This window comes from Argiope bruennichi, chromosome 6, assembly GCF_947563725.1.
Source record: "Argiope bruennichi chromosome 6, qqArgBrue1.1, whole genome shotgun sequence".
Lineage (NCBI taxonomy): Eukaryota > Metazoa > Arthropoda > Arachnida > Araneae > Araneidae > Argiope > Argiope bruennichi.
The window spans coordinates 68,734,943-69,023,300 of NC_079156.1; the positions used below are offsets into that span (position 1 = coordinate 68,734,943).

The following is a 288,358-nucleotide window of genomic DNA, read 5'->3' on the forward strand; positions in this document are numbered from 1 at the left end:
ATACCAAATCTTTCTTTTTTCTCTTTAATTCCAAAACCAACATTTTCAATTCGCACCTTTAGTTATCCTTAATAATACTTGGTTTATTCTGAAGCCGATATTACCTTACCTAAATGGTGTTAATTTTCATCACTGAAATAGATAAAAATATAGAGATCAAAAAATATAGTAAAAATTTCTAACTGCAAGTATATATTTCTTAAATTTGAAACTCGAAGAAAATGACTATTAGGCAGAAGACTATTGGATGAAGTTGTATTCTACAATAACGTTATTTAAAAGAATAACAAATAATAAATGTCAAATAACAGATTATGTCAAATCGTAAATGTCAAATTTGTCCACAAGCCTACTATGTGGAAACTGTTACTCTTTCCTCTATCGAATAGCACAAATGGGACATAACTTCTTTTCAAAGGTCTGTAAGAGATTTCATTTATTTAATTATAAAATAAAATTCCTTTTTGGATTTCACATTTCAATATATTTAATTTCTAAATAGCCATGTTTTGAGATAAATTTGTTTCCCTTATTATTATTGTTTTTCCGTTATTTCTCTACTGCGAATTTTCAAATAATGATTAATAATTGTATTAACATAGATTTTTATAGTCATCTTTTGCTTAGGCCTATTTTTTGAAGCCTGACTTAATTTTTTTAATCTTTAATTCTTTTTTCGCATTCATTTTTTCTTCACAAGCTCGACCTGATTCTTTTGAAAATATTAAAAATAATACATTTTAAAATCGTAAACACATTTTAATCTTTTCTTTGTATCAGAAAATTGCAAGTTCAGATGTTTCCATTTTAGAAAAAAAAAAATTGTAGATTTTATATACATGTAATAAATAATTTTAATCCGCGTCTTTCAAATTATAATTCATTGTACATATTTATTGATTTGTTTTTATTACATTTGCGAACGTCTTAAAAATATATCGATAATATATTAACAATCCCAAATCAAATTCTGAGTATTTCCGGTTTCGAAATTATAAAAAGTCCAGACATTAAATCGATGTCTTCTCTCTGTGATTTGGCGTTTACGAAGACCGAAGCTTTGCGCGCCAAAGTATCAAAATCTCATGACATGGAATGATCTAAATTAAAAAAAAAAAAAAAAAAAAAAAAAAAATCTAATAACTTATCTTAACTTATCTATTTACCGATTTAAATTTTTTTTAAAAATTACTATGATTTTTTTTAAATTACTATTATTACTAATATTATTACAAATAATTAAGTTCTAAATTTGTGCACGATATCTTCTTATAAAGCGTCCGTCCTTATATTTATCCCACAGCTGGAGGGGGTTTGATACTCCACAAGTGCTTACTAAAATTGCAAACAGGTCTTTTAACTATTTTCATAGCCCGAGTTTTATTACTCCTCTTCGAAAGATTAGATTTGCATTTTCTGGGCATTTCGAAAAAGTATAAAAAAATAACAAATAAAAAAAAATTAAAACTGACCTAAAAAACGATGTACTTAAAACTATAAATAAATTTATTAAAGCTATAATAAAATAAAATAGGAAATCAAATTCGTATTTCTTTAAAATTAAGTCAAATCTATTTTATTTATCGATTGATTTTAAGATAGCTACAACAGTATAATACACATAATTTTTAAACTTTTAATTAAAATGAGATTATAGTTGTCAACAATCAGAACACACTGCACATGCGTGAATTTTCAACGTCAGTTGGGATAACGCAATGCAGATTAGAAATTTATAATTTCCTTTATTCTGTTTTATATTAATTTAAAAGTACTTCAGAATGAATCCGAAAGATCGATTAATTAACGATGTTTCATTTTAAATGTATCAAACACTAAGAAAATAAACAGAATCGTTTGAAATAAACGGTCGAAAACATGTTAAGCCTAACCTCTTTAGCGTTGAAAAAAAAAAGACCGAAGTCCTACTCATTTATCGGTGAGGAATCGGAAGATTTTTGGCGAGAAAGTTAGTTTTTAATTAATAAAAAATGAACCACTCAATTAACCGGAATAAATAATAGCCTATGCTCTATTCCAAACTAAAATCTATGTCTGTGCTAAATTTCATCCAATTCCGTTCAGCCGTTCTGTTGACTAACAAACATCCATCCAAACTTTCACATTTATAATAATAGTATAGATACACCATTGTAATACTCATGAAAGTAAATCCAGTAACTAAAACAATGAAAACTATTATATTAAAATATATCGTACTTATAATATGTTTAACATTTTTTTTTAATTATAAAAAGATATTGAACGGAAATGAAACTAAAAATCTTTTATCGCTGCAAAATTTATTTTTTGAATTTTATTTAAGATGACGGAAAAATTGTTTTTGTGCAATAGTATGCTCCGAAACTACTAAGAGAAAAGTTAAAATTTTTAATTTAAATTTTAATGAGAATTTTGAAACAAATCTTTCTTACTGAGCTCTACCTATTGCATGCCATATTTCGTAGTTCTAAGCCAGTGCGGTGAGAATAAATGATGTAGTTGCTTAATGCGTAATGCACAGATTAATAATTGGTGAATCACTATAAAATGAAATGGTGAATTATAATTCCAATATTTTTAAACATTTTCATCTCGTAAAAAATACGTTCGCGTATGTTTTCTTAAAGATTAATAACAACTGTTATTACGTAAAGGTAGCGGTCATTGATAAGATTTTGTAAATAAACAGATGCAAGTCATAGACAAAATGGCGTGAATTAAGATTTTATCAGCATTGTTGATTATTAACGTAAATGAATGGATATTGCAGTTGTAGCGTGGCTTTTTCATGACTGGCGCCAACTTTAACTGGTTTGTTCACCTCGATATGTCAACACTGACAGAGGTCAGACAGTCAAAATAACAAAGGTCGGCTAAGCTGCGTTCATTTGTTTACTATTAAATTTCCCAACTTAAGTATGATATGCGACAAGTATTTGACTATTCTGTAAAAGAAATTTAATTTAAATAATTTTTTATAGAATTTTAATTTATGAGAAGTAATGAAATGCAGAAAATAAATTAAATTGTCCTTCTTATAATTTAACTATATCGGAATCATTGTTATGGCTGAGAACAACAGTATATCAAAAATAATAAGCAAAGACAACTAAAATGAAATTCGTATTAAGATTGTGTAACGTTAACTACTGCCTTTAAGTAAAAGAAATTATTTAAAATAAAAGCATGGAACAAAATCTGAAGTTTTGAAGAGAAATCCAAGAAATATGAATTTTGAAAATATATAATTAGAAAGTGTATTTCCAAAAATTAATTATGGTATAATTTTTCATATGTCAAATAACATAATCACTGTCAAAGATATAAACGAGAAGAATAAAAGTTAGAATATTTATATACTAGCCGCCTTTGGCGACCAGTCGGTTCGCCAATCTTAATGTTCGTTTAAATTTTAATAATTAAATGTTTTACGCAATTCCAACTTTAATAGATTCTTCATCAAAATATATTAAAACTTCAAATTTTGATAGACATATAATTCACTCATAATATTATAAAGGCCTTCAATCATAACGTAATATGTATCTCTCTAATTTTCTGTTACCTCTCTTAAAATTTATGCTTTAAATTAAAATGGAAAGAATTAATCTGCAATTAATATAATAATATTTTTTACTGAAACAAAGCATTTTTTTTATAATATGATTACTGATAATAGAGTCACTGAGCGTTTAAACTTTATGGGCACTAAAGAATATCTTTCTTAATTTATGTAATATCTCAAGAATTTGTCAACAAAATTTTCTCAGATTCATCATGAACAGATCGATTCATTAACAATGTTTAATTTTAAATGCATCAAACACTAAGAAAATAAAATGAATCATTTAAAATAATCGGTCGAAAACAGGTTTAAAAAAACTACTTAAAAAACGATGTACTTAAAACTGTAAGCATATACAAAAAAATATATAACTAACATAAATACGATTTACTTACAAAAGCGTGCAACTAACCTAAAAATAATTTAAATCATCCGTTGATAGTGGTTGTCATGACAACAATCAGAACAATGCGCATGCGTGAATTTTCCTCGCCAGTTGGGTAACGCAAATGCGTGAATTTTTCTACGCCAGTTGGGGTAACGCTATGCAGATTAGAAATTTTTAATTTCCTTTATTCTGTGTCATTTTAATTCAAAAGTACTTCAGAATGAATCTGAAACATGGATTAATTAACAATGTTTAATTTTAAATGTATAAAACATTAAGAAAATAAACAGAATCGTTTGAAATAATCCGCCGAAAAATGTTAACCCTACCCTTATTACTGTTGGGAGAAAAAAAAGCTGAAGTCTTACTCATTTGGCGGTGGAGAAAATGGAAGATTTTTTTGGCGGGAAAGTTGGCGGTGGGGAAAATGGAAGATTCTTTTGACGGGAAAGTTAGTTTTTAATTAATAATTAAAATTCTAATTAAAAATTCAAAAAAGGGACCCCAGGTGCACATTCCCGACCTCTAAGGTATACATGTACCAAATTTGGTAGCTGTATGTCAAATGACCTGGCCTGTAGAGCGCCAACACACACACACACACACACACACACACACACACACACACACACACACACACACACACACACCTCACACACACACACACACACACACACACACACACACACACACACACATTGAGCTTTATTATAAGTATAGATTAATAGCATGCAGTTGGCGAACATTAGTTCCAAAAGAGTCAAGGCGCGCTAACTTTCGCAGATTTTTTTTTTTTTTGAAATTATTTTTTATTATGCGGTAATACAGAAAAATCCAAAACAGAAATGAAATGTTTGGAGACACATATAAAGTACAGGTACTTTTTATCTATTATTTGAAACTGATGAAATAAAAAAAAACTATAATATGAATTGACTTTCTTTTTGACATTTTGTTTGTATTAAAACCTTATTTTAAGGCTTCCAACAATTATTCTAGATTTCAATTGCTTCAATGCTTTTTAAACAGTCGTGGCTTTTCTTCAACTTGTCTCATCTTTTTCTGACATTTTCTTTATTTCATATGATTTTATTATTGTTAATTAATATTCATTTGCCTGGGAATTCAGCTCTTTCAAATTCTGCATAGTTTATAAAAGTAAAATTATTATTATTATTATTTCTGAAAAGGCTTAAAGAAATGTAGAAGCTACAACAAGCATTGATGTTCATAGAATCGGTATTCCATATTTCGATGAGAAAATAATTGATTAATAGAATATTCCCAAACTTTAATTTTCAATGAATACACTATTCAGAGCAGTTCTTAATTGATTTTTTTTTAAACGATTCATGTTTGAAAAAGTATATTAGCCAAAATACGTCAATTAAAAAAATCAGTCGTATAATTGAATATACATAATAAGTAAGCTGTTTTAAATATCAAAAATCGATTGATCTTTTCCTTTAGGATTTTTTTGTCTTTTCGTTTAGGATTAAGGTGTTAAAGATTATTAGTTCCCTTTCGTTCCCGGTGTAGGGACCACGAAGTCAGCAATTTTGCTAAGCACGAGTTAGAAATAATTAAATAAAAAAAGGAGGAATTGGATCAGGAAATAAGAGAATATTTTAGAATGAAGCTAACATGAGATAATTTAAAACAAGAATTAGGAAATTAATTAGGAATTAAATTAAAGTCAGAGATATCATAAAGCATCTTTTTCATAAGCATACTATCTGTACAATGGAATAGTCAGTATCGAAAAAAAAAAAAAGTAAACCATTCTTCTGTACTCAATGAATATATCACACTTGAAATTTGTACAGAACCGCCGCTTCGGGTTCCGGAGTCGACGCTCTTTGCGAACTTGAATTTATATATTTCATAAATTGTTTTTAATAAAATGTAATTTATTCTGTCCTTATCAGTTTATTAGTTTCCTTCATTAGTAGCAGAAAAATGCAAGAGCTGATAATATGTGGTATTGCCAGTTCTTTTTCACAGTCACTTAATATTCCAAAATTGTTTAATGAATTCAAAATCATGTAATAAGTATAAATTGTGCAATGTAGATATCACTTTATAATTCATTGAACATCTTTCAGAAGGAAAAAAAAAGCATTATGTCGCGGTTCAGTCTAATAAGGTAGCATGGCATGAGCGTTTTCTTTTGTCATTTGGGTATGATTCAGCATTTCCTGCCACTTTCAGTTGGTCATTTGAAGCACTCATGAGGAAAGACGTGCGGCAATCATAGTGCAACAGTATTTGAAATCAGATTAACAACGTTTGAAAGAGATGTGTAATAAATTCATTGATAAGATATTACTTTTTGTAATAAATTTACCATTTTCTTCGTTAAGTGGGCATATTTTATATTCTGCTTTAATCAGATCAGTTGCAATATTCTAGTTATTTTATTTCAGGTCTGTATTGTAACCAAAAATATTTTTTGCGAATTTTGTTATCTACAAATGTTGCTGTTTAAAATACGTTCTGATGACGAACTAATAATTTGGAACTAACTCATTTTGTTCATTCCACCATCCATTTATTGAAAGTCTTTCTTGCATTCAAAAGAATTCAGAATCAAATGGCATTTTATTGATGTTGAATGTTGTTTTATCAGCTGCTAGTAATATAAATATACGACATTAGTTCAATGTTTTCCGTTTATCTTATTATCTTGATTGTAAATCCAGTGTCAATCAACACTCAATTTCTTATGAGTTTTGTGAACTAGTTTGTGGCTGATCATGTGGTCGGGGGTGGTGATTTCTCCCTTGATAAAACTCATCGTGCCATCTTTTAGGTTGATGAACTTTTTTCTTCCTTTGAATAAAACTTGAATGAAAAGCACAAACTGATTTACGCTGCCCAATATAAACTGATACTGAAAAAAAAGCCCTCCTTGATCAGATAAATAGGCTAGACGATATGATGATTCCATAAAAAATGGTGTGTGAAATAAATCTCCAAATCAAAACCAATACGCAATAATTTCAGGATGGAAAGGGTACAGTGTTTCAAAATAATGAGAAGTTTTGCAACATTGTAAAACATCTGGAAAAACAAGATAAAAAGTTCAACAACAAGTTTGCTAAGTCAACTTTTATTTTTTTTAAAGCATTCTATGATAGAATAAGTAAATTTTCTTCTCAATGTTTTCTGGAAGATTTGTGCAGTAGCCTAGGAAATAATTAAAATTAATTTTACTCTTTATAAGAGGATTTTTATAAATTTCCGAGAAATATCAGAAGAGATTTAAAAAAAGATAAGATCGAAAAATGAATTTAAATATTTTTTTAATTGCCACTCGATAAAGATTCTCAATGAAGTTAAAATTATGTCTTATGAGGGTCGATCTGGATTCAGTAATATATCCAATTAGGACGTAATTCGATTGTCGATTCGAATTTATACGCATACAAGTCTAGCTTTTAAAAAACAACGAAAGAAGCAAAGTTTAGAGACCAATAAATAAGTCGGTAACTTGGCCTTTACCTAAGTTCCTCTGCTGCCCCCGGTCTTTCGAAAGAGAACTCTACTGCTGATTGAGGGAGACAATATAGAAATATTGTCATAAGGATGACTACAAACTTTGTTTCATATAATATAATACTGCCTTATTGGAACTTATGGAAAAACAATTAGTTTGCACTAATAAAAGTAATTTATTACAAATAATTTATTAATATTTTATTTATCAATTTATTTCAAAAATAATTCCTCAGCCCATATTGATCAATTCAGGTATTTTACATGATTTACAATCTTAAATTAAAATATTTGGCTCATTCATTAGGTTCTGTTTTTCCCCCTTTCCAAATACAGTTGAATCCCTTTTAGGGTGACGGATTCTTTTGTTTCAGGAAACAGCTGATATCCTTTATGAATGGTAAAAATATAAAATGGCATAAAATATAGTAAAATATATGGATTTTTTTATTTTTTATTTTAAATAATATGAAAAGGTCTGAAAATAAATTGGCCATTATGATTATCATTAAAAGGCAATTCAAACGTTTTGTGCGGATCTACGGATTCGAACCTCGAATTCGAATCTTAGTAATTATCCACTAGCATTCCAACTAGTTTTTTCACACCCATATATTTGCTATAATCGTATATTTTAGCTGTAACTGTAATTTGTATCTGTGCATATATAAAAAGTCAATAAGGCAATAACCTTCAGTACCAATTTCCTCATGTTGACACAAAATAAAAGCCTTTGTTTGCAGAATAAACAGATTAAATTGGTTTACCTGATTCATAATATCATCCATCACAGCCTCAATAACAAACGCAAAAAAAAAATCATTAGAAAGGATGTTACAGGAACACATATTTATTCTGTTAAATATCAACTAAGTGGGACAATATCTAAAACTTCTCAGATTTAGAGTAATTTCTTTTCGATTAAACTGAAAAAATTAAAATGAATTCCATGTTAAATTTTTCTTATGTTACAAATGATGATGAAACGCTTCAATGAAAAACATTTCCGATAATTAAAGATTAGGATACTATTAGAAGCATTTTTCCATTTTTTTAAAAGAAAATATTTGTAGCCTTAACCACAAGTTCCTATAAGTACATATATTCAATTTTTACTCTCTTTTGGAAAAGATTTTCACATATTAAAAAAAAATCGAATTTTACCTAAAACTCTTACACTTTATAATTCATCTGATTACTCTAGTTCTTAACAATCATTCCATATCTTAATTTTTTTTAAATTATAGAATAGTTTTTTTTTTGCATTTTTTCCCCACAGTATTCCATATTTCATTAATAGTTTTTTGTCTGGATTTGTTCATCGGGTTTTTGAAAAACGCAAGTGAGAAAAAAATTCATCTAGGATACATCTGGTAATTCATCAGGATTGTATTGCATTGATTGTTACATTGACTGCATGACGCGTTATATTGATTGATATATCGAATCATTATATTGATCCATGCATTTAGTGGTAAATTTAGATGTTACTTTTTCTTGATAAAGTTCTACTACTTGATGGGCACGTCTCTTCTTTAAATATTGACAATAATGAGGAATTAATTTCTACTTTGTTATCATCTCTCCTTATTTTTATTTTTTCATTATATGAAAAATTCTAAAAACTTTAAATTCCTTAATATAAGTTTTTTTGAAGTTTTTTTAGCCAAGTATTCAAATTTTCTCTTTTTCTACAGTAATAAATTGATCCTTTCTTTATATCAGCCATTTATGCATTCTGCTGCAAAGTTTTTCCATCCGTAAGCAGAAAAATGCTTTTTATACAGAAATGTGCATCAAGTTCTAGATTCGACCTTTTCATTTATAGTTGAAATTGAATAATTTATTGCCTCCGTAACTACTCTTTTACTGAGAAATTTTAAGATTAAAGACCTTAGTTCAGAAATATTTGCAAAACTTCAATACATTCTTTTTTTTTATATACATTTTTGTAATTTTTCCTCAATTGATTGCAAAATATTTTTTTCTTCTTTATTAGTCATAATTATATTTCTTTTGCAGATAGAATACCTATTTAATGGATTTCAATTGTTCTAGAATAACAGAATAGGAATATATCTTTTCGAAAAAAGAAAACAAATATATAGCTTCCTATCTATTGCTTATCTTCAAAGCAATTTCATTTTGTAATTAAAGAAAGCTCTCAATATTAAATTATAGATATAATCTACTTTAGTTCCAAGCAACAAAAAATTACTGATAAAACAAAACAATGCAAAACGTATGTTTTCTATTAAATATGACAACAATTTCTATACACAAGCCAAAAATTTGGAATAGTCCAATAACCATTTTACAAATCTGTTCTATTGTATTAGGACAATATTAAAAAATTGGAATTTTAATTTGATGAAATAGTCAATCTTTATCCACAAGAGAAATATCACGATTTCGGATCATGCTTTTCTTCATTAGTATTCATTGAGAATCGAAGGATTCTCATTAAAAATTACAAGTAACTGAAACATTTTTAACTGCTGTCAGTTTGTCTCGTATGCATCTTTACACTCAGAATACTTTCTAAGTATTGAAATGGCAATGCTTTTATGATGACACTGTCATATGTGTATTATTAATATATGACAAGGTAATGAGTTATGACAAAATTTTAGTTGAAAGCTTTTATTTGACATATTTATAATGCGATCACCATATGCATTTCATTTTAGTTGCATGGCGTTTTACTTTCCTTGTGAGCAGTGAAAGTTATTATTTTTTCTTTTGAATCAACTCCTCCAAGGTAATGGCTGATTGAGATCATGTAGTCGTTTTCTTGGACTGTAAAGTATGAATAAAGTGTTGAACAAAATTTAAGAAGTCAAATTCAAAATTCTTTGAAGCTATTTCTGAATCAGATGTGACATTCTTTGAAATTACTCCTCACTTCAGAAGTCGTAAATTTTCGGATCCTTTTACCTTTTATCATTTAGCGAGCCATCAATTTAAATGTAGGTTAATAGAGAGGGACTGATTTCCTATATTTTATTCTCTCTGAAATCAAACTGACGTTAAATTTTCTCCTTCAAGAGAAATATTTTATTTCGAACCCATCAATTTCTTCCAATAAGTGTAGGAAATTTCAAATCCGATGTTTTATTCATAAACTGAAGAGAAAGTTCTTTAAAAAAGAACTTTCCCAGAAAAAGAAAGTTAAATTTTCGTCTGAGTATTGTAGCATTAAGAATTGGTTGAAAATATTCTGATTTTACGTTACAATTATAGCAAACACAATTTTACCATTTTTTTCAGGCGATGCCATCTAAATTTAGAAACTAATTTCAACAATGTATTTTTTATCTTTTCATGTTTCTCAACCCAATTTTCTTTTAAATACCAAACTGGATTCAACAGTTATTTTAGTGCTTGTACTAGGACTTTGGTTCTTCAGAATCCGAAATTGCGAAATAGAATAAATAAAATCGATTTAAATCTTTTTGATCTAAAAAAGAGGACATTACCGTGAGTTACGTGAGCATTTATATGCTATTCTCTACAACAGAGACTTTCGGATTAGACCTATTAAACTAAACTACCTAAATTTGGATAGAAAATTAATATAAATTTATTCAACAATTTATTTAATTTTTTAATCAATTAAAATTTTTAGAAAAAATGTTTCCAATTTTAGCACAGCTTGTCGTCAATGACTTTGTAAAGAATAATACTTAAAAAATAAAGAATTTAGGCCAATTTTAAAATGTAATATATTCTCATCCCAATCATAAGGAATTAATTAACTTGGAATTTTGTATAATTGTGATAGACTTTTCCCGTTTTATTTTTAAAATTAGAATGTAAAAACTATTTTTGTTAGGGTGAAATTTTAATATTGCTTATCAGCTTAAAAAAATAATTTCTTCCTCTTTTGTCGACATATTTGGACATTATACAAATTTTCTCATTTATTTTCTGAACATTAATTTATTGCTTTCAGTTTTAAATATTTCTTACAAATATCTCTGCTGTTGAAAAAAGTTGCATTTTATTCATTTATTTATTTATTTTACATTCTAGCACTTTCACAAACGATAAAATTTATCAGCATTTTTAACATCCTGCATCCTTTTTGTTCGTAGTAATATAACAATAATAGAACAATCCATCTTGATTGCAAAAGTAGCTATGTACTTTAAATATAATAGCCCCCCCCCTAAAAAAACAAAGCATGCAGCAGTATTACTTTCATTCTCTCATTGGAAGATTATGTAGAGCAAATAGTTCATTCCACTTCAGTTCCATTCTGCCTTGTAATAATACTGTAGATGGACTTGTGCCACTGGATATGATTTATGATCTATAGGACTTAAAACTATAAGCTCAAAGTGACTTTTCTACTGTGACCTACTTTTTGGTGAAAGAAATGTTCGAGACACATTTTTCACTCCCTCCCCTCAAAGAAAACTTTATCGTGATCATAAAATGGGAAAATGAGAAATTATTAATGATATAATATAATTGCTGAATAAATTTTTTTAAAAAAGCTTCAAATTACAATGTTTTTACTTTTTCCTACACTTAACATACAAAGAGAAAATACTGACATCGTCAAAAAATTCAATTCGCCTACGAGATTTTAATGAAACTCCAAGTTTCAGGCCTTTTTTCAATCCAAAAAACGAATTTTTTTTTTGTCTGTCTGTCTGAGAACACCATAATTCAAAAGCGATTTGAACTAGAGGGATAAAATTTTTATTGAAAAATTTCTAGATTTCTAGATAAAATTTTTATTGAAAAATTTCTAGATTTACATAAAAATTTTAATGAAATTCAACAAATAAATTCAAAAATGCAAAACGTTGATGTACGAATAAATGAAATAATAAATCTGTATTTTCATATGTATGTTGAAACAATAATTCAAAAACGGAATGCCTTAGATAAATAAAATTTGATACTGTGTCTTCTACCTAAAATTATAAATTTTTGTCACATTTTGGATCCAATTAGTGTTGTTCAAAATGCATGAATGCGAAAATTTTCTTGATTTTATTATGATCTTGATATATTATGAAGCATATAACGCGCCATCTTGCATTGGTACACGCGAAATTCGCAGAAAAGGCACTCAAAGCTTACAGTTTGCTGTGACTTCCAGGGAAAGTACTGTGCCAGCCCCTTGTCGCTGTACGTTTATAAGATGCAGAACAAGATAGAAGATAACAGAAAAGCTGTTAGATTGTTAAAAAGAATGAGAATTCATTAAAGTTTTCTATTCTATAATAAAATTATTTTTGATTCTATAAATAACAATTTAATGTAATTAAATACTTAATGCCAAAATCAATTTAATTTTTGTATTATAAAACGTTTCAAGGTAATTAAATAAAATAAATTATTTAATTAAATAATTTAATAAATTATTTAATTATTTCTATTTTAATATTACATTACGCGCTATTAATTGTGAAATATAAATATGTAAATCATTGATTTCTTATTTGTTTATTTTTACTGCTCACTTTTACTTTAATTTTTAAGCAAAGCATATGAAATTCATTTTTTTTTCTTTTACATCATTATTTTAGACGTTCGTAAAAATTACCACTTTATATAAATTCCTTATTAAGCACTTATTCCAGTATATTTAACAAAATGAACTTTTTTTCCGAAAGTTATTCATAATTAAAAAATGAATCTTGATTATTATTCTGATCTTTAAAAATTTGTAGCTAGTAAATATTTTATGGCTTTCCTGGATTTGGTCGCTTCCTTGCCGGAACATTTTTCTTCACAATAGATATATAGAGGACCAAATTTAATCCGAACTTATTTATTGTCTTTAACTTTTATTAATTTTTATAAGCGTACATTGGAATTTTATTTATTTTAAGTTTTAGTGTACTTTATCGAAATTAACAATACCAAATTCCTGAAAAATTCTGTCTGCCATTGAAATAGCATTTACCAAAGCGATCTGTGAAAATATTCAAAATAGTTAGGATTTTCTCGGGCTGATATTTGGTTACGCTGTTATAAACCTAAAATAACTTGTTTTGATCCTTTCCTGTATTTACTGAAATCATAAAAAGATGCAGAAAACGTCGCACCTTGATGGAAATGGTTATAAATGCACCCGTGACTTCGGAAATGATCAGCGGATTACGCCGCACTGGCCTGTTTAAATACAATGATGGAGAGTGTCTGGAATCTGTGTCTCTTTTTATTCTTTTTCAGGGAGAAAAATATTTAGATAAGGAATCTATTTAGGTTCACCCGAAACGCAACGCATTTTTTTTTTTTTTTTTGCACTGCACCGTGTTTATTCTTTTCAATACGTAATGAAAAACGTTTAGTTCACAATTGGCACCACTGAGTAGGCTAGCCCATTAAATATTTTGGCATAACACCAAAATCTGTCTCTAAAAAGTAAAAGCAATTTTTTTTGGAGTTAGAAATAGTTTTTACAAATTTTAATTTTGTTAAGAAATTGAAAATCTTGTGTAGGAGCAATATTTCAAACTAAAGAGTCTTTTTGAAAATTCTATTGACCATTATAATACTTAAGGAACAAACAGATATCTACTTAAGAATTATTTAAAAATTGAGACTAAGACATGTTTATTTTAGTGTATAGTTAAAATGAATTTTTTCTTTACTTAAAAAAAAGTTTGTAATAAGCACATTTCATTTCTCGATTTGGAGATTTAAAAAAAAAGGGGGGGGGGTTAAATCAAAATAAGAAGAGTAATATGGAAAAAATTATAAAATATTGTTAGGAATTTTTTTACTTTATTTTCATTATTTTTTTTTGGTGCATGTATTTCATTCTTAAAAAGCTTGTGCGTATACTTAACGTAACCATATTCTCATGTGGTTCTGGCGTTGCAGATTGTCAACCCCTAGTCTAAAATTTCTCATCTCCTTAAGATTTTTTTTTTGGACATTATCAGTCATGTTTTCAGCACTTTTTGTGTGAGTTTGATTTATTTATCGAAAGTTGATCCTGAAAGACGTATATCAGTCACACACGTCCGCCCACGTCGGATCTGTCATTTTGAGTGATTTCAAACTCACATGGAACAAGATTTTATAATGCGTAGAAGGTTTCTTGAATTTACGTCATTCGTAATTGTATAACTGGTGTAGAATAGTATATTTTATGTGTAAACAATTATACAAAAATAACCTCGATTTTACCTAGATCATGAATCAAGCTGCGTAAATTGTACAGGATTACGGGTGCGAGTGCGTTTTATATTTCTCGTCCTATTTTCATGGCCAGTATTTCTAACTACTACGCAACTTGAAATTTCTAGTGAAATTTACTACTTTCTTGAATTATTCCAAAAATTTCTAAAGGAAATCAAAATATAGTCCTACATAAAATAATTGCTGCATGACTGAAAATATAGTCCTACATAAAATAATTGCTCCATGACTGAATATATAGTTCTACATAAAATAATTGCTCCATGACTGAATGTTATCTAAGTCCTATTATTATAATAGAGTAGTACCTTAAGCTACTTGCAAGCCTATTTGAGATCGTGAAACTTGTATAGCGTCTTCATTTATCTTTTTTAATGCTTGTGATAACAAGAGAGAGTGATCATTCTGAAATTGTTTGGCATACTCCCTAAGGAAGGTATTATTCTCTCCATCCTTCAAAACTTTTAGACTTAGGACGGAGTTGTGAAACCCCACACAGGAGCGTTTTCTGCTTCGTGATATAGCGAAGAAAACCGAGGCTGTATTTTAAAAGTCTTTTTTTTTTTTTTTTTTTACTGAATTAAATCAAAATTTGACCCACAACTACAATTTTAGTTACAAGATTATATAGAAAATTTTATAAATTCAAGTAGTTGCATTTTTGTGATATCGCCTTTACATTCTGACCGACAGAGAGAAGGCCGCTCCTTTCCCGTGAGCCTTTAATAATTTTAGATACTGCTCAGTTGAATGGATATGTATAGGCAGATAAACGGTAAACCATTTGATGGATTTGATTCAAAATTTAATGGGAATTTACGATTAAAATGTGAAAATATAAACCGACAGGTGGTCAATCGTTTAACTTACTGTAAGATTTTGTTCAATATTTGGTAAAAATTTTACTCTTTTGATGCTAAAACTGTGTGCTGAATTTCATTATCTGAGTCATTGCGCATTATAATTATAAGGTTCATTTATATCTAAACAGCCAGACTTTCTGTGATTTAATTTTGTTTAAAATTTGATAGAAATCTACAAATTTAGTACTAAGAATGCTTATAAAATTTCATTCGTCTAATTCAAAAATTTTGAATTATAATATTCAAAAACAGATTTCGTTTCTTGCCAATCAGCGGGAGTGGTCGCCCTGCAACTTATACCAATAGTGAAATGAACGACATGGTTGTGAATATAATATGTATATTAAAATAATATTATTGCTTTTTCAAACATAATTCATCAAGTCTCTATGAATTGCGTTCGCTTAGTTATTAGAATATTTATAAAATTGAACATCTTATCAATTATATTGTAAATAAACGTAAATGTTGGGCTATATATAGTAAAAAAGGATAAATAAAAATAAAAACATATTTCCAAAGTTAATAAAATAAAAAGTATCTAACATAAATCATTAACATATTTAAAATGTGCTAAAGTGTAAGACTGAGTTAATCATTCCTATTCAAAGAGGGTCTTCAACATCTTAAAAAAGTCTTATTCAAATACTTAGTAAGCTGATTATTCCACTTATGCACTTTAATGGGAAATTTGCTTTAAAATTTTTGAGTAATCCGTTACAGACGGCGCAGTGCTTTCATAACTTCCATATGTAATCCATATGGTTTTTTTCAGAATAAGTCATAATTTTTGAGCTCTATTAGCCTCGAATTAACGAGATTACGGAAGCAGAAATATTCCGGATATTTCCTCGAAACTGTCATATCTTAGAAAAAGTTAATCTTGTGATGTTATTCAAAGTTCGTCAGGTGAAAAATCTTCATGTAATCACGTTTTAGTCAGCTTTAAGGTTTGGTTCATAGTTACTTCCATAAAGGACAATTTCAGTGTCGCAGCAAAACAGATTAAAAAAAAAATAATGTTTGCAAAAAAATCGAATCAAATAATTTTTTTAGTATAAATATATCCCTGAATGATAACTTTTTCCTTTAAAACAGACTAAAACAAGCCTTAACAGGCCTCAAAATCAAATAAATTTTATTACTCGCTATTGTTTTTGAATTCTGAACTAAGAATAATAAATGCAATTCAGCTATTATGATTTCACCCATTTTGATTACATAAATTACAACTTATCTTATCATTAGAATAAACAACATTGTTTGCATATTGAATGTTGTTTCTCTTTCATTCGTAGGAGATTTGAGACTTATCCGTTACGCTTCCTGTCTCAAACATTTCCTGTCAACAGAAATTCAATAGCATAAGGACGAAGATTTCTGGATGGTATACATACATACCTTAGATTCCAATTTTGGCGTGAAGTTAAAATGGTATCGTTTTTATTTCATTTTTTAAAGATCAATATGAAGAGAATGAAAAAAAAAAAATACTGCAATCGGTGCAGTATTTACATTTGTTATGTCACTTCTGGCACTGCTATTAAAGTTTTAACACTGTATTGATTAATAGTTGAAAAATTAGAATTGGATAATATTTAAGGCCATTCAATGGCTTAAAGAATAAGTAATGCCCTATGCTTAGCAATATATTTCCAGTTGAGTTAATAAGGAATCGGAATATTGTTACAATATTGTTTCACTATTTCGTGACATTTGATCTTGACTTTCGAAAAAAAAAAAATCGCAAATAATCTTTAACTCTTTATCATCTCTAAAATTGTTGTGTACAGAGTTTAAACATTTTCATCTCTATCGTTCTATCACCGCATTAAATGAAATTTGCTTTGTTTGCACATTGGGATAATTTTGGAAAAAATTTAAATGTTAATGTTAAACTTTTAAAAGTTAGGCGAAACTTCCAAAAAAAAAAGTATAATTTTCTCCATAAAATAAACTTTGTATTTTTTTTTTTTTTTTTTTTTTGTATATGTGCAGCTTTTCTGCGAAGTTTACTTTTGACGTCACCACGAGGTGGCACTGCTAATTTGTTTACAATGTTTTATTTTATACTAGCCGCCTTTGGCGACCAGCCGGTTCACCGCTCGCTACAATTTTCAATTAAATATTTCAAATAACTTGTCTCTTAATATCTTCTCAAACAAAACATTTTTAATCTTCAAATTTTGATAGTCATACCAAACTTATACTGTTATTTAGATCGTTTCGTTCAATTTACTATATATATTTTGCTAATTTGTTGTCACTTCCTAAAAACTTCAACTTTACTTTAAAGTGGAAATGATGAAATTGCAATTAATATAAAGATATTTTTTAATAAAACCAAGCGTTTTATTTTATTTATCATCTTTATTGTTATTTATTTATTTATTATTATTATTGAATATGAGTATTGCATACAGAATCGCTCGGTATTTAAGTTTTATGTGAACTACAAAATATTTTTCATAATTTATGTAATATCTCAAAAAATAATTCAACAAAAATTTCTCAGATTCAGCATAAAATTCAGTTTTTAGTTTTACTTTCAAAAGGATTGAAATGAAATCAATAATAATATTTTGTTCCGGCCTATAAATATATTTCAAAAATTATGAAGTCTAAATTTAATGCAGTAAGGTATCATATTCTGAGAAATATTCTGGACACACCAAATTTGAAATAAATGAATGAATGTTTCTATTTTCAACGATCAACTAAGACTGATTTATGAAGTTTTGAACTTTAAAAATTTAGAAAAACTCAACATTTTCATAATTTTAGGCCAATTAATCTTGAGAAACCTTTCTCGCTGATTGGCGTATTTTCTTTGAAACGACCGATGGAAAATCTAAAATTATCCTTTTTTTTATTGAATAGTGATATTCAAATTTTCATAAATCAGTCAGCTTAAGTGATTGATTTAGTTGATTGGAAATTAACTCTTTTTATTTAAAATATTAGTGTTTCAAGAACATTTGTTAATCGTGATTTCCACAGCAGAAGCTTTATGTAAAATCAAAAATTCGTTATTTATTAGATCATTTATTGAATCAAGTTACATAAAATATAATCATTTTCCATTTAGACCATTTTAGCAGATCTGTGTCTTACTAAAGGTTTACAAATTAGCTGTGTGGCCCTGATTTGAATGGATATCCTGTTCATGTTAAACAAAACTTGCCTCAAAATAAAACTGATTTATTGTATTAATAATATAGAGAGTGCAAAAGATCATAAAATAATTTTTCGTGAATTTATTTTTTAGAAAAAATAATATTTCATATTTGTTTCATTTCCTACAGATACGTGCCGAAAATTATATTTTTGCAGATTTCATTTCCAAAAAGATTTAATTTATTTTTAATTGGAGCTTTAATCAATGTGATGGCAACACTTTGAAAAAAGCTAATTTTTTCCCATGAATGCGAAACATGCTCGTGCAGCTTAAATTTTCTTTTTATTTTGTACGAAAAAAATTGTTGAAAAATATAGTTAAAATATTTATTTAAAAATTCATTAAAAATGGAAATTTAATTTTAATGTTAAAACATTGGTATCATTTAAAAGATAAATTTTTGATCTTTAACTTCATGTAAAAATCTTTTTTGTGCGGTTGTATTTTCGGAAGTTATAGCAGAAAAACGCCAAAATTTCGCTTAATTTTTAAATAAATAAAATTCTAATTAAAAATTCGAAAAAATAAACCCCAGGTGCACATTCCCGGACTCCAAGGTATACACGTGCCAAATTTGGTAGCTGTAGGTTGAATGGTCTGACCTGTAGAGCGCCAACACACACACACACACACACATTGAGCTTTATTATAAGTACTAGCCGCCTTTGGCGACCAGCCGGTTCGCCAATCTTAATGTTCGTTAAAACTTTAATAATTAAATATTTTATGCAATTTCTACTTTAATAGCTTCTTCATCAAAATATTTTAAAACTTCAAATTTTGATTATCATATAATTCATTCATAATATTATAAAGGCCTTCAGTCATAACGTAATATGTATCTCTCTCATTTTCTGTTAGCACCCGTAGAATTTATGCTTTAAATTAAAGTGGAAAGAATTTATCTTCAATTAATATAATAATATTTTTTACTGAAACAAAGCATTTTTTTATAATCTGATTACTGAAAATAGAGTCACTCAGCGTTTAAACTTTATGGGCACTAAAGAATATTTTTTTAAATTTATGTAATATCTCAAGAGTTGGTCAACAAAATTTTCTTAGATTCATTATGAGCAGATCGATTAATTAACAATGTTTAAATTTAAATGCATCAAACACTAAGAAAATAAAACGAATCGTTTAAAATAAACGGTTGAAAACAGGTTTTAAAAAAACTACTTAAAAAACGTTGTACTTAAAACTATAAGAATATACATGTTGTCATGGCAACAATCAGAACAGAATGCGCATGCGTGAATTTTCTTCGCCGGTTACGTAACGCAAATACTTGATTTTTTCTACGCCAGTTGGGGTAACGCTATGCAGATTATACATTTTTAATTTCCTTTATTCTGTTTTATTTTAATTCAAAAGTACTTCAGAATGAATCTGAAAGATTGATTCATTAACAATGTTTAATTTTAAATGCATCAAACATTAAGAAAATAAGCAGAACCGATTGAAATAATCCGCCGAAAAATTTTAACCCTAGCCTCATTACTGTTGGGAGAAAAAAACAACGGAAGCCTTTCTCGTTTGGCGCTGGGGATAATGGAAGATTTTTTTGGCGGAAAAGTTGGCGGTGGGGAAAATGGAAGATTCTTTTGGCGGGAAAGTTAGTTTTTAATTAATAATTAAAATTCTAATTAAAATTTCAAAAAAAGGGACCCCAGGTGCACATTCCCGACCTCTAAGGTATACATGTACCAAATTTGATAGCTGTATGTCAAATGACCTGGCCTGTAGAGCGCCAACACACACACACACACACACACACACACACACACACACACACACATTGAGCTTTATTATAAGTATAGATATAGATATAGATATAGATAGATGACTGGTTCTTCCCCATCAGGAAACAAGAGACCAGCTGAGACTAGTGCAAGGGATTCTCGCATTCCGGCATGAAGCAGGTTTTGTTTGTTTTGCAACCGCACTTTAACAAATAGTGGGTGTTTTCAGAAGTCAGTAAATATTTGAATATAGTCTTTAAATCAAGCCTGATTTTATTTATTGTATTTTCCTACACCTGATATACACCTGATAATTAATTAATTATCCTACACCTGATAATTTTGTAAATACTTCAATTACCGCAATAGTATGAATGGAGAGACTTTCAATTATTATTGTTTTACTATTTTGATAAAAAAGACTTAGATACTTTTAGTGGGCTTTTCAGTATTTAAGATTGAAAGTTTATTAATCGATTTAAGATTATTTCTCTGTGCGCAACTTTAAGAATGAGTTTGAATTTATCTACTCATACATCATATTATCCTAGTATGCAATCATTGTTTTAAAAAAATAACTTTAATTAAACAAAATTAATGATAAACAAAAGCGTAATAAGAGTGGGAAATAATACAGACTTTATATCTAACAATGTATTCTTTGCAACTTTTACAGAAAACAAAATAAGCATTTGAGGTCGTTATATGTAAGTATGTATCCATTTGTCGTAAAGTGTGTTTAAACAGCGGGATAAATTCTTTATTATGAAATACGCATTAAACATCTGCATTTTAATATCGCATATTTACATTATAAAAGATGCAACGCGTATGTTTCCTATATACTAGGAATGTGCTTGAATTCTAAGAGATTTTCAGAGAGATGTTATATATACTGTATCTCATCGGTCATCTTGCTGAAAATTCCATGCCACAGTTTCATCATATGACTTTAGTTTCCAGTATGCGCTATTTTTCCCCAATGTGTAAAAGATATTATTCTGAGATTTCAATATTTCAAAGGATTTTTTTTTTTTTTTGCCAACAAAGGGGAAATTGGGAGGGGGGGGACTTTGCAGTTTTGCTTCCATTTGAAGAAAACTTGTGGTTATTACGCCCATCTATTTCAACTTGTGAATACTTGTTTCGACTTCTAAACAAGGCCCAGACGAAACGTTTGAGTATGAAGACCCATCATAACTGATGGTTCTTCGTTAGCTGCAATTGATATAACTGAGACAAAAACTGAAGCAAAAAAATCAGATAACATGAAAAACCAGGAGAATGATCTATTTCTTGTTGTGAAATCAGTCAAGAAAATGTTAGAAGTGCTTAACTGGTCATACTCTCCAGATAACCTGTCATAATATCCAGACATTGCTCCTTCCGATTTCCACCTACTTAGATCGATGACTCATGGTTTACATAAACAGCGCTTCCATTCTTATTAGGATGACAAAAAAAAATAATTAATTTCGTGGAAGTGTCTAAAGGGAAATCGTTTTTCCGACGTGGAATCCAGCTATTATCAAAAAGTTGAAGAAAAGTAATTAGCGACAGTCAATATTCTGAATGGTCAATTTGGATTCATTTTTACACAATAAAACCTTATTTTTAATCAAAAAGCCCAAAAAAATTAATATACTCTCATAATAATTGTTTTAACATACTGTTAAGAATGGATTTTATTAAATGAAGTATAATGTTGGGATTTGTTGGCTAGCTGGGATATTTATTGATCTATTAAATCAGAGATATTTCTGAATTAGTTGAGGGATGATTTGAAGTTTCAATCGGATCATAAAAAGAATAAAGGAATTCAATATTTTGAAGAGATTGTAAACTTTTCTTTATAGAAAGAAGAAATATATTTATCACTCTAATATTAAACGAAGAGTTATGAAACCATGATCCCTGAGCTTAAAAAGATACAATTAGCTCAATTCTAGACTAATGGCAGCTTTGATTTCATCGTCAAAAATTTTAGATGAATAAAATTAGTTAAGGTAATAGTTCAAATTTAGGAAACAACTCTTCTAAATACTTTTTAATTTTAGTCCTCAATTATTGCAACTTCTAAATATTTTTAAATCATCATATCTTAGACCTCCTTGTCTGCGAAAAAGCGTATTATTTCTATTTGATTGCGAACATGATAGTTTAAAAACAAAACCGAAGAAAATAAAATGAAATTCAGCATTTGATCTAAACTTAAAATTGTGAATCTGGATCACATTTTAAACAAAACCCAATTATGTGAAGTTTGTTCATGTGTGTGTGAATACAATAATAGAAACAAGCCACGAGCAATATAGATCCAATTTAGCATATTGTATTATCATATGTATATTATATCTGCAACAAATTAGTCAAGAGTTAATTGTCTGTCGATTTGCCTATTCGTTTGCATGTGATTACAATATCGTAAAAACTTAACAACCAAGAAGGAGGAATTTTTGTATCCGATCTTAACACCAATCTTAATTCGAAATTCTGAGGTGACATATAATGCGCACAATTATGATTCTTTTAATGAACTGGATTACTGAATTTCACATTCCAGTGTATTTTTAACATATACTAAGTGTTTTATTTCATATCAATCTATTTTTTTTATTTTATCGATTTGCATTTTTTTGAAAATGCATTAATTTTTGTTTTTGTTTTTTATCTGTTATAACTCCAAACTGTTTGGCATCTACGTTTATACAAAATATTACTGAAGCATTATTTCGGTATTTGTAGATATTCTAATAACTAAATTAAAGTAATGAAACATATAAGAACCTAAAAAAATTATACTTAATTAACTGTTAATACTATTCTAATACTTTCTAATTCATAGCATTAATATAATTTTTACAGGCTTATTTACTTGGCAACTAATAAAGTCATTTAATCGTTTGGTTGTTCGGCAGCTGCCTAATCAGAAATCTGCCATTGTTACAAACTAAACCGAAAACAATCTATTTGGTTGAAATATGCATGCAAGTCGAAAAATAACACTCCCTTTTGTTTCAGTCATTAATCTATGATTAGGTGTTTTTTTTTATGTTAATGTATACTTGGAATCGCAAAAAATAATGTTTTCAGCTGAAACTGGGCTTGCGTGTCAAAAGTGATTAAGCTCAGTAGAATTTATACACTGTTTCTAATTTTAACTTACTCTTTCTGTATTTGTAATAATCTGAAAAAAATTCTAGCATTAAAATAAATATGGAATTTAAAAAATATATAAATATTTGCATTGCGAAATAATTTTGATAAAATGTGAGAATATAAATTGCAAAAATTGAAATTTGTAATATTTTAGGAAATGTCCTGAAGTTCGATTATCATCATATTTATAACTACAGGGTATAATGGAAAAAGTTCAGCCTTCAATTTTAAGGAATTACATAAAAAATTAATTGTATAAATTATTATAGAGGCTTTAAATAAAGATAATTTTCTTAAATTTATTTTGAAAAATTGATAATTCGATATTTGGAAAGTTTGTGGATTTAATTTTCTGGATATATAACCATTTATATTTAATAGTAATTTATCGATAGGAAATCGCCCTATATTTATTGTTGTTTGAAATCAATATGAAATGCAATTAATATTTATGTTGCAAACATGATATATACATATAGCATATAATAAAACATCTGTAACTAGAATAACATACATATGTTTATCTAGTATATGTATGTACATGTATGTTTTTAATATTAATGTTTTTAAATGTATGAATACGTATGTTTTTAAATAACATACATCTGTAATTAGAAATTTAAAGTGATTTTAGAGAAGAGAGAAATAGCGAGAGAAATGTTAATATTTTTAATACTTCACTTTGATAACAAACTTTTTTAAACATTTGTTATTTATAAAATATATTTTATAAAGTGTTAATTATTGAATATTTTAATTAATCTACCAGTTCAGTCGATAATATTTAGTTAAGTTCAATTTATTAATTTTAACAATTATATCATAATGCTGATTATAACATCTATATGAATTTAATATATGCGATGACGATGATAAAGATTGTAAAAATATTCTTGCTTATACTGAATTTTTGGTTATCTTTTCATGATTATACTTCCACGCAATTCTATCTTACTTCACTACAAAGACCAGCTGCAACACCTGTGAGCAGGCGAGTCAGGGCAAAGAAACGATAAAAGTTGATATTATGAAATAGATAAATAAAAAGATGAAATTAGGCAGGTGATTCGAAATATCCTTCTTATCCTATAGTTCATTATCATCAGAAATAGTTGCTCTTCCTTGAATGCTGTTACTACTTACAATGTCCAAAATAAATAGTTTTTTTTTTTTTATGAAAGCACAATAAAGGCGATATTTTCAACTATAAATATAAAGAGTAAAATTCGCATTAATTATTCAAAATTTATCGAAAATGTATTAAACTTATATGTATCATGTCACTTAATTATACTTTCTAACTTTACTCTATGTAGAGATGTTCTCTCTTTTTTTCTCATTTTTGCTGTTAAAAAATATTTATGAATAATTTAATAATTATTTGGTTAAATAATTAATTTGTTAAATATTTTCTCTCAAGTATTTAAGTTTTAGGAAATTTCAATTTAATTAAAGAAATTTCAATTGAATAATTTTAAGATTATGCTTTTACAATGTGATAAATCTGATATTGCTTACAAAACCCTTTTTTATCCTTTATTAGTAAAAAATTAGCTATTTACTTAATTGTTTCGAAACTTTCTCTAAAACACTTTTTTAATTTTAGTATTGACAAAAAAAGAAGAAATTTTTTCAGAAAAATTGTATATTATACCAAACGATTTTTTACTTATGATGCAATAATATTTTCTACGTACGAAAATATAGTCTATTATTAATAATAAATTATATTTGATTAATTATTTTACTAAAAGCTTCTTTATTTTTCATAAGATTTCAGTTTTATTTGTATACATTATTTTCATTACATTCTATATATTCATTGTAAAGAAAAAAAAAGTTATTGAAGAAAAATAAAAGATTACTGCGAATTAGTGGCAATTGCATCCGAAAAACTGAAACTTCTAAGTATATAGTAATTCATTTGCCTTGACTCAGGAGAGATGATTTTCTGAAAAAATTCGTGGTATTTCTTATACAATAATGATTATATTTTATTCCATCTCAATCGATTTTGTCCTCCTCCTATTTAGTCCCGAGACTGAGAAAAATAAAAAAAATATAAAAACATTCCTTCTGCTTCGATCAACTTTTATTATTGGTAGATCATTATTATATTTGGTAGAATTGGGTAAAAAAAAATAATTTTTCAGCTATCTGCCTCTCTCACTATTCTTTCCCCCATAGAAAAAAAATTTCTGTTTTACATGATATATCTCTTTATATAATTATTTGTCTACAGTGCACGTTAACGCTCTTTTGACGTCTAACCAACTTTTATTTAGGCAGCTGTATTCTTGGTATGCTTTTTTATGTGCAAAAATTGAATGCAAGCAAACCCGGAAGCGTTTATGAACCCTCATAAGGTTTTTTCTCCCTCTCTTTTTTTTTTTATCTTGTATTCACCAACGCATTTTTTCCCCCTCGCTTAGTAGATCATCCTACATCATATGATGTTTTAATGCGAGTTTAATAATTAATTCAACATAATATTCCTGAACATTATGTTGATACGAGATCGCAAACTTCACATTTTATTTAAATTTTTTATCTCCTTTATAGTAAAGACTAATGAGATGAGGTCTGCCAATCTTTCCTTTCTATATTACTTTTTTTTTATATTTGTCATTGCATTTTGGCGGAAATACTTATTTCAGTGTTTTCGAAATTGAATTTTTTTCTTTATAAATTTATCCGTTTTATTGTCCATTTAACAATACTTATTTTAATTCTTGTTGTTTATGTTTGTTATAATTCTCTATTTTATGAAGTTCAACTTTTTTTTTTGTTCCAAGCCTGTGTTATGTCAGAATTTTTTCTGTAAGTAGATCACTGTTTGTTTCAAATCAATTTTAGTAATTACTTTTGATTTGAGTGTTCGTAAATATCATGAATAGAAAATACCCTATAATAAGAAAACAATGCTTTTAATGATACTGTACATTTGCATCTAAAATATGCTATGAATAATATTTTTTTTCCTTCAGCATTCTTTCAAATTGCACGAGATTTTCTATTACAAATTTCGTTAGTTAATTTGTGACAATAATATCTAAGATATTAACATGATAATATCTAGAGCCCGTCTAGACAGGCATATCTTCTATCATTATATAATCAGTTTTTTCGTAACGAAAACTAAACAAATATGATAAGAACTGATGCTGTAAAAAAATGTTTCAAGTTCGAAATCCAGTCCGAATCTGATTCACAGTATTCTAAATTTTATTAAATTGGTCTTTGGCTCTTTCTTAATTTACATACAATGATAAATGTTTATCTCCCATTTTTTAACGATGCTACTATTCAATACAAATTTTTGTGAAAACTGCCGAGTTTGATTAAAAGAAACTGATAAAATATCCCCCCCCCTTTTTATCTAAATGATACAGAAACCGCGATGAAGGGCATATTGCATTTTCACAGATTTCACGGTGGCTACATAAACGGTTTTTAACAAGACAATCAATCAAATTAACTGAAGACTACGCACTGACGAATGATTTTATGCTGGTTTTGATATATTTTACCGTTGGTACCTGATTAGTTACAAATTTTAGCGATATAAGATTTATATATCATAATCGGATTTGTCTGTAAGTTCATATGCAACCCCCTAAACCTGCACAGAGCTTAACCCTTTCTAAGGGGTGGGAAGTTTGATTACCCCCAAATTCGTCTATTTTATTGATTCTGAATTGAATTGTTAGGTCTCAGTAATTTCGGAAGGTACAAGAAATGTTTATCAAACATCTTGTCCACATAATGTAAATTTGACAATTAATTTGTTATTATTTGAAATAGTGATGAGCCAACATTTAAGAATGTTGACGCAAAAAAATGGCAACGTAAATTTTCTAGATATTTTAATTTTTTATTTCAAATGACAATGAAGGATTACAAATTATTAACTAATCTAATTAATTTCATTAACAAGCTGAATAAAATATTTTTCTTAAATCTATCTTAATCCTAAAATATTTTAATATACCATTATTAGAAAAAAAATTAAAAGGTTAAAATAAAATTATATATTTTAACTCCAATTTTTAAAATTATACTATAATGATTTAAAATTATAGTATAAGTAATATACCCGAGTTCGAATGAGACTATGAGGAACCTTTTGAAATGTAGTCACATCTTCACTATTCCATTATTAATAAAAAAAACAACAACATGTAAACATTTTTTTGACACAGCAAACTTTCCCCCTTCTTTTTGGTCCACTAAAAAGTTTCATTTTTTTAATGTCCCTTTCTTTCACCATTAAAAGAAACGCAAAAAAAAGGAAATAGAAACAAATATAATAAAAACTATACCAAAGCATATTAAAAAAAAACTCATACGATTAGATTTTGTAAGAATTCGATAAAAAGGGGATATTTGAAGAAATCCTCTCTCTTTTGGTTCAAAAATAAATAAAAATTATTAAAAAAATTCAGAGACAAGAAAATAACTTTAAAAAACAGAAAAAAGAGTAGAAATTAAAAAAAAGGTTTTTAAAAAATTTACTAATACTTTTATTTATTTATTAATTTTTTTTTCCTTCAAGCTGATTCATTCACATTGATAATAGTTGGGTAACCATATTTTATCTTAGCAAAAGCTTAGAATAATTCTTCAGCAGCTTCTATAAGAATTTAAATTTTAGTTAACTCTTTTCCTTAAAAAATTCAGATTGCAGTCAATAATTTTTACATAATGAAAAGATAAAATAATAGTGAGCTGTTAAATGAAATTTTAAGAAACGGACTTGCATCGTACGAAAAACAAGAGCGCAGCGACTGAATAAGAATTAACTATAAATAACTAATTCGTAAATTAATTAACTCAATTTACAGTTGAAAGTGTGAACAGAAGTATTTCATTAGAAGTAAGACTAGCAGAGCCATCTCTTTATCACGTTCAGTACTAAAAGACCTCTGCAGTGTGACGTCATGCTTTCTTTCACACTTCCGAAATTTGTACACATTATTTGGCAGTAACTTGCCCCTTTGGCAAAACTTAGATGAGAAAATCTTACATTTCATTTCTATTATGAAATCTATTTAAAAAGGAAAATAAAATGCTAAAATAGAATAATGCTATACAATTATAGTATTAATATAGGTTAAGTTAAAAGGATAACGATAAATCATAAAAAACCATTAGTTCTTAAATTTGTTAAAATTATATTTGAAGGAAGTCAAATTTCAAAATGAGGCAATAAAAGATAATTTCTGAGATTTACAAATATCTTAAACTTTTCTTATTTTGTATTTTTTATAAGAAGTTATAAATTGTTATTTGTATAATGCTTTTTTGATGCTTTTTTGCATAAGGAATAAAAGTAACTTTTGATTATATTTTCATTACATGAACTCATAATTCAGAACTTTGTTATTATTTTAATTTACTTACTGCCGCAAGCATAAATGACATCGGAATTTGTAATTTGGAAGAATGAAATGTTGCGTCTATAGAAGGTAAAAATAATAGATTATCATTCGTTTATGTAATATTTAAATTAATATCTACTATATCCCGGGAACATATTCACACGATTTTCGATTATTCCTTTTCTCCGAGATATTTCGAGTGTCATTTATTGATAATTTGTGGTGTGAAGTTACAGAAAATTACAAATATACAATTTTAATCGTGTATCTTATCGAACAACGTTTTTAAGGAAACGTTCCATATAATTTTTAATACATTTCTTTTTTAGTTTCAGTTTTATGTAGTGCAGCAAACTTCCATTTATGCAAATTTAATAATTGTTAATTAAATTACGTGCCATTTCTGCATTCATGAATAATGGATGTTATTTTATTTTATTTATACTACTTCTCAATTATTCACTTAACTTTTCTCACTATTAGAACTTATAACTTACTGATATTCGTAGTTTATAACTATTATTATTAGAATACTGTATTTACTATTATTATCGATTTACTATTCTTATCGCAATGTTTTCGGTTAAAAAATATTCTTACATAAAATATTTGCTCTTTTTTTCCGTTCTTTCTCTTTTTTGTTCTATCAAAATAAATACTTGTCCTTCCTTTTAAACAGCACATCAGTGAAAGTAGGGTGTGGATCATGATCAATATATCTCTTCACTTTCAAATTGGCGAAATTTTTGGCGAGCGCACCACTTCGATCTCCGTTAACCCTTGACTCACAGCTGCTGTCAAAATTTACTGTGACTGTTTCAAGGTAAATAATGAAATTCGGAAATACGTGAGCTGATCTTGTAATATTCACTGCACACTATGCCAAGTGAGTGACGCAACAAGCAACGTGAAAGGTAGATGAGCTTTTTTCTGCTGTTTATTAAAACTTTTTTTACGCATGACTTGAAGAACACCGCGCTCTAAAAGAGAGTGACCTACTTCACAAAGGTGTGTATTAAAGCGTGGGCGGTTTATGGTAACTCTTGTTTACGGCAAACCGTTAACTCGGATGAGCTACACGTGGTTGTGAGATGTGAAAGATGAACGCTTTACGTACCGGCAATATGAATTGGTAGTTTCAACAATAGATATTATTTCAAAATATTCTTAAAGAATAATTCTTAGATATTTTTAGATTATAAATAAAATAGAATAGCCTTTAAAAGATTTTTACCGTTCTATGTGGCAATGATATTTTAGTAAAGCTAGCAATAATTTGATTACTATAATATATTTTTTTTTGTTTTTTGTTCAAACAATCAAGTGATTTTATTCCCTATATAATTCATTATTTATATTTAATATAATCATTTACTTTTTATAATTGAATGTAAATGTAATCTAGTCGGTAAGAATTCTCATGAATTTAAACTTTTTCTAGAAATTCGGATGAAAAACAAATAAATAAATAAAAATTATTTTCGAATATATTTACAGTTTTTCGTGAAGAGTATTTCTTTACATTGTACAAATTTGAAAATCTTGCATGCATAAATGAAAAAAAAGGAATTTTGTGAAGTTCAATGTTAGAAGATGAAATAATTCATCAAAAGATTGATTCTATACACTTATTGATGTTTTTTAATCTATAAATTAATTACTATGATCTTGCAATTTTTTATAATAATATCAGAATTAAGTATGTAGCAGCTAACTGTCTTACACGGAAATATTTTTTTAACATGTTAAAATATTTTAATCAATAAAGTTATGAAATATCTTCTTATTTTAGTTAACTGATGCGCTGTTTCTTTATTATATGTATTGTTTCTTTCTAAATCGAAGTTTAAAAAAGTGTGAAGCAAAGTGAAATAAAATAAAAAGAACATGACTTTAAAAAAGTTTAAAGAAAATATGATTCAATTTTTTCTAAAGCTATTGCAACGCGGCATCTTGAGTATTAATTTCTGAACAAAATGGATTTTCATTTTTTTTAATTAGACAATGTGTTTACGTAAATATAAAATTAAAAGTTGCTGTTCGTAGAACTTAGAAGAATTTAATTCAATTAGAATTTAAATTTGCTGTGAAATTTATGTATATATTTGATATTGCTTTATTGATGCAAATTTTATATTTATTTATTTGCAAGTTGAAATCGGTTAAAATTTTCGAACATTATTTACTGAGTAATTAGTTCGAAAAAACGGTTTTGTGTATTTAAACCTTTTTCTTTAGTCGAACGTAATCAAAAATCAAATTTTGCATCTAAGAATAATAATTATATTTATAAAAAAAATATATATATGGCGAATTCTCTCTGAAACAACCGGAAAAAGGATGTGCATTATGTAAAGCGTTCAAGTAAGCGATTGCGAATACAAAATAAAATGGTCATTAATTTGTATATATAGTGAAAATTTGATTCTGCATTTTGTAAACTTTCATTTAATTTTTTTCTATTCATTTGCCATCTGCTAGTTCGCAAGGATTATTGGTAGTAGAAAATATGAAACGTGAAATATGTAGTTTTATCTAAATGGTTCTTTCAGCAAAATATTTTTAAATTTAAAATTTTGATAAACATTTAACTCGTACTGTTTTAAAAATTTTGTATTATTCTATGGAATGCGCTAAGAGATTCCCTAATTTTTTATCATCTCATTAAAAGTTTTACTGAATCGGTATTATGTTCATAAAAATATAACATAGAAAAATCATTTAGTATTGATATTTTTTATGTTTTACCGAATATATTTCATAATAAAGGTATCTTAAAGGTGTATTGTTTATTCATTCAATTAAAAAAAAGTTAGTGTGCTACAATAAGAAAGCAAACTTTTAAACTAAAAATGCGATAATATATTATATGCTTATATTTACAGCATAGGAAAGAGCCGTAGTGTTTAAAAATGAGCATCAAAACTAATTACTTTTATTTCTGAAACTAAATCTTAATTTTAATTTCCTCAAAATTAAAAGAAAATCAGTTGGGAAAGAAAATTTATAGTAAATAAATTGGATTAGAATTCATAAACTGAAAGCAATTTCTGATTTACGTATATGATCAATCTGGGGATGCGGGCATACGCCCAATCGGCCATTCTTAGGAATTGCGGGTTAACTGTTTTGGTGTTCTATTTTTTATTATTTAAAAAAGATATTTTTGTACTGCTGATATTAGTGGAAATGAATTTTGATGTGCAATTTTATAAAAAGTATGTTCCTTGGGAAATGCGTAGATTATCAGAAAGTTATTATTCTTTTACATATATATCCAAAGAGAATTTCAGGGATTCTTAGAAATAATTTTATATTAAAACATCTTGAATAATATTTAGATGAAATCCATAGATTTACCCAGAAATATTATTTTTAGATTTATTCTTATCAATTCATGTTTTTTTAATAAAAAAAACTCTCTCTGTACTGTAAATGAATACCTTCTGATTTTTCATTGCCATATCATTTGATTTTTCGTTCATTTATATGTGCTTGAAAAGGATTTTCTCAATTAAGCATTTGCAATTCCAGAATTTGATCTAAAAATTTTTTTCATAAGAAAAACGAAACCTCAAGTTTTTATTATTTAATTTAAAAATTTACTTTATTGGAAAATAGAATTTTGAAATTTTATAATTGCAAAAACATGATTTTTAAAATTTAATTTAAATAATTAGTCTTGGAAAAAAGTATGTATCCTTTCTATTAATGTCTTAATAGCTAATTTCTAAACCGTTAGGTATAAACATATACTTTCAGTAGCTTAAAGTATTCTAATTTATTTAAAGAATATATATTTTTTAAATTGTTTGAGTTAATAATTGTACTACTGAAAAAATTACGGCATCTAAATGTTTATGCGCCCCCCCCCCCTGTCTTAATATTCAGATTTAGTATAGTATTCTTGACACGTTAACATTTTAAACAAAAATTTTCCACTTTCAGTCAGTATAACTGACTGATTTATAAAATTTTTTAAATCACTATTTCGATGGTCTCCTTGAGGAAAATCCGATAATCAACGTCTGTTCCTGGATGCGATCGTTGTTTAGTCTGAACTAGCTGGAATCTACTTATTACCATGAAAAATAAATAAATAACGTCTATAGCAGAGTCACCTCTAGATTGAATCAGCTCGTTTTCGCACTGATTTTTTTTTCATTGTTTTAATGATTTAATAGATTAATATCAATTTCTAATACTTTTCAGCAAACTTACAGAAAAGCTCTGAAACCTATTTTATTATTTCCGATATTGTTTCAGGAGCAGCACTTTTAAGAGAACAGTATAAATGAACTTAAAAGATCTTGTGGTATTCATTTCCAAGGCTTGATTAAATTTTGTAGGGGTCCGAAGACAATGCTAGTTTCGAGGCATTCTTTTCTCTTCCAAAATTAAAGAATAGACGTTTCTTATTTATTTTAATGTAATATCTATGTAAGCAATTTTTAAGTAAGAAATATTACGACAAGCTGAAGTTATAAAGTATTTATTTACTGCTTACCTACAAAATAGTTGCTATTTGAATATTTCACCAATTCAAAAATCAAGCAGTTAAATAATAATTGTCTGCAAAGCGGTAAACCACCCCACCTCTCTTTATTTGTTATATTCTGAATGCTCAAAGTTCATCAGGTCTGTTGATATGTGATCAAATGCCATTGAATAGTTTTTAATGATTTTAAAATTAATCTATCAAATGCATTTAATTTTTTTACTTTTCGGATTTCTTTGTGACGAAACCTGAAATCACAATGTATTCGAAAATATATAATAATAGATAACGAAACATTTCTGGGTTTAAAAAATGTTGAATGGATATGTTTTCAACTTATCCATTTTTATTTTCTCATATATGAAGTATAGAAAGAGAAGAAACTGCAGCCATCAAGAAATTTGAACTCTAAATTTTGATGAATCTCAATATTTTTAACTTCTTCGAGAACAAAAAAAAAAAAAAAAAAAAAAAAAAAAAAAAAAAAAATTGGACAATTATAATTTAAAAATCCATTTTTGGTACTATATTTGTCTATTTATAAATACGATAATTCATCGCGCGTCTTCCTCGTGATCTGGACATCCCGGGTTCGAGCATGGTTGTCCTTCTTCTTCTGTGTTCTATTTGTGAGGTGTGTGAATGTGCCCCCCCCCCGTAAAGGGAGGTTGTGTAAACGAATGTGACGCATGAAGTAGCCAAGTCGTACTCTTGGCCCTAGTTGGCACTACTAAAAAACAAGAGACGCTCACTCGGCTTAAAACGCTGTCAGATAACTGTCAGCGGGCTTGCCATAAGTCACAATAGCAACACGATAATTCAAAAAAGCTCAACACTAGACAGATGAAATTAGGTATATTAGTTTTGCATCTAGACCATAGGTTCCCAAAGTGGTCCAGGTGGACCCCCAGGGGTCCATAGGAGACCACACGGGGGTCCACGTAGACGTGAAAAGGAAACAGGGGTTCACAAGTTGTAAGTGGGGGTGCACGAAAAATTTTCTGGTTTTCATAATAAAGAACAAAAATTTTGGCTTGGATTTACCTATTAACGTAGGTAGGTAGCATCAATCACTAGGTAGGTACTCAGTAAATATTCGAGACTCAGTTCAAACACAGAATTAAATAGAACAATAGATAATAGTACAAGTGTACACCACATGTCGAGACTTCCAAAGTGCCGCCCGTGCGCCCGCTCGTCCGGGATGCTTGTTTAGACCTGCAAAGGGATGAAATGCGACTTGCGCTATGCTACTCTTTTGAAACTGAAAATGTGCTACTTTTTTTCTTCTTAACACCCTCAATTTAGGGTGATATTTTTTAGGAGTTTTGAGAATACAGTAGATATGTAGCAGCAGGGGGTCTACCGAAAATAGTAAAACTTTGAAAGTGGTCCACGAGAAAAAAAAGCTTGGGAACCTCTGATCTAGACTGATCAAATAACGAAGCAGAATTTCCAGACAATTCTTTATTTTACAGCCCTATATATACAAAGAACAATTTGTTCTAATCTTGGTTAAATAAATAGTTATTTACACCTGTAGTAGGAGATACAACAGTCAAAATCGAAGGCTTTCTTGAAACTCAGTTGGTTCTCGGACTCCGAACTCGTGGGCGTAGTCCAACAGTCCGCCTGCAATTCGTTTCTTCTCTCCTCCTAAAAAAAAAAAATCTCCGCACTTTATTTTGGCGACAATCACCGTCATTCCTGGTCATTTGAGCTCTCTTTCGGCCAATCGGGGTTCAGCAATATGCTCTCTCAGCGGCGCCAGTGGGTCGCGGGAAGGTTCTTTCACAAAGAGAAACATCTAGCATCCAGATGTTTGGACACCCCTTTCTCTTTGAAGATACTATCAATACCTCTTGGATGAGGAATTCCACATGTGGTCTTTCACTGTAGTCACTAATGAACAGATGCGAGACCACCCAGGTGAAAAGATCCACCACCTGGCTATCTCGAGGAGTTTAGTAAGCAACAGCGACGACACAGCTGGCTGTAAATGTCTTATCAGTACTGGGAAATGGGAATGTTACAATATTTGTCAAATTTTGAAAGAAATACGTATCTTTTCGACTGTCCGAATAAACCGATTATTACAGAAGGTGAAAAACTAGATAAATAAAATTTGTTGCATAAGTTTTGTATCTAAAATGTAGATTCATATCAAATTTGAAATCAAATCCATTCAGGGGATGACCGACTGTCAGTCTGTATTTTTGCATGCATATAAAGGCGATAGTTCAAAAGCCTAATAACTTGAAAATTGAAATTTGGATCATAATGTTTGCTTCGGAAGTATAGATTCTATCGAATTTTGAAACAAATCTTTTAAGGGCTTGATTCATTTGTCGATCTGAACTTTCAATTACATGTAAACACGATTACATAAAAACGCAGTGATTTAAATTAATGAAATTTGGTATGTAATTTGTTGACTACAATTGCAATTTGATGTCAGATTTTGATTTTAATCAGTCGGAAAAAAAGGCGTTCAAAATAAATATTCGATTTTCTGGTACTAGTGTATGAACCACTTGTCAGCGATAAATTGCCACATATTAGATTAAGTAAAAATGAGATTCTCGTCAAAAAGTGATATTTCTTAACTGTTATTTGCCAATGACATGCAATTAATGCACAAATATTTGTTGTTGTTGTTTTTTACCAGCACAAACATTCATATTGTTACAAATCTGTAATTTTGCTATCCGGCACGGCGTGCTGAGCTTGGCGACCGTTTGGCGAGTTGGCGATGAATTTGGCGAGTTTGGTGACTGAATGGATAACACCAGAAAGTTCGAGAAGTTTCATGATCCATCCAGTAATAACAGAGATACACCCAGGTACGCCCTGATTGGTCTGAAGTTTCTAGTCCCGCCTCCCGGAGCTATAAAAGACAGACCTCTGAAGCTGGAGAAGGAGTGTGTGTATCGGCGGAAATTGTGTGTGTGAGAGTGGTCGTAGTCGCCGACGAGTAAAAAGTCTAGAGGATTAGCAAGCAAGCAAGTTGCTGAACTATTAGAGATTAAATGCATTACGATTGATCGACGGTATTTTGCTGTATAGAAAAATTTTGTAACAATATGTTGGAAAATTAAAATCACAGCTTTGCCCAAGCACCACAATTTTATACAGAAAAAGAGAAAAGAGGGACAGTACCTTATTTAGAGAGTATGCGAGAAAGTTACGGAGGAAAATATTCTCGCTGTTTTGAATTTTGAATCAAAGCACAACTGCAAATGATTATGATGGAAAAATGGTAAAGAAACCTCGAATATAAATGTCACAGAGTGATTGCACGAGATTCTCCTGAATGATTTAGGCAGAAATGTATTATTCATATTAATTAACGTCCAAGAAAGGAATAAACTACATAGGAAACAAAATTCATAAATAAATAAAATTCAACTCACATATACTCACGTAAATCATTTGCATTTTTATCTTTAGCTAACATTTATATTTCTCTAATATTAAAACCACACTAACTTAACATATACCTGTTCAAGTCGGTTTTTGTACTTTCTCAATGAGAAAGAGAAAGTACTATATTCGTCAAAAAATTCAATAATAGATTCAGTATAATATCTTGCTGATCATTTATGTTTAAAGTGGTGCTGTCCGAGTAAAAAAAATGAATTACAATTATATATAATTGTATAAATATAATTTATATTTTATGGAAATGTACAGATTTATATTTTATACAAATGTACAAATTATATATATTTGTGTAAAATTTTGGCGAAATCTAGCAAAAAATATATCTCTGTCTGTCTGTGTACATGTGAAACCATGTAAAATAGATGGAAATAAATTTGTGTGTAGTTTAATTACCAAAAATTGTAGACTAGTTTCAAATTGTGGGCCAAATCTATAAAGAATTGGATTTTTGTTATCTCTTTTCGTATTTTTGTGTACGCGTTTATTGAAGAATGAACGAGCGTAACGAATGAAATTAGGCATATAATCCTTCTATTAAACGTATGGTTAATTTTGGACCTCTTCAGTCAGTGGAAAAAGTTTATAAAAATAAAGAAAAAAGGCAAATGAAATATTTTTTTTTACTATAAAGATTTAAAATAAATCAGTGTTTCTCATTTTTAAGTTTAAAAAAATCAATTTCACTCATTTTTATGTAGAAAAATCGATTTATCTCATCTTTATGTAAAAAAAATGAATAAATTTCTTACATTTTTACGTAAATGCAAAAAAAAAAAAAAAAAAAAAAAAGTGAAAAGAAAACTTTAAATGAATTGCAAACTTCATCCTTATAATTATGTCACGAACTGTCGTAATGCGTGCTCTTTATTAATTTGGTTTTTGACATAGTATCAAAAAGTGAATAAATAAATAATCCATATAAAAAATAAAACATCATGGAATCAATTCAACCTCTGGACTTGAACTAATCGTGTTTGTAATCTCTGACATATGCTTTTATTAACTAGTGGGTTTTTAGAAACTAGCAACAACTTACAAGTTTTCCAAGAACTATTTGTCGTCCTTGAATGAATTGGAAGGTTATTTCTGTCTGTGTCGTTTATTTTTTCCAATCGCTATATGCTACAAACTCGTATTTTTTTTAAATCGATAATGGTTGCATTTCATTGTTCTCTTGTTCTCGAATGGATTCACGTACTTTAAAAAAGAAGAGAATAAGATTGTTAATCATAAAAATTTTTAAGAAACATATAATGAAGAATAGAGTTAGAGTTTTTATTTATTGTGAAGTTATAATTATTAATTGTTAACTCAGTAATTCTCTGTGTGGTAGATCGAAGGTGAAAAGGAACTCCCCACTTTATTATTAAACTATAACAGTAATAAAGGAAGGGAAATAATGTAATACTGAAAGATAGGGCATAAACTCTAAACATACTCTATTTAATAAAAATAAAAGAAGTAAGATACCAATCTTAATAAATCATTCACCTAATCTAAATCTTCCAATTTTTTTATATCAAATTCTGTAATCTGATTTTGTGAGTAATTTTTGCTGAAAATATATTCATCATGTAATTAATCTGTTGAGATTTATTTATTTTTTTCCGTAATTACAAAATAATATATTCTTGTTTGAAAATGTGTTTAATCAATCACCGTTTTTTTTTTTTTTTTTTTTTTAAGATTTCAACAGTCTCGCATGCAAAAGTAAATATTAAGATAGAAAAAAATTGTAAGGTTCACTTTGTGTATCGATGAAAGAATTGTAATCGTTTAACTTATGTTAACTTGTAAAAACGAATGTTGGCAACAGATGTTTGGTTGTCGATGTTAGCCACGGTTGTAACCTACACAGATGCTTTACCACAATAATAGATTTTTATTTTTCTAATTAAGATCTCTTTCTTAACATTTAAATTTCAAGAGGCTGATTATAAATCAGCCTTATAAAATTAAGAAGTATCAGATATTAATTTACAATAAATGTAAATTTAGATTTTTTTTTTAATTTGGGAGAAATTTTTAAATTCTTCTGAAATGCGTGCTGTGTATAAAGGAATAACTGGTAAAAACTAGCTTCAGTTCTTAGAATACCTTTCACAGTATTGAGGCACTCTAGTAAAAATCTTAGACCGATGTCAGCATTGTTTTTTTCTTAAAATCGATTTTGTCGGTAAATGCCTGTAAATACTTATTTATCAGTCGAAACAGAGAAAAAAATCTATTTCTAAAAGAATTGTCTTGCAATTTCAAATAGTGTCCTAATGGTCGATTTAAAAAATATGTCAAAATTAAATTTGGGAAAGAAAAAAGTTACAATTTAATAATTGTTAAAACTATGAAAAAGTGAGGTTATCGGAAAATTAATTCCTGCTTGATAATTGTTACAAAATACTGGGTTCAAATTTAATTTTTACACCACTTTTTAAAAAAATTTATCATTATGACAACATTTGATATTTTAGAAATATAATTGCAAGTATAAAAGTATATTATCTATTTTTTTATTGAAATTTTGCTTTATTATTGTTGAGTTCTCAAATTTTAGTTGAATCAGCAAACAGAAATTCTCTCTAAATAATACAAAAATTATGAAACACTTTTAGCATTACACAAAGAACTCCGATACAGATTATTCCATTATTTAATCTTATAGTTTCGATTCAGCAAAGTAATTGGGTCGTTGAAACTTAATCGTTTCCCGTTTTTAGAAAAAGCTTAAAGTTTAGATGAATTAAGGGATAGAAAAAAAAAAAAAAACTGTCCCTAGCGCAATGATCAGAACAGACACAAAGCTTCTAAAATATTACGAATAAATGTCTATCAAATTTTGAAAATATTTTGCTGGAGGAAGCATTAAAATCATGTTGCGAATAAACGATTTTCTATAAATAATTCTCACGCAATAATCTCGGTAAGTTAACTGTCGAAAAAGGCGGCTAATTTTCAGTAAAATTAAAGTCAAATGGATTATCCATTCAACTTTCTGCTACATATATAGAAAAGCTGGACAGAGGTCAATAATATACATCAAGCCGACATAACGGACAAACTCATTTCGGATTAACTGAGACAGTTCCGATTTTGAACTTCTTGATTATTTTATAAAAAAGTTCAAAATTGAGAAATATATTCCAAAATTGAATTTAATGTGTTGGATTATTCTGTTTCATATTTTTTTGGTAAATAGTTCACATTAAAAAAATTATTAGATTTAATTTTGAAAAAGTTAGCTTTTGAAGTATTCTACTTCCCATCCTATGCTATATATATGTAATTTTTTTTTTCTAATATGACTTTTTTATACCCAGTCTGAAAGAAAAATAGAAAAAGGTTTTGCAAAATATTTTATTTATAATTTATTATCTCTCTCTATTTTTTTTTTTTTTTTGAAAATTTTTTGATCAGCCTTTTTAGTGTCACCGATTGTTTTAAAATTTTTTGAATTCAAAATATATATTTTTTAATTTTGCCAAAACTCATTTTACTTTTCTGCTTTCTAAATTTCCTGAATTGTATTTTCGAATTTAGAAAATCAAAGATTGAAGCTCAGAAAATCTAATGACTTTTCTAGTGAAAATCTAGTTATTATCTCTGTCTATTTTTATTTTTTTTTTGAAATTTTTTTTTGATGAGCCTTTTTAGTGTCACCGATTGTTTTAAAATTTTTTAAATTCAAAATATATATTTTTTAATTTTGCCAAAACTCCATTTACTTTTCTGCTTTCTAAATTTCCTCAATTTTATTTTCGAATTTAGAAAATGAAAGATTGAAACTCAGAAAATCTAATGACTTTTCTGGTGAAAATCTAGTGAAATTCAAAAAGGTTGTGTAAAATATGAAGGCCTCAGGTCACATGTTGATGATAATTTTCTGCGCATTGTGAGATCCTGTAAAATACGTATTAAATAATTGGCTGACATTCGTGCATATATTTGTCACGTGATTGCGACATTACAAGAGTTGTCTCTATTGTTCACCGTTAATCAAATGGGATTACTCTAGTTATTTTCGTTATTTGCTCAGCTGTTCTTGAAACCTATCCAACAATTACTGAAACAATGAACTTGCTTTTCGTGATGAAAAAGCATATTTTTCTTTTATTTCTGCAATCACAAGTGAAAGCAAATCACACAATAAGCAAAAAAAAAAAAAAAAAAAAACTACATACAGAATTTTAGAAAATTTAAAACTCATGAAAATAAAGTATTTGAAGAAAACGATTTGCTTTACTATTGTGTGTATTGAAATTTTTTTTTTCTTTCAAAAATGGTATCACTTATATAATAATTCTTTTAGCAATCCAATTCGTTATTGTATACAGTATTAGAAATAACACATTTATTCTGCAATCTTTCTTACAAAAAATAAAATGATAAGAGAAATACTGAATATTATTTTTCAAAGTTATTTTTCAGAATCGTATGTAGGAGTTCATGTTTCATATTATATTTCAAAATATCTTCTTTCAATACTAATAACTTATTTATGGTAAAAAAAAATTGTTATTCAATAATTAATTTGGGAATTATATTATAATTTTGTTATTTAATGACCGTTAATGTTTTCTTTTTTCCCGAAAATTAAAAAAAAAAAAAAAAAAAACGCTAAAAAATGTGCATAATTTTTCGTGCAATCGTTTGAACTGCATTTACTAAATATTATTGAAAGAAGTAATAATATAGTTTTAATATTTTATTTAATTTCTAAAAGTTATTATTTTTTTTATTATTCTTTGACACTAATAATCTGTTATTTTGCAAATTATTATTTTTCTATTATATCTTGAAATTTAAACACATTTTTTTTATATTAAAAATGTTTTTCTGTGCATTTTTAATAGACTTTAATAGATTTATAAAATGTTAAAGATAAAATTAATATTTTTTAAAAATGATGCTGTATCACTGATGTGTAATTTGATATAATGCAAAAGTTTTATTATCATCTGATTAATAAAAATACTTTCTGCCTATTCTAAATTTTCTTTTTTTATAAATTACGATCTTAGCCAATAACAGTAACAAAATAAACCGAAATATTTCTTGACACCTGACAACTTTTTTTTATTATTGAATCAAGTTAAATAAATTTTATATTAAAAGTTACTGTCTTGGGGAGATGCACGTGGTTAAGTAACGAAAGCCACTGGACGGAGCAACTTCCTATCAACTGTCAGCGCACAATACTTACCTTTATCGCCAATCTGTGAAAGTAACTGCCTTGGCGAGATTGCAGTAACCCTTAACACGCGGAGAAGAAGCAGGAGCCATTTTGTTGTGCCAGCTACTAGAGCAAGCGACTCTCTTATCAACTATCCATTGTAAAAACAAGAGTTTCGAAGGATTTTGACCGTAACAATGGAATAAGTCATAATACCTTTCACACTTTTTGTTTCTTTAATAATTATTTATCTGGAATTTTTGCTCAGCTTTTGAAAATGGTAAGATTCTCGGAGAAGGAAACGTGCAAATTAGTTGAACTGTACCGACATTATGAGTGCTTGTGGAATCTCAAAGACCCCAATTACCGAAACAGGCAAGTGAATCAAGCCGCTTGCGCAGCTATTGCCCGTGAAATGGACCACGAGGAATTCACAGCGGCTGACGTGAAGCTTAAACTCAAAGCTTTAAGAGGTACTTACAATCAAGAACTTATAAAAATAAGAAGATCTGTTGAGTCTGGTGATGGGACATACAGGCCGAATATTAAGTGGTTCGGCTTAATGGAAGCTTTTATTAAAAAGCTAAAAAATCAAAACTTGATCAAAGATGATTTGGTAAGTTGAAATTATTAATCTTTCATATTTATCTATAAAATTAAAAGTTTTATTGAATATATTATTGATATTTTAATGACAAAAATAATTATAAAATATTAATGTGAAATATGTTAAAAATATTTGTAATTTTTGTCGCTTTATTATAATAGATAATAATTTGATTTGTTGGAGCGGTTTCTCATTTTGAACCTAATGGAATTTTATTGTATATGAAAAGGATGAAACTTGAGGTGACACCTTACTTCCCAGATTTCCACACCACACCAACATGAGAATGCTTTACCTATTGTAAGCTTAACTTGCAGTAAGTCCCATTTATGTAAAAAAAAAAAAAAAAAAAAAATCGTGAAATTTTCTGCTAATTTATTTTTTTCTTAGGTTTTAACTATAGCATTAGTTATATATTCAATAGTATAATTAAATCAATAATAATAGGCAATAATAATATTAAAGAAATAAAAATAGTTTCAAATAACATAAAAGTCATGAAGTTTAAGATTTCATTGAAATTTTCTGAATAATTAGTTTTAGTTAAATTTCCTTTCAGTTATAAATTAATGTTCTATTTTCTTGTATATTTTTAAACTTTGGGATAGGAATAAGATTTATAGACGAAAAAAGTTGCAGAAGTCGTATATGAGATTAATATTAAAATTTCTTGGTGAACCTAAACAAGAACTGAAGGGACTAGACTTCATTCGCACTCACCAAATTTGCATCCCTTTTTAACGTGAGGATATTTGACACCGACAAAAGCTTTCAAATGTGTCAAGCACTCATACAGGATGGATTTTTAGTAGAAGCGGATCTGAAAATCATAAACTTAAGGTCTAAAACCTGCGCTTTTTCTTTGATCCTTTTTGAATTTGTGCTTTGTGTTCATAAAAATATAAATAAAAAACATTATAAATATTTCACAACAACTTTGCAAATTTTTGTCTAAAAAAATTACTTTCTCATGTAATTGAAAAATATTTTTAAAAAGCTTCCGAAACCTTTTCCCGTTTGCAATTCCTTTTAGAGGAAAAAAAAAAAAAAAAAAGCCGCTATGGCTTGGTGGTAAGGTCTTGTCTTCGGAATCGGAGGGTTTCAAATTTAAAGGTTCGAGATGCTATTCCAGCGAATAACCGTCGTGTAACAATACGTACAATTTAATATTTTTTAGGAATTTCCATCTGTAGTTTGTTTAATGTTTACAACCCTCTGTCTAAAACTCTTAAGATATTTTAATTTTGTTTAGTTTTATTAATGTTTCGTTTTGAAACCATATGAGAACTATTTTCGAATGCAGGCTAAATGATGGTCCGATGAAAATACTTCATCAGTTTTCTCTCTAACTTTTGCACCACGCTAATCAAAGATCTCCGACAGATTTGAAGTGCACAAGCTTCTATTTTCTGCGGGTCTTTTATAGAAATGGGTCTCAAACGCACAACCATGCAAGTCTTGATGTGTTTATATAACTCTTATATATATACATAGAAAAATATTGTAATCGTCAAGAAATTGACCTTAAGATTTGGTAAATTTTTATGTTTTTAAATCGCCTTGAGTTCGAGGAAACCATTTTTGGAATGATGCTCGTCTATGGATTGATATTCTGAATACAATAGCTCAGTAATGCAGAGTTATATAGTTGAAATTTGATTTGTGATCTTTTTTTCATATCGTCTGATATTGAGAGCCTCATTTTAATTAAATGATCTTTACTTGCGTAATCTTTTATAGTCATTGCAGTACCCCAATTTCAAATTCTTTTATTTTCAATCTAATACCCCCCCCCCCCCGCCACTTATACCATTGAAACCATTTCAGGTACCACAAGTTAATAAACGCTGCGCTAGATAAATTTAAACGCAATTTAATTAGAGAGTTAGAAGTTTTTATATCGAAATAATCGATTTTATTTTTTTTTAATACATAAGACCAAAAATGTGAGCTATATATACATATTCTTGGTAACTTTGGAAACTTGGTAATTTTGATTTTGTTTCCTGTATTTGACCATAACGGAACGTAAATGAAATTTTTTTTTCAATAACTTTCTAAGTAGTTATGTTCTAAATTTATCATTCATTCTAATAGTAAGCCTAGTAATTAATAATATAATTTTCCAAATATTATTTATTCAGATAATGATATCATAAAAAAATGAATTTTTATTTATATGTAAGTTTTAGAAATCGTTAAGTTCCATTTAAAATTGTTATATCCGATTATGTATGTACACTTTTATTCTTTTATCATCTTTTAAATATATCCTGTAAAGAGTAGAATCTGTTGATTTCTTTAACGATACACTTGCCTTTTGTGATAAATGAGGGATAATAATTTGAAATGTTCTTTCAGAATGCAATTTTTTAAAAGAATTATTAGACTCTTTTTACTGATATTGCGATAAGTTTCTTAAACATTTTTTTAAATGAAAACGTAAGAGATGATAAACATTATACTTGAATTACTAGACAGTCTACCGGAAGTTTGTGTGTCACGGAAACCTTTGTTTAGAGGTTTACAATTTAGCAAAATATTGATGAGGTATTAACCTGGCGTGCTTGAAAATTACAAGAATAATATTCTGTTTACCTATTTTAACGGAACTCAATCGAAGAATACCAAATTATATTAAACTATCAAAAAACCGATTAAGCTTTGTCTATTTAAATTGTGTTGTAAACAGAATTAGTCTCTATAAAAATGTTTCCATTAACATGGTTGACTTTTAATTTTTTAGGTCGATTAAAAAAACAAACTTTTAGATCGATTTTTGTACCAGTTGTCACTGTTCAGAATTCCGGTGAGAACATTTTTTTTTTACAAATCTTATTATTCTCGGTTGTTGTGGTAGGAATGAAGCTATAAACACGCATGCGCTGTAACAAATATATTAAAATGGTCTTCACCTTAATTATTGAGCCTTCCTGCTATCACTTGAATGACAATGTATTAAGCAATATATTGTTGTGAAATTATTTTTAAAAATATCTTTCCTAAGAGAGTTGACATTAGTTTTTTTAAAAAGATTGCTATTATTCTGTAATGCAATTCAATGATTAGTATTTATTTAATTATGAATAAAATTTTGTGTATGAGATAAATTTATCTTAGGAAATATTCGAAACATTTTTTATTAGAGAACCTTGAACAATTTAGCTGTTTTGATCTTAACCTAAATAATATGAAAAATTATCATTTCTTAATTGTTAAAACATGCATCATTTTTTTCTTATATTCTAAATGTTTCACATAATATTATTTAAACAATGTTAATAATAATTTGTAAATATGACATTAAGTTTTCATTTTTAAAAAAAACTTTAAGTTTTGCTTTACGAATAAACAGAATATTAATTAAATTTCATAATAAGCTTAGGACAATGTTTTGCCATTCGCTTTTAATAAAAAAAATTATAATAAATGTTTGAATGTAAAATTGTTCGCCATTTGCGAATTGCAGTATAAAAGTTTATTCATTGCTGAAGACGAGCGTTAACAACATGCCCTCTCACTCATATGTATGATTTCAATTATCATTCAGTTGTGTAGAGAATAATCTTCCTGTTGATTGCTATCATTAATTATATTTAACACTTGAAAGGCCAGAAAAGACTTAAGTTTAAAAAACGAAATATTTTATTAATTAATCTTTAATTCTTGTTAAAAATTCTCGTTAAATATTCTATTTCTAATAACAATTAATATAAAACTATCCTGCTTTTGTCAATTACAAATGAAATATGATCACAGGTACTATTTCTTTCTCTGACTTTCAGAAGTTGCTTAAATTTGATTTATTCATTAACATTCAAATCGGAAAATAAAGCAAATTTCGAGAATCGATTATGATTTCAAGTTATTCCTGTAGATTTCCAAATAGTATTGTTAAGAACTGTTGTTTATGTAGTGCTATGTTTGTTTTATTGTAATAAAACGTAACACTATCAAGAGACATGCTTAAAACTAAATAAAAAAAATGATGTAATAAATATTCTTGAAGAATGCTTAAGTAGCTAAGCTAATATCAGAGAAGCGAATTGTCTTTAAGTTATTTTGTATCATAAAGACAATGAATTATGCAGAAAGAATGTCAGACTTGGCATTAGAACCGATTTTTCCGGTGCGAATTCTTATAATAGATTTTTTTTTCAGAAAATGATCTTTTTTAACTCAAAAAAAAAAAGATTATTCCGAAAAAGAAAGAAAAAGAAATCACAGTTTCATTCTGAAGCATTTAGAAAATGGCATCAGCAAATTTCGTGAATTTTCATTAAAAAAACATCATGCGTTAGAAGGTTTTATGCTGTTTAGAGGGGAAAATATTTATAAAGATATAAAATAAAAAGCGAAAATCAGTAATACTTGCGAATCCTCTTTATTGGTGATACGTAATGTACTGAAGGACGTATTTTTTATCATTGCAAATAAACATTGTTGAAAGCCCTTGTCGAAAGAAAAGAATTCTTGATTTAAAATTCACTCATGTGTTTCACTTACCCGTACGTTGTATATGCATCGAATTGTCTTATTTTTAAGCGTATAAAACTAAGCCATTCATAAATATCATAATTTGATATAAATATTAAGTGAAACCCATAAACATCCTAATTAATTCTATGAACTCTTATCGTAATCAAAACAATGAAACACATCCAAAATACGTGTCAACTAATTAAATATTTTAAAAATGAAGTTAGCCGTTTTCAATTATTCGATACCCAATCTGCTTGGATAATCCAAATCCGAATTATTCTTCTTAATTTAGCCTTACTCTTCAAAATGATTTTTTAAAAATTGTATTAACTCTTAATTTAATTTAGTTTCAATTACTTCAATTTTTATACTACTTGGTACCAAGATATCGGGTTAAAATCTCTGTTTGTTTTGGGATCAGAAGATCACAAATTTGATCCTCATTTCACTGAAGTTTGATCGCGTATGTGGGCGTTGTGCATGTTAAATCTGTTATCGTGGATGATATATCCTCATGTTGGTGTAGTATGGAATTTCGGAATGAAAGGTGCTGGATCAGCTGCATAGTTTTCATCTGATCTGAATTCAGAATTGCTAGATTTACCCTAAAATAATCCTTTTATGGTTTCAGAAATTTATTTTGGATCCATTTGTTTGGAATTTTTATTTCTTTTTGTTTTGAGAAGTTAATCTAATTTTTAATAAAATATAACTATGTTAATGCAATTTTTTAATGATCATGAAATCAATTTGAGAACTATTGTCCTATGTGCCCTTGAAGGTTGAATTGAAATAATTTTTATTAATTCAGATCGTTTGCTTTTTTTCCCCTTTACAGTCAGCAGAAAATGGCGACCATATACCTGAAGGCATTTTCCCCGACGACAGTCAATGGGAACAACAGTCTGGAAACAGTTCAGAGATTGCATCTGTGAATGTTTCATCTATGCCATCTATGTCAAACGAGTCAGAAATAGAACAGAGTATCAGGTCTATTTCAGCAGCCGAAATTATTACAGTAACACCGGAATTTCAAAACGTCCAATCTGCTGCAAACTCCGAAGTCCATATTGCAAACACAGAAAGTCAGAGTGTTCAATCTGTGCCCCAAGTTGTTACAGTATCACCAGAAATTCTGACTGTCAAAGCTGTTTCAAACCCCGAAGTTATTTCAGCAACATCGGAAACTACAACTACCAAATCTATTTCAGCACCCGAAGTTAATACAGTAACGTCGGGAATTCAACAAAGCCTCAGATCTGTTTCAAACCCCGAAGTTACTGTAGTATCATCCGGAATTCAGAATGTCAAAACTGTTTCACAGCCTAAATATTTTACTTTGATACCTGAAATTCAGACTTCTAAACCTACTTCAAATCCTAAATATTTTATGCTTACGCCGGAAATTCAGACAACCAAACCTGTTTCAGGTCCTCAACTTATTACATTGGCCCCGGAAATTCCGCAAAGAGGCAAACAAACTTCAGCTAATGAAACGATTGGGTCTCGCAAACGACGCCACGAAGAAGTCAGTTCAACCAATTCAAATAGCGACATTCGTCAAATGAGTAACACCAGATCAGTGACTGACGATTTTAGTGACCGAAACGAAGATGAAATGGACGCTTTTGGACATTTTGTTGCCCTGAACTTAAGAAAAATGTCGATGCAATCGGCATTGTCTGCCCAGACAGAAATTTTATCCATATTGACTCGTTACAGACTAAATGATTCATCGAAACAAATGGTTCCTTATATTTTAACCAATGGTACTTCAACTGTTCAAAACCCAGTAGCAATACAAAAAGTTTTTCTCAAGAGCTGAAATAAATCTCTCCAAATAAGTGTTGGTAATTTTTATTAAACAAAATGTTTTACATTCGTTATGAAATGTTTTACTTTTTTATGTGTGTTTTAACTGTATTAAATGCACAGAATTTTATGTTTGTTTAGTCTAATTATTTTTAACGTATTTGTGCGAATATTTCAATTTTCTGTTTCCAGTTAATGCTAATAATTAATTTATAAATTAATTATTGTTAATAATCGCAAAATTAATTTATTTCCATATGATATGAAAAGCATTTTGTCTGAATAATTTATTAATAAATCGAGAAACAAATATTTGTGATTTATTAATAAATTAAACTAAATTTACACTAAAAGCTTTATCATAATTAAACCTAAACTTCATTAATATTTAACTCTAAAAACTTCGATAAAAATGCCTGTAAAATAAAATTGCAGTTTAATTATTAAGTTCATGTTAAAATATAATTCTGTTTTGAACAATATATATTTTTCAGTTACTTTTTGTAAATAGTTGAAATGATTGGAAAGAGTGATGATCAGTGTTTCTTCTAATTTTACAGTCCTTAACAATTTTTATTGTTAGTCCAAAAATAGTAATAAAAAAAAAGCCCTGCTGCCGTTTTTATATATATTTTAAATAATTAGAATATCGATCATTAGTATTGCTGAAGTACATGTATACAGGTCTTTAAAAGGCGTTTTCTGGTGTTGTGCAAAAGTTTTGAGACGGGGATGCCAGCTTAGGTGTCATCCTCATCATCTGACCGTGGTTCAAAATTACTGTATCCGTCCCAAAGTAGAAGTAGTGTTGCTTTGAAACGGGACGCTCATATAACTAAATTAAACTTAAAGGCATTTTGGTGGGAAGGTAATGACGTAGATTTATTTTGCAGATGATAAGATGGAAAATTTTAATCGAGCCAAAATATTAGTCTCCAGGATTAGCAAGATCTGACTGTATGCGAGTCACCGAAACGAGTCTCCAGAATTAGCAAGACTGACCGTATGTTTTTTTCAGTAGCATCATCTAATGTCCCTTTTCCGTGCTGGAATTTATAAGTTCTCCTGGGAACTTTCATGAATGTCGTTAAATGAACCAGTGTTGTATGATGTTTTATTTTGAAAAAGCGAGCGTTTAGTTCTTGATAGCCATGGGAGGAGGTCCATCAGGTGACCTGAGTGCACCACACCTGCTACCAGCCCCCTCTCTCAAATGATCGACTCTGCTTATGACACGTGAAATGAACATTTAATATTTGTCTTTTTTGTTAAAGGTACATCTTTTTAAAATATTTACTGAAATTGTAGACTGTATTGGTATTCGGGTTATAGGCTAACCCGAAGACTTTCGGGAGCATCGTTAAATAAACCAATGTTTTATAATTTTCATTTTTAAACATTAAAAAAAAACAACAGCGTTTTATTCTTTTTGACCATGGCAGAAGGTCCCTTAGTTGGCTCAGGTGTACTGCACTCGCCACAATCCTTCCACTGAGATGGAAGGTGCTCTACTTATTGTAGCACCTTAACTGGAACATTTAATATTTATTATTTTGTTAAATGTACATTTTTAATTTGTTGAACTAATGTAAGAAATTTATTATGCAAATAAAGATGTGTAAAAAAAAGATAAAAAAAATTAAGTCTTTTTTTTTTTTTTTTGTGGAATTGACGATTTACACAGTTGGGGAAAGATAAATCTTTCGGTTAGTGGAAGTTTCCCAGCATGGTTTACGCTTACTAACATGTATCTGATGTGAATGAACTGCCTCCGGTGTCAGCCAAGTGACATTTATGGCTTGACTATTGGGACGGCCTTGGAGGAGTATGTTTTTTCATAGTATTTAAATGATTGATGAAAAGGTGGCATTGATACCTGAAACATGGAGAAAGTTCTATCAAGTAGCATTTTGGCGTTTTAAAGATTTATAACGCAACTAAATTATCAATTTCTACTTAGAATTCGTTAATTTGTTCGGAAAATGTAGCTTAAATAATATAATTAGTATTGCAAGTGATTATGAACGAGATATAGCTGAATTTCGGTTTTTTTTTAATTTCTTAAATTTGGAATTCTTGAATTTAAATATAGTCTCATTTCACAAATCCAGAAAAATTCTATTCGCATTCTTTTTTGCATTTTTTTTGGACGAATTCATCTCCTCTAGGAATATAGAACATCTTTGATCATTAATATTTTAGATTAGTAAAATTTTAGTTATTTTTATTAAGCAAAATTCTAAGTAAAGGTTTTAGATTGAGAAATTTCTTTCAAAATCCAGTTGGTAAAGTTTTTAGAGATAATTTTTTCAATAATTGGATAATTTATGAAAAACTCAATTTTACTTCCTATTAACCATTTAACTCATCTTCATTTTCTATTAATATTTCGAGTTTTTTTAACAAATTTTGAGCTCTAAATTTTAATATTTAAAATATTAATGAGAAAAGCCATTGTTTGCATCAAAATGTTTAGGTGAACGTGTCGAACTTTAAATTGTTAGCAAAGAAAGCTATAAAATGAGCGATTCGATAAACTCGTCCCTTCCCCCAAAAGGTAAGCTAAATATAGCAATTATTTATATAAAAAAAAACACATTGAAAATGAAGCATTAAGCAACTTTGGGATGTGTGGTAGAACATAAATCTCTCATTTTAATATCTTTTTTAAAAAATCTTTTAATAATTTTATTACTTATACTTTTTACTTCACATAGTTTGTTTGATAAAGAATGCATTTGCAAGACTTAACATCTTAATTTAAAAACAGAATTTTTTTTATATTTAAGTAAAAGATAATGAAGATGAGAAGTTAATTTTTAATTTTTTAAAGAAAATAAGTAAACAGAACTTAAAAATATGAATTAAACTATCTTAAAAAATATTATGCTATTTTCATTTATTTAGATTTGTGAAAGCCATGTTTTCTTATTATTCCGATTAAATATTTGATATTTCAAAAAATATCTCAAGGTGTTATTCTTAAGGAATATAAATAATAAATGTTCAACTTTATTTTTTCATTTCTTTTAAATTTGAGAAGTATTTTTTTATGATCAAAAGAGAAATAATTGTAAAAACAAGATATTGAAATTGGTTGAATAGCTAAAAATTCAGGTAAATTTCTAATTATTTTTAGTTAGTGTATTTTTAGTTTTTAAAAAATTCCTCTAAACTTCGGCACATATAAGGAAATAAAAATCGCCACCATTTGTGATATTAATGTGCCAATATGTGAATTAAAATTACTGAATTTGTTTGCAGATTGACATATATTTTTGGGGAAAAAGATTTTTCTGAAAAAATTGTGTGATTAAGAGAGAGAAAAAAACCCAACTTTATTCTGCTATCGTTCATCGTATATTCATAAAAAAGGTATCGTTTGAAGGAGTTTAACATATTCTTAAGAAATTTTTGAAAGTGTCGTCTATATATTGAAATAATAGCAAACTTCAAAATTTCCAATGGCAGCACCCACTTTTGGCATCAAAATTTAAAACTACATTAAAAGTTATTCCCGGAAACCAAGTTTCTTTAATTTAGGTCAATTCGTTTCGAAATTATGAGTTAAAAAATTTAGAGTTTCTAATGTTAAAATTAAATTTTGAACTTTTATTAATATCTTAAAAACTTATAAAATTATTACCTAAACTCTTTTTATTATGAAAATATAGGATATTTTACACATTTTGCATAAATATTCTACATGAAAAGTAATTTTTAATATGTGAAAAAATACAAAAAATGTTTGCAAAAAGTTAAAAAAATTACAAAATTAGATTTATAATTGCAATATACTTAAATTTTTGTATAAATTACTTCCTAAAGATATCCATAGGAATAATTGTTCTTATAATTAACTATATATAATTATTATTCTTATATAATATAATAATTTTTATTACTATACATCTTTTCAAATTTCTGTTCATATAAGAAACAGCAAGAAATGTGATGAATTATAGCTTTAAAAAAAGTGCTACAATAATGGAAATTAAAGGTATGAATGGACATTTAGAGTGATGTTCTGCAATTTGTTTTTCACCCCTGTAACACGCATATATCCTGTATACATGACTTCATACAATGAAATATTATTGAAATCGTATATTGTGTTCATAAACTATCCTAATGGAGTCAAATCCCATGACATCATGGTGCCATTAAAAAAGTAAGTGTCTGCATTATCTGTTTCAAATTATATGTTGCCTTTTGCAGTAATGTAATTTCACTTTCTGATTCCCCATATAAACTGTTTCAATAATTCGCAGTTATTATATAGCCCATAGCTTTCAAAAATAGAAAAAAAAAAATAATAATAATAATCTAGCGATTAAATATTTCACGAAACAGTGTAAACGATTTGGATTTCATGGCAAGATACAATTTCATTATATTTTAATGTATATTATTAAAAAACAATTTAATTAACAAATTAAATTGGCATAAAAATAAGTTTTATTCAATAATATTTTCAGCAATTATCGCGAAAAAGAAGCAATAAACTACTAAACTTAATTAAACTATTAACTGATATCCTACCCAAAAAAAATCCCTCTCTCTAGAATGCCCATTCCCAATCTCCTAAATATAACTATGCCAAATTTTGTACTCTAATCTAAGGTGTGTTCTGTAGAGAAACAACACGCACACACATTTTCCTTTATTAATAGAAAAGATTTTTTGTTTTGTTTTTGCACAAATATGTTCTTATGGGGTTTTTTTTTGGGGGGGGGGACGGATATATTTCATAGAGGAAGTTTACTTATTGCAATGTTTCTTTGGACACGACTTGGAAAAAATTTCTGCAAATCTTCATCAATCATTATGTATTATTGGGGTCATTAAAAATGCTGGTATTTTTTAGGAATAAAGAGTATCATAAGAAGGGGGTTTTATCAATTTTTATATAAAATTCGAGATCTGCTTTCGACTTTTGATAACGATTTAAATGTTAAATGGATATTATTAGCAAATAAATAAATAAATTCATACACTAAAAAAAAGTTGTGGATACCTACTCTATTTAGCTTATGATTTCAACCTCGTGCTGTCTTTGAAAAAAAAATCAAACTGTCCTTTTTAATTTTAATCATTATCATCTTTCCGACGCGTTTCCAAAAGAAAAAAAAGCTGGAGTGGGAGGGGGAGTTGGAAAAAATTGACTAAAAGCAGTGTAATTCTTGAATTCGAGCCTATTTTATCTGTGGAATGTTTTGATATTGTTGTTCAGTTTTTTTTAAATGTATCTTTATTAGTCTGTTATTATTATGAACAAATATGTTATTCATAGATTTTTAATGCAAATAAATTTGATCTCATATTGTAGCCTTTTTTTTTCTTTTTGTATGAATTTATAAACTATTTCCTCCTAATTTAAACCGGACTTCTTTTAATTGTTACTCTAATATACACGTTTCATTTTTTAAGAATATTTTATTTTCGCTTCACTGAAAACAATCATTAATATATAGATATTCATGCTACAAGCATCTACATATATCCAATGCAGTTATGCATTTTCTTCCGGAATATCGTCATGACATTTATTTCTCACGCTTGTATGAAATATATCCGTTACAATCCACGATGTATTGAACTTAGATGCCAATTAGACATAACATCGACTTGTTCGTGTAACGTGAGCACGTTATTTGTGCTCTTCGTTTGCTGATTCAAGTGAGTAACTGCTTAGGTATTTACAGAAGTTTAATAGTATCTACATTTTTATATTTAATTGAAGATGAATATTCATTTTTATAATTCAGTAAATTTATCATGTATTGCTGCAGGCACACTAGTTGTATTGTGGCGTATTTAAGCATTTTGTGCCCCGAGACAGTGAAGATTAGAGGCCACTTTTGTAATAATTTATTATCTGAGTTCCACTTGTCAATAAACTTTTAGCTTACATAATATGTCAATTACTTATTTAAATATGATTTGGTTTTTTTCGTTTATTTCTTATATATGGCTTGTTTATTTATTAAATAAATATCTTTGAAAAAAGGACTTAAAATATAAAATTCTTTAATGAACTATTTGATTATTATGATTGATTATAAGTAAATAATAAATTTCGAATAATTATAACTTTAAAAATTATTATTTCATAGGATTTATCAAGTAGAATATAATATAATCATGATTCCCAGTCTGTTATTTATTAGTAAATAATTAATGATACTTTAATATTTTTAAATAATAATATTAATAATTTAGCGAAAGACGCTGTTTTTTATGGATTTTTTTTTTAATTTGGCAATTAGGTTAATAACATTTTTCAGTACCCTAACTGCACGTCCCTCCCCCTTAGGCTGCTGCTAGTCCACCAATCCTAATTATCTCAAGTGGCCTTATATTTCAAATATGATTTATATTTTAAATGTTTTAAAAGGGTTTACAAGAGAACTATATTGCTCACTGTTTATATATATAATTCATAAAATGAAATTTTGGGTAATTTATTGGTGTTCATTAGTTATTTTGCTATAAAATATCTGTTAGTTATGTTATTTATTCATTTATTTATTAAAGTGACATTTTTCAGAAAAATTTAAACTTAAACGTATCAAGAAGCATATGTTAGAACCGGCTTCAAGTTCTAAACAACAAACGTTTTTTTATTAAGTATTTGTCGATTTGAAAATAAGTACTGTGATAGTTTATTTATTGTATTCGAAGGAATATTGTACAGCAGTGAATATAAATGTAAGAAAATGAGATAAAGATTCTTTTAAATGAATAAAAAAGGTCTATGATTTTACCGCTCATTTATGAGTGTTTAACTTGACTTGTTTCTTGTATGGAAAGATGAAATTTTGAAATTGGTTTTATTCTCTCATCCTAGCAATATATTTTGACAATATACGAATCCAGCCACAAATTATTTTGAAGTCTCTCTTTGTATTCCCAAGGTCATAAATTTTCCCTTCGCCATTGCACGGCAGTGTATGCAGAATAAATTTTGAGCCCCCGCCCCTCCCTCCTCCAAAAAAACTCAAAGCTCGAGAAGTATGTGTAGTGTTTGTACAAAATCCTAGTAACTCTCCCCCCCCCAAAAAAAAACTACTCAGAAACAAAACCCCACACTATCAAAAACAAACCGCAAATAAACAAACAAATAAAAATCGGCCCCTATTTCTTCCGTATTTTCTACAGTTTAAAAATTCTGTACGCTTGGATATTGTTGATAACAATAAATTATTTTAAATTATCGCAACTTAATTATCAGTTAACTATTCAATGTAATTAAATTTCAGTTTCATGCGCATGGCGTCACCTGGTATTGAACTTGAGAAAAATTCATTTAAAGATTTCTTAATATTTTCAAGAAATAACTGTAAATTAAAGACTAATAAACAAATGTTAGTAAAAAAACCCTTTTTAATCATCTTAAAAAATATATTTTTAAAATTGTTTTCTTTAATTAGATTTATATTATACGCAATTCTTTTTATGAATTGCAATAGAATGAAAGTTCATTACATGTAAGTTAACCTTATCATAAAAAGAATTTTAAGCTGTTATTATCCTGTGTATAACGATTCTTTCGCTTTGTGAATTGGTGGTGTTATGCAATGAGATATCAACTGTTATTTGATAAATATCAAGATAAGTAATGCAAACTACTTAAATGAAAATTTTACGAAAATGAAACAATTGAATTGCATTTTACACAATTATTAATATTATTAGAATCTTCTCAATAATTTTTAATGAAACTGTTATAACTCAAAATGCATATTTTTGAGTTGGCACCGAATTGTAATAACTACTTCCAAATGATGTTTGGCTTTATTATTATTATTATTATTTTTTTTCTTTTTCAGAAAGGATCTAAGCAAACGAGTGTGATGTTAAGTTACGAAGGAACAGGAACAATAAAGTAAATGGATATAACATGGCAAAAAAACAATAGCCTGAATTATCAAGGAAAAATAATCACATTAAGCTGTAGAAATGAACTACCGTTTTTGATTAGTCATCTGAATCGAGGACTCTGAAAGATGCTTTTGCCTATCATCTGCTTCTGACTGTACATTTTTCTTATCAGTTATTTTGCTTATACGCTAGCAAAATGCCAGATATTAGCACAATCACGCTGTTAAGATTACGTTTATTCTGAAAATTTTTGAGTCCCGTTAATGCTTTGAGTTTATTGAATTGCTTTCATCTTTCCCATAAAATTCATAACTTTATTTATTAAATTACTTTATATGTGCTTCATTACTTTATAATTTAAGATTTATTACTTTATTACTTGGCATTTTAATTTCTGTACAAAGAGTTTCATCCTGATCATGATCGATTTCAAGAACAAAACTTCATGCACCAATTTGATCCAGAACTTCTCAACAAATGGTGTATTTGAAATAAACCAGACGATTTCAAATAATCCGGCAAAACTGACAAAATAATGAACAGTGCAAAGAAGGAGAAATGATTTTCCTGTAGATGTGTCTGAAAAAGCAGTTATACACCCGAAGTGGGCTGTGACGATGAAAAAGATTCTCAACAATATCTTTGCTGTGATCGATAGATAACACGCACACAAAATAAAGCAATATGGTTGCCTTACTTTTGTTCATGGTTGCCACAGTGGTGGCTCTAGTACTGTTTGACTGGTATGAAGAAGAGCATTCGAACCAGCAGCAGAATTCTCGTCCTTTCACAGATGAACCTCGTGCCGAGCGATACTACACCAGTTGCAGTATTTTCACTGTGCTAGGTTTCACCAGGGAAGAAATTAAAACTTTCACTGCCTTCAGGGACCATTTTCGAAGCTATGCTGAAGTGACCAGTGCCATGCGGAGGGCTGGTCTGGAAAGAATGCGTCTCATCGTGGGCATAGACTTTAGTGCCAGCAATGAGTGGCAAGGACGAAGGACTTTCAAAGGTAACTAGTTTGGTGGACTTGCACTTCATCCACACCTTCATCTTTCATGTCAGTATAACTTAAAGATATACAAAAGCAAATCAAAAATTATCTACACTTTGTTTTTGAACCGTAGGTAAACAAAGATAGATTTGAATTTAAAAAAAATCATTTCAGTTTTCTTTTAAATTATTCTAAAATGCTATATTTGCCTTCAACAGTTTACTATTTTTTTGTCTTTTTTCTTAAGAAGTTTAAAGAACGGAAAAATTAAGTCTTATTTGAAATCCATCAAGAACTTCACGTAATAATGACTTATTCTTCTTTTAGGTGAGCTGCTTCATGCCCTGAAAGGCTCGGCTGTGTTTAACCCGTATCAAAAAGTTCTGCACACTTTGGCCCCGGCTTTCACCCCATTCCTGCACAATCAGCCCATCCACGCCTATGGGTTTGGCGACGTTCGCACAAAAGATTACGACGTCTTTCCCTTAAAACCATCCGGACCTGCATGTGTGGATTTAGAAGATGTCCTGGACGCTTACAACCATAGTGCGCGAAGAGTAAGATCTTTTTGAAAATTGCTTTGCATATAAATAAAAATTCGATTATTTTAAATCTTAAAACCTTCCTACCTGTAGATCTAGAAAATGTTCTGGGCTTTACATCCATAGTTCGTGGAAATTAGTTTAGTTTTAATTATGTTAAATTCTATTTTAAAGCAACACTAGGGATATTTTCGATATGACCTCGTAATTTTGAATAGGGCCAGATGACGAGGACGTCACCTGATCTGGAGCACTCTCTCCAAACTTTCATAGTACCATAGTGAGAGGACGTTTGGACCCGACCGATTTAACATGCACCATACCCGTTTACACGGCAGTTCTCCGGTGGAATTGGGTCTCGAACCCAAAACCTGCCGAACTGAAGCCGAGTCCTTACCACCAGACCTTTCCACTGCGACTTCTATAGTCCTTGAAGAATAAGTTATTTTAGTAAATTCCATTGCGCATAAATAAGATTCCGTTTACATAAGTAAGGAATCTGAAACATTCTTGGAAAAGAAATGATAAAAAATTGTCGAGTTAAGAACATTCTTTTAAAATATCCCTATAATTCCCTTACCAAAATCGACACGTGTAAAGAAATCCCTATCAGAATCTCACAGTATATAAACACTGGAAAAAATGAATTCTCTCCTTTTTTAAGCTTTTCCTCATTTCATTCTTGTGTCGCTCTGTGTTGATGTGCTCGTCGCATCGGCTAGTACAAAATCCTGCCTCCCAGGACGGAATAAAACGAAGTTAAAAATTCAAAGTATCTTCTCTGTTTTCGGCCACGATTCTGCTTTAAAAAATTATGTTTATCTATTTATATATATGTGTGTATTTGTGTGTGTAATGATATTTTAAAATCTAATTTAAACTTAACTAATTTAATAATTTTTTAGCTTAATTTAGCTCATATTAACTTCATTCTAAAATGTTCTCTTATTTCCTGATCCAATTCTCATTTTTAAATTTAATTCAACACACGCTCTATAAACTGCTGGTCTCAGCATTTCAGCATTTTCTCACTCTCCGAGTGAAGGGATAAAAATACTTAATGTTTTTAAAGATACCTAAATTTCTCTTTCCTAAGACTACACGTGGTAAAGAAATCCCTATCAAAATCTCATAGTAAAATCACTGAAGGGAAAAATTTTGGTCTCTTTTGCATTTGTGTCGCGATATAAACGGACATCATTTCATCATCACTTCTTGTACTTAAAATGCCTCCCGTGGTGAAATAAATCAAAGTTTTAAAATTTCAAAAGTTTCTTCTATTCTGCCACGCAACTCTAAAAGATGTTTGCATATATATAATCTACGCTGTGTATAGGATTAAAAATGTATGAAGGTCCAGTTAAAAGAACAATGGGAAAATATCTTTCGCTTGCGGTTAGTTTCGAATTGAAATAGTTAGGAGTTGTATTAAAATCACGAAATTTTGTGCTAGAAGCAAGGAAACGCCGTTCAAAGAGGATATCTGCACTTCAATGCTCACTTTCCAAAAAATAATGAAGTTCTCTTAACCAAATTAAACAATGCTCATATAATCAACTACTTCGAAATCTGTCTTATGCACTTCTGTACTGTAAACTTTTCAGGTCGAATACTGTAAATTGGGTTCTACCGGGCCTCCGAGAAAGCAATAAAATCGTGTTATAAGACGTATTTTCATCGCGGCTGCATCGGTTCCACTATGTTACATTCTTTTCTCCTTATCGAAAGGAAAGGAAAGGCCCTTCTAGCGGATATCCGATAATGCTATTCCTTGCATTGCGCTGCTAGAATATCATGATATTCCATTCCATAATTTTTTGGATCTCAATTTTCACTTCTCAAATTTCATTTCTCAAAAAGTAAATTATCCTTTTCTTTTCATTTTCGATATGCTTACAGCGAAACGGTGAAGAAAACGATTTTTTTGTGCTGATTTATTGCTGTTTTAACTAATTATATTCATACAGTTGTGATTAATTGCAATTTATTTATTTTTGATTAATTAATTTAATGGGTCTTCGGTACTCGTACTAGATTGAATTTATCATAAAAATTATATATATATATATTTTTCTTTGCTTGAATTTTACTGCTCTTTACAGATGTAGGAAAATTAAATATAAATGGAAAAAAAAAACAGAACTTTGAAAAACCTTTATATTTTCCTTATTAGAAAAATGATATGATGCAACAAAAATATATGCATGTAATTACAGAGAAAATTAAATTGCGTTCTCGAAAAATATTTTTTTAAATAAAAGTGTTTGAAATTTTAATATTTACCCATAGGATTAAGACATTGGCTGCTGCCCATATATTTACTCCCATCAAGGAGGGGGGGGGGGCATTTCAGAAATGTGGATGAGAAATTTCCGGTATGGTGGTTCGCTCTCGCCATTCTGGTGGGTACAGAAATAGTGGTCACCAGCTACCTCCTTTCATGACGGAACCTGCTTCTCACGAGAATGGTTGTATCGTAGCTGGTGATGGCCCTTAGGACTCAAACTTAGTTCCCGTCACTGCTGTCGCGATGATCCGGTCAGATAAATTTAATCCAAATGCCTTTAATTAAGAAGGATGGTGTAGCCTGTGTAGTTACTTCATTATTTTCTCGGTTGTCCAATAATTGCTTAAATATATACTTTCAATGTAGAACGATAATGTTAAACAGAAAAAAGAAAAACTTTGGAACTTCTTTCATAGGTATAATTATTTATATTTTTATTATTCTTATTATTTTCTGGCGACACCAGCTCGAAAAGGCATAAAAGTGCAAGCAAACTGGCAAAAGATGCACAAAAATTTCCAACATGCATGAAAAGAAAAAACATATACCATAGAATGAAGTTAAGTATAGAATTTATAATAACACACGAGGCATTAGAAAAATAAGCACTGGGGACAAGGGAAATAAATATCCAGAGTATCAATTTTAACAATAATAACAATGGTAACTGTGGGTAGCTTTTGAAAGTTAAATATAATAAAGGGGCAGAAAAAATAATGCCAAACAAGCCACTTTTTTTATGTTCAGTCGACCATCTCGTCACTACTGAAAAGCAGTATCGACTGATTTCTTGTGACCGACTGCTATCTTTATCACAACCTATACATAATACTACCCGATTCACCGAACTGACATCCTCTTCGAGGCGGTCAATGGCACTCTATAGCCCCCCAGCTACAGAGTGGTCAACTCTGACTTTCCTCCTCTTCTTCCCGTACATCTGTTATTCTGTTAAACGACGAGCAGCAACCACTTAAACCAAATCTCTTCCAAATTCTCACTCCACAACAAAAGAAATCCGAGCACATTCAAATAGTTGGTACAAAACTGACAATTTTTAACAGCATGACCTTCAGTGTTTTAACACTTTGCTGTCTGCATGTCCCGTAAAAATTTCTTCGCTTGGCGCCGACAGCACTAATTAAGATTACTTCGCTTGTCGCCAGCAGTTTTTGAGGTTATCAGGAGATTATAAATTTTATTTGTGGATACTTTACGTATGACACCACTGTGGTGTCGCCGGATGGCATAGTGTTAAGATTATCTAGTGCCATCAGTACTGTACTTAAGTCATCATTTTCAACTTTCAGATTCTGTCTTAGTTACGAGTTTTTTAAGCATCCCTTTAAATAATGATAAACAGTTCCATTTCCTCCACAGATGTATTTATTTTCCCGCATTCTTCCAAATCTTTGAAAATATGCGGAAAATCTCACATGGCCTGATACCAAAAAAGTCGCTAGTGGCACATGGGAGGGGAAGATGAAGAGGAAGGTCTGCGATTGACCACCTGTGGCTTAGGGCTAACCGTTTCGAAGAGGATGCCAGTTCGGAGAATTGGTCAGCAATATGGATGGATTGATTATATTAAAGACAACAGTCGGCCACAACAAATCCTGTCGAGACCGCCTCGTTCTGTGGTGGCGGGCTGGTCGACTGTACACAGAAGAATTGGCACATGGATGTGGGAAAGAAACCAATATCCATGATGCTACTTAAAGACACAAAAATAGAATGATTATATTCAACACATAATTTTTTTGTCGTCTCACAGGTGCAACGAAGTGGCCCCACGACCCTCGCACCCATTATTCGTCGTGCCACGGACATTGTCCGGCGCACGGGCATGTTTCACATCCTGTTGATCGTGACAGATGGTCAAATGAGACCGGACGAGACGCACACGCGCCACGCCCTAGTGGAAGCATCCAAAAGCGCCCTCAGCATCGTGGCTGTAGGAGTCGGGGACGGGCCTTGGCGAGCCCTCGAAGAATGGGACGAACGAGTGCCCGACCGGGTCTTCGACAACTTCCATTTCGTCAACTATCACCATGTGGTCAGATCGGCAAGGAATGCAGAAGCGGCGCTGGCGCTGCACGCCCTCATGGAGATTCCAGATCAGTACCAAACGATTTTGAGGTTAAATTATTTGACGAAATATTGATTCGAGTAATTATGTGAACTGCTTTCTTTCTGCCCAGTGCAATAATCTTTTTTTTTTTTTTTTTTTCCTAGCTTGAGATGAGTATCAAATGACGAATTTTGAAACATATTTTTTCTTGATTTTTTTAATACTCTCTCCTCGAATTAAAGTAAATGATAAGATATAGTCTAGTCATGGTTTTTCAGTATTTTATGCTTTCTGCACTTTTAGAATTCATGCTTGAAATATTACGTTCTTATAAAAAAAAATTATTGATATATATGTATGCAAAGATATCTGAGGAAGAAAAATCAAAATGTACAAACAAATTTTATATTTAAAAATTATTACTCAAATAAGGATAAAAGTGGAAGTGCAAATCACAGCTAGTTATAAATAATTTATTTATATAACTATTATTAAACTCCCTAACTGTTATATATAATGTCTAACTGACAAATATGAATTTTTTTAATTTCATGCTTTATGATGCATTGTAGTATCTCCATTTTTTTTCACTCATCCCTATTCCTCTTGACATGTATCATTTTCTTGAAAAGGTTTTGCCACTCTGAAAGAAAAATGTGCTACAATTTGTACTAGATTAAATAAGGATGTAAGCCCTTTATTTTTTGGTCACAAATATGATGGTAATGCTTACATCTCTCCCATTTTAGAATTTTAATAAGAGAAAGTAATGCTGATAAACATCCCAGTTTGAAATTTTTTGTTACCGTGTAACAAAAAAAAAAAAAAAAAACGTTAGCTATTCAACTCATCTCTTATTTATCATTAATAAATACTACATTCTCCTTCAAACAAACAAGGGGGGAAAAAACTACTTTGTACATTTTATATTAATGTTAACAAATGCTGAAGAAGTCCTGAATTGGATGACTATGTTTGTGTTTATTGCAAAAAAAAAAAAAAAAAGACTTATGTTATATGTAACTGTCTTCCCCCAAACTGCAAAACAAATAGTAAAGGAGTCACCCTATTATATTAATATCTAGTGAAAGCATAACTGTGCAGCATCATGTTGATAGTAGTTGCAAGTTTATTAAAGAGAAGTAAGTGCTATTGAAATTTGAATGCCATTAAGCATTTTCAATACAAATATATATGCAATAAATTAAGCCTCAGTTATACTTCCTTTTTTTTTAACCCATGAAAAAAAGATATCCATCTCTCCTGTATTAAGAAGCAGCTTTAAATTCCAGTTCTTTCTTGTTTTAAACTTATGGATTTCCTATTATTAATATTTTTAAAAGAAAAAAATAATATTCAGTCATTATGTGGTTATTAAATTTAAACTCTGCTTTTCTTTACAAATTCAATATGTAACAAGCAAAACTTACTAGAGCATTTAAAATAATTAATTAAAATAAAGGGAACTAATAAAAAAACAGTTTTATCTTCTAAACTGATATGGACAGAGAAAAAAAAAAAAATGTGAAATTTCTAACAAGAAAATTATTTGAAATTCACTATACTAAATTAGAGCTTTTTTGCATTTGCATTCTCTGTTTTTTTTTCATTTAAAAAAAAAAGTAAAATGCTTTATGTTACAAGAAAAAGCTAGGAAATTTAAATAATGAATGAACAATATTTAAATTAAGATATGAATTCCATTACTATGTATCACCCAGTTATTATTTGAATCAAACATGATAATTATTTAAACACAAAATCGTTAAACTTTTAATGGAACAGTTATGGTTTGGTCTGCTTTTAATCGCATTTTATATGAAATATATTTGAATTGTTTATATGTAATATATATATATTGTAATGTTGCTTGCTATCTTGATGTATATATTAAAATATCTTAAATTTGTAGGATTTTTTTTTCTCCTGTATCAGCATATAGTTTTGCATTTCTCAAAAAAATATCATTTTTTCATGTCAATTTAAATGAGTTGAGTAGTACTTTGAGTATTTAATCAGTTTTTTTATGCTATCCTGTTATAAAGTAGAATGTGAAACGAAAACAGAACAATATAAAGTAAGAAATTTGAACTTTTAAAACCCTACTGATCGAGAAATTTCGAATAGAAATTAGAATTAATTAGTTATATTTAGTACTAGCTATTAATAGATTAAATAGCGTAGATCAGTCATAATCTATTGATTAAAAAGACCTAATTTTGAATTTTCACACTTTCAACTTTAAAAAAACTATATGCTGTTATTTTATTACATAGAAATAGAGGGAAAAAAATATACACTGGAGAAATTGACTATTTTTTTAACTGTAACAAAATTAGATTCTGCAAAAGGATATCATAAACTCTAATACTAGTTTTTATTGATATTTTTACTATTAGTAATATCAAAAACTATTAAATGTTACTCTTTATAATTATCTTATTCTGAAAATATAAGGTAATTTTGTATTTGCATGAAGAAAATGCAAAAAAAAAAAAAAAGCATAAAAAATGCAAAAATATGTGTTAAGTAATATACCATGATTTCAATTGTTAATTAAATTATATAAAAATGTATTCATATTCTTTTATTTTTGTGATTGCATTTGTTATATATATATATTTTTCTGCTCTAAATAGTTGTGTCTTTATTAAGTCTCTCTTGAATGGTCTATGTGGTTCACAATTCAAAATGATGAGGTCTAAAAATAGTCCTTATGTTACTTTAAAAATGAATCATTAGTATAAATAAAATAAACTGCTCTTTTTGGTGAAATATGTTAAAGTTTATGAAGATGCTCTTTTTTTTTAATGTACAATTCTTATTTAATTAACAAAATTGAACATATAATGAATGAATGCATGAGAAAAATTCTCTGGGATTCAATTTTTAAAATAAAAGTATTTTAGATATTTCCTTAAATGACTATATATACATTATAATTAAAAGGTAAAAAAAGAAAATCTGTTAATATGAAAGATAGTCAATTGTTATTAATACTAAAAATATAGTATTAATAAAAACTGATTAAACACATTATTTCTAATAGATATATCATGTTCAGGATAAATGGCATAATGCATGATTTTTCAGATTTCAATCTTATACTTAAATCCATTTTTCTAAAATTTTAGATTTTTATAACTATTCTGTATTTATAAGAATTTTATCTTCCCTCTGGGGTATTTTTCAGATTTCTTCATCAATTCAGGTACAGTTTCATTAATACAAATAGAAATTAATTCAAGACTGTAAAACTACCCAAGAATGCAACTTTGAATGATGGAATTTTGAAGATCAGGCATAAATATTAAATTAATTAACTTCAAATTTTAATTTTCTCTTGTATCTCATTGATGAAAATTATAATAATGCCCAAGTTATTAAGTGCCAAGTTGGAAGTTTATGGTTTTTACACATATTACAAAAATAAAAAAATAAATATTTTTTTTAAAAAAATCAACTACTTTCAACATTTATATTTATAAAAGATATCTAGAATCTGTTTTTTAATGAATACTTCTCATAATATTTTAATGGGCATTTAAAAACTTAGAAGGTAATTCAAAAGAACCGGTTGCAACTCGAGACTTATTGCTTTGCAAATGGGATTTATTGTAATATAGATAAAAAATTGCATGATAAATTAATTTTTGGATGTTTAAATATAATTTTAATTCCATAATCTAATTCAACGATCTATTGCAAAATAACTGAACAATTTATCCCAAAATGAATTTCAAACATTCAAAAAGTAACATATAACCAGTATACTCTAAAAAAAAATATTTATTCACCGATAGACTACATGTTTTTTTTGTTTTGTTTAAAACACAGATTACAGTTTTTTTAAACAACAACATGAAGATAAATATTTCGGGATTGTGAGACCATATAATTTACAGAATGTATTCAGGTATTAAAAAAAAATACATATAATGACCATATCTGCAATCAAGAGCTCAATCATGTGTACATTATTTACATAAAATTGAAATTTTTTTGAAAGCTTGTATATTTTTTTATTTTTTTTATATTACTAGATTTGGTATTACTAATGGCCTTAAGATGCAAATTTTCTTTTGTACATAGTTAAAAAATTTCCATAGCTTATAAAATATAACACTAATTAATTCAATTTAGTTTCAAAACCCATTTTAGAATATTATTCCTAAAATTAAAACATTTATAAACTCATAAATTACTACACAAATAAGTTTTCTTCACATTTTTTTATGTCCATTGTACATTCTGGGGTGGTTATGAAAGGTTCTTATTACATTCACCATAGACACAAAAGCATCCATTACAGCAATCAGAAATATAGAAATATATATATTGTAAAACATATTTAAATGAATCATAAAATATATTAAACAAAGTTAAACAGATCTAGTGATGGATTTATTTATTTTTTTATTATCACAAGAACATTTATGGGGAATTATGTACAAAAGACTGAATAACAAAACAAACACAAACTTAGGCTTTATCCTTTTCTTGGCAAAAAAATTGGGGGTTTACATTTAAGACCTGTTCTCTAACCATAGTATCATCAGGATATTCCTGTAATTTCTGTTCATTTGGAAAATAATATGTGCCATGAAAGGATTCAAAGTAGCGACCTATTTCACCATGCATTATGGGCTTCAACTCATAATCACATTCCAAGTTTTCTGAAAAATATGTATAAAACAAAGCTTAAAGTTATGAAGCAATAAAGTATAATCTTCTCATTTTGATACAAAATAAATTTAATGGGTAACATATGCAGTAGAATAACCAAATTAACCCTCTGCTCTCGGAAAAGTAATTTGATGCATATTTATTCACTTAAGACAAAGACTTGTTCATTGCTCTGAAAAATAAATATAATTGTTTCAATTTATATTTTCCAGAATTATTTTCCACATCTTTGTACTATTTTGTAGGTATTTTTATCAATTAAAAATAATAAAATGTCAAAATGATGCACAGTCTTGAATGGTGAGTGAGAGTCACGATTCAAGTGCAAAGGGTTAACATCCATCAGAAACGATTTTTTTTTATTTACTCGCAAATTTTAAAAGCAGTGTGAAGAAAATATGGGATAATGAAATTATTCTTTTCTTCATACATTTTGAGAACAAACATTATTCTTTAAATGATTTCTCATTCATAAATATTAAGATCAGTTTTGTAATATATTTTACATTTTAGTACTTTTTCAACTTTAAGCCAATTCTATTTCTTTATGAGAAAAGTATGTGTCTTATGCATCAAATAAATAATATTGTTGTCTCATTTCAAATTAGTTCTGAGATAAAGTAAGATACAACAGTTTCTCATAAAGCTAACTATATTGAGAAAAATAACATTAACAATACTGTTTATTTTTTCTGAAAGAAAAGTAACACATTAACTATTATCTTATTGATTTGCCAAGGTGTATATATTCAACATATGCACTATTTTGCTAATGTTTTGAAAAATTCTGAACATATGTGAGAAATAAAATTGTTAATTCCAGCAAAATTAGCTAAATAGTTCAAATAATGTGTGCAATTCTTAGGTGATTTTTTTTATAATACTCCTAACTATTACTAAAATTAAGCTACTTGAAATTTCCTATTTAAAAATAAGTCCATAGTTGTTTTCATAATAGTGATGATGAAACTAACAAAACAATCAAACAAGTTGTGAAGTGCTAATTAATGAAAATACTTTATTAATGCTCTTTAAAAAAAAATATGTATTATAATGCAGAGCTTTTTTATTTTATTTTTTTGCCCTATTGCACCTTAATTTAAATTTTTTTAATAATATAGTCCTTTGCATTGATAATATATGCCCTAATTTTACACATTTTTAATTTTTTTAAAGAAATTGCATCTTTTCATCATTTACATTTTAGATGGTTGCAACTTATTTCAAATATGAAATACCTTTCTTAATTTTCATCTTTATTCCCTAACTAGCCACCTTTGGCGACCAGCCGGTTCGCCAATCTTAATGTTCGTTTAAATTTTAATAATTAAATATTTTACGCAATTCTTAGTTTAATAGATTCTTCATCAAAATATTTTAAAACTTCAAATTTTGACAGTCATATAATTTACTCATAATATTATAAAGGCCTTCAGTCATAATGTAATATGTATCTCTCTAATTTTCTGTTAGCACCCGTAGAATTTATGCTTTAAATTAAAGTGGAAAGAATTAATCTGCAATTAATATAATAATATTTTTTACTGAAACAAAGCATTTTTTTATAATACGATTACCAGGGGTGTTTGTGGGACCCCAAAAAATCCCCTGAAAATTTTACGGGCTTACTACCGGCATTTTGGAGTTTCGAGAAGGGGGGAGGGGAGAAACGAAAAATTACAATTATGAAGTATTGAATGACCTAATTATAAAAGTTCAATGAATTACTTTTTTTGCAAAATTAATAACCATAAACTTTCAAACATATAAACTACTACATTTTATGCAAATATTTTAAATTACCTGAATTAATTCTTTTAAAAAAAATTATCTAATTTCTGCTGCTTTTTTTTATTTTCTGATGTTTGTGGGCTTGTCTTTCTTTTGTGGTGAATTTCATAATTGCAGGAAGGTTGACTTTTATTTTCCTCATTTACAATTGAAGAAATTTCCTCGAGAACTGCACATGCAGAGGTAGAAGCAGTTTGCTTTTCTGCTAATGTAGAAGGTTTTTCAGAGACTTTTATAGGTGACTCATCTGAAATACATGTTTTTAAGTCCTCTTGATATGTTTTCCAACTTCTGTTCATATTCAGTAAGAGATCTTTGTGAATTGGATCAGTCATTGGATTTTTTGAGCCATATTTTTCACATGAGGTTTCTTTAGAAGCCATTAAATCATATTTAATAGTCTGCACTGCATCTAGGGAATCAATCTTAAGAGAGGTTCTATAGTCAGTGACAAGAGTGTCCATTAAGTTGAATGCACTTTCCACTAATGGGCCATGGAAGCAGCTAAGGCAGGCTTTGACCAATTTAGCCAATGTAGGATACTTATAATCATTTGTGAAATCATCTTTTAAATTAAAAACTTTAGACCAATATTTATCAATTGTACACTTGACTTGATTTCCACTTTCATCAGATGTGTAGAGCATTTCTTTGGTGATATCAATATCACTCTGGTGTAACCTTATTTCAGCTTCTACTTTTGACTTTTCATTATCACTAAAAATATGGGACATAAAAGATGATAATTTTTCAAAAGCTAATATTGTACTGGTTTTACCTCTTAGCTCTGGATCTAATGCTGTAAAACTAATTAGATATGAATTTTTAAGGGGTAATTTCTGTTTCATATGCTGAAATTTCAAAGTGAAATTCTCTTGCGTACATAAATAAAAAAATATTTCAATAAGCGAAACGAAAAATTTACACGTGCATCAATAAATGAAACGAAAATTTTACACAGCGGAGAAAAAAAAGTTGCGAAGCGATCAATGACAAATAGCTAATACGACGAAAAATCCCCCTTCTCTACTTATTGGCGCCACGCCTGGAGAGATAAGACCTTTGAACCCAGAGTCACGTGATCGCACATCTGGTCGAACTAAGTCTCTCCCTTTTTTTTTTCTGCCGCGCCTACTTGCCGAAAAGAATCCCGAAGAGAATGTCCGAGAACCGGGGGAATGAGTCATAACTCGCAATAAGGAAAGAACAAAAAAGAAGTTTTTCCCCCCTTTTCACGCATTATCACTGCCTTTGGAGAAAGAAAGGAAAAGTTTTCACCACACACACTGACCTTGCGTTTTCTGCTTTCAAAGCAAACAAAATTACCCAGATCAAAATAAATAATTCATTATTATTCCTACTTCCTTTTGAACGACGATCCCCGGAATTTCCGGGTATCGAAGTTCAAAATCCCCGGAATTCCGGGGTTTCCCCGGAGCACAAACACCCCTGGATTACTGATAACGGAGTCACTGAGCGTTTAAACTTTATGGGCACTCAAGAATATATTTCTTAATTTATGTTATATCTCAAGAATTTGACAACAAAATTTTCTACAGATTCATCATGAACAGATCGATTAATTAACAATGTTTAATACCAAATGCATCAAACACTAAGAAAATAAAATGAATCGTTTAAAATAATCGGTCGAAAACAGGTTTAAAAAAAAGATGTACTTAAAACTATAAGCATATACAAAAAAAAATATATAACTAACATAAATACAATTTAATTACAAAAGCATGCAACTAACCTAAAATAATTTAAATCATTGAAAACAGGTTAAAAAAAAACTACTTAAAAAACGATGTACTTAAAACTATAAGCATATACAAAAAATATATAACTAACATAAATACAGTTTAATTACAACAGCATGCAACTAACCTAAAAATAATTTAAATCATCCGTTGATAATGGTTGTCATGTCAACAATCAGAACACAATGCGCATGCGTGAATTTTCAACGCCAGTTACGGTAACGCAAATGCGTGAATTTTTCTACGCCAGTTGGGGTAACGCTATGCAGATTAGCCATTTTTAATTTCCTTTATTCTGTGTTATTTTAATTCAAAAGTACTTCAGAATGAATCTGAAACATGGATTAATTAACAATGTTTAGTTTTAAATGCATAAAACATCAAGAAAATAAACAGAATCGTTTGAAATAATCGGCCGAAAAATGTTAACCCTAGCCTCATTACTGTTGGGAGAAAAAAAACTGACACCTTACTTTTTTGGCGGGAAAGTTAGTTTTTAATTAATAATTAAAAATTCGAAAAAAGGGACCCCAGGTGCAGATTCCCGATCTCTAAGGTATACATGTACCAAATTTGGTAGCTGTAGGTCAAATGACCTGGCCTGTAGAGCGCCAACACACACACACACACATTGAGCTTTATTTATAAGTATACTTGTAACTTGTATTGTACTTGTTACTTGTGTAATAGTGAAAATCAAAGTAGAAATTTTATCAAGAAGCTACATATTATGTTTTATTTTGACAAACAATTCATCAAATGTTTATTAGAATTTTTTTTATATGCAATTTCTAAAATCTACAAAATAGATTTGTGGCACATGTTAAAAATTCTGTGGATTAAATAAGCAATACTGAAAAATGCACAAAGCAAAAATTTATTATGTTGCTTTTTATAGCATTGCTTCTCTCTTTAAAAATATGTATGAAGTTTTGCACTTATAGTCAAACTGCAAATGTGAAATAAAAAATTAATGTAATGATAATTAATTTATTTCTTGACATTCCTGCACTACATTAAAACCATTACAGATTTTTTTAAATGTACATATAAGTAAACAGACTGAGAGTCGTTTCATCTTTAAAAAAATAATTTTGGATGGTTCAGAAATTAAACTGTAACACTCTGATAAAATTAAGGTATAAGAAAAGAAGTTTCGCACACATTTGTAATTTTTCTATTTTCCTTATTACAATTGCAGATAATTAAAGACTGCTGTACATACCTTGAGCAGCATACCTGTTTGTTCCATCATCAACCAAAACCAGATAAAATGGTTGCTGGTCTTTATATTTTAACTCATACACTCCCATGCTTGTAATCCAGTCTTTGCCAGCTGCACATGTTACATCCCAACCATATATTACACACCGGTATTTGTACCTAATTAAAGACAAAATTATTTTAAATTAAAGACAAATAATATATAATATAAAGTCCTTAACATTTCTGAAACATAGCAAAATACAGAAAGAAAAATAATAGATATGGAAATTGCTAGATTAAAAACTACTGTCATGTCTCAAGTGTAACATTGTTTTTAAAGAATTTGGCTGAGATAAAAAAAAAAAAATCATTTTAAGAATTTCAACTAATTTTTGCTCTTAATTTACTAAAAATACCAAACAAATGATTTTTTTTTTTAACTTATATAAATTGTTCCATGAGAATCAAGATCCCAACAATATATGAGAAAACTATTCAAGAATAACTTAATGCAGTACTTTCAAAGCAAGCTATTTCACAAAGCAGAAATCTTTTGCTGTAGCCCTAATTATTAACACTTACAACTTTTTTAGGCAGTATTTAAAAAAAAAAAGTACATTCTATTATGAACTTTTCTTTCATTATTCTTAAAAGTACAAATGCTTGATAAGCAATGAACATGCATTCACTTAAACCTAGGATATATTCATTTAAATAATTACACTTTGTTATATATTGGTTCTTTTAATATTGAATATGCTACATACACACACACAAAAAAAAGTTACAGAACAGTTAGCTTGAAATTTATTTCGAATGAATTATAATTAACTCACAAAATCATTAAAATAAAAGCAGCTTTGAATAACTAAGAAGCCCAGAACCATGTTCATTAACCTTAAATTGTTTAAATTAACAAATCGATAACGAATGAAGATATACTTTTCCCAGCTTTTTCTAATGTGTTTTTATTATAAGGTGATTGCATCAAATGCATTCTGAAATCACATTTTTTTTTTCTTTCTAATTATGGAAACAAGATTTTACAAAATATGCATTAGGTGTTTTTAGTACTTTTCAATTACTGAAAAATCCTTGCAATTTGCACAAATCAAGAAATTTAAAGAAAAATTTATTTTCCAAACTAAAGTGACGAAACTGCCTTTAGAACATTTTGTTTTTAGATATTTTCTTGAATAATGAAAAACACACACACAAAGAAGAATCTATCATCTTTCAACAACAAATGCCATATATTGCACATCAATTTAAGACACTAAATGAATATTGCAATGAAGCTTAAAAAGTATACAGTAAAAATAATTTTTTTTAAAAAAAATGACAATTTTTATTCATTTAACAGTTTTTATATTTCTATACATAATTTCCTCCTATAAATCAATATATACTCCTTTAAAAAATAAAAAAAACTCTTTTTAGAAAAAGCAAATTTATTTGAAACACATTTCTAAGATTCTTAAGATGTGAAAATCTACTACATATTAAGAAAACTCAATATGTATCGTTAAAGAAATAAAGATGTAAGGGCTTCACGGATATGAAGGATTACATGTATTATTGTATATATATTGGATATGTGGCACATTTCTGAGATTCTTAAGATGAAAAAATTTACCACACATTAATTAAGAAGAATCAATATATATCTTTAAAGAAATAAAAATGTAAAGGCTTCACAGATATGAAGGATAGTATTATACTGGAAACATTCATGATGCTAAGCACAGCATTTGGATATAGTATATTTGATAATACTAATCTAATTAATTAAGCTTCTAACTTGATAGTATTGATATTAAAAAATATGAATCTTTTCCTTTTAGTATATTGATACCACAGATAAATACAACTTTCATTAGAAAATAAAGTTATTTTTTAATTGTTTTGATGGAAACATTTATAATCTGTATAACAGAATATTTTTGCATAAAACAGTGTACATTTCAGACAAAAATTAACAGCAATGTCTTTTTAATAATTGCAAATAAGCTAAAAATACTATTGTAAGGCTTGTAATAAGAAAGCTGCAAAAATAAAATGTTATAAAATAAGAAAACATAATTTTGTGAACATACTTTTTGTGTTTCATAATCATTCCAACTGCAAACTCGACACCCTGGAGGCCATCTCGAGGCTGACATTTAAGCTAAACAAATAAATGATATAAAATATATTACAAAATTTTTTTTAAAAAATAATATATTAACCTATAAATTTTCAAAACTAAAAAAAAGGCAAGAAATTTTGTAATTTGAATTATTATGAAATTATTCACATTTGGCACAGAGACACAATTTAGAATTAATATGAATTTCTTTGATAAAAATCATATTTTAATAAAAATGCTCCATCATTAAAATTTATTTTTGTAATAAATAAATTTCCACCAGCTTGAATCAATTACAAAAATGGAAAATTGTTTTCTATTAGAAATATTTTCTGATTACAAATCATAATGTAGAATTTTCCAGCATTCTTCATGATTTGTGTAAGCATGAATAAAATATTAAAACTTAAACTAGAACTGTTTTATGTCATATACATTTTAAAACAAATCCGTGCTAAAAGCATTACTTTCAAGTTAATAATTACGACTATCTCCATATGATTCAGCACATATAAAATTTTTTCAGACAATATCATGCATAAATTTAAATTAAAAATAAAGAAATTATATATAATATGACATATAAAAAAGATTGAGTTTCAAAAGAAAATGTTTTAAACAAATTAATTAAAACTTCTAATAATTTTTTACTTATCATATAACAAACTACATCGATAAAGCGGGAAAAAACTGTTATAATAAAATTAAAAATAAACATACTGCTTAATCAAAAAGCAACCCCCTTTTTTTGTGAAAGGTAATGCAATTTAAAGCATATACAAAATGTTACCTAAATTTATAGCACAAGTACAAAAATAACTCTAAGTTTAATAAAAAAAATCGTACACAACAATAAATAAAGAATATATATTATTAGTAAAAAATATGGAAGTATATTAATTACCTTCCTTGCTTCAGATTTAATACGTTGAGTTTCTAATGTAGTAATTGCAGAACGATACAGATAGCTAACAATCCCTGTAGCATTTGGATCATTTTCAGTTATTTCCTGCAGTAAGTTGATAACCTATTTGCATACAAAAAATACTTTTAATTTCATGTACATATGCCAGGTAATTTTTTTTTTAATTTCTCAATGGAAATCCTTTATTATCAGAAGGTCAGACAATATAAAACAGTGCTATAATGAGTAATTTTACTATGTACAATAAGCTCACTGATTTGGGGAAGGGGAAAGCAGTGATATAAATATTTATCTGGAAAAAAAAAAAAAAAAACCATCTTGGCAGCTTTAAATTTTACAAAACTTTGTAAAGTTATATGCTTTACTTAAATGGTAAGTTTTATATTAATCCTTCTATTATTTATCTGATAACTTTAAATTTATGAGGAAGGCAAGGAAACTGAATGTAAATCTATGTATCAAATATAGTTAACTATCTATTTTAGTATTCCCAATATCAGAGATTTCTTACATAGAGAGAATAGCGTCAATATGATGACTACTGCTTGTTATGATTTTAATGGAAGTGCGTGTGTGTGTGTGAGAGAGAGTGCAAATGTGTGTGTAAACATATATTAGCAGTTGCATGACCAAAAAAAAAAAAATGGTATTTCAACTTCAGTTTATTTCATTCCGGGAAGCATAGTTTATTTAGATAAAAAACGGTAAAAGATATGTCAGTCTACATCGCAATACCCGAGTAAAAGAAATTGAAAATTTTCCCTTCAGTGATTTTACTATGAGATTTTGATAGGGATTTCTTTAACATGTGTTGACTTAGGAAAGGTAATCTTCAATATCTTTGAAAGAATGTTGTAAGCATTAGGGATTTTTATCCCTTTGCTCAGAGCATGAGAAAATGTTGATGTCGGTAGTTTTATAGAACGTGCCTAGTATTAATTAAATAAAAATGGGAACTGGATCAGGAAATAAGATAACATTTTAAAATGAAGTTAATATGGGCTAATTAAAATAAAAATTAAGATTTAAATTAGATTAAGAGACACCATTACATACATATACATAATAAGAAATATTCCATGCTCGGTAAAAAATAAATATATGAGGAGTAATGACAATTGTATTATTAAAAAATATGCATTAAATACTTGAAAATATTAAAATTAAATATTAATAAAATATGCCACCTTCAATACTTTATAGAAGAAAAGATCCAATTGATTTCACATAAAACTTATTATGCAAATGATTATCTATTACGCTTGAAAAATGTATGTTCTGAAACAACAAATATATATATATATATATTTTTAAATTAAGCTTAAAAAAACTTTAAAAGTATTAATAAGAACATGATCAGTGTTTATATTTTTTGCTGTTGGATTCTGAAAACTAAATAAAAAGAAAGCTTTCCCTTTTATCCATCATAAAGAACTTCAGTGTAGAAAAATTATTAAGCATCCTAAAAAAGGCAACTGAATTTTAACTCTGATTAGATTAAGGCAAAAAGAAATAACTTTAACCCAAAATCATAAAAAATTAACAATATTTTAAAAATTTATCTCCATGAAAAAAAAAATTTAGAGAAAAATAACAGCATCTACATAATTTTTTTAAAATTTTTCAATTCTTGAATGTTAATTTTTAAAACATTAGAGCCTCTTAAAAATCATTTTAACATGTTTTCTTTTAATCTTTTCCTCATTCATGCTGTACAATACAATTTACACTAGTATGCCAGCCTATCAACATAATAATGTTTAAAAAATAGAATGTATTATTTTCATACATACCCGAGCCATATTGACACAAAGATGCATATAAACTCTCACTAAGAGTAATTTATGATCTGTATCAGTAGGAGTCAAAATGGATAATAATTCTAAAGCATTACACAAATTTAATAATCCTTTTCCATCTCCATCCTGCTGTCTAGCTATTTCAACCAAACTCCAGCACATAGTAGTAAATACCTGAAAGTGATTACATAGAATAAAATTTTTAAATTTAATTTAATTTAAAAAATGAGAATTAAAAATAAGCTCTTTCAATAAGCATTAACTTAAAGAAAATCTTCGGACCTGACTAAATTTATAATAATAATAGCTTGATAGTATACAATAAATTTAAATACAAATCATTGATTTAATATGAAAAGAATGATAGTATATAATAAATTAGATAAATTACTTTTGAGGTAAACAACAGTAATACAGGCATAATACAAGTTGGGGGGAAAAAAGCTGAATTTTATTAAACAATCACACAAAAGAAAAAATAAATAAATATGATTCATTTAAAAATAAAATGATAAATTTATACTTAAAGTGCTTGCTATATTAAAAGTATTGCAGAATTATTAAATAAAAGAAAATTAATCGATTATTAGAATGATAAAATTTGGTTCGAAAAAAAAGAAATCTATATTTCCACGCAAAAGGCATCATATTTGATAATATAATTTATACTCTTGATACCTTCATAAGAGGATGTTTTCATTTTTTCCTATCAATATAAATTCATTCCGTTCTCTGAATTAATGTTGCGAATAAGATCTTTCAAGAAAACAGCTTGAAACACTAATTCATTAAAAAATATCCATTATTTAAAATAGAAATACAAATTAAACCTTTCCAACAATGGAGTTTCATTCATAAATCAATCAAAAGCCTTGATCTTTTCAATGATTTAGCTCTTGGTAAAAGAGTTCTGAATAACATATATTTTAGAAATTCACAAATCTGTCTTATGGATTCCAAGTACGTAATATTATATTTCTTGTCTATATACTTTCTTTCTTCTTTTCCCCCCTCCCTGAATGCCTTGGAAAGTACTAATAAAAGATATATACTAAAGATACTAATAAAAAGTCTTTAAAAAATATTAATTCCACAATTGTCTCAGTATTCCACTATTATATTAGATATATATGTTAAGAAGTAATAGTCTGTTCCATTGCATATGCCATTAAATTTAAGAGGAAAATAATAGAAAAATATTTTGCATACAATATGTGAAAATAAATATAACTACACTAATTTCCATAAAAAATAATTATTGTACAGTAAATCTCTAATAATACTAAAGATGAATGTGTGAATATCCGTGAATGAGTATTGGAGCTTTAAAGGTTAAATTGTTTGATCTAGAAATACTAAATTAGACACACATATACTACAAAGAATGAAAATGTGCAATGATTTTTTAAAAAAATTCAAAAATATTACGGAATAAAAATTATTCTTGCATCATCTTGAGATTTAAAAAAATATCTTTTCAATTATACTACTTTTTTTTACCATATAAATTTATTTTATTTTTAATTAATTAAAAAAAAATATTGTAAGCATATCTTATACCAATATATTTTATTGTTGAAGTGAAACTGAAAGCATTTTTACTATTGCTACTAACATTTTAGTCTAGCTTTTTTTCCATTGTGATGATCATGATATGACGATTCAATTTATTATTTCCATATTCTGTAGGTTTCAGTTTAAAATATGTTAAAAAAAAATCTTAAAATTTTGTTAAACTCACAATTTAGGTTTAACTTCACAATCAAACATGAAATTTTTTTTAAAGTGAACTTATTTTTAAAGACTTCTTTCTGTTCTTTCTTGTGAAATAGTTAAATGTATAAAGATATAAATAGAAAGGAAATGTGTAGCACAATGCATAGAATGATATAAGATTTCTAAAATAGTACAAGTTATATGCTTATCAAAATTTGGAATTTAAAAATATTTTGTTGAGGAACTCATTAAGATCAAATCACACAAAAAAATTGAATTTAAATTTTTAGCAAGTATTAATCTCAATGAACTAACTGGTCATCAGAAGTGGACAGTAAGAGAATAACTAGATGATGTTTAGACAATTTTTAACTTCTTAATGATTAGTTACATAAGATAAAGTGTGTTAGACACTACCAATAAGTAAGTATATGTAAATATCAACAAAATGTTCAATAGTATAATATTCTTCTCTAAAATACATAGATTTTAAATGAAATGAATATATAAATCTATGAAATCAATAAGAGCTCACAAAAATATGCCTGAAAATACTGGATAATGTTGACAAAAATTTCTTATTCTAAATGGATCTTTAAGTAGATAATCCTTTTCTCATTTTGTTCATATTATATTAATTTTTCTAGTTAAAAAGATAAGACATTAATCAAAGGTTAACAATACAATATGGTCATCAAATTCGCCAAATTTGTAATTAGATTTAAAGTGGTAAGCATTTTACAGTTGGTGAGTCTGTGACCTTGAGATGACACCATACTGTATTCTTAAATATAGTAAGAAATAATGAACATAAATGGGAACTTGAACTTTACATATACTAAAAAAAACTAGACAAAAATGTTTTTTTAAAAAATAGTGGTAAATAAGAATGTTAGCAAAAATGTCTCGACTTACTCTGACAGGAGAAATTGCTTCACACCAGGATTCGGAAAGTCTATCATATCCAGATGTCAAATCTGTTAACGTATCCATTGTTTTGAAAGTTCCACCGTCATGAACATCAATATATGTAAATGAATCGCCTCCAGTCATACTAAAATAAATAACATTAACATGATGCATCTCCACCATAATGTATAGAAAATTATATAAGATGAATAACATTAACATGAATAATATGATAATTAACTGTATAACTTAAAATTTTAACACATTTGCAGACTCAAATGCTATAGCATTCATTTTAGTTATGATAATTCATTTCCATTGTTATCAAAATGACATGAATGTTATAACATTCAAATTTATTGCCACATTCAATTCTATACAGCCTTAGTTTTTAAAATAATTATACACATTACATAGTGATGATCTGGCTCCTTGAGTATTTTCATTTTGCTCTCTCTTTGCTTTTTGTATTTAAAAAATGTATAGTACAATTTATAAAATAAAAGTGCGACCCACGATTTGAATACCATAGTATATGCATTCAGGAGACTTATGGGATGCTTAGGGGATGGATTTAAGAGAATCAATAATTTCATTTTTTTCTTTGTATGATAACTTTTGATATCTTTCACAAACATATTTGCTACTAAAAGCAGAAAGTAATCATTCCAGTATTAAGATTGTAAAACCGAACCTCCATTGTATTTAAAGATTTATTAAGTTTTTGAATGATGCTGTACAATGGATTTCAAAACATGAAATATCTGACTCATTTAAGCATTTGATGGTGGGTTTTCTTGAACACATGGTCCTCATTTGAATCATAAACATTTATTGCTTGATTTTTTTTCACAAAAACTTAAGATTCTTTCAAAATTTTACAGATTATAAAACTTTAAACTGCTGTGTATTGACTAATTCTAATTATCATATCTATTAAGAATCACAACTTTGTTTTTAATTTTAGTCAATTCTTTTTTTTAAGAATATGTTTTCCAGTACAAATTCAATCATAGACAATGTTGGTTTATGTATATACATATAACTATAAACCAGACTCAATAGCATAGCTATCTGTTTTAGCCAATTCAGGTCATTTCAGTCCAGTTAAAAAAAATGTAAATTCTGCCCTATAAAAAAAATGATATCTAGAAGGCTCTTTATAAATATAGCAAGAAATTCCATGAAATCAATCAATTATAATAGCTAAAAATGAAAGATAATTCAAATCTGATAGCATTAAGCGATGCAATGATCACATTAAACAAATACTTCTGCACACAGTTGTTCAAGATCAGAGGATTTTGAAGATATAAAGTGAATTATCGCATTCACTGTGATCACATTAAGTTGCATTCACTATATACATAGATGTAAAATTTTTCAAAACTAATATCAATGACCAATGAATTTGAAAATTTTATGTTACCTGTACTTAACATTTAATTGAATTGGAGGAAAAATGTGTATTTAAAGTAAATTGTAGATTTTGTCTCATATAAAGCAAATGTTTCAATTTGATAAAAATTTGTAATTATTAATTTTAACAGGACATAATTGATCAAAATAACTATGAGTCCAGAATTGACAATATATTGTTAAACATTTAGAAATTTTGTTTTTTTTTAATGGAAAATATGAAGTAAAATAATGAGAAGAGTATTGTAATTGTTTTTTGAGCTGTGCTAGCAGAGTTAACAACAATATTTAAGTTGTAGAAAAAATTATTATAGTTAGCTGGTTGAATTAAAATTTTGTTTCAATTATGATTCGAATCTTCAATCTGAACCACCTAGACTGCCATCAATTCTACACCTGCCACTTTGCCATTGGGATATTAATGTATTTTGAATGAATTGAAAACTGAAATCTTTCTATTTTGAATATTTGCATATCTATCTAAATACCAAGGCTAGACAGAGGTATTCTGCCTGGTTATTTGCATATCTGGTATCTGTTGCATGTTTATGTTAATTGTTGGTGTAAACATGAGATGTATGTGTTTCAATTATTGGGATTCTGATTGAAGGTTGTATTTTATTTTAATGAATTCATTTTGAGTTTATTAAACTTTTAATTAATTTGAAATGATTTGACATCTTTTCATGTCACCAAACAATGGATTCTGTTAACATATTTGAATGAGCTGAGCATTTATCAAAGGTATAAAAAAACATTGAAAGTGTTCTAAATAAACATTTTGTTATGAAATGTTACAAAAAAATAATGGCTATCAATGTTATTACATCCAAAAACTCTATTTATATGATATATCAATTTCAACTAATTGTCAAAATCCAATTTAAATGTTTTATAAATCATATAATTATAGTTTCATTCTAAACTAATATTGCAGAATATCAGCTTTGTCACTCAAAATAATTTTTATTCCCATTTAAAAGTCTCAGAGTACACATTCTTAAACAAAGTGAGTTCAGCATTTACCTAGATTCTAAGTTGAAAAGTCTGTCTTATATAAGCTGTGTTATAAAGCATCAAAATTATCAATCTCCTACATATTTTCCCTACTAAGTTTACATTAAAAAAAGAAGAAATAATATTAAAAAAAAAAAAAAGGAATATACTACATACTAAGGACGTTCGGCCCATTTAAGAAGGAAATGACCAGGAAAACAAACTGGCAAACAGTTAACACCGAGTTGAGCAGCAACAGTAGCATAGATTACACTAAGCGTTGAAGGATAACCAGCCTTCGCCATTAATACCTAGGGAGATGAAAATATTAAAATATACCTTTTAAAAGCTGATATAGTTTGGACTAGTATAAATAACATAGCTAAAACAATATTGAGAAGCACGACAATAATTTAAGTACTTGTTAAATGTTATTATTAAAGTTATGTGTTGGTAAAACAAATGTCAAATTTATTTCTATACATTTACAAATAATTTAAATGTTAATTAAGTATAATATTTTTACTGATGGTGTACATGAAAATAATTCAAAATATAAACAGATTTCAAATGAAGTGGGATTTTAGTCTGGAATTCTTGAGAACACATTGAATTTGCTGATAACTGTCCCAGATGATGAAGTTTTGCCTAATTGATATGAGAAACTTTATAAAAATCGTATTAATTGTTCTTTTCTTTTGTTTTGTCCTTGTAATGCAGTAACCCAGTTGCCATCAAAATCATCCATTTCATACATACAGCATGTGTTCCTGCATATATTAATAGCTTTTATAAACTAGAAGTTTACTTATTAGTTTTTATTATTATTAGTTATTTATTATTTTATATACAAATGTTTTTTTATAAACTAATAATCACTTTTATTCACATATCCACTATGGATTGATAAATTTTCTTTACCTTGAATATCGTAATAGTTTCCAATACAAGAGGTAGTGACAATTTTTTTGCATAGGCATGAGAGGATTATTCAACATACATTGGAGTATTAAGTTTAAGGCAAATTTATAATACTGCATAAAAGGAAGCGGGTTTCAAAATAACTTTGCACCTGTAGCTCATACGATCAAAATCTGCCATTGATCAGGAGGTGCCACAAATTCATAGATCCAAAATTGCAATATATAAGCAGGTTCTCACTTCCCTGAAGGATATGGTAATAATATGAGATTTAATTTATCTGACATCTTTATATTTATTTGACAAAATATATGCTCTGCATAAAGTGGTCGAATTATGGCTAGTGATAATGATTGTATTCTTAATTTCCAAATGCTGTAGCAACCAATATCTTTCATAGACCCCAAAACAGGACAGGGTTAACTTTTTTTATGGAGATGACGATACATCATACAATGAAAAAAGAAAAATCTTATTTTTAAATTTCTGGTTTAAATTAATCTAAATGTTCTAGCTTTATTTAATTTACCTCTAACTGTCAGATACAGACATGGTTACTTGATTACTACATTACATTTATATGTGTGTGTGTGTTTATGCAGTCACATTTCAATAATAATAATAAAAAAAAACAAACTGCATATTATATTTTCAGACAAAGGGAAAAAATGCTAAATTAAGTAGATAGTTTTGAAAAGCAAGCACCATAACTTGTATATGGTTTATTTGCTTGAAATGACTCCTTTATTGAAACATAAATAACTTTACTTTTCTTCTATTAAATTATTCTTTCCATTGCAGAATTAGAGACAATATCCAGGAAGATATTAATATATTGATGTAGATTTTAAAAGTGAAGACTGACATGGATGCAGCAATTATCATATTATTGACATCAGTGATGCATTCATAAAAGTCTAAATTTTCAATTGATTGCCTTTTATTTTCAATTAATTTCATTGCAAATTTAAAAACTCATGAAATATTCCACAGAATTATATCTCGCAAACTAACATAATTTTGGATAATTGTTGAGTTTCTGGGGATATTTTAAATAAATATTTTAACGTTGAAAATGAAAATTTGCAGAATTTTTAATTTTGAATATGTTATATATTTGATTTATTTAAATTTTGAAATAAATTCTTTTCAATGCTATTCAATTCTTAAAAATAAACCTCATTTTTATTTCAATTAAACTAATCCTACTTTACTTATATCCTACTTATACTTTTGATTTTTCCATGCTTCTCAAAATTTCATGTTTCAAACTTTTAACTGTTTGTAAATAAATTTTTGTTGCAAATAAAATTAATTTCATTGTCTGCAGATTACTCATTAGCATCACTATCCCCATAAAGTTGCTCACTTAGCAAAAATGAAGAAAATTCCCATTTTAAGAACATAAAAATATGCTTCTCACATTCTATCTTTCTTACTTTAAAAAAAAAAAAAAAAAAAAAAATTAACATTTTTCAGTGAAACACATCATTTTTCTATTCATTATCCTAACAATGGGCATGATCCAAATTTATGCAAAATACTTTTTGAAAATCATATTTTAAACCTTTATTTAATTTTAATAATATTCAAAAATAACAATAAATCAATAAACTTAACACACAATCATATCTTTTTATATCACAATAACACAAAAAATATCTTATCACAATAAACAACATTTTTTTTATATCCCTGTACAAATATATATACAAATAAAATTAAAAATAATAAATGACAAGCAAAAAAGTTGTAACATTTTTTTTCTTTCTTGTAAATCTATCAAAAAAACAAACAAATAATATGCACAATATCCCTTCTATAACCACTGTATAATTTCTAAAATTTTAAATACAAGCATATTTTTAAATCAGAGAAACAATGCTCTATATGACAAATATTTATATTTTATGTTATTTGAGATAGAAAGAGTTTACAATGAAATTAAAGAAAGAATTTAGTATAGCTAATCTTCATGAGATACTCAGAATAACAAATAATTATTAATAAAATAATTGCCACAGTTTAGTTTTAGTACTGTAACTTATCTAAAAGTAAAGGTACAATGTTCAAAGATCTTAATTATACACATACCTTGTCAATATAATTGTTTTCTGGAGACATAAATAGCTCAGAGTTGCCCGAAAATTTCAATTTATTAAACATGACTTCATTTATTGTTTCTAAAATCATTCTACATAGATAAGGTTCCCAAAGAGAATTCTCAAGAACTTCACCTAAAATATAAATTACACAAATGGTTATTAATTATAAAAATGTATAATTTGTCAATTCAGTAAAATAGATGATACACTAAGAAAAATCTATAAATAAAAGAGTCAAGAAATTAGGACTTGATATTATACAGCATAAGATTTAATATTGTTTCAGTTAACGCAAGCTTTGATTGCATCAACCAAATATCAATTATATTTTATGTTCCCATTATTTAAGAAAAATTATACATTTTCTCCTAAACTGATTTCTATTTTCAAAGAAAATAAAGACATTATTTTATATATATATATATATATATATATATATATATATATATATATATATATAGTAAATTAAAATTTGTTTAATGCTAACTTTGTAAAAAAATAAATTCTCAATTACCATGATAAAGTTCTATGCTTACAAGAGTCTGAAGCTGATTAGCACCTCTACTATATGATTAGAAGTAAAGTAACTAATTTTCAGATTAAAGTAACATGTCATACTTGTCTATGTAGTTTCTACATTAATATTCTTCTGCATTTATTTATTCAATCTCATAAATAAAATAGGCTTAAAAAATTTATCTTTTTGCATCAATTTATATAAATTATACAATTGTTACTTTTTAAAAAATAATATCTAATTTTATGTATCATTTAGCCCTTTATCTATCGACGGTACTTATAAGTACCAATCACTTTAAAACTTTATAGCACAACAACCATTACTTATATTCTGATGGTACGTTTTAGAAACAGTCTTTTAACTCTACTTTTTCATGAGAGATGGCAGTAGTTGTTCTAGGCTGATGAATTCTGCGAGGAAGAAAGCTATTTTCGAATGGACATTGTGTTCTTTTTCTGCCATTTTGTACTGATTGCCGCTTTTATCTTTTCTTTGCTATAAATATACAATATCAAACCAAATTTAAGTGTTGTATTTTTTTTATTCATTCTGTATTGTCTTAGAATATTATTTGCCCAATCATTATAACAGATCGTGTAATGTGATTAATGGTCGAATTATTCGGTGGTACTTATAAGTACCGCCAGTACACGTAGTTTTGAAGAAAAACTTGTTTTCATTTTGTCCATGTAATTATCTATAGTATTTCTGTTTGTTATAATGTAATTATGAAAGTGTAGTGTAGCAATATGTTTTAGTATTTTTTATAGATTTCAATTATAGATTTTTTTAAAAATTATTTATTTATTTTTTACTAAGACTGTCAAGAGCATTTGAAAATGTTAGTATTGAATGTGAATTTGCTTTTGCATTCCGAATAAAAAAACAAGCTAGATTTTACTTGCAAAGTCCAAAGGAGACTCAAAGATGGTACCAAAATTGACATTACCGCACCCACCCTTTGTTGTAAAAGACTACAATGGACACATGGGGAGAATTGATAAAGCCGATATGTTACGTGCTGTTTATGATGGGGACAGGAAATTGAAAAAATGGTGGCATAGGCTTTTTTTTGATATACTAGAAATGGCATATGTAAATTCATATATTGCATATGTGGAAGTGCGTCGTGAGAAAATGTTGTCCCTCGAATATAAGTGCTGCATTACCAAAGGATTACTAACAAAATCAAAACCACAACCAAAATGAAAAGGGAGACCTAAATCTAATGGAGATGAATAAACTTTTTTTGTTGTGCAAAAAAGAGAAGAAAAGGAAATTTGTCTGTTTCTAATAATGTTCGTTTTGAAAATAGAGGATCGAGGATGTTGTGAATTCTGTGCACTCAAAAATATTCAATTAAAACCACATTTAAAATACTCAACTTATAATATACTTTTGTGCGTAAATGAAAAAAAAATTGTTTTCATGATTATCATCAAATGTGAATTTCTACCTTTATTATGTATAAAATAAAAGTATGTCAATTTGATAACTTTTTTGTTTCCTTATGAGTGTTTTTGGTTATTTAGCACTTTTAAGAGGTTAAATTTCATTAGAAATATCATCCGTAATTTTTTCTATTGTGAGGAAATTTATACATAGTGTACTGATGGTACTTTTAAGTACTACTTTAATTAATTAGTTCTAACAAATTAAATTTTGCACCGGGGAGATTTTTTTTCTTATGTATTCTTTAATTATCAATATGGCAGTTAAAAAAAATATATTTATGAAGAAATTCTCAGTAGTTCATAATGCAGTAGATAAAAGGTTAAAGAGTTTTAACACCAGAATTTTTTCATTTTAGATCCACTTTTTTTTTTAATTTGTATTTTTGCACAAACTAAACTTTTATTTTGTCCTGCTGCTTTGGAATTAATAAAGTTTTCCTGCATTAACAAACAATATTTTCGGTTTAAAAAAAATTATTGTCTTACCGCAATCATTTACCACAAGACGAGGCTTTTGTCGGAGAACAGGGTGATGGGGATGTGCTTTCTTCACCTCTTCATATACCAATTTTACTATATCATTTATATGCTCACTCACTATATTAGTACAATAGACATCTGAAGGCTGGCACCACTGAGATAAAAGACATGCTCCTATGCAAAAAGATGTAAGAAATAATTTTTTACAATGAAATAAATTTCAAGTTAAAATATTCATCAATAATTGTTAAAATTCATTAACAGTAGTTAAATTATTTTTTAACTGTATAACTCATTATCAATGAATTTTTGGATAAATGAGACATGAACTGGACTAATTCATTCTGGTTACTCTATCATTTCCTATTATTCAAAACAATAAAAATATCAATCCACATTTTTTATTAATTTTCTTGTGTTATTTATACATTTTTATTCATGCCCGCAAAGTTGGAATTTTTCATCAATTATTAATGAATTTTTAGATGAATGAGGAACGAATTGAAATCCTTCGTTCTGGTTAGTCTTCTACTTCCTATTATTCAAAGCAATAAAAACATTAATCCATATTTTAATTAATTAAAATATGGATTTCCTTTAATTAAAAAATTTCCTTTATTATTTTATATAATTTATTTTAAGTTGGAATTTGTCATCAATTTTTCACTCTTTCCTTGATGAACCAGAGTATTGAAATTTAATACACTTATATGTTTTCACTATTTTACTACACACTATTTTAATATTTTTCAAATTCAATTATTCATTCATTGATCCATTTGATTAAATTTTGATTTTGTATAAGTTCTCCCAACAAGTTATGAATGTGAAGTTGGGGTAAAAAAAAACAACCCATAACAAGATTTTATAATTTCTTTTCAAAACAGTTACCTGCGATACCTATTAACCATTCAAGCATCTAACCAACTTCTGTTCTATCTTCAAGCAACTCAGGCAGGATTTCTTTTTATGTACATAATAATTAATAATGGGATTGTAAATTTTACATTTATTTTTATTATGCTGGATTGTACCAAAGATCTGATTGTAGTAAAATTAAATCTATAATTTTTATTATGTAATCTTGTATGTTATCCAAAATAGAGTCCAGAAGTGTTTCTGATTGCACATGTGGATACACTGAGAAATTAGTAGTAACAGATCATTATTTGTTTCGATTGGATTTCAATGATTAATTTCATTTTGAGGGCTTGTGGACATTGCATGTAGAGATGATTTCACTGCAAGAAAACAAAACTTTTAAAACATTTACATCAAAAGTGAACTACAAATAATAATTTTAAAAAGTTTTTTTAAGCATTCTTTCAAAGTGTATAAGATTTTCTACAACAACTTTCATTAGTTAATCAATGAAAATCATGTCTGAGATGTTGTAAATAGGATAACAGAATTTCTAAATGGGCATATCTTCTAGTTTTTATAATAATGAATTATAAATTAAAAATTTAAAAAAAAAACACCACATAATTAAGATAAAAAAAATCCTACAATTTTTGATATACTAATAAAAGTATACTTTTTTTTTTTTTGTAAGGAACAATATAGAATCTACAACTAGTGTTTCTAAACTATTATGAATTCCTTGCCATTTCAAGGCAAATAATAATGGATCTACAATCTTAGTAAACATTTTTACATTTCCATTTCCTTGAAAATTATGCAGATTCCTCAGTTTTATCAATAATGGAAACTCATCTGACAGTCCTTTATTACTGGGTTAAGGATAAAAAGTTTACAAAACTTAGAAATTTATGTTTTTTTCTTCTTTCGTGTGTGTGTGTGTATTGAATATAGGAGCTGGCTAATTTTTAATTAAAAAATATTTCTTCCAGAATTTAAAGCAGTTATGTATTTATTAGAATTCTTAATATCTGCTTCTAAAAATGATAATTGGCTATTAACAAAAGATTTAAGTCATGGTAATTTAAATTATTTGGGAAATAATGAAACTAACGTTTTCCAGTGCTATTTGTCTGCAGTCAATTATCAGTAATATTTTTCATTTAAAAAAAATTTATATAATCCCTATTTTCTTTCCCTAAAAATCTGATAATTTTCTTTTAATAAACCAGGCCTAGAAAAAAAATTATTTTATTCTGAAGTGCCCCATAATTTTCTAAATATAATTAACTTAACCCATTGGTTTTTGAAAAAATATTGATCAGTTATAATTATTAAAAAGTTCTTAGTTTAAAGAGCTACTCAGATTCCATACATTTTTATGCTATTAAATTGATTCTACTTGAAACATTATAGTTAAATAGTATATTCATGAACTCAATTTAACAAAAATAAGTTCTATTTAATAAAAAAAAAAACACAGATTACAATTTTTCTTTATATGTGATGGAATTCCAATAGAACATGCACAATTTCTGTAAAGGCTATATTATAAAATAACGATAGCAACAGAGTTATTAATTAATTACGTACTAAGTTTACCTAATTTACATACTAAGAATTAAGAATTATGTTTTTAAAAGCATAATCATGATACAGTCCAATTTAATTTAATTTAATTAATTATTAATTCATTCATTAAAATTAATTTAAGATTAATTCAAAATTTTCTTCTTAAATGTATCATCTAAATGAAACACAGACAGATTTATATTCATATAAAAGTAAATAAAAATATTGAGCAATGTATAAGCATTAAACAAAATAAATTTTCAGCAGCTGAATCCAAAGAAAAGAATGAGCATTTGCACATTAAATTTCTCATTAGAGCTTTACAGTTTAAACTGCATGTAAGGCCTTAAAATGTGCTTTAAAAATGTTCAGTGAAATATGTGTTAGCTGTTTTAATGTATGCAGAGCCATGAAAAACACATTTGAAATTTGAATGAGATTCCTTTTATTATTGAATTCTTCTTATTTTGGGGCAAACAAATTTTTGGATTGCTATAATTCAGATCAATAGAATCGCAAGGGATCTATTTTAAGCACTTAGTAATCAGTGAAGTGGTTATATTAAATAGATAGAATAACAATTTTCTGTCATTTTTCTCTTATGAATTATGAATGGGCTTTAGAGCAATTAAATACATATGTTACTCCCTCAGTGAATGGCAGATTTAGGCATTTTGTCGCAGAACACAATACGACGCTCTTCTTTTAATGAATTGGTTTTTAATATTATTGCATTTTTTAATTAGCAACACATTAATGACTTGTTTAAGTCAAACTATGTTTTTATTAATTCATTGAGACTCACGACAGCATAGCATTCATGTTTGTACAACTCATTATTTAAAATGTTTGTTGTTATAAAAAATTTAATAAAAAAGTTTAAGATAATAAGTAAATGTAATTAAAAATAAGGATTCTAATAAATTATATTAGGTAATACGTTAATATTATCCTAATGTTTTATAATTCACAGAGTCTGTATTTTATACAAATTCTTTTATGTGGCTAATAAAATTTTTAATCCATTTGCTTGTACTTCACCTTTCTCAGCTTAGGTCCTGGCTCCTGTTTCTAGCTATCTTTTCTCTGGATATAACAACATATGTTTGAGTAGACAGCATCTCAATGCTTTCTTTCTTCTTTCAATGTTATTACTATCAAATAATGATCTAACAATTTCAAAAATTGCAGTAAACATATAAGAAAATGAAAATAGTTAATTTGTAATAGAAGAAATATATGTGTTACAATTTTGTGGAAGCAAATGTGCTACTTATAATTTATTTCAAAAGGATATATATCTATTGTTCGAACTATTAAATTAATTTTATATAAAAATTATCTTTAAATGCATCTGTATTCGAAAATGTGCACTTTCTGAAAAAATTAATTCGTAATCCAGTAAAAATTAATTCACTAATTAGTTTTGAATTAACATGCCATTTAAAAAGTTATAGACTAAAGAGAACTTTTCATATAAAATAGAGAAATGATCTCACCTTTTAACAAAGACTTTTTATCACTTTCCAAGAAATCATGCCACAATGTTTCCAAATAAGTGTGCCGCATAAATCTTAAAGCTCTTTTTGCATAATATTTCAATGTAAGATTATGATAACTGAAATACAAAGTAAAAATTTAATTTTCACAACTATTATAAAATTCCATTTTATAAGCTCACAATTTCTACTATCTTTCAAAAAATTTAAACACATTTTTTAACTGAACTTTAGAACACTCTGTATATATTTTGTATTTGGTAACTAACCTAAAATTCAATAAAATTGATAATGTTTTAGGATTTCTAATAATTTATTTTTAAATGTGATGAAAATTCTGGTAAAAATTTGTTTTATCTTGATTTTTCAACTATTAATAATGTTAATATTTTAAAACTAGAAATAAGATCCAAAATTCATTCTCTATTGAATCATACTAAAAGTGTACAGAGTTGGAAAAATTCTGTTATCATACTTTCTTTTATATGATTTTGATAATACATAATAAAAACATTTAAAAAAGTTATTTTAATTAAAAACATTTCAATTCAATCTATTAACTCATTACAATTAATTAAATTCACCAAATAACTGTTTTAAATTAAAATTCTTATTTATCTTTTATTAGTACTTAAATATTTTAAATTCTAATAACCTAAAATTAAAAAAAAAAAAAAACCCACTTATGAAAGAAGTTATAGGAGGAAGAAGTTTAAACAATCTGGAATAAAAACCTTAAATAGACATATAAAATTAATATTTAAATAAAGGAAGTAATTACAAAATAAAGTATAAATAAAATTTCATTTTTCTTCTCACAGTATATAAGAAGAAATAGTGAAAATAACACCAATATTAAGGATTCAGCTATATAATAGTAGATTTTTTTTTTAATTCTGCATTTATATTCTCAATGAAAAAGACTAAAAGTTTCAAGAAAATTTTCATCAGTAATAGACAATAAAATTTACTATGACATTATTATTTTCAATAAAATTGTTCAATTATATGCATTTATATACAATCAACAAACTTTAAGAGTTTTTTGGTTATAGGATAATAGTTTATAGTTATGCATTGCTATTTTAAATGAATAAATAGTTATGCAAGATATTTTAAATGAATAAATATCCCAAAGATGAATACATATTTATTGCTTTTTAAAACATTAGTGGACTTTACACTAATACATTATAAAAATAGAAATAAATACGCATCAATTCTCATACCTGTCAGTATTAGTCACAATCTGCCATAAATCTTCAATGATTACTTGAAGACCAAAGGGATGATCAGAACATACAAATTTGAAGTTTAAAAATTGATCACTTGAGACATTTTCTGTGTGATAGAAGTCAATAGCCATTTCTTGTAATTTCTCTAAAATTGACAATTCGCACCCATGCCTTCTCCGAAATTCGTATTTCCAATCAGTTGTAACAGGATCATATAATAATACAGATGCGGGATATCTAAAATATGAATAAAGGAAGCTTGATTATAAATTTATTATTATGCTTAATTTAAATCAAGTCATAATAAAATAGGAAAAATCAGTGGTTTTCTTAAAAAAATATTTCATTCAAGATGCAAATATACATATATATATCAAAGTTAGACAAAAATTATATCAAGCTTATATATTTTTAGAAAATGCATGTAAATGCTTTAGTACAATAATGAGGCACAGCATAATCATAAGTGGTGGTTTTTGTCTTAAAAAGTTTTAATTATTAAAAATGTGTCAAATTAAAACAGTACAATACACTCCTGAATATCCGCGCCTGCCGCACTAAGTTTTTTTTTTTTGCTTCCAAGCAAAGAGAAAATGCTTCCAAAGCAAGAAGCAAACACAAATGACTGATTTCTTCAAAAAGGCCTAGTTTTACAGTTATACTTTTGTAATTACATAACACATTACAGTATTAAAACAGTACATATGTATTAATTTTTCTGTGCATCCTTGATGCCTCTTGTAAGTACAAAGCACTTTTCTGTTTTCATTAACAAAATGCATTTTAGGTTAGTTTTGAGTGATATACTAAAATATTAAGCGTTAGATAAACATTTCCTACTGTTTATTTTACGTTTTATTGTACATAAAACAATTTTTCAAAATTGGAATGACTGTTTTCTCTTTTGCTATACCCGTTTTTAGCTTTTTTCTGATTATCCGTGATTTTTGTTATCCGCGGCGGCCACGCCACCCAATTCCACGGATAATCGGGAGTGTACTGTAATTAAAAACCATTTTTATGGCAAATGTATGGGTATGCATTTAAAAGGAGATAAAAAAAATTCATAAAAACATAAAACTTGTAAGGTTAAGAACTATTTGAGATTCTAATAAAAATTTGCATTGATGATTAAAAATTTTGCATTTCTCAAAAAGTATATAACTAACGTATATAGTATATAGCCTATAAAAGTATATAGCCTATTATGTGCATTTGTTAGCAATAGCAATTTGTGCATTGTAATACAGTAATTTTAAACTTTATAGTTTAAAATTAATATTTAAAATTAAGTATAAAAGTTGAAAAAGACAAACATAATTTGACTCAGTAAAAAATGTTTGTCTATTATAAATAATCTTAAACAGATTGATGTTTAGTTAACAAAATAATTTATTACTAGCTATGATGTTAATCACTAGCATGCATTAGCTATATGCTAATGATTAATGACTTAAATTTAGTCAAAGATGTCAGGCTAGTTATACCTAAAGACTGAATATGTTTGCCAATGACTTATGATTAAAGCTAAACATTACACAAGCATATAATTTAGTTAATTGATTTAATTAAAAATTCATATTTGTCAATTATTTTCTCTAAATTTCTACCCTTTATTTCTTTAAAAGATTTATACAACTGAACAATAAAAAGACAATGCAATGGAAGATGAAATAAAAATGTAAGAAAGTTATTTTCATACCTATTTACATGAAAATTTTTTGGCAAAACTAAAAATAACTTCCTTATAACAAATTATTATCAAAATTACATTAAAATAAAAACCATTCACTTTGTCTTGTTTCTTTAATAAGATCTATTATTATTAACAAACAAGTTTTATCTGTTGAAACAACTAAAGTGCAAAATTAAAGTGGTTACTAAAATAAAATTAAAAAAAAAAAAAAAGAGAAAGTTTTGTCAAATTCTAATGTAAATATAAAAATTAGGAAGATGAAAAAAAATATTATTCCATTAAATCTGCTTGTATATTATGATATTTATAAATCATTGACATTTTTAAGAAGTTGTACTTTTTTAAACTAATAGGATTTAAAGTTCATATTGCCACATAGAGCAGACGAGAATAATACAGGATTCATGAGCATTTTCCAAGTGTCTTTGTCCAGATTCTTCAAAAATGTATAAGTAAAAATTTTTGAAGGAAAAAGCATTGGAATTAATAAATTTTACTCAAGTTTAACTACAATATTTATTTTTTTAAACCGTTATTAATGACTGGCTACTTTTGGCAATTAGTTGGTTTACTGGATTATTGACTATGCTCACTTTCAATTAAATCTCTTATACACAACTTGATGCTCATAATTCTTTCCAAAAATTATTTTTAAGCATCACATTATGACAGACATTAAAATCATGCTATTTTAATAGTCTTATATCTATTCTATTCAATGTGCTTATAAACCAGTCTGTGATATTGCAGTCCATTGTCCTTTTATCTTGGTACTATATCTTTCACTATTTTCTTATCTTTCATGTAAATTACACAGATATTAAACTAAACTTTGATTCCACAGCTTTTAATAATAAAAGCGAAATACATAACAAAATATTTGAAAAAACAATGAAAATTCAAATTTCACAGCAACAATGAAATCTGAGTCATACAGAAGAATCAAGTACATGATGATAAATGTTAGCAAACTGTAAGTTATTTAAACTGATACATTATCAAATGTGTTCAGCCTTTTTCAAATTCATTATTATATTGTTAATTTGGTTAGTTTTCATCAATTACGTTACATTTTCATTTTCTAAAATGAATTTGCTAAAAAATTATAATCACTTTCAACAAAACATTATGTTAAAGCATGCACTAATATCTGCATAAGGAAAACTGTATAGTAAGTTTTTCTCTCTCCAAAGAGATACGGCTCAAGAATCCGTGATTAAAGACTACATTTCTAAGAGATTGTCCCCTAATGTTTCAATAATGACTCCAATTAGCTGTAATAAATTTTCACAAAAATTGTGCTGCATCATTGATGGTGAATTTAAATATAAAATGGGAAATTAAATATATTAATAATTACTTTTATACAAAATAATTGAGAGTACAAAACCAGAATGTTAAACATAAATTTCCTTTCATTATAGTACTCAATTTAAAAGTTTTTAAATCATTGTGAAAATTTTAAATACTTTTTTTTATTATTATTATAATCTCTTTGATATTATTCAAAGATTTTAAAATAAAAAAATCTGTGAAACATGTGAAAATATAAAATTTATATGACAAACTATGGATTACGTTAGAGCAAACTTTCTCCGCCATAATTTGTTACTTCTTGCGATAAGGTTCAAAGATTGAGAAACGCAGCTTATTCTGCATAAATCAACAAATGATAGAATATCACAATTAAAAATATTTTCAATTATTTCAGAAGGCAAGTTCTCAAAACAAACTGAATTCTCATTCATTATTTAGAACACAGAAATTTCTGGATTGTTGTTGGTATGCATAAAATAAGGTATACTCCTGTTTAGCTGTAATATATTTCAAGAAAATAAATTCCTCGAAACATAATAAACTAATGAAAGAGTCTACAAATTACAAGAGACGACAGCAAACTTGTAAACAAACAACGCATACGCAAATAAGCAGGACTACCTGTTTGGTTTAATCACAACCTTAATTCCAAAAAAGCATCTGTTTGTCGTACTAGAGCTACTGTCCAGCTGTGAAAATAGTAATTTAATTCGCATAAAAAAATTTCTTAAAAATTGTTTATAGGTAGGAAATAGTCTGCATATATTTTGAAATTTAAAATTATATACTTAATCTATGAACTGCAATAATTTTACCTTTCATGTTATTATGCATAGAATTTCCAAATATTCTTTCTCGAATGGCAAAGGGCAACTAAACTTTAAACCATTTATTATTTTGAAAGAAAAATTCGATATTTGCCGGTGGGTTAAAAGTTTTTGTTAATTTTCTGAAAGATAAGTGAAGTTGATTCATATAATTCATCATGAAATTAGTTAGATTTTTAATGAAATTAAGTCATGAGACAGTGACGATAGAATTAAAGAATGGTACCCAAGTATCTGGTACCATCACCGGCGTGGATGTCGCTATGAATACGCATTTGAGGTCTGTAAAGCTAACAGTGAAAAACAGAGATCCTATTCAACTAGAAACCATCAGCATTCGAGGAAACAATATTCGTTATTATATTCTTCCAGACAGTCTTCCGCTGGAAACTCTACTGGTAGATGATACACCGAAAGCCAAAGCAAAGAAGAAAGAAACTGCTGTAGGAAGAGGTAGAGGCCGAGGGCGCGGAAGAGCCCGTGGTCGTGGTCGAGGTAGAGGAAGAAGATAGTTTGTGTCGATTTTTCTGTATTTTTCTCATTATCATTTTATTCAAGTACTTTTCATATGTAATAAGAACATATTAATTCAACACCATGTCAGCATATACAGTTTTTATGATAATATTTTGAAATCAGTGTAAGAAGGAAGAAAAGAAAAAGGTTCTGCTGTTTATGAATTCTTCTTTCTCTTCTTATTCTTTTGTGGATGAAGAGCGAAATTGTTCATTATTTAAATTTTTCTACTTGTTTGATTTATGTCTTGTATGAAACTTCCAAAATGTTGCCTTCAATTGAAAGGATATGTTTGCAAATCATACATTTTGATTGATAATACATGATAACTCTATTCATCCTTTTGTTTTTATGCTGCAAAATATTGCAGTGTTTACACCTTCTAAATCTTATATAGACACAAACAGATTTCTAATATCATTGCTAAAAGTTATCTTATGATTTTATGTTCTTTTTAGTATTTCAGGGACTTTTTAATTGATTTAATAGTGCACATATTCGTACTTAAGAAAAAAAAGTTTTGTACCAATGATTGTATACATTAATTTTCAAATTAATAACCATACTTCTTGTAATTTTTCTAATATATAAAATTAAGGTCTTTTGTTTTGAAAAATTTTATAGTTTTTATTTTACTGAAATATGTGTAAAGTATTATACATTTTAGTATTTATTTTGTATCAATAAGTTCCTTATTTCTGTGAAAAATCCAAATGAATGCGTTTAATTCTTATGCTTATAAATCACTTGTAGTATTATATTTGTAAATCTATAACTTAAACTATTGCAAAACTTCCAAAATTAGATATCTTTGCATATTCAGCTCTGCTTTTGAAAATATTATTTTACCGTATAGTGTCGATTGGTATACTTTCAAATAATGGGGTCTCAATCATTGTCAAACGTAAATGTTTGGAATCAAGTAATGGTTACTATTCCTATACAGATTTAGCAAATTTTTGTTTAGAGCACTGTTAATAAATAAATAAAGATTGAGTAATAATAATATGAAGATAAAAGAATAATATAAAGATTGATGCATTTTGAAGATTGCCGAAATTTAAACTTCATGCCAGATAAATGCTAAGGCATTCTTTTAATTATGATTCATAATAATATTTCAACTATAATTACTTTAAGCAGTAATATTTATTAATAGTTAATTATTTTGATCATTTAACTTTTTGCTGGGAAATATGATTCTTTAAAGTAAATAAGTCACTCCTTTTGACTTTGAAGTGAAACTGTATTTTTAAGGATATTATAAAGACTGTATATATGTCTTTGAAGTTTTAAGAAATTATATTGATAAACCTAAATTGTATGATTGCATTAAACATCAACTACAGAGGTAATTAGTTTAGCCTCTTGGAGTATTCATAAGTCAGTTTTAAAAAATTCTTCCATTATTGTTCATACATATGGTTTGATGTTAGTTTTGTGTAAAAATGCGACTTGAATAAAATATCACTTTTTAATTTTGATGTTGTTCTTGATCAAAAACTAGGTTTTTCAAAAGAAAAATCTTCCAAAATGAGATGGTTCATGTTAATAATTATAAAATCTTGCAATTTTTCGATACTAAGGGAATGTTGATATATATGTATGTGCAATTTAACTAGCATGACATTATTGACTTTGTTTAAAAATCATAACAAAATATTAAAGTAAATAATTAAGGACGAAAAGCAAGGAGTGAAGAAAATTGTCTATTTAAAGGTTGATAAAAAAAATTGTGCATTTAAGAACAGTATAAGATTTTAATAAACATTTCAATTAAGAAGGGGTATGTCACAATTTTAAAGGTTTACAAAAAGAATAATTAGCATTTCAAATTTTTTTGTTAAAAATATCTGTAAAGCTTGATTAAAATATATAAAGTTTGAAGTATAGAAGTAAAAAAGATTGACAAATTAAAATCTTCCCATTTTGACACTGTTAAATATGTAATAATTTAGTAATTAAGATCCACAAAAGCCTAATTGTTTAATTATAAGATTAACATATATCATACATTCTTTATATTGTAATTAATTTTTTTTCCCTAAATTGCACACATTAATTTTCTAGCTCTTAATGGAGATATTTTATTGAATTTCTCCATTTGTTAGTTTCATTTTTTATTAAATAAGAATATAATCACAAAAATTAGTATAGGAATTTTTTCTTATTTTTTTATAGTTGATAGAATAAATAACAAGTATAATTTCTTTTTTAACAATATTTACTTCCTTTTTAATCCAAGCAGAAATGTGTATGTAGGTTTAAAAAAAAAAAAGATATATAATACTTGTAATTTGTTCTGGCATTTTTAAAGACATCTCTTATTGTTACAAATGTCAAAAGATAATTGCATCTCAAAATTGGGACTTTGATAATTGGGATACAAATATAGGATTACAAAATAAATTTCTTCGGAACGCTTCATATATAAACTAGAATAAATTTTGATTTGGATTATACTTTGACAAATTATTTAATTCAGAAGCTTAAATCTCTTAGCCAAAATATCCTGGTGCTGTATAAAGAAATTGTATAAAAAAAAAATGCAAAGAAGTATTACGTAGCATTTTGAGAGAAGTGGTTCACAATGGTGGTAAGTACACTACTAGTAATTTTATTTTTGCTATGATATTTATCCCTTTGCTGCCTATGAGATGTATTTTAAGACAGTTTACCCTTATCATGCATCATTTAAAATCCATGAAAAAAGTACATGTTCATGAAAAATTTCATTAAATTTATTACTTTCAGATTCTGTATTAAGGGTATTTGATGCTTTTTTTCATTTTGGCTAATTTTAAGTAATTTGTAATTTGATTACAATTCTTGGAGAAAATTATTTAATGAAGACTTTTGTGATAAAATGTACCTATCATTTCATTGGCATTCACAGCCAACCAGTCTTGATATAGATAATGATTAGAATCTATATACTGTTTTAAACTATCAGACACATATTATATGGTTCTAATTTCTTTCCTAATATTTAAACCGCAACTTCTTGGATTCTAGAATTTGAAAAAAGGTTTATTTGTATTTAAATTACATTAAATTCCAAAGAATAATTTTTATTATAATTAGCTTTAAAAGTTAACTTAAAGTGACATACATGGATTTCTTTTTACATTTAGTGTAAACAGTCCAATCAAAACAAAATACATAAAAAATTAAACGTGCATATTAGTATTCTGTTTCAAAATAGATCTTCCATCTTAGTCCAAAATAGATCTTCCTATACATTTGTATTATCTCAAAAAGTTGGAATTGTATTTTATCGCATATCAAGCTACATTTGGACTTTTCCATTTAGGTCACAAGACTAGTATAGTTTAAATATATATAAGTATTATTTTATGTGAAGCAGAATGCAGGTGTGACAAGCAGTGAAGAGACTTTGTATTTTTAAGTTTGTTTTATTCTCTCTCGGAAGGCACGTCCACCACAGCACACTCCAAAAGAACAAGTCAGGAAGTAAGCGAAATAAATTATCCCTCGTCTTATGTAATCTGAGATAAGGATAGGAAAAAACATTTCTTTACAGTACTAATATATTATTAAGATTCTGATAGGGATTTCTGCCGCATGTCAATCATAAGTAAAGGAAACACAGGGATTTTTAAAAAAAGGAATGTGCTTATTGGACATTTTTCTAGCCCTTCACATGGAGCGCGAGAATGTGTCAGCGTTTAGCTGATTCGGCAATTTTATAAAGCTTCTCTTGAATTAATTAAGTAGAGAAAGTGGAACTGGATCAAGAAATAGGAGAATGAACTTACTATGGGCTGAATTAAGAAAAAACTTGGTAAATTAATTAAAATTGAAATCAGAGTTTAAAATATCATTACACACATGTATATATATATATCCCAGTATGCAATACGTTTTTATGTCTTGTTTTACCTCAATTGGAAAGTACATTGATTTCTTTATAATATGAAATTTAAATCATTTTTAATGAGTTATTGATTTATTGTGTGAAAATCAAATTAATTTTTCTGAACTCTTTACCCTAAAAAAATGAAATATAATTTCAGTCTTTAGATAGCTTTAAAAAATTGACATTTTCTTGGAAAATTAGTACAATAGTTTATAGAGCTCTTTTGTTTAACTAAATTTGCATGTTTTATTTAAATGATTGAAATTTAAGTAATGTATTCTTTTGCATGATAGTTGAGCAAGTTTATATATATGACGAAAGAATCTGTAACGAGATTTGAATTTGTTTTCAAAGCCTTGTTATTCATCTCTCCTTCCCAATAATTTTTGAAGCTGTGACCATAAGGGAAGGCATGAAAAACTATGGAAAGCAAGTTTTTAATTACATTTCAATTTTCTATAATGAAAAATTATACTTGGACTTATTTGGAAGTACTTATCAAATTAGGTTAATTTTGACACTGCTCAACAATTATATTAGTTTACATATTTAAAATTATCTCACCTTATCTATTTGCTTCTAAAAATAGAGCTATTACAGAAGTTATTTACTTCCAAGGTCTAATACTATTTATAGTACTTGCAAATAAATTTATCCTTTAAAAAAAGTATGCATTTTTTTTTCACCTATTCCTGTATTGAATTTATGAGATAAAATTTAATTTCTTTATTATAGTAATCACACTTTAAGATGAAAAAAAAACTTCATTTAAAGACTGAATATCAAAAAAAAATGAAGATAAGTTGAAGAAATATAAAACACACTAAAAATTTAAAAGATATACCTTATAAATATCTTATGAAAATTTGTAAATAAAGGAGGAGGGGAAACATCCTTTTCAAGCATGATCCAGAACTTCTTCTCTCACATGAAACATGAACAGATATGATTCATGTATTTAATTATTTTAATTTGCATTAAAAATAAACATTTGCTTTCTCATGATTCACACAGAAAAATTAATCAATCAAAATAAAACAGTCTTTATATTTAAATATTTTATTCAAAATAGGACTATATACAAGATATTTAAACATTTGCATATAATTAAATTAAAATACAAAACATTCTTAACAAAAGAATTTGACTTGGATGAGATATTTTATAAATTAAATACAGGAAATATTTTTCATATATATCCTTTTAAATTTCTAGAATATTTATATGATGCGATTTTAAAACTTATCAGCCTTTAAATTCTCTTTTAATGAAATAAATTTTGATGAAATTATATAATTATCATAGATAACGTTATTTTTCATAGCCAAAATACAGTGAACAGGTGTTTTAAATATTTTGAAATAAAAATTAATTAAAAAATTAGAGAGAAAAAAAATGAATTATTTAACAAATTTTTAACCAGTAAAATAACATTCAAATCTTGGGTCTCCAGTCATATTCATAAAAAAAAAAAAAAAAAAAAAATGACAAATTTTTATTTAATTGGGATGAAATGTCATTTCAATAGCATAATATCACCAATCATCCTGGGGCATAACAAATGTATCATTGTCTTTCCTCAAAATAGTAAGCTTGGGTCCAAAGTAACTTATAACATAATGAGATCCATCTGCTGGGCCAACAACCTGCAAAAAAATAAAAATAAATCTTATTTTGTACAGTAAGATACCTTTTTATGCAAAGATGTAATATTAATGATGTTGAAATTTCATACCTGTAAGGCTATTAAAATTATATCAATTAATTGCCCAAGAAACATGAAGCCAAGTGTACATAATTTTGCAAGACCTGAAAGAAATTATGTATGTAGAGAATAATAACAATAAAAATTGAATGGTTTTCAAAATGGGACAAATTATACACAGCAGAGAAATTTAGGAAATTAGTATATTTGGGGATGGGGGGATGGATCTTGCAATAAAATGCATTGTCATGGTGCTGAATTTATGTAACTTATTTATAAATTCTAATCATTAATATTATATGAGTGTTACAACTCATGTTAAAGGTTAGATATTACAGATCTTGTTGGTCAAAAAGACTGCGAAGTATATGTCTATCATCTTAGAAAAGTAACATGAATTCCAGTATATTAGGGAAGGGGGATGTTATCTTCCTGCAGTATACTAGACCACCACTGAAAAAAAATTCAAAAGTGTTTTGGGTTTTTTTGCTAATTTAATTTGCCATTTTTATCTGAACTGTCTTAATTCGACTCTATTGCTTTCTAATTTATACTCCTTAAAACTTTTTGTTATGATTATTAGTTTCATTTTATTAGCAAAAAATTAATTTAGTCCTTTTATGTCGGTTCAAAATGCAACAGCGGCACAGTTTATGGAGGTATTTATATAAGTGTGTATTAACTTCTTCACAGATTGGTGACTCAGGACCCTAATTTGACCCACTTCCATCTGCATTTCTCAGTCCCTATCTTTTAGATTACATAATTTAAGATGCATTTTTGAAATAAATAATAAGCAAATTTTTTATTGCAACTCAGGCTAGTTTTTAATTCTAAATTCATGATTGGATTGCTTGTTTGTCATTTCCGATGTATGGCCAGATGGCTGAAACAGTTACCCAGATACTGATTGTGGGCTGAACCTCACTTTTGTATACCAGAGATTATCACATCAAACAGATGATTAAATTTTGAAAATAGGCTAACTAGGTTCCTAAGAGCAAGATAAGAAAAACCTTTTTCCACTTTGCTTCTAGCAGAATTGTAGGAAGTATGCATTGCCAACTCAAGGCATCTATTAAGTATTATGTCACTTGAATGATCTGAAAGCCTGCCAACTATACTGCTGGGCATGCCTCAAAGAGGATATTGGAGCTTCCCCAGGGAGATGATTTATGGCCAATGGCATTATCTTCCTAGACAATTCTTCAGAAATTCCACTTCACCAAGTCAGTTTTAACTGAGGAAACCTTCTTGCAGAGATGGCGCCCTTATATGCAGGAGCATCATCCTATGTACACATCTTACCATTTGTTCAATGATGTCTTTGTTCATCCAGAACTCCAGTTATTGATGTGCATTTTTTTTTATGACGATACTTATTGAAAGTCATTGAAATAGCCATACCACAGTCCTTTTAAGGTTATTTACCAGAAAGAAAAGTTTTTTTACTATTCACAGCAATGATTGTGAGGCCAGTTTCAATCAATAGATTAAAAACAAAATACCATCTGTCTAATGTGTTATCAGAAATTCATTCTGCTCTTGTGAGTAAAACAACAACAATTCTTGGGCTTCTGAAAGATTTTATTCCAATTTTTATCTGATTGAGTGGAAGAGTTTTTCTACTAGTACTTCACCAAGCCACTTAACTTCGTCCTCCAAACTGGAGGGCGAGATGACCCCTGTGGTAACAATGTTTCACGCTCATGTCATGAATTTTGCATCGAGTGAAATACATTTTTTTTTGTTAATTTAATTTGCCATTTTCATCTGAATTGTCTAAACATTGATGAACTCTATCGCTTCCTAATCCAATGCTTATTTAAATTATATTTTGAAATTAAAGTTAAAAGTTTTATTTCATTAACAAAAAATTGCTACAAAATCAGTTTCATATGCAGTAGAAGCATAATTCACAAAGATATTTTTATACATATATGTTAACTCCACTTAGTTAAAATACTTGAGAGAAGGATTGAATACGTTACATTTTATCATAAAATTTACATTTTATCATCATATTGTCATGATGCTGAATTTATCTCAAGTAATATAATGTATAAATTATAATTATTAATGTTATATAAGTAAGCTGTTGTGATCAAGAATTCTTAATAAAGGATAAATGTTACAACTCTGATTAGTCAAAAAGATTTTGAAACATTTAAATATCATGCTCTAGAATATTGGAGGTATGTTACCTTCTTAGGGAGGGAGGGATTGATTATTTGGAGAAAAGTCTTCACCATTCAGCTTAAAAGGCAATTAAAGAATCCATTTGAACATCAGGCAATAAATTTTAAATAATGCTTTGTTAAGAAAACAGGCTGAGAGTAGAATTTGTAACTTTCCAAAAATCCCTTTAATCATGCAACTTATTAATCCAGAAAGTTTTTGATGAATTACATAAATAGTTAGATTTTAATGACAAAAAGATTTTTTTAATTACTATATTTAGATTTAAGTATATGATTATGTGTTTTGTTATGTTGAGAAATTAAGATTATTCCAAATATAAAAAAACTTTAAAAAAAAACAATTATTAAATAACAAGCATATATACCTTTGGTTTTATTTTATAAACATGATTCCATCATTAAAAATTGAGTTAAATTTTATAAAATTATGAGTTTTAAATATTCAGTTTGAAGTTTGTCTATCAAGTTAAAATAGGAAAATACATAAGAGAGTTGTCAATTATATTTTTAATAAAAATATAACTAACAAAAATGTCATTATAAAATTATTATCATTATAGAAATAATTTTTATAATGATCAAAAATATCATTATCATTATAAAAATAATTGTAACTGACATTTTATGAGTAACAAACAAACATTAATGTGAATACAATTTTTTAAATATATTTTCTAATAAGAATGAGATTACTTATTAGAAAATATGTTAAAATACAGACAAAATTGTTTTTAACATTCATTCTTCGTATAACCCTGACTAGTTTAAACAATGCTATTTATTTTCCAAAGCATAAAGTCATATATTATCTACTTTGAACTGACGAGTTTATAAAATATTTAATGCTCTAAATAAAATAACTCAATATAAGAATCAGCATTTAATTGAACAACTATTAATCTTACTCGCACCTTCTCAAGCTATAAACTTTGTAATGTTTTATAAAAGAAAATTAAACAATAAAATTAACTTTTTATTGAATTTTAAGATTTCAACACTATAAAAAAATGGTTATTCATAGTACTTTTCATATGTAATTTGTATTAAAGTCTTATTTCAATTTTGAAATAATATGGCCATGAAAATTTTTTCAATTCTGTTATTTATAACAATATTACTGCATTTTAAAGTTGGATATATATGCAAGATTATCGTAAGAATTTTAGTATGGAAATAATGAGAATGAAAAGAATGTAATGCTTACCAATAGCAGGATATCCTAGATAAAACCTATCTATTCCAAACATGCCCAGAAAGAGAGATAATAATAATGCAGTTTCATATGAATAACCATTTCTAAAATTTAAGAGAAATACTAATTATTGATCTAGCATCTTTATTATTAATTTAGTAATGATAATGCATAAAATGCTTTCATTCCAAATTAGTATAATTTTTTTTAAAAAAATGAATGTCTTTTATGCATAAAAGAATCTAATATTGTCAAAAAAATTTTTAAACAATATGCTTAAATATAATTTTAAAAAGGAGACTTTTTTTCCCCAAACATTCTTTTATTAATATACTAAAAAATAACATTTTAAATAATATTTTCAGTTTTTTAATTTATAATTCATTATAATAAACATTATGGATTAAAATGAATTTGTTTCTCAAACTGACTATTAGAAGAGCCAATTGATTAAATTATTTTATTATAGATGATTAAATTCTGAAAATATTAAAATTGCATAACTACAATTAAGATCACTTAAATATACAAAATTTAAAAACTTTAACTAAAATGTAAAATCCTCAACAAAATTTTATCTACACACATGAAAGAAATTAAATTAAATAAGGTATTTTTACAAAGTATCACTTAAAACAGAACTTACGTATATTCACATTCAATATCTTTTTCAAACGCCGTTTCATTTATTGATGTTCCTTCTTTACAAATTATTCCAGGAATTGTATTGCACAGTACTATAAATAAAAATAATGCAATAAATGTTATTAGCATCTTGTATGCAAAGAAAAACTCCTTATTTTATTATAAATTTTAATAAAATTTGCTGTTTATTTACTTCCCCCCCCCTTGAATAAAAACAAAACAAAACTTTAATTTATTACAGCAATAGTAAAAAATTACAGATAATGCAAACCAATATTTTTTGTTTGTTTATTTGCCTGGTTCATGGAATTTTTTAAGCTGATACATTTGGTGTGTGAATTACAAATACGAAAAAATACTTTTCTTTATTAATCTACTTTTCAAAATTTAGTCTAGCTAAATTATTAAATATTAAAATTTTAAAACATAAATTATTCCTCAAACAGAAGAGAAAGTTTAATGAAGAATAAGAAAATACGATGCTATGGCTTTAGTTATGGAGAAGATAAAATTTCATAAATATCAATGAATACTTTTGAATCAATTAATAACCAACTCCTCAAGTAGACCACATAAAATATTCTTGATTCTTTTGCCTATAGAAGAGCCATATTTAGCCATAACATAATGTTCTGCCAGAGAAAACATGGCTACTAAAGAAAGAAATGCCATTTATAAAGTCTTAGTTAGATGAGACAAAATTATCTTGCTTCTGTAGGATATAAATTAAGGTTAGTGAAACAACTATATGAAAGCCCTTGATTGGGGCAGTCCATAATTTGTATATATACAAATTATGGCCTGAGAAAAAACAGCCAGGATTAAGTTTAAAAAATAAAATTTATTTTCCCAATCCCATGGTCCCAAATCCCACAACTCATAAATAATCCTTATTCCATGGATATTATGAATAAGACAGAGTGAAGAATCATTTATCCCTGTAGTCAAGAATATTCTGAGCAAACATAAAGTAAAATGTAATTTGATTTAATAAACAAAAATCTAGGTTGTAATATGAGTATAAAGGTTCACTGCTTTTACTGCTAAAACGATAATTTATTTGAAAAGTTTTGCGAGACTAATGAAGGTAAATAATATCACTAAGGCATAAATACCAAAGGAAGACCAAACACCAAAATGAGAGAAGAAGGTATACTTATGTAATGGCAAGCTACTCTGGGAATCTACAAAGATAATTGCATAAATAGAGTTCAATAAAAAAAGTTAACAACAACAAAAATAAAAAAAATAAGGAATCAAAAAACTATTCTGCTTCTGAAGAAAACAGAGCAACTTTTTATTTGATGCCCCTCATTTCTAATTTTTAAATAAATTACTGTAGATTTACAAGAATGTTGATGCTTTGTCCAAACAATTTAGTTTCCAAAATTCTAATTTTACAACAATACATGAAATTTAATCATCATGTATTAAATAACAGCAGCATCGAATCTTATAAGTAAGAGCTGATAGGTAAATACTAAAATCATATATGCTTTCAGCATGATAAAATGCACAGACAAAAAATCAGTTTTCCTTTCCATCAAAATGTGCATTGGGCTGATCATTACATTAGAATATTAACAAAATATATAACATAGTTTTATTGGATATCTGCTCTTGTCCCTCTCTCTATCCTTTCGTTCATTTTATTGCAGCAGTCTAAGGATTATTAAACTTAGATTTAACCTAAATTAGATTATTAAACTTAAATAAACTTGGAATATAACTGTATCTTGAATTATGTCCACAAGGAGTATTTTATAAGTCAATAAACCTTAACATTTATGAGCCTTAGTTTGTATATAATACAAATTAAGGTTCATAAAGTTTGCTTTTTTCAATTATGTTGTGGTGAATAGCATATAAGCCAGTTAACAACTACGCTACACGAGCCTATGCTTTTGTATCCTGGTCATATTACTGGACTGCGAACCACAAGGTCCCAGGTTCTATCCTCGCGCATCACAATTCACTAAATTGGTGACCTCGAACGATGAACCTTCAACCTTCGTACAGCTGTTGTGGCGCCATCTACCTGCAATCAAAGTCGTCAGACTCACTTGACGCAGCAATCACACACGTTCGCCATAACGATTGGCGCTACTCAAATGGGTAAAGGTGCATTAGAATCAACAGCTAATATTACATCACCATTCAACAGTCATATCATTCATCTCACCTCCGACTCACTGGAGGGAGAGTCTGTGGTGAATAGCAAATAAGCCAGTTAACAACTACGCTGCACGAACAATTACTTTTGCATCCTGGTCATGTTACTGGACTGTGAACCACAAGGTCCCACATTCTATTCTTGCACATACCAATCCACTAAAATGTTCAGTTTACATTAAATAAAATTATTGGAGTGTTTATCTTGCTCAAAAGGAAAAAGAAGAATAGATTATTAAAATTCTCACCTTTGGCTGTATTATTTCTTTGACAAGATTTAGGTTGTTGTGTTTTTGGATCAATATCAGGTGGCATACAGACATATCTAAATATGCTTAAGATTCTGAATAACAGAACAATATATATTTAACATATATTCAACTTACAGACACATTCCTTCAAATTAAATTAAAAAATTACTTAACTTTTGCACTTTTACAATTCTTAAAATTTAAATTCATTCATATTAAAACTAAACACTTATACACTAAATATAATTTTAAATTGGCAATTAGAAAAATTATTCTCTTATTTATAATTTTAACAATTATATAGATGGATGAACTATAATCTATGGAATATTTGATAACTACAAGTAATACAAGACTAAAACATCTTACATAGTACTGACACACCTCTTCTTTTTATAAGAAGAAACAATCTCTATCTATAAAATGCTAACATAAAAGCATAAAAATTGTTCTGATTATTTATTGTTGAATGGTAACAATCAGATGTAAAAAAAATTCATCATATGAATTTCAAACTGCTTCAATGAATGTTTTTATAGTTGCAAAGATACAATTCTTTGTGTAGCTAATGAGCAACAAAATATTATTTAAATGTTTTGGAGATAATTTGCCATGTAACCAAAAATACATTCAATCAGAGTAAAACACATATAAAAGAAATCAAGAAATAGGCCTAAATAGAATGCAAAAATAAACTTAACAACCAGTAAATGGGTAATAGTTATGACTTGCCAACGAAATCTGATATCCATATCTTACAAAAATAGTCTTTGTATTATATTTTTTAAAATTACTTTTTAATGACATCAATTTCATTTTTTTAGAACCCCCCTAATTTTAATAATATTTTTAATTCAATTTGATACATTATATGTAACAATGTTTTTAAATGCTATGGTGGAATTCAAACTCATCCGTCAAAATATTCAATCACATGCTTTTGCAAAACATTATTTCCATAACAGGATTTTTACTTTTATGTAATAAGTACTCTTTTTTTATTTGCAGTAAACCAATTCTATTGAATTCATGTTTTCAAATAACAAGGCAAAACATTTATTAAAAAATGCATTCCATATTTAACAGTCTAAAAAGTCAATAATCTATGCAAACAACCTGATCAGCAAAAGCAGCTAGTATATAGAATATGGAGCAATATATATATATGGGGCAATCAAGCTGTAAAATGTGTTCCTTTTGCTTAGGATGTTTTAATTTTGTTGTTAGTAAGAAAGACAGGTCGAAGTATAAAATAAAGAAAATAAACAATTAAAAATTCAATTTTTAAAAAATTATAGTTTATAACATTATTAAATTTGAATCATCATTTAAAATTTCTAAATGCTGTAAATGTACAGTATTTGTATATTAACTGCATGCCAGTGATTCATCAACCACATTCCCCCCGTCACCACCACACACACAAAAAAAAAAAGTGCTGCTGCAACAAGCATCAATATCATGCTTGTTGCAACAAGCATTTAATTATTAAAAATATCACATTACTAGTAGTTAATATCTGATTATATTGACCAATGATATGTGATTAAATCTAGAGTTTGCCAATAGCGTGCAAATAAATAAGGATCCTTTTTTTTATATGTCTATTGCAAAATAAAAGTCTTATCTTAAAGACAAATTGCTTCCTATTTCTATGTGCTAAGAATACACATTTATTTAGTTAGATAAGAGGAAAATGATTATTTTATAATTAAAAAAAATAGCAAGTTCACTAAAAAAATTTCAGTTTAAAAATTTTTCTTATAAATAAGTCTATTTCTATTGACATGTGGAATCTATAAATAGAAATCATGCTGTTAATATTCGAATATCTTATTGAATGTTAATAATTTAAGGAATTGGCAAACAAATCAAAATGAGATTCAGTTCTCAAACAAGATCATTGTGAATGTAATCTAAAATAAAAAATTTGGTAGAATTCAATGCAAATGTCTGAGCTAAATGTTTGATAAATTATTTAATGATCTTTTAAAAATACATAAATAAATACTAAAAATTCAAAAAAGAAAAATTATACCAGAAAGGTTTAGGAACTGAAAATGATAGAGAATGTTTCTTTCGAATAATTATAAAAAGGATACTGTCCCATAAGTAGTTTGGAGCAATTGGCTTCATATTTTGGTTCGTATGCAAGTAAACAGAAGATATTATGAATGCACATTAAAAATATTAACACTGAGAGTAAATATTTTATTTCCATTACAGCCAAACCACAAGAAATTCTACTCATGAATACACTAATAATTTCATGAAACTCAAATAATTTTTAAATTATCAGCAGTAACTGTAGAGATTTTTTTTTTATTTTTAATCATCATTAATGTCATTTTTTCTAGATATATCATGTAACATTTAAACTTTCTGTTAAGTGGTTTTATCACCAATTTAGAAAAAATTCAACGATATTCAATTGTTTCAATACGCGCACATATCATCGGATCACAACATTACACGACTGTAATGTTTGTTTACATTGCATTCTATTAAGTGAAAATTGAACATATAAAACTTTCCACATCTTTCTTCTTAACTCTTTTGCGCATGCCCATTGCACCATGGCAAAAATAAATGATTGACAATCATACCGCCATATCAACAGAGTGGGAAATGACAAATTTTGATTTTTATTTCCAATATTCCGCATTTTTCAGCTTCAAATTCGTTCTTTTACTCACAAAAACCCGTAATTATTAAAGATTAAAAAATGAACTAACGAATCATACTAATAAATGATAAAATGTCAATATTATATAATATAGGACTCAGGATTTTAGAAACACATAAGTTACTAGCTTTGGCTTAGAAGTGTTATATTCATGCATTCGAATGTCACGTGGACTCATTCACTTCTCCTAAATGAACTTCCTGTTCCTAACAATCTATTTTGTTTACATCACGATCTAGATTATTTACTCAGTTTTTAAAGCCAGTTATGAGTTCTAATTCTGAAGCACATTTTTCATAGTTTTATCAGACAGTTCAACAAATCGCTTTTATGGACTCAAAAACGAATTTCGGATTGCTTGCTTTTGTACTTTTGTGCATAAACTATATGCATTTCATTTTCCAAAAGAAGACACCGGCAAAATAGTATGAATTATGATATCCGGGTTTTTCATATAATTTCAGGTTTCGTGAAGGTATGTATGAATGTTTCATGGTTAGTTTACAATAAAACATTAAAAAAGGTTTTCCTTACAGTTTCATCTCTACCTATCCAAGCTCTCTTAACTTAATGGTTCTGTTATATTTTTTGAAGTATTTGTTCTCTATTTAAATGTTTTTGACTTTAATTAATTTTTTTCTCTCGAAACTAAAGTATGATGATATTCAATAACGATTTTCTGTTAAATTAATCTATCCGAAATATTTCATATGATTTTATAAACAAAAACTTGCATGCCTATTGTTGGCCTAAATAGTGTTTAATCTTATATGTATTGATTTTATTATAGCTGGTTTAAATTTTATTTTGGGAAGCTAAATGTTTTTATGATATTTATTTATTTATTTTCCTTTATTTTCAGATTGCCTAAGTATTTTTTCTATGCCAGATTTTATGCATTTTGTGTCTTTAAAATGGCTCCTTCAAATTCAAATCTAACTCTGCAAATTACAAAATTGGAGGTAAAGTTTTTTTTTTTTGTTTTGTTTGTTTATTAAACTAAGTTAACAAGTTAGAAAAGTAAAATTCATTGGTAAAGTTTTCTTTGTAGCTTTAAAAAATAAAATTGTGTTTTCTAATTTAAAAAGAATTTGTAGTAAATTGTTATTAAATTTAAATGCATTTGTAGATGAACTTCATCAAACATTTTATTGTGAGTATGATAAAATATCTCATGTCTGATATTATTTATAGAAGTAATTACTTGATTACAACTTCTGGAAAATTTACAAATTCTTCTAAAATTACAAATTTTTAGAAGAGTTTATCTTTCGCATACATTCTGAGAGTTCATTATTCATTTCATCTACATTTTTTCTTCTTTTAGCATGAAGAGTTTTGTTTGTTGATTGATTTTCATATTATGCAATATTATTTGAGGCTTCCAAATGTATTTCTAAAATAATAAAAATTAGATTTGAAAAAGGAAAGGCTTGCATTTCTGAAAATTTCAATACCTATTAAATACAAAGAAATTTTATTGAATGAAATTCTGGCACTTATAATTCATTAAATATATTTAAAAAATGAGACATCCTATCAAATTTTAACCTAAAAAATTTTGTCAGATTTTATTTTATTTACTTTTTATGTATGAATAATTTTTTGCATCAATTTTTAGGATAAGTTTCTGATTTTAAAATATTAAGTTTTTTATTATATTATTTATAGAACACATAATTTAAAAAAAGAAACACTCTTATTTCTAAAAATTTACACATGAGAGTTTTATTCTAACTTACTGAGAAAAAAAAATGGGGCATAAGTTTTCCATAGAAAATTTTTCTTATTTTTCAAATCTTTTTTTTAAATTTTCAAAATATTACTAAACATTTTTTTTTTTTCAAATATAGTTAATATGCCATGTATCATGGTTTTTTATATTATTATTTTTTTTTATCATGAAGTAATTTGGGCAGAAATGCGATTATATTTTTAAAGTTTTATTTAATTTCTGAGCTAGAAAATCTTTGAATGAAATTTAGGAACATATATTTATATATATAAAAAAAAATGTGTGTTTTTTTATTATTATCTCAATTTTTATTTTAATTGGATGACAAAAGAGATACTTTAAAAAGATGTTATGAAGAAATATATTTTAAATATTTGGTTTAAAAAAAATCTTTAAATTATTTTATATATAGTTCAGTTCTTTATTGATACTTATATATATATGATATATAAGTGAACAAATATAATTCATGAGAGCAGTCTCATAAAATTAGTATAACTGACATTTAAATTATATCATTGTGGCCTTAAAAGCAGAATTTTCCTGTGTTCTATAACATATTATTGATATTTAACCAGTTCTCTATTCAGATTGTGAAAAAACTTGTAGAAAATCAAAGGTGATAATATGAATAAGAAAAGTAATTGTTTATGTGACTATCTTATTCAGTGCAAACGAGAAATTGCTGTAGTCTTTTGAAAATCTCCAAATTTATCCATGCTGTATGAAACATTTCCTTTTCTAAATAAAAAGTACAAAAACCTGTATAAGACTCAATTATATGACAGAAATAAAAAATCAGTTTCTTTAACTATAATTTATTATTCTTTCCAGTTGAAATTGTCATCTGAATAAACTATAATAGTAATGAAATAATTTTTGTCTTTTATATTAATACCACAATTTTCAAAGTGAAAAAAATGTCTGAAGTTTCTTTAAAAAAAAAAGCAAAAAAAAAAAAAAAAAAAACTGTCAGTATCTGCGTTTGTCATCTATTGTACTGCATTGGGACGAATTTGATTTTTAGTATATAGCCATAAGAACTTTCTTGTTATATAACATGCTTGTAGATAGAAACTTTGAAAATATGCAACTGGGCAACTCACCTTTTTCGCAAATTCCTTCCTACCTGTTGTTTCAAGGAACATAGTAATGGACTGTAGAGGAAAGTCCCCCCACCACACTAGGATAATTAGACTCGGTAATGTTATTACAATAAAAATTTCCAGTCACCTCTCAAAATAAATCAGATAAAAATAATTATTTTCACTGTCCAAGTCTTCAAAATATTTGGGATTGCCTGGCTTAATATAGAAGCTTTGGAGAAAATATTTCATTATTTTAAGTAATGATATTTTGGTAAACTCTTTATTATTGCTCATATAAATTAGTGTTAAAGCCATCAGCTATTTTATATCAAGGCTACTATTGTTTTACCAGATTGTTTTACAATTGGTTTGGAACTATATTTACTGTAATGGGAATGATATGGCTAGAATTTCCTTTATTCAAGAAAGCATCTTTATTCGGTTCAGATTTACATAAAATAAGAAAGTAAAGAAAATATTAAAATTTTCTTCCTATGATTTGTAATTCCCTTGGCTATACTTAGAACTATTCTATTTTCATGTCAAATTCGCAAGACTTTTGCCAAGGGCTAAGAAATTTTGTCAGTTCTAGACCAAAAATGATAATCATTAAAAAATCAAGCACCATGTTCTTGGTTCCTTGCCTATATCTATTCCTTTTTACACATCTTCTATAACAAATTTTTTAAAAAATTAATAAGCAATAACATTATAGAAATATGCTAATTTTAAATTCATTACGCTTAACAATTTGAATAAATGGGAAAAATAGCATTATTTGAAAAAATATTATAAATAGGATGCATCTAAAAGGATAGTTCTTTTCAAATCCATGTCATTATATATATATATATTACTCTACAAAACTGATTTTTTTAATGTTTTAAAACATTTTATTTAATACTTACATAAAGTTTCTTTCTAGGAACCTGAAAGCTGGTATACTTTTTTCATCTACTGCTTCTTATTTGCTTCTATTAGTGTTTGTTTTGGTTTACAGTATATGGTGAGAGTAACGAAATCCAGCCTTCCAGCTGCAAACAATGCTCACTTCCGTGCTTTTCAGAAGAAATATTTTCTAGTGTATTTCTTGGCACTTTTTGGAGATTGGCTTCAAGGACCATACATTTACAAATTATATAGTCATTATGGATATACAAATTTCCAAATTGCTGTCCTCTATGTTGTTGGATTTTCTGCCAGTGTTTTATTTGGAACAGGGGCTGGTGTATTAGCTGACACTTTTGGACGTAAGCGAATGTGTATGGTGTTCTGTATTACCTATTCTTTGTGCTGCTTCATGAAAATATTTCCCAACTATAATATCCTGCTATTGGGTAGACTTCTTGGTGGCGTATCTACATCCCTGCTTTTCTCAGTATTTGAATCCTGGTATGTTTCAGAGCATATTCAAAATTATGATTTCCCACAAGAATGGATATCAGTTACTTTTTCCAAGGCTACATTTTGGAATGGAGTTCTTGCAATTGTGGCTGGAGTCATTGCTAACTTTACATCTGATGTCTTGGGCTGGGGACCTGTGTCTCCTTTCCTTCTAGCCATCCCTTGCTTTATTACAAGTTGTTTTGTTATATCTAAGCTATGGACAGAAAATTATGGCAAGCAGCAGAAAAGTAACAAAAATGTCTGTATCCAAGGTCTTCAGATGATTGTGTCAAATAATCTTATCTTAATGCTTGGAATTGTTCAATCTTTATTTGAAAGTGTGATGTATGTTTTTGTATTTTTGTGGACTCCAATATTGGATTCAGTACATCCGCCATTAGGAATTGTGTTCTCAATATTCATGGTTTGTATCATGATTGGCTCCTCATTTTACCAACTGGCTACTTATCGTCAAGTTCAACCTGCTGTTCTACTGTTATTTGCTGTCATATTGGCTACAGTTTCACAATTAGGCTGTGCATTAGCTGCCAGTTATTACACTGTCAATATTGCAATAGCATCTTTTTCATTTTTCTTATTAGAAATAGCTGTTGGGATCTATTTCCCTGCGATAGGATACATTAAAAGTGAATGCATACCTGAATCCCATCGAGCAAACATAATGAATTGGTTTAGAGTGCCTTTAAATATCATAACTTGTATTATTCTTCTGTCATTACATGGTGAGCGAGATGCTGGTGGTAATTGTGTAATTTTTCTAATTTGCTCTGGCATGATGTTTTGCTGTTCTGTGATTATGATGAAAATATTGAAAATTCTGCCTTATGTTACTGCATCTACAGAGCAAATGTGTTAATTTGTATCTGTATTTCTAAAACTTGTTAAAGTTATTCTTATTGAATTTTATAATTTTGATTTGGAAAATTGTGATATTATTAAGGAGAGTTTTTGATATGAAAACTGATGCTTGAAAATTATTCTTTAGTTCATATCCCAGCGTTATTGTTTGAAATAATATTAGTTTACTGACAATTTTTTTTGAAAATATATTTAAAAATTGTATTAATTTTTCATATGTGATTACCAAATTGATAAACAAGTGTTAAAAACCTATAATTTATGGCATTTTTCTTGAGCAAGTTTAATAAATGTTATGTCACCAAAAAGATTATATAATTTATTTATTTTTAAAAGATTATATGTTTTTTTAAAGATTATATGATTTATTTGTTTATTTATTATCTGTCCAATATAACACGCTCATTCTTGAAAATCAATTAGCTTTTAGGTATTTTGAGTTGTTCGTGATGTATATATATATTTAGAAAGAGAGAATATTACAGTGTCATCAAAATACTTTAGATATTTCATAACTGCTTGTGTTTTGGGAGTGAAAGAGTTAAGATAAAGATATATTAGGGTCTAAGAGAGTTTAGAGGCTGTGGAAATAGAATAGGTTTTGGCTTTTGTATACATATGATTTAATTTAGCATTCCAGGCATGAGAATGCTGGCCTATACAATTTATTTTGATTCTTCTATCCAGATAATTATTTCATTTGAAGTTTTATTTTCTGTAGCCTTCCTATTATGTTTATGCCATTAATTAAGATACTTGGAGTCTTTTTTTTTTGTTTATTATAAGATATTTGAAAAATTACATTTGTTAATGTCTATGCTATATATTTCCTAATCCTTTTACTGTTGGCTACAAATCTAATTTATGAGCATATTGAACAACAAAGAAGCACGGTTTACATTTCTGCTTAAGTGAATTTTTATATTGTACTGTATAAAATGTTTACTTTTTATGAATATTTTTCTTAAATATAAAATATTCATTTATAATAATGTTTTGATTGTAATCCACTATTTTCATTTTGAAACAATAACATTTTTAAATAGTATATTTTTTTAGTTGTTTTATGTTTCATTTTTTCAATGAGACATTTTTAAATTCTTGAAATAAGATAATTCATTTGCAATTGCTGGCACACTTTTGATTTTATAATGAATATATGTTTATAATATATTATTTCATAATTAATTATATGAAGCACAATAATGATTATAAACTATAAGATTTAGTATTAAAAATAAAAATAATGTTTTATTTATTAATAAAAATAACAATAAAAGTATGTTTTATTTTATTAAAACCTTTAGACAACTATATTCTTTGCTTTTGCTTACTTTTTCCACATTTCTTAATGACTATTTATCTATATTAGTTTTTACTATTTATCATCTTATAATATTTTGTAATTCTTTTTTTTTCTTTTTAATTTTCTTGAATGCTCTATATAGCTAAAAATATAAAAATTTCATTTATTAAAAAAAAAATTACAAAATCATAAACTATTATTTAAATAAACAAAATACTTATATATTTTATTTTAGAACTAAAGTTTTTTGTTTAAAAGTAAATATTTGTGTTTGGGAATTTAATCGTTTAAGAACAGTGTCAGCATACATAGAATTTTGCATGCCTATTACAATTTAAAAAACTGTTATGTATGTATTATGGTGTTTTTCTGTAAGTTGAATAAACATTGCTTTGGTGATAAACCTAAAAAGCCAAAGCTTCTGGAAGTCATACTCGAGCATAGAAACAAATGTAACATTTTATTATTTGAGAGACTAGCAAATTTTTAGAGCATTAATTGTTTAATACCATTTATCAACACATGATTATTGACCTAAATAATGCCCTTTCTTGTGATTTCTCTCTACCCAAATTAGATGTTTCATGTATTATTCCTATTTTTAAATGAATAACAAAGTTATGAAATGTGACTGTGTTTCACTATAAGTATTATTTTTTATGTTTTTATTATTTTTTAATTATAGCTTGTAAGGTATGTGTAATAAGTATTCATGGAAGCTAATGTTTATTATGATGGGTTCTCTTTAAAACTAATTAATGGATGATGATTCATTGTGAAAGTGTAAAATTAAATTTTTAAAAAAATCTGTTCCTGATTCATTTTAAAAATATGAAGTAAAAATTTTTTTGTATTAAAAAAAATAAATAGGCATTTTGTTCTTTTGCTTAAGTTTTATATATATTTGTAATAGCTGTTATTAAGTGACTTATAATAAAAAATTTTTATATTAGGATTGTTATAATTACTACTTGATGCATGAATTTGAAATATTCATTTACAGTTAAATTATTCATTACAAAATGTTAAATAATTGTTTGTATTTATGGAAGTTTTTTTTCTTAAATGGTTGTAAATTTTAATTCTTATTAGTTATTCTTCTTCTTTATTAACATCCTGTGATATAACAAAAAAAAATGATGCCCTGGACAAATATTAAGGTGCAGCTTTTAAAAAATGAAACTCATCAAAATAATTAATTATAAAAACCTTCATTTTTAGGTGCTTAATTATTTAATTACTGTTACTTGATTTTAAAGATCTTACAATTTAGAAAAAGCAAGAAAATAAATATTTATGTATATATACTTTTTTTTTATTTAAAATAACAATTTTACATTAGCTTTAAAATATTGCTTTATAAATTTACAAGCTTTAAAAAAAAACTTATTTTCTTTAATTTATTGTGAGCTTTTATTTTAGCAAAACTATAGAAGTTAACCTCTTGTGCTATAATAACATGTTTGACACATGTATCGAATTATTCAATTTTTGATATTTTAAACTGCAGTTACGTGAAAGTATTAAGTCATTTCAAACACAAATATCATTTTGAAAACCTTAGTATCTCAAATGTCCTTTTTCGTATTATAAGGATTGAAATAACAATAAAAAAGGATTGGAATAACCAAAATAGATTGTATTATTTAGTTAAGATATTAAATAAATTCATAACACTAGGGAATAAACTGTGATTCCTTGGAATTTTGCTAATCCTGCCATCTTATTAGTTATATTACTAAATCTATCTGAATAGTATTTGGTAAAAATGGCAATATATTAGCAAAAAAAAAAAAAAAAACATTAAAAAAATTGATTACTTTTAAGGCAACATTTTGGTGAACTTTCTGAAGTAATTAGTATTTAATAAAAAATAGAAGCTAGTTTTCAAATTATATTATAAGAGCAGATTTTTTTATTTTTATGGTTGAAGGAATTAATTTTTACAAATTAAGTTTCTTGTTTGACTAATTTTTAAAAAAATTTCAAGTTATTGAGAATATTAAGTGCATGTTTGTAGTATTACTTAGTAAAGCAGTCACTTCTCCCTACTTTACTGACTTTTAAAGAACTAAGGAAAATGTCTGTGCTTTTATGTATGAAAAAGTTATAACATTAATAGATATTTTAGTGTTGCCAAATGTTTTTTATTTGCTTTTAGTGTTTTGAAACATACATTTAATTTTTAAAAGAAAGTATTTTAACAATACAAAATATTTTTAATGTAGTTAATAATTAAGTAGGCATGTTAGCAACACCATTATTGTTACATTTTAATTCTGAAAACGTTTGACATCTTTTATTTTAAATAGTTCATTCTACATTAAAAGAATATTTTAGATATCTTGTTTGTAATTCTAAAATGTAAGTGTTTATCTTATTACAATTATGTAGCATAAAGTAATGGCTTGTAATGTACGAGATAGAACAATATGCTATTGGTTTAAAAATAAACTTTCAAGTAGCAACAAAAAAAAAAAAAAAAAATTGAAATCAAATTTTTTTTTATAAAATTTATTATTATATTTCTTTTCTTTTTTCATAATTTTTTTAAAATCCAACTAATTTATGCATTAAATGTAAAGATTTTTTAAGACCGATTTTCATTGTCATAATTAAAAGAAACAGGTAGATATTTTTTAAAGTTTGCGACCATACAATTATTAGAATTCTTTGAATATAGAAAATTCTGAACTATTTGTGAAAGCTTCTTTTTCTGCCAGTATCTTTACAAAATGCCATTTCTGTGAATATCTGTATATATTGTAAAAATGTCCTTAAATTTCTTTATCTAAAGATATAATTAATAGAATTTTTATTTTGAGTGATTATGTAAAAATGGTTGATACTGCTTTTTGTTATTGTATGAAATATCGTTTTATTTTCAATTGAATTTCTGTTGATCAAATATCAGGCTGTTATGCATTTGACAGTCTGCTTCAATAAATATTCTTCTAGAAAAAAAATCGTTCGTTTTCTTTAAAAAAATTATCATATCAATAACAGAAATATAAACCTTTTAATATTGCTCAAATTACTCTTATTATTAAATTATTGTTGATTAAAATGTTCAACTTTGAAATTTAAAAAACATATAAATGCATTTCCTTTTTTTTTTTTTTTTTTTTTTTTTTTTTTTAAGTTCACACACAGTTTCTATTATAACAGAAATCGAAAATGAGCATTTTTTTTTTTCTTAGATAATGAAGCATTTACGTACTTCTAATAGGATATTTAATTTTTTATTTCTTATTTTAATATATCTTTTTTTCAAATTTTCTGTTTCATTTTTGTCATGCCGAAATGGATTCTCGCTATAGATTAAGAACCGCATCATTAAAAGAAAATATTTTAAGTATCTTGCAAACATCATAATAGGCTTAATGACAATAATGAAATGCATCATCACAATAAAAACAAAATATTTTGCCAGAACAAGATATTAATTAAAGGAAAAACCCCTCTTAATTGAAAAAAAAGTAGCACAAGTCCTCAGTAGTACACAATTTTTCATTTTACCTGAAGCAGAAATTGTAATAGTTAATTACATTAAGCTATTTTGATTATTTAAAATTAAGGAAATAGATTTATGGTGTGAACTGTGTCAATAATGTAAATACTCTTTGAATATGGCAATCTGAAGTTATTTCACATTTACTAATTACAAATCAATTTGGAAGATAAAAACCTTTGTTGCTATAAATCACAATACCTATCGTTTCGAAATTAAAAACAGAATGCTTGAACGCATTCGAATAAATCCTGTTTTGAAAATCTTTGCGGAAATTTTTATAAGAGGAATAATTACAGAAGAGATAAATGACTTTTTTTCTATATCAGAACGAAAACAAAATAATATTCTTTATAAGAATGTAACGAAGAACAATACTGACACTATTTTCAGTGGCAAAGGCTAATAATAATTTTGTTGTTTAAGAAAAGAATTTAAAAAACAGTTAGTGAAATTCTCAATAATCGGCGTCAAATCTGAAATTTGACGCAAATTATAATTTGATGCCCTTCAAATCATTTTTTTTTTTCTCTAGTCACAAGATATCAAAAGTATCACTCATCAGAAAAAGACTAAATATCGTTCTTTGGAATTATTATTAGTCGTCATGAAATTTCAAATTGAAATCGAACATTAATATATATCTATACTTATAATAAAGCTCAATGTGTGTGTGTGTGTTGGCGCTCTACAGGTCAGGTCATTTGACATACAGCTATCAAATTTGGTACATGTATACCTTAGAGGTCGGGAATGTGCACCTGGGGTCCCTTTTTTTGAAATTTTAATTATTAATTAAAAACTAACTTTCCCGCTTAAAAAATCTTCCATTTTCCCCACCGCCAACTTTTCCGCCAAAAAAATCTTCCATTTTCCCCACCGCCAAATGACTAAGGCTTAAATTTTTTTTTCTCCCAACAGCAATGAGGCTAGGGTTAACATTTTTCGGCGGATTATTTCAAACGATTCTGTTTATTTTCTTAATGTTTTATGCATTTAAAATTAAACGTTGTTAATTAATCCATGTTTCAGATTCATTCTGAAGTACTTTTGAATTAAAATAACACAGAATAAAGGAAATTTAAAATGTATAATCTGCATAGCGTTACCCCAACTGGCGTAGAAAAATTCCCGCAGTTGCGTTACCGGAGCTGGCGAAGAAATTTCACGCATGCGCATTCTGATTGTTGCCATGACAATCGTTATCAACGGATGATTTAAATTATTTTTAGGTTAGTTGCATGCTTTTGTAAGTAAATTGTATTTATGTTAGTTATATATTTTTTGTATATGCTTATAGTTTTAAGTACATCGTTTTTTAAGTAGATTTTTTTAACCTGTTTTCAATTATTTAAATTATTTTTAGGTTCGTTGCATGCTTTTGCAATTAAATTGTATTTATGTTAGTTATATATTTTTTTGTATATGCTTATAGTTTTAAGTACATCGTTTTTTAAGTAGTTTTTTAAACCTGTTTTCGACCGATTATTTTAAACGATTCATTTTATTTTCTTAAAGTTTGATGCATTTAAAATTAAACATTGTTAATGAATCGATCTGTTCATGATGAATCTGAGAAAATTTTGTTGACAAATTCTTGAGATATTACATAACTTAAGAAAGATATTCTTTAGTGCCCATGAAGTTTAAACGCTCAGTGACTCTATTATCAGTAATCATATTATTAAAAAAATGCTTTGTTTCAGTAAAAAATATTATTATATTAATTGCAGTTTAGTCATTTCCATTTTAATTTTAAGCATAAATTCTACCGGAACTAACAGAAAATTAGAGAGATACATATTATGTTATGGCTGAAGGACTTTATATTATTATGAGTGAATTACATGACTATCAAAATTTGAAGCTTTAAAATATTTGATGAAGAAGCTATTAAAGTAGGAATTACATAAAATATTTAATTATTAAAATTTTAACTAGCATTAAGATTGGCGAACCGGCTGGTCGCCAAAGGCGGCTAGTATATATATAAATTAATGTGCGTTGAATGTGACAGAAGAAAGACTGTTTTTTTTTTCTGTTTTTTTTCAACGTATTTTTGAAAGTCGTTGATTAATTGAGTTCTTCGGAATCCTGCTTCCCATTTATAGAACAAACAAAAAATGACACTTATTAATTAACGGTGAAGAAAGATTTTATTTGGTTATTTGTTTTCACCAACGAATCGTCAATCTTTCACCGTGAGTTAAGTACTCAAAAAATAACTAAAGCCGAAACTTTTTTTTTTTTTTAGAATGAATGATTGCAAGAAAATTTTATGAAACAGAATTTCGTTTCATTGGAATGTGAAAAATCACAAATTGTCAGATTAAATCAAACAGTTCTCAGCTTCTGAAAAAAAAAAAAAAAAAAAAAAGTCTGCCATCTTGAACTATATTTTTGAAAATTTTCAGTGGTAAAGAGGTGACATATCAAGTTTTGGCTCTCGTGATAAATCTGAACAATTAATTTTTTCTGATGCGCTACGTTCTGCATCTTTGTCTGAACGTAATTAATAAGCAGTTTTTTTTATATCTAACCTATAATAAATATCTTATAAGCTTTTTGTCATCTAAGATTTTTTTCTTCTTCACCTATTGTCATTGCATTTTTCTTTTAATTTCTATCATATCGTTTTCTCTGTAGTAGTGATATCGCATATTTCTTATAGCTTTGAAAATAATTACCTAAACTTTTTATAAGCAGGAATATCAGTAATTGAAAAATAATTTTCAAATCTAGATCAAGTTATCATTGAAAATTCTATTGTTCATGCTCAAATAAATTAAAATTTTAATCAGGATGTGAAGGATTGCGATAATCATATGAAATTCCGTACGCTCTGCTGAATAAAGTTATTAATAATACTTCCCGATCCTTTGCAGAAAATTTTATTAAGTATAAATCATTGCATAATATAAGGCTCCTCTTTTAATAAACTGGAAATTTTATTTTAATATTTCAAGACATTTTTACTTTCTTTTATAAAAAGTACAGAAAAAGTATCGCAATCGCCAAATTCGGAATTTTGATAAATCTCCACGTTTTATACTTCCCGCATTTGAAAAAAAAAATATTTGTGACATTATGTATGTCTTTTTAACGATGGAAAAGATAATTCAAAAATGCTTTGAGCTAGACTGATGAAATTTGATATTTGGTCTTTTTACCAAATTTATAGATTTCTATGAAATTTTGTGTGAAATCCATTCAGAGGAAGTCTGTCTGTCCGGCTGTTCGAATATAAGTTGACACAATAACTACAAAGCGAAGAGAGCTAGAGAGATGAAATTCGGCAAAGAGATTTAACATCTGTAATGCATGGGCCTGTCAAATTTTGAACCAAATCCAACTAAGAGTTGAACGTCTGTCAGTCTGTACTTTCAGAAACATGTAAACGCGATAAAATATATCAAATTTAGTACGAGATTTTGTGACTACAAATAGATTTTAATTGTAGTTTCAGTCGTTTGGGAAAAAACGCATCAAGAACACAAATTCGATTTTCAGTTTCTATTAATCACATGCCAGAGATTAATCGCTGAAAAACTCGCCAAGGGTCACACAAAAGTTCGAATAAAAAATTCTAAATTCATGTCAAAGGTTAATATTTCTTAACGCGTGTATGCAACTGTCATGCAAGACATTCTCTGAAATAACATTTGTATTAAAGAATGTGCGATAAAATTTTGAGGAGACCATTTCCGTTGGTTGTTTATAAATACTGTAATAATTAAATGAACATTATAAAGCATATTGTATACTATTAACATTGTTTTAAGCATAATTGGTCATGTTCCTAACATTATAATTCATATTTAGCGAATTTTATTTTTAGCGAATTTATTTATTTTGCAACTAACCTATCTAGCAACATCTCTAGAATGTGGTTGCTTCAACCATTGTCTCTAGGCAGCTCTCAAATATATTTCCATCATTATCTGTACTAAATTTATGGCACTATGATAAAGGTAAAAATGTATGCTCGATTATCTACAGTATATGACGAAGCCAAACACAAAATGCACCATGTAAGAAAATCGAGAGGAAAGTATCAATTTCACTAGTTCTTGAAGAAATTATTCACTTCACACATTTTAAAAAAGAATTCAGTGATTACGTTTTACAGAAAAGACCAGATTAGTAATGCATTTTTTTTCTTTGTTTTTTTTTATATTACAAGTCGCCTTTGGCGACCACTTGCTTCACCGGAATTAACAGTTTCTAAAAATTTCAAATTTTCCTCTGCAAATTATTTTTGAACTTCAAATTTTGATATATATATAAGCACTTTAAAATATTTCCACCATTGCTTGATTTTGAACTTGAGCCTTAATTTTAAGTACATCAAAATATATTTTAAAAAAGAATTCAGTGATTACGTTTTACAGAAAAGACCAGATTAGTAATGCATTTTTTTTCTTTGTTTTTTTTTTATATTACAAGTCGCCTTTGGCGACCACTTGCTTCACCGGAATTAACAGTTTCTAAAAATTTCAAATTTTCCTCTGCAAATTATTTTTGAACTTCAAATTTTGATATATATATAAGCACTTTAAAATATTTCCACCATTGCTTGATTTTGAACTTGAGCCTTAATTTTAAGTACATCAAAATATATTGAAAAATACTCAACTTGGGAAAATAAAGCGAATGTTTATGTCTTGATCACAAGAATGAAGGAAAAAAAAAAAAAAAAAAAAAAAAAACAAGATGAAATAATACTAGCAAGAATGCGAACGGTTTGAATTTCACTTTAGCAATGAAATATACCGTAGTAAAATTCACTTAAAATATTAAAAAGTTAATTAAAAGTAGAAAAAGAAATTCTGTGGCGAAAAATTTGGTATCATGGAAAAGATAAAATTTTTAAATTTTAAGACGCTGTAAAAATTTTACAGTAATATTTCCGGAAGTTATTGCAAAATAGCGACAAAACTTCGCTGAATTTTTAATTAATTAAAATTTCAAAAACTCACTCCAAATTCCACATTATTATTCTTCAAAGTATATAAATACCGAATTTCATAGCTTTAAGCAAAACAGTTTGGCCTGTATAGTGTCAACACACACATCATTCTTTATTAGTTGTAGAAATAGCCTGAATGATATATTTTTTAAGTTTGTATGCTGTTAGTTGATTGAACAAGAAAGACTGTCAACAGTAATTTTCCATAAAATCAAAACTTTATTAACAGAAAATGAAATAATTTGCAATAAATGAATGGACTTTACAATAAACCATGATTTCCAAATAATTTGTTTTCATTGGATAAGATAATTGCATTGATAAAAGTGTTTTAAGATTTTTTTTATCCAATACTTATGAATGAATGTGCAAAAAATATTTTTAAAAATGTAATGAAATACTACTGATATTTCGCTTGATGCAATTATAACGCTTCGTATACTGAAAAAATACTAAAAATGTAAAATGACAGATGTAAGCACCATAATATCAAGTAGCAAATAATCAATACTGACGCATCAACATTTGAAAATGCTGTAATCAATCGTGAGCTTCTTGAAGTTTTGCATCATCGCTTCAAAAATTATGTTCAATATATCATAATACATCAGAAATGCATAGCATGGAATTACAAAATACTCAAAGAGAAAAACTGTGACATCAAAAGACAGATATAAGTGATCATTTAGTCATGTTTCCCGAAATGTGATTCTTTTACTGAATTAATTCTTACTGAAATAAATAGAAACTCGTTTTGGTTTTAAATCTCCGTCATTCATCTATTAATACAAAAAAAATCTTCACTGAAATATTGGTTTTAGTAGAAAACAGGTGGTGTTAAGTCAGTCTCTTGCAATCTCTGCTAGCAAAGAAATAATGTCAAATTTTCATAGCACGCCCAGGTTTCAATGTTACAGATTGGACTCTTTATGGAAATTTTAAACCTGAAGTCGTCATTTTTTTAGAATACGCCGAGTTCATCAGTTTTTAAATTCTACAAAATTATAGTTATCTTTCTGTCTTTTCATTAACATATGTTCCCTACTAAGTACATTATAATTCGCATCAACATTGTGTGCATGCCTCATGCAATATTCTACAATATTCTAATGTAATATGGGTCGCTTTCTGTGAGCTAATAAGGTCGATCACCGTTAGAAACTGACCAAATGTTCATCTTTCTTCAATAATACACTGCATATTTTCTCGCAAGTATAAACAGCGAAAATTGGAAGCAGCAAAGTGGACAAGCACAGAATAAAGTTTTCTGAAATGTGATGTCTTTAATGATATCAAACATGCTTTCGTGGCAAACTAAAAAAAGTCCACTTGCCTCCAAATATTCATGAATATAAACTAATGACAGAAGCAGGCATCACACTTAACTGCTAGGTATTGACTTATAGTTGGTTGCATATGCTAGTGACAACCACATCCTGCGGCCACCATGTCATCATACTGTTTTAGTATCACATTGCCGTATTCATCAAAATACAATAACGAAATGGCTACAAGTCTATCGGGGACACAACATGGCAGCTTGACTGCCTGCGTCAAGCCAAGCTCGTGTGCTATGCTTTGCACTGTGGCGTGGTTGGTGGGGCGCTGGTTTTGCCCCAGAGGAAAGTGGCAATTCCCCATGCACTGGTAGGCATTGTAGCCTTTGGGACTGATGATCCATGCCGCCCAGCCTATTCGCTCAAAGTCTATGTACAGGTCGTGCCTGGAGCAGGATTCGTTTTTAGTGTGGTGGGACAGCATTCCTGTTATGTCCCCTCTCTTTGTACGTGAGACGTCCGTAGATGATGATGATTTATTCGAAGCCGGAAAAGAATGATAACCTGAACAAAAAAAAAAAAAATGAAAAATTAGTAATGATTGTATGAGAAGTCCGATTTCATAAACAATTACTATATGAATTATAAGTATTTAATAAATAATTGTAGAAATATATTCATATAAATAACCAGAAGTGGCAATAATCAAATTCAATCTTTTATAAAAAAAAATAATAAAAAATTGGGTGAATTCTTGTCAGCGCCTATCGTCGCCTTTTACGTTACATGCATGTATTTACACGGTTAACTGTTTTCGACGAGTATAGTTTAGTTATGTATTAATGTCCTGTTTTAAAGCAACACTAGGGCTATTTTTGGGACAGGCCTTATGATTTTGAACCACAGTCAGATGACGAGAACGATATATTAGCTGGCACCTCTCCCTTCAAACTTCCACACCCCATCAGCAAGAGTACATTTGACGCCAACTGATTTAACGTGCACCAGACCTGCTTATACGGCGGTTCTTTGGTGGAATCGGGTCTCGAACATAAAGCTTTCCGAATCCGATACCTTAGCAGCAAGCCACCGCCGCCCTTTAGAATAGTATACTCGTCATGGAAAAAGTACAGCATTTTGCCTTGTGACGAGTTTATTTGTCAGGAATAATAAGTAGTGGCAATTTGTAGTTTGAATTACAATTTTAGTAAAAACTCAAACATATTCGTAAATTTCAAGATGTTTAAAATATTTTGAGGCCAAGTCGAAATTAAAGGAACAAGTATAAGATTATTATACGTTGTACCATGCTTTGCTCAATATCATTCTCTAACAGCAAATTAAAATAATAAATTAATTTTTATGTTAATTTCGTTTATATGCAAAAAATGTATGTTAGTTTAAGAAAATAAATAAATGTAATTATTGAAATAAAAAAATAAAAGTCATTTCATTACAAAATAATTTTGTATTACACATACTCTTGTGTTTGACAAGTACGCGTCATCACTAAATTTTTGCGGCACAATTTAGATATGCATTTTCCGAAGAGGGCGAAACAGTTAGCTGGTTAATGTCCATAAGTACATTTGAGTGGAAAATTAAATCAACAACTGGAGAAACTTATGAAATGTGAAAGATTTAGCAGGGAGCATCTTTCAAATGTTTTTTATTTTGCGGTTTTTGACATTTTTTCAAAATGCAAATTGACTTTTTTCTGCAAATAAATAAATAAATTTAAATAAGAATGTAGAAAATATAATGTGATAAGGGGGAGTTGAAAGAACAATATTTTAGAGAAACATATGAAAAAATTAATGCAGTATAAAATCTCTTGTAATAGAAATGCAAGCTTTACAACGATTTAAAAAAAACGGACGAATTATAAAATAGAAAATAAAAAACAAGCTTTTTAAAACAATATCATATACTATGTAGATAATGAGTACTAACTAATAGGTACTGCATAACTAATAAATAATCGCCATCGCCATGCAAAGATTTTGGCAGAAAGTCATACATGTCAAAATTTGCCATGCTGTCTATGCTATCGATTACAGCCATATTCACAATTAGAAAAATGATATACTTCAGAAAAAAAGGCAACATTTTATTAAATATTAATTACTTGCTAGCTTGAGCGAACATACCTCCTTTAAGTGAAAAGGAACCAGTAGTTTGTCGGCTGTCGTCAAGAAAAAGCACAAGCAAAGGCTGCCGATCGCTGTGATTACCTCTTGCAAACCGAACTATACCTCTGGGCACAGGTTCGTCATCGAGGCTCCTGACACTTATAGATAAACCTATAGAGAAAAAGATAAAATGAATAAGAATTATAATAATATATTTGTAAACCCATTATTGAAATACATTTGAAGATAGCGAAATGATTATATATTATGATCCATACCAGAAATACCAGGCAATATCAAAATAATAAGAAGACACAAGTTCAGTACAGTAGGTGATGTAAAGTAGTATTTGAAATTTGATATATTAATAGATACCTACCGCTTTCGCTATCCAGACGCTCGCCCAATACATTAATAATATTAAATACTCCTGTCAACTGACTTTGATTAATTATATCTTATCACAACGAAGAAGGGTTTTATTTTAAATTATACTTTCTCAATAAACTTAAAGCATTCTGAAGGGTTGGTTGTGCTTGTAAAGTGAATAAAATTAATTGATGAATGAAACTGGATGATGCGGGGGGGGGCTACTTTCGAAGTTTTATTTTGAGATATTTCGCGAAAATAGGAGTTCGAAGGGAATAAGTGACGATTGACCACGTATCTAGATGTCATCAGTTTTCATATGAAATAAAAATGGACGAAATCAGTACAGTTTTTGAAGTTGGGGAAATCCGTTGTTGATTTTTCTCTTATTGAAAATGCATAGTAAAGTAAGATTTTCGAGATTTCTTTCGAAGTTGACAGAGAGGACCAGGAAATCATTAATGACATATCCAGGAGTCATCAATTTTCATTTGAAATAAAATTTGACGAAATTGAATAAATGGGGAATTGATTCTTAGATTTTCTTGATTGTTTTAAATAGATGGATTAATTAATAAAAAGAGCAACAAGAATTAATATATATTCAACAAATAGAGAGTTTATCTTTTTTATATATATTAAAAGGTATGGACTCTTGAAAACAAAATGTTAAATTGAAGAAAGTGTTTAGCGTTGATAAAAACAAATCTTGAATATCGAAAAAATTCACTTAAATTTTAAAAAAGAAAGTTTATTTTTAAAACAAATACGAAAGAAAAAAAAAACTGGAACATAATAAACCAATAGTTGTAGAAATTTAATCAAATGGCGCAGTATATGTTGGGAACCAGTTTTTAGGGAACATGCGATGCATTGAATTATCTATCTATATATATAATGATATATATCAATGAATGTAAATATATTCAATATGAAATTTCCAAAATAATTAGATTTGAAAGTTTCACGGCAAATTCGATTTGAAAATAAGAGTAGCTTAGAATTGTCAACAAAATTAAAGGTGAAATTCTGCATCGGTCATATTTGAAAATATAGATCCTAGCAACACTGAATAAGGCAGTTTCCTAGAGCCAGTGGTTTAAGAGACGGCGCAAGCAATTCAATCAGGAAAAGGTTATTGATCTAGTTCCAAAATAAGTAAATTTGTAAAATTTGCAAATGATTTATAAAATACTAGGATAATATTTACTCTTTGCTAAATATAATTGGTGAGATTTCTGCCTGTTTTATTAACATTAATTATAGTAGTATTTATAAATACAGAGCGACTGTTTAAATAACGTTGTGTATAAACATGGATGCCACACGGTCATTTCTAATAATCTGTACTAATAATAAAGATGAAAATGTGTGTTAGCGCTTTATAGGTCATACCGTTTCACCTACAGCTATCAAATTTGGCACATGCATAACTTTGTAGTCAGGAATATGCACCTATGAGCGATTTTTTTTAAAAATTTTAATTAGAAATTTGATTAATTAAAAATTAAGTTGAATTTTGGCGATAATTTCAGGAAAATTTATCACAAAAAAGAAAAAATGATGAATATTTTACATCATTTTAAAATTTAAAACATTAACTGATTCATGATTCCAATTTATAGTCGTACGAATTTTTACTAAATTTTAGCAATTTTTCAAAAATATTTTTTTGTTTAATTTCCAACGATATATTGCATGATTGCTCTGAAGTTCAAACTATTTTCATTGTTTTATCAATTATCGCGATGATTGCGATCGCATGATTTTTTTTTATTGCTGAAAGCTAAAGAACAAATTTCTATTTAATATCTGTGCAGTTTACTAGACGTACAAAAATGAAATTGCAATGCCGCAAAATTTAGATGATAGATGAATCGAATATTTAAGCTTTTAATAGAGCTATGATGTTATGGAACTGTCACCATTAAAAATGCTCATCTACATGATGAATAGAGCTAAACTAAGGTAATTAAAATAAAATGTCGCCAATGTCAGACAATTTGGCGGAATCAAGAAGTTATAAATAACGAGCTGAAATCAAATATAACCAGTAGCCCCGGTGAACCAACCGGTCGCCTGAGGCGACTAATAAATAAATGAAAAAATATATAAAGTTACACAAATAAAAAAATAACTTGAAATAAATAATTAACTTATTGACTAAAGGTGAGGGAGGGGGGGGGATTTCATAATAATCACTAAATGTGCAAAATTTATTGCTAAGCAAAAATGGAGATAGTGATTTCAAACATGAGTAATCTACCATTGCTGAAAAGTAATGAGTAATCTACCATTGCTAAGCAAAAATGGAGATAGTGATTTCAAACATGAGTAACAGATAAGAGCAGACGGGTTTATTATTTTCAAACTTAAGATCAAATTAGAGAATAGACGAACATGAATGACGTGTATAGACATCACGAGCATTCACATGGAATAAAAATTGATGAAATCGATAAAGTAATTAAATCTGTGGGACTCTGTCATGGCTTTTTCCATAGGAGAATCTACTGTAAAGTCATGTTTTTGAGATTTATTACGAAAATAGTGGGTGGTAGGAAACAGCTGAAAATGAATGGATTATCAAGAAATAAAAATTCTCGAAATCGGATGAATAATTGGGCTGGGGAACTTTTTTTTTTTTTTTTTTTTTTTTTTTTTTTTTAAGCTTGTAGATTATTTCAAATACATAGAGTAAGAAAATCACCTTTAAAAAATTTCGATCCTAAAGAGTTTATCTTTATAGTAAGAAAAATGACGATGCTTAGTTGGCAGTTTCAATCTATATATGTAATAATGTTACAAAATTTTCACAAAGCAGAGAAATAACCCAAAGTTAATTCGACGTTAGGTTTTTCTCCAATGCTCCAACAGGAATTCCCAAACGGCTTTTAGGCTTTCTCATTCAGTAAAATACGATTTCCCATAGCGTGACAAAGAATGATTCATGTGCTAAATTCAACTGCGTTATTCAGTGTTAAAACGAAACTTTCTATTTCTTTGAAAGCCATGCAAATTACAAGAGTACATAAAATGTCCATTTCGCAAATTGCCTGACGTGTTACATTCGAAAACACGAATAGACAAGTCATGTACTTAGAAGTAAATGATTCATTAACATAACTCGTTACATAAATGAGTCATAAAAGGTAAAACAGAACGGAAAACACACATGATTCTAGAAGAGAAAAGCAATCAGTATAATTGAGTATGAGTTATTTTAAATGAAAATTACATATATTTGATTTAGGCTGTAACAGTAATTAACATTACGATGAATCATGCTTCTGTTTAATTTTATAGTTTATTATAAATTGATGTTCCGTTTTAGAGTTACACGATAGCTATTTTTGGACGATGGCTAATCATTTTGGCTAGAATCGACATCGTTCGTCTCTCTCTTTCTCTCTCTCTACTTCAGTGTTTTCTCACGGTTTTTCTAGTTTCTATGACAAGGTAAGTTTCTAGAATAATCTCTGAAACTAGAATCCTAATGGAGCTATCGCCAAAATTCTTGTAGTTTCTTGAAATTTCAATTTTTTTCGCCAAATGTTCGCCAGGTTTGTCTCCAAACCCGGGATGGTCAATGATTCGACATCTACTCAGCTATCTGTTACAGTTATCTGTAAAGCTATTTTCCTTTCCAGGAGATTTATATGCAGGGAAGTAACATTACAATTTTGTAACAATATGAAATATTTTTTTCTGCGAAACGAAAGCTGACAATCAGTTCCTTAAACGACATCTTGTATTCATCTCATTATTATTATAGAAAGAGTTTCTTTGTTAGAACTAGGACCAGGCAACGGCACAATCCAATTAATATTGTAGAGAACAGGAAATGTGGAAACTCATTCCGAGTTTATATAACTCATAAGGGAATTTTTCTTAAATTTGGGTTAAGATAGCATTTATTTTAGGCACGTATAGATTCTAATAAGTGGGAACCAAAATCGCGCGCAACTCAGACTCACTTTAACTTAGGTGAATTTTGAAATCACATAATTACATAATAAATAATTTAAAACGCGGAGAAGATGATATTGTTAAAGATATATAATTTAATGATGACAGAAGAAAGAGTGAAAAAAAATCATACCAAGGTTGGCTTCATTATTTTTAATCCATTCTGCCACTGCTTCCTTCACAGAAAATATTTCCCATCCTGTTGAATGAACACTCACCCTTCTCGTTTCTAAAAGTTTTCTTCTTCGCTTTTTTTTAGTTTTTGTCGGTGGCAATACTTGATAAACTTTGAGCTGAAAAATTGAAAAACATATAAGAGGTTCAAATCAGACGAACAAATTTAAGCATTGAAATCAGCGAAAATCAGTTTGCATTCTTTTTATAGCTGACATAAATGAAAAATAGGAGATCCGCAGAGGTGGCTTGAGCAGGGGGGCAATTGAGGCAAGAGATTGAGAGTTTCGTAGGCAAAAATTTTCAACACTTCAGGAAGGGTTGTGGTGGGCGGGGCATTAACGAATATTTTAATTTAAAAACCATCTTAAAGTTAATATACTGTAAACAATCAAAATATCCAAATAGGTGTAGGCGGTTTGATTACATTTGTCAATATAATCGATAAATGGTAGATGAATGAGATATCACATTTTGCCGACTATTTTTAGACGGCCGACAAAGAACTTAATGCGATGAATGTCGATGATGCTAAGTCTGTAGAGTTTTCCCGCAAAAGGTCAGTATCTGAAGAAAAAAAAAAGCTAAATAATATTTAATTTTCTTTAATTAAAAATAGTATGTCAATTTCAAAGTTGGCTCTCCTTCTCCAATAATTATCATATCCAATTCCACCAACTATAGTTCTTAAAATTTCTCTTTCAAATATAGCAAGAATCTTTAACTTTTTCAGTCATTGCCTATGTCTCAGCAGCGTATGTGAAAACGGTCCTAATCAAAGTTGTGTAAATAGTAATTTGTTTTTTATACTGATAAAATTAGATTTAAAATATTTTTATAATCCAAAATTTTGTTATCTAATTTTAGTAGATGCGCTTCTGTTGTTTATGAGCGTTTTCTGTTGTTCAAATTCTGGCGTTATGTCATACAGTGCGTTCATTTCAGAGCTTAAATATTTTAAGTTATTGAGAGTTTCAAACCTGTATTCTTCTATTTCAAAATAAAGATTCTTAAAAGTGGTATATGCTATTTTAGCAATTATTTAAAAATATATTTTTAAACAATATCTAATTTCCAGCAAGAGGTTACACTTTTGCCCTGAGATAACAACCATATTCGTAGTTTCACCAAATATTTAATCTAAAGAGAGAAGGAATGTGTTTGATTCGAAATCATCAGATCGTTTATAAAAAATCTTCTAATTCTCACAAAAAAATGGAGAAATTTTCAGAATTGAAAAAGCAAAATGGCAGAATAATTTTTGTCCGCATCTTTTTCTAGATATTTATTTTCATTAAGTACATCTATGATTTATTCATATTTATGGCATAGAATCCTAGAGAAGATAATTCCCACTGGCTAGTTAAGAAACTTTTTTATATACAATTTCCACATTGATTTTAGACTAAATTTCGAATATCATTTCTAATTATAAAATATAAATTATTACACAATTTGTAGAAATACTTATATATTTGCTTCATACATGTTGATAATTTTAAAGTGAATTTTCTTTACATGACTCAGTTTAAATCGTCTGCATTCGTAAGAGCAAAGAATGTGAAAAACGGGAGAAAAAAAAAAGTAAGATCTGTCTTACCTCGAGTAACTGCGACTTCAGAGTCCTCGCTTTTTTTCGATCTTTTATCCTGGGTTTCATTTTGAATACATGGAATTCTGCCGCCAGCAGTTTGTCAGTTTTATCCGAGGAGACGTTAAAAAAGAAATGGGATCTGTGCCTGGATTCTGGAAGATAAGAATTGGTTTTAGAAAGGGAGAATTGTAACGAGAAAGTAAAGCTTTTTAATATTTTTTTAACGTTATGTATATAATATGGCGAAATGTTGGACACCGTAATTCAGTCAGGTATTCAATTCTGTTGGAAGTGAATACTGAATCAATAAAATAAAAAGTGGATTCCTTCAAATTTATCCAGTAATAATTCAAGTATAACATTTTTGTTCAAAGATATAATTAAAAAAAAGGAACCATTAGTAGCCATTACTTATTTTCCAATATTTTTAAAACAAAAATCCTTAACGAATTCCATTAAAAAATCGTTTGGTTTTCAAGAAAGCTATAATTTTTTTTTCTGCTAAAAAGCAGCTTTTCAGAAAATAAATAAATACCTTATAAATAAATTAGTAAGTGGAAAGTATAGTAAATATAGAATTTCATATAAAATATCAAATATAAAAATCTTTTTTTTTTATTAAAAAATTGTTATACAGCTTAAAAAATGCAGCGATAATATTTTCAAACTATAAAGTAACTCTACAATGGCATACTTCCAGAAATTTAGAAACCTAATAAACTTTTATTGTTAATAAAATAATTGACTTAGATAATACAAATAAACTCAATAAGCTTTCTACAAAAAATTTTACTCAAAAAAACTGAATTTTATGTGAAAAAAAATTCTTAAAGAATTAGACATTAAAATTTCAAAATTTATTAGAATTAGAAAATAAAGTGTAAGGTAAATACTAAAATGAAAATTTAGTATTTATTATAAAATGTCTAATATTAAATGATAAAAGAGCTTTGCAAAGTTTTAATAATTTGTCAGTTTATTAATTATTTTTAAATGTGAAATTTCATATGTTTTATTTCTAAATTTTGATGGTGACTGTATCATGTGCAGATGAATGTAGAAAAGATTACACATATTCCAGTTAAAAATAAATCAATTATTGAATCGTTTACAAGAAAATCACAAACTTGAATATGGCACAAACATATTTAGGATTATTTTGTGTTCTTTAAAGGAATGCATAAATAAAATCGAGGTTGAATTAAGGATATAAATCATATATAATTTCATTTCAGTTTAGAAAGCGAATACATGAAAAAAAACCGTCACGGAATTTGCATCATAATTATTAAAATTCTGAACGAAAGTGTTTTTTTATTTATTTATTTATTCCTTTTCCAAAACAACAGCTATACATTAAATTTTACAAAAAGATTTTGGCGCTATTTAGGAGATTCTAAAAAGAACAAAAATAAAGCAGTTATTTTTCTCTTTCTATAAATTAAAAAAAATAAAACTTGCTGCTCGTGCAAAATTATGGTTTTTGTAATGTTTTCTAAAAGGTAATGGGGGCATATTACAGCATTTTGGTATCCTTTCATCTATTTTAGAAGCAAAATAAGAATAGAGAGTTCGTTATCTGCTAATTCCAAGGGGTTTTTTTAATTTCTTAAAAAGTAAAAAAAAAAAATGTTTTGTATTCTTTAAAAAATTCGATTATTTTTATCTTAACAACTTTGAAAACAAATGAACTGCCATTTTTACAAGAACATTTAAAGTGAAAACGATATTTTTGAAGGTGAAAATATCGTTTTTAAAAAACATACGCGAGTATGCTTAGACATTAATTTCTTTTCAGTCTATTATTTCAAACATCTTTTATTTATTTAGTTTATTTTATCTATTTTTATGTACTTTCATGTATATAAAAATACTCAATTTGTTGAGTAATTTTTATCTACGAAATGTAAAAAATGCATAGTTTTGTATCAGTTTAAAGATTTTTTTTTTTTTTTTTTTTTTTGTAAAAGTAGAATGCAAGAGTGAAGGGTCTTATGTATCATTAGACTTTGAAACATATGATTGAAAGCAAAGATATTTAACTGAAAGTTAAAAGTACCTTTATTTATTTTGAGAATGGAACACATCAACTTTTAGTTAACAAATACAAGTTTTAAATGATATCATAAATTTTTTCAAAATGAAAGTTTCTAGAATATTATTGCGCAGCTTTTAGTGCTTTATAGAATCGAATGAGAAAAATGAAATATTTTATGACATTCAAATAATTTTTATTCAAATAATGAAACAATTATCTATGGTGGCTATTGCCTAAATGGAAATCTACCACTTGCCACTAAATTTTTAATTTAAAGTACAGGAGTGTAAATAGAGGATCATTTTATAATAAAAGTTCTATAATTTCATAAATTGTTCTTTTTTTGTTCGCATACGAAATATATAAGTAGGAAATATTACAATTTTCAAAATATTCGACCTTGAGATTTTTATAAATTTCCATGTTTCAGGTCTCTCAGAATCAATACAAATTTTGGTATTCTGCCTGTCTATAAAAAGCAATTAAAAAACAACACAAAATAGTACTAAAACTGTAAAAATGTTACTAATTTTAGTCGGAATTCGTGTGACAAAATTTAGTCGAAGGCAGGAATTGTTTCATTCTGTCCATTCTGGAATACCTTAGAACAAACGCAAAAAGAGCTAATTACACAAACTTGGGATGTGGCTTTATCATAAAAATAGTTTATGTATGTGTCTAATTTTGTGTGTACTACATCCATCAACTTATGGATGTTAGTCCACAAGTTAAAAAGATAAAATTTTATTATGGGATCTTTATACCAAAAATGTAGATGAACATCATATTTATCATCAAACCTGTCGACAGACAGAAGTTTCAAATGCTATTCTTTTATATAACGAAACTAAACACGAAACACTTAATCTGTACAAGTGTACGAGAAAGGCGAGGGGAGAATAATCCCATTTTTTTTATTGATGATATAATCAAATAATTTTGTATATTAGTCTATTTTAATCAGTACGCTGAGAATGGAATATTGAAACGTTATGTAACATTCCACGTTTCCCAGTACTGATAAGACATTTACAGCCAGCTGTGTCGTCGCTGTTACTTACTAAACTCCTCGAGACAGCCAGATGGTGGATCTTTTGACCTGTGTGGTCTCGCATCTGTTCATTAGCGAATACCGTGAAAGACCACGTGTGGGAATTCCTCGTCTAAGAGATATTAAGAGTACCTTCAAAGAGAAAGAGGTGTCCAAACATCTGGATGCTAAATGTTTCTCATTGCGAAAGGACTATGATAACTCCTTGTTCCAGAATAGTCAGTTATGAAAGGTGCATCACACAAAGGACCTTCCCACGACAGACCGAATATATTGCTGAACCCCAATTGGCCGAAAGAGAGCTCAAATGACCAATGTAAATTAAGAAGTAGAGATTGTCGCCAAAATAAAGTGCGGAGATATTTTTAAGAGGAGAGAAGAAACGAATTGCAGGCAGACTGTTGGACTACGTCCACGAGTTCGAAGCCCGAGAACCAACTGAGTTTCAAGAAAACCCTTCGACTTCGACTGTTGTGTCTCCTAATACAGGTGTAAATAATTATTTATTTAACCAAGATTAGAACAAGTTGTTCGTTTGTATATATAGGGCTGTAAAATAAAGAATTGTCTGGAAATTCTGTTTCGTTATTTGATCATTCTAGATCAAGACATTACAGTTATAATGCTTTTCAGGTGACAACTGTTACAGAGTCGAATTTAGGTATTTTGTGACTCTCCTTTTAATAAACTTTTCAATTTAGTTTCCCCTTTCAGCTGTTTTTTAACTCTAATCAATGTTAATTACCTTTTTTTTTCATTTTATTAACTTGGTAAAAATGTATGTTTCATTTCTTGATTTTATGTTGACTGAAAACGGCGCAGCACCAACATTTGTCACAACATACCATTTAAGGAGATGCTCAATAATTATAAATACTGTAGTAATTTAATGAGCATAATAAAATATATAGAATTTGAGAAGTTATTCTTGATATAGGATTAATATATAATAGAAACTTTTAATAATTCATAATATTTGTATTTTTACAAATTTCTTTATTTGACAAATAAACTAATGGTACATTTTTAATTGACTCGTCTGCTGTCCTATTCAGCCTAGCGATTCTAGGTAGCTTCTAAATCAGAGGACTGTCAGGCATTCCATTCCATAACTTTACCTTTCTTCCATCAAATATATTTTCTCTCATAATGTATAGTTATTTACTTTATGTTTTTCATGCAGAATAATTCAAATTCTGTTCCATAACTTTACATTCTTCAATCAACCATATTTTCAATTACGAGGCATAGCTATGCATCTTATATTTTTACAATCAATACAATATATCAATACAATTTCATAAACTCTTTAATAAAATCTTCACTAAAATGTTCCTGAACATTACTTTCAATAGAGAAAAAATTAATAATTCGTAGGCTGAATCTCTGAAAATAAGATAAACAGAGGCCCTAGGCTGCTGCTTAATCTTCTTGTCGGAAATCTACCATTCTGAATGTTCCTGAACATTACTTTCAATAGAGAAAAAATTAATAATTCGTAGGCTGAATCTCTGAAAATAAGATAAACAGAGGCCCTAGGCTGCTGCTTAATCTTCTTATCGGAAATCTACCATTAGCCAAATATTCCATTCAATAAATAGCTTACTCGTTCTTCGATTAAACATATTTTCGCTTATAAAGTAAAATTACAGATCCTATACTTTTCATACATCTGTAATTCAAATAATAATAAACAATTCAAATCAAATCCATAAACTATTAAACAGTATTAGTGGTGGATTTAGACATTTTGCGACCTTAGGCGATGCTCATTACGTGTCCCTTCTTATACTAACAGTTTTAACACATTTTTAACCTAATCAACATAATAATAATTTATTTTAGTTAATTTTTTCTACAATAACTTTATGGAAATATGTTTATTTACTTATTTACTTTTAATATCTATAAAAGGGAAAAAGCAGCTAAAATAATAAAATTCTTGTAACTTTTAGCATTAGTTCATGATAAGATTACTTACAAATGATAAATATTTAATTATTATGAGAGATTTGAAAGAAATGGTAAATTTCACACAAATATAAAATTAAATATTATTAGTTTGCAGGACCTATTAAATAGAATACAACACAACCAGTCAATGAATAATTAATTTTCCAATCTCTTAGAAGAAGTAATTAATTATGTTCTGATTAATAATTTCAACAATTCTATAAACCAGAACACTGAAGATTTAACATTTTATGATCTGAAAATTCGTATCTCTTATATATTTATTTATTTGGCACCTGGCCTAAAAACATTTCTTAAAACGACCTGCTTGCGGGCCCCCTTCAGTCCAGAACCCCAGACCACCAACAAACCATTAGACCCTAGACAACTACCTAGTTGAAAATATACTACTGAACAGGATATTCACTAAAACCTTCGGTTTGAACAAAACACTAAAGCTTTAATTTTCTATTCGGGGACTGAATCTCTGAAAATAAAGCGCCGGAGGCACTAACGAAATTTAAAACTCCAGGCGCCAGAGCGACTACAGACGACCCTGGGAAAAGACAACACCGAAGCTGGGGAAGACGAAACAAAGTTGTTAAATTACGAAATTTGCATACACTTCATATCCTTGGATCATTTTCGGAAAAGGAGAGAAAATAAAAGGCGGCGAAACGATGCATATATGAATACATATGACTAGATTTATGTAAAAGCTCAACAGTACTCACATCATAGGAATACATCCAAGGAATACAAAATTGATTAAAGAAAACTCACTTCAGTTTATGAGCATAAATATAGCATAAACTTGTTTTCGCGCTTTTAGGGAAAATGCGATAAGGCGGAGTGCTCTATTAAATCCCGCGAACGATATCCGAATGTTTAATTCAGTTGTAAATTAGAAAGTTCGCGAAAGTTTTAAAGGCACGAGATCAATTGAAGCCGTTCAGGACAAAAGCGGTGACTTGTGCAAATTTGAGACCTTGAAATAAATTTCCTGCGATAAAATATATATAAAATATTTATTATATTGCACAAATTTACTAATAAGTAAGATATATATCTCCATCTTGATAAGTGTGTTTACTCATGCTGTACAAACTACACCATTTGATCTAGTTACTAAATTTGGCGCATTTATGTTTTGAAGGATGGGTGAGCCGGCGTCCTGGCATAGGGGTCGCGCATCTTCCCCGTGCTCTGGGTGTCCTGGATTCGAGTCCCGGTTTGGGCATAGTTGTTGTTCTATCTGTGAGATGTGTGAATGTGCCCCCCTGTAAAAAGGGGTTGTGCAAGCGAATAAGTGATGCGTGAGTAGCAAAGTCGTACTTTTGGCCCTAGTTGGAAAAACAAGAGACGCTTGTCCACCGGCTTAAATCGCTGTCTTCGTAATAGCGGGCTTGTCCATGGCTTGTGCCATAAGAAACAACACAAACAACAGGATGGGAAAATGAGCATTTTCGATATCGGAATTAGAATTCTAATTAGAATATTAATAAATTAAAAATTAGGCAAAATTTTGATATTTTTCTGGATAATTTTTAAAAATATTACAGCATAAAAATAATTTTTTGCCATTTCAAATTAAAAGATATATACATATTGTCTGAATGATTCTAAATTTTTGCCGTTTTAAGTTTTTCTATTTTTAATAATTAAAAAAATATTTTAAGATTTTTTTAAAATTTTTAAAAATGGTTAATTTTAATCTATTTAAAGCAATATTTATTGCTGAAGTAAAACTTAAATTTTTTTTATTGATATTATTAATATTTCATTCTTTCTTTTTTCAATGTTGATAATAAATATATGAAGATTCAGTTTATATTTCTTTGTTGAGTTAGTTTAATTATAAGATACACTTTTAATTAGTTTTACTTATTATTAAAGTTTCAGAATCAAGCAATGTTTCAAACATTTTTAAAGAGCACCTATTTTTAAATCTGCTTCTCTTTTTTGTGGAATAATTGGATATATACGGATACTGACAGAAAATTAGGAAAATGCAAATGTTGAATAAATAGAATGTTGTAAGGATCATTTTCGGAAAAGACAAATTTTTAAGACAATCCCACCAAGACAAATTTTTAAAAATATTTGAAGTTTAAAAATATTTTTCTGAGTAAGCCATTTAGTTACATAAAATATTTAATTGAAATTCTTAGCAGTCATTAACTGCAGCAAACTTACAATGTGATGAAGACAAAAAGTAAATATAAAATTATTTTTATAAAAATAACATTTAATTACACAAATAATTCTTTAATAAATAAAGAATACAAATATTTGCTTGATTATTAAGCACAATGTTATGCAAATTTTTAGAATTGGATTACAGTATTTTATTTTTGTTTCTTCTATATGCTTTATAGCATATAATTCGTTGAAATAATCTATGATTCAATTATTTGGCTAATTCTATCTGATAGATAAATTAAAGAAAAGATATAAATCATTCTTGAATACTTCTAGAACTCGTTTAAAAAAAATAGTGAGGCAGATTTTTCTACCGTTGCGATTATGATTAATAACACCAATTAATTTATAATAGAAAAAAGCAGATACAATTCAAATAAAATATTCTAAAAACTTAATTAAATAATTAAAAAATTACTTAATTTTTCCTGAAAGGATCAAGGATAAATTTTGATTTCATGAAGTTCTGCGAAGTCGCATTTAAGTTTCTGCAAACAGTTCGAAAGATTGTCTTCAATCTGTGTATAAATCAGAGTGAGTGGTCTCCCCGAAACTTTCCCGCATAATCTCTATTAAAGGTGTTATCCCTATCCGCCCGTTTTGATTCCTTACGTAGCTTTGGCGAAATATAGTTACAAAATATAGATATTTGGCGTGATTCTAGCATTTTTACTATATATGTCGTGTTACCCTTGACGATTTATTTCGCGATTAATCCTTGGCATAAGGTTAATAATATCTGAAAATTGAATTTGTGTTTTATACGCGATTTCTCCAACCCATTGAAATCAAAATTTGAAACAGAACTAGAATTGCAGTCACAAAATCGCATGCCAAATTTCGTTGATTTGAGTCAGTACGTTATGAATTATTAAGCTTATGAGCTGCTCTTTTGAAAATATAAACCGACAGATAGTCAACTCCTTGACGGATTTGATTTTTAATTTGATAGGCGTCTACACTTTAGATGTTAAATCTGTATACCAAATTTTTCCATTTAGGTGTTATCGTATTAACTTATATACTGACAACCGGACAGACAGATTTCCTCTGAAAGGATTTACCTCAAAATTTCATAGGAATTTTTATAAATTCTGCGTAGAAACAATATACCAAATTTCATCTGTCTAACTCATAACGTTTCTAAATTATCTTGTTCATAGACAGATCAATAAACAGATTTAATGTCACAAAATTAAATTCAAATTAATTCAAAATTTCATAGAAATCTGTGAATGTGATGTTAAGTCAATATTCCAAAATTCAACCATTTAGCTCAAAGTATTTATAAATTATTGAATTTACAGACTGACAGACATAATGCCGAAAATGAGTTTTTTGAACACAAGGACTTCTGAAACGTGAAGATTTGCCAAAATCTTGAGCTCGAATGTTTTGACGATTGCAATACTTTCTCTGTACTTCGTATATCGAGAAAATAAAAATCATATAAAGTCTCATTCCCATTAAAATTTAAAAGTTTTTTTTAAAAAAAAATAATGTCACTTTTGATTAAGATCAAAATTATGTAACCATGTTTATTTATGTTCAAGTATAGTGAGATTAAAAGCACAAAATCTTGCTTAGGATTAGTATACGTGTAATGTGTACAGATCGACGGATATTTTAAACGTGTAATGTGTACAGATCGATGGATATTTCAAACGTGTAATGTGTACAGATCGACGGATGTTTTAAACGTGTAATGTGTACAGATCGACGGATGTTTTAAACGTGTAATGTGTACAGATCGACGGATATTTTAAACGTGTAATGTGTACAGATCGATGGATGTTTTAAACGTGTAATATGTACAGATCGACGGATGTTTTAAACGTGTAATGTGTACAGATCGACGGATATTTTAAACGTGTAATGTGTACAGATCGACGGATATTTTAAACGTGTAATGTGTACAGATCGACGGATGTTTTAAACGTGTAATGTGTACAGATCGACGGATATTATTCATATGTATGCATGTTCAGATTTAAATACATACAAATATATAAATCAAAAGTATTTTCCGTTTGAAAAATCAGTCAGTGACACGGTCACATCGTCTACAACACCCTCCAATCAGAACGGAGATCAATAAGGAACAATACAAGCACTAGCCATGAAATATGAATATTTAACTATCGATTTCAAGCTATAAAATATTAAAGCAAAATAACAATCAGGATAATAATAATCAATGCAATAATAAATTGATAATAGAATAAAATTTTTTTTAAGTAATTCAGTTAGTTAAATTGACTTCCCGTGTCGAAACTATACGACTGCTATTTTGGGACGCATCTCGTCTTACCTCCCCCCCCCCCAAAAAAAAAACGACAACTAAAACAATTTGGTTTATTTTCTAAAAAAATTAACTTCTGGAGAATTCTTTATTCCGAATTTTTACAATGCATAGGAATATTGTCACGTAGGTACTCTAGTGTGGAACTCAATGACACACACAAGAAGTGGAGCTAAACCAATTTATTAACTCAACTCTGAATACAGTGACTGACAGATCTTCTGCTTTTATATTAGCAGGGAAGTTCCAGTTACTTTTCTGGAGACATTAAGAAAAGTCCAGAGCACTTATCTGGTAAACTAAAGAAAGGTCCAGAATCTTCTGGAACATGAAATGAAGGAATTAAATATTTACACAGACTGTGAATCGCATTGTTTCTAGCGGGATTCGAACTTACGATCTCTTGATTAAGAGACCAGTGCTATGACCATTCGGCAATGGAGAGGCGGCTGCCTTTTTTCAATGCGGCAATATAATAATCCTATTTCCGTAAATAATGTTAGATCCATATTGTAAAAGCTTTATATGAATTTAAAATCCATGCAAATTCTTACGATCATTAGTCTCAACGATGTATTGATACTTATAAGTTCCGCATTTGCCGCAAAAGTATGTAGAGTATTTAAATTATTATTACAACATATCATTATAGAAACCTTAACCTACCATATTAGAAATAACTATACATAACATCTACTCCGCATAAATATTCTTTCTTGAAAATAAATATATTTCCCACAAAACCATTTACATAAAACAACGGTTATCTTTTACCATCTGATGTTGAATACTTCTTTAAAAATAAACAAAAACTAGCTAGTTAGGTGTTTAAATTCGCTTTTAAGCACAGCATTCTGGAAAAAAAGGCTTTATTGTTCAAAAACCCACTCAGCTAGCACCATCCTAGAACATAGCAATCACTACCTAGTTCATTTCTATGATTGTTAAAATAAATCTTACGATACCAAAGACATTCTAAATAAAGCTCAACCTCAATTCATATTTTTATGTCCATGATCGTCATTGACTGTCATAAAATAGGGTGGATCTAACGATTTATAAGAGGGAATTATTACTTAAGCGATGACAGTAAAGAATATATTCACTAAGAAGTGAATGAAGATCTTTTTTCAACTAGCTGCAGCAACTGCAGAAGTTACATTACTGCTCTAGAAATTGAATTCGATTTCCTATACTTGTCTTACTGTTTTACATATTTATATAGTTGCCTAGATACCATTGCGACCATTAGGTTCATCGGAAATATTACTAATATTTAAATTCAATTAAATCTCTTGAGTATAATTTGCTCATGATTCTCTCAATAAGATATTTTAAAGCATTAAGTTGTGATATATATATAAAGCCATATTATTTTAATAGTTATATATATAATAATATATAATAATTATATATATAAAATAATTATATTATATTGTATCTGTTTAACTAATTGTATACATGTACCTTCCTAATGCAATCAAGTCCCATGACATCTTAAAACAATTAAAAGCATAGCTAGTAATCTATTTTTGAATTGGGCATGTTTTTCTCGATATTTCATATTGTGATCCGTCATTTAAACAGCACAAGTAATCAGCAAACTCTTTCTTCCTTTGTTTTCAACAATAGAAAAAAGTCATGAGATGACATTTTGGATGAAACAATGAAAATGGTTTGAATTTTAAGTATCAATGTTGTTGAAAATTACGCAAAAAATATATTTAAAAAATTGCCAGGTTTGAAATCAAATTAAATTAATATGTTAATTAAAACGCAATTAAATTAATATGTTAATGACTGCTTTGTGTATTTATTAGATGCATTTGGCGACCATCTAGTTCATCCGACATATTGTTTTATGCGTAAATACCTCATGCATAAATTACTCAGGTTCTCTGAACGAAACATTTTTAAGCATCAATTTGTGATATATATAAAGCCGAGTAATTTTAATTGCTTCACAGCTGTTCTAATTATTGTTCATGCGAACTTTCCTAATGGGGTCTAGTCCCATGACATTACAGAACATTAAATATATAGCATGAGCTTTCAAATACTGTCATTTGTTACATGTTAAAGAGGTTTGCTTCTTAGAGGAGGAGACAGTGCCGTATAGTGATCAAATAAAGCCCTGAATTGAAATAATTCACAAGAAATAAACGATATTTCCTATTCGTTTGCATTACCGAGGTTCGAGCTAACGATAAATTACATTCTCCAGCTAATAATTGATGTAATAAACTTTCTTCGATCACGCTTTAGTTCATAAGCGTGTTGTTGTGACTTACGGCACTTTACAGGCCCGTTGACAATTATCTGTCACCGATTTAAGCCGAGTGAGCGTCTCTTGTTTTTTCAGTAGCGCCAACTAGGACCAAGTGTACGAATTAACCACATCATGCGTCACATTCGCTTGCACAACCCCTTTTTACATGGGGGCACATTCACACACCTCACAGATAGAACAAAGAAGAAGAATAACCAAGGCCGAACCGGGACTCGAACCTGATATGCCCAGAACGCGGGGAAGACGCACTACCCCTATGCCAGGACGCCGGTTGCTTGTCAACTTACTTTTGGTATACGTATATGTCTCAATATGAAATGAAAGTTGACTGAAAGTCATAGTCTGTCATGAAAGTTATATTCCATATTTACAGAGAAATTTGGCAAAAACTTATTTTTAAAATTATTGAGACTATTTGTTTAAATATGCAATGTTCCTTTGAAATAAAATAAATTAGACAATTTAGGGCATGTTATTCAAAATTAGAATAAATTAAGGGCTTAAATCGTGGGTGTTTTTTTTTAAATCGCGGCATTTCAGGTTAATATGGAATGTCTGGTCATTTTAATAACTGACGAAAGTGGTCTTTCCAAAACTTTCTTGCATACTCTCTGTTACTGTTACACTCTGCTATCCTAGAGAACACTTTGCATGGCTCTTGGCGTACAATAGTTAAGAAATATTAATCTTTGGCATGAATTTGCCATTTTTACTGAATCTATCATGTGATTCTTGGCGAGTATTTAGATCGTGTAGCGAATGGCGAGTGCGGTCAAAAATATTTCGGTTTCAGACTTGCTTCTTCCCAACCGACTGAAATAAAAATTTGACACAAAGCTATATTTATAGTCGCAAAATCTCATACTAAATCTGATATATCTAAATCACTGCGTATTTGAATTATCGCGTTTACATGTTTCAAAAAGTACAAACCGACAGATGTTCAATTATTTGTTGTATTTCGCTCAAAATTTGAAAGATGTCTACATTATCTATATATATATATATATATATATATATATAATTTATGTACCGAACTATATTCGTCTAGCTCCCTTCGTTTTGTATATATCATATTAATTTCTTTTCAAACAACGGGACAGACGGACTTCCTCTGAACAGATTTTACACAAAATTTGATAGAAATCTGCAAATTTGGTGTAAAGATAGTACACCAAATTTGTCCGTTTTGGAAATGTTCTAAACTCAAGGAGGTCTAAAAGATGGAGATTCGTCGAATTTTTTGACAATTACTATATTTTTTCTGTACTTTATACGAGAAATTTAAAAAAAAAAAAAGGGAGGGGGTTTAAATACAAAAAAGTTTAAAGACTGTTGAAACATTCCTAATGCATTCGATTATATTTCTTGTTAAAGTGTCTTCTTATAGGTTGAAAATTTCATTCCCTGTGAGAGGTGGGAGGCAACTTATTTTTGACATTCATTTTTCTTCGTACAACAATAGTTTACCGAGTTGCTGAACTCCATTTCATCCCTTTGCAGGCGGGGGGGGGGACTTTTACTGCCATAGTTAATCCTTCTTAATGTGCAAATGTCAAATTAGGGGAATCCTTCAATGGGTGTGGCACGTCGCTCAAACATACAGAGTTAAATTTATCGGCAGAAATTATACTGATGAAAGCAAAATCAAAATATACAAAAGACATCTGCTTATTGATTAAAATTGGTGGAAATGATCATTGGAAATAACTTTTAGATCTCTTCATAAAAGAATACAATTTCGCAAATTAAAGATTAGTGTTCTTTTATAAATAGATTTTGTAATGCACGATTTCAATTTAATATTCTTGAACAAATGTAGAAGAATTTACATTTTTTAGCATTCGAGCTGCAGTTAACAAGATCACGGAGAAAAATATATAAAATATTAAACAAACTGGAAATATTCTTCTGCTCAGTGTGACTTATTTTTATGTATTTTTATATTTCAAAACACATTGTGAGAACTGCTGCTTAACTGAACGCATATGAAAATATAGAATGAAAAAAGAAACAGTGATTCTAAACAGAACATTCAGAAATGGATTAGTTTCTGAACTAAAAAATGAATCATATAAATAATAAATATTTACTAAATCAGCCGAAAATTCCATTATCAATTTCTTTTTTCTTTCTTTCTTTCTTTTTTTTTTTTTTTTTTTTTTTTTTTTTTGCATATTAACACATTACCTTTTGTGTTCAGTTGACACTGAATTTTACACTATTTCAACGAATGGGATCAAAATTTGATACTGAACTACAATTTTGGAGTCAAAATTGTAGTTCAGTCATTATTCATTTATTTTCAAAATTTTCATTTATTTCCATGCTATGTTTTGACTTTCACATAAACATAAACGGATAGCTTCCAAAATTCGATAGCAATCTACAATTTAAATGTACAGAATCCTTATCCGATTTCTCCATATAATCATATTTTAGCAGATGCATGGGCGAGAAAAGGAAATTTCTGAAATTTTTTACTTTGATTTATTTCACTATGGGAGGAGTATAGTTAAGAAAGAGTGATGATAAACTGAAGTCGGTTCACATCGCGATCTAAGAGCAGAGTGGCAGTAAGTTTTCCCTCCAGTGATTTTACTATAAGATTCTGATGGGGATTTCTTTGCCACATGTCGATTTAGGAAAGGGAATCTTAGGTATCTTTGAAAAGTATATGTAAATGCTAGTGAGTTTCATTGCTTTGTTCCTTGTGTGGGAACTATTTTACTACTAACAGCAATTTTACTACGCACTTGTTAGAATTAATGAAATAAAAAAAATGGGAATTAGATCAAGAAATAAGACCTATATATATATATATATATATATATATATATATATATATATATATATATATATATATATATATATATATATATATATATATATATATATATATATAATATTTATGGCTAAAAGTTGATGTGACGATATTTTTTCAATTCTAAATCTCATTAGCAAATAAATAAATATATACAATTAGAATGAAACAAGTTTAATCTTTATAGTGACTAGAAGCACAGCTTGAAAGAACAGAAATGAAGTTCTTTCGAATCTATTGAAGCTGAGGTCAAACTATATGTATTTGAGGTGGTTAATTGAACCATTTAACTTGATTATGGCTCTTAAATACAAGCAAATTTGTTTTGAAAAAACCACATCCTCTTCTTATCTAGTCACGCAAAACCGCAATCTTTATAGTTTATCAGTTTCGTTTACGATTTGACCTATTTTTAAAATGCTACCTTTCTTATATCATCGCTTCATAAGGCTCAGGAAACTTGCTTAGTTGGTTTTGGTCACTACCTGCAAGTCATGCATATTTTCTTGGTGATATCACATAGTCATGGACCTCCATCGTAAATTTTGTAATTTCTTTATATGCATTGCAGTTAGAGTAAAAAATTCTTATTCTGAGAAATATACAAACTTTACAAGAAAAAATAGAAGAGAGGAGAATAAATAAAAACATTATGATTCAAAATACCATCCACTGAATCCCGATGGTAGACATAAAAGAAGATGAAGCTACAAAATATCTCTGAAACAATTTTAAAAGTGTGGGAATGGTTTCCTCGAAACATTCACGAATAGTGTTTAATGAAGATGTTATACCTGCTCCCGTATAAATTTGTATATTATAGATCTTCAGAAAAGACGTGAACGTCAGAAATACTCAGACTTTTATTTTTAGAGTTCCTCACATGAGAGTTGTTTGCTTTGTAGTATAGTAATAGCATGCAATATAGAAAGCTGATGCTTGTGTTTTAACCTCATGCCACTGGCGAAATACAATAACGAAAGGATCTATTAGCTCGCGTTCTTTAAGGATTAATCTTTGACTTACAATTATTACATTGTGAGTGGTTTCTCCAAAACTTTCCCGCATACTCTCTAATAAATTTTTATCCCCCTCTCTCTGAATAAAACAGTGGAATTTGGGTACGGCCGTGAATGCCTTGCATAATATTGGCGATCAATAGTTACAAAATATTAATTTTGAAGGGGAATTTAGCATTTTTACAGAATCTGTCATATAATGCTTGGCGATTTTTTGGCGATTAATCCATGGCATTAGTAGGTACCCAAAAATCGAATTTGTGTTTTGGGCGCATTATTTAGATATGATAGAAACCAAATTCTGGCATATAATTACAATTGTAGCAACAATCTCGTTCATGCTTGTAAAAAAGCAGGCCGACAGAAAGTCAACACATTGCCGGATTTGGTTCCAAATCTAGGCAAATATCTATACTTTAGATGCTAAATCTGTGAACCAGATTTTGTCTATCTGACTCTCCATTCTGTAAATATCGTGTTAACTTATATTCAGACAGCCGGAAAGACAGTCTCTTTTCTTTCTGATTGGATTACGTTCAAAATTTGATAAAATTGGTGTAATCATATAATACATTTGATGTAAAGATCATATAACACATTTAAGCAGCCTAGCTCAAACCATTTTTTATTTATCTTTTTCAGAGACCGGTCGACAGACATAATGATAAAAATACATTTTTGGAACTCGAGTTTTGAAATATGCAAATCCGTCAAAATCTCGAGTTCTAATTTTTTGACGATTACCAATATTCTCTCCGTACTTCGAATACAAGAAAACAACAAGCATCAGAAAAAAAAATTCAGAATTTCACTATTTTGTATGTTTTATTACTTTTGTATTAATCTCGATAGTAAATCGGATTGCAAAATAAAAAAAAAAATTATCTGCAAGAACGAACATTTATCAATACATTTGATGTTCTTCTAGAATTGTTTTGTTTTATTACCATTCTTGAGACATAGAATATTCGATTAGAATTTTTGAGTATCTTTGTATTCTTTTTAGAAATTTTTTTTCTAAAAATTGATTTGATATAGTAAAAAAAATATGGCCAAAAAATAGGATCGTTAAAAAGATAATTTTTTTAATTTTGAGGTAATAGAAAAATTATTTTTGTTATATTTTCTGAAGTTATCACGGAAAATACGAAAATTTTATTTAATTTTTAATTAAAATTCCAATTAAAAATTTTTAAAAACACGCTCGAGATGCACATTTTCTCCTCCAAGCTATATATGCAAAAAGTTTATTATTTCTAAGTCAAACGATCTAGTCTGTTCAGAGCCAACACATACACAAAGCCACACAAATGCACATTCATCTTTATTATAAGTAAAAATAAAGATAGAAGAAGCGTATAGTTAAAAATTTTTAGAGCTTCAAAAACTACATATCAGATAGAAGCACAGATATTTACTTATCACATAAAATACCTCAGATTGAGAAAAAAAAAAACCATTCATAATATTAATATTTTTTAATTTTTTTTCTAAAATTTTTATACACTAGCCGACTTTTGGAGGCTAATTGGTTAGTCGAAAATAGCAGCTGTGATTAATTACAATTAAAATATAATGCATAACAACATTTTCATGCTTTCCTCCTCAACAAGATCTTTTATAATATTAAATCCATTAATATTTTCTGTAACATGCATTCAGATTTACGAAAAGTTTAAAAGTATACAGCAAACAATTAAATATACTGAAAAAAAAGCATATTTAAATTAAGAAAATGCCGTCAGATGTCGTTACGTCACAATCAGAAGACAAATGCAAATTTTAATGACCAGTTTTATTTTCTGATGTATTTACGTTATAATTCTATTTTTCGACGACACCAACGATAACTTTAAATTGCTTTCTTCAGGTAATTTCATTTTCGCTTTTATTACATAGAATAAAGAGAAAAAGGTTAATATGCGCTCTCAATAATTTGCTATTAAACATTCTATTTTAATGTGCCCATTTGGTATACCATATATCTTTTATTACTATTTTTAGCTTGAGTTCATTCAATAAAATTTTAATTCACTTGATAAGTTGGTTAATTTTTATTGCCTTATTACATATTTAATCATACCGACTATAAAGTCATACTTTTTAAAATGCATCGACCAACATTTCCTTTCAGTTTTATATTCACTTCATAAGTTTGTTAGTTTTTATTGCCTTTTATATTTTATCGGGCCGACTTCAAAGACGGACTTTTTAAAATGCATCAGCACACATTTTTTTTTCTGCTGGTGTTTTCTGCCGATTTCTGGCCTCTTTTTAACTTTGTAATATTTAGAATTCAAGGATTTTTTTTCATAACTCATTTTTTCATAACTTTTTTTCAACTTTGTAATTATGTCTGATTATAAGCTGCGATTGAATTCTGCATGCAATACAGGGTGTTTATAAAGTCCCGGACCCATTTTGGTGTTTAATAACTCATAAAATAATAAAGATATAAACAAACTTATGGCATTTATTGATGGAACAACTCATATATTTTCCTTTTCAGGTTTGAATATTTTTACTTTTGTAAATATCGTCTGCGCGTGTGGTTAATTTCAGATAATTTCATTTTCCAGTCTAAATATCTGTACTTTTCTAAATATTGTCTGCTTATTAATTGCATTTTTCTCTCTTTTGTTTTTGGCAACTATTGCAATGTTATGTTTACTTTTGATGTGTTTGTTCTATGTAGTACTTTTGTATGTGATGTTTTATTCGAGTGGATATTAAGGAGAATGCGTACACCACAAGAGAAAGCACAGATTTTATGGTGGTTCATAGAAATGAAATCGATAGTGCAAGCACAGAGACATTTCAGAAGAATTTACCAAAAAGATCCTCCATCCAAAAACAGCATCTTGCGGTGGAAAAAGAATTTTCTAGAAATTGGAAGTATCGAAGATAAGAAACGTTCCAGACGTCCTTGCACAAGTGATTTTGATGTTGAGCGTGTCAGAGAGACATTTTTACACAATCCTAGAATATCTGTGAGATCAGCGGCAACAGAATTGGATATGCCAATTTCGACGGTGTACAAGGTTATTAAGAAAAAATTAAGACTGCATGCATACAAAGTTCAAATTGTTCAAGTTTTGGAACCGAACGATAGGCCTAGGAGGATGGCCTTTGCAACAGATATGCTAAGAAGGATAGAAGATGCTGCTGACTTTCTGAAGAGCATAATGTTCTCTGATGAAGCATCCTTTCATGTTTCTGGCATTGTTAATCGCCATAATGTGCGCAAATGGCTCTGTGGATGAAGACATGCTTGTCGCTACCTGACGTGAAATTGACTATCGACTTGATATTCTCCGTGCGACGAAGTGGGCACACGTGGAAGTTCATTGACAAGGGTCATGAAACTTTTTGAGTCTATTTAACCATTTATGTTATTAATTTAAATCTATCTTTATTATTTTATGAGTTATTAAACATCAAAATGGGTCCGGGACTTTATAAACACCCTGTATAATGAAACGATCTGGTAAAGCAATTAATATACTAACTTGTAAATTTATCGGTTGGGATAAGTATAATATTCTAAACAAAAGTTGCAAAAGGAAGCACTTTTGAAGCTTTTGATTGAACTATGCATGATTTCCGAAATAAAGACAGAATTATGGGAAAAGTTGTTGTTCTAATAACTAACACTTAAACTACCAAAATCGTCATTTTGACGCTTTTAAAATTCCATGCTTATAAATTGTGATATAATTTATGTATTGTTCGAGAATTTATGACGACTTTTAATGAAACATAAGAGCAATTACATATTCCTATTCAAATTTCCACTCAGTCATTTTAACTTCCATAATCAGTATGATCTATACTTATTTATTCCAAGATCCGTCAAAATGAAGGATTTAGAAATTTCGAAATTTGTAATATTTCATGGATCATCCATGCAATGATGGATATTAATCAATATGTATTTACATTCATTTATACATCATTTTCAGACCTTTCCTAGAAAAATTTGAATCACAATTTTCATATGAAATTATATTGATCGATCCAAAGTGTTAGGCAGCCGTTATAATGGGATCTGTTTTATTCCTATTATGATTCAGTTTGGAACTAAAAGCTCTAACTGGATATCTTACAATTGCAAATACAAAATGGTTTTTTTTTGGTTTTTTTTATTAATAATTAATGAATTATTACATTAAATGTTGTTTTTGTTAAATGATATACTTTTATTTACATAAACTAAGCCAAAAGTTATAATGGAAGCCATGATGATCAAAAACATTTGAAGTTGTGGTAAAAGTAAGTATATATTTAACATCGGTAATTCTAGTGTTAAGTGATTCGCACAAAATTGTACCTGTTATTCCATGAACAATACCAGCAGACAAATTTAAATACGTCTGAAATCTTTAGGACTTCGGTAATTCTGTGAAAAAAAAACGACGAACATGCAGATGCTGCCCACGAGATATCCTCTTGAAATTTCTAATAAACGACTAACCTGTGATGATAAATTCTTCGGGAAAAAAATGCATGAAATATAAATTCGATTTCCTTTTATTTTGATTTGTCATTCTAAAGAATCAATGCGAAATGTATTCCCGGACATTTTTAAAAATATAAAGACTATCAAGTATTTTGTGATTATAGTTCTGAGGAATAAAAATTTTAATAAAATAAATGAATTATCTTTAAAGAGCTAACAGAAAATTATCTTGGCAATATGATGGATGAAGAAGAAGCTGTTTACTAACTATGTAAATCTTGAGTTCTTCGATTCATTTGGAATGATGCCCCATGCTTTGATTCTAAAAGTTGATTTGTCCATCACACTACTCAGGAATTTAGATCCGACAAAATTTTGCAATCAATAGATTTATGCCCAACTGAATTAGCACAGCATCCTTACAAGTAATAGTAAAGGAAAGAGCACTTTAAAAAAAATGTATCCCAAGTGGTCTCAAGTATCTTATCCCAATAATACGTCGATTTAGTTTCAACGCTTTTAATTTGGAAAATCGTTTTATTTTTACAATAATTATTAATAAAATTGAAAGGGAATATCTTTAAGTAGCCGATTTCAACACAGAAATCTCATAGTCTCTTATATGCTACACATTCTAGAGTAGAAACACAAGTAATATTTATACATATATGACATTGGCGAGATTAAAATATCATTTATGCGAAAGATTTAATGTATCAATGAATTAGGCATTAATAAGCGATCAGAATTCCAAAACCTCTTAAGGGTTTGAATGCAAAAATCGAAAACTAACGACATAAAAATGTATGTTCTCTGCATTTTCTTTCATATTTAAAGAACCGTTAACATAGGCGAAATTACGGTTACAACTTGTTAATTTTCTTTGTACTGTTTGAAAATTATATTTTGATACTTAAGAATGAATTGACAATTACGGTTACGGACGGAGGATTATTTTTCCTGTTTTAGACGTTTCATTAATTTTTATATTAGTATCGATATCAATCCAGATTATTAAAAAAAATCGTTTGCATAATTGATAATGACTTTTAACGTTATTGTAGATATATTGCTCCAAAATTTGAATATGTCTTTGTTTTCTTATTCGTGATGTGTTTAATGTCCGTATTAACGTATTTAACGTCCATTGGGTCTATTATTTATTTCTTTGTTTTAATATAAAAATAAAATAATGATTAACTACGAAGAAAAAGATATTAATTGTTCACTAGCTGATTATTGTAAATATTATCCACCATAATTATAGTAAGGATTTCAAATCTTAACTATAAGGCAAAGATTTAAATTGGAATTTTTTCGATTAGTAGAAAAATGAATATACACTGCTAACTTCCGTCATTTTTTGAAAGTTGTAACGATCGATGACTGTCTTATGTCCGCTTTAACAATCTTCCAACATCTAATTTAAGCAAAGCTGTAACTCAATGTCTTTTTTTCTCTGTTGAAATCTACAATAATTCCAAAATTTGAAATTACCGCGGCTTATTTGGCATGAATCATGTGATCATAAATTAAATTAATTGTGTTGACAAATGGGAATATACTAATTAAATGTTTTAGGTTATTCACATAATAATTAAGTGATTAGTTTAACGACATAAGTGAAATTATTCCGTCAAACTAGTCGTTAGATCAAATTTAATCTCCTATCATTACAAATGGCTTTTTCGCGGAAATATTCTAGTCGATAAATCTTTCAAAACATTATATAAAGATTTATAACAGTGCCAGTCTCTTCGGTAAACATCAATGAAATTCTTTTTCACAGAGCTCAATTACCGAACTTTGAATACAACATCATAAACTTTTTTTGAATAATTATCTAAGTAATGAAAGAGTGAATCAAAAAAAGAAATCGCTATAAGCATAAAAATTTCGTCCAGTACAAGTAGCGAATATTGTTGCGGCATCTTTGAAAAAAATTAAATATGCAAAAATTATACCATGATCTCATGACAAAATAGTTTGGAATAATTGCAATAAAATGAAACCACATATCTGTAAAAGAATAAAACCATCTTTTAACATTCAGCATTTTAATAGAACAATATTTAAAAACATTATTAAATATTTTTATAAAAAGAAAAATGGCATAAACATTCTTTGCTTTTGTTGTTTGCCATAAATAATTTCAGGCAAAAATAAATTTATATATAAATAGATGTCTTAAATCAAAATGTTTATAAAGATATGAAGAATAAGCCAGACCTAGAGCCGCCAAAAACCAATTCCAAAGTGTCTTTCATTTTGAACGAATTCAAATACGATGGTTACCTTGGTTACGGAATGATTGGTCTCTTTTGTGTATATAGCAAATTCTTTAGAAAAGAAACATCAACATCCGTATTTGCATTTCTGTCAGAATTTTCCACTTTTCTAAACTGCTCCATAAAAACTTCGTATAATTGCATTTAATATTGGATAGAAGAATTTTTATTTTCACATAATTTTGATTTATATTTCATCAGTTGCGTTTAAATTCGATTAATAATTTTAATTATCAGCTAGAATAATTCATTAGTTAAGAGAATTATTTCAGAGATCAACATTTTATTAAAATAATTTTGCTCGAGTATCTCTAAAAATTGCATTAGAAACACAAAATATTTCTTGTGCTAACAGAATTTCAAGCTAAATTATTATTTATTTAAAACGCTTCAGTATGGTAGATATATCAGTTGACGAAATTATAACAAATGATTTATCAGTCATGAATATCATCTGCACGTGATGTCTGCTGGGTCTACGATAGAATCAAAATTTCGCTATTTAAAACACCGAAAAGAACAAACAAACATCGCTAAATATCTGACATAGAAATTTTGATGAATCCTTTCATTTTAAATTTACAACATCATAAGAACGTCTCTACATTCCATAGAGAAGCCTCTACAACTTCAATGAAACGTCTGAAAACGGTAACAATTGCGATCGTAGTATTCGGAGGGCTGCATCAGACAAAATTACGGTACGGCCACAAGTTCGAAATCCTGTTCTACCACAAACTTATGGCGCATATAAACATGATGAATGCTAACTGCTTCAAGTGACAAACATTCTTTCATTGGTATGGAGAGAAAGTTTCAATGGAAGGCATACAGGCTGAGGTGTCGTCCGCGGCATCTGGCAATGATACAAAATTACGAAGTCTCTTAACAGATAATTTTCATGTAGCTTCAAATCCAACTAAATTGGAACTTTAAAAAATTAGAATTTAAAGCTAATGTAAATAAATTTCTACTAAAATTTTTTATAAAATCTATCTTTTTCTCACCAATTGTCTGTTTGATCTAGAGGTATCAAATTTGGGGTAGGTATATGTAGGTGGATGGAAATGTATACCTCGGGGAGTTTTTTTTAAAAATTTTAAATAGAATTTTAATTGAGGTAGACGCTTTCTAATATGGCGCATATGGGACCGAACACCGTATTATAGAGAATGTTCAGATTATAAAGAATCATAAAGTCGTCACTGAATTATGCAATGATACTTTTTTTTTATGGGTGTAGAATGGGCTAGTAATAAAGTGTTGAGTATGAGCAGATTAAACAGACAAATCCTGTACTGAAAAGGGAGAATTTTTCAAGTTTTTAGAGGAAAGAATGGCTTATCAAATAATATATTCCAACAGATGCGTCGGTCTAGTTAGAGAGTCGATTAGAGATAGTTGAATTGTGATTGAAAAACAAACAAGACAAACTTTCTCCTAAATTATTACTACACAAATGTATTATTATTTTAAAGTTTTAAAAAATGATATTTTAATGATGTTAATTTAATCGTAGTTCAAATTTTTCCCAAATTTTGACAATTTTTAAAAATATATATATTTTTAGAAAAATTGCAACAACAGTTTTCATTTTTGCAACGAAATACAAATCGTTTTCATATTCTTTCGTCAAATATTTAAATGCTTGATTTGTTTCAGATGTTGAAATCTAAGGAACAAAGATTTTACTTCTTCCTTGCTCAGTCTATGCAAGAAATATGAAAGGGAAATTACAGTGGCAAATAAGAAAACGTGCAGTTTGAAGACAGATTAAAAGAATATTTCAATTTTAATGATATCATGATGCCATGGGACTTAACTCCATAGGGAAGGTATATATACAATAGACTCTATCTCTCTATATGTAGAAAATCTATTGGATTAAAGAGTGTCAGTTTTCAAGTATTTTATTAAATCCACTGTCTCATTGTGTTTATTTCTATTAATAATAAAGCAAAAAGTGTATGTTGCTCTGTGAGTGAAACCTTGAGCATGCAATTTTGATACAAACATATTTGGTGTGGGGGGGGGGGGGAATGTGCCCATCAGAACATTTTTTTTAATTTTAATTAATTAAGTACTAAGCATATTTGTCGGCAATAATTTTCAAAAATATTATTGCATAAAAATGATTTTCATACTCTTTAAAAATTTAAAACTAACTCTTTTTAATTTACTTTACACGACAATTAAATCAGTCATTCGGAACGGAATTAGTCATTCCAATTTAATTGCTGTGAAATTTTATTTTAATTCAATTATGATAATTTTAAAAAAAATTGCAAAATTTTTAACAATAGTTTACATTGTTACAATGAAATTCATATCGTTTTCAATGTTCCATCAGACAAATAACCTCACGAATTTTCATTCATTATTGAAAGCTAAGGAAGAAAACGTTTGCTTCTGAACCTGCGTATATATATAACACCTGTTTGATTACGGAGAGTGTCCAGATTATAAAAAAGTATATAAATAGTACTGAATTATACAATAATTTATTTTTCTACATGTGGGAAGCATACCAACATTATGTTAGGGAGAAAATATTATTATACAGTAAAGCATGTTAAACACACAAATCATGTACTAAAAGGATGAAGATTTCAAGTTTTGTCAAAAAAGCTCATCACCAAGCTCTCTAATCCGGCTCACATGTTCCAACAGGTGTGTCGGATTAGAGAGATGATCGGAATAAGGAGGGTCGGATTATAATCTATTGTACATACTAAATAAAATAGTTGTAAGGTTATTAGAAGGTAAGAAGAAAATTGCTTTAATGTTTATCATAGTCTGATGTTTAAAAATTATTGAGAAGATCAGGAACATCATATCATGCAGAAGAGATTTCATTGAAATTAAACACAATCAATATTTCCAGCGAACAAGTTGGTTTCCTAAATCGGCTATATGAACATTAAATTCGGACTCTATTCCATGCAACATGAGATTATTTTTATTTTCTCGTATACGTAGTGCACAGAAAGTAAAGTAATCATTAAAAAATTCGAACTCGAGATTTCGACGAATCTCTATATTTTAGATTTCACTGAATTCGAAAGATATATTTTTGGAATGTTTCCATCTGGCTGTGACAAAGATAACTCAAAAACTCTTTGCGCTAGGTGATTGAAATTTCTTATACGGTTTTTTGCACCAAATTTACAGATTCCTGCAAAATTTTGTCAGAGGAAGTTCGTCTGTCCGGCTGTTCGAGTATAAGTTAACACGATAACTACAAAACGAAGAGAACTAGATAGATGAGATTCAGAACGCAGATTTAACAACTATAATATAGACATCTATCCAATTTTTAGCTAATTACAACAAAGGGTTGACCGTCTGTCGGTCTATGCTTCGAGAAACATGGAACTGCGATAATTGAAAAACGCAATGACTTAAATATATCAACTTTGGTATGGGATTTCGTAATTGCAAATTCAGTTTTGTGCCAAATCTGTGCTTCAATCGGCAAAGGAAAACGTGTCTAAAGCTCAAATTAGATTTTCGGATACTATTAACATCTTGTCAGAGATTAATCGCGAAAACTCTCGCCAAGGATGACACGACAGATTCAGTAAAAATGTTAAATTCTCGCCAAAAGTAAATATTTCGTAACTATTATACACCGATACCATGCAGTGCGTTCTCTGGCATGACAAGTTAATAAGAGAATATGCGAGAAAGTTTTATGGAGACCATCCCCACTGTTTGTTTTTCTAATTGTTGGAGTATTTTTTTTTTTTTTTGAATGACTCTCATTCTTATGTGTTGATCTAATGTTCGCTCTGAAAGGACACTCGATGATAAATGTATATATCCTCATATTGTAAGCATCAAACCAAAATTGTCTTTGAGGATGTATAACGATATTAAATGATTTTTTTCTCCCAACGGTTTCAATGTGCTTTTTGAAACCAGCATTCATTGCATTATCAAAAAAAAAAAAAAAAGCACGCTATTTATTGTTATTCAAGTACATTTTGAATTCATAACAAATACAGTGCTGATAATCACACTATTGATAAAAAATACAAGACTTCCACTTCTGACAAAGGGATGAATACTAGAGGATATTACAAAACACCAACTCTTGGAACAATATCAACCGGTTGCGATTCTTTTTTTTTTTTTTGTATAAAAATTGCTAAACATTTATATTTACACGCCAACAACTTGGTGCAAGTCCAAAAGATGATTAATGTTTTCTCAGTCGAATCAGTTTTCTACGCACTTTAAAACTTATGTTGGAACAAATAAAAAAATAAAAAAAAGAATGCTAATTACTTTGTGAATTAGGTCGCTAAAGTTGAAAGCAAAATGCGAAATTAAGCATATAATTTATAGAAAAAGATAAATAAAAAAAGCAATGAACATATTTTTAAAATGCCTATTTTAATTTTAGCATTTTGTGTAAGATTTTATTTATTTATTTATTTTTGCATTTTATTCATAATACCCATAAAAGAATTTCTTCAGAGCTTTTGTCAACGAATGAAGCTACTCGTAATCATAATTTCGAAGCTATTCAAAAATATTCTAAAAATCTTTTGTCAAAACATAGATTAACCTTGAAATCATTATGCAAGTTTTTGTTATTATTTGTTGTTGTGATTTTTTAAAAATAATTGAACATTATTGCTGCGAGAAAAATATTTCAAATATGTCCGTTATGCAACCTAATTCTTAAAGTAGGAATTATTTATGAATTTATTTCACTCGTTAACTAAGCTGAAGGAGTTCCTAATGCAATCGGTGATATCACGAGACAAAACCTAGGAGAAAAAATATTCTGCCTTCAAATTATTAGACAATAAGATATTTTTTTCACTCCTAAGTTTGGTTTTAAAGTTGTTTATAGTAGTGGGTTCCAAATTTCTTCGATTATTAAACCTCTTTCGGAATCCAGAATTTTCCAAGACGTCCTATTTAAAATTCCAAATTCTTTTTTACTTTCTTGCTTGCTTAGTATAGAGAAAGTATAATAATCATCAAAAAATTGACGAATCTCCAAGTTTTAGAATTCCCTGAGTTCGAAAAATACATTTTTGAAAAATGTCCGTCTTGGATAAAGATAGTCCAAAAACGATTTGAACTAGACGATTGAAATTTGGTATACGATCTTTACATCAAATTTTGGAAATTTCTTCAGTAAAGTCTATTCAGAGGAAGTCCGTCTATCCGGCTGTTCGAATGTAAGTTAACACGATATTTGCCAAATGAAGAGAACCAGATATATAAAATTCCGTACATAGGTTTAACATTTATACCGTAGACACCTGTCAAATTTTGAGCCAAATCCAACAAGTAGTTATCCATCTGTCGGTCTGTACTTTCAAAAACGTGTAAATACGATCATTTGAAAAAATACATCAAATTTGTTACTGGATTTTGTGATTACAGTGCAATTTTTGTTTCAATCGTAGAAGAAACACGGCTTGGATTTTTGAATTATTACGTAGCCGCGTAACATAACCACTAGACAAATGTGATCACCCATGTCCAGAGGCTGTAACTGGCTTATGAAGCTAGCGCCACAAATACTATTAACGTATGCCAGGTATTAATCGCCAAATAACTCGCCAAGGATATCACCATGGATTCAGTAAAATTGATAACTTTATGCCAAAAGTGGATATTTCGCAACTATTGTATGCCAGTGCCATGTGAGGTGTTCTTTGGTATGACAAATTTATTAAAGAGCATGCAAGAAAGTTTTGGGGAAACCACTCCCGCTGGTTTTATAAAGAATCAATTATGCTTGTACAGATTCAATAAAAGAATGAATAAAACAGGCTTTGTGTAAGAAAGTACTGAACAAATCTAAATACTCTTAAATATAATACTCATTGGGGTTAATTAGTATGTTGATCTCTATACATTTCTCCAAACAGTGGAAATGAACTTTTTTTTGAGATTGATTTTGTGTCAACCTCACATTCCCAAAAATAAAAAGTAGCAAACAGAATTAAAATTCTTTGAGCTTTGGCTTGTTATGTAATATTTCATGAAGTTTTTAAGAGGAAACCGAGATTCCACACGGAGCATACACTGGAGAAATATATAATATAATTCATTTTTGTTAAACTTTTATTTAATTTTCTGTTTATAGGAAAATAAAACAAGATTTTTTATTATTATTATCATCATTTTATCGGTTATTCATACTAAACTATCAGCCTTTGGTGAGCAGCTACTTCGCTAGGAACATTGGATGTGTTCAATTTCAATTAATTTTCTTTTAAAAATGATTTTCATAATTCCCGCAACGAAGTATTTTTAAGCATCAAATTACGAAAAGTAGTAAAGCTCTATTATTTTAATTTTACTTTAATTTACTTTTAATTACATTTTTTCGGTTTAGAGTAGAAATGAACCTTATCAATAAATTGAAATCCCATAACATTATAGTACCAATAAAAATGCAACTAAGCTCAAAAACAGCTATTAATAAAGATCTGTTAATTTCTTGTTTTTCGTGCAAAGTAATTTCACTTTCTTATTTCAAATGTAAACTGGTTCAGATAATAAATAAAATCTCAAGGTTTGTTATCAAGCAAAAACGCCAGATTTTAGCTTAGTTTTGTGCTGTTTATATGTATATAAGATATACAGTGGCTCAAAAAATTGAGAGTACACCTTTCTTTTAATTGATAAATCCAACTTTCAAGATAAATAACACATTACCGGGAAGTGTAAACATGTTTTTAATTTTACTCCTAATAAATGGTTTAATTTAGAGTAAAAATTTAGAAAAAATCAACGGAAAACTTCTAAATTGAAAATTTTCAGAAGCAATTTAAATAAACATACGCAGAATTTGGCCACAAAAAATTGAGAATACACCAATGAAATTCTTGTAATTTCTCGCATAGAAAGAACGTGTTAGTATTTAGTTGCATATCTTTTGGCTTTTATAATGGCCTCTAAATGTCGTGGTACCGATTCGATCAATTTTTGGTAGTATCTGAAGATCTTTTAACCCATTCTTCTTGCATCACTTGTTTTAAATGGGTTTTGTTTCTAATTTTGTGTTTTTGGACCATTACTTCGAGTGTGGTCCACAGATATTCTATGGTATTGATGTCGGGGTACTGTGGTGGCGTGTGTAACTGCTGTTTGCCATGAAAAGGACACTATATTTTGATGTTGTGTGCATTCTGTTTGGAGTCGTTGTCCTACTGGAAAAAGAAATTTCCATCCAAATCGAAATTTTTAGCACTTTCCTTTAGATTGCTGCGAAGTATATCCAAGTAAACCATATAGTTCATAATGCCACATATAAAAATTAAATCTCCTACCCCGAATGAAGCCATGCAATCTCAAATCATGACGGAGTCACCATGATGTTTAACTGTAGGACAAAATTATTTTGGATCCAAAGCAGTATTAGAGTTTCTCCATACAGTACGATGGCTGTCACTGCTAAAATTGTTGAGTTTTCTTTCGTTACTAAATACAGCTTTCTCCCAAAGGTTATTGGTCTTCAATAGATGAGTTTTTGCAAACTTCAGATGCCTTTTCTGAATTTACAAGCTGATGAACGGTTTCTCTCTAACAATGCTACTTTTATATCCAGCTTGTCTAATGGCATTTCGCACAGTTTCAGCACCTACACTTCTGCCAATGATATGAAAAGTTTCTGCAACAAGTTGAATGAACCATATGGTCGCAGCAATCTGAAGGAAAGTCTTAAAAATTTGGGTTTAGATGGATATTCCATTTTCTAGCAGGACAACGACCCCAAACAGAATGCACGTAACGTCAAAATATGGTGCCTTTTTCATTGTAAACAGCAGTTACACACACCACCACAGTACCCCGACATCAATGTCAATGAATATTCTTGGACCATACTAGAAAAAATGGTTCAAAAACACAAAATTAGAAGCAAAACCCATTTAAAACAAGTGGTGGAAGAAAAATTGGGTAAAATATCATCAGATACCATCAAAAATGGGTCGAATCGGTACCATGACGTTTAGAGGCCATTATAAGAGCCAAAAGACATGCAACTTAATAGTGACGCTTTGTTTCTATGCATGATATTGCAAAAAATTCATTGGTGTATTCTCAATTTTTTAAGACAAAATACTGCGTACGTTTATTTAAATGCTTCTGAAACTTTTCAATTTAGAAGTTTTTAATTGATTTTTCTTTATTTTTACTCTAAATTAAACCATTTGTTATGTGTAAAAATAAAAACATGTTTGCACTTCCCAGTAATATGTTATTTATGTTGAAAGTCGGATTTATCAAGTAAAAGTAAGGTGTACTCTCAATTTTTTGAGCCATATAATATACAAAATTCTATATATACAAAATCTTCTTATCGTCGTTTTTTTTTTAAATTAAAATGATAATATCAATTTAGCCAAACGATTTTTAAAAATCATTGATAGCAAATATTTTACCATAAAAATAAACGAAATGAATAGTTGTTTGTGATATAAACTGTTAATCGTCTGCTTTTAAGCTTTTCTTTTAATACGCTGCCAGAATTCTGTTTATGTTTCTGACTACAATTCTTTGTTTGCATTCTTGTTCTTCAACAAAAAAAAAAATATTGTAAAAACTGTCTTTTAAACCAACAAAAAAAACTCAGAGTAAAAGAGAATAAAAAACCATGTAAAAATAATGTTAAAATAAAACAGGAATATTCAAACATGAAGGTAATGTTTTAAAGTCCCATTTTTGCCTAGAAATAAAGTATCTATAATTTTTTTATTTCAAAATCGTTACATTTATTCATTAATTAAATTTTGAATATCAATAAAAATAGAAGAAAAAATTGCACGGAATTAAAATTAAATCAAGGAAAAGATTCCAAATAAATTCTGAATTTTAAAATGAAATGAAATATTTTTACGATAATTTGCTCCGAAGTTATTACGAACTTCGGCAAAATTTCAATTAATTTCTTATCAGTTTAACATTTAATTAGTTATTGCATTTAGAAAAGTAGACAGAATTCCTTTTCTGGTTTTGAATAATAAGTGGAAAAAATTTGAAAAAAAAATCAATTTGATGAAGCGAATTTGATTAAGACGACATCAGAAATATGGCAACACAATTTAGAGAAAGATAATTCAGATTTAAACACAGAAGTATTACTCTTAACATTAGTGTAAAGTCTTATCTTAGCAGCTTAATCGGAACGATATTTTTTCAAGGAAGATATTTCTACTGGAAGAAAGAGTAGGTACGCTTTAACACTTTACAAGTGTTCTAGTGGAAGTAGCAATTAATACTTTAGAAGTGTTAATTCCTATTTAGCAAAATTTGTAAAGATTTGTTTGATAAAATTAAGCAAGATAAAATAACAAACTTTTCATTAAAAACTGCAGAACCAAAGACAAGGTAATGATGATGAATGTTTCAGAGAGGAAACGCCCTCAATTAACGATGCTTAGATGAACTGACATCAGTTTGTCATATTTTTTTTTTTTTTTTTTTTTTTTGTCAAGATTGCACCAATAAAGTGTAATAGACTCTCCATTCAGTTAAATTTAAGCTAAATTCTACAGTATTTCACTGATAACTCTCAGAAATATTTCTTCAAAAAGATGCTTTTCATTTCTTTTTTTTAATCATATTTTTAATGATATTAATTTAGTTGTGGTAAAACTTTTTCCTAAATTTTGACAACTTTTCAAAAATATTTTTTTTATATTTTTGAAATAGAAAGAATTTTTATATTTTTATTTACAGTATTTTGTTTCTTATTTACAAGAATACTTTCGATTGTTGCAATGAATATTAATTTAATTTTCATTGCTTCTACGATATTTTATAGAATGTTTTTCTTCCATTATTGAAACTTATGGAATGTGGATTTTGCTTATAATTAAGTTTTACTCTGTGATAAGGTATTTGCTTTCTTATTTTACCATTTTTGTTTAATTTATAAAAATAGCACCTGAGATAGATTTACGTACTAAATATTAATAATTAATACATGAGATATTAAATATTACATCAAGTATGTTACATAATTAAATTTAATTTTCACGCCAGTAAGCATGCTATTGGACTTACTGATATATAGCAAATAAAATGTGGCACACCCTTTTAATTCTGAAATTTGTTGCAACATTTGTAAGTAGAAAAGAAAGTGAAGTTAAAGCATTGTACAAGATAACGCGAAATTTGACGTTAGATGACCTGTGAAATTACATCTTTCAGGTGACTAGGACTGTCATATAATGTGACTTCATCAAGAAGATTATTAGCAACGCAGCAAACAAAACAGTTGTGAAACTGCGAAAGTAAGACGGCGTAAATGTGATTATTAGATTTAATTATTAAATAATTAATTATTCCTTTATAAATAATATTTTGGGTACGAATTCCAAATATATCGATTTTGAGTACCAAATTATACATATTTACTCATGAAGTTTTAAAATGAACTCGAAATTCATAATTTTGATTATTGTTTACTATATAGTTTGATTACTGATTGTATGTATTACTATTACTGATCGTATAATCATATACAATAATAATACAGATATTAATATTGTCACGTAGGTACGCTAGTGTGGAACTCAATGACACACACAAGAAGTAAAGCTAAACCAATTTACTAACTCAACTCTGAACTCAGAACACAGTGACTGACAGATCTTCTGTTTTTATACTAGCAGGGAAAGTTCCAGAATACTTTTCTGGAGACAGCAAGAAAAGTCCAGAACCTTCTGGAACATGAAATAAAGGAAACATAAAATCAAGGAATTAAATATTTACACAGACTGTGAATCGCATTGTCTCTAGCGGGATTCAAACTTACGATCTCTTGATTAAGAGACCAGTGCTATGACAATTCGACCATGGAGAGCCGACTGCATCTTTTTAATGCGGCAATATTATTTTTTTCTTTTAATGTTCACAACGTAACCTTTTAGTTTGTTTTTTTCGTGTAGTACAAAAACATTTATTGATCTGAGAACCGTTTTAAACTTTGCGGATTTTTTTTAAAAATATCTTTTTAAAATATATTAAAATTGCTGAAAGCATAATGATAATTCATAAATCCCTCACAAACTCATGCGATCCACATTTTTAGTTATCTAACAATCCTATCATATTGTGATTACCCTTTCGTATGTTTGTAATAAACACATGCATGCTTATATACGAATTTTATAAATATGTTTACAGCATTAAAAAGTTTTTGGAATTTCTTAAAACTCTCCTATTTTACTTTTCAGGAACCTAACGATCGTCTAAGATTCGTTGGTGCATATGTTCCAAACAATCGTTACTGGCACATTTTTTTAAACATCTCTGTACTTATGTTTCCTATTACTGAGAACTACTTGAAAATTCATAAATTCCTCCCAAACATCGGCTGATGACATCGCTTTGATCGATTTAATAAATACAGAGATACATCTAACAAGGAAAAAGTTATATCAAAAACAACTCTCTGCAGCTAGTTGAATTACATTAGTCATGGTTGCATTAAAAAAATATGATTTTCAACTCACGCAAGCGATGTTGACAGCTCGATGATTTCTCTTTAACGTTTCCTTGAGTCCAACTTCCGAAAAACAAGGAGAAGAAAAAAAAAAAAAAAAAAAAAAAAAAATGGCAAGCGAGTTCCCTTCCACCTCCAGCATCTATGCGCAATTTTAATGTCCCTTACTGAAAACGATCTTTTACAAAAGGGAACCGCCATTCGATTTGAATTGCAAATGATTCATCAAGTAATACCGAGAGAAACTGAGATCGGGTATTAACAAAAAGCGGAGCCGTCAGCAAGATCGCACGGGACGATAATCACAGAGCTGCAAACGATTCTGGAGCGCCCCGAGCTACCAGGAACGGCTCTTAATGTAAAGTTAAGTTACAGATAATAAGAGGATACAAATCGACTACTTGTGTGGGAACCGATCTCAGTTCGAAGATGTTCCATTCTGCGATTTTTGCTCGTTTAGAGTAGGAAATTGCGATACAGCATCGATTTTTCGGGCCTCTATCAACCGAGGTCTCTCTTTACCGAACTCGTATCATAAAATCCAACGACATTCCATATTTTTACTTTTTCGTAGACCAAATATAGGAAAAGTATTATCAAAAACTTCGAATTCGATATTTTGATGAATGTTCACTTATTACACATTCCTGAAATCGAAAAATACATTTTCGGCATTACGTCTGCCTGTCTGTCTATCCACCCAGCAACTCAAATACACTTTGAGGTAATCATATGAAATTTGGTAGGTGGATTTTTCATCAACTTTATAAATTTTTATCAAATTTTGAATGAAATCCATTCAATGGAAGTATGTCTGTCAGGCTGTTCAAATGCAAGTGAACTCGATAGCTTCAAAATGTAAAGAACAAGAGAAATAAAATTTGGTATATAGATTTCGAATATCACATAATCTGATAAAATCTGAATAATTGGACGCCGCGAAGCACAAGATGGATAAATACTAATGGCCATTACCGATTACGGTACAATCCCTCCCTAAGGAAGCACGCCCGTCATCGGTAGAGGTGGTAGTTAACCCCACACCATTTTTCTTTCTACCATAGCGTCGAGAACAATCCATTATGTTGGAAGCTTTTCATCTCTGTATCTGAGATGCCCTTCAGGAAGCGTGGGTGGGGGTAGGGGTACAGATTTAGAGTATAAAATGTAGATTCTTAGAAAATATTGACAAATCTGTCGAAGGGCTGACTGGCTGTCAGTAAGTACCTTCACATGTATATAAATGCAGAGACTTAAATAAATGAAATTCAGTATATGATCGAGAGACTATAACTGTAGTTCCATATCAAACTGTGTTATAATTGATGGTAAAAACTGCATTCAGAAGGCATATTCTCAAGTTAAATTCAATAAAAATATTAGATGCACTCCATAGATTATTTAATAATAGAGGTTTGGCACAAATAATTTTCGTTACTGCCATGCGTGAATTCGCAATCTTACACAAGGATTCCAATTTAAGTGAAGAAATAGAAGAATATGAACACTTTAATTCGAGAATATGCAAAAAAGTTGCGGGGAATCCTCTCCCACTGGTTTCATAAATTTAATGATTTTTTTTATAGAGTTGTCATTTTGAGGTAATTTTCATTATGAGAATGTTTCTAAAATGCCGTAATAAAGAGGTAGTTTTTATAACTGAAAAAATTCTTTATCGAAAAAAAGTTAATAGAAATACAGTTTCATTCGCAAGGGATTGAATACTGATATGAGCTAATTTCATGACAATAATCTAAAAGGATTGTCTTCCCGAAACTTTATCGCATAGTCTCTAATAAAGATGTCATCTTGCTCTCCATCTCACTTAAAAATCGTAAACCTTAAACTCTAGAAGCGAACAATCCCCCCCCCTCTCCAAATCAAGCATATGAACGTTTAGCATTTCGGAATAAATTGAAAAAAAAATCGAATGTGAATTTTGGAAACCTTTTAATCAGCCGACTGCGGCCAAAATTCGACACATATTTAAAATTTTAGTTACAAAATCTCATACCAAATCATATTTATTTTATTTATCTAAATCGATCCGCTATGGGGTTGTGTTTACGAGCATGCGAACGTACATACCGGAGAGAAGATAAGACGCTTTACGGATTTGTTCGAAATATGATACGAATTTATACTTTAATGTTAAAACTATCTACGGAAGTTTACCGATCTAGCTATTTGTGTTGTGAAGTTATTATGTTCAATGTGTCGTGACAGACAATCTTTCTTGGAATGGGCTTAATTGAAGTTTTGCTATAAATCCACAAATTCAGCGTAAAGATCATACACTGCATTTCATCTGTTGAGCTCAAAGCAATGTTGAGTTTTCGTGTTCACAGGGATAGAGAGATATAATTCCAAAAAATTGTTTTTCTGGTTTATTTGAGGATTGAAACGTGGAAATTCGTTAAAATTTTGAGTTCAAATTTTTTTTATGATTTCAGTGCTTTCACTTCTTGCTTTTTCGCATATGAGAAAACAAATAATAATAATAAATAAAAGGAAAGGAAAGGAAAAAGAAAAGAAATATAAAAAAATGGCTTGTAAAACTTGTAAGAACGTTCCACGTTGTTAAGCGGAAAGAAATATTCTATTAGAGTTCTAAAGAATGACTGAAAAAATGAAGCTGCATCGAAAATCAACGAATTCTCAGATCAAAACTAATTAATTAATAGTAATAATTGTGGATTTATTTTTATAATTTCAAACGAAGAATGTTTGGAAATTTTGTTGAAAGAAAAGAAATCATGATTTTACATTTAATCTCTCTCTTAATTCTCTTAAATCTCTCTTAATTCTCTCTTACCCGAGTTTTCGTTTATCTGAGGTGAATACAATTCCAACTACTTCAAAAAAAATCTAGATTATACTGTATAGTGGAACTTGGCTACTTATAAATGTTTTTAATTCGAATCGTCGGTAATTTCCATTTTTTTCTGACTTCTGCATTTTTTACTAACATAATGTTGAAATATCGTTTGCAATTAAAATTCGATTAATTCGAAGTCAAAACTAAAAACTGTAGAAAAAATTAATTTTCTTTGGTTAAATACATCTTGTGGCTTTAATAATTGTTGTAATTTTGAGCTCAATTCATTTGGAAATCATTCTGTTGTGCATTGCTATCAATCAAATAATAATAATATTAAAAAGGTGAAGGAAAAAAGAAAAAGAAATAAAAAAATTTCTAGCTTTTAAAAAACTTGAAATACAATTAATGTAAAATGCAATATTTATTATACGACATTATTGTATTTCAAATGCTACGTATGGTTTGTTTATAAAAATTTTTTACTTATTTTTAAGTATTTTCTAAATTATTATTTTTTTTCTAATTATAATTATCATTACTTTATTTATTAAGATTATTGTTTATTTATTAATTATGTACTATTTATTAAAACTGTTAAATATTCAAAAAAGTAATCTTTACTACCATGAAAAAATGATTTAAAAATTTTTTTATCTCTTTGTCTACTCACTTTTAGACATAGATGTTCTTAAATCGAATTTTTGTATAAGTCAAATTTTTATTATTGTGCCGTCAATTTCGAATTAACCAAGTTCCACTATACTGCACTTCTGCGCTCCATTTAGAACGCTCTCTGAGCAGCAGTCTTTCAAAGTTCGAATGAATCCTTCCTCCCTCTGTTTGATTTGAGAACAGGTTTCTGGAGAGGTGTCTGATCGTCATTGTCCTGCGACTTTGTCAAATAGATATTTTGATCAATCAATGACTCATTCGAATTTCAGATGTGTGTAAATGAGATTCTAACGGTTTCTCTAACTGAACCGTGTGGAACCGTGTCGAAGATATTTTCGTGGCGAGAAATTAGTGGAATATATTCTTTGTTTCACGGTCATTATCAAGCTCTAGAATGTTTTATTGACATAAATTAAAAGGAGATGTATCAAAAATATTCTTAGCATAAGCTAATAAGAATTCCAATAATCTGAAATGGATAAAGAAAAATAATGAAAAAAATTGAATAGAATCATAAAATAGATGAAAAAGTGGATTCAATCGTCAGGTATATTACATAAATTATGAAAAATATTATATAATACGCAAAAGAAACATCAATACCAAACAGTTTTTTTGTCTACAACAACTACTTTTTGTCCGCATACATCTACTAACAATAAACATGAATAAGTGTGTATTTGCGCTCTATAGGCCAAGCCTTTGACCTAGAGCATATATACAACTTGAAGGGTGAGAATGTGCACTCTAGAGGGATATTTAATTTTTTAAATTAGAATTATAATTAATTAAACTTAAACAATATCTTAAAGTCCTTTTCAGCATAGCTTCCAAAAAAATAGAAAAATAATTTTCACGTCATCAAAAAAATTCAAAAAATTACTTTTTTAGTTGTACGAATTTTTAACACACACACACACACACACACACATACACACACACACACACACACACACATATATATATATATATATATATATATATATATATATATATATATATATATATATATATATATATATATATATATATATATATATATATATATATATATATATAAACTATTTTTCATCAAATTAAAAAAAATATTTCAAGCACATTTTACGATGATATATTTTATTGTTAATTCGAAATTTAAATCGTTTTTATTTTTGTTTTTTTATTCGTTTTCACTAATATTTCATTCTAGCTTTTCCTTTCTGTTGTTGATATCAAGATTCAGCTTATTTTTCCATGTTGAGTAGGTTTCAGTACAAGATACGCTTTCAATAAAATTTTTGAAATTTTTTTTGTATTTGTAATGAAGGCTTAGCTTCAGAATCGAGCAATCGTGAAAAGTTTTTAAAATGCTTTCACTTTTAATAACTGCTTTATTTTCTGTGATATAATAAGATGTAATATAAAGAATATAGACCGAAAATTAGGAAAATGAATAACGCAATCAAAAGAACAGAACAGCACTTGTAAAATAGTATGATTATATTTTTATCAAAATGTGAAATTTAAAAAGGTTTTGCTATGGAAACCCTTAATGATACAAAACATTTAATTAATTTTTTTGCAGCCATTAATTTAATCAATGGTGGATTTAAGTATTTTGCGGTTCTAAGTAGTACACATTATGAGGAGTAAAGCACCGTTTGTATTTTCTTTGTTCAATATTTTTATTTATATGTCGTTTCATCGTATCTCCGCTTCCTGCCCTTGGGTTGATATCTTTTCATCTCACAGATTTAATGATAAAATAATTCGTTTACACGACGCAAAATTCCGCCATATACATCGCTTCTCCTCTTTTTAACATTTGCAAACTTTTCGCTATAGGCATTATTTCTTTGTTTTTATTAAGGGAGAAATGTTCATGACTTCGGAATTACGTCAAGACGAATTGGACATAATTCCGAAAAAAAAATCATCCTTATCAAATGATGAATTTTTGGACGATTAATTGTCTGTTGCGATGATGAAAAAGAGTTTGAAAAAAAAAATGTCCACTTTCCTTTAAAAATGCATTGGACTCTATATTGGAAAAACTTCGAACTTACTTTGTCTATCAAAACTCCAGAGAAGAACATTTTTGGAAGCAAAGATATAAACTATATTTATTCCAAACGATTTCTTTTATCTTCAGTTGTACGAATTAAATAACATTAAATGTAGTTGCCACTATGTTCTAGCTTAGTGAAATATTTTAATTACTTGGTAAAGTATTTTAATTTAAATTAATATTTTTTAAGAAAATTATTATTTCTAAGAGCTATGTACATTATTAAAATGAATTATTTTCAGATAAAATATGCAGCGAAATTTTTTTTCTTAATTATTGTTTATTTCTAAACATATTATTTTAATTGTTCAGCAAAAATAATATTTTTTAGGAAAATGGAATATCAAGTATTGGAAATTTTTAATCAGAAAAAAAAAATTCGAAACCAAATTGCTTTTAACCAAACCAATTGATTTTAACCAAATTGCTGTCTAAAAAACTAATTTAAAATCAAGAAAAAATATTAATACGAGTAGTTAATTAATTTTGTAAGTGCATCAAATTATTTTGTGCAAACTATATTTAACCAAACATTTTGTTTATTTCTAGAAAAGAAATTATATATTCCGAATCATTAAAAAAAAATTCCCTTTTTTTTTGTTTTGTACCGAATTTGCTATCTAAAATTCGTTTCACAATATCTATTATAAGTTAAATTATTTTCTCCTAGCTATTATATTTATTTCGTAAATTTCTATCTGGAATTCCTTCTTGGTATTTTAATGAAGCTCTATTTCATGCGATTACTTATGTTTTAAAATTTTGAAGTAAAATTATTGTTTTTAATTTCATAGCATTGAATTCGTCTTTTCTTTCACAGAATATTCCATCTATCAAAAATTATTTGTGTACAATAAGAAACAACGATGGAAGTTATTTATTGTATACAAAAGCGAATAGTTTAGAAGAAAAAAACGCTCTCTTTTTTAAAAAAAATGATGAATTTGCTTAGAAATGATATTATTTTAATCTTTGGTCATTTTGATATTGCTTTGAATTCCTTTTTAGAATAAATAAATAAACAGAATTCAAAATGATGAAAAGCTTACACGGTAAAAGGAATACGTCGTGTTTGGGTTATATAATGGAGGATAAAATAAATTAAATTTTATTGATCTCGCGTGAGAATATGATGAGTTTTTGTATTCTAGTGGAGAAACTGTTTTTACTTTTTCGTTTATGAAATATACACAGATAAAGTATTGTAATCGTCAAACAATTCGAACTCTATAGTTTGACGAATCTCACATTTTAGACCTCTCTGGGGTGGAAAACACATATTCGAATTATGTCTGACTGTGAACATGATGATTCAATAGCTAAATGAAAGAGATAGAGCTAAATGAAAGAAATTTGGTATGTGGTTTTAACATTAAATTTATATATTTCTTTCATATTTTGAACAAAATCCATTCACACTAACTTTCTCCGAATGCAAATGAACACAAAGTCTATAAAAAGCATAGAGCTAGATAAACAAAATTTAGTAAGCAATTTTAGATTAAGATAAGCAATTAGATTCTGAAGTGTCAATTCCTTCCAAATTTTTAACCAAATCCTCCTATTGATTGACTATCTGTCTGTCTGCACATTCACAAGCATGTAAACGCGATAACTCGATCAAAAACACGACTGAAATGTATGAAATTTGGTATGTGATCTTATTAATAAAATTGTGTCTCTGCTTCCGTCAATGGATAGAAAGGTGGCAGAAATAAATACAAAGTTTTCTTCCCTATACCACGAAACTCATTTGCGGGACTCTTAAAATAAAAATCTGAGCACTTATTGCGCTCTAACCCAAGGTTCACTATTTTGGGGGGGGGAGATAATAGCTTTGTTAGAAAGTATGCTGGAAAGTTTCATGGAGACCACTCCAGCCTGTTTTTGGTGGTATACCAAGAATATTTGATATTTAAGAGGCAAACTATTTTATAGAGACATTAATTTTCAATGGGGTGAATTTCATTGAATTTTAAATCAAATGATGGATACATCAAATGTTCATTAAACAAGATTTACAGACTTAGGAAAGTTTTGGGATTGGTTTCCCCGAAACTTTCTCATACATTCACTAACAAATGTTGTTGGGATTATTCAACGCAGACCATATGTCGCAAGCCATAGCAAACAATACATAGAAAAAAAATTATTATCGGGCAATCTTTGGCGTTTAGTCCCTGAAATGTAGTTAATTACACAAGCACTGGACATCAAAGGCATATTTCTGACTTCTTTTTTTTTTTTCACCGATTGAAAACAAACTTTAGTTACAATTGCGGTCACAAAATCACATTCTAAATTTATATTTTACCATTGCTTCTATTTATCGAGTTTACAAACTCGTGAAAGTAGAGAACCATAGTTGGTCAACTCCTTAAGGGATTTGGTTCTAAATTCAATAGGTATCTATACTTTAAATACTAAATCTTTGTAATAAATTTTACCACTTTAGCTCTCTTTGTTTTTTTAGTTACCGTATTAATTTTTATTTAGATGGCTAAATAGGTAGACTTCCACTGAATGGACTTCAGTCAATATTTAATGAAAATCTAATATATTTGATGTAAAGGCTATTTATCAATTGAAATCCTAGATCAAAGCATTTTTGAGTTTTCTAGTTCACAGACATACAAACATAATTCCAAAAATGTGTCTTTCGTATTCGGAACAGTCTGAAATTTGGAGATACTTCAAAATCTCGAGTTCAAAATTTTCGACAATTGCAATACTTTCTCTTTACATAGTTCGTGTAAGAGAAAGTAAAAAATGAATCCATTTGACCTGCACATTTCAAAGAAATTTGATTTGCACATTACAAAGAAAATCTTGCTTTACGAATTCTCAATGTATAGAAGAACAATTTGTTGTAACTTTAGAACAAAAGTAAGATTTGAAGCCTGTATAATCCATATAGATTTTAAAAAAAAAAGAATGCTTATCATATTTTTTTATAAAAATATACAATTTTGATGAACTTTGGTGCACGTGATCTGCAACAAAAGAGGAAAATCCCTGTCAAGTTTCAAAATCCAAAAATATATTAAAATATAAGTTATTTAAAAATCGTGCAAGTTTTGGGTACTTTTCATCTGAAGACATTCCAAAGCTTTTTCTCACCAAACTGATATTTATACTATCTTAAAACTCAAGAAATTACTTTTAATGAGATCAGTTTCATTTCCGCACAATTTTTCTTTAACTGTAATACTTTTTGTTTTAATTTACTTTAACACATAATCTGTAACAACGTTGTAACAATGTAACAAAGTTCAGACGAAATTCAAAATAATTTCATCGATTTCATAAAATCAATCACTCTTGTGCTTTTAAAATTAAGTTAAGTCTTGTAAAATTAAAGTTTTAAAAAAATTGCTTTCTTCGGACATTAGCATAAAAGTAATATGTTCAATTGGGCTTTTATTTAGTATTATATACACTTTTTAATTTGTACTTGCGGTCATTTGTAGAAGATTGATTCTATTACATTTATATTTTTCAGTCTTAGCATATAACAAGATGATAATTTAATGAATGCATTCCATAAGAATAATTTAACAGACAGAAATGTCAATATTCAGATCAAGCAAGTTGGTTGCTAAAGGCGGCTAGTGAAATATGATTTTCATTTTGTATTTGGCTGAAACCATTCGAAGATCTAGTTTTAAAAATTTCATTCGCTTTTAAACTACAGAATCGTTTTCCAATCAATATAGATCTTAGACTACAGATACGTTAGTAGATTATAATAAAATTGTATAATTATAAAATTTCTTATCTTAGGATTGAAGCAAGTTTCTTTTGCTAGGTGCAAAATGAATCCTCAAGTCCAGACATAAACGAAAATATACACTTGAGTATAAAAATAAAAAGGAATTAAATTTAGCACAAAAATACTCAATTGTAATATTTTACTGAAATATTTTAAATCAAAATAGCTGTCTAAATTCCTATTTCATCATGTCGAAAACCCAGGCCATATTATCCATTGCTAATGTGTTTGTGACCCCAAAATTGTGACCTTACTTGTGAACACACACTGTTTAGGAGCCTTGCGCTATGCCACATTATTGGTCACAAAATAATTCATAACAATCCAGCATAAAACAATTAAATGTGAATTTTGGCCTTCATCTTTAAGAGCAATTACGTACAAAATTAATTACAGGTCTAGAATTTTGATATTAAAACCCCATATCAAATTTCATTTATTTGAATTATATTTACATATGCATAATATACATACAAAGGCTGGATTATCAAATACGTAATAATAGCTTGAGATTCCCGCACTTTTTGGAAGCCTCACTCCCGAGACTTTTTTTTAATTATTATATTTTTAGGGTGATTAATTTCTGAAGTTTCATTCGATTAGCAAAAAACCATGTATTCAAACTTATCCAGATCATCATCAAGGATCATTTAAATTCCAGAACATTATTCTTAAGGTGTTTTTCCCCTTGTTTACAGAATCTGCCTTTGGATCAGCATGATCTCCTTCCCTCAGCAGTCAGCTGACTAATTCACGAAGATCAACAACTCTGACAAGTTTTGCATGAGAGTATTTAGATTGTGTTAAAAAATTGTTATAATTACTTTTAAATTTAATTTTTTTTTCACGCGAGGTATTGAAACTAATTTTCTTACAATCAAATATTACGTCATTTTCGTTTGTCACAATATTTGGTACTTGACAGCATTTTATGAGCATAATAAATAAAATCTGGTTTTGGACGTTGGCGAGGGGCTGTTGAATTCCAAACCATCATTGCCCATAAGCTCTAGGTGTCTTAATCCGGCACTGAAATTGACGGCAATAAAGTCAAATGGGTGACAGATTTTCACGAAAATATGCTACAGATATACAATTATGCTAATAAACCTTAACCGGCTAGTCTAAACCGTACAAGGAAAGATCTCAAAGACCAGAACGTTGGGACAGTAGCACTGGCGGAGACGATGGTTGAATCTAAGGGCCATCACCGGCCATGGTACAACTCTTCCTGAGGGAAGCACTTCTCGTCATCGATAGGAGGTAGGCGACACCCCACCATTTCTATACCTACAAGATGACGAGAACCAACCACCATACTGGAAGCTTCTCATCCTCATTTCTAAGGTGACCCCCCCCGGTGAGAAAATATGCTGATAAAAACCAAAGAAATTTCATTTATCTAACTATTTTGAATTTTCAGTTATGTGCTCATTACGTATGGAAAAACAGACAAATATACAATATACTGCCGAGTATACAATATACTGCCGAGGCCTAATGTGGAGGAAGGGCAGGTCGGATAACAAAAGAAGCCAGATAAGCCGCAATTCTATGAACTCATCTCTTTGCCCCCCCCCCCCCAATACCAGAAGACTAAGTTTTTATATCAAAACTCACGTACGTATATTAACGTAATAATAAGTGTAATAGTAACGTACGATTATACGTATTAACGAATGAGTAATATACTCATACGATTAACGTATGAGTATATTACTTATAACGTAATAATACTCATAATACGGATTTTCGCATCGTATTGAGTTCTAAGCTTTCCATTTATCTCCAGCCAATAGGTGAATAAATAAATTCACTCCAAAAATAAGTGAATGCGGCCCTGAGAATCATAGAAGAAGTTACCGATAACGTGTTGAATTAAAATCGAAGGCTCTGTACTGGTGTTTTATATATGTTTATATACTGCACTGCACGTTTCAAAAATTTATAAGAGAAAAAGCAAGTTAAAGATATAAACTATCCACATTTTAACATAAATTCTGTAATGCCCTAGTTACGATAAAAGAAAACTAGGCCGGATCATTACGAAACGAATACTCTGGATTGTACTGTACTTCCCATTGATGAATTTCATCCAAAATTTAATATCTTTCTTTTCGAATTCATGAAGATCTAAGACATATATCTTCATCAAAGTCTCGATTTCAAATTTTTTGATGACAACAATACCTTCTCCCAGTATATTTCATATACGCAATAGTAAAATACAACACAGTTACACCATCAGTGGAAAAAGTAATTTAGGGTACATTGAAGATCCTTAAGGATTCTAGTTGAGTACATTTGATTGCCTAACAATTATTTCCATTCTTTTTTGATCAAGGGGCTTATCCAGCATCCAAGTGGAAATATACCAGAAGGCTAGGGAAGGATATTCTCACTCCCCCCCCATCTATAAAATGCAATTTGTTCGATAGTTCAGGACAGTTCAGGAGAGGCCTTCCGATGTATCTCCCATTACCCTGTTTAAGTAACCAGTAGGTTATACTTGCAGGGGTATGAACCGGTGTTATGTCTATAAAATACAACAAACACGCTTTTTGTAAGTTCGTTACATTAAAGAAAATAGGGTGTTAATTAATATTATTTTGCGGCTTTTACTAGAAGAAAAATAAGCTGAATAGATTTGGGGAAGTTGCTGAAGAAATTAAGATCTTTTCTCGGTAGCGACAGGTGACTAATATCCATATATTGATCAGGGGGAGTCATCTTGGGTACACGTAGAAGGTAAACACGCGAAAATGCGTTGCGTGACCAATCGACATCGCCTTCATGAGATCAGAAAGAAATGGACATCGGAACGATTATTTTGCTTGCTGGCCACCGGGGCAAACACAGCGGGAGTCACAAAATTTCTCTGAAAGGGGAGGGCTGTGATTGTAGAAAGGGTGGAAATTCAAATGAAAATAAATTATAATAATGAGGCCGTAGGTTGTTACACAGTATTTTTATTATTACTGATGGGAAGCATTATTTTAATAGGAGGGGATTTTCTGTTGATTTTCGTAACGGGTTTTTTTTCAAAAATGACAGATTTCAAGGTTTTTCACATGAAAATTGTTAGAAATCTTATTGCAAAGATTGTGACATGGGCTCTTACGAAAATCTGTAATAAATCCATGTGAATTAAAATTGGAATAAATTACTGTGAAAACTGTAATAAAGTCTAGTGAATGTATGCGATGATACAAATGATTTCCAAAAGTTTCACATTTTTACAACTCAAAATTAGACAATTAGTCTTTACATTAAATATATTTTCAAAGAAAATAAAATATTAAATTTTTCGGATTGTAATAAATATTTTAAGTGTTAAAAAGTACACTAACTTCCTGAGTTATACGATAATCTGGTGGGAAAAAAAAAGAAAGTTTATATCGAAATCTTACAATATCATATTACCTTGTAAAAACAGATATGCGATAAATTTAATATATTTATAAGACGCAGCCTATAAATATATAAAAGATATTTTTATTTATTTGCTAAATTTATTTGTTTAAAAATTGAAAAATATTTCGTTTGGCAAAATTTGTAGTTTGCTTTAGATTTGCTCTTATTCAGGATATGGTGAATCTTTTTTTCTCCCTCTGTTCGTCTGTACCATTCATTTGGTAAGTTCTTTAAAGCCCCACCAGGATAAAAATTTTTTGCATATCTTTTAACTGTTGCCAACATATTTTTATAAATGCCAAGAACCAAATCTGGAATTTCTTTTTTTTTTTTTTCTCCTCTCTAATGTGTCTGTGACACGCGTTTCTCAACTTGCCAAGGTTTTACCTGTGCGTACTGTAGGCACTGCCTCCAATTACCTACTAACCCTACAATAAATGTTTTGAAAACCTGCATTGATTTTAGAAACATTTGACACAACTTGATCAAATTTAATTTCTGTGCTATTAAAAATAGATCAATAGAAGTATTTTTTGTCGTAATTATTCAAATGTGTATTAATGAATTTCTATACGAAAAATATTAGAAGCTTAATGTTAATATATTCTGCTCAAAAATAAAATTAAATTTGTAATGTAAATTGTGCACGTTTACGGACTTCAAATCTTGGACATCGTGAAGTCTCTCATTTCAAAGTGATTAAAAAAAAACGATTTCGCTTTCTCACACATCCAATATTTTTGTAAATTCGCATTGTATCAACCATTTTATTCCTTTGGGCGCATTAATTTCGGAACTTATAAAATAAATGGAAAAATTATGAGCAAGATTTTCACTTCATTATTCAATTTTCTTTTTTCTGCAGAATGTGTTAAAATCTATATTACTGCTTTAAAAAAATGATAAAATTATCTTTTGCGTAATTTTTAAAATTCAAGACATTTGACAATGAGTGCCCCAATAATTTTAAAACAATTTTTAAAAACAATTTAGGAACGTGATTCTCATGTCTGTATTTTCTAATTTTCTCAATCGAAGAATATATTTTTAAAATATATTTTTTATATTCTATCTAATTTTTTAAAAAAAATTCTGTCTCTTGCAAAATAAATTCTAAATTTAAGAATAAAGGACTTTTCCTCATCTCAGAAAGGAAATTTGTTATCAATATTAAAAAAACAATTTCTGAATATACTGGAATATAAGAATTTTTCTGAAAAATGAGCATTTAGCTATATATTTATTTCATTTATTTATTTATTGTTGTTGTGGAGGAATAAGATGGACTTCATGAATCAAAAACACTTTCTGCTCCTTTTTATTACTCAATTTTTTTTTTTTTTTAATAATACTAGCATAAAATTCTTTTAAAATGGAAGAATCTCATGGCCATAGATGGAAAAATGGAAATTCATAGTTTTTGTGACTGAATGAAAGTTGGAACTTTTTGCGTGACTCTCATGTCTAAGGTTTACAGATTCAAGCACAGAAATTCAGCTGTATCTTAAGCGTTTTTTCAAAAAATGCAATTTCATATATATATATTTTTTTCCATTTCTATTTAAACAGCTAGATAAGAGTAAGAATATATGTTTGACACGAAAAAGAGATCGAATAAGAATATTTTCTCGATACCTCGAGATAAAATATAATACATGCATTAAAATCCAAGAAATTCCATTAAAAAATAACTTCTAGATTATAAGCAATTTTTTCCAAAATTAATTTATTATTCTAGTGTGTACATGTATTTAATCTCAAAGGTGTATACGCATGTACATGCGTTTGTTTCCAATTAAAAAAATTGTTTAATCATCACTTGATTGAAAAAAATTTCAGCCTTTTTTGTTGTTAATTTAGAAAATTCTAGATTTTTTTTTTCCTTTAGTTTTATAAGAAAGACAAACCTGAAGATTGCAGATTATAGCTAAATGAAAATGGTTTTTTAATGAGGATTTCCTGAATGAAGTCACGTTTAATTATTTCAGCAACATCTGCATTCCTTTTCTCCAAATTTAATTAAATTAGAAGACTACTTTGTTAATTTAAAGCATGCAAAAGATATTTTTAGATCTGTTACGTATTTGTTTGATTCATCCCACTCAAAAAAGCAGCTGTCACTCACACGTGTTTTAAAAAATGAAAGAATACAAACGATTTTCATAAAGAAAATCTTTTGCGTTTCATTTTAAAAAATGAAAACATTGATCTATTTCATTGAAATAAATGTATCGGAAGTAATACAGTGTACTTCGCTAAATTTGTAAAATTAATAATAATTAAATTCAGAAATGTCTTTAAAAGAATAACGTTCTCTCATTTCCGAATAGGTTAAAAGTTCAGTTATTCGGGATAAATTTCGTTGTTCTTATCAATTTCAAATTTTGAATGAGTATTTTAAAAAATTATTTCCATATTTTTAGTAGAAATCTAGGGAATTTGTAACTTTGATGGACAATAATAAATAAGCAAGTAATGAATTAGAATAATTTTTTTAAAAAAATTATGATACATTTAAATAATATCAAAACGCATGCGAAACATCAATCCAAAATATTTTTCTCCTTCAAAATATTTTTCTTTTTCTTGAGTTAGTTAAAAAAATAGTTTGGTTTAAATAAAAAATTTTCGTCTTGCATTTATTCTTTATTTGGAATAAACTAATTCTTTTGCTGCAATTAAATGTCTCTGCTGTATGAAAAAAAAAAAAAAAAAAAAAAAAAAAGTATAAGTAGCACTTTTTCAGCTTACAGTTTTTGTTCCGAAATTAAACGCTTTGTAAAATTCATTTTAATAAATTATATTTATGTTCTTTTTTTTAATCACAAACGATGAAATCGATAGTAAAAGCTAAATCGGAAAGGAATCAAATCAATCTATCAACTAATCTAAACCATGCAATATATCGGTCAGTTTTAATGAAATTAATCAGAAAATTTAACTGTTCTTATTAGAAAAAAGTTATATTATTCTCCTTTTAAACCTCAATTTAATTTCATCTTAAAATCCATTTGCTTCAAAAAAATATCGAACCAAATTTCTTATATTTTTTCAATTCTTTTTTTATTTACTATTGACGGCTAATTTTTCTTCAAATAAAGTTGTCAGTTTAATTTTTGGATACATTACAGATAAAATCTGCTTTTGTTACTTTTAATTCATAATTTTATGCTTAATTTTAGATTCAAATACATAAACAAATTTTGAAGGGAAAATTCCACAAACAAGATTCTCGTCTTGCTTTCATCTTTATAAAAATCAACTGTTTTAAGAATTGTAAATTTTTTTTCATTTGAGACTGACAAATTTGACAAACATTGGCAAACCTTGTGTGAGGGAAGATTTATCTGTTAGTTTCAAATTCAGGAATTCCATGATTAATCAATCTCTTTAAATAAGCTTTTTTTTTTCTCAGAAGATTCGAATGAATCGACAAATAGAGAGAAGTGTTTAGAAAGAAGTAGAAAGAGTGTTTTCTGATACCGTACAGATACATTTTAAACACTAACATATTAGGCTATTTTGAAAATAATTCGACTTGTTAAAAAAATACTTGGTCGTCTAAAAGTGATTAGTTTCCAAGGAAAAAAAAATTGAAAGAATAATATTTAAGTTTCTCCGACAGCTTCATTCTTTTTGCTTCATGTAAAATGTAACAATAATTTGCTATATTAGCTATAAAATTTTAATAATGTTCAAGAATACCAATAAACTCTTTTTTTACAGAAAATAAGAAATATTTATATTTTATAAGCACAGCATTAAAATGCCTAAACCATTTTTATTTAAAATCTGGCTAAAGTATATTTCGTTATTCTTTGAATTCTTTCTTTATTAGAATTTTCACGTCTGTCATAATTAGACATTAGATTACCTGCCAGAAGTAAATAATATTCTCCGAATAATAATTAAAAAATATTACTGTTCAAAGTTTTTTTTAATTGAATGCGTAGTTATCATAATGATTTAGTATAGAAAAAAGTGAAATTACAGGATATAACAAGTGAAGAACACTGTCATAAAAATCCTTCTATCTTAAAAGTTTCTAGCAGTGGATACGAGCACTATGGTATCAATTAAACGACTTTGTCATGTTTATTTTTATAATACATATTAAATATTTCACAATATAAACAAAGGGCATATGCTTTACAGAATATCAGCTACATTTTTAATATCTCCATTATCGCAGGTTAAATTTCTAGCACAGAACGATATTATCAATTGTATCCTTCGATAAAAAAATAATTAACATGTCATTTTTAAACAACAAAGACCTATGTCATTTCGAACACCTTACCTCTGTCGGCGAAACACCTGACGACGTTCGCGCTGTGGGGTGGCGGCGAAACGGTCAGTCCGTCCGGGGCGGCCACGGACCGGTATAAGTCCAGCATGTAGCGAGGGGGCGCGTTCCGGGGCCCCCTCTGCAAAGTCCCGGGGACGCCCTGTAGCACCTCGAGCAGACGATCGAGAGATGTCCCGTCGGTCCCAGACGAAGAAATTACGAGCAGCAGCAGCAGCAAGAGCGCGCCGCTCCGATCGCAGACCGCCATCGTTGTGGTTGGTGAGCAACAGCGGGAAGGGGAGGGAATCGAGCCCCCCCTCGGGACGAATAAATCCTGTCCGAGCGAACGCTTGGCGACGGATTTGTACCCTCCGTTAGGTTATAATTTTGAAGGAGGCTCTAGGGTTGCTTTTTTATACGGGTGAAGCAGACAGTGAGTAAAAGCTTTGGGAATGCGCTTGCGCAGACATGCAGTGAGATCTAAACAGATATAAGATTTTACTTAAAATAAAAAGAGGGTTTTTTTAAATCAGTAAAAATATTGCGCAATTCTATTATTTTGTTAAAAACTAGATTCTAGATTTTTTTTTTGTTTGATATCATGGTTATATTTATCATCAATTAGTGTACACGTCCTTTGTATTACAAAAATAAATTAGCTCTAGACGCACTTAAAAATAGATTTAAATTCATTATTAAATTGTCATCGAGAGAACTGATGTAGTATGAAAGGACAATTGCAATACTTATCATTGATATATTTGAATGAGTCATGTTGACGTTCAGGGCAACCACCTGTCATTTTTGGCAGTCCAAAACAAAAATTATTTTACATGCAGTGTGCTTTCCCGCCAACCAAAATATATATTCCCACTATAAAAACCATAGAGAGAGAGTAAATTTCGTAGCTATAGGACAAACGATCTGGTCTTTAAAGTGTTAATATAGACACACATAATTCAACTTAATTATTAGCAGAGATTTGATTGCCCAATCCAATCGCCCATCCTATTTCAAAAATATCAATGAGAACAAGTTAGATATAGTTTTGCAAGTTATGAAAGATGTGAAAATGGGAATGATATATTTTACCTTATTATTATTACGAGCGAAATTATTGAAGAAGTAGATTCCTTCACGATAGATTAATAATGATAATAGCAACTTAAAAATTTCTAGTATCCTTGACATTGGCGAAAGCATTTTCGAAATTCGCAGCGTTTTGAGTTTTTACAATACTTTTTTTTTTTTTATTCCTTCGATAAACCAATCTAAAAATATGTAGCATTTCATCTATGACATTTTTTTTATACGTTGTAGAGAGGATCATGGAAATTGTACTTCTTTTTTTAAGCTTGTTATTGTTGTACAATCTCTGTTTGTAATACACAAAAACAGCTATCATTAAGTTAAATTATTAATTAAAAAAATTTGTAATATCCATCTGAAACGTAACAAACAAAGATTGAATGATAAGGATAACAACAAAAACATGGGCAATAATTAAAAACACAGCTTCATTTTTTTAACAAAAAAAAAATTAATGTAATTACATAACAGTATGATTTTTTATTTGATTTATATAGAATTTAATCAGAGTATTTGTATTATTATTTTTTCTTCTGTTAAAAGTCTAAAGAAAATAAAAATAAAAATATTTGAAGATAATTAACTACCCCTTAAATATTCCTTTCATAATATTAAGACAAGAATCGCTAAGCGTTTATGTTACTATCTTAATTGTGATTGAATTCTAGAGTATTGAACTTTAAAATTACATTTAAAGTTCTTAAATAGAATAAACTGTCTGTATAAAAACAATGTTGAGGTGACACAAGAAACTTTTTTTGGTGAAGCATCTTGTATATAACGTTGCTAAATGAGAATGAAATGGGGCAGCGATCTAAACCTATCTGAAGAGTTTCTAAAATTTATTGTGTACAATGAAACCAAAAATTTTAGTTCAGTTTAGTTATATAAAGATCCCGTTTTCAAACAACACCAGGCGAATTTACGATGGACCTTGAAATTCTGAATCGCGGTCAGATGATGAGGACGATACTTTAGCTAATACCGCCCTCACCCATTCTCCAAGAGCCGCATCATACCAACGGGAGATTGTTTGACCCACGTCAGAATTAGCGTACACTAAGACCACATATAAAACGGATCTGCAATAGAATGGGGCTTCGAGCTTAAAATTCTCCAGTTCCGTTGCCGAGACTTTATCACTAGGCCACCATTCTCGAAAACAAATGATGTCACGGTTATTTAACAAACATAACATCCCACTTATTTAAAAAAAAAACTTTCTTGTATACGTAGTATAGAGAAAGTATAGTACACGATAACTACAAAATGAAGAGAGCTAGATAGATAAAATTTGGTGCACAGATTGAGCATCTATAATGTAGAAATCTGTTAACTTTTGAGCGAAATCCAAGAAGAGATTAATTGTCTGTCGAGCTGTACTTTCGAAACTTGAAAACTCATAACACAACTTGAAACTTGATAACTCAAAAGCGCAATGATTTAAATATATCAAATTTGGTATGCATCAAATTACGGTTTAGTGTCAAATTTTTGTTTTAATCAGTTAGGGAAAACGTGTTCTAAAACACAAATTCATTTTTCGAATGCTATTAATTGCTTGTCACGTGTTAATCGCCAAAGAACTTGCCAAGAATCACACGATAGATTTAGTGGCATTGCTAAATTCACGCCAATGGTTAATATTTCGAAATTATTGAAAAAAATTGCTATGTAAAATATTTTCCGGGATAACACCTTTATTAGAGAAAATGAAAGAAAATTTTGGGAAAACTGGCGTATCTTCGAGATGCACAATGCACTCTAAAATTAAATTTGAATGATGCATTTAATGTCTGTCACATGAGCATGAATTGACTATGGCTATGAAGAAAGATGACATATTCAAAGTTTTAATATATTATTACTTTTCTTTTTTCCCGGAACGAAAAATCTTTTGATTTAGGCAGAATACATAAGATTTATCTAACTTATTTTGATTCAAAATAGTAACTTTTTATATGAAAAGAAAATCTCAGTTATTATAATTTTAGAAATTTCAAAGCAAACTTGATCCGTCTTCAGAGGAAATAACAATTTGAAAAGATTTGAACTTCTAATCCAAAATATTGTGAAATAATAATGTTTTAGATCTGATTTTCGTCTAACTTCATTTTATATACTCTTAATTATATAGTAGCGATATAGCGCTTAAGAAAAAGTTATTTAATATCATTGCAACACACATTCGTATAAATCCAATTACTAAACTAATGGAAAATGTTGCTGAAAAGTATTTTTAAAATTTATTAAAATCACAGAAAAATTGTTCACAATTAGAATAGGTATCACTAAAAAGATCATTTAAAAAAAATTAAGCAGTGCATAAAATAGTTCACTAATGCTAATGAAATTAGTGAAGAAAGACATTAAAATGCTAATTAATTTTTAATTAGAAATATAATTAAAATTTTGAAAAGTGCTTTTTTAAGGAGCTCCTACTACTCAATTAATTCACCTACTAATCACAATAATTAGTGCCAAATTTGATGGTTTTAGAGCAAATCTCTTTTCTGTGGAGTAATATGAAAATTTTCGCACGATACAGATTGCCACCTGCCTGCAATCAGTATTGTGATAGAATGTTACTACAACAAAGATTTATAACCAAAAAATTAGTGTAGTGAGCGAAAACTGTGTGTGTGTATGTATATATATATGTGTGTATGTGTGTGTGTGCGTGTGCGTGAATGCGTGCATATAAATAGGTCAGTGATCTGAAAATACTATGCAAAAATATAAGATCCCAGTCCGATATATCAGCATCTCAGTCAACGAACTCACGGCCTATCAGAATGTGTTGGAGGTAGTAAATTCGAGCTGTCACAAGTTCTGAGGTCACAACGGGAGCAGACAAGAATCGTCTGTTGAACTGGGGCCTCTGTTCCAAAACATCGTGTTCTCGTTTACTACTTTCTCCTGGGCACCGTCAGAGCGATTACCTGTGAAAGTGAAGTGACTGAAAAAAAGTTCGAAAGGAATATAGCTTGTTTTCACAAATCAACCTCATCATAATCCTCCTTTTCTTTTTTTGCAGTCGTATATACTGATACTATAAAACTCTTTTTTGTTCTTCGAATATTATGATTAGGCTACAGAAAGCTTTTATTGCTCCAATGTTGAACTAACTAAAAATGAATACCCATTAACTGCCACCGGATTATATTCTCCCATGGTTGAGAAACATAAAACGAAAGAAAAAAATTATGGATTTCTATCCTTTGGCTATACTCTTAACTAGCTTTATTTTTTTTATAAGAATTGATAAGACTTATGCATGCTATAACAATGAATAGCTAGTTGTTGAAGGCTCTCTTGATTTCCCTCCAAACTAAACACAAATGTGGAACAGTTTCCTTTGAAAGTTCTCAAGAAGCAATTCCATCTCCTCATTTTGGAACTAAGTCAAACTTCTACCTCGGATGTTATTACATAATACAAAATTATTTTCGGATCCAAAAATGCCTCATTTCCAATTTATCAGGAATGTTTGACTCACAGACTTGGTTAAAAAAAATTTCCAGCCTTTATTTTCTCCTAGGCTTCTTTATTAGTCTATTTATCTTTGAATACATTTTAACTCAGTACATTTGAATACAGTATTCTCTTTAATCCGAAACATATGAAACTAGCCTCCTGTGGGAGCATAGAGTATCCGGACTATCGAGAATCATATAGGTAGCTTTAGATATGCAATATATTGCATATATTGATATTGATATATATATATTCCTCATATAGATATGCAATTACTTCTTGGTTAGTCTCTTTATTTTTGAATACATTCTAATACAGTACGGTATATATTTGAATACGGTATTCTCTCTAATACGATACATATGAAACCGGACACCTGCAGAATTATAGAGTATCCGGACTATTGGAAATCATTTAGAAGCACTGAATTATAGAATGATATGCAATGACTTCTTGATTAGTCAATTTATTTTTGAATAATTCTAACTCATTTCTTTTGAATACAGTATTTTCTCTAATCCGGCACATACGAAATCGGACATCACCCGGATTATAGAGTATCCGGACTATTGAGAATCATATAGACAGCGCTGAATTATACAATGATACCTTTTTCTACATGTGGAGAACAAACTAACAATATTCTATATATATTTAGGAATTTAATAGGAGCACTTTAGACAAACAAATCATGCGCTGAAAGGGGGGGGGAAGGAAAGTTTTCAGGTTTTAACAGGAAAGAATGATTCATCACTAAATAACATGTTTCAACAGGTGTGTCGGACGAGAGGGAGTGTCGGATAAAAGAGAATCTACTGTACTTCTATTATCAACCTCTTACCCCTAACCCTACTTTCTTGCAAAAAAAAAAACCCTCTTTTTTTTAAATAAAAATGTTAAGAGATAAAAACATCCTATGAATCAAATGATTCGAATTAACTTTATAAGATATGAATTATTTCTTTTAGATTTTACATTTGTCAGATTTTTTTATTTTATCATTTATGAAGTATATAAAGTAAAAATATTGTAAATCTTAAAAAAAAAAAAAAAAAAAAAAAAAAATTTCGACTTCGAGATTTTGACTCATTTCCACATTTTAAACCTCCTTGATTCCGAAAAACCCATTTTTGGTATTACTGTCTGTTACTTGTCTGTGATTATGATATTTTAAAAAGAAAGCATTAAACATGAAACGATATACTATAGTCTAAACAATAAATTTGCAGAATTCTGTCAAAATATGGACGACATGCGTCGAAATTAAGTCTGTCTGTCCATATACATGTGCACTCGTTGACTCAAGAAAGCCAGAAGCTATAAAGATGAAACTTTGTATATGGATTTATAAAATTTGTTGAATGTGCATTAAATTTTGTGCCGAATCCATCAAAAGAGTAGACACTTGTTTTATATATTCAATATACAGGGTGTTCATTAATTATTCTCGAGGTTTCCGTACCTCATAACTTTCGAATAAAATTACGCAAAAACCGATTACGTATTCGTAAATTGCAACTCAAAGAATTTTATTAATGATATTAAAGTGTAAAACTTGCATAATTTGCACTTTGTTGGCATTCAGCTGAAGGCGATTCTTTGAGTTGTAATTTACGAATACATAATTCTTCGAGTTTAATTTACGAATACATAATTCTTTGAGTTGTAATTTACGAATACATAATTCTTTGAGTTGTAATTTACGAATACATAATTCTTCGAGTTATAATTTACGAATACATAATTCTTTGAGTTGTAATTTACGAATACGTAATCGGTTTTTGCGTAATATTTTTTATTCGAAAGTTATGAGGTATGGAAACCCCGACAATAATTAATAAACACCCTGTATATTATATATTCAATATATATGTGAAAGAAAATAACTCAAAAACAAATAAACAATGATTTATATAAATAATACGCTCCTGTTACTGAACATGTTTCAAATTAATATAATTTTCACTTTTTAATGGAATTCTTTTGTAAAAAGTGAAACCTCACTGTTTGATTTTAACAAACAAAATTATATATCTGTTTATATATATAATTTATATATATGTTACCGTTAAAGTATAAAATCCGTTATTTTATAGAATACCTAGTTATTCCATGAAATAACTGATCGTGTCCGTTAAAGTGTAAATTCTCTTGTATTTCATGGCATAATTAGTTATTTCATAGAATAACGATCTGCAGCCCGTTAAAGTGTAAAATAATCTATATCCTATATCTCGCACGACAAATACATTTACCTTCCACCCCTACTGCATTTATGTTTTTTTTTTTTTTGTTTTTGTTTTTTTTGTTTTAGAAATAATGTTTTTTGTAATGCCAAGTGTCATTTTAGTAATCCTTGTTGTAACAAATGATTTTATGGTAGGTTTCCATAAATACCATTTATACGCTGCATAAATTAGATAAATTGCTTCTTTTTCATTTTAATTGTCTATCATTAGTTTAATTTCATTTTAGATAAATTGTTTATTTTACACTTTAACTGCCTCTCATTAGTTAATTTATAGAATACCTAGTTATTTCATAGAATAACTAGTTAAAGTGTCAAATTAATAACATATTACACACTTTAACGGTCACGATCAGATATTTCATGGAATAACTAGGTATTCTATGAAATAACTGCATTATATACTTTAACGGTAACATATATATATTATAACTAGGTATTTGTATATATTTGTTTGGTTTTAACGAAGTAACCTTTATGATTTGATTTTGTGTAGTCCCCCCCCCATTTTAATCCTTTAAATTTTATTTCCCTTCAATATCAACGTTACTTTCGCTTATCCTCTAACTAATCCATTGCGTTTTCTTAAGATGCACGTATCGCAGGTTACCAACATTTCAGAAATTTGAACACCCCTTTTAAGATGAAGCAATAAAAAAATAGCTCTTTTTGTCTAAAAACTAGAAAATAGCAAGAATAATATGTAAAAACTCTTTATAAATTACATAATTATAATGCGCGGAAGCACAAAAATATACTCGAAGTAGATTTAACTGAGGAAAATGTTCCTCTTTTGAGTAAAATGAACTAGATAGCAGAATATTCTAATTAATTCTTACCGAGGATAATTGAAACGGAAATTAAGTGCGTAGAACGAAAAGAGGTCTGTATTGATTAATTCGCAATCAGGCCACGTGACAGAGTGATGATGATTAAAATAGAAATATTTCTTTCAGAGCGAAATTAACGTCGATTTAATAGTTTGAGATTAAGATAGAAATGAAAATTTGAAGAAGAGAAAAAATAAAAGAGAACGTTTAAAATATTTTTATTCTGAATAGGAAAAAGTCAGGTTTTTCCCATAGATTACGATGACTCAGTAAATAATTAATTTAATGTATACTGTTGGAAAATGAAGCTTAAATAATATAATGGAAAATTCTGTAAATTTATATATCATATTTCTCTAAAAATAATTTCATACCTAACATAAATTTTGATTCCAAACGATACATTACAGCACACTTTCGAGATAAGTCATTTGTTTTCAAATATAGCAATTTAAGTAAATTTATAATAATTTATTTATTTATATATCATTAAAAGTTATTATTGAGAGCCTCCACAAACCTATCAGCTTATAATTTTAAATCTGCCAATTTTGGAATTTCAACATATAAAAAATATTCTGGTTAACTGTGTGTGTGTGTGTGTGTGTGTGTGTGTGTGTGTGTGTGTGTGTGTGTGTGTGTGTGTGTGTGTGCGTGCGTGCGTGTATGTATTTGTGTATAGGCATTTATAATAAATAGACAAATTTTGAAAAATCTTTTTCTGCATATATTATACTAAGCCGTCTATAACAACCAGCTAATTCGCCGAAAATATTGTTTGTGTTTAATTTCAATGAAGTCGCTTATGAATGACTTGATGATCATAATACTCCTAACAAATTATTTTGAAGCATTAAATTATGTTGACATTAAAAATTCTGGTAATAGTGTACATGAACCTTCCTAACGAAATCGTGTCCTATGACGTCATAGTGCCATTAAAAGCTTGAGAGTAGGAGTAAAGTGCTTCAAAGTATGCATTGCCTTTTATGGCAACGTAATTTCATTTTTTAATTCCTTAAGTAAATTGCGCAGATAGTGAATAAACTCTTTCTTCATTGGGTTTCAATAATGGTTGGAAAAAAATCACTTACTTAAATAATTAATAGTACATTGAAAGCAATTTCGTTACAAAAGCGTAATGCATAGCAGAAACTTTATGCAAAAAATACTTTCAAACAAAAAAATTTTAAAAATTCAATTCAAAAAAAACCTACACAACAAAATATACTTAAGACGATCAATTTAAAAAAAAATTAGAAAGCGTTAAAAGTTGTTTTATGCAATACATAATTTTTATAGTTTTAGTTTTTACATATGCTCACTACGATAATATTAAATATTTTTCTGCGTGCCCATTATTTCTGTTGTATAATTATTAGTGAATATTAAAAAATATTAATAATTAACGAAATCAAGTTTAAAATATTATAATATCATTCAAACTTAAGTATATTTTAGTCTGGCACTCTAGAAACTCCTATTTCCTTTTGTTGTTATTATTTAATTTTTTTATTCCATAATAAACTTAGTTCTTTTTTATTTAGTCCCTATTAGCATTTGATTTCAATATCCTTGCCTCAGGGTTCACAGACTCCTCTTAAACCCCGCACTTAATCGATTTACCACTGATTGTGTGACAATTCCATTATTTTCTTCTAGAGATGAGCAAAATAAATGAATTTCGAGAACAAAATCTTGCCTCTGTTATAAAAATTTATAACGTAAAAGTTTATTACATTCGACTTGTCTTTATATTTATTTTTCTAAATTACAAATACCACAATGGAGTTTGTAATAAGACCAATTATCTTAGTAAATTTTAATATGCTCTCTCTTTTTAGCTCGAAGAATGCCAAGGTGATATTCTAATTCTTTCTACATTTTACGGAACACTGAACACAGCATTGGTTATGATAGATTTTAACGTTTCAATGTCTCAAATGAATCTGCTAAGAATCCTATCCTTCATTCAACCCCAAAAGCAGAAAGCAAAATAATTAATATCAGGAAAGCGTGATTTCTATGGTACAGACCATCCTTTTTAATTCATCTGACAGATAATTTTTCGTCCAATAATCGATGAAATCTAAATGAATGTTCTTCATTGTCCTGATACACAGAGATTTGCTTCCATGACAAACATCGAGTTGTGGATTTCCAAAAAGGCAAACTAGGCAGCAACCTTAGGTCGTAAGGCTAAAAAGAGTCCTGAAGCAAGTCCATAAAAAAACTTTATTTTCTTAGTTTCGAAGTAAATATATTCACTAAAAATAGAAATTTCGTGAATCATAAAATATTGGAATAATATTAACCCTTAAACAAAAGTAATCGATCAATTCCTATATGTTTCATTACGTTTATTAGTTGTTAGAATATATATAAACAACCTTTGATTCAATAATATTGTATACAATATACATTGTATAGGATGCCAGGCAGTCTGGAATTATAATAGATAAAAACAAATAAATTTTAACAAAAATTAATAAAGTGAAAAAAAAATGACTAAAAAATAAATCATTAACATGCTAAGAATGTCCGGAAATATGATACTAAATTGATAATCGCATTAAAAGAAGGGTATGTACAATACTTATAGTCGCAAAGTGCCTAAATCCGCCCCTGCAAGTCCGCGGTGGCCTGGTGGTAAGGTCTCATCCAGCTGGGTTAGCAGTCCTCGTCATCTGATGGCGGTTCAAAATTTGCAAGATCAGTCCTGTAATAGCTTTAGTGTAGTTTTAAAAATGTGACGATGATGTAGCTAAGCAAACATCTAAATTTGCTTAGAATAGGAATGATCGATTTAGCTTCATGATACCATAAAATTTCCCCCTTCATTTAAAAAATTTCTTTAACAATTGATCTATTGCTTATGCTTATCAACGAATCTCTCTAATTACTGAGTGATTTAAAAAAAATATTGAGAGTATTCTACTTTTGATTCTCTCAAACAGTTAAAGAATCTACCATTCTCTTTTCTGTTCTCCTTCTATCGTCCTCTGCATTCCTTGAGTAAATAAGTGATAAACAGTGTAAGGAGTAAAAAGGCAAATGCTCAAAAGTCACGGCGTAAGTAAATGCAAGAGTTCACTCTCCGATTTCGGCATGCAGTGATGCAGAATGACGCGTTTTGTGCTTCGTAGTAAAATGAAGAAAACTGAGTATGCATGTTTTCTTCCAATTAGAACCAAAATTTTGGCCACAAGAGCGTAAACTTTGTTTATTTAAATCGTTGCGCTTTTGATCATCACGTTCGCACACAAGCAAATCAAAGACTAACAAGTGGTCCGTCCTTTTGACAGGTTTAATTCATAAATTAGTACATTTACGCTTCAATTTATTTTTACGTTTTAGATATAAATCTGTATACCAGATTTCATTTCATTCATAAAACTGTTTGAGAATTTAATTTATAGTGTTCGCATGCATATGGACAAATTGATGACGACTTGAGCCAAAATTTAACACACATCTACACTTCTGATGATCAAATTGTGGTGTCGAATTTTATTTACGAGGCTCATTACATTTTTAAGTTATCAATTTCACATCACTCGGGCAAAGTTCCTTTTCATGGATTTCCTCTAAAATTTGATAGAAATATGCAATTTTGATGTTGTTTCTTGTGGCACTTGCCATGGACAAGCCCGCTGTTACGAAAACAGCGATTTTAAGCCGGTGGGGGAGTGTGTTTTTATAGTAGCTCCAACTAGGGCCAAGAGTACGACTTTGCTACTCATGCATCACTCATTCGCTTGCAGAACCCCTTTTTAAAAGGGGGGGGGCACATTCACACAAATAGAGCAGCGGAAGAACAACCATGCCCAAACCGGGACTTGAACCCAGGACGCCCAGATCACAGGGAAGACGCGCTACCCCTATACCAGGACGCCGGTACACTTTTGATGTTAGGACTACATACGAAATTTCACCCCTTCAAACATATACATACATATAAATACAGACTGTAAAAATGTTGATGGATTTGTTTCAAAGTTTTCTTATATCTGCCTTTTAGATATAAATATGAGTACTAAATTCTATCTATCTAGTTTTTTATGTTTTGTAATTATGGTGTACATGGACAGTCAGATGGATAAATCACGTGCTAATGTATTTCTTTCAAATTTTGATATCCATCTACAAATTTGGTGTAACGGCCAGATATCAAATTTAATCGTCTTACTCAAAGTATTTTTGAATTATCATGTTAACAGACAGACAAACAAGCTGCGACAGACAGACATAATTTCAAAAATGCTTTTTTCGGAAAGTTTGGACTTTCGTCAAATCTCTAAATTCCTTTTTTACATACTTTGTATAAGAAAAGAAAAAAAATTTAAAAAATGAATTCTGTCTTTCACATAAATTAACACCTTACAAATAGCTTTAAGTAATATTATGCGCAATGTCGAAAGTTAGGTTAAAATATCAAATAACTAATATGAAATGTCATGACTGACAGAAGTTATTCGAAAAGGTAACTCAACTATCTGTTTGTAAAGACTGCAATTATTTTTCCACCAATCTAATACTTCAATAATCATTTAAATTCCTTGTCTACGTTGTAATGGACGTGTTAAATGCATCTGTCTGATTCATTCATAGTCTTGCCTTGAGGAAATTTTGAAAATAGGTTTTATATTACAAGCATTCTGAAAAATCTTACAAGGTCTTTTTTCCGAGGACAACACGGTATTCAGAAAAGGATTTTCTTAAAAAAGAAGAAATTTCGTTATAAAATACTTAATTTAAAAGATAGTAAAAAAATGAAATATTTCACTACATATTTTCAAAAAGTTGAGTTTTTAGAACAATTTTAATAAAACTTTGAAGCAAAATATAGAATGTAAGAAATATGAAATAGAAATAAAACCATATTTTCAATATTCCAATTAATGACTTTTGTTTACATTCTTGTTATGTGCATATTTTGTGACCGTAACCTTCCCCTCCATATAGTTTTGCTTCATCACATTGAGACTCTGATTTGCAAGATTCCCACAAGAACCAGATGCAAATGAATAATTTAATTAATTAATTTGTATGCAACTAATTAAATAAATTGGGAAATGAATAATGTTAAACTTGAAAGTAAACGAGTTTAAACGAAATATTTTTATTTTTTTTAAATAATTAATTTTTAATGGCAAATTATTATTTGGATTAGAAAGAGCTGTAACCCCTTTCATACCGTTTCAGTCACCGTACGATGACACGTTAAATTTTGTCTATTTATATAAAAAAAAACTTTATAGTTCATTTTTCTCTATTACTTTTATATTTATTATTTTATTTTATATTTTCTATCACTTTTATACATATTACTTTTATATTTTTTCTCAATTTCTTTTATATTTTAATAACCATAGAGAAACATTTTATTATACATGACTTAAAGTTAACATTCTATATTAAAGTGACCTACTAGGTGATTAAAATTAAAGCATTTCTAATCACGGCACTGCCCCAGGCACAGAGAACAAATTAATAATGATAATTAACACTAAATTTGGATGCATTGAATTTCACTGGGAGGGGGGCGGCGATCTAGTATCAGGATTCAATGACTCAAAAAAAAATAATAATAAATGTCCCCAAATATAAATTAAGGGAAGATAGATTAATAGAATCTTGTGTAAATCCGTCGAGATCAGATTTCCTCCCGTTGGTCTGACATGAAATTTAGGAATAGGAAATGCCGAGTTAGGCGGTGTGCTCGTTATCTGAACACGCTTCAGAATTAAAAGATCCGTCTCCAAACAAACCTTGTGTTGTTTTCAAAAGGATCCTAAGTATCATTAAATTAATTAAACTAAGTGCCGGCGTCCTTGCATAGGGGCAGCGCATCTTCCCCGGCTCGAATCCCGGTTCCGGCATGGTCCTTCTTCATCTGTGTTTTATCTGTGAGGTGTGTGAATGTACCCCCTTGTAAAAAGGGGTCGTGCAAGCGAATGTGTGAGTTTCATCTTCATATGAGCTAGAAGTCAGACTTCTGCCCTCTGGTGCTCAGGGGTCTTTACCCTCAGAAGCTGCTGCACCCTCTTCCCGTGGTAGCGCGGACGCGACATCATCATTAAACTAAGTAAATGAAAACCATCGTAGAATCATTTAAAAACACTATAAAATAACTGATGAGCTGTAAATAGTATAGCAAGCCTAACACTTGTCATAAATAGGCAAAAGTCCATTCAAGCATAAAGTATAGAAGAGTTCTGGATCACAAAAATATGATTTTTACCAAAAGTTTCCTTCCCGTCTTTTTCAAAACAATTTATTTCAGAAACATTTATTTCCCCAAATTCGGAAATCTCTTGCTTAATTTTTTAAATGCTCTTAAAACTTAAAGTTTGCCAACGGACCCTAATATCCTCCGAGCTTTTGCGCATGTGTTAGATTGGATTTAATTCGACAAAATAGGGGTAAGAGGGAAGATAAAAAGAGATGTTTACATTTAACAATAAAGTAAATTGTGGAAATGCGCACATCCTTCCGCGTCTCAGTCCTTAGTGAGATAGAATCGTGGTCGCCTCAGATACTGAAACGAACAGTACATTGTTTTCTTTGGTTGAGATTGTTTGCTTTCATACCTTCCCTCTTTTAAAGTATTCTAAACAGGAGATTAGTTGGCTCAAGCATAATACGCTCTTGTATAGAGTGAATATTTACAACTCAAAGAAAAAAAAAATGTGAACGACTCGACTCTCACACAATTGCCGAATATAAGGCATGAGGTAAAATTAACATTTTCACAAGTTTTTTTTTTTATTTATCAAAAAAATATTATTATTATTATTATTTCTAACTAGCAGTAAAGCTGACAATTTCAAAAATGTAACATTTCGCTAGCAATAGGTACAGTTACAAACAAAGACATGTTTCAGATTGCATGAATTTACTCCATAATACTTTTTTTAAAAAAAATTATTTTGTGGTTTGGCGGCACAAGAGTTATTCTTTGACAATTCTGTATCAGTCATAAAATAATTATATTGTTTAAAATAAGTTTTCATTAATTATTAAGAATTTTGAAAAAGATTCATGACACTGATAAAGTAATAACAGTTAAAAAATTACCATTGTAAAATCTTGGTAAAATTTACGAAGAAGAATTTAATTTATAAAATAAATTCTAAAGGATTTTGAAGGAAAAAGTTTGTATGATAATGTATGTAACGTTTAAGAAGGTTTCCTATTTATATGGAACATATCCTCCACCCCCATGTTGTACGAGAATTCGCTACATTTTAATTTTAACCACCTAGCATATATACTTATTTTGATTTCAGTACTTATTGTTTCGAGTGTGTGCGTGTGTGTGTGTGTGTGTGTGTGTGTGTGTGTGTGTGTGTGTGTGTGTGTGTGTGTGTGTGTGTGTGTGTGTGTGTGTGTTTTCATATCTTTCCTTTTCTTTTCTTTTGTTATTTTCTCTTCCCTCCCCATACTTTCCCAGATAGTAAAAAGTAAAGATTGAAAATCCTTGATCTTTGATAAAAAGAAATAAATAATAAAATAAAATATTTGGCTGCGTTCCATATTTGATCAAATTATTACGTCAATTTCAAATCAGATTATAAAATAAATAAAGTTTTCTTCAAAAATAAAAAAAAAATGCCAAATAAACACATTTTAATTTAAAATATTTTGCTTCAAATTGTAAGAATTTGTCGCGCGACTTTTTTCGCTTTGCTTATTATGATTTTATTCCATACAGGGCATGCGCATTAAAGCAGTTTTTACTGGTCAGATAACTGAAGTTCTGTTTCTCGCGCGGGGGTAAAAATGCTCGAGCGCTATATTTCTCTACAAAGGGGGGAAGGAAGGGAGAAAGAAGCGCTCTGACAGACAGTCAGACTTTCCTTTAAAAACCTGAAATCCTCACAATTTACGCGGGTTTTTTCTTCCTTTTCTTCTTTTTTTTTTCTCTCTCTTCTGTCTCTCCGCGTTCGCAGTAATTTTTTTGGATTTATTTTTCCATCCGCCCTTTTATAGCGGGAGAATCATTCTCTCTCTCTTTTTTCGTTCTTCTCCCAGAGAGGAAGTTAGCGAAAAACCCTTTTATTTTAGCCGCGTCTGAAGCGAAAAGTAGGGGAATGTTTTACTGGGCGAAGGGAGAGAGGGTTTCGTTTTTATTTTCGTTTTCGTTCGGAAATGGGTTTCGTGCAAACGAGGCTCTCGTTTGGAAAGGTACTAGTTTCTTTTTTTTTTTAACTTCTTGTGATGAAATATTTTATTTTACATTTATAACAGATTAAACAATCGTTTATATGAAATGAACGGAGCGGCATGTTAGGAAATTTTAATACCGTCAAAATTGAGTCGTTTTATTTTTTTAAGGGCATTATTTTTTTTTCAACATATGATTCTCTTGCTGAAAACGAGATTAGTTTTCCATTAACTTTTTATTAAAATAATAATTGGAACTTTTCAAGCGCTATTAGTTTTTTCATATGTGCCTTGAAGAGATACCCATGAGAATGAAAACTTAATTGCAAATTACAGGGTGATTACTAAATACTGTAACACTTCAAAAAATAAGAATTCATTTTAATCTGTTAGTAAAACATCTTTTTTCTCTGTTTCTGCGATTGTCAAATTACTATTATTTTAGAGGACTTTTTGTACAAAGCAAAAATTTAGAATTATTTTAATTATGAATGCCAGAAAGGATAAGGTAATAGAGTTATTTAATTTTGGACTTTCAGAGGATAAAATCTTTAAGCAATTAAAATGCTTTGGTTTTACTAAGAAAATTATGCATGAAACTGTAAATCGATAAATATTAATTGGATGTTAATAAATAATAATTAAAGATCGAACTAGCCCAAGTGGTCCGTGTTCAGTTTATCATAAAGAGAGCTTCAGACAGCACAGCATTCAGCAAATAAAATGACCACAGAACATGAAGACCTATCTTTAATGTTTTACTGCAAAAGAAAAGTTCAATGTCACACAAAGAATAAAAAGTTTACAAAGATGCAAGAAATTGCTGAACCGGCAAAATTGTTGGCAGAATTGTAACATTGTGAATTGTCACATTTTTCGAAGAGAGAATGCACTAAACAATATCGTGATGCTAAAGATAATGGCGTATATTCAACAAGCGGGAATGGTCTCGAGAAAACTTTCTCGTATATTTTGTAATGAACTTGTCATGCCAGAGAACTCTTTCCATTGCAATGGCGTGCAATAGTTACGAAATATTAACTTTTGGTGTGGATTTAGCATTTTTAGTGAATTTATCGTGTCATCCTTGGTCCAATTTTTTGGTGAGATTCTTTGCATGTCGTTAATAGTATTGTGGGGAAAGCTTATAAGCCAGTTAACAGCTACGTTACACGAGCAATTGCTTTTGTATTGTGGTCTTGTTACACGGCTGCAAAATTGTTGACAGAGTTGTAACATTGTGAATTGTCACATTTCCCGAAGAGAAAATGTACTAAACAATATCGTGATGCTAAAGATAATGACGTATATTCAACAAGTGGGAATGGTCTCGAGAAAACTTTCTCGTATATTTTCTAATGAACTTGTCATGCCAGAGAACTCTTTCCATTGCAATGGCGTACAATAGTTACGAAATATTAACTTTTGGTGTGGATTTAGCATTTTTAGTGAATTTATCGTGTCATCCTTGGTCCAGTTTTTTGGTGAAATCCTTGGCACATCGTTAATATTATCCGAAAATCAAATCCGTGCTTTAGACACGTTCTTCTCAACCGACTAGAACAAAGACTTGACACAAGCCTATACTTGAAGCCCCAAAATCCCATATTTAGTATATTTAAAGCATTGCATTTTGAATAATAGCGTTTACATGTTTCTGAACACATGAACAGACAATCAACCTGTTGTTGGTTTAGCTAAAATATTGACAGGCGTCTACACTATAGATGTTAAATCCGTGTACCTAATCTTATCTATCTAGAGTTCTTCGTTTTGTAGTTATCATGCTAACTTAGATTCGAAAAGCAGGACAGACGAATTTCCACTGAACGTATTTTACAAATCTAAACAAAATTTGATAGAATTTTGCAAATTTGGTGTAAAGACAGTATATTAAATTTCATTCATCTAATTCAAAGCGTTGCTGAGTTATCTTTGTCACAGACAGACAGACAGACGGACGGACGGACATTTTCTAAAAATGTGTTTTTTGAACTCAGGGAGATCTAGAACGTGGAGATTCTTCAAAATCTCAAGTTCGAATTTTTAGACGTTTACTATACTTTCTCTTTATTACATATATGAGAAAGTAACAAGTCCGTAAGATCTTAAGTGTTAAAAAAATGCCAGAACAAGAATCAAGCCATTGAGCTGTAATGTCAAACAATGCAAAATTACTTTAGAAATTCTTGAACATCGCAATGAAAATCAGTGCAGAATATTACAAAGAGGACTTACTGGATACATATTTCTTATTCGTGAACAGAACTGCCTATTTTAGCAAGATTTTTCACCGTCTCACCGAGCCAAATCAATACTGGTATAGCTCCCTGTCAATTATTCACATTTTATTTATCACAAATTAACCACCTTCTTCGCTTTACTTATATCTTTTAAATGAATGGGACATTTTAGGAGCAAAATAAATGCTAAATAGAAAAAAAAAAAAATTTTAGACTCTTTTAAATATGCTATATTACGCTAAAGGGACAGATTACCTCTTAAAATTATTCGTGTTACAATCGGATAATAATAGATATCATCTTTGTCATCTCTCATAAGATACATTATCTTTTGACCATCAGCATAATAGGTAAAAATAATGCTCGCTGTCAATTCGAATGAAATTACTTCAGAGTAATAAACTTTCATTTATGATGTTTATTTTATTGGTATGTTTATCATTTTCTATTTTGTACCCATAAAATAAAGTAATATTGTATTTTTAAAAGTATTTAGTAGCTACCCTGCACACCATCAACATTAATATTTGAAATTTAGTGAATACTAATACTGGAAAAATCTTGTCCTTCTAGTCCGGTTATTAGCATCACTCAGATTCTATGGTGTTGATGCCCTCCCACCCTCTTTTCCTTTTACAGTCAAAGTTCCACAATATTAATTATCTCTCAGCTATAATATATGCCCTAGTTGTATTATATTTCTATCTTGGATATACAAACATTGAATGACCAAAATATTAAGAACATTTCTCGTTCAAAGTTGGTCTCTCCAACACATGCAAGACATTGTAAATCGGATTCATTCTTAGAAAGGTATCCTCCTCTTAGAAGCAGCAGTAACGTCAGCAATTCATTTTTTGTATGTGGAGGGGGGGGGTATAACAAGCCATCTAAATGCCTTAGAATAGTTCCTTAAATTTTGATGCAAAACTGAAAAGAAGCAACTTTAGTTTGCTAAAGAACATCATGATTGGATGCTTGATGAGTGATACAAATATTGTCTGGCTATGGCGGTTCATATTTTGTCTCCATCAAGGCTAATGTTGGGATTCGTGTAGGACGTATTTGTTCAACGGTGAAAAATTTGTTCGTTACTCCACAGCACTGCAATCCAATTTGTGAGTATTATGAATCATTCTGTTAACCTAGGTTAATATTCTTTCTAGGCCGGGATAGCCTGGTTGGTAGAGCGTCGGATTCGCGTCCCTTAGGTTACGAGTTCGAACCCCGCCGGCCGAAGGTTCACCGCGTGCTTGGTGGCTGACGCGGGTTAAATCTGCCGTCGTCACAAAGTCCTCCATGTCGAGAGTAATACCACTGGGGGTACTGGATCAGGGGTGATCGTTCTCTGATTCAGATCTAAATTACGATCTGTGGTTGAGTGAATGAAATGCGTGAATGAAGTCCGCCCCGTAAAAAGGGTTGTGACGTGTGTGTAGCTAAGTAGTTCTCTTGGCCCTAGATGGCGCTACTATAGAAACAAGAGGCTCTCCCCCTCAGGCTTAAATCGGCTGTCTTCGAGCAGCGGGCTTGTCCATGGCAAGTGCCGTAAGAAACAACAACAACAGTATTCTTTCTAAGCTTCTAATTTCTATTCTTTTAAGCTTCTATTCTTAGCTTTAGAAGCTTGTTGAATCGGTGATTACAAGAATATCTGCTGTTATTAATGCCAGATGCCGTTCAATGTTAGAACAGCGTATCAGAATATTCCTAATACTGCGATTACTCAATGTATATCAAAATAGTGGAAGAAGATATTTATTTGACTTCAGTAAAGTGGCAACCACTCTGACAAGATATGGTATATATTTATCAAGAAAGAACATTAACTTAGTGCTTGAAACGACTTTTACTTGACTGCTACTTTAACTTCCTTCCGCTTAATGCCGGACGGTGCGCTTAACTCTGCCGATCATACACTTTTTCATCAGAATCTTCTCTTTCATTCTTAGCCCCTGGCGGAATTCTAAGTTCCGCAGTTGGCGCCACATTTTGCCCTCCCTTGTCCATTGAATATATCTCCTTGATCTTCAAGCACTCTTTCTCATTTTTTGTACATAAACAAGACTCAAGAATGAGATATTTCTTCGATGTTTTTCCAAACAATATGCATATATCGCTTCAATTTGTCTCTACTAGGTCATTTTCTATACATATCTTAAAAGATAGTACTTTTCAAACGAACCCATCTCCTTTGGGTCAGTGCATCATCACCGCATGTATTTACTTTGATATCACAAACATATCTGATATCGTGAAAAGAATTTATTTTGGTAAGTTTTATCCAATGTATTTTAATATCATATTATAAATACTAAGAAATAGAAATATCATTTTGTTATAATAACTCATTATTAAAAAAATTGCTGCCTGTAATTTCTAAACGGAGAAAAAATGTGATTTCTAAACAGAGAAGAAATTTCTGATATAGAAGTTTTCTTAAAATTTTGTTGTTGTTGTTGTTTGTTTCTTTTTTCCAACTCATCAACTTTTAAAATCATAGCTAAGCAAAGAATCAATTCAATTCAACTTTAAGGTTCGAACGCAGTGGCGTAGTGATAGGGAGATGAAACAAGAGGAAATACCTTTCCAAATTCTTTTAGTTCTTAAAGAACTTTAACTGCTCAAAGTCAGGTATTTAATTAAAATTTTGATAATTATTTTTATTAAATTGTCTTTTTTTTAATTAATCAATGCATCCTTAATTTTTCCATTTTCTAAATTTGAAACTGAGGCAAAAAAAAAAAATCTTGTTGAAATGAGGCTGCATAAGTTATATCTTTATCACCGAAAAAAGAGACAGAGAAAGGAAAGATCAGAAATAGAAGAGAATGAGATGAAATAAATTCACCTTAAATATTCATTTCACTCAACTATTTTTGCCTTTTTTTTTATCTTCATAATCCGCAATAATTTTTGTTGTTACTTTAAATTCTTTAATGAATAAAAATTATTATAATATATTTAGAAAAAAATTATTCTAATTTCATATTGATAAATATGAAAATTCGAGGAGAATAAGTTGCAAATACCATCAAAGAGAAGTAACACCCTCTTTCCAATCTCACCATCTCCAGTTTCTGATTCACTTAAAAATGATTGCAACATTTTCAAAAATCAAACCCCTAAATATGTCAGATCTCATCTTTATTATTATCACTAAAGAGAAAGGTTTCAGTAATTTGTAGGGGCCTTCTTATGAAATTGCTAGAATTTATAGACAAATTTGAAATCCATCTCGTCCTTTATCTGAAATCCAAAAATTTTCCCATCTTGGTCGGATTTGAAATATTTACTGTTGAACGGTACCACTACCTATTGAAAGTAGGGTTCGAACTCAGTGGCGAAGTGAAAGGGATATGAAACAAGAAGAGTATAGAAAATCATGGCACTTTTTGCGAAACGGGAAACCCTCACACCTTAAAGTTTGGTATTAGAGTTGAGGGAGAACAACCATGGCCACCTTTATTTTCAACCCGCCGTTGAATTAAAGGCTTTCGATCACAGTATTCTATCTCATTGGAAAGTTATCTCAATTTTGGATAGGTATGAAATATATTCAAAATAATTAATGAAGCTAAAGAAATAGTCTCCCAGCTCAATTAATGATCCGACATCGGCATTTTTTTAATGAATACTTTTGCCCCTTTGATATGCCGTTCTACTGTTTTCCTTACCAAAAAGATATTATTTTGAGAAATATCTCAAAATACAATTTTTGACAGAATCTCCCCCACCACCACCACACACACCAAAAAAAACCCTCAACTATTGGATCGTTTTCATTAGTTAATTTCTCCATCTTGAAAGTATAATAAAAAAAATATCAGAATGGTGTACATTATTGTGAAAGTAAAATTTAAAATAGCTTTTACTTTTGTTTTGATAAGATGTAATTCGTCAAGATTAACTTATATGACTAAATTTATGCTATTGATATGGTAAAAGAATAATTGATCACAGAAGGTGGGTTTTTTTCCTTATAAATAAACGTAAACACATTTCAGCAGTTGTGTGACTGAATAGAAGAAACTTCTGAAATTTTAAAACTTGACTTTATTTCACCACGGAAGGCAAAATTTACCTACAAAAAATAAGTGGTAAGAAATACGTCAGTCTACATTGCGACACAAGAGCAGAAGAGACTAAAATATTTCCCTTTTGGTGGTTTTACTATGATATTTTGACAGGGATTTCTTTGACATGTGTAGATTTAGGATAGAGAATCCTAGGTATCTTTGAAAGAATGTTGTAAGCATTAAGGATTTTGATGCCTTGGTTCGGAGCGTGAAAAAATACTGAAACCAGCAGTTTTATAGAGCGCGTGAAGAATTTATTAATTAATATAAAGTGGTAAATGGATCAAGAAGTAAGAAATGAGTTAATATAGAAGAAGAAGAAGAAGAAGAAGAATGAAGAAATATATTATTTTTAGAATGAAGAGTATCTTTAGAATTATCTTTAGAATGAAGTTAATATAGGCTAAATTAAGATAAAAATTAGGAAATTAATTGAGATTTAAATTTGATTTCAAAATACCATTACATAAATATGATCTGAGTTTTCCCAAGTAGTTAAAAATCAATTTTGATTAGGTGAAAAGTAATAACCATAATTCGAAGCAATGTTAGTCACTAAGATCAGTTGTGGATCCAGACTGAAAACATGACAATTAAAGTCATTTTCTGTGCAAAATTCTCTGTCCCATGCAGTTTTATTATTTAACACTTCAAATCCTCTAAATTTAATGGCATTTTAAATTTTGATCAAAGTTTAAAGAATATCTTTAAAGGATAGTGTATGAATCATGCAACAAAAAAATGTCCATTCAACAGCTATAAGAGAAAGGCAGCTGCAGTTTTAGGATCTACAAATAGGAACAAAACAGCTGCAATCTCATTTCCATATTTTATTTTGTACATGAATCAAAGCCGGTACCGGTGGTATCAACAAAAATACATAAACATTCGAATATAAAATTCTTTGATTCAATATCTAATCGCTTATACAATCTGTTCATATTGAAACGGAACATTCATTTAGAAAATGTAAACTTTTCAAAGAATATTGATCAAGAATGCTTAATACATTTTTTATAACTAAAAATAACTGCCTTGAATCATGAATCAATCATCGTTTGCAAGAATAATATTTATTTGGAAATTGCCATATTTTTATAATTATCGTCTGATAATATGAAAAATAGTATTTTCATGTTTTCGTGTTTCTGTAAACCATGAGATCAATTTCAAATAACTGGGCAAACGGTTGCTTGTTTTAAATATTAAGTTTGATATTATCAAAATAATTGAGTATTTTCGAAGTGATATAAAATCTTGCTTTTTAATTTTCTGCTTAATTTTGAATAAGTACACATTCTTCTTAAACTAAAGATATTTATTTATTCTATGTCATATTCAAGGACCACACACAGAGTTTCTAAAATATACTTATTTTTCCACCGTTAAGAATTTCATGATATCCTTATTATATATCAGAATATTTTTATCCCACTTTAATGTCTTTTGCAAAAAAAAAAAAAAAAAAAAAAAAAAAGCGAGTCCAAATTATGACATCGATTTCTTATGTTTCTTTAACTTATTCATTTATTGATTGGTACCAAGCTATCAATCAATCTTTAATAGCCAATGTCATCACAGAATTAAAGAAATTTCCGAAATCAGCATGCGTGCGGTGGCATCGATCTATTTCTACGATATCGCAGACTCTATCGATTACTGAATTGCATACATCAATCATTTTCTTGTCATATCGAATTTGGTACAGGTTTTTATCCGAAAAAAATGATTCCGTTCTATCGTAGGGAATTCAGATAAGTTCTGGATTTTAGTCCCGGTTAGTTGGTGTATGATGATTGTCATTAGCATATTATTCCAAAGTAAAATTGTTTCATATAAAAGAAATGTCTATATATTATTCAGATCGAGTTCTACTGTTGAGAATTTTCAATTCTGTACTGCTTCAGTTTAGCAAACGATATTTTGTGCATCTGTCAATAAGAAATTCAGATAGAGAACTAAAACTTGCCTTAAAATTTATTGTTTTTTTTTTTAATTCTCTCTCTTATAAAATCTTTCTTATTTTTTCTTGTAAAACTATTATATTTTTTAAATAGATATAATAGATATTAAGTGTATATATTATAAATTTATATTTTATTATATTTTTAAATAGATTTAAAGTGTTTTTATTAAATAAATATAAAGCTATTAATATTATTTTTTATTGTTTTGAAATTTTTTACATTAATGGAAATTTTGTAAATATTTCTCTCTTCTAACAGACAAAATATATTAAGGAAAATTTTGTAATTGGTCCAATTTTCGAATTCGAAATTTTAATAAGCAACATCGTTTTAGAATTCTCTAAATTTTAAAACATTATATTCGAAATTATGTATCTCGGTTTGTTTATTTGTGATAATTATAGATTTTAACATTATTACTATAAATTCATTAAAAAGAAATAGCTTTAATATTTTTTGAAACAAATATTGATTTTTTATGAGTTTGAAACTTAGTAAAAGAAATCATAGATTTAACTTTCAAAAAGTTAGAATAACTGTGCAACCTAGAAAAAAAATACATCTCAATTTTAATATTTGAATTCAAATATTTTAGAAACACAGTAATTCGTTTCAAACAACTGAAGAATATTTTTAATTTGAATCTATAAAATTAGCAATTGTCAGATAAATTTGTCTTCATATTTTGATAACAGAAGCAGACTATTTTAAACTAACCAGCTTTAATTTCTTTACTTGGCAAAATTTTTTGATATCATGCTCCCTATTCCATCGGTAATGGGCATTTCAGATATGAGAATAAGAATTTGCAGGTTCGGCAGTTGGTTTTTGCATCTCTGGTGACTATTATAATGGTAAGAGTTACTCTCACTTCAAAAATGGATAGTACTTGTGTTTGAGGGAAGGACGTATAAGCCGCTGATCATGGGGGGGCTGTAATGCATTTACTTTAATGCCTATTTTAATTTTCGTGGTGATTTGATCATTCAGGTTACTGCAAACACTAGAGTTGAATGGGGATAACTGTTTATAATAATCTTTTTCCCTATCATTCAGTTTTTAATGTGCAGAAGAGATGTAGAGGCAGAGTTTTACTTGCAGATTTTAAAGATAACAAAACTGGAACTTCAATATACAAAATATTCATTTCAGTTATGATCCTGGCGAATTTAACATTTTGGGACATGTACTATAGAAGTTTGGAGAATGATTTGGTGTCTTAAAATTCACTTTAATGAGATTGAAAACTATGGTGTGCGTCTTTTGTAGCACATTATTATTCCAAACTATAGCATTATGCTAGAACAAAGCTTCTTTAACAGTGGGTCATGGTCTCAAGTGGAGTCGTATACAGTATTATTAACATTTTCAATTCTACGGATCGAGCCTGGTATTCCGATTGCCTTTCTAATTTGATGCTGTTTTCGTTTCTATTTCTCAGTTGTAGTAAAAAAAGGGGTTATCTAATCAAATAGATGGTTCGGTACAATTAGAAAGTATTATGACCGACAGGTGAAGGTTCGTGGCAGTGAATGTGTTAAGAAATAAAAGTTTTAAAGTCATGAAAATTACTAAATAGCCATTTTAAATTGATATTCTTCTCTTTCCGAAATAAGTACAATATCATTTCCCCGATTATTGTTATGGTTGCTTATATTCCGGAACAAGTCATAATTTTTTTTTAATAACTGATAAAGGTTTTAATAACTAATAAAGTTAAAATAATAATAATAATGAACGAAAAAGAGACTTTGAAAAAGAAAACATTGTAAAAAAGCAATTGAGGCATTATGCTACCGACATTTTCGTATGCTTGTATAATATGGTAGATTCTGCTTTTAATTTCGTTGTAGAACGATAGTGAAGACAAAGAGTATACATTTTGATCATTTTCCCATTCTCCGAATGAAATAAAATCTGACGTAAATTCTTTGATTTGGTTTAAAAATCAAGAACTAAATTTCATATATCTAACTGATTCTTGTTTGAGAACTACATTCATATAACCACGAATAGATTGATCAACAAATAATCACCTTTCGGCAATATTGATCCATAATTAGATACAAAACATATTAATCAATCTGTATTCTATAGAATACATCTATTACAATCCTTGTAAAATTAAATCTTATGTCAAATTTCACACATTTAGTTCAATGCATTTTTATCATGTTCACATATTCACGGATTGACAGATGGAGATAATTATGATTTCCGAAAACATATGCCATCCTATTTGCCTTGTAATAGCTGCGCCATCTGGTGAAAAATAATAGACTGTTATAACTGAGTGAAAGTGAGAATCGGTGGAGCGAAACAGAGAGCATAGCCGATGCTCGATTGTGGTAGAAAATTACTATGATGACGTTTCTCTCTCTTTTAAGATAACTAACTACCTTTGGACAGATTTATATATTCTTATTTTAATCTTTTATTCGAAATGTCTCTGTTTTGCTTAAGTGTGTTATCCATATTCACCCAGAATAAAAAAATAAATAAACTCCTAACTTTTAAAACTCCTGTTGCTCTATAATTTAAGACAAAAACAACCTGTATCTTTTCCGAATTAACGTATTCACAGACAAACAAATTAGTACACGCATTTTCAAAAAAAAAATTAAAAAATAAATAAATAAATTTAGCGCAGTTTAGAACATTTTTCATTCTTTTTTTTTATCCTTCATCTATGAGAAAGTAAGAAACAATTAAAGGTAGAATTTAAAATGATAATATAATAAAATTATTTTTCTATTAGCAACATCCCTTTCTTTCTTTTTTTTCCCATTTTTTTTCAACTAATACTAAGTCTGCAGTGATGGAAAAGACATTGGATAATATTTTTTTTTTACTTCTGATATATTATAGTAAACTTGAGTCGCTTTGCTTTTTTTATTTCTCGTATAAAAAGTATGTAAAGTATTGTAATCGTCAAAAATTATGAATTCAAAATTTTGACACATCTTCTCGTTTTAGAGCTTTCTGAGCTCGACAAACACATTTTTGAAGCTAAGTCTGTCTGTGAACACAATAACTCAAAAATGTTTCAAGCTAAACAGCTGAAATTTGGTATATGGTCTTTACTCTAAATTTATAGATTTCTAATAAAATTTGAATGATATACAGGGTTAGCAAGAAATAATTTACCCACTTCAGAGGGCTCTAAAATGCGTTCTATTGATCGAAATGAGATAAAATTTGAACTACAGATTATTGAGATCATGCGCTTTACATTTATTAAATAAAAAAATAGTACAAAAATTCATCGTTAGGTGGCGTTGTAATACACATAAAACCATTTAATATGGTTTATAATTGTTAAATAAAGTAAAATTAAAGCTGCTCAATATGTCCTCCTTCATTTTCAACAGTATGCTCTAATCGGAGAATCATATTTTCTATAGATGACTGGAGTGTGTCTGCCGAAATATTAAGAATATGGTGCCGAATGTTGTCCTTCAGATCTGGTAGAGATGATGGCCTTTGACGGTAGATATTGTCTTTTAAATAACCCCACAATTAAAAGTCGCAAGGGGTGATGTCCGGCGAGAGAGGAGGCCATGCTATTGGGTAATGACGGCTTATAACTCGTGCTTCTGTGAAATTCTGTATTAACAATCGCCTTACACGATGATCAATATGAGGTGATGCACCATCATTGCATGAAAATGATGTATTGAAGGCATCCACGCTGTAAAAGAGTTGGGATTACAAAATCCCTCAGCATATCATGGTACCGTTTTCCTGTGACGGAACAGGTTTAGATTCCATTTGAAGTTATATCTTCAAAGAAATACGGTCCAATAATAAAGGTAGGTGTAAAACCACACCATACTGTCACTTTTTCAAGATGCAAAGATTGTTCCTGGATAACGTGAGGGTTTTCCTCTGCCAAAATGGCAGTTATGAATGTTAACTTGCCCATTGAGGCAAAAATGGGCCTCATCACTCCACAGAATGTTCCATGGCCAAGTTGTGTCAAACACCATTCGAGCAAGGAACTAAAGTGCAAAAGTTTTACGGACCTTTAAGTCCCCGTCCTGCAACAGGTGCACAGACTTGATTTTGTACAGATAAAAATGCAAAATCTGCTGTATGACTTTTCGTACAGTTCGTTTTACTGAGTTCGAAAAACTCATTTTTGGAAAATGTTCATCTGTCTTTTCTGTGAGACGATAACCCAAAAACACTTTGAGCTAGACGGATGAAATTTGGTGTACAGACTTAAAGCAAAATTTGTAGATTTCTTCTAAGTTTTGTACAAAATCCATTCAGAGGAAGTCTGTCTATCCAGCTTTTCGAATATAAGTTAGTGGGGTAACTATAAAACGAAAAAACTAGATAGATCAAATTCGGCACACAGATCATTAGTATAGGTGTTACCAAATTTTGAGTGAAATCCAACAGGGGGTTGACTTTCTGTAGTTCTGTACTTTCAAAAACATGTAAACGCAATAATTCAAAAATACCATGATTTAAATATATCAAAATTAGTATGAGATATTGCAATTATAGTTTTGTGTTCAAATTTTTGTTTAAATTTGTTGGGAAAAACGCGTCTAAAACATAAATTCGATTTTCGAGCATTATTATCTGCATGCCAGAGATTAATCGCCAAATAATCGTCAAGGATCACACGAAAGATTCAGTAAAAGTTCAAATTTCAAGCCAAATTTTAATATTTTTTAATTATTGTACGTCAATAACACGCAAGGTGTTCACTGGAATAACATCTGTATTCTAGAGTATGCTAGAAAGTTTTGGGAAGACCACTGCTGCTGGTTAATTATAAAATAGCAAGACAACACTGCGTGTTTACATTGAACAATTAAAATCATTATTAAATAAATTTAAGTATAGTTAATATTTAATTATCATTCAGTATAATAAGGATAATGATAAGCTTTCAGAAGGAGGAGAAAGATCATGTCACTTATGAACATTCAGAATAAAAATGTCGGCGAATTTTCATGAGGTAATACTTTTTTCCAACCGAGATAAGGATAAGATAAATTTGGTCTTTTTTCAAAAGTTTTGACTTTTTTTTTTGATGATACAAAACAAAATATTTATAAATGATAGTATGTTTCCCATATCACTGACTGCAAACTGCATTCCATGCTGACCGGAATACTTAAGACAGGAGAAATGCCAAAGAGAGCAGCCGAAAAAAATAAAACTAAGAAGGGTACCTCCACAACCACTCGCTGTCATTGAGGGACCACAAGTTCGGTGTTTATAACATTGCAAACATTCTTTGCTGCCCCCCTGTCGCCGCGAGCGAATGCAGTGTGGATTATTTATAAGCTATCTTTCGAATGCCCTTAACCGCACTAATTGGGTGGGATCCGCGCAGGAATGTCCGAAATGTGAAAACAACAGGCGAATAAAGATCAAAAAATAGTGCGCCGAGCACCAAAATTAGTTTTTCTGCAACCAATAACGGTTTCCAATAATGCTCGATATTTCAAGGACAAAATAATCCATTGGGAGAAGCAGGAAAAAGATAAAACTTTTTGGGTTATACGATGGATATATGAGCGTATTTAATGAAATTAACGAAGGATATAGTAAATTTTCATTAGATTGAAATAAAATGATTTGCGTTTTTTTTTTTTTTTTTTTAGTTATTTTTAAATTTATTTAAACATTGCCTTCAAAATTTTTATTGAATATGATAAATAAATTAACTAATTAATTAAATTAAAATTTAGGTAATGAGGACACTTAATTTTACAAATATTATTACCGTTTATAATATTATAATCGATGCAGATGATTTTGTATTACTTAAATTTTATCAAATCTTTTATATTGTTCATTTGTTTTACAAAGAAAAATTATTTGCTAATTTGAAACAATCTTTACTTGATTTGTGTTATATTTTTTTTATAAAATGAGAGACAGCAGACGATTTAAAATATTAGATGTGGTAATAACTACCTTTTGCCACTGAAAATGGGTGATTTTAATAATGGAAATTAAATAAGCTAAAATATATTCTTTCTTTCTTTTTTTTCTTTTTCTTTTGTATTGTTTTAAGTTATGCTGGTGAAGTAAAGCACTTGCAAGAATAATAAAAAGAAGATAACATCATAATTACTTTAAATAAAATTTTAATTAAAAATTGATTCTTCTCCTTTAAAATGATTACATTCTAAATATTTAGGTACGTTTAATTTCAACTAAAGATAGGAAAATAAATCAAATAAATGAATGTCAATTATTTAATTAGCGTCGAAACATAAAAATATAAGAAGTGTAAGATTAAATTCCCAATTTCATTTTATGTTTTTAGAATAACTTAAGAAGCATTTGTGCAACCTTTTATAATTTCAATATTATTGACTTTTTTACATCTCTTTACATAAAAAATCTTTATTATAGTAACGAGAACGAATTTTAAACTTTTTATAGACACTTACCAATAAATGAGGAGTGATCAAATTTCTATCTTCTTAAGTTTATTCCCTTTCCCTCGCTTCAGACTATACTTCAAGATCGATTACACCATGCTTCTGTCACCTTCTTAACTTCTTGCTAAAATAATAAGACTATGTCGTAAGGATAAAGAAATGAATTTTAAAAATACATTCCGATGTTTTTTATAGATTTATCTAACTGCCATCTGGAAGAAACGAAAAGCTTTTCATAATTTTGAATATTTAGTTTATTAAAATGCAATAAAGTGTTAAAATTCTGGCAACATCACATTAAAGATAGATATATTCTAAATAGAAGGATACTAAATTCATACATGTGAGATATAATCCAGGTATAAAGTTTTTTTAATGAAAAAACAGATTTTATTTTATTTTATATATATAGAAAATATATTTCGATTAACTTTGTATATAAAGAAAATGACAGGTGTTTTTTTGTTTTTTTTAATGTGGATCTGCTTCTAAAGGAATAGAAGTGTTTGCATGTCCAAATTTTTGATAGATAAATTGTACTTAAATAGAGTAAATATTTAATGAAAACGAGGCAAAGGTCGGAGTAAGACAGAAAATAACTTTAAAATAAATGATTAGACAATTATTTTGTTTTAAAAATTAGCACATGTATGAAATTGGCAGACTATATATATATATATATATATATATATATATATATATATATATATATATATATATATATATTCATTTCTATGTTGCTGCCTTCAGCTAGAGTGACATTACTCCGAACATCAAGCTTCATGCAGTACTACCGATTATACAATCTGTAAAACTAATAGAAAACACTTCAAGGTTTTGCAAAGCCAATGTAGCAGCAACTTATGGGGAAGAACGTAAAAAAGCAACATGTCTCACTAGAACATCAAAAACATGAACGAAGAAACGGAGATCGAGATAACCGTTCAATATAAAGATGATGGACTTCCACGATTCGCTGAAGATAATCTTCAAACGATTCGCAGAAGATGATTCTCATGATTTGTGGAAAATGATTCTTCACGATTCGCTGAAAATAATCTTTCACGATTTGCTGAAGATGATCTTCCACGAACCTTCCGTTATCTATCTGTATTCTATCTTATAAGATGAAATTATCTCATATTTCGCCGAGGATGCGCAGAATCATTAAAGATATTTTCTGTAAAGATTTGAGTACAGGTGAGGATATAAAAGACAATGAGAGAGTTCAAAATTCCATAACATTTGCTATCTCTTATAATACATAAAATCTAATTATACAATTCAAAATTAATAGTAAAAAAAGTGAGAGAAAAAACTATTTTATAAAAAGGAAAGAGCCCTTTAAAAAAATCTGTTGAAAATAATAACAAAATATTTCTTCAGAGACTTATTGTATAATTGTTTAATAAATATAAAAAGTTTCAAAATATAATTTATATATTCCATTTGAACGATCATAAAATCGAGCTGCATTTTAAATGCCTTTATCAAATGCATAAATATAAAACATTTATTCGAATTATTTTGTAAAAAATAATTACAATGAATAATTACAAAAGCAATATTCTTTTAACTCCAAATCGTAACTCTCATTTTTTAAATTTATTCTTTCTTCTAAGTTTTAAATTATTTCCAAAATAGATCAATTGATGTTTCGCAGTTAAATGGAACGCTTTCAAGGAGCAGAAAAAACATCACGAAAAAAAATTCTTTTTCAGAAAACTGTTATTTATGTATGCAGAATTAATTCATTTTTTTTACTTTAGTTTACCAAATAAAAAAAATCGTTTGACTTTTTTTTCCCTAACAAAATTTCTTTTTGACAAATGCTTTTCCTGTATTCACCAGTAGATATCCGCAGTGTTTGTTTACATTATTTTGTGGTTCTTTCCTCACAAAACCTCAAAATTACTCTCTGAATCTACAACAACATTAGCATTTAAATAGGAGGGTACTTCTTCCTCTTACCCAATAATTCACTTACCTATAAAGCCTCTCTCAATTACTGTAATATATTTATCTGTTGTAAAGAGTTTTGATTGTTCCAATTTTCTTAACAATAGGATTCGAAAAGTTTAAATGTTTCTTAGTATTATCCAAATTCGCCGCACAAAATTCTAAATTGCAAAGAACGGAAGAGAGATTAAACAGTTATATTAATATATAATGAAATCGGTATAACAAGGTTTGACAAATAATGGTATATGTACCACAATTGGTACATAACATTATTCATGATAGTAAAAATCTATATATAAAATATTTCAGTGAACAAGCAAAACTATAGTAAAATGCATTTCTTTTAGCATAAACCTATTTTTAGTGTGTATTTATATCGGTACATATTTTTTATTCTTATTTTGACGATACAAAATTTGCATATTTTGGGAATTTCTGCCTCGTGTACAGAAAAGATGCAACATCATATTCTAAGATGAATTTCAAAATGTGTATTTCTTTAAATACAAAATTACCAAAAAGATGTCGTTCAATTCAAAAGTCTTACCCTGTCTTTTTTTATTTATTTATTATTATTTCCTGTTTTAACAGAGAAATTGATATGCAAATATGAAATGTCGATACACTTACAGAATTATTCATTCAAGACCTATTTTAGAATATAGATATTAAAACTTGTGTTCCATTTTCTTTTTTTATTTTTCCTCACAATTATATGTGGAAACAATACTGAACAATTCACCTAAGAAATCGCTCCTGAATTCTTATATTCATATAAAAGAAGTAATTCCTTAAAATTCAAAACTCGAAAGAATTTTTTATATGTTTTTCCTTTCGTTTTTCTTTTCTTTCTTTTTTTTCCCTTCAAAATGAAAAGATTTTACTTTCTCGTATATGAAATATAGAGAAAGTATTGTAACCGTCGAAAGTATTGAACCGTTGAACTTCAGCTTTTGACCGATTCCCACGTTTTAGTCCTCCATGAGTTCGGAAAACTTATTTTTGGTATTATGTCTCTTTTCTGTCTATCTGTCTGTGGCAAAGATAATTAAGAAATTTTGAGCCGATAGAAGAAATTTGGTATATAGTTTTTACACAATATTTGAGAGAAATACATTCAGAGGAAATCTGTCTATTCGCTTGTCCTAATACAAATCAGTCATCTCCACGTATGTTAAAAATTGTCATTGTTTAAGAACACTTTTGAGGTACAGAATTCGATTAATGCTACTTATTTTGCATATTAATTCTTTACTAAGGTCGCCAGTTGTGAGGTGGAAAAAAGACACTTTAAATGTAATTATTGAAATCGCATACAAAGATGCTTATGTAAAAAAAAAAAAAAAAAAAAAAAAATCAACCAACGTGTTTTTCTCTCTACCTTCTAGCTTAATTATACTGCACATTTGTGTTTTTGCTTTGTAGTATTGTTTAGATAAACAAATATACATTTTGGGCCTCTTCTTATTGACTGATAGGGCTTAAAACTTGACTGGATTAAAAATATTGTTATAAAGGTTACATATCAAACTCCATTTATAGCAACATAGCAACTTACAGCTGCACTTGGATACCAAATACCCAAACATTCTGCCGTTTTGCGTATTTCAAAAATTCAACTCAGATATTACATTCTGGTACGGAGATCATCTACCAAAATTCATCCATCTAGCTGGATAATTTTTTGATTTATAAAGTTTACATAAACATGAATAAAAAATAGATAAACCAGCATTTTAGTGATAAATTTAGTCCAACATTCAATGTAAATCATCAGTTCAAGTAATAAAACATTATGTCAATTTTATATATCGAATCCATTGTATTTTTGAGCTATAGAGTTCGCAAGTACACGAATGAACACACAAACTTATTTTAGTTGAATTTTATCCGAGGATTTGATAGAAAATTGCGAATTTGGTATGAAAATTGGTATGGATTAACTAACATGCACCTTTCTTAACTATTAAATGACAGCATATTTTCAAATATACTCGAACATTCATCTATTTAACTGAATCACTATTCCGTCATAATAAACAAGGATATTTTTACTTTTTCGTATACCAAATGTACAAATAGAAAATATTATAATCATCAAAAATTTCGAACTTGAGATTTTTGACGAATCTGCATGTTTCAGTTCTCCTTAAATCCGATAAACACTATCTATACTTATAATAAAGCTCAATGTGTGTGTGTGTGTGTATGTGTGTGTGTGTGTGTGTGTATGTGTGTGTGTGTGTGTGTGTTGGCGCTCTACAGGCCAGACCATTCAACCTACAGCTACCAAATTTGGCACGTGTATACCTTGGAGACCGGGAATGTGCACCTGGGGGTTATTTTTTTGAATTTTTAATTAGAATTTTATTTATTTAAAAATTAAGCGAAATTTTGGGGTGTTTCTGCTAGAACTTCCGAAAATATTACCGCACAAAAAAGATTTTTACATGAAGTTAAAGATCAAAAATTTATCTTTTAAATGATACCAATATTTTAACCTTAAAATTAAATTTCTATTTTTAATGAATTATTAAATAAATATTTTAACTATATTTTTCAACAATTTTTTCGTACAAAATAAAAATAAAATTTAAGCTGCACGAGCACGTTTCGCATTCATGAGAAAAAAATTAGCTTTTTTCAAACTGTTGCCATCACATTGATTAAAGCTCCAACTAAAAATAAATTAAATCTTTTTGGAAATGAAATCTGCAAAAATATAATTTTCGGCACGTGTTTGTAGGAAATGAAACAAATATGAAATATTATTTTTTTTAAAAAAATAAATTCAAGAAAAATTATTTTATGATCTTTTACACTCTCTATATTATTAATCCAATAAATAAGTTTTATTTTAAGGCAAGTTTTATTTAATATGAACAGGATATCCATTCAAATCAGGGCCACACAGCTAATTTGTAAACCTTTAGTAAGACACAGATCTGCTAAAATGGTCTAAATGGAAAATGATTATATTTTATGTAACTTGATTTAATAAATGCTCTAATAAATAACGAATTTTTGATTTTACATAAAGCTTCTGTTGTGGAAATCGCGAATAACAAAATGTTCTTGAAACACTAATATTTTAAATAAAAAGAGTTAATTTCCAATCAACTAAATCAATCACTTAAACTGACTGATTTATGAAAATTTGAATATCACTATTAAAAAAAAAAAAGGATAATTTTAGATTTTTCGTCGATCGTTTCAAAGAAAATACGCCAATCAGCGCGCAGGTTTCTCAAGATTAATTGGTCTAAGATTATGAAAATGTTGAGTTTTTCTAAATTTTTAACATTCAAAACTTCATAAATAAGTCTTAGTTGATCGTTGAAAATAGAAACATTTATTCATTTATTTAAAATTTGGAGTGTCCAGAATATTTCTCAGAATCTGATACCTTACTGCATTAAATTTAGACTTCATAATTTTTGAAATATATTTATAGGCCGGAACAAAATATTATTATTAATTTCATTTCAATCCTTTTGAAAGCAAAACTAAAAACTGAATTTTATGCTGAATCTGAGAAATTTTTGTTGAATTATTGTTTGAGATATTACATAAATTATGAAAAATATTTTGTAGTTCACATAAGACTTAAATACGGAGCGATTCTGTGTGCAGTACTCATATTCAATAATAATAATAATAAATAAATAACAATAAAAATGATAAATAAAATAAAAAGCTTGGTTTCATTAAAAAATATCTTTATATTAATTGCAATTTCAGCATTTCCACTTTAAATTAAAGTTGAAGTTTTATCGGAAATGACAACACATTAGGAAAATATATATAGTAAATTGAACAAAACGATCTAAACAACAGTATAAGTTTGGTATGACTATCAAAATTTGAAGATTAAAAATGTTTTGTTTGAGAATCTATTAAGTGACTAGTTTCTTAAAATATTTAATTGAAAATTGTAGCGAGCGGTAATACTGGCGAACCGGCTGGTCGCCAAAGGCGGCTAGTTTGGATAATAAAGCTGAGTGTGCGCGTCTGCTCAAGCGTGAGCGTGTATGTGAGTGTGTTCAGTGCCAACATACACACATACACTTTCTTATGCATGTGCATGTGCTGGCGCTGTAAAGGCCAGGCCGTTTGACTTACAGCTTCCAATTTTGGCACATGTATACTTTTGAGGTAAAAATATGCACCTAGCAGTGATTTTTTTGAAATTTCAATTAGTTAAAAATGAAGCTGTATTTTGACGTTTTTCAGCGATAAGTTCTAAAATAATTATTACATGAAAATGAATTTTTCACCTTTCAAAATTTTAAAAATTGTCACTTTAAATATGAAGGGAAATGTCGAAAAATGACTAAGTGATAGAATTAATGGATGTTACGAAAGTTGATACCTCGAGTTAGAAATTCAGGTTAAGGGTAGAGTCATTGTCTAGGGAAAAGGTCTCCAAAGTCAATGAAACATAATTTTCATGTAAGAAAACTATACGCTGAGAGAGCGTGATTACCTAAAAATTACTAGCCTACGAGTAAAAAACTTATAAACATTAAAAAAAAAAAAAATTTAAAACAGTTTGAAACTTGTTTTGAAGAAAAATGCATCGCTTTTTGCAAAAATTTTAAATAACCTGCGTCGGCAAAAGTGACCATTGTAAAAGAGGATTTTTTTTTAAATATTTATAATTATGATATATTATAATTATATTCGAACTTATTTTTTGCTCTTGCTTTATTTACATTAAATTAATATTCATAATAAATAATGTGTCTGTTTATTTAACTTTTATTTTCCATGATCATTTTATCGATCCATTCAAAAACAAATTTCAATAAGTTTGGAATAACATGAGTCAAAAATTTTTCATGCCTTAGGCTTCACTGATTATTTTAACATAATATATATGAAACTGCTCAAGTAAAGTCATATTGTAGGTGTATAAAATCTACGAAGTAAAAAAAATGATGACTGATTTTAAAAATTAAACCATTTTTTTAAGTCCTCAAAGTTTTGATATTAACGATTATTAAAATTATTTTAATATTGATTAAAATTGTTATTGTAAAGTAGACATATAAATATTCTTGCTTTAATTTATTAAGATTAGGGTAAAAATATAAGGAAAATGAAAAAATTGTCATTGAATATCTGACTTTTAAAATTTTAAAGCGATGTAAAAATCATGTTTGTAAAAATGTCCCATATATACTATTGGAGAAAAAAAATGTTAAAGCTTTGTATAATTTTTAATTCATTAAATTTCTAATTCACAGTGCGAAACATTTTTTCTTTGTGAGCACCTATTAATCATTAAGTAACAACCTACCAAATTTAGTGGCTGAAATTTTACAATCTATAATATAGTGCATTTTGACGATAGTACAGTAATGTTTCAAAGATTTCTCTTAAAAATAGCGGAGGGGTTCAGGTAACCACGAATGATTTATCTAGGAGTTGTAAGCTTTCACATCAACCAAAAATTGGCAAAATCGAACCAGTTGTCGAAATTGGGAGGTTGTTTCTTTGATTTTACATTTATTTAAAATATATAGATTCTTTGTATTAAGTCATTAATTACAAATCAGAACACCAGTCAACATCAGCATGCTTCGAAATACTAATTTTTAAAGCAATTTTATATTTAATTTTTTAATTTAACGATTTTAAAGAGGATAATTCCAAATGCACTCTAAATGTCACTCTTTATTTTTCAAGCACAGTTTGTTGGAAAGTTTCTTGTAAAATTTATGAAGTCTATTCTACTGTAAAAACGATGATAGGGCCCAAAATATAATTCCATAGAAAAACCCTCCGGTGTAAGAAAAAAAGATTTTTTTTTTTTTTTTTCCCCTTGTTGATTTTCAAAACATATCTGGAAAGCAAAACAAATATCGTCTGCTCGTTTTCCTCTTTTTGTGTTCAGAATTGAGTTCCGCTCTGCTCTTCCCTTCAGGCCAAAACAAACAGCCTGGCCTTCGGAAGACGGAACTGCAGACAGTCGCATAACAAAAGAGGCTGCAAATTTGTGGTTAGGGAAGGGAGAATGAACATTGAGCAGACTGAATAGCCGAGCAAGTCAACTAAAACTAACATGCATTCCCCCCCCCCTTTTTTTTTTGTATGAATTACGATATTTTTCTTCATTTATACTGGATCATCAAACGCGGAAAACAGAAATTTGAGCCTTGGGGCCACCACGGGATTTTTTTTCTTTCTTTTTTTTACAATATTCTTAGCAAGGGTGAAGGAAAAGAAAAAGTTCTTATAATACTGTGAAGGTATCTTGCTTAGAATATACTTTCTGTTCTATAAAAATAAATAAATAAAATAAAATTTAAAAAAATAACACGCAAACAAATTATAAAAATCTATGATACGTAACTATGTTAATGTAAATGAAAATTTATCAAATTATAAATTAATATGAAACAGGATAAATCATTAAATTTCTGAACTCATATTTTAAAAATAATTTATTAAAACAATAGTACAAAATTCAAATTGATATTATTTTTCTACATATCACCCTGTTTTAGGTAAACTCCTATAGAAAGACTACCTATTGCAATATGGGTCTCATAACAAGACTTCAGGAAAATTTCTTCAGTTCTTCCACCGATCATGATCCCTAAAACACAAAACCACCCTTTGTTGAAAAGTTTTTTTATATATATACATACTTGTAACGCTTTACCCATGTTATCTAGAGTAATTCTGTTTGGATTTAACTGGTTAGGAATATGTTTTTAGAAATGTAAAAATCTCGGATGAATTCATAAATGGCCCATCTAGCTCAAACGGGGTGGAAATGGTGGGAGATTGAAATTTTCATTTCGCTATAACTTTCTTAGTATAGAAGATAGAAAAATAAATCCAGCGAGCCAAATTACCGTCTCATTAAGATGAAAAACAGTTGTATTTAAAGTTTTACAATAACTGCAATATCTTAGAAGTGCGTGGCTTAAAAGTGATTTTCAAACCCTAATTTTGATTGTTTCTAACATCAACAATTTATGTTGCCAGATAGTAAGTTAGATGTAAAGGAATCTATTTGAATCTACTTGCTGAGAGGAATTTTTTCAATCCATTCGGTCCATTTTGCATAAATTTCCAAATACTATTAGAAATAAAAGTTTCGTTTGAACAATAATCCGATTATTCCTCATTTGTTTCACCTCCAAGTCAAATAAACAGTCTTTTGAAAGTATGTTTAAATGGCCAAACAGATAGCAATTGACAAGATAGATCGTGACTGTATACAGGATTCTCAAACATCTTGAAATGCAGATTATGAAGAATACGAACGATATGTGATATGGCTGGATGTCTTCCTCTTTCCAAGGGCCGTGGAGGCTTGGTTGTAAGGTCTCGGCTTCGGAAACGGAGGGTTTTAGGTTCGAAACCGGGTTCCACTGAAGAACCATCATTTAAGCGTGTCTGGTGCACGTTAAACCATCCGGGCCAACCGTCCACCCGCTGGTGTGGAGAGGAGTGTGACAGCTCAGGTGTTGTCCTCATCATCTGACCGAGGCTCAAAATTACTAGGTCCGTCCCAAAATAGCATTAGTGTTGCTTTAAAACGGAATGTTAATACAAATAAACTTATTCTTCAAGATTCTTAGATCGCTTTTGAACTATTCAATCCAATGGTAAACACTTTGCTAATGGATTGAATAATTTAATCAAAAACATTGTTTCCATAATGTGCTGAAAGTTTTTTATGGATTTCAACATACACCATAGAAATTTCATTTATTCCATAGAATTCATTTCTTTTACACCACGTAAAAAAATAATAATAATGGATTAGAGAATTCTATTTTTTCTTGGAAGCAAATGTACACCATGCTCAAAAGCAGACATGTTTATTTTGCAACTGTGCAAAGTGAATTGCGATGATAACATTGAAAGCCACGGATGAAGAAATAGAGCGAATCTAACCAACAAATCAATTTACAAAAGAATTGGAACAAATGTTGCAAATTTTACTTATTCATTTACTCTCGCATTTACTGCATATATTGAGAATTCGTCAGATCACACACAATCAATGTTGCGACAAAAATTTCACTTTGAATTAAAATACATTCATCCAAATAAAATAACTTAAGTCTTATCAGCTCAGTTCTCTCACTTTCATTGCCAAATAATTTTTTCCTTTAGAGGTGATATACATAAGGTAAAATTCGATTTTTCCTTTCTCAATAAGAGCTGGTACAAATGCTAAACAATTAAACTATTAGAATTTCAATATGTTGAGTTCTAATAGAATGTAATAATAATGTAAATAAACTTACCGCCGCTTTATCAAATTGTATCAAGACACATGTAATGCATAGGTGAAGGTCCTTAGGCAATCCAAGCTTCGGAGGACTCCTTTTTCCTCTTCAACTTTCATAATAAGATAGGATTTTAATTGGAAAGTATGCAAGAAGTTTTTGGTGGGACAACTCCTACTAGTTAATTCATTTCATTATGTGTACTAAACAATTTCAGTAGCAATTTGGATCTTTATAATGTGCAGCACAAGTGCTGCTGATTTTCAGCTTACAATTGAGCTGAAATTTCTTAAGATTGAAATCAACTATCATTTCTGGATTATGATTGAAAAAAAAAATCTTAATCCATATTTACATTAGATAATCGAACTGTCAGCTTGGAAAACCGAATAAAAATTTTGGAAAAATTATAGGGAATTTGTTTAAAAGTGAGCTTTTAAACAAATGCATAAATTATACAGATATACAATTAGCTTCTCAAAAATATATCAGCCAGTCATTGATTCTTAAAATGAAACGTTGTCCAAGCAACTATTTCAGAATGAATAAAAGCATAATATTTCTTTGGATAAAGAAAAGATACTAAACTGTATATTGAATTCAAATTAATTTCATGTACGAAGAAAAAAAGTAAAATTGGCGGACAGAAATAAAATTTTCATTTTTTTTTTCTAAAAAAATAATACTTTCACACCGTTAATTATCTTGGCAATTCGGAATGCCAATCAGCTTCAAAAATTCTGAATTTTAATACAAATCTAATAAGATCAAATGTTTGATTTAATCTTGGAAAGCAGTCGAGATCAGCAAATCTCTAAAAATCGTGAAGAATTTCTCCTTATAAAAATAATGAGATTAAAGTTATTCTAATTGGAACAAATTTCAATTCTTGTGTCCCGAAATGAAGTTTTTTTATTACTTATTAAGGTTTATTGAGTCATTTATTAGATCTGATCAAGAAATACATTACGGTTAAAAAAAAGTTAATTTAATATTCATCCAGTCTATAGAACTGTTTTATCTTAGGCATCAAAATGTCAGACATTATTTTCCCATCATATTATGTTAATAATGTTAAATAACAATAATTTAATAATGTCACCAAATTTAATGGACTATATCCTATCATACAAAAATTAAAGTACTATTTTAAATTATGCATGCACAATAAATATAAAATATTTATTTCTGCCTGATGCATGCATGCAAAGTGACGTAATTAATTGGCGAAATAAGTACAATGGTTAAGGATGGGAAACAGGTGTGTGTATGTGTGTTATTTGGCTCTCTACAAGTCAAAACTTTAAACTTACAGTTACCAAATTTTTCACATATATATCGTGAAAAGAGAGAATGTGCACCTTGGAGTGATTCTTTTAAAAATTTTGATTAGTTAAAAATCAAGCTTATTTCAACATTTTTTCTACGATAACTTTCAAAAATATTATTGTACAAATATGAATACTAATTTTAAATTAAGTTGAAATTTTTTTTAAAAAAATGTCTTTTTTAATGATGTCAATTTTAAACCTTTTTTCTAAATTTTGGCAGTCTCAAAAAAATTAATTTGTCTAATTTCCAACAATAGATTACAAAGTTGTCCTTAATTTTTTTAGCTTGTGCATTCTCGACGGCATAACATTTTAGTATTTTCAGAGTTTAATTATCATTTTATGAGCTAATATAATGAAATTTTGGTTATATACATGCTCTGCCACTTGGTAAAGAAATTGAGGAAAATAGTAGCAAAAAGATTCCTTAATATTAAAAAAAAAAAAAAAAAATCAGATTTAAATCTAAACAGTAGAAAGTAATTGAAATAATAAAAATCCCCCCTTTTTTTAAAATTATTTTATTGAAAAAAGTGTGTTTTTTAAAAAATTGTTTCACCAAATTTATTTCAACTGTACATAAATTGAATTAACTGAAGAACATAAATTGAATTAACTAATTGCAACTGAAAGTTTTTAGTACGTTTTTTTAACTCCGGCTTTTTACATATTATGTATAATATGTCTTCAAAAAAAAGTTTCGAATTTCTAAAATTGTTTTCTATTTATTTACTACACCGTTCCGCGAAATTTTGGTTATTTCTTTTCTTGGTAATGCATTCAGAAATCTTTCGGTGCATACGAAAGACTTGATTTGTATCTCAGAGAAGAAAGAGGGAGGTCGGCACGTGTCCTCACTTCCCCCATCCCCACCCCTTCATCTTCCGACTACGACCACAACCCCCGATAGACAAGGCCTCTGCGGCTTTCCGTGACGTCACAACGAGACGGTACACTCCACTCCATTCCCTCAAGTCTCTGCGCGCTAGAGAGTGAAGAGAAATTACTTTTCACTTGTTAATATCATTTCATATACTTCCATATCATGCAATTCAACACACATATATTGTAGAATTCATTAATAATTAAAATGCAGCCGCTTTCCACATCACCCTGGAGGTACGGTGCTTGGTATGCATTACCTTTTTTGCATTAAGTGCAGGGCAGGTTTCCCAGTAGGTGTATCTCCCCTAGATTTAAAACTATTATCTTCATTCACTACATCATTCAAAATTATATCTGTTGCAAAATATTTTTGATTAGGAAATTTCAAAATTTCTTCTTCATATATGGTTCATAAATTTTTAAATTATAATATAAAAAATACATTTGCAATGCTCTTGTTGATTAATTTCAAAACAATTCCATACAATAAGGGTTTTATGAATATTTGCCGTCGCGTCAACTCCAAGAAAGCAATAAAAACAATATTTCACGAAACAGTATTCTATTCGAAAAAATATCCAATAAATCTTTGAAACATTAGAAGAGCTTTCTTATTTAACTATATATTTTATCATTACTTTGTTAGAAATATCTTTACTAAATTTATCAAATTTTCTTTCCTTTCCTGTTTTAGAAGAGCTTTTCAAACTATCATGTAATTATTCACTAATGCATTGACTGCAGACCAGATTGCCAATCTATAAACATTTTCCGGTTTATGCCCTGAAATGCCTTTGCCATAATCATGTACTTCTTCATTCACTACATCATTCAAAATTATATCTGTTGCAAAATATTTTTGATTAGGAAATTTCAAAATTTCTTATTCACATAAGGTACAGGAGTTCTGAATTATAATCAGAGCCAGCCTTAAATATAAAGGAGATTTTGTGCAAGATACCATTTGGAGCCGCAATTTTTTTTTAAAGTAAAAAAAAAAAATTACAAACATTATATATAATGCTATTGCGTGTATATTTGTTAAATGAATTTGATTTTGCTTTTAATTACTTTAGAAAAATCACCATTTTTTTTCGATGATTTGTATAGGAAATGCTTGTAAGCTTCTTCACGCCTTGACCAACTACACTTCTTCCTTACTTTTAATTTGCTGAATTTAATTTGAAATTTTTTATATTAGTGATTAAATTGACACATTTTTAAATCTACCTTCTCTCTGTACAATGACAGTATCAATTGCTGTGATATTTTTAATACCCAAATTCTTTAACTTCATCTTCTTTTATTTCGGAATATCATCTTTTTCTTTTTCAAATTCGTGTTTTAAGAAAATTTTCAGAATTCATCAAATTGCATTCTGTCACTTTGGATTCGTCTAAAAATGTGTTGAATTTTGTACTTAAATTTTGAACTTCAGTTTTAATTTTACTGATCAATTTAAAAGCCGAATAAAAAACAACTGTTTTTAGTTGAAATACTTCATTAGTAGTGTTAATTTTGGGCGATATTGAAAACTATAGTATTAAGTATAAAATAAATGGCATTTCTTTTATTGATTCCAATATTTTTACTTCGCATACCGCTGTACTATCTCTATTTACCTCAATAAATTCTTCTAGGACATTACAATTTTTTTCAAACTGTGTATACATTGCATTAACTGAATCCATTCTGGCTTCCCAAAGGGTATAAAAAAGCATATAGAAGTTGTAATATCCAAAAACAAATTTACAATATATACTGCTGGAAATGGTATCACAAATTAATAAATTTAAAAAGTATGATGTGCAAGACATATAAATTGCATGTGGATTTAGAGCAACTATTCTAAATTGCAAAACTTTGTACTTCCGTTTCGTATTGCTATCTTTGCCTTAAGCCAATCCTCTTCAATTCATAATATTTAAATCCAGCTCACTTAATCTTTTCAACAGAGGTTTTGCTAGTCCTTCTCCAGTCACAATGATTACTTTAATAAACCCTATAAACGACGCATTTATATTTAATCTTTTCTCTGCAATATTTTCATACCTAATAATGACTGAAGTGCGTTTGTTCTTAATGGGGAAAATCAAGATTATATTCCATTTGGTTACTGCTGTACTTGGATGATTTTGAATAGACTTTAATTTTGCTAAGGATTTCATTTCATAATGCAGGAATATTTTGTTCATTTGATCGCAGTGCTAAATGATGGCCAATTCTAATTTTCGAATTTTTAATTCTGTTTATATGATTTATTAGCACAATTTGTATTTACTGAATTATTCGATTAAACATACAAAAATTTCCATTATTAGGAGTTTCTATTATTTTCATGGTTTCCACGAAATGAAAGGTTATTACATGATAAATATAGAATCATAAAAACAATTCTTTAAAACAGTAATTCAAGTCGTTCCCTTTTTTTTTATTTGCTTGTTTTGTGTTCATCCACAGTAAAACATAATTTTAGTCTAATCAGTAATTCTTTCCAACCAATAAAGGAATTAAAGTGACAAATAAAACATTCATGAATTTGAATTACAATTTCAGCTTTCTCCAGCTATTACAGCTACCTATAAATAGTGTAGATTGTTCATTTCCTTTTTATTTATTTATTTATTTATTTTATTTTTTTGAAAATAGTATACAAAAAAAAATGTCGAGTCTTGCGTTTTCAAATAAATTAACCAATTTTCACTATTTGGCATATTTTTTAGTAGTGTGTGGTGGAAAATGATCTACCTTCAGCACTCTTCACAAAAACTTCTTTCTATTGTACAAGTCCGTTTTTAACATATTCTAAACTTATCAGTTATAATATTTGTTCATAAACCTGGATAACTTATATTTATTTGATCATATTTGCTATTGTCATTATCGTTGTTATTTTCTGATTCAATCATATTTATAAAAATATACAGTTTTTCAATAAATTTCGGTTTCTACGTTTTCATTTCAAGATTATGCAGTTTTTGTGGAGCTTCCTTCTCCTGTTGGAACTGTAATTATAACTTCTGAAGTCGAAACAATATCATTACCATAATTATCTCATAGACAAGAAAACATGTCTAGTTGAAATTTAGCTTTTATACTTTTACCTTTTCTGCTATATTTTTTTTTTAGAAACAACTTTACTAAATTTATCTAGTTTTCTTTTCTTTCCAGTTTTAGAAGAGCTTCTAAAACTATCATTTAATTTTTTACAATAATTATTCAGTAATGAATTGACTGCAGACCAAATTATCATTCTATAGACATTTTCTGGTTTATGTCCTGAAATGCATTCACCATAATCATGTATTTGTTCCTCATTCACTAAACTATTGAAAATTATCTCTGCTGCTAAATACTTTTGATTGGAAAATTTCAAAAATGCTTCTTCATGTATGGTACATAATTTCTGAATTATAATGTAAGAATATAATATTACATTTACAATGCATTTTTGGGGGTATAAAAGTTTTCCTCGACTTAAATTCTGAATTAAAGAAGTTGAGCAGTCCAGTTCTTTTTCATTTGTTAAAAACTTTTTGCAAATGCTGCATTTCAACTTTTTAAGGACTGTGTGGACACAGTAACCTCCTAAATAAACTAACACTGGTAAAACATCTTCTGATTTTTTAAAATCTTCTTCTGTAAGCAAAATGTTAAATACAGGTAATTTTTCAGAAATAGATTTTTCAAATTCTTCCCAATTTTCGCCAACTGCTTCCTGAAAAAGTTCGAGATTTCCATGTTTGTTTGATTTTAAACAAATTTTTAAAATACTATGCATTCTTAGTTTGTTTTCACTTTCAAATACCTGTCTGAGTGAAACATGATATTGTGCTCCTGCCATTTGTCTATATAAACCAAAGCGTGCCTCTAAATTATCGGTCTGAAATTTTCCTGGGAGAATGTACTTCATTTCGAATTCTTCCTGACAATATTTAGTTATTTCTTTTAAAGCATATGTAGTCATGAAAAGAGCAGAATAAGTTTCTTTTGTTAGCATGCCGGTATCACATTTCATATTTTTCCAGTCTTCCAACCAGTTCAAAAATACATCTAAAAACTTGTATCTTTTGTCGGTTTCAGATGATGTCAGTGGTTTTTTATATACATTATTTTCACGGATTCCTGTGAATGGAGTTTTTACATTAACAATATCCCACCACCTATTTATTATTCTTATATATTCTGCTGTTTCTTTGTAGTGTGGAAACTCATATTTCTCTCCCAAATTCATGAGACTTTCAGGTATAAATTTATTGAAAATTTTGAGTACTAATTTGACATTTTGTTTTTCTAAATTATTGGGTTCCAATGCTTTTAAAGATAAATTGTATGCATATTTTACGATGTTATTCTTTTCAGTTTCATACAATAATTTTAATGTTTTGAAGGATGCTGTATTAAAATCTACTTTATTGTCAGATTTACTACTAGATCTCTGAATTATTTCACCATTAGAGTGAATAACATTATCATTAGTTTCCAGAGAATTTTTAATACAATCTTGTTGTGAATTTTTTTCTGAGGTTGTTTCTTTAAAATTAGGGTAAAACATACATTTATCAACATTCTTTTGATTGATCCAGTTATTGCGAATATTCTTCAATAAATAGACAGTATCGATCATGAAAAAAAGAGGTCGTTCTTTATTTACCGGATGAGGATAAAGAATTGAATATGACTGTGAAGGAGAAGCGAACTGAGACATTGCTTTTTGATTGACTGAATTGTTGTCTGTTACTACACATATCACTTTAAAACCAATGTTTTCTAACCCAATAATAATTTTTTTAATGAATGCATGTAAAACGTCTGCTGCTATTTTATTTACAGGAAGAATGTGAACAACATCTTTATATGACGATGAAATACTATTTATCATGAAAGTCACAACACTTGTGGCGGCATTTTCTGAATTGTAACTGAAACCTGATATATTTCCCCCTTTGTAATCAAAGTAGGGTTTGACGTGCATCTCATCTATTTGAAGAATCACATTTTTATCTGCAGATACTATGAATTGTAATTTCTGCTTAATGTACCTTAAGAAATGCAATTCGGTCTGCTCTGACTGAGGGCAAGTGTTGATAGGTATGCATATATTTCTCAAAGTTACAGGATGAGGTAACAAAATATAGCCAGACTTTCTGACAAATTTATATGCATGCGGAGCCATTGAATAAAATAATGAGCAGAATATCATCATTTCAGTGGAGTACCTTTTACTGTGCTCATTTTGAATAATCAAGGCAGATTGCTCTTTAATAAATGCTACAACATTGGTTAAATTTTCTTGGGTTATATTTAAATTATCCATGAAACTATGAATCTGGGAAACAATATCAGAATTCAGCAATGATTTATTTCTCTTCATTTCTGGCAGATGCTCTAATATTTCATTTAAAGTGTTGATATTATTGATTTTTATAGGTAAAGAACAAATGTTTGGAATATTTGACAAGCTTGTTTTTCCAACAAAAGCTGACACCTCTAATACATCATTTATTACAACAGACAAGGCAATTTCAGGACCAGAACTTACTTCAATATTCACGAATAAAATTTTGTTTTCTTTATGAATGACATTCCAGAAATTTTTCAAATTTACTAAAGAAATGCGCTGTTTTAGTTCTTCCAAATTTTTAAATTCTCTTGTCTCATCGTATTTCTTTTTTTCTATTATGCTTTCCTGGAGAGCTTTCTCTACATATTGTTGTTCCAATTTCATCTTTTTTATTTCTGGATTTTCCCTATGAAATGTTGAAGATGACATGTAAGCGGCACAATTTGGCATCTGAGATGGAATTGCTCCAATCACTAGTCTCGGATATTTAAGAGGGGCACTTAATAATTTTCCTGACTTCGAATCGAATAGACTCGTTTCTCTTTCAATATCATTTTTTTTAAAATGTAATTCACAGACCTACAGTAAAGGAAATTATTCGTAAATATTGACTTCCTTTAATGTTTAATTTAAATACAGTAAGAAATATACAATATAAAACAATATATAATTATTATTGTTTACTCTCATGCTTTTATCGTTATGTTATATAATAAAATTTAACTATATAAACGTAATTATAGATATAATAGTAAACAAAGAATGTAAATATAATTTTCCCTATGAAATGTTGAAGATGACATGCAAGCGGCACAATTTGGCATCTGAGATGGAATTGCTCCAATCACTAGTCTCGGATATTTAAGAGGGGCACTTAATAATTTTCCTGACTTCGAATCAAATAGACTCGTTTCTCTTTCAATATCATTTTTTTTAAATGTAATTCACAGACCTACAGTAAAGGAAATTATTCGTAACTATTGACTTCCTTTAATGTTTAATTTAAATACAGTAAGAAATATACAACATAAAACAATATATAATTATTATTGTTTACTCTCATGCTTTTATCGTTATGTTATATAATAAAATTTAACTATATAAACGTAATTATAGATATAATAGTAAATAAAACATGTAAACATAATTACGGCAAATATTATAATTATTATTGACAATAATTACAGACATTATTACCTGTATTACAGCATTTTATAAAATAATTCTTTTCATAATGCACTTGATTAAAAGCACGAATAATAGATATTACTGAGCTGTATTACTGTTAAATTTCTAATGTGAGAATAAATGATTTTTCATTTAGAAACGTTAAGCATTAGTTTAAAATAATTAAATAAGCTTACCCTACTATGCTGCGTCGGATAAAATCCTTCACGATGTATGGCACTTAACCACTTCTTTTTAAGCTCTTCATTTTTAGGAAAGGCAAAAACACTTACTCTTGGGCCATTCCTGTAATTCCCATTACAGTTTGGAACACAACAGATCAAAGGCATTTCTATTCCTTATTTTTAGTAATCCAAATGATTTTTTTTGCAAGTAAGAAATGGCGCTTCCTGTCTACTCAAACACAGGAGGGCCACTGGCTAAAACATGTCGTGGGTGGAAAAGAGTTCGTTTCTTATCAGTAAACTTGAAGAGGGTGAAATTCCTCCCTCGGTCCCCCAATTCGCACCCACTCGTGTAACCTCTCGGAGCTACGTCATTACTTTCTGTGACGTAGGTTTTCCGGCCTTCTCTAACGGGGGTCGTGCTACGACCCCAGTTAAAGATGTGTTATATTTCTATTTTGCAAATGTAGCAGTCCTGCTCCTATCTCCAGATACTGCTGTTTCCTGATGTTTTTCTTCTCTCTCTTTCTGTTCTTTTATTCATCCTTTTTTATGTGACTTTATGTCAAACGATACTTTAAAAGTTTTCGTCTGACATCGGGGCATCCCCATCTGTGCAAAAGCTGCCGCCACAATAAAGTAAACAGAGATTTCCCTCTGCTCAGCAGGTGGAAATGCATTCCTCGTTCATCCCGCTCTTCATCATTCTCGTCTGCCGCTCCTTTCCCCCTACACCAGAGGTTCTGTGGGGTCAGGGATGGGGGCTCCCCGCTGACTTCGGAATCGTTTGCGATGAGCTGGAACGAGGTGTAACTTTTACGGAGAGAGCAAAAGAAAAAGAATCATAATAATGGTAAAAAGATTTTTGTTGTCTACGAATATTTTTTTTTTTTGTGGTGTTCCTTCTCAGGATTCGAAATGCCGTGCCCCTCCCAGCCCCAGGAACCGTTGACCGTAGACTGCAAATTAAAGGAAAATGATTATACCAGAAATGTCACATATCGCCAATTTGGCGATATTCAAATATTTAAGTTGCTTTTTTTTAATTGGTTTCGTTTTAAAAATGAAAATAGCGATTATTAAATAATTTTCTTGAAACTAATGCTGCGCTGGTTTCCTTCTTTGACATTTAAAAGAAAATTAATTATAAGTATTGTAGAAAGAATACTTATACAGTAAATATACACCTTAATTGCTTCTTTTTAGAGTTAATAATTTAATGGAGCTTAAAAATTTAATTAATAAGTAAACTGAGAATTTAAAAAAAATAAGGCGACAGAAAATGGCAGAAATTAAGAGAAATTTTTTTTGATCTAATTGTAGATTCAGAACATTAATTATAAGGTAAAAATCAAGGTCGGAAATACTTTTAAAGATTTTCTTTGCAGTGTGTAAAATTCATATTGAATTATTTGGAATGAAATTTTTATTTCAAGTTGGCAATCTGACCTGTTCTTATGCATGAGCAAATTTTGATCACTTTTTATTTCGTAATCAATATTCAGAACATAACGGTGTGAAATACGGCATTACTTCCTAGAATATATACTAATATAAATTAGTCCTAATTACGGAAGTTCTCAAAACAGCTTTTAATACGCATTTTTTAAACATAAATTTCTTGATCAATAGTACAAAAAGGGGGGGGGGAGAAAGAAAAATCGTAAAAGTACCTGAATCTATTAAACAACAAAGTATAGTACTATAAATTTTTAAAATCGACAAAAACAATTATAACAAGTACAAGGGCAAGTATTCATAGTAAAAATCAAAATGCAGCTCGAGCGTTCTTTTATTTATGAAAGTTTTCAAAATTAGCTATCAATATTTATTTTTCTAAATATAATTTATAAAATAAAATTTTTTTAATCATAAAAACAATTGAATCTTGTAAATAACTAAATATAGTGCATCCAAAATCGTAAAATAGACAACTTTTATAAATTAAATGAAAGAATAAAATTTAAATTACATAATTTCGCTGACCTTCAAAAATTACGAGATAAACAGGTGATTACCCATTTGATTCATTTTATTATTTGACCTGGGTAACTTCAGTACATTTTAAAAATTTATTGCGAACAGTTTAAAAAATTTAAAAAATCCTGTACAGTTAGGATAACTGTTGTGATCTTACATTAAAATAAATTTTGAATTTAATTTAATCACAGGAAGTAAAAAAATTATATACACAGTGAAATACATGTACATGTACTTTCAAAAGCAACCGGAGTGGTCTCCTTGAAACTTTCTCGCATGCTCTCTAATAAAGGTGATATCATCTCCTCCACTTTATAAAACTGTGAACCTTGAACAAATTCGTGAATGTCACAAGTTTCTCCGATGTTCATCTTCAGAATCCAGAGCATGAGATAGTAAAAGAAATTTGCTTCCCCCCCCCTTACAGCCAAAATTTTTCAGATAACTTCATTTTTAATAAGAAGATTCAGATTTCAAATTTCATTTATCTTTGTAGAGATTGAATTTTTAGTTATTGCCTTACATACATGCAAAAGCACAAATGGATAGACAGACAATACTTTAATGGACTTTATTCGAAATTTGATGAATATCTGCACTTTATATGCTAAAACTGTACACAAAATTTTCATAGTTTTCTCTTGTACTCCGATGCATAGATAGTTTACCTGGCAATGGATTTCCTTCGAAATTTGATAGAAATCTACAAATTTAATGTAAAGACCACATACCAAATTTCATTCATCTAGCTCAAAGCATTTTTGAGTTATCGTGCTCGCAGTGTGATAGACATAATTTTTGTTAAAAAATACGTTTCTCGGATTTAAAAATCTTTTGAATTTGGAGACTCTTCAGAATTTCAAGTTCGAATTTTTTGACGGATACTTTTTTTTTTTATATATACTTCATATGTGAGAAAATGATAACTAAAACAAAAAAGATTAAACATAGACTGAGTTCTTACAAAAAAATGTTAAATTTGTTTTACTCTCTGTTACTTTATACTCATTTATTAATTGTTGCTCCTATATGAAATTATTTTTTTAATTTCTGCCGGATATTCAGGAATCTATGTATTTATTACTCGCGAAAACGTTCCTGACATTTACATACATAAGTTCACTGTCTGATTTGTATAAAACTTTTTTTTTCTATGCCATGCTCTGGTTTAACTTCTTTCAGACAGAATAGTACTCCTAGGTAGGTTTTGAATTCCACCCCAGGCAAAGCATACCCCTCAGTTTCCCCTCCAAATCCGCCTATCCGTGTCAAAAGAGGGATGGCAAAGGTGTGGTGCTAAATTTTAAACCCATAATTTTCTGCAGAGGTAAGGCACGCCCAAATATTCGTCCATCTTCAGAAATATGTTTTTAGAGGATTAGAAATCGTTAAAATGCCTGCATTCGTGATTTATGATTCTGCGGTTATTTTAAGAATTTCATTCTATCCTTTCCTTTTTTTAAAACTCTGAAAATGTAACAAAACTGCTTAAGAAATATCATAGGATTAGAATGTTTATGTCTTGAGAAACAGAATAAAATTAAAATTTATGAGCTATTCAGTTAGTGATAAGAATTCAAAAGAAATCTTAATTATTATTGTTATCACTACTACCAACTGTAAACCAGTATTATTTAACTTTTAAGAAGAGCTGAATTTTGCTAACTCGACTATTTCTGATTCGCTAATTCGAATTTGTCTTTGATTCTTTAATTTCATATAAATGTAATATTAAAATATCTTCTGTAAATCAAATTTAAGTTGAATAACTCTAAATGAAAATAAAAACAAGATAGTTTTTGTTTCTGAATTCGTTAGCTAAACGCATCCAAATCATGTGTCCTTAATAATTCTTAGTGAATATTTTTTAATAATAAATACTTTTGCTCACGAATACACGAAATATACAAAAAGAAAATACTATTATAATCGTCAAAAAGTTCAAGTTCGAATTTTTGATGAATCTCGATACTCAGACTATTAAAAAAATTCATTTTCTGAATTCTTCTTTGATCTCTTGATTTTCATATAAATGAAATATTAAAATATCGTCTGTAAATTAAATTGAATTTAAATATTTCTAAATGAAAACATAACAAAATAGTTTTTGTTTCTGCATTCTTTAGCTAAACACATCCGTTTCTTGTGTCCTTAATAATTCTAAATTAATATTTTTTAATAATAAATACTTTTACTCACGAATACACGAAATATATTAAAAGAAAATACTATTATAATCGTCAAAAAATTCAATTTCGAATTTTTAATAAATCTCGATATTTAGACTATTAAAAAAATTCATTTTCTGGATTCTTCTTTGATCTCTTGCTTTTCATATAAATGTAATGTTAAAATATCGTCTGTAAATCAAATTGAATTTAAATAATTCTAAATGGAAACAAAACAAAATAGTTTTTGTTTCCGCATTCTTTAGCTAAACACATCCGATTCTTGTGTCCTTAATAATTCTAAGTGAATATTTTTTAATAATAAATACTTTTGCTCACGAAATATATTAAACGAAAATACTATTATAATCGTCAAAAAATTCAATTTCGAATTTTTGATAAATCTCGATATTTAGACTATTCAAAAAATTCATTTTCTGGATTCTTCTTTGATCTCTTGCTTTTCATATAAATGTAATGTTAAAATATCGTCTGTAAATCAAATTGAATTTAAATAATTCTAAATGGAAACAAAACAAAATAGTTTTTGTTTCCGCATTCTTTAGCTAAACACATCCGATTCTTGTGTCCTTAATAATTCTAAGTGAATATTTTTTAATAATAAATACTTTTGCTCACGAAATATATTAAACGAAAATACTATTATAATTGTTCAAAAAATTCAATTTCCAAATTTTGGATCAATCTCAATATTCCAAATCTCTCTTTGGAATTTTATCTGTCTATAATTCAAAATGCAATGCAATACAAAAATTGCTTAAATGAAACACCGGGGGAATTTGATATAGTCTTTACGCTTTATATCAGATTTATTTTTTGATTTTCATTATATTTTTAGATTCATATCAGATTTTGAACGAAACCACCCACGAAAAGTCTGCTCGAGTATAAATGAATATTAAAACTAAAAAAACATAAAGTGCAAGATCGATAAAATTCGGTACAAAACTTCATCATCTGAAATGTCGATTCATATCAAATATAGAGCTAAATTTTAACAAAGGATTCACTGTCTGTTTCTAAGAGGTAATATAATAGCCATAAAATGTAACGATTTAGATAAATGAAGTTTGGTAGGCGATCTTGTTGTTGAAATTGTGATGCTGCATCACATTAAGTGTTCAATCAGTGGAAAATAAAGTTGCCAAAATGCATTATCAGCTATTTTTATTACATTACGAAGCACAAAAGGCTAACATCAGCTTTGTTATTCTAAACAAAAGTCGGTAGAGAAGAGGGACTTTTCATTTATATTTCCTTTTTTCGAAATCGCCTGGTCTATGATTCGTAGGCAATTAAAATGTGAATACTCCTAGGGAAATATGATTTTTCCAAGGTTCGCAGTTTTAATGCTGAAATAAGAGGGGGGGACATCTTTATTAGGAAAGTATAAGAGAAAGTTTCGGAGCGATCACTCCCACTGATTCCATATTTTTGTATTTTAATTCATTCGAAATTCTTGCAGCTGTATTTTGTATTCAATCAAAAATAATGATATAAAAATTAAAAAAATATTTGAATTTTTGATTCAGAACAGAGCAGCATGGAATTGTTTTTTGATTCATTCGCCTTTATGTTATTGATAAAAATGCACTCTTTATTACAGAACTAACCGCCTTAAGATTGACGATCAGCCGGTTCGCCAATCTTAATGCTCGTTAAAATTTTGATAATTAAATATTTTATGTAACTCCTATTTTAATAGCTTCTTCATCAAAATATTTTAAAGCTTCAAATCTTGATAGTCATATAATTCATTCATAATATTATGGAGGCCTTCAGCCATAACGTAATATGTATCTCACTAATTTTCTGTTAGCTCCCGTAGAATTTATGCTTTAAATTAAAGTGGAAATGGTTAAATTGCAATTAATATAAGAACATTTTTTACAGAAAGGAAGCATTTTTTTTAATATGAGTACTAAAAACAGAGTCGCTGAGTATTTAAACCTTATGGGTAAAGAATATCTTTCTTAATTTATGTAATATCTCAAAAAGTTTTCTACAAAATTTTCTTAGATTCATCATGAACAGATCAATTAATTAACAATGTTTAGTTTTAAATGCATGAAACTCTAAGAAAATAAACAGAATCGTTTGAAATAATCGGTCGGAAACATGTTAAGCTTTCGAAACCAAGTCCATATCCGTTGAAAAAAGAGTTGTCAACAATCAGAGCACATTGTGCATGCGTGAATTTTCAATGCCAATTATGGTAACGCAAATGCGTGAATTTTCTACGCCAGTTGGGGTAACGCTACGCAGATTAGACATTTTTAATTTCCTTTATTCTGTTTTATTTTAATTCAAAAGTACTTCAGAAGGAATCTGGAAGATCGATTAATTATCAATGCTTAATTTTAAATACCTCAAACAATAAGAAAATAAACAGAATCGTTTGCAATAATCGGCCGAAAATAAATTAAGCCTATCCTTATTAGCGTGGGGAAAAAAACTGAAACCTTACTCATTTAGCGGTGGGAAAACAAAAAGTTTTTTGGCAGGAAAGTTAATTTTTAATTAATAATTAAAATTCTAATTAAATTTCAAAAAAAGGGACCCCAGGGGCACATTCAGGACCTCCAATGTATGCATGTGCCAAATTTGGTAGCTGTAGGTCAAACGATCTGGCCTGTAGAGCGCCAACACACACACACACACACATTGAGCTTTATATAAGTATAGATTAATGCGCAAACAAAAATATGTTTAATATCGTCGCGACGTACGTAAGTATTAATGCAATAAAAATTAAATGTAAAAAAAATATTTATATAGATTAATTTTAAAAATTTCAAAAAAATTTATTAAACTTAGATATCTGGAACCAATACGTTCATCCAACCTAATTTCATTAAAGAAAGCACAGAATTTTATAGTCATGTAGATTGCTGCTGGATCAAAGCCTCCTTTGATGATTCGGTAACTACAGATTTCTCATTCGAAAAATTTCCTGGGAATTTAAGAGGTTACTTTGTAAATTCAATGGTAAATCGGTATTCATCTCATACTTACATTTAACCTTTCGGGAAGACCACACTCCCTATTGATGCGCTATAAAATTCCAAGAAAATTAATTTGTTTGAATTTTTACATTCAAACATTAAAATTTTGAAAATCTTCATAAGTACTAGAGACAACTTTTTATTTATTAAATTGAATTGAATTTTTTAAGCCAAATTTTATTGTTTCATATATTTTTAAGATTATAAGAAACTGTCCTTTTGAATTTTCCCAAAACGAGGAACTGAAACCAGCTCTGGATTTAAACGGTAAGCAAGAAAGCAGCAATTTCAGGTATTCCAAAGAGACGCTGAGTCCTAAGGAGAAAATGTCCTTTAAAAAAACAGAAAGGTGCTCCAAGTGAATTAATAAAGGCTTCAGAGTAAACAAAACCCTAAAAAAAGATAGAATGTAATACTCTCTAATAATGCCAATGCATAACCAAGCGCCAACCATCTCGAACTGTAACACTCTCTAATAATGCCAGTGCGCCAACCTCCTCGCCAATTCAAAATACGGCAGTACGATGCTAGTTGCAAGACAGTGAGCATGTAAATCTATCGACCTCAAGAATTAATGATGTTAAGCTATGAATTTAAGTATTGACTAAATGTAGAATTGTTGTTTTGTAATTGTAATGTAATGTATAATTGGCTGGCTATTAAATTCTTTTAAATTGTTAGTGCGTGCCCGTTTTTATCCTCCTCTTACAAGAATGTATAAGAGAGGGATTAATAAGAAATACATACAATTTTGTGCACAATAATAAAAAAAATGCAATGAATGACAATATAAACACGGAAATGAAAGTATTACGAATTTATTACTTTCCCGCATGACTACAATTCATGTTGTGTTATTATTGTGCAAAAAAATTATTTGTGTATGCATTACATATTGATATCCCTTCATAAGGTAGGTGAGGTGGACATTTAAATTTTAGGAAGAAAGGCAGCCTAGAAGTGTTGATATTAATATTTTTATTTATACCCACTGATGCGACTTTGAGACAAAAATACACATCAGATGTGTCTTCTCATCCGAGTTTCTAGAGCTGCCCTGACTGAAATATGTGTATTTCTTCAGACAAAATGAATGATTGTTAAAAAAAAAAAAAAAAATATCAGACTTGTAGATTTACTCTAGTATATTCATCGGTAAGTCGCACTGCACAATGATCTGAAAAATAAAATTGCTACGGATTAAATAAAGAACATTTCGGCCATGTTAAAAAAAAAATGGTTGAATGGCTTTTTATCATTTTGCAATCCCGGAGCGGCGAACTCTAAAAAAGGACGCAGGATTATCCAGGAAAGTAAACTTCTGTTCATCCTTGGCATCAGGTTTGGGACTATATTAGACGCTAAAAATACTTAACAGAGTTGATACTACCTTAGCTCACTGACTCCTCAAAATTATCTCTATTAAGCAAAGTGTAACTGAAAATTCTGCTTCACATTTTTATAAAGTTGAATTTAATATTCTTAAACTAAATCAAAGAAAAAATTGTATGATATTGAAGGAAATAGCCATTTCTCTTACCTTTTATTAATTTTTTTAAGTAATTTTTATGAATATTGATCCATAAAAATGTTTCAGTTTAATATACTAGCGCAGTTCTTTCTCCATTTTAGTCCTTAATTAAATTTTTAATACTAATCAGGGCGGGGTTATTAAATAGACAAAATAGGTGATTTCCTAGGACCGCACAACGTTAGGAACATCGAGAGTTTTTTTTTTATTATTATTATTTTCGCTGTATTTTGTTCTTCTATTTAAATAATTTTGATAATGAAAATAATTTTGCTCTTCTATTTCCATAAATGACATGCGACCGAATTTATTCAAATTAACATTAAGTATTATTTAAATTAATTTTTGGAATATTATTCTAGCAAAGTTCCTAATGAATTACAATTTGTAAATTTTATATTATGTTATTTTATAATTCTAAAGAAGATGTGGTGCTTCGTAATTTTTAAAAACACTCTATCCTAATGTTAAATATTATTTAGATTGTGTTAAGAAAAGTACTTCCATTTTTCTTTTTTATTATTGCGGCAAGAATAGCTTTTAATTTTCACTTGTGCATTTTCTAATGCGAAACACCGAAACCAGTTTTTTAGTCTGTAATCAAGAGTTTTATATTTTAGTTTCTAAATATTTGCTTCTGAGCATTAATTATATAAAGATTCAATTAAAATGGATAAAAGAATATATGGCTTTGAACATTTGGAAGGGAAAGGGGCCTTTGAGAATTGCATTTTCTAAGAACCCCTAGGAGGCTTCATTGGCCTCTGATATGATTAAATAGCAACTAATGCATATTAAAAAGCATTACACGAAATTAGATGTAGAGATGAACTGATACTTCATATCAAATGAAATTCCTTTACCACGGAAATATCGATAGAATACCAGAGGTATCTCTTGCAGCATGGTAAAGGTTAATAAGATATTAGTTTCCTTTACATTAAGATATTTTGCCAAGAGTACGTGATTTTGTGTTCTACTTATCGCTATATGTTTTGCAAAATGGAGGTAAAATTTTTCCTCTTCTACGTTGGGTTTCTGTACACAATATTGAAATACTAAATTATTGTTTATTAAATTATATTCTTAATTATAAATGATTATTGAATCATATTATCTACATATGATATAATAATTAATCATGGAAAAAAATCTCCAAAATTTTTAAAGAAGGAAGGACAATTTTTTGCCAGTTTCGCAGTGAGCATATGCTGCAATTTCAAATATTCCACTTCTAAATATATCTTTATGAATAACTATAATGTAAGTTTTTAAGGTAGAGAGGTAGGTAGGTATTAGAGTAATTAAATGTAATCTAGTTGAAAGTTTTAATAAGATTTTTTTTCTACAAGTGAGTATAACACTGACAGTAAATTTAAATAATATGAAGAATAACTTTCCCTTTTATTCTACAAAATTAAACGTAAAATCATTTATCTCTGAGCTCTGTTCCTGAAAGTATTTCAGTTTAGTACAGATTCCAATATCGCTGAGAAGGGCTTCCCAAACTTTTTGTATTTGTGACCTCTCTCCCCTTGCTATATTTAAGAAAAATTCGGCAACCTTATCCAGAAATGTTCATAAATCCCTAGCATACATAAACGTAAAAAAAAATATTAATTAATAGTTAATTAATGATAAACAAAGAAAGCTATTTAAATATACTTATTTGCAAAATTAAAAAAAAAAGCTTTAAATTAACATGATTTTTTTTTTTTTTTTGCATTCTAATCTTTTTAAATATGGCCCAAACATGCACTAGCAGTATTTTTTTAACCCCACATATAATTCTTACACACTCATCTAAGAACGAAACCCGTTGCTTATGAAATCTTTTAATGGAATATGTTGGTGAAAGGTCAGGCTTTCGCACAGGATAGATGTTTAATAATTATCGATTTCTGGAACCCGAGAGTCTCCGTATCACTTGTGTACATATACTTGAATTAAAATATGATAAGAGGTTCAGGAATATATAGAATACTTTCAAAGAATACAAGCAGAGCTGACTTTTTTAAAAACTCACAAAAATTGAATAAGCATTTAAAGACGAAACACTAAAATAGACGGCTATATTGATAATGATCATTACTTGTTTGATCAATTGTTTAACATTTGATCTAGAAAACATGGGTGCTATTTGAAGTCAATCAGAAATACAGATTACATCAACCTTCGATATTGAAGGTGAAAATAAAAACAGGAAGCCATGGCTGTAGGCTTCGTGAAAGAGGAAATGAATTTTTAAAGAGTATATATTTTTAGATAACGATTTTGCTTCATTACATAAATTTAATCATCTGATATTAATAATTTCAAGTAATAGTTAATTTACTTCTTGTATTAATATCAGAAGAAATTAGACAGATTATTTTCATTATGGAATTTGATTTCCAAAGATCTATCATATATCCGATGCTTCAAGGGAGTCATTTCAAATTATAAAGTTACAAATGAATATACACTTTAATATTTAACAACTTATGCTATCCTGTCACGCTTTCTTTTCCTGCAAGATGCGCAATAATATCTTAATTTAATTGAACCTTAGTCTTTAACATGTATTACATAAACACGAGTCGGTTCTCTTAACCAAATTTATCACTATGCGAATGAGGCGGTTTTAAAATAAAATATTAACAGCTATTGTCCAGGCCTTTCAATAACACGGTTATGATTTTCCTTGTTATTGTATTGCGTGTCCATTGCAAATTGTTTTGAGTGATGTAAATAAACCTCGTGTATCCTCGCTAAACAGCATTTTTATAGGATTTCATTGTCTTGAAGTATTCAAAAATGTCTCTTACTTGTTTATCTTGTAATGTAGTTTTTTCAGTTCCTGAGCTTCATCAAGAACATTATAAAAGTGACTGGCATCGCTATAATTTGAAAAGAAGATTAGCTGAATTGCCATCCATTACTAAAGAGGAATTCGAAAAGAGAGCTGAATCCACCAAAGAAATTCAAGGTAATGATAAAAGGTTGTCGTTGCGTTGTGATGTCTGTAATAAACATTTCTCTACTGAAAATGCCAAGAATAATCATTTAAAGTCTAAAAAACATCTTGATAGTTTGAGTGAGTTCGCTAAGGATAAGGATAAAAAGTCTAGCAAAGAAGTTCGCATTGATGATAAAAAAGCAAGCAAAGTGGGTGCATGTTCTGATGATAAAAAGATAGACAAACCTAAAGCGGTGGAAAATGACATGAATATAGATGATGATGATGATGGAGAATGGGAAAGTTGCGATGATAGTGATGATGACGAGAAAGTAATAACTGAAGGAACTCTTACTGTAGAAACCAATGACTGTTTATTTTGTAACCATCAAAGTCAATCTACAGAAGATAATGTTACACATATGAAGGAAGTGCATTCATTTTTCATTCCTGAAAGAGAAAAATTAGTGCATCTTGATAAATTTATAGGATTTTTAGCCGTCAAGATACATTTTGGAATTTGCTTGTGGTGCAATGGAAGAGGTAAACAGTTCAGAACTGTAGAATCACTCAAAAAGCATATGATTGATAAAGGACATTGCAAAATTCTGTTTGAAGGAAAAGCCAAGTCTGCTTATAAGCGATTTTATCAAGAAGAAGATATTGATGCTGAAGAATTTGAAGAAATTGGAGAGTTTGATGAGGCTGAAGAATATGATGAAATGGAAGAATATGATGGTTCTGATGAAGAAGAAGGAAGCATTGAAAAGCTGTTAAAAGATGCAGATTACGAAGTAAAATTACCATCTGGAGCAGTTCTTGGGCATCGTTCATTAGCCGTATATTATAAACAAAATTTGAAACCTGTGAATTCTGATACACAACAGAAGGTGAAGAGAGTGTTACAACAATATAAATCTTTAGGATACACTGGGACAAGTGGACCACTTGCTTTAAAAGTTGCTCGTGATATATCTTATGCTCAGAACATGAAACAACGCTATAATTTAAAACTGAGTATGAAAATGAATAAACTGCAGCCACATTTTAGACCTCAAGTAATGTTCTAGATTGCTTGAAATGAGTTCTTGTTCCTTTAGCTTGATTGTTTGTTATTAAAAAAAAATGAGATCATTTACTGATTTTATTTCTTTGCTTTTTGTATTGTTTTTTAAGTGAACAGAAATTGTGATTATATAAATTTATTCTGCCATACAGCCAATAGTAAAATTTGAAAATAGCATCCTTATAATCTCTTATTTAATTTACTAAGCATATAATATGTAATTATTATTAAAGATTTAATGTAAACTATATACGTTTTCATTGCAAAATTATAAATATTTTTTTCCCCACTTTGCATTACATTTAATATATGTGCCATATTTAAGGAGATTTTAAGAATTATTTGTTTGAATTGGACTTGAGTACTAATCATATAACATTGACAAGCATAATCAGAATTTCTTTTAGCAATTAATTACTTGAAAGCTATTAGTGTACAAGTACTATTTGAATTCTTTAATATCTATAATTAATTTGTATGTTTGAGAAAAGTTAAAATGGAAATTTTATCTCATACAGCTAATTTGAATTTGTAAATGCTAATATGGTTTAAAGATTTATAAAATAATAGATCATGAAGACATAAGTAAAAGTTATGTATATATATATATTGCTATTTAATATAGTTCTAATATTGCTGTTATATATCATAATTTGAGTTATCTAATAAACATCAGTTCTGCTAATATATTCTTAATATTTTAATAAACAAATTCGGATGGCTGTTAATTTTAGAGCAAAGTTCTAACAAGTTGTAAGTTAAAGTCCTCCTGGGTAATATTGATTTAAAATAATAAATAAATAAATTGAAATACAAAATTTTCAAAAAATTTTCTCTCCTAAATGTTGAATATCTTAATTTTCCTTTATTTCTTATTAACTTACATTTTATGTATGTAGTTGGATTTAATTAGATTTTTTTTTAATCTTAAATTCGCTATTAGTTCATTTTTTTATCAACAAAGTTTTGTACTATCATTTAACAAACTGACTTAGTTGAAATTTTGAAATCGTTTTTTTTTCCTCTCTTTGAAAAAAGTTAGTTCTTAAAGAAATAAAATTTATTTTAAAGAATGTGCAGAAAAAATGCAAATGTAGGAAATTTAAGTTTTTAGTTTGTTAGTAGATTTTTTTAAATTTATGATAAAAATTTCATAAACCAACTAAACATAAAATTATCTTGTTTCTAATATAATCTTTGATCATTTGTTTTATTTGAAACATAGAAAACATTTTTAACATACTGTTAGTTTAAAATACTTTCTAAAAAATAATAACTAAAAAAATGCTGCTTTGAAAATGCATGAAATTTTATACAGATCAGTTTTCTATTTTCATATATCAGAGTAAAAGGTGTTAAAAAAAGTATTGTGTTATTGTTTTCACAAAAAAGTAAATAAAGGCCTGACTTCTTGACACTAGAACTATCAGACCAGTCAAAATTACTGTTTGATAACCGATGGAAACTATCTGTCAATCTCTGGTAATTCTAATGTTAATTATTTGTAAAATAATGGCTCTGTTTCAGATTATAATGTTGGCATATATGAAATTTAATACATATACTTTTACTTTGGAATTAAAGTATCTGTAAAAATATTTGTCCAAGTGCAATCACAAAAAAAAAGAAAGAAAAAAAATGCATTATTTACCAACAGGATTTACAATATCCACAACAATTGATGCACCCACCATGTACTTTCTTTTATCAAATAGAAACAAGTAAATTTAATTTGGTTTGAGCTTTCTTTTCACAGAATTAAAATTCAGTATCATTGCTCTTTTTATACTTTTGTAATTTTCTTAGTTTTGTTGCCTGTTGAACATGTCTTTATTATTAAAATAGGTCTGTTTTCTAGGCTAACAAATTTTATTCTGTGTTAAATTGAAAATGTCAGAAAGAAATCAAATTAAAATGTTTTTTTTTAAAATAATAACTGTACTAATAATGGCACATCACAAATTTTTTAATCGTTTTAATATATGTTAAAAGTTCTATTTACCTTTTTTTTGTTAGTTTTATTTGATCGATATTTTTTTTCTTTTAAAAACCTGATTAACTAACAATTGATTAAACAAATCAATTAAACTGAACCACAGTTGTTTCTTCACAATTACTGTGCTAGGATACACAGTGTCCTCATGATCAAAATGAACCGAGTCTACATAGCAAACTTTGGTGGAATGCTAAACAATTTTTCCAGGAGATAGCAAACCATTAGACAAAAGGGAACTGAGCCACCTAGTTTAAAATATTTTTTATAACCAATTTTCATCACTTATTTCTTCCCTACTGATTAGATGGTTGTTTAGTTCCTTATAAATGATGACGATGCATTTTGTTTACAAAATTGTATTTGATATTTTTTTAAATATGTTAGAAGATTTTGAGTATAATATCAAATTATATGAACAACTTTTTATTTTATCCAAAATATATCATTTTTCACTACAAATATAGAGTATAGAAATATTTTTTTGGATCTAAACAGAAAATTTGGCCTCCTGTACAAGTTAACCTTTAATTAGATTTTATAAGAAATGGATACTATTAATAAAATAAACTTTTTGTTTAAAAAACAAAACAAATGATACATAAAAAAGATTCAAATATATTTTTTGGATTTGTGTTTTATGGTATAAAAAAAAAGAATTTAAAACAGTAAATTTCAGATGTCATTATGAAGCAGCTGGCAGAATTTAACTGGCATTTATTGTTTTCAATTTAGTGACACAGCAAATGAGTTATACAACTTTTTAACAAGATTGGAGCAAACATTCAGTATCTTGTTTTAATCTTTCTATTTTAATATAAAGTAACTACATTTAAAATTATCTTTTTTACCAAATACTTTCTTCTAGTAGAAATATTTATAATCGTCACTGAACTAGAATGAAAACATTTAAATGGTGTCTGCAATTTTTTTTTTTTTTTTAATTTTAAAGAAATTTGTATAAATCAGCACTTCTAATTCATTTTATCGTACTCGGATCTATATAGAGCCAAATTTGGCTTCATATAGGTCAAATCTATATTATCATTGACAATTTCTTTTCAGCTTAGTCTATACCAAATATCTCTGAAATATGTCGACTTATGCTGCCCATGTAATATACCTTTACATTGGCTTAAAATAAGATCTCTTTAATCATATCACTCTTTAGGAAATTTCAAAATAGAAAGATTTTTAATAGCATTGATTAAAAATTGATTTATATCTCTAATAAAAATTTTCCTACATTATGTCAAAGATTTAAGTGAAATGAATAGTTAACTGCTCAAAATTCATTTTTAAAAAACAAAAATGTAATTCATATGAATCTTTCATGAATTTATTGCTTCAATCAATCTCAATTCTGAATGCCTGACATTTGATAAAATAGATTGTGTTGTTTAAGGCTAAAAAAATTTAAACTTTAATATGTAGTTAATTGCAGCGGCAAACTCAGAGCTATACAACAAAAATGTCAGTCATAATGCGAAATCAGATTAATATTCAAATAATTTTGTATTTTATTGTTTGACAAATATGCAATAATTTTCATAAAACCATTTATAGACTGGCATCAAATCTTCATTGCAAAATTAAATTAAAATTCAATTAGCATTTAATTGCTTTTTATTTTATCAATTTACATTTAATTGCATCAATTAGCATTTAATTTTATCCCAAGAAGAGGAGGGGACTTGAAACATAGATATGTTAGTATATTATTCAATCCTTTAAAGCGCTCTTTTTTTTTTTTTTTTTTTTTTTTTAAGAAAAAATTTATGGCATATTAAAATATATTTGGGATTGAAATCAATTTAAAAGAAATTCGGTAAAAGTGAATTTTAGTGTGCACCCAGCTGCGCCAACAATGCCAATAAAGATGGCGGACAAAATAAACAAATACTTCCGCGGAACAGTTACGGTTACCATTTACCGCCATCTAATTAGGACTTTTACTGCTTAAGGCCGGGATAGCCTGGTTGGTAGAGCGTCGGATTCGCGTCCCTTTGGTTGCGAGTTCGAACCCCGCCGGCCGAAGATTCTTCGCGTGCTTGGTGGCTGACGCACGTTAAATCTGTCGTGGTCACAAAGTCCTCCATGTCGAGAGTAATACCACTGAGGGTACTGGATCAGGGGTGATAGTTCTCTGATTCGGGTCTAAATTACGACCTGTGGTAGGGATGACGAATATTTTCAGAGCGGTTATTACGTAACCAATATCAAAAAGTCACAAATACAAGAGATCAATACTTTTCAAAGAGGGGTGTGATTCAAATCCTTCATACGATCTTACTGATGATATTTCGATTACAGGTTTTGGATCACGATAGAAACTAACAATCGATACGATATAACTGAAATTCTCCTGAGCGGTGACGATACGATCTGTCCAATGGAAGCTCTCGAAAGAAATCTGTGATTGGATTGAAAAGTGAACGGACCGGTTATTGGAATTATCGTATCGTATCATTGAATTGCATATCAATGAAATTTATCGGAGCGGTGATTTCACCGGAAAGTGCGAAGCTTCACTGGAAAGTGCGAAGTCACCGCTCCACTTTACGGGAGTGCCCGATATTCGTATTTGATGATGCACTATTCCATACAGATCATTTTTAATTGCTCGTGACATGATTGACTTTGATTACATGTACTCTGTTTACTGCTGGCGCCATCTATTGGTAGAATATAGGACTAAAGTAAACATTTTAAAGAAATGGCATATATTTTTAACTCATCTTTTCCAGAAAATGGTTCACTCTAATAAATAAATTAAATTAATAGCTTTGAGAAAAAAATAAAATTTAAGAAGTAAGCTGAAACAGATAAATTAATTCAATCACACGTTAATTAAATTAGTAAATTAAGTATTAATTACAATTAATATATTTTATATTTAATATTAATTAATAATTTTTAATTAATAATATGATAACAGATATTTGGAAAGCATATTTAAAAATAACAATAGCAATATTATTTGTTATTCAAAAAATCGTGGATTATGCATCTCTAATCTGTGGCTGAGTGAATGAAATGCGTGAAGTCCCCCCCCGTAAAAAGGGTTGTGACGTATGTGTAGCTAAGACGTTCTCTTGGCCCTAGATGGCGCTACGATAGAAACAAGAGGTGCCCCCCCCCCCTCTGGCTTAAATCAGCTGGCTTCGAACAGCGGGCTTGTCCATGGCAAGTGCCATATGAAACAACAACAACTGCTAAGTATTGTTTTTTTTTTTTTTCCCCATACAGCCCGGTGCCTTCGGCATCTGTAAAAGGGCAGAATTTTTTAACTTAAAAAAAAACATCCTACGGTATTGCTAGCAGCGGGAGCGGGAACCTAGTAGCTTCGCTAGCACATTGAACATAAAGACTGTGTGGATAACAGAAACAGTACATAATCAAAAGAAAAGAAAAAACGGAGAAATAAGCAATCGGAACATCTCCATACAAAATTTCAAATAAACATACTTTTCCCAAATGCATCAACATTTCGACCATTTATTTTACTATTATTTTTTTACTGTATTTCGATCTTTCCTTTTCATTTCTCTTGATTTTTTTTTCTGTACATTCTACTTTTACTTACTTTCATTATTTTCGATTAAACTTTTTTTTTGCGTGCATTCCATTTTACAGTATTTATTGATTTTTTTTCTATATTTCCATTAATATGTTGCAACATTCATCGGAACTTTACGATTGTAAACGCTATTGCTGCTGTTAGCGCCACATTCGGCTATTTCGTTACCATTTGGTAATACTTTTTTTTTTTTTTTTTTTTTTTTTTTGCGCAATGTTCAATGTTGCGAAAACGTTTCAAAGTTTATCCTTTAGGCAGTACTTGTAACTGGCTCTGGTGCAGAAGAATCAGTTTCAATATCAAAGATTTCTCTCATTCCAATAGATTTACCGTTTTCCTTTAAACTTGTTCAGTTCCCAGTTAGGCTATGTTTCGCGATGACGATAAATAAAGCCCTAGAACAAACGTTTCACACTTATGGAATTGACTTAAGCGAAGAATGTTTTTCTCATGGACAAGGAACAACTTTGATATACAATCATTTCCGCCAATATATTTATATATATATAGTTTATCTCCAAATTCTAGTGAGATGGCCGAATGTGGCGCGAACAGCAGCAATAGCGTTTCCAATTTTAAGGTTTCGATAAACCAAAAAAAAAAAAAAAAATGGTGGCAATGTAACCCCAAATAAAAAACCACCGAAAAATTGCCAATCTCGCAAGGCACCAAATGACAGTGTATAAAGGTTTAGTTAATAGAAACATCACCTTTTAAACTTAAATTGTGTGGAGGAAGACCAGATAGATTAGAAGAATTTAAAAATTCAGTTGGATAAGAAACAGCTTCTTCACTATCCACAACTGTGTCCATTGAATAATAAAATTGGTCTGGGATATCGAGTAAAGATGGTGTTCATTAATAAGAAGTGAATGTTATGGTTTAGGCGGAGAGATGATTTCTTCTAATTTAATTTTTCCTTGTAAACAACACATGCCTTTTGATTCATCTTTCCATTTTAAAGCTGAACAATATTGTCAGACTATAGACATTATCTCTATTGAAACCAAAGCATCATTTCTGTAATCCACACGTAGATCGTAATGCAGGGCGGAGTACTCCTTTTCGGACTAAATATCGGGAACGTTTATTCTTTCACTTCTCCTCCGCTGTCTCAAATTTAAATGTCTTTGTCAGCAGATAGGCGATCACTTCGCTCCTCACGAGATTCATTCTGTCTCTGTAATTCATTTGCAGTACGATTTAAAGAGAGGCGTTACTTCGCTCAAAAGAAGACACTCCTTGCCTAAGTTTGAATATTCTTTCTTTGATATTCACTAACCGAACGTTTCTTTCCTTTACATTTTTATTATCGCGCAAGGAACGAAGCGTTTTGGCATTTAATATGTTTCGCCCAAGACTGGATTTTCTTTTTTTCCGGGGGGGGGATAATGAATGGCTGTTTAAAATCAGACATAAACAAAGAAATATATCGCATATGCATACCACAGTTCTTGCTATTTGCGCATGCGCAATTTGAAGTTTTCGCACATGCGTGGATAAGTGTTTTACGCATGCGCGAATCCCAGTAGGAAAATAATTAAAATCGCAATTATAATTTTTAATTTTGATATGACTTCAATGTACTAAAACCTACCCCAATAAATGCCCTATAAAATGGTACAAATATCTCCAGTATCAGCTACAGTCTGTCCACGACAAGAACACTGCCAGACAATCGTCTATGTGGGCGTTATAGAAACAGGTTTCGGTAGGCAAGATCCATTTTGAATGGATGGAATCGGACAGAAGTCTGGGGGGGGGGATATTCTTTTTCTTGGCGTCAATGTGAAGTGATAAAAGAAAACCTGTTGCTCATTCGTCTTCTCGATTTAGTCGCAGTTGCACGTATCTTTATATTCGCTTAGCTTACTTCTTTTATATTTTATTAATCTTTTCTTTGGTTAATATTAACTACTTTTCATTATTTAATACTTTTTTTTGTCTCTTAAATTTTGACATCCTTTAAAATACCTTTTCGATTTAAGAAAGAAGACTTTAAAATCACAAGCACGTAAAATTGCGCATAATGTACTGAATTGTGCAACTGTTTTGTACAATTCAGTATTTTATTTTCATCTAAATTATTGAATAATTTCATTAAATCTACAGGTATAATTCAGTTATCTCCTATCACAATCATTGTCAAGATAAAAAGATGAGAAGGAAAAAAAAAAAAAAACGTTGTTTTAACCTTTTGCTCTTAGTGTTAAATAATAATTATGAGAAATTGTGTTTATAGTTTTAAAATAAAAAAGAATTGCTTTGAAATTAAAAATAGTGATTCTATTATGCAATATGAAAATATTTAGAGATTAAAACGATTTAATTTCTTTTCTGGAATTGAATGAGTTTATGCAATTGTTAAGAAGTAATTCTATTAAATTTTTATCGAGAAATATTATTCAACTATATAATGGCATAAAGAAAATATTATATTATAGGTAGCGCATTACTTTTTTTTTCAATAAAATAAAGAAAAATAGTCATTTATTCAGGCTTGTTTACTCGCCTCCCTGTTGTTTCAATAGCTTTCCTTGTTAACTATGATTCCTAGAATCTAAAAATTTATGCACGTTAAAGTGAGTTAGAAGGATTAAAGTATTTAACGAGATTCCTTTCTATTCAGGTGCACTGATTGTGATAGTAAAACGGTAGCAGATAAGTATTCTCAAACGGCATTGATGGGCTTTGAATAGAAATGTGAAGAACATTGGGAGTGAAGAATTTTCAACCCCGAAATGATAAAATGTATGCAGGAATTTGGATCCTTTATTTTTTCTAGCTCATGACTACTGATATACATTGAATGGAAAAGCTCATTTATCACTCTATTATTTGAATTGACAGTTCGTGAGAAAAAATTTTCTTTGAAATAATTGTATTTCTTTTTCAAGTCAGGGGAACAAACTTTTACCGTGTTTTTCGTAGAATAATGTAAAGCGATGTTGGGCTTATTTAGTTGGGTTCCTTTAAGTCCGGGTCATCTGGCACGTGCATGAATGAACACTTGAATTATCTTCAAATTCAAAATACTTATAAACTTTGCGAAATTAATTATGCTGTAAAAAGCTTGTGCATATTGAAAATAAGTTACAAATCAAAGTTTGATTTTTAAAAATCTGAAAATTGATAGCATGGTAATCGTTAATTTTGTGTTTCGGGAAATAGTATTTACATCAGAAAAATAAATAAATAAATATAAATTTGAAAAGGTTTCAGGCATATTTAACAATGAGCATTTTATTTTATAACAGAATAAAAGCAACCTTTTATAAAAATTATGAAATAATTACGATTAATTATGTTATAGTTTTTATGTTAAATTGGACGGATTACCTCGCGTTTGCTGCGGAGAATTTGATATTAATAACTTATATAAATTTAAAACAAATGAAATGAAGACGATTAATGTTTTGTCATGCATGATTTTACTTCTTAATTATTTTTTTTTTTCTTCTTGTGTAATCGTTAGACATACAAATAATTATTCAGTTTTTCTATTTGATTTGTTCTTTGTATACATATGACAGGAATATCAGATATTTTCAATATTCCGAGTATGCAAATGATTTTCAGCTTAGTGAATTATTTTTTAAATTTGTTTTCAAGAATTAAATGCAATAATACCAAATATCGCCAATTTGGCGTTAAATATGCCAACGTAAGAAACTTGAATTAATTTCTACCTCTGCGAAATGAATTCACCCTACAGTAACCTGTTTCTAAAACGCCCGCCGTAAGCATAGAGGATTGTCTGGAAGTGTTCTTGTCGTGGACACACAGTATATATTTCTCGAGTCCAAACATACAGATGCTTTCAGGAGACTTCATTTTATACTATGTAATAAAGATGAGTTTCTTATAATATAAACTATATTATAAGAAAATGGTCAATGTGTTTATTATTTTTTTAATGTTTTTAACATAAATGGTATAAACCTAATCTAAAAATCATTAATAAATTTAATTTAAAAAAAGAAAAGCATGTATGACAATAAAAATTAAAAAGTAACAACTGCAAATACTTTCTTCATTAATTTTTAATACACAAATATTCATTATCAAATAATGATTACAACTATTTAGTGAAATATCCAATGTATATTTGTTAGGACAAAAATATTGCAACAAATGTTTTGATACAATAATAAAGTAGAGCAATACAAATGTAAAATTAAATTTATATTAATATAAACAGGAAATTACAGTTTGCAAGTATTGCCCTTCTTTTGCACAAGACAAAGACTGCATTTGTTCTATGTATGCATAAACTTGCAGTTTTATAAATTCATAAGAATCTCATTTCATAAAAATCATTTAAAAGACTATGATTCAGTTAATTAATATAACTGAATTTCTACTCTTAACATTCAGGGGAAAAAAGATATGGGTTCATGACAAATCCTCCTGAATAATAATATAAAAAATCAATTTCACAATACAACAAAACTAATAAGGCATTGCTATCAAGATGAAATGGCATTAAGGAATCTTCAAGGCCAGGAACTGAGCTTTATAAAAAGACCAGAAGCTGAAATGTAAAAAGATGAAAATATTTGAAATTATAAGTAAAATTAACATTTGATCATAATATGATGCAGTCAGGTGAATGAAAATACACTGTCTTTTTTTTTTTTTTTTGGAATATGGTAGTATAAATTTAAATTAAGCAAATAATATAAATTGGAAAGAAGTAACTTTGATTGACTAGTAATAGGAACGCATGACTGCAACATCTTTTATGTGATTGTATCAATCGTGTGCATAAAATATGGCAAAATTTATTGAATGTATTTTCATTGACAGTCACTATGAATATACAGAAATCTAGAAATCTGAAAATTATAAAATTTAGTAATTTTATCAACAGAACAAGTTTAAGAAATTATAATTCCTTATGAAATTTTACCAAAAACTGATTAAATCATATAGAAGATAACAATACTTGCCTGATATATATCAGATTTTCTATTTTATGTTTCATTGTACTTTCAAATACATTTTCCAAATCAACTTCTTGAGATGGCAAAAAATGCATTTTATTGCTTAGTATATCAACTTAATCAGAATAGGCTTTTGATGCAAAAAGACATTTGGCAGGATTCTCAAACTTCACTTTTGCTTAGTATATCAACTCTCGAACTTCACTTTTGCTTAGTATATCAACTCTCAAACTTCACTTTTGCTTAGTATATCAACTCTTATACACTATATTTTAAATTCAAAACATATTCAGTTAAACACAGAAAGTGCAGTAGTTATCAATTCCTGTTTATCACAATTACACAAAAGATATATATAATTTTCATTAGTGTTTGGAATTCAAAGAATTCTTTTTAAACATTTTAAATTAAAATACAACTTTCAATTACTTGTGATGATACTTCAAAATACTATAAAGTATATAAAAAAAAAGTTAGCATAAAGTATTCTTCGGTTTTTTCTTAAATGCACTTTTATCTTAACATTTAAATTGTACTAATTCCATCCCTTTATTAAATATACAATAATTTTGCAATTTTAGTTGATTTACTAAAGATTTTAGTTCCTTTTTTTCCCTCTTGTTAATACAGCAGTGGAGTTCGTAGAACATTTCACATATGGACTTAAATATTCAGATAACAGCTAATGATGTGCCAGTACACCTCCATTTATTTTCTTATTAACAAAATGTTTTAAAACTGTAAATTGCAAACTTACTACAACAGCATATATGTTAATGAGAAAAAGTATTTATTATTGGTCTTAAGCATAAAATCAATAGAAGAGAAATACTGCATATTTATGGTAAACTAATAAATAAAAAAATATTTTAAACAAAATATCATATCAAATTTTATAAAGCTCTATAAAATCCAATTTTTTAATCATATAGGCATCTAATTATTATATATCCAAAGTAAAATTCAGTCATTAAAAATTGTTATAGATCAATTTAAATGTATGAGTTCACATAAATTGTAGCAAATTCATATCAGTAATTTTTTTTATGAAAATACTTTTTTTAAAAAGGAAAATTATATATTAAAAATGAATGAATACAAGTTTTCTTTTCAAGAGTATATGCATAAATTTAATAATTATCAGCATGAAATTCTGATCTCCTAGATTTCTTTAATTAATTTGCTAAAACATTTTTTTTTCAAAATATTATAGACATCAGAACATCTGGTTAAAATCATAATTGATTAAATTAGATCATAATAACCATCATATGAAAAGGTTCTTATTTCATAATTCTCTTATAATTATATAATACTTGTTCGGTTTTATGGGGCCAATTATTTGCTGAATTTATGGAGAAGTGTTGTTTTGATATGAATTAAAATTTTAAAGGACAGAAGATTTTCACAAGTCCTACATGTGTACATTGAGATTAAAAAATTATATCTCTCTTATTTCTAGAGCATCACCAAAATCTCTGTAAAAAATGTTGACAAATATTTAATTTAAAGAAAAGAGGGAATAAAATTAAAAAAAAAAAATTATTTTAGGAAATGTTTTGGGCTTTCATGAATGAATTCTGTGTGTAAGGAATGAATGATACTACATTCTCCCTTCCCTTTCCAAACTTGGAAAATTAATGGTTCTTTTCAAAATCATTACATTTCATATAATATGTCAGAAAAATATTTTCATATCAGGGTGTCTAAAACTATTTTCAACTTGTAAACTCTTCCTGAGAGAGAAAAAAATTAATCTTATAAATTGAAAAAATTTACCATGACAGAAAAATTGAAAACAAGTAAAAAATATGAAGCTTTAATTAATGATATCTAAAAATATTTCAACTGAAACAGCTATTCAGCAAATTTTAATGAAATCTTTAAACTAGGATAATTTTCTTCAGTTATTTTAGTTTACATGCAATAAAGAATTTTGAATAAGAAAAACCAAAAAGAGATTCCACTAGTACCTTAATCTTGCAGTTTATAAAATATCATAACTTATAAATAATAGTTATTGCAACTTTTCTTCTTCTTCATAACTTAAAGACATGCATAGGTAATTTTTTGTTTAAAATTTTGATTTGATAAATTTATCTAAGCAGGACATATTTAATTTAATTCATAAACTTAATTCAAAACTTATAAAAATATATTAAATCATTTTTAAATTCATGCACAATTATAAAATAATATAAAAATGAATTTTGTAGATTTGCTTGCAGTCTCCATTAAAAAATAAATGAATCACTGATGCAGTTGAATTTGTGTAACTACCATTTGAAATATTTTAAATCTGTTAAATAAATTCATATACCTTTTCAAATCTAAATTAAAGAATATATAGAAACATAAGCTTAAAGGTAAAATTTTCATTCTTTTTCTCATTGATTTAATACATTGGTTCAAATATATAGAGTCCATTCTAATTGTAAATAAAATGCTAGTTTCTATATAAATACATATATATATTGAAAAGACATTTTAAACAATGAAAAAGAGGGCTATTCTTTTATGATGTTCAATTAATTCTGAAAAAAAAATCATAATGTCTACATTTTTAAACAATCCCACAGTTCTATTATCTATAAATAGTAAAATCCCAACATAGGCAATAAAAGTTCTATTATTTTATATCTAAAACTGGCCATGTAATAGCTTTTTTTAAGTAAATGAAAGCAGTTAGTAAATTTATTTGAAGGAGAAATTGCCAGCTTTTGAAAAATTAAAATGTATGTACAAAATTAAAAATACTATTGTAATTTTGTATTATATTAAAAATTCATCTGAAAACTGATACATAGCTGATAATCATAGAATAAAATGAAAAAATTTTATAATAAAAATATGATGAGAGGAACAACTTCATTTCATTACTAAATGAAATGAATAATATACAGTTATAATCAATATAATGAAAATGTTTCATTAGAGAGAATTTTGATGTAATATTTACTCAAAATGGCTGGAATATAGAAAGACAGCCGTGAAATAAATTTTTCTTTAGACACATTAATCTAAACTGTAAGTAAAACAGATTTACATGCCATGAAATAGCCATTAATTATACCTGCAGTAGTTGTAAATTCTCTTCTGTAAATCTTTTTTAGAGATTTCAAAGAAAGTTATTTAAAGGATTCAAATGTAGTGGTTACAGAAGTGTTCACAGGTGCCTCCTCATCTAATAATGTTATTTTTATAGTATTTGTCAGCAAAGAACATGATTGAGGAGATAAGTATGTTGGAGGTCCATTATAATTCATAGGAAAATAGGCCTAACAAATTTCATTTAAAAAAAAAAAGATTCTTCTAAATAGGATTCCAGCTTTTTAGAAGAAATGCTCTAACCACTAAATAAATAATAAAATGTAAAAAAGTAAAGTAATAAAATGATATTTACAGAATAAAAATAAATAAATAAATATTGTAGGAAAACAGATTTTAATTTTATTTCATTATAATTTAATTATACGAATTAATGATAAATTATACATGGAATTCATAGTTTCTATATATTACTCACCTCATTTTAGTAGATTAATATAAAATGTGTACTTAAACTATTATTTAGAAATGCAAAGAAAAAAATTCAGAAACAAATAATTCTCTTTAAGATCAGAATTTAAAAATGTAAAAAATTAAAATATATTGATAAAAATCAAATACTCACCAAAGCAAGCTGAAAACATTCTGAATCAGTTACACTGTTGAATCATAATGTAAACACGAAAGAATACTATTGTTAATAAGGATAAGTGCATTGATAAAAATATATTTACCTTCTCTTAGTGGATCTAATTACTCAGCTTCTTTTTCATAACTGGACAGTTTATATAATTATGTTCACTATTTCTAGTACCACCAAAGTAAAGTATTTGCTTCAGATGCAGCAAAATCCACAATTAGTCCAATGCAATAATTGCATTCACATACAGTAAAAATAAAGACAGAAGTACTTCATTGGTATTATATACCAAAACCAGTGCCACGAAACAAGAAATTACAAAAGCCAGAAATAAAAAGTGTATCTCTACTGAAATCTTAATAAACAAGTTAAGCCTTATTAAGTAGTGTTACAGTAAAAAACAAAAGAAAAAAAATATTTATAAAAATCTTCAAATCAGCCACTGTAGATTCACCAGTTTTAAAACAGAGACACTAATATATTGATTATATCATCTAATTTGAATAAAAATGAATGTAAACTCATCTCTATTCATCCATTACTGATGTCTTTCAGCTCAGCTGAAATAAAACTAATACTTACTATTCAGATTGAAACTTAGTAATGTTCATCAATATAGCACTACTGCTATCACATATGTAAAGTTAATTTTAATCACCTACATGCAAATAAAAAAATAAAACATTTTTTCTTTTAATTTTAATTGAAGCACTAAACACTTTTGGAAATACATGCACTACTCAATAAATAATTCTGTCAAAATATTCTAAATGAAACTTATACAGGTCCATTTCTTTTCCTGTGTATCTCCAATTGACACGGATTCTTTAAAAATTTTAGGGTATTTCCTCAACAAATTTTCAATATCTATTGCATGAGTAATGGGAATATACTTATTTAAATGGGAATGTATACAATCTACATTCACTCCATCTGGATGATCAAACAAAAAAACAGAAATTAAAGAAACAATATGCATTTCATCCGTATTAGACTGACAAGCAACATCAGCAACGGGTTTTTTTTGTTGGTTATCTCCATCTACGATCGAATTAGTTTTCCCTTGGAGTCTCTTTTTCTTTTCCAATTCTGACCTTAATTTTAGAATTTCATTTTCATTTTCTTTGCATTTTGCCTTCATTTCTTCCATTTTTTGATAAACAGTATTTAATTCATAAGTTAAACTACCAAGTTTAGTTTGTAATTTATGAGCATTATTTTCAGCATGCAAAACTTCAGTGCACATATCATTTGATTCCTTTTCCTCAACTGCACTACCCACATAATCTTTCAAGATATTTTGCTTGAGATTCAAACTATCTGATATTATCTCTTGCATTTTCTCCAGTTGATTCTGAGTGAAATTATCCCACAGGTTTTGTCTTTCTACTGCCTTGAATACTTCTTCAATTTCATTCAGCTGTAATTGAATGGAACAATTTTTGTTCCATAAATTCTTATCAGTCCTTTCAATTTCCTTCAGATATTCTTTTTGCTCAGTTTGTAATTTTTCAGCATGATTCCAACATAACTGAATCAAAAAATAAAAATGTGCAGAATTTCTCTCGTTACATTCTCTTCTCTCTAACCATGTAATCAAAATATGCAGTGCCTCTCTAAATGTTTCTTTATTAACTAACTTTTTTCCTAATGCTTCAGCTTCTTGTTCAGAATAACGTGGGACTGAATCATAAACATGATGTCCTTCGGCACTAAAATCACTTTCGTGACTATTTGCTTCTATTTGATTCTCCATGCTTTCGTCGGTAGGAGACCCTTCGCGAGCACGTTTTTCCATTTTATTTGGTGTTTCTCTTTTAGGAGTTAAACGAAATTTTAAACCTGGAAAACAAGACAGGAGAATTTCAATACAAAACTTCAAAGAAAACAAATAAGATACAGAATGTGGCTTCAAAATTGATACTTTACCCTACAAATACTTCATGTTCGTAACTGCCGATTTCTGTCCAAAACTGTTATCCATCAACTGTCGTATTTTCACGTCGGTTTTACTTCTAATGTATTTCAATTCAAGCAGCAGTACCAAGTCATATTGTTAACGAACAGCTGATCGGAATTTTGGAAAAATTTTCAGATATACTAACATTAAGTCGCAAACAATTTTTTTTTAATACACCATTACCATTGAGATAATTTTCTCTGACAGAGGCGGCCTTTTGCCGATTAGACCGATTGTCCATAACAGAACCCAAGCCAAAATGCTGCAAAAGTGTACTCGAACATATTTAAAATAAAATAAAATATTGGTTTATTTTTAGACAAACAATTTTATGATTTTTTTTATGTTTTTAAATTTGCTTCAACCTATATTTATTTTTATAACTATCAAAGTTAAACGGTGAATGTAGCTGTAATAAAAGCATGTCAAGATGTATAATCAACGATTTTTTGAATAACAAATAATTTTGCTATTGTTATTTTTAAATATTTGTTCCAAATATCTGTTATTCAATCATATTATTAATTAAAAATTACTTAAATAATATTAAATATAAAATTTATTAATTTTAATTAATACTTAGTTTACTAAGTAACGTGTGATTGCATTAATTTATCTATTTCGACTTACTTCTTAAATTTGATTTTTTTTCACAACTATTTATTTAATTTCTTTATTTGAGTAAACCATTTTCTGAAAAATTTGAATTAAATATACATGTTATTTCTTTAACATGTTTACTTTAGTTATATATTCTACCAATAGATGGCGCCAGCAGTAAACAGAATATATGTAATCAAAGTCAATCATGTCACGAGCAATTAAAAATGATCTGTATGGAATAGTGCATCATCATATGCGAATATCGGAAGTCACTCCCATAAAGTGGAGCGGTGACTTCACACTTTTCGGTGAAATCACCGCTCTGATAAATTTCAGTTATATGCAATTCAATGATACGATAATTTCAATAACCGGTCCGTTCACTTTTCAATCCATTCACAGATTTCTTTCGAGAGCTTCCATTGGATAGATCGTATCGATTGTTACTTTCCAGTGAAGTCACCGCTCCGGTAAATTTCACTGATATCGTATCGATTGATATTTTCTATCGTGATCCAAAATCTGTAATTGAAATATCACCGGTAAGATAGTATCAAGGATTTGAATCACACTCCTCTTTGAGAAGTATTGATCACTGGTATTTGTGACTTTATGATATTGGTTACGTAATAACAGCTCGTACAATATTCGTCATCCGAATTGCTACTTTCCAGTGAAGTCACCGCTCTGGTAAATTTCAGTGATATCGTATCAATTGTTATTTTCTATCGTGATCCAAAACCTGTAATCGAAATATCACCAGTAAGATCGTATCAAGGATTTGAATCACACTCCTTTTTGAGAAGTATTGATCACTGGTGTTTGTGACTTTATGATATTGGTTACGTAATGACCGAATATTTTACGAGCGGTTATTACGTAAACAATATCAAAAAGTCACAAATACCAATGGTAAATACTTTTCAAAGAGGGGTGTGATTCAAATCCTTGATACGATCTTATTGATAATATTTCTATTACATGTCTTGGATGACGATAGAAAATAAAATCGATACGAGAGAAAATAACAACCGATACGATCTGTCCAGACCGGGTTAGCCTGGTTAGTAGACCGTTGAACCCTGAGGTTGTTAGTCCGAACCCCGCCGGCCGAAGACTCCCCACGTACTTGGTGGCTGACGCGTCTATAAATTTGTCGTGGTCACAAAGTCCTCCATTTCGAGAGTAATACCAGTGGGAGTACTAGATCAGGGGTGGTCGTTCTCTGATTCAGGTCTAAATTACGATCTATGAATGAAGTCCGACCAGTAAAAAGGGCTGTGACGTGTGTGTAGCTAAGTCCTTCTCTTGGCCCTGGATGGCGCTACTATAAAAACAAGAGAGGCTCCCCCACCGGCTTAAAATCGCTGCCTTCGTAACAGCGAGCTTGTCCATGGCAAGTGCCATAAGAAACAACAACGATCTGTCCAATGGAAGTTCTCGAACAAAACAGAGAAGGAGAAATCTGTGAATGGGTTGAAAAGTGAACGGACCGGTTATTCTGGGAATTATCGTATCATTGAATTGCATACCACTGAAATTTAGTGGAGCGGTCACTTCACTGGAAAGTGTGAAGTCGCCGTTCCACTTCATGGGAGTGAGCTTGACTTTCCGATATTCGCATATGACGATGCACTATTCCATGAAGATCATTTTTAATTGCTTGTGACATGACTTTGATTGCTTATATTCTGTTTACTGCTGGCGCCATCTATTGGTAGAATATAGAACTAAAGTAAACATTTGAAAGAAATGACATATATATTTAATCAAATTTTTCAGAAAATGGTTTACTTCAATAAAGAAAAGAACTAAATAGTTTTTTAAAAAAAATTAAATTTAAGAAGTTAGCTGAAATAGATAAATTAATTCAATCACACATTGCTTAAATTAGTAAATTAAGTATTTATTACAATTAATAAATTTTATATTTAATACTAAGCGATAATTTTTTATTTAATAATATGATTGAAATAACAGATATTTGGAACAAATTTTTAAGAATAACAATAGCATAATTATTTGTTATTCAAAAGATCGTGGATTATGCATCTCTACTGCATACAGGACTAATTTTTCTTCCACCTTGCTAGGGGCCATAGTAGCCATAAAAAAACTGATTAATCTTTGTACAGAAGAGGTTTTGTATTTGTAGCATAAAATGTCTTGTTTTGTTTATTTGGTGAAGAAAAGGGTCTGGAAGTTCTAAGAATTCTTTACTAAACCAAGTTCCTCTTTTTCTTTCTCTCACATATACATCCTGGCAGGTCCAAATGTGTATATGTATGTCTTACGTGTATGTGTATGAGGACCCACTTGAGTCGGGCAAATTGGCCAATTCATCACTGGTGAAATTCAATCATGTCTTTGGATTACAACATCTGCGAAAACGGGGTATAATGATATCCTAAGTATGTTGATATGCTTTCAGCTGTGGCTTTTACATTCGATCTGCATATTCTGGAAAAATGTACCCTCTTTTTGCATGTATTACAGATCGCATTTTTAGTTGGGCATTGTTCTTTTGGATGCATTTTATAATTTCCACGCCACTTACACTGCATTTCTGTTTTTGAACAATTTTCTTTAATTTTATGCTAAATTTAATTTTGTCTTCGTTTCTACTTCCCTGAATTTCTCGTTTGTGTAAGAATTTTGCCTACCTTTTTCCTTAGAAAATTTCGAAAAAATTCTTGATTGTTATTTTATTTACAGAATTTAGCATTTCGTGGTTGGTTGATGTTTTTTTAATTATTTCAGCTTGTCTGGCAATATAAATTGTTTTTTCCAATATGAAATCTGTAGTAATTTTTCCGACACACTTTCATCGCGCATGCCGCAAACGATTCTATCGCAGATAGCTTCGTCGCAAAAATTTGGCGGGAAATTGCAATTCTGCTAGAAATTGTAGAGTGCAGTAATTTATTTTTCTACTGCTTCATTTTCTTTTTGCATCCGTATATTAAATTTGTTGCATTTCTAGTTAGAATAAAGTAACTTTCGAATTTCGCTTTAACAGCTTCGTAAGAATCAATTTCTGTTTGTTTGAAACCGAAAAGTGCTAAATATTTCTTCGGATTGTGATTCCATTAAATATAAAATCAAATTCACCTGTTTTGGTCCAATCTTATTGATCAATTCAGATGCAGTTCTGAATCTTTCGAATCTTGCTATCCATTTATTCTAATCTTCATTTTGGAATGAAAAAATTTCTGAAGCCGGAATCTGGTAAGTTGGCGAATTTTGTTGTTGAAGAAATTCTTACTCCTTTTGTGTACTTTATTATTCTCTCTGATGAGAAATTATTATTGCGAGAGCTTTTTCGTACCTGCCACCTTGTTTTAAGATCATTCTTATTAGAATTCAAATAAAGGTTAAAACTAACTGTCACGGCGTCTGCGGCCGTAATGTCTTGTTGCCACAATAGAAGAACAAACTTTATATATAATATTATCTTCTCTGATAATTTGCACTAACTTATTGCCCGTTCTCTAATGTATCGGTGAAATCCCGGTGCATTTAATATTAAAATGAATATGCTAATACATATACCTATTATCTCGAGAACTTTCTAATATTATAAATGAAGTTATATTATAAAGAAATGCCTTTCCTATATTAGTAGTAAAAAGTTTTATATTTTCAAGAATTGCTCCTTTTTTTTTACGAATTTATTGAAATAGATATGGATACGTCCAGAAAATGTAATTTTGCATTTAATGAAATTTTATTCTATGACCTAATTTTCTATTCAAAAAATCTAACCCTTATTTAAATTAAATTTCTTGTAGTATTTGATTATCTTGCTTATTTACTTCATAATTTTTCATTTCAACTATTCAGAATAAGTTATAATAAAGAACATTTTTTTATATCTTGATATCTATTTAAGAATATCATTCATGGGATTTATATTTTGTAAAAGAATTGCTTTTTTTGATGAATTATTTATTTTAATATGCGGATTTGTTTTTCGTTATTTAGTGATGCAGCTAGAAAATTGCTTTTATATTATATTTAACAAAAATTTATGCTGTGATGTGTTTCTAAGTTCATAAAAATTTATTCTTTTTTTTTAATTTCTAGTATTTAATTTTGGTTTCATAATTCTCATTTCAGAGAACGCAAATTTCTTATTATTCCGAAAAAGTTAAAATGTATCCTTGTTTACATATATATATATATATATTGGAAACTGTTTAAATATATCTTTCACAACTTTTCTATTTTGTAAAAATAAAAATAAAATTTTTTTTTTTAAATCTTTTTATGAGTTTAAGAAAATAAACTGTGCATTTTTTTTCTTTACTTGATGATATCCAGAAAATAGTCTATACTTATATATAAAGATCAATGTGTGTGTGTGTGTTTTGGCGCTCTACAGAAAAGACCATTTGACCTACAGCTACCAAATTTGGTACATGTATACCTTGGAGGTTGGGAATGTGCACCTGGAGTCCGTTTTTTTGAATTTTTAATTAGAATTTTAATTATTAATTAAAAACTAACTTTCCCGCTAAAAAAACTTCATTTTCCCCACCGCCAAATGAGTAAGGGTTCAGTTTTTTTTTTTTTTTCCCAACAGTAATGTCGCTAGGCTTAAGATTTTTCGGTAGATTATTTCAAACGATTCTGTTTATTTTCTTAATGTTGGATGCATTTAAAATTAAACATTGTTCATTAATCGATCTTTCAGATTCATTCTGAAGTACTTTTGAATTAAAACAGAATAAAGGAAATTAAAAATTTCTAATCTGCATCGCGTTAGCCCAACTGGCGTAGAAAAATTCATGCATTTGCGTTACCGTAACTGGCGTTGAAAATTCACGCATGCGCATTGTGTTCTGATTGTTGACAACTATTATAACTACGGATGCGGATTTGATTTGAATTATTTTTATTTTAGTTGCATGTTTTTGTAATTAAACCTACAAAATTATTAATTAAAAATATATAACTAAATTCGTTCGTTAAAATATATAACTAACATAAATTGTATTTATGTTAGTTATATATTTTTTGTATATGCTTATATTTTTAAGTACATCATTTTTTAAGTAGTTTTTTAAACCTGTTTCCGACCCATTATTTTAAACGATTCATTTTATTTTCTTAGTGTTTGATGCATTTAAAATTAAGCATAGTTAATTAATCGATCTGGTCACGATGAATCTGAAAAAATTTTGTTGACAAACTCTTGAAATTGTACATAAATTAAGAAATATATTCTTTAGTGCCCATAAAGTTTAAACGCTCATTGACTCTGTTTTCAGTAATCATATGACAAAAAAATACTTTGTTTCAGTAAAAAGTATTATTATATTAATTGCAGATTAATCCTTTCCCCTTTAATTTAAAGTATAAATTCTACGGGAGCTAACAGAAAATTAGAGATATACATATTACGTTATGGCTGACGGCCTTTATAATATTATGAGTAAATTATATGACTCTCAAAATTTGAAGTTTTAAAATATTTTGATGAAGAAGCTATTAAAATAGGAATTGCATAAAATATTTAATTATTAAAATTTTAACGAACATTAAGATTGGTGAACCGGCTGGTCGCCAAAGGCGGCTAGTATCTAAATAAAGCTCATTTAATATTTCCAATAAGGCTTTTGCTAGTCCTTCTCCAGTCACATCAATAAACCCTATAAATGACTCATCTATACATAATCTTTTCTCTTCAAAATTTACATGCTTAATAAAGACTAAAGTTTGTTTTATATGAGAAATATCAGAAATAGAATCCATTTGGATACTGTAATACGTGGCTACTTTTGTATCGTCTTTAATTTTGTTAAGAACTCCATTTCCTAACCCAGGAATAATTTGTTCTTGTGGTGTATGTGCTAAATCATATACAATACTATTTTTGGAATTTTTTTATTTTATTTATATGATCCATAAGAACAGAGTCGTATTTACTTAATAATTCAATTAAAAAAATCCGTTATTAGGAGTTCTTATTATTCCATGTTTTCGCGAAGTGGAAGATTATTACCTGCCAAAAATAGAATCACATCTACAATTCTTAGTAATGCCAAATATTCCTAAATGAAAAATCATTTATTCTCACTTTAGAAATTTAAGAGCTCAGTAATATCCATTATTCGTCATTTTAATTAAGTGCATTATAAAAAGAATTATTTCATAAAATGCTGTTATGCAGGCAGCATTATTGTCAATAATAATTATAATATTTGCCATAATTATGTTTACATGCTTTGTTCACTATTATATCTATAATTACGTTTACATAGTTAAATTTCATTATATAACATAACGATAAAAACCTGAGAGTAAACAAAATAAAAACTCTTCGTACTTACATAGTTTTATGTTGTGTATTTGTTACTGTATTTAAATTAAGCATTGAAGGAAGTCAATATTTACGAATAATTTCCTTTACTGTAGGTCTGTGAATTACATTTTAAAACAAATGATATTGAAAGAGAAACTAGTACATAAACTAGTAAAATAACATAACGATAAATACCTGAGAGTGAACAAAATAAAAACTATCCGTACTTTTAATTATATATTGTTTTATTTTGTATATTTGCCAATGCATTATTGAATAATTAAATGATAGTTTGAAAAGCTCTTCTAAAACCGGAAAGGAAAGAAAACTTGATAAATTTAATAAAGATATTACTAACAAAGTAATGATAAAATATATAGTTAAATAAGAAAGCTCTTCTAATGTTTCAAAGATTTATTTGATATTTTTTGAATTGGCAATAGAATAGAATACTGTTTCGTGAAATATTGGTGTTTTTTTTTTTTTTTTGCTTTCTTGGAATTGACGCCACAGCAAATATTTATAAAACCATTTTTGCATGGAATTGTTATGAAATTAATCAACAAAAACATTGCAAGTGTATTTTTATATTATAATTTAAAAATTTATGTACCACATGTGAAGAAGAATTTTTGAAATTTTGTAATCAAAATTATTTTGCAGCAGATATAACTTTTAATGATTTAGTGAATGAAGAACAAGTACATGATTATGGCGAATTCATTTTAGGTCATAAACCAAAAAATGTTTATAGATTGGTAATTTGGTCTGCAGTCAATGCATTATTGAATAATTAAATGATAGTTTTAAAAGCTCTTCTAAAGCCGGAAAGAAAAGAAAACTTGATAAATTTAGTAAAGATATATTTAATAAAATAATGATAAAATATATAGTTAAATAAGAAAGCTCTTCTAATGTTTCCAATATTTATTTGATAGTTTTTGAAGTGTCAATAGAATTGAATACTGTTTCGTGGAATATTGTTTTTATTGCTTACTTGGAGTTGACGCCACAGCAAATATTTATAAAACCATTTTTGTATGAAGTTGTTTTAAAATTCATCAACAATTTTTTTCATTCATTTTTTGCTAAATAAATAGTTTTAAATCGAGGGAAGATACATTTACTGGGAAACCTGCCCTGCAGATAATTAAAAAAAAAAAAATGGTAATGCATACCAAGCGCAGTACCTCTAGGGTGATGTGAAAAGCGGCTGCATTTTAATTATTAATTAATTCTACAGTATATGTGTGCTGAATTGCATGATATGGATGTATATGAAATGATATTAGCAAGAGAAAAGTAATTTCTCCTGACTCTCTACAGCGCAGACTTAACGGTAAGGGAATGAAGTGTCATGTCTCGTTGTGACGTCACGGAAGACCGCAGAGGCCTTGTCTATAGGGGGTTGTGCTTCTGGACGCAAGTGGCGGCCAGAAGTCGAAGCTGAGGCTGGGTTCAAATGGACTTGTAAATCATCAGCTATTTAATTTTTTCTACAACTAATGTAATATTTTTTATGCGTGCATCTGTGTATGTTTGTTTATATTAAGTTGTTCGAAGATAAATTAAACTATCAATTCCTAGCAATGCACATTGCATTACTGCTTCAACTGTCACGACCGAAATGAAAAGAATTAAGGAAGAAATTTAAATAGAGCAGTCGACGGATTTGGAAATATACTAAGTCTACACTATATATTATAGTCTAATGCAAATGTGCAAAATAAAATTAATATAAGGTAAATAGATTTACAGTCACTTTCCTCACCTACTAGGTAATAGCGTTAGCATAGCATATAATAATTCATTAGATAAACTGCTTAATACTATTAGATATAACAAGGAAAACTGCCAAGGAAATATCCCTCTTGATTCAAAAAGAGAATTATGAGAAAAGAAAAAGGAAGAAAAACTGTATTTCAAGAATTTACAAGTGGATCTGTTTTCTTGGCTACGAAGTAATTCTGGCAAAGAAATTGCTTCGAATTCAGAAGTTACAATTCAAACTTCAACTGGGGAAGAAAGTTCAGTTCAAAGTACAGAGTCTTACAATAAAAATGTTGAAACGGTGAAATTTGTGGAAGAATCGTGTGTTTGTGCAAATATGACCAAATCAGAAAATAATGACTAAAATAACAACAACAAATATAATCGAAAGAGTATAAATGATCCTGGTATGGCCAAGTATTATAAAGGATATACATTTAGAATGTTTCGTGTTAAAATCGGACCTGTACAAAACAGAAAAGATTTTGCTAAAAATGCTGAAAGTAGATCATTCTCCACTAGTACTACTTTAAAAAAAATGCCAAATGCTGAAATCCAACTTTCCAGCTGCTTAATTTATTCAAAAACGCAAGACTCCGTATTTTGCTTTTGTTGTATAATGTTTTCCAAAAGAAGAGGAAACGACCAAATTAAAAGACTTATAAGTAGCTATAATAATTGGAGAAAACTGTCAACTGTAATCCATAATCGTGAACATTCTAGTTGTCATTTTAATTCGTTTATTGCTTGGAAAGAATTCCTAAAAAGACTAAATTTATGTTTGACTATTGATAAAACAAATCAAGTCAATATAAGTAAGGAAACGGCAAGACTATTATTTCAAAGAATTGCAGATGTCATTCTATTTTTGGTGTGTAATAATCTTCCACTTCGAGGAAACCACGAAATAATAATTTCGCTAATAATTGAGTTTTTTTAAGTTTAATCGAATCATTAAATACGACCTTGTGCTAAGGATCATATAAACAAAATAATAAATTCTAAAAATAGAATTGCGCATCATTTAGTACATAAATCACAATAACAAATTATTTCTGCGTTAGAAAATGAAATCCTTAACAAAATTAAACACGATATAAAAGCCATGCACTATAGTATCCAAATGGATTCTAATCCTGATATTTCCCCTAAGGAACAAACTTCAATCATTATTAGGTATGTAAATTTTGAAGAGAAAAGTTTAACTATAAATGAGTCAGTTATAGGGTTTATTGAAGTAACTGATGTGACTGGAGGACTAGCAAAAACACCATTGGAAAAATCAAGTGAGCTTGATTTAGATATTATGAATTGTAGAGGACAAGCATACAGCAACGATAGCAACATGAAAGGTAAATATAAAGGTGTACTAGTACAGGTGTACTAGTACAGTCTAGAATAATTGGTGTAAACCCGTATGCAATTTATGTGCCTTGCCTATCACACTCCTTTAATTTATCAATTTGTGGTGCCATTTCCAGCAGTACATATTGTAAAAAAATTTTTTGGGATATTGCAACGATTATTTTCTGCATCTACAAAAAGTTGGGAAATTCTACAAAAAAATTTAAATATTACTCTTAAACCATTATGTGACACTCGTTGGGAAGCCGAAATATATTCGGTGAAAACAGTGTATACACAATTTGAACAAACTTGTAAGGCCCTAGAAGAATTTAATGATGTAAATAACGATAATACTGCTGAATCCGAAGCTAAAATATTATTGAATGCAATACAAGAAATGCCATTTATTTTATGTTTAATAGCATAGTTTTCAATATTGTCCAAATTTAACACTATCAATAAACTATTTCAAGCAAAAGCAATTTTTCTTAACTAGGCTTTAAATTTAGTCAATAAAATTAAAACTGAAATCCAAAATTTAAGAACAAAATTTAACACATTTTTAAACAAAGCAAAAGTGCTAGCGCGTAATTTGAACATTTCAGAATATTTTCCTGCAAAAGTAAGTCGAAAAAGGAAAAGATTATATTCCGAATTAACAGAAGATGAAGTTATAAAAAACCCGGTAGAGGAATTTAGATATTTTTTTAACGTTGTAATTGATACTGTTATTGTACAAATAGAAGATAGATTTAAAAGTATACCAAATATTATTTCTGATTTCAAATTAACCACTGATATAAAAATTTTAGAAAAACATGAATTAGAGAAATGTTCCAAACACGTTGTAAAGATTTATAATACAGATGTAGATGAAAACCTAAATCGAAGAAATTTGTTTGCTACGGGATTTGATTTTGAATGAAAGATATGTAAATAATGCACAAGACATATTGCAATACATGCTAAATAATGATTATAATGAGTTATTTCTAAATGTTTTAACTGTGTTAAAACTATTCTTTACGTTGCAAGTTACTATAGCAAAAATTAATAAAGAATTATTTTCGGTCAAGCATGTATTCAGAACGCTTAGATGCACTTGTTATATTAGCACCGAAAAAAGAAATTGGAAAAAAATTGTAATTTTTCTGAAGTAATTGATGTATCAGCAAAAACAAAATCACGCATTAAATAAACATACATTAATAATATATGTTCGGATTTTTTTTGTTTGTTTTTACTTCACAAAAGTTTAGGGCCCCAAATGGCTTTTTGCCCCAATCAGCCCACTTTATAGAGAAAACCGGCTCTGCCTCTAAGTAATTCTTTCATCTAAATAAAACTGATTATGTAGTTCCTATACTATCTTTAAATTGTTTTACAATATTTAAATTTCTTTATCACATAATCTTATGCTGACATTTTTATGCTGCATTTTTCATTTTACATTTATAGTATGATTTTTTTTTCCCTGTGAAACAGTGGTAGTTTTCGAAATGCATTTCGATCCACAGCATGACAATGGAAATATTATAAATTTGTAATTTTATTGATATATTAACTAGACTGGTGTAATGCGTCTTTATATCAAGTTTTGTTTAAATTTTTAAACTAACTCAATCAAAAACAACATATTTGTGTTAAAATATTCAGAAAGAAATGGATTCCATGTAATCTAAATAATGAAAAAATTTCATTAGGATCAGGCCAGGATTAACTTGTGTCCGTTGAAATGTGATAATTGAAATCATTAGTTTGCTCAGTTTTTAAATACAGGGATATGTTTCAGAATTTAATATAAAATATTAGAATAAAAGTAATATTTTATTATGAAATGTAACATATGCATTTTATGTACATTCCTTCCCTTCTCATTTGTTTTTAAAGGTTAAAAAAATTCCACAGAGTTCAGTAACTGCAATTTGAATTCACTGACAATATTACTCACCAATAAAAATATATCAAAACCTTTCTATAATGTTAATGCTATGCAGTTAATTTTAGTTTGAAATCAGTAAATAAAATGTCACATTTATAGGAAAAAAAGGTTTAAAAAATAAATTCTTTATTTGTGCTAATCCAGATGAAATAAAATGTTTTTGCTTATTATAAAATTATTTTAAGCAAACTGACAGGAAAAGAAATAATTAGTTCCTGAATGGTAACATGATTTAATATTACAAATATATATTGATATTTTAATGTTTTGTCTTAAGTTCAAAACTTACTTTATAAATTATGCAGTCTAATTGTAAATCGTGCATTTGCTACTTTGTACAGTTCTTGATGCTTAAAATTCATGATCATATGAAGATATCAGTCTTAAAAGAATTATAATTAAGCTCAGAAATTAATTACTTCATTCATACTCAGTTTTGTTGTAAGTATTGTTTATATGTTTTCTTTAGTAAACAGGTGATGACTTAACTCATTTATGCAAGATTCTAAATAAGTGATGACATATAAAACTTCAAAACTATAGAGCAGAAAATTTTCAACTATTTTTTTTATACAAAGAAATTAAATGTGATTATTTTTGTTTAAGTACTGAATTTTATATTAAAAAAAAGTTTTGTTTTAGAAACAGTTTTAATTGATTTTTTATTGTAGAGTTTCCAGCTTCTTATTAGCATTCTTTAAAATATATACACAGTTCATTTTAATATTCATTAGGTTTAACTTGTCTTCAGATAATGGACTAAATTTGGTATTATGAGCTTGTTACAGATTATCATGTCAACTTTGTCAGAAACTATATTTTGAAAATTATTTGGAAAGTAGCTGATAACTCATTATGAAAAAACCAGCATTACTGCTGATGTTTTTAGCTACAAATGCAATTATAAAATTAGTATCTGAAAATCGAAAAATAATAGTTAAAAGTTAATATTCATCATTACTGAAATTTGTTTTTGAGTATAAAAAATCGAAGGGAAAAAAAAAAAAAAAAAAGAAAGAAAGAAGTCTGATGCTGTATGTTTGCTTTACAACCATTTTAAGTTTGAAGAAAAGTGAAAACTACAAGCATTACAAACAAAGCATCAGCAATTCATGTGAGCTATTTGGATCGATAAAAATCTTTTTTGAAGTCGACAGGGTAGTAAGAAACAATTTAAATGTAAGTCATCATGAAATTTGCATTTGATGATTAAGTGTCAAGTAAGAATTAACATGCAAGTGCAGTTTGCATAATTTACAAATTAACTTGTTCAGTGAATACAATCATAAATGAAAAATTATTAAAGCTGATGAAAAATGGGACTTCTTTTTTGAATAAATAAAAACATAATTCATATGAGCCTTCATTGTAAGTTTTTTTACATTCAAAATTTCAAATTTAATCTTCAATAAATTCAGAATATGTCACGGTTCTGCTATTATCATGCTATGAGAATTAAAGAAAAACTAGTTATAATGACTACACAAACTTTTTAGATACAATAATACCCAAAGGAAGAAAACTAATAAACACCCTGAAATTAAACAATTAGTCATCCTTGCTTTTTAAGACAATAAGAGATAGTTTTGTACGTGATTAAAGAAAAATATTAGATTGCAATTATGAAATAAAAAACTTTCCTTTTTTAAAAAACATAAAACTTTGCTTAGATGCAAAACATTAAAAAATTTTCATTTTGGTAAATTAAATATAATTTAGTTCAAATACTAATATGTTTTCTGTAAATCTTTACTTTTTTTTTTGTATTTTCAATTCATTCCATTTTTTTCTTGTAATATTTTAGGTTTTTTTACAAAAAAATAAATGTAATTAAGTTTTTATATGAATAATTAAATTAATTAGCATGGTTATTGCTAAATTAATGCGTTATTATCTCCTTTATTATAAGTCATCAAATATGAAGATCCTTGAACAACCTCTTTATGGAATGTTTTAAAAAATTCCCTATTTTTGAATATTTCTATGAAACAATGCAATCAGTTTATTTGAAATCTGCAAGAAACGAGTAGAATATGAATCAAAGTAAAATTAGTATTTGTAAAAAGGGCTCATATCTGATCTTTAAGAAACAGTTAAAATTATATTTTATTAAATTATATAATTCAATGGACTAAAATTCTGTGCATTTTTTTTAAAAGCTAAGCAAGATAGTAAATCTAAAATTTAGATTTCTCTCACTACTTTTGTAAAAAAAAAAAAAAAAAAAAAAAGGTAACCCTGAATTTCTAGAATCTTGTTTTGAAAACTTGGATGTATGTTCACAATTTTTCAATAACTAACATCTGCATTTATATAGTATTATATTACATTCAATAACATTTATTATAATTAAGTGATCATTTCATACTTCTGCTAATACAAAATGTTCAAAAATCTACTCATATTTTAAGGGTTTTCAAAACACACTCAATATTTTTTACTATAGCATTAATTTGAATAAAACATGTAATGTAGAATTAAAAGATAGAAACAACAAAAGAAAGACATGAATATTAGAGAAAATATTTTATTATGTAGATTACACAACAATAAACAACATTTGTAAATATAATCAGCTCATGCACTTAACAATGCATGTTAGTATCACAGTGCTTCATAAAAAAATTGCTCAGTATGCCAACTTTCTATATAGTAATTCAGGATTACAAGAGCTTAGTATGCCAACTTTCTATATAGTAATTCAGGATTACAAAAGCTTAATATGCCAGTATATTAAAAGATAATTCAACCAATGTATCATATAACATACTCATTACTGCATTTAGCAGCCAACTTAATTTAGCTATATTAATGTATCGTTTAAAAGCAACATAGGGGCCAATTACATGTTTAATTCATTCCTAATTTTCAACCCTGGCAACAAAAACAACATCAGGGCTTATATACCTTCTCCTAAATTTCACATCATGCCAATAGGGCAGCACAAGACATCAGATTTAACAAGCACCTAGCCAACAAACATCTTTCAAAGAATCGAGTTTCAAACATAAAGCTTTTAGGCCCCAAAATCTTATCACTAGGACCATCATGGCGCCACACTTAATAGCAAATGCTTAACAGTATAATAATGCTTAATTTATCAAAAAGACAAAGAATACTCTCAAGATTCAATAATTTATGCCTCAAAACTACATTATATTGTTGTATATCATAAGTTCCAAATATAATCATGGTCATATGATAATTTAATGTACTCTACTTTATACTTAAATGTTCTAAAAAATTTTAATTAAATAGACAGTTCTTATATCTAATTAATTAATAAGCATTAAGACAATCAAATAATAAGAATAATAACATTCAGTTAGAAGGATTAAAATCATAAAAATTTTTTCAGTTAAGAATCTTAAGTGTACTGTGACAATTTACTCAAAGTTATGAAAGTTTACTATTATATAAAAACTAGATAACCATATAAATGTCCTTAGAATAACGAAATAACTTCAAAAAATATTTCTGAAATATTAAATTGAAATTTACTTTTGATTATAAAGGCATAAAATACACTAATTCAAATACTTTAACATTTCTGAATACTGTTTTCTTTTGAAAATTAACCTCAAAATATCAAATATAATTATGAATTCTAAAATTATTTAATCAAATATTTTTCAATTAATTTTACATATAAACATTTGTACATAAATAATTAACATTAGTTAATTAAAAATATTCTATTGGAAGAAAATATAACAGCACAGAAAATATAACTGTACAAAAAATTACTTGCATATATCTCTAAAATGTAACTAATTAGCCTACATTAAATAACTTATAGTGATAGCAGTCAAATTTCTTCCAAATATCTTCCAATATACAAAAGAAATACTGCATATTAACACTTATCATGAATTATGGAAAATACAAAAATCTCACCTTTGTACACGGGAGAAATCCATCAGTTACTACTCAATTTTTTTAAAAGCACTGTTGTAATGCAAATATAGATTTAAAAAAATGCATGCATCAGCTAATTGCAAGCATTAAAAAATTTATAAGCAAGAATTTTCAAAATTTAGTACAGGTATACTTTTACTTAATGACTGAATTATGTTCTTTGAACTTAAAGAGTAAACAAAATATTTATCTATTTAATTCAACATCAATGTTTTTTTTTATCCATGCACATAACAATAAAATTAGTAAACACCACTCGCAAAAAAAAAAAAAAAAAAAAATCAATATTAACAGAAAATCAGAAAAATTGGGCATAGAAAAAAGTATATAAATTAATGCTAGATAACATCTAAGAATAAATCAATAAAAATTAAAAGCGGTAATAAATCATACATAATGAAAGAAATTTATTTACATTAAAATCAAATATTCCACTCAAAAATAGTCATAATTTTTGATTCTCAAAAGTCATTATGCAAGGAGTACCTGCACTTTTCTATTATATACAGACTTACCTTTCACTTAACCTTTTCAAACTTAATGGGTATATATATTCCCGAAATTAAACTTCATTCCCTATACAGTAAACAAATCCCACATTTACTTGGTATATTGTAGAATGGTTTTTTACACAGGTTTTAAAAATTTTAACAAATAAGAATCAGGTCAAAAGGGTTAGGAAATAAGTTTAATCCCAGCATGAAACATAACACATACATCGATAATCAATATTTAAATGTTTCACTTACTTTGAATGAATTCCAGAATGAAATATGATGAAGAATAGAGTTTTCATACTTTAATACACATCCTAATAGCAGGAAGTTGAAAAGAATCTAAATGTCAGTACGAATCTTTTTTCCAAAGTCCCTCAGTAAGCAATTATGTTGTAATCAGAATTAGTAAAATTTAATTTCGGAAATATATTTAAATAGAATATTTTTTTCATAGTTTCCAAATAGCACTTATATCCTTTCAATGTAGTTAATATTAAACTTCAAGATATACTGATAATTTATAAAACAATGAAGGGGGGGGGGGGGGCGGGTACTATTCTTTTAACTAGGCATCAGGTAAAATGTCAAATCTTAAAAAAATTAATATTGATGCAAGGTAATTAGTGCAAACATCCAAGCTTATTGATAATTGATACCCTGCTATACTTACCGAATTTCAGAAGACTATACAAGGCATTTTAACAATATCACATAAGAATTTACAAAAGAGAAATCACATGAAATAAATTCATACTTACACACATAGTTCTAATTTTTTGGCACATTTAAGACCATACAAATAAATGTTTAGTAAAAAAACTTAAAATAGAAAACAATTTCATAAGAGTTAAGTATGTACAAATAAATTCAGTATTGTTAAAAAAGGAGTTAACATAAAAATAATTTAGTAACAATATATCGATAAAATAATTTATAAAAAATACCGATAATAATTAAAAAAATACTGATATATATCTTACATTTGCTTTTAAAATATAAACTAATATTATTATTTAACTGTTAATTATCAGATCAACTCTTATAAATAATCAACAAATAGGACCCACATAAAACACAACATACACAAGCTCTAATAGTCTTTCATTCACCCACTTAAATACGTTATTCATCACAAACTGAATTTTAAAATCAACATGCATCTGATAGATACTTCTACAAAGAACCTCAATTACATTTCAAACAATAATAAATCAAAATCTATTACCATTGCACAGAGATTCTTTTAACTAACCGTGTAACCATGGTGAGTCCATGATCCATAAATATATTTCTAAGTAATTTAAACCCAAATTAAATAATCCAAATCAAATTGATAGATTGCAAAAATATCCTATATATATTTGAACAAAGTCTGTTTACATCTTCTATTCACAATAAACCTAAAGGGTGAATACATCCAATAAATACTCGAGAAAGAATCTTTCTAAATATCAGGGTTATACTTATTGCATTAAATGGAGACAAATACGCAATATAACATAGCTGAAATCTAATAGTCTTTCATCCCTAACCATGGTTATACTTGTTTTTAACAGGTTATTTATAAGCACACTTTAGTTATTTTGCATCTGAGAGGTACCTCAAGTATGAGCTTTTGTTATATCATTATTCAATATGCATCTGATAGGTACACGTTGAAATATTCCAAGCAATTATTTTTATATTTAATTCACACCAAAAAGATAAAATTCAACCTACCAATATCAGCATAAGAATCGTCCAAATCATCAGTTACACTTGTTATAAATAACCAACTGAAAGATTTCCACAAAATATAAAATCTTGACCTCTAACAAGTCTTTCACACCCACACTCCAATGACTACATCTGTTATAAATCACAATTCATCCGATAGATACCACAAAAAGACGTGTTGGTATATTCAAAATTTACAATAAACCATAAAGAATTTTCAGTGCATTTGATAGATATGCGTCAAAGTCTTTCAAATAACAACAGCTGATTTTTTTAATTCAGATCAAAAATAAAAGAACGATTTAAAACCTCCAATACATACCCTAACATTTAGATAAGAATAATTTTTTCCCTGTGAAACAGTGGCAGTTGTCGAAAATGTTTCGATCCACAGCATGACACTGAAAATATCATAACAAACTTGTGATTTTATTAATATATTAGCTAGACTGGTGTAATGTGCCTTTAAATCAACATGTTTTGCCCAAATTTTTAAAATAACTCAATCAAAATCACCACATCTGTGTTAAAATATTCAGACAGAAATAGATTCCTAATTTTATATTTCAATATAATCTAAATTATGAAAAAATTCCATTAGAATTAGACCATGATTAATTGTTGTACCTTGAAATATGATAATTGAAATTATTCATTTGCTCATAATTTTTAAATATAGGAGTAGGTTTTGGAATTTAATATAAACTATTAGAATAAAAAGTAATATTCATTATGAAATGTAATATATGCATCTGTTGTACATCCTCCCCCCCATTTGTTTTTAAAGGTTAAAAAAATCAGCAGAGGGCAGTATGAATGCATTGACAACATTTCTCACCAATAAATACATATTAAAACTTCTTTATCTTATCTAACAATTAATTTTAATTAGAAAATTAGGAAAAAGGGTTCAAGTAATAAATTCCTTATTTTTGCTAATCCAGATGAAATAAAATGTTTTTGGTTAATAAAAAATTATTTCAAGTAAACTGACAGGAAAAGAAATAATTAGCTCCAGAATGGTAAATGAAGAAAATAGAGATTGTTTTAATTTAACAAAAAGTATTGCTTTAAAACTAAATTTCTTTTTTGTAGCATTATTTTATACTATCTCTCTTCCCCATTTAAATAAATGCTCATACTGTATTGTTCGTTATCAAGTTCAAAATATTTTTTTAGCTTACAAGTTTTGTAGAATATTTTTTAAACTAAAATAAATAAATAAATATTGTTCTAATTGTTTTTAGCTAAGGAATTCCTAATGTATCAATTTAAAATAAAGAACTTTTGAATATAAACAAACCTAATCATTACTGCTTGATATTCTATGAAAAACAGTAGATATTCTTAAAGTAAATTTTAATGTTAACAAATCAAAAATACTTTATTTTGTTTCAAAATACTAAAGATTAAAATATTTATCCATTTTTAATAAGTTTTTTTTCCCTTAAGTATCATGCTTCATATATTTTCAAACATCATAAATAGTTCCTAAACGATCAATGAAGAAAGTAATGATTTTTTTTTTGTTTATTTAATCCACACCATTATTTTCAATATAAAACTATTTATGGATTTAATATTATAATTACATATTAATACTTTGAAGTATTAAAAACCATAAGTTCAAAACTTGCTTTTTAAATTATGCAGTCTAATTGCAGATTGTGCTATATTATATATATATATATACAGTTCTTGATGCTTAAAATTCATGATCACATGAAGATATCAATTTTAAGACATTCATAAGTAAGCTCAAAGATTGATTACTTCATTCATACTCGGATTTGTCATAACTATTGTTTGTTTCCTTTAATTAAAAACTGACAACTTAAATCATATATGCAAGAGATCCTAAATAAGTGATGACATATAAAACTTCAAAATTACAGAGTAGGAAAAACTTTCCATTATTTTTTTAATACAAAGAAATTTAATACATGATAATTTTTTTTAAGTATTGAATTTTATAAATAAAAGTTTTTCTTTAGAAATAGTTTCAACTGATTTTTTATTGTAGAGTTTCCAGCTTATTATTAGCATTCTTTAAAATATATACACTGCTAATTTTAATATTCATTGAGTTTAATTTGCCTTCAGATAATATGCTAAATTTGCTACTATGAACTTGTTTCAGACTTTCATATCAACTTTGTCAAAAACAATCATTATTTTGAAAATGATTTAAAATACTGCTAGTATTAAGAAAAAACCAGCATTACTGCTGATTGTTTTCAGCCACAAATACAATTTTATGAAATTAGTATCTGAAAATCAAAAAAAATAACACTCAAAAGTGAATATTCAACCTTTATGAAATTTCATATTGAGTATCTAAAACTGAAGAAAGAAACAAACAAAATAATAATAAAAAAATCATGACCGATGCTGTATGTTTGCTTTGCAACCACTTTAAATTTGACGACATGAAAAATGAAAACAAAAAGCATTAAGTACCAAGCATCAGCAATTAATATGAGATATTTGGAGCAATTAAAATCTAGTTTGAAATAAACAAGGAAGTAAGGCAGTTTAAATACAGGTTATCATGAAAGATACATTTGAAAATTACTTGCAAGTGCAATATGCATGATTTGCAAGTTGGTGAATACAGCCATAAATGTTGTGAACACTTGTTGTTTTGTGAATGCAGCCATAAATGAAAGCTTGAAATAAAAGCCGAAGAAACACGAGCATTTTTTTTTTTTTTTTGAATAAATGAAAATATATTTCATATGAGTATTCATTGCAAGTTTTTAGTTCCAAATTTCAAATTTAATCTTCAATTAATTTTAATAGAAATATTATATCAGAATATGTCAAGGTTCTGCTATCATTAAGATCAGAAATTAAAGAAAAATTAATCTTAATATTTCGATCCTAAACAAAATGTTTAGATGCAATAATACCCAAAGAAAAGAAACTAATACACACCCTGAAATTAAAATATAGTCATCCTTGCTTTTTAAGACATAGTTTTGTATGTGATTAAAGAAAAATATTAGGATGCAATTATGCAATAAGAAACTTTCTTTTTAAAATAAAACAATAAAACTTTACTTAGATGCAAAACATTCATTAATTTTCATTTCGGTAAATTATCAGATTTTAGTTCAAATACCAATATGCTTTCCATAAATTATTTTCTTTAGTATTATTATTTTCTTTAGTATTTCAATTTATTCAATTTTTTCTTGTAAAATTTCAAGCTTTTTATTAAAAAAAAGCAGAATTAAGGTTTAATAATTACATTAATTAACACAGTCATTACTAAATTAATGTTACTTGAATCAGCATTTCGATAACAGTAATTATGCCCTTTATTGTAAGTCATCAAATATGAAGATCCTTGAACAAACTCTTTACGAAATAAATTTTAAAAATTCCTCATTTTTGAATATTTCTGCAAAACAATGCAATCAGAATTTATTTGAAATTTGCAAGGAACAGGAAGTAGAATATGAATTAAAATGTAATTTGTAGAATATAATTTTAAAATCTTGATGAAAATTCACAATTTTTCAGAAACTAACATCTGCATTTAAATGTATTATATTACATTCAATAGCATTTATTATTTCTAAATTGATAATTTAAAACTTCTGCTAATACAAAATGTTCGAAAATCTTCACATTTAAGGGTTTTCAAACCACACTCAATATTCTTTATGGCATTAATTTGAATAAAACATGTAATGTACAAAATAAAAGATGTAAACAAAATAAAACAAAGATATTATTAGAGAAAATATTTTATTTTGCAGATAATGCAATAAGCTTAACATTTGTAAATATAATCAACTCATGCACTTAACAATGCATGTTAGTATCACAGTGCTTCATAAAAAATTGCTTAGTATGCCAACTTTCTATATAGTAATTCAAGATTACATGAGCTTAGTATGCCATTGTATTAAACGATAACTCAGCCAATATATCATATAACATTCTCATTACTGCACTTAGCAGCTAACTTAATTTAGCTATATTAATGTCTCATTTAAAAGCCACATAGGGGCCAATTTTGGACAGACATCCTAATTTTCAACCTAGACAACAAGAACAACAACCGAGTTAACATGCCCTCTCCTAAATTCCACACCATGCCAATAGGGCAGCACAAGACATCAGATTTAACATGCACCCAGCCATTATACATCTTTAGAAAAAATCATGTTTAAAACATAAAGCTCTCAGGCCAAAAAACTTTACAATAGGACAATCATAGCCACACACTTAATAGCAAATGCATAACAGTATAAAAATGCCAATTTATCAACAAGTCAAAGAGTACTCACAAGATTCAATAATATATGCCTAACAACTGCATTATATTCATGTTTATCATATGCTCCAAATATAATCATGGTCATATGATAAGTATTAAACTTATTCTTAAATGTTTAAATAATAGTTTTTAAATTTAAATTAAATACATTTTTTAAATTAATTAATTACTGAACATTAAGACAAAAATAATAATAAGTTAGAAGGATTAAAAACCATTAAATATTTTTTCAGTTAAGTGTTTTCTGACAATTTACTATAAGTTATGAAAGTTTACAATTGTGTAAAAACAAGATAACCAAATAAATACCCTAGAA

General features: G+C 28.4%; 8 protein-coding genes across 17 annotated transcripts; 4 read left to right on the top strand and 4 right to left on the bottom strand.

The window, feature by feature from the left end:
* The first annotated feature begins 16,811 nt into the window (after positions 1 to 16,811).
* On the top strand, positions 16,812 to 65,109 carry LOC129971234 (uncharacterized). 7 transcript variants are annotated; one of them, XM_056084823.1, is made up of 4 exons: positions 16,812 to 16,921; positions 56,793 to 57,859; positions 58,169 to 58,398; positions 62,445 to 65,109. In XM_056084823.1, exons 2-4 carry the CDS (start codon positions 57,529 to 57,531, stop codon positions 62,832 to 62,834), a joined length of 951 nt encoding a protein of 316 aa, XP_055940798.1. In that variant the 5' UTR covers positions 16,812 to 16,921; positions 56,793 to 57,528; the 3' UTR covers positions 62,835 to 65,109. The 7 variants fall into 7 exon arrangements, with proteins under 7 accessions (XP_055940798.1, XP_055940797.1, XP_055940796.1 ...); XM_056084822.1 differs by lacking the exon at positions 16,812 to 16,921 and adding an exon at positions 29,727 to 29,958; XM_056084821.1 differs by lacking the exon at positions 16,812 to 16,921 and adding an exon at positions 29,727 to 29,864.
* Positions 65,110 to 66,512: 1,403 nt separating this feature from the next.
* Positions 66,513 to 96,359, bottom strand: LOC129971132 (F-box only protein 21-like). The gene is made up of 12 exons (XM_056084627.1): positions 96,001 to 96,359; positions 92,721 to 92,963; positions 91,492 to 91,610; positions 87,566 to 87,733; positions 85,095 to 85,237; positions 82,257 to 82,390; positions 79,671 to 79,809; positions 77,034 to 77,213; positions 75,220 to 75,342; positions 74,284 to 74,354; positions 72,207 to 72,364; positions 66,513 to 67,417 (listed from the first exon to the last, which is right to left on the bottom strand). Exons 1-12 carry the CDS (start codon positions 96,168 to 96,170, stop codon positions 67,224 to 67,226), a joined length of 1,842 nt encoding a protein of 613 aa, XP_055940602.1. The 5' UTR covers positions 96,171 to 96,359; the 3' UTR covers positions 66,513 to 67,223.
* Positions 96,360 to 96,608: 249 nt separating this feature from the next.
* Positions 96,609 to 98,560, top strand: LOC129971133 (small nuclear ribonucleoprotein Sm D1-like). The gene has a single exon (XM_056084628.1). The coding sequence runs from the start codon at positions 96,725 to 96,727 to the stop codon at positions 97,076 to 97,078; it is 354 nt and encodes a 117-aa protein (XP_055940603.1). The 5' UTR covers positions 96,609 to 96,724; the 3' UTR covers positions 97,079 to 98,560.
* A 3,574-nt stretch (positions 98,561 to 102,134) lies between these two features.
* On the bottom strand, positions 102,135 to 111,640 carry LOC129971134 (TM2 domain-containing protein CG10795-like). The gene is made up of 6 exons (XM_056084629.1): positions 111,231 to 111,640; positions 109,126 to 109,202; positions 106,707 to 106,797; positions 106,073 to 106,164; positions 102,698 to 102,771; positions 102,135 to 102,608 (listed from the first exon to the last, which is right to left on the bottom strand). The coding sequence occupies exons 1-6, from the start codon at positions 111,377 to 111,379 to the stop codon at positions 102,498 to 102,500; spliced, it is 594 nt and encodes a 197-aa protein (XP_055940604.1). The 5' UTR covers positions 111,380 to 111,640; the 3' UTR covers positions 102,135 to 102,497.
* Positions 111,641 to 112,033: 393 nt separating this feature from the next.
* On the top strand, positions 112,034 to 118,030 carry LOC129971088 (molybdate-anion transporter-like). Of its 4 annotated transcripts, none has more exons than XM_056084563.1 (3): positions 112,034 to 112,387; positions 112,677 to 112,776; positions 115,563 to 118,030. In XM_056084563.1, the coding sequence occupies exons 2-3, from the start codon at positions 112,729 to 112,731 to the stop codon at positions 116,898 to 116,900; spliced, it is 1,386 nt and encodes a 461-aa protein (XP_055940538.1). In that variant the 5' UTR covers positions 112,034 to 112,387; positions 112,677 to 112,728; the 3' UTR covers positions 116,901 to 118,030. The 4 variants fall into 4 exon arrangements, with proteins under 4 accessions (XP_055940538.1, XP_055940536.1, XP_055940537.1 ...); XM_056084561.1 differs by having other exon boundaries at positions 112,034 to 112,309; XM_056084562.1 differs by having other exon boundaries at positions 112,034 to 112,289.
* An 8,927-nt stretch (positions 118,031 to 126,957) lies between these two features.
* On the bottom strand, positions 126,958 to 187,427 carry LOC129972094 (bone morphogenetic protein 7-like). The gene is made up of 5 exons (XM_056086075.1): positions 187,141 to 187,427; positions 136,210 to 136,355; positions 134,569 to 134,728; positions 130,116 to 130,268; positions 126,958 to 128,529 (listed from the first exon to the last, which is right to left on the bottom strand). Exons 1-5 carry the CDS (start codon positions 187,394 to 187,396, stop codon positions 128,108 to 128,110), a joined length of 1,137 nt encoding a protein of 378 aa, XP_055942050.1. The 5' UTR covers positions 187,397 to 187,427; the 3' UTR covers positions 126,958 to 128,107.
* A 60,742-nt stretch (positions 187,428 to 248,169) lies between these two features.
* Positions 248,170 to 249,565, top strand: LOC129973075 (cytoplasmic 60S subunit biogenesis factor ZNF622-like). The gene has a single exon (XM_056087451.1). It carries the CDS (start codon positions 248,277 to 248,279, stop codon positions 249,486 to 249,488), a length of 1,212 nt encoding a protein of 403 aa, XP_055943426.1. The 5' UTR covers positions 248,170 to 248,276; the 3' UTR covers positions 249,489 to 249,565.
* A 14,721-nt stretch (positions 249,566 to 264,286) lies between these two features.
* LOC129972148 (ecto-NOX disulfide-thiol exchanger 1-like) lies at positions 264,287 to 265,783 on the bottom strand. The gene is made up of 2 exons (XM_056086164.1): positions 265,621 to 265,783; positions 264,287 to 265,533 (listed from the first exon to the last, which is right to left on the bottom strand). The coding sequence occupies exon 2, from the start codon at positions 265,487 to 265,489 to the stop codon at positions 264,458 to 264,460; it is 1,032 nt and encodes a 343-aa protein (XP_055942139.1). The 5' UTR covers positions 265,490 to 265,533; positions 265,621 to 265,783; the 3' UTR covers positions 264,287 to 264,457.
* Between the last annotated feature and the right edge of the window lie 22,575 nt (positions 265,784 to 288,358).

What these genes read in the sequence shown, in the direction of transcription:
- LOC129972148 (XM_056086164.1), bottom strand. Translation starts at nt 265,489, where the DNA reads ATGGAAAAACGTGCTCGCGAAGGGTCTCCTACCGACGAAAGCATGGAG.
- LOC129971234 (XM_056084819.1), top strand. Translation starts at nt 42,337, where the DNA reads ATGGTAAGATTCTCGGAGAAGGAAACGTGCAAATTAGTTGAACTGTAC. An exon ending in ACTTGATCAAAGATGATTTG is followed by an intron (nt 42,676 to 47,986) that starts GTAAGTTGAAAT and finishes TCCCCTTTACAG; the next exon opens with TCAGCAGAAAATGGCGACCA.
- LOC129971132 (XM_056084627.1), bottom strand. Translation starts at nt 96,170, where the DNA reads ATGAATGAGAATTCAGTTTGTTTTGAGAACTTGCCTTCTGAAATAATT. An exon ending in TCTTGTGGTAAATGATTGCG is followed by an intron (nt 85,238 to 87,565) that starts GTAAGACAATAA and finishes TTTATATTTTAG; the next exon opens with GTGAAGTTCTTGAGAATTCT. An exon ending in TTTGTGTCAATATGGCTCGG is followed by an intron (nt 75,343 to 77,033) that starts GTATGTATGAAA and finishes GTATGCAAATAG; the next exon opens with GTTATCAACTTACTGCAGGA.
- LOC129973075 (XM_056087451.1), top strand. Translation starts at nt 248,277, where the DNA reads ATGTCTCTTACTTGTTTATCTTGTAATGTAGTTTTTTCAGTTCCTGAG.
- LOC129971133 (XM_056084628.1), top strand. Translation starts at nt 96,725, where the DNA reads ATGAAATTAGTTAGATTTTTAATGAAATTAAGTCATGAGACAGTGACG.
- LOC129972094 (XM_056086075.1), bottom strand. Translation starts at nt 187,396, where the DNA reads ATGGCGGTCTGCGATCGGAGCGGCGCGCTCTTGCTGCTGCTGCTGCTC. An exon ending in CAGGTGTTTCGCCGACAGAG is followed by an intron (nt 136,356 to 187,140) that starts GTAAGGTGTTCG and finishes CTTATCTTCCAG; the next exon opens with AATCCAGGCACAGATCCCAT. An exon ending in TTCCTTTTCACTTAAAGGAG is followed by an intron (nt 128,530 to 130,115) that starts GTATGTTCGCTC and finishes TTTTTTGTTCAG; the next exon opens with GTTATCATTCTTTTCCGGCT.
- LOC129971134 (XM_056084629.1), bottom strand. Translation starts at nt 111,379, where the DNA reads ATGAGTAGAATTTCTTGTGGTTTGGCTGTAATGGAAATAAAATATTTA. An exon ending in TCTAGGATATCCTGCTATTG is followed by an intron (nt 102,772 to 106,072) that starts GTAAGCATTACA and finishes AATTTCTTTCAG; the next exon opens with GTCTTGCAAAATTATGTACA. An exon ending in TAATTTTAATAGCCTTACAG is followed by an intron (nt 102,609 to 102,697) that starts GTATGAAATTTC and finishes ATTTTTTTGCAG; the next exon opens with GTTGTTGGCCCAGCAGATGG.
- LOC129971088 (XM_056084563.1), top strand. Translation starts at nt 112,729, where the DNA reads ATGGCTCCTTCAAATTCAAATCTAACTCTGCAAATTACAAAATTGGAG. An exon ending in TGCAAATTACAAAATTGGAG is followed by an intron (nt 112,777 to 115,562) that starts GTAAAGTTTTTT and finishes GTTTCTTTCTAG; the next exon opens with GAACCTGAAAGCTGGTATAC.